The sequence below is a fragment of the Sebastes fasciatus genome, chromosome 17, assembly GCF_043250625.1.
Source record: "Sebastes fasciatus isolate fSebFas1 chromosome 17, fSebFas1.pri, whole genome shotgun sequence".
Lineage (NCBI taxonomy): Eukaryota > Metazoa > Chordata > Actinopteri > Perciformes > Sebastidae > Sebastes > Sebastes fasciatus.
Window position 1 is genome coordinate 4,483,735 of NC_133811.1, and position 250,101 is coordinate 4,733,835.

The following is a 250,101-nucleotide window of genomic DNA, read 5'->3' on the forward strand; positions in this document are numbered from 1 at the left end:
GATTAACGCTATAGGTTAAAACGGTTAAAAGAAATGTTAATAATTAATTTTAAAAGCTGAGAAAAACTCGTCGCTTAAAAAAGAAAAGCCCATCCACCTTAAGAGAGTCTGAGCCAGCGTTACAGATACAGGAAGTTGGTTCCCGTCTATAGCTCACTTGAGCGGAGGAGTTGTAGCCTCGTAGGATTCTATTCACAGACCAATAAACTGTACGCACACTGTCTGCTACACCTACGTTCACAGCTAGAACGCCACGAACAACACACACACGGTCTGTCGGGAACTCGCTGAAGTTACGCTGCGCTGACAGACTGTTTGTGTGTGACTACGGGGAGCACAAAGCTACCAGCAGAGCTACAGACTTTAACCTAGCACAAACACACTCACTGTCGGACAATCGCTATCATTAATCTGGGCAGACAGAGTGTCGTTACTCCGGACAGACACACAGCTGACAACCTGCTGAACTAAACTAAATATGCGGTGGAGACTTTTACTGGGAAAGTGGCTGCATGTCCGCGACACTACACGCAGCATCGTAGCTGCTAAGTTAACGGGTGAACTGGGGACTGTCTGTTGTGCTCATACACTGTAGCTGCATATGAGGCAAAAATCTTGTCGGTTAACGGTTAATAATCGGTTAACAAAGGTCTATTATCAGTTAAGAAATGTTTTCAAAATTAGCATCCCTATTTCGTATGTTACGTAAGTTATACGCAGACTTTGTCCCTTTTTATACTACATCACCTGACTTCCTCCTTTGCTCCCGCCATTATTACTATGAACACTAGAGTTCGGCGCCTAATTTTGTCTTCTTGTATTCATATCAGTGATCAATCATGTGAATAGATGATAAGAGCCTTCTGAACATACTAGTAGGTGTAGCAGGCCTCTTCTAACCCATATCTATGAGGCATTGATAACACTCATTCAATCGGCTGAAAACATTCAAAGCGGGTGTTTGGGAGGGCTGGGCTGAGCAAAAATACATCATGGAATATGACCATAAGCACAAAAATAACAAACGTGTCTCCTGGTGTTTATTTCCTACATTATTTTTTATGATAAAGCCAGTGAAATATTTATCTGTGACATGCTAAAATACAGACACAAAGTCAGCAAACTGTCTCAATAATGTCTGTTGTTACACAGCAACAATAACTATATAAAGTTTGCTAACTAAAACTAGTGAAATGAGTAGGTGTACATCTTATTGGTTATTCATTTTTCATTTGTATGGGGAAGATAGTGTTTTTCTTCTTCATTTAGAAGCTACATAATCTTGCTTTTAGAAGCTATTTTACTCAGAAGGTGACATTGGTTTTGCATGTCCTTTGGCAGAGCTCTTCAAAGCCTCGACAGCCAGATGGCAAAATCCAAATCACCTGGGGAGCCGTGGCCAACGTTGCCAAGAGGGAGGCAGGGTGCTGAAGTTCGGCCTTAGCACGTCATCAGAGGAATTAAGTTGTTTTATTTAATACGGAACAGAGATCAGTGGTTTGCCAAGAGAGCTTATTGTGGTTGCTGCTCTATGCTTGTCCTGAGATAAAGACTCAACAGTGGGTGTGTGGAGGATGTCTGCAGACATGTCATCTTAATCAGGCTGAACGCACACATACTGTATAGTCTGTTGTAGTTGTCATTTCTGTGCTTGGTGCCATTATCTAACAGGAGTTGGTTTCTGAGTTTACACCTCGATCCACAGCAGCCACTCAGAGTTCAGCTGGCGCTTTGCTTCATGCTCGCTCATTGTAGGTAACAATGCTAACATACAAAACATGAAAGTATGCAACAAGCATATTTTACTCAGTAAAAGTAGTAGCACCACAGTATAACAATACCATGTTACAAGCTAAAGTCCTGCATTCAGAATAAAAAGTAAAAATACGCAAGTATTAACATCAAAATGTAAGTATTCCTTATATGGACTTGGACTTGGACTTATACTAAATGATCAACTCAGAGTCTTATATACAGTATGTTCTATATATATATATTTTTGGAATATTATTATTATTGATGTATTTATGTAAGCAGCATTTTAATGTTGTCATGATAGAGCTAATTCACATGTATATCTTCCCTCCAGTCCTTTGCTTTGTGTAAAAATGAACTTAAAAGTTCAGCCGAAGCTAAGAAGAGGCTTCTGCAGTCAGTGTGTGAGTATTAGGGCTGTCAATCGATTAAAAAAAATATGTATATATTTATTATTGGAAATCAATTAACATTGCAAAACAATGACAAATATTGTCCCGAAATCCTCACAGGTACTGCATTTAGTATAAAAATATGCTCGAATCATAACATGGCAAACTGCAGCCCAACAGGCAACAACAGCTGTCAGTGTGTCAGTGTGCTGACTTGACTACACTGTTAAGAATTTCCCAGTAAAATAACAGTAAAGAACTGGCAGCAGGGTTGCCATTATTCTACTGTAAAATTAACATTATTATACTGTCGCTGAAATTTACAGCTTTGTACTGTTAATGAAAAATACAGTATATACAGGTTTTTTGATTAATTTCACAGTATTTTATAGTTAATTTCCTGTTTAAAGATACATTATATAGCTGTTTTTCCCCTTTCTTTTACATTATCTTACTGATTTGTTTTAATGCACTATTTAGGTTGTATTTTTTACATACATTTTAATAAACATTATTTTTTGCCTATATGAATAGACTTAGCAGGTTACAGACAAAGGAATAGTCACACTAAATACAATTAAAGGCACTTGTTAAGAAAAAGGCTATAATTAAGGCTATGATGCCCAAAATGTCTGTCTATATGGCTACAAGCACAGAATGCAAACCATAAAAACATGTGAGTGAAGAACAGAGCTAATTCACTGCTTTTACAATCATGTACAATGTGTGAGAAAAGAACATCTACAGCTTATCTTATTGCACTTTACTTTTTATTTTCATATGAAGTTCAACACAGCGCCAACAAAAACCTGACACAGATAACAAACCAAATTTCAGAAGAAATAGCATTTCTGAAGACATCTGTCAATCTTACTAACCTTACTTTGTGGAACAGCTACAGACAGTTGAGCTATATCATAGAGTTAAAACAAAACTCTCAAATAATATTTTGCCTTATATCATAATGAGCACCAACACCACCAGACATGTGACATCATGTCCAAGTATGAATATTCAGTCTCTAACAAGGCACATGGATAAGTGTGGAAGTCCAAGTATTGGGGGATGGTCGGGGAGTGAGTTAGTGAATGACTTATGGCCCACTCAAAGACACCAGTTCTCTCAATCCAGCCTTGTTAGCCCGCTGACTGTGTGAGAGAGAGATATATGAGTTCCAACACAACTTTCATTGTAACTTCTCACATACAAAATCAGCGTGTGTAGCCCTCATTTCCTCTTATCATGTATGTAATGTAAACTCACCATTTTAAATGAAGTCCCACTCAAGTCCATGAGTCCCATCAGCAGAGTGGATACATGTGGATATATGGTTGTAGTCTTGTCTTGTAGCTCGTGAATTTGCCAGTTTTCTTTGAGAAGACTTTGCCCTGTCCATCCTTGGTGCCTCTCTCAGGGTTTATTCCTACGGTGCACCTGAAAAATGATAGTGTTTCTTCAGGTACTGTGTAAAAATCAAGTTGTGTGAATCACTTAGATTAATGCCACAATAAAAATACAGGTTTTACTGAAAGTATCTAACCTTGAGATTAACTTGAGCGTGCAGGTGTAGAAGGTGGAAAATAATGCAGCAAGCCCCATCAAGAAGGTGGGCTGGATACCCTCACATATGAAGTGGCCCTCAAGGCTGACCATCCAGCGCCAATAGCTTCCTGCTGTTTCACCTGAAACTTAGAAAGAAATTTCCTCAGTCAACTTCATGGATTTTTAGTCAATGTTTTAAATGAATTGTGTTGAGTGGTGTGCATTACTGGTTGAGAAACCGTTTTTTGATCAATTATGAATATTCTGACCATCTGATCTATAGAACATGTGGTTTTCAGATATCATTCAAAAACACTAGTTAGCTAGTAAATAACCTTGCCTTCAATTTTGTATCTGCTCTGCTGAATTACCACCCAATAACCAACATGCACTGAAGTCTTAATGTTACTTTAAATGTTGAAAGGACTTCCATAGACTGTAAAATGTATACACCGTCGTTATGCATGAATTCACTGGCAAAATACATGTGTCAGCACATTAACTTAGATATTAACTTGAATACATAGATATTAAAATGAGCTCCTTGTGTTGTCCGATTAATATGCAATCATCTGTGAAATTCTAGCTAGCTGTTGAATCCCTCTATCATGACATGCACATATTCTGTAATGCAAACTAACTGGAAACATCACTGATAACCTTTGCACAGATTTATTAATTAAATAAAATTACTACTTACCAAATAATCAGTAAGATGGGAATGGATGAAGAAAAGAACGGATCCAGCCTCACATGTGCAGATCAGGTGAAATGCTCTTCCCAGAATTCAAAAAATACTGCATGAAACTGTTATTCATGATACTTTAGACTGTTGATCAGCAGTAAAGTGCTGTTTTTTAAGAATACATTATAGTTCAGTTAAAAAACGGCCTATGAGCATAATTTAACAGATTTTCTTTTGTATTAACAGTAAAGCACTGTTTTTAGCAATAACAGGTTAATACTGTTGAAATTCTGCTGTAAATTAACAGCAATTGTTTACAGTGTATGACTTGCCCCCAAACTGCATGTGATTATCATAAAGTGGGCATGTCTGTAAAGGGGAGACTCGTGGGTACCCATAGAACCCATTTACATTCACATATCTTGAAGTCAGAAGTTAAGGGACCCCTTTGAAAATGGCTATGTCCGTTTTTCCTTGCCAAAATTTAGTGTAAGTTTCGAGCGTTATTTAACCCCCTTCAAGACAAGCGTTATTAATGCGTTAAAAAAATTTGCGTTATTAATGCGTCAACTTTGACAGCCCTAAAAAATACACAAGTATTAGCATGAAAATGTACTTAAGTAAAAGTATTCCTTGTGCAAAATGACCCCACTCAGAGTACAGTACATTACAGTATATTCTATATATATATTATTGGAATATTATTATTGATGCATTTTAATGTTGTCAAGATAGAGCTAATTCACATTTATATCTTAAAATAGTACTGATATGCCCATAAGTATATTAAAAAGGGTTACTGGTCTCCTGTCCATACTGGCTGCAAGGAGATCCCTTCTTAAAGGTCCCATATCGTGCTCATTTTCAGGTTCATATTTGTATTTTATGTTTCTACTAGAACATGTTTACATGCTTTAATGTTAAAAAAAATAACTTTATTTTCCTCATGTTGTCTGCCTGAATATACCTGTGTTCACCCTCTGTCTGAAATGCTCCGTTTTAGTGCATTTCAACAGAATTGCGTTGCTAGGAAACAGCTTGGGTCCATGTTTACTTCCTGTCAGCTGATGTTATTCACATACACTGCAACAGGAAATAAACTGGGACACATTTAGAATGTTTATCTTTAAAACTGTGTAATAGTCTAAATATTGTATATTTGTGACATCACAAATGGACAGAAATCCTAACGGCTTGTTTGAAACGTACAATTTCTGAAAACGGGCTGTGTGTATTTCTCCATCTATTGAGCGTTTTTATAGTTTAACAGTATTTATATAGCACTTAAACCTGCTTTCTAATATAAAAGACATGAAAATCTAATTTTTTACAATATGGGACCTAAAAGTGATTTCAAGTGAACAGTTCTTTGCTTTGTGTAAAAATGCACTCCATGTTCAGGTGAAGCTAATACGAGGTTTCTGTAGTCAGTGCAATATAAAGTTAAATAAAGCGAGTACATTTCAAAGTTACAATGTTTTAGCTTGAAATTCCCTCTGTGCAGTGTTTCCTTGCGTGAGGGATACATGTGAGCATGTGAGTATTGTTTTTGTTTCGTCTGGGTGATGAATTAGCAGTAAGCCCACTTTATGACCATCAGATACATTAACGTGAGCTGGTAAAGAGGTGAGGGAGGGGAGAGGGTAAATTAAATACCCCTCTAGTCATGACCTAGTCTGTGTCCTGAAGAGTTCCGATAATTCCTGCTGCCTCCCTACTGTGCTTCAGTCAGGTAGCACACACCTATCGAGGGACCACCCTATAAAGCAGGTGTGCTGTGGTTGGAAGTAGATGTGTTTTCTGTGTAGACTGACAGATGGTGGATGAGCAGTCAACACTCAGTTAAGCACATTTAAATCGCAGAGCCACTCGCTGGATTTAAACTGTTAAGTCTTGGCCAGTGCGAAGGTCCAAGGTAGTTTGGGGGAAGGACTCACTTTTACTTTGTCACTTCACTTGATCAGGTTTATTTTTCACAGCAGATCAAACCTGCAGGGTGCTCGTAATCAGGCAACATTTCAGTGCCAGGTTCAGTCAGCTGACTTGTTTACAGCGACAGCTCGAGACAGGAGTCAAGCTGCAGGCGATTCTTGTAGTCTGAAGACTTTTGATGCAACTTTTAACCTGTGTCACAAACCTCCATCGTCCCTGTCACTCTCATCATATCTTTTATTTCTGTTCACTGAAGCAATTTACAATACTGGCAATATTGACAATGCAAATATCTTTAACAATAGTGTACTCATGAAAAGGTGTAAAACACTCTAAAACAACTCATGGACCATCATGGGATACTAACAGTCTCCAAAGAAGCTATTATGAACTGGATGAAAGTCAGTCTTTGGTTATTTAATTTGGAAAAAGACATTTACTGATAGCAAGTCGACGTAAACATTTTTTTTAATTTTTTTCTATTTAGTTTATTAAGTCACGGCAAGTTTACCAATGATTCTTTAAAGCTAAAGTGTGATAACTAAACTAAACTAAAATCTCTGGCCTCTACTTAGTCTTAAAGAGAAAATTCACCCTAAAACTAGAGTCCATCTTGCGATGGGATCACACCAGCTGTGATGCCAAATCGGGGCCAGGAACGTAAAGTCGGGGGCCAATGGCCCCTTCACCACTTCCTACACCCCCCACCACACTTCTGCCCCCTCTTGCTTGGACCACAACCATCTTAGAACTCGACCTTCATTTTGATCTCAACTACACACCTGTACAGTTTTGTGACTGCATCTTGCACAGTTGTGATGCTATTGTGGTGACAAAATATGTCCACAGACCAACAGACAGCAATACAGTATAAACACCTGGCAAAGTTCTCAAAACTTCTTCTGTTGTAGTTCCCGCTACAGTAGTTGTCTCCCGGACCATACAAATAATGCCAGGGTCGCTGTCGCGGCTGGTAAAAATGACTGGTGAAGAATGTTAGGAAAATGTATTTCCTTCACAACCTCAAATTTGACATTGCCATCATTTCAAATATGTGCAGAGCAGTTTTCTTTTTGCAAAAAAAAGCTTTTTAATAAAAACTTTTTTTTCAAAAAGTAACAGTATAAAATTGGCCATCTAATTATTTACTTCAAAGACTAAATTTGAGGAGTCACCAAAAAAATCTTGCCCAGAGGTTTTAATGTATGCACAAGAGGTCAGTAACATAAGAGGGAACAAAATAAGTCCAGGATGAAGTACAAATGAATGGTAAAAAGACACTAAATGGGAGAAAAATGAATTGAATTCTGCGTCATTTTAATAATGTAGTTATAAATATATATTTTTTTAAAAAGTAAAGTGCAGTACTCCACTACTGTGTACTTCTTGTTTTTGTCTGTATGTATCTTTTTTTTTTTTGCTGCTACCTGTTTGTGACAAACACCTTCTAGATAGATGAGAGTTGGCCAGTTGACAACAAAAAACAAACAAACAAAAAAAAGAAAAGCTCAGGGGTTCACATGAGTGCTGCTGTGGCTCCGCCTCAGGGTGATCCACTTTAATTGACTTATCTCAACAAGTGGAGGCTGATTTCCTCTGCTGCTCACAGACAGATCATCAGTGTTTGTCCTGGACTCCTCAGCTGCTCACACAGGTAGGAAACAAACAGAGCTGCGCTACACTGGAAACATGAAATATCACCGTCCTTAAGACTCAAGAAACCGAACACGATGAATGATCATTGGATCTTTTGACATTGTATGTGACTACTGGTATTGGTAGTATTTATCTTAAACACATCATGACACATTAGTCATGATATGAAGCTTGTAGAGGCATGACACGGGAGGACTTTTAATGGATGAAAAATAGCAATATTTGCTTCCTTTCTTTTTGTTTTTGGTGTTTTCTGTTGATTGATCTCCTTTAATTACAATGGTTTGTTCTCCATCCACAGCCATGTACCATGAGGAACTTTTTATTACTTATAGATAATGATGCTATGCTGAAGAAAATACTAGAAAGAACTAGAATGCCTTGATAATCTTAATCACCAGCTGCTACCCACAACTTATTAAATGTGTTTTATTTAATTGATGAATTTCATCAACATGTATTTAAGTTAAAGATGTGATCATGATAGGTTGCTTTATAACAATTTGCACTGAAACAGATGAGAAACTGATGAGATTATTTTCCACATTGATAACGAGGAAAAACACATCATAAAATGAAAGCTGAAGTGTGGAAAATCCATATTATTAAGTAGCACCCAAGAATTTTTCTTACCTTCCTGGGTCATATTTCTCAAGTCTTCAGTGCCGGATTGTCAGAGTGCAATGGGAATCAGTTATCACATATTATTTTCTTTACATTTTTGATGTTGTGCATGTTAAAATGTGTCAGGTAAGGTCCTTTAATGGCCTACAGAATTTTACTCAGTGGATTTTACTTGGAATCAGTACCATGCTGCAGTCTGCTAATTTTAAAATAGCAAAGCCGTAGAGAATTGAGAGACTGTCTGAAACATCGCACTTTAAATGTCAATAAACAAGCACTTCACCTGAGTTGAACCTTGTCCGTGACACCTTTTGCTGGTATTACTGATGGTTGATTGGCTTAATGAGCTTAACAAGCGGCTTCTGCTCTTTTTACAGTATATGCTTCTGTGGACTGAACTGTAGGCCGCAGGACCAGGATCAAGAAGGATACTGTCGACATATCTCAGGAATAGTCTTCTGTTTACCACACTGACAAAGTAGAGGAGGCAACTCCCTTGAAGCTGTGCGCTAATTGCCCTAGAAGAGCTCAAGGGGCGACAAATTCACACTTATATATAACTCTAAAACATCATCAACAACATCAACAATGGGTAACAGCAAGAGTGGCGCTGTGTCCAAGGAGATCCTGGAGGACCTGAAACTCAACACCAAGTTCTCAGAGACTGAGATTGTCCAGTGGTATGAAAACTTCAAGAGGCAGTGTCCAACAGGGCGAATTACAAAAGAGGAGTTTCAGAACATCTACAACAAGTTCTTCCCAGAAAGTGACGCCCAAACGTACTCCCAACATGTCTTCCGCTCTTTCGACACAAACGACGATGGCACGCTGGACTTCAAGGAGTACATCATCGCTCTCCACATGACATCAACAGGGAAGACCACCAGGAAACTGGAGTGGGCCTTCTCACTGTTCGACGTGGACAAGAATGGATACATCACCAAGTCAGAAGTCAAGGAGATCTGTACGGTGAGTTTTAGAGAAAGGGAAGTGATGTAGTAGCCTTGCAAACAACCAGTTCTTGTAGTTTGCTAACTGCTTGGCTTCCAGATGTTGAGGAGATTGTCTGAAGGACCAGTTGAGCACTTTGAGTAAAAATGAAGCATGATCAACAGTGTCATTTGCATAGAAGTTGATATTATACCTTCCTGTATCTGTTAGAGGCTTCTAGACAAACATTGGTTTTGCAGACCTCACCAGTGATTAAACTGGTTTTAAGAGGGTGTAGGTTCCCCTGCATACTTTTAGACTGGAACATATTAAAACAAATTGGGGAAATGGACAGTTAAATTGATTGGTAGATGAAAAGTGAGAGAAAAGGATTGGCGGATGATTGAATCAGAGGTTAGATGAGAAATCACAGGAGCATGTTCTCATCAAGCATATGATCATAAGATGTGGCTTTATTTGGATGGGCAACTCTTTTTTATTATAGATTTCCATTTTTGTTGTCATTTCTGATCGCATCTCCATTAGCACCCACTCATTCAATAACTGCATCCCTTTCCTCGTCACCAAATGTACCTGCAGCATTGAAAACTATTCCGCATCTCATAGTATTACCCTTGTTAGGTAACTCAAGATTAGACTTGATTGATTGATTGATGCTGATAAACTGTTTAAGGGCTAAACCTACATAGGGCTTTGGAGTGAGGATAGAAGGATATATGTATAAATATAGAATTAAGAGAATGAGTGGACTGGTTGGATCAAGATAAATGTGACATGGTTAAAACTCAAATTAGAAAATGAAACCAATGTAAGGACTCTAATCTACCTAAACCATTTTGAGTAAACTATGGCAACCACTTGTTTCAAGAATGTGCATTAGCAGAAACAAAATTAAGCATAAACAACAGTATCATCTGCATACGGGATGATTTGTGACTTTTACATAATGCATTTTTGGTGTCTTTTAGACAAAAGTCAGCATTGGCAATTTCGCAGAACTTAACAATGAGTGAATTCTAAAAACTATAACCTCAACATCTGCATTTTTCTTCGTTAAATGTTTTCAATCGTCAGCTATAAAGTTAACAAACCTTTAAATCTAAAATAATACACCACTAATGCCATACTACTTAAACATATCAGACTTACAAGTTGGTTTCTGAGAGAAAAATGGCAGACAATAACATTATTTTTATTAACTCTTGATATGTATTTCTTGTGTAATATAATTCTCTCATGACATGCAAGGAAATAAAATACGTTGGCCATTTTCTCACTGATGATTTGATATTTATCTACAGTGTTGTAAGCTATATCGGCAGGTCAATATGTGTTCTGTCAATGTAAAATGTTCATTATTTAGAGCTTTCTGCACATCTGTGCATAGAGCTCATCTTCGGCGAAGCTACAGGAAAAGTAGTATATGGAGGCTCATAGTGGCTTACAATGATGCAATGACCGAGGTCGGTGGAATTTGCTTTCGGTACAACATGGTCAACCCGTTCTCACTACCAACTTGTCAAATAACGACGCTTGGTCAGTGACCCTCGGCATCTGATACCGATGCACAGAAGCACCCTTTAGCGTCCGTATGAGACGCACTGGGCTCTCAACTAACTCCGATGGAAACCCATCGGTATCATTATTAGTGGGTCGGAGCAAATGACGTAGAATGAAGAGCGAGAAAGTCCGCTTACAGAGGAATGTCGGGTGTATGGTTGTCTCAGACAAACACAGACTTTCACCCACGAGACCACTGTTCATGTTCTGTGTCAAACCAAGTCAACGTTGACCTATTTTACCTTACCTTTGTTACTTAACTTACATACATAACTTACGTCACGTACATAAGTTACATAACAAGTCTACTTATTTTATGTAAAAAGCCTACTTAAGTATATTTTGAAAAGACGCTATGCATGTAACGAATAGTCCCTGACACGCCCAAAACCGAAGCCAGAGGGATACCTATGAGGGTCATAGTTTGAAGCGTAGGGCCACTGACCAAGTGTTTGCATTTGATGAGTTGGGAGTGAGTGAGTGAGTGAGTGAGTGAGTGAGTGAGTGAGTGAGTGAGTGAGTGAGTGAGTGAGTGAGCGAATGAGTGAGTGAGTGAGAGTAGGCAGGGACCGATAGTGTCGCCTAGAGGGCATCAGCTGGAAGATGTGGTGGATAGGGTGAGATTGGTCAGAGATTATTTATTTTGATCTTTTGGTTGTGTGTTTGTGATACAGTGATTCAACTGATGGGAGGGGGGAGCCAATAATCTTCAGGTTCCCAGATAGTGCCAGTCAACTGTTTGTGTTCTTTAGTGTTCCTACATGGGAGGGACATCTGAGACATCTGATGTGCAATTTTATGTGTCACTTGGACGAGTCAGAAAACAGCATCATAGAGGCTCTAACCAGCCCTAAGAGGAGCTGCTCTCGGTACTCATCCAGGCTCAGAAAACACTACGTATCTCTTTTTTTTTTTTTTTTTTTATTGCTATGGACCCTGAGTCTGAAATAAATTGAAACACCTATGTGAGATTAACAATAAAAAAAAGTGAAAAATACGGTTTAAGAAAAAAGCCAAATCCTTCTTCAGTCTGACTGAATAAGACCATTTGTCACTGATTTGACAGCCTAGACATTTTTTTCCCCAGTAATCTTTTCTTTAAGCTCTGCAATTGCAGTGAAATATGAGTTAGCAGTTTCAGTTTTCACAGCGCCGCCAATCTTCTGTATTTTTCCATATGTCTTGAGGTTATTAAATGTCTTTGTTAGAATGTCAAATGTTTCGTATGTTTATCCAATCTGTTCCAGAAAGTAATATTGAAGTCATTGTTAAAAAGGTTAAAAAAAGAGACAAAAAAGTAAATACACCAAGTATAATACTATTTCTCTGAGAGCTCTGAAATCTTTACTTCCCCTGCAGACCTATTCATAGCCACCAAATTTCAATTTAAAGATTAGAGGTCATATAATCACAGAACAAAGCCAGAGAGGCCAAAGAGCTTGTTGGTTAATCTCTGGCACCACATCAGTTTGTTGCTGTTTTTGTCAATAGACACATTATGTGACAAAATGGTTGAGATTAAAGGACGACATTGCTGTGATGGTTCCTCTCTGTTTGCGGTCATGAGAGTGGAATTCAGACTAGTAGATTTTATATTAGCTGCGACTGTGATGAGTGGGAAGAGTGACTAAGTGGTGGGGGAGGTAATCCATCTTGTCTGAACCTCTCACGTCTTGCCCCATATAAAGGTGAAACGTGCAATATTTAAAATTGAATGCTACTCTATCATTGACCAGTCTATGTCTTTTTTTTTTTCCCTAACAGGCGATTTTCAAGCTGATTCCTAAAGATGAGCTGGCTTCTCTGGCTGATGATGAAAACACAGCTGAAAAGAGGGCAGACAAACTCTGGAAGTTCTTTGAAAAGGGCGATAATGGTGAGATACCACAGTGCGAATGGAAACGCAAATTGAGTATCGGACCTTGTGACAGCATTGGTGCTCTTGCTTCTGCTGATTGATTTTGCTCTCTATCCACTGTTTAGTCAGCCATTCTTCCTAACAGCTCTGTCTCTGCTAGATGACTGTACAACTTTAAGTCCAACCACTTGTTTATAGTCCAGTGTAGAGTAATATCGCACAAAATGGGATTATGGCATGCCACTAGAATAATATACTTGTCATATTTTGCCGCTTGGGCAGAAGTCTTTTACATAGTATCTTGACATTGTTGTGAAACGGTGGTGCTTAGGTTTAGGCAATAAAAGCACTTGGTTAGGGTTAGAAAAAACATCCTGGTTTGGCTTAGTATGATTTTTCACGTAAGCTTCGGACATAACATCATGTGACTCAGTGGTGTAGCATCACGTGACATAACGTCATGAGTAAAAAATCAACTTTTGGTCACGGGACACAAACGCCGGTCCCCTGAATCCTGTGTTTTACCCATCCACCATCCCTCCTGCCCACCCTTATCAGACTACCTGCTCTATATACTATACTATATCCGTGTCTAACGCTAAAGGATGCACAAGCACAAGCATCGGTATTTGATGCCCTGGGAGTGAGACCAGGCTGAATAATGACATCTCCATTTTTCAAACACAAGATGTATCAAGACAACACTGTTTCTACTGGCTCCTGACCAGGCCCCTTGCACACCTTCGAGCAGTATTCAGCTGAATCAAATGCTTCTCAGCTTGAGGACAGCAAACAAGAGAAAAACTGGAGCAAACTGATTCCTTTGCAGTCGTGTCGAACCGTTGTTCTGGTTGTTATCAAGGTTGCAAATGAATCAGTGTGCTCCAGTCTTTTTTCCCCCTTGGGACCTTTAAGAAGTTTCTTTAATGTCATTTCCATTTAATTTCAATGACCTGAACTAAACTTTTTCCTTTCTCCAGACCGAGTGGCAGAAGGAGAGTTTATCCAAGGAGTATTGGACAATGAAGACGCTCTTCGTTTGATTCAGTATTCGCCTTCAAAGTAATTCTTCTACAGATTCTTCACTGTACCTGTCGTTTCCACTTTACCTTTTACTCTGCTAATACAGTGACACCTGACAGGACCTTCACAAAATGTGGACACACAGCAGGTGTGACGATAATGCCCCCATAGCTCGAAAATTAAATAATGATGCACAATCTCCTCCAGGGTTTTATAACATGTGTTACCAATATACAGTATGTGTGCTGCCTGAACAGCTTTATTCATCATACAGTACATCAAATAAATGTTAAAAACTCCTATTTGACTTTATCAACTATGAAGTATCCTCATACAACGGTTCGTATGATATCTTACAAAATGTTATTCCTCATTTTTCTTATTCACGAATGTCTGGCAGCACGTGTCAATTTCTGCACGTTACATGCATACAGTCTTTTCAAAATAAACTTCCATCTTCACAGATAACAACTTAGTTAGGTTTGGGCAAAAAAACTACTTGGTTAGGTTTTGGGAAAGATCGTGGTTTGGGTTAAAATAACTACGGAAGTGGTGTAACTTAAGTTCAGAAGTTAGAGACAAATTAATCAACGCTGACTCCTGGTTTCACATGGGACATGAACAGCGGTCTCCTGTTTTTTTTTCACCCACCCTTCCACCCTAGACCGGCGTTTGTCGCTCTTCATACTTGATTACGCATCGATTTTGTAGGATATATACTGTATGAAAATTACAGTGCATTACTTTTCGTAGGTATGAACGATGCATGAGAACAGCCTGATGAAGTAGACGGCAATATTCCCTCATACACGTGTGACCTAATTGGCAATTTCCCAATACTAAATCAAATGTGTGTTAGCCTCTTCATTGAAGTTGCAATAGATGAAGCACATACGTTATTTCTGAAGCTGTCAGTGTTTAGTTTACATTTCTTGAGAAAATGTAATTATGTGTTTTAGCAACTCAAGCACACATTTTAATATGGTAACATGTCATGTGCTTTAGCTAAAGTATCATTACCATGAAATATGTTGTTCTTTTCTTATTCTGGGCAGCCTAGTCTCTCATTTTATTATTTATTCATTTCTGGGATGTTTTTTAAAACCCTGACCAACAAGCAAGTGCAGCAAGGTGTAACTGGACCTGTGGGCCCTTGTTGTTGTCTAATTTATTATCTTTTACAGTGGTCAATTCATCCATATGGCACTATCGTATATATTTGATGTTCTAGTTAAGTGGTGCACGTTGGAGAATAGGTTTGTTCATGTGCAACAACATGTAAAACTAAGTGTCGGTCCTGGATTTCCCTTCACGCTTTATTTATTCAATAAATCAAAACCATGAAATTGTAATAAAACCGGTGTCAGAAGTCCTCTTTTTTAATTCTTCTCTCTTTTTCAGCACTCGAAAAGCCATATGGAAATGGTCAAAGAAAATTTATCAAACTTCCTCGAGTGCGCAAAAAAGATTTTATGCTCGCTTCAGGTGGTTTTTGCCTTTGATGAAAAAAAGTTGATGCGCTAAATTGATAATGGAAATGCCTTTGCCGAATAAGTTTTGTGGTTACCGTCAATGCATAACCTCGGCCATCTTGTGAGAGTTTCACAAATCAAGGGTTACCGTCTAGACACAACCGTAGATCGGCCAAGGCAACTTGGGAACCTCTACTTCTTCTTCTACTCTGTTTATTGGCGGATTACAGCCATGCATACGGCGAAGCCTACACCGCCAACTTCTGATGAAAATACGCAGTCTAGTTCATTCGCTCCAAACCAGTTACCTTGCGCGGCATCTGGATTCTCACAATGTCATGAGATCAAGCGAGAATCGCGGGATCACATATCACATGAAAATCCATCTTGTCAGGCTTCAAGTAAAGCGTTTCTGTCCCACAAGCCAGAGCACGGACCAGCATCCTGTCAGGAGCTACTAGCAATTACGGGCGTGGCTTAGGTGTGTGTGACGACACGGAGAGGGTCTGGGTATCATCGGATAATCCGTTTTTCCTTTGGAATTCAGAAAGGAAAAAACGTTTTTTTATTTTTTCGTTTCTGAATCAAAAAATGAAAAACGAACCCAAACCGGGCTGTTTTTTTGTTTTTGCGAATTCCTTTTCTCATTATTCGTTTTGAATTGAAGAACGGAAGTCACGTGGGTTTTTCGTTTTTTCGTTTTAAACCACAAACGAAAAATGGAATCACGTGGTGCTCTGTTTGTGTTTTGTTTCCAAACGAAAAACGAAAAAAACAAATTAAAAAAACGATCCGATTTAGTTTCTTCAAGTTTCTTTCTGTCATTTTCTCTTTTCAATCGAAGAGCGGAGAACGGCAGTCACGTGACCAGGAAGTGAAGGCAAACATGTCAAAATAAAAGCCAAGAAGATAGTTTGGTCATTCTATAAAAGTGTAACATTATTTAAGCACAGGATCAAAGTAACAGTAGAAGATAAATAGGCTAAATAAATACCCAAATAAATACATACATAGATATTTTTTTTTTTGTTCTTTTCATTAACACACAAATGTCTTTTATCCAAAAAGTGTGTGATAAATTACAGGGAGGGTCTCTACAGATGTTATACAGAACTCTCACATAATTGACAATTTTCTCTCTCACACTCTTACTATGGGCTGTTTCTTTATGTCGGTAGGTGAGAAGCACTATGTGGCTAATCCTTTCAACACACATGACACTTCCACCTGATCCCTTCACTCCGTTAGGAAGGCTGTAGCCGAGTAGTTCTACATCATGATAATGCTGATTTTTCAACCAGCGATTATGAAATTAATGCCAGCTAGACAGAATAAAGCTCTGTCTGTCATGACAATAGTACTGGACTGAAGGCCACTTCATCAAAATCATGGAAATTCACAATAATTAGGCCTGTGCTAAAAAAGCCGACGCAAGTAAGCCAAATGATCTGTGGCCTATCGCAATAACCTCCATATTGTGTAAAACCATGGAACGAGTTCTTGCCAGCCACCTGACCAGCACAGTGCTAGATCTGCTCCAGTTCGCTTAAATAAGAGCAACAGAGGCCCAGACGACGCTGTGCTGACTCTGCTTAACACAGTCACAAAACACCTTATGCATCCTAAAGGTTATGCCAGAGCTTTATACGCGGATTTTAGCTCAGCTTTTAACTCAATGAAGACGCATATTCTCCTGAAAAGGCTCATTGATCTCAACATCAACACAGGGTTAGTTGTGTGGATCAGAGGGTCTGTGTCAGGGAGAACATGTCAGACAGGCTGCCCACAAGGCTGTGTTCTTTCCCCTGTGCTATTCTCTCTTTTTACTAATGAATTTATGATCAATGAGAAACATTTTAGACTGTTTAAGTATGTGGATGACATGGCCTTAGTTGGCCTTTTACAGGAAACAGGCCCACTAGGTGAAGCTGCCTATCTGACCCACGCTACAGCCCTTCAGACATGGTGTCACACTAACCAGCTAGAAATCAATGTGGCTGAAAAGAAAGAATTAATCATGTGCTGCACAAAACAACATTTGATCACAGAGCCAGTTTCACTTGATGGCCAACATGTTGAAACTGTGGAACACTTTAAATACCTCGGTACAGTCCTGGACACCCAGGTGAGCTTCTCTGTAAATACAGAGTATATTTTCAAGAGATACTCACAGCGACTTTATCTTCTAAGGAAACTTAGTGGCCTCGGTGTCAGCCGGCAGATTTTAGAATTAGTGTACAAAACTATTGTTGAGAGTGTTTTAACCTTTAACCTTCCTGCCTGGTACGGTCACCTACACTGTAGATAGAAGAATAAACTGTCTAGGATTGTGTCAATGGCAGGCAAAATAGGTGGTAAACCCCAAAAGCCCTTGACTCAACTTTTTACAGAAAGGACGAGGAAGAAGGCGAGGAGCATCCTGGCAGATAGCTCCCATCCTCTCTGCAGCCAGTCGGGAGGCGCTATAGAGCCCCTCTGGCAACTAAACATGTGTTTAAAAAGTCTTTCATCCCAAATGCCATCAATACTCTTAACTCAACACAGTGACTGTGCAGATCTGAGCCACAGACACTGACATGAACTGTTTTAATGTGTAACATAACCTGTCTCTGTTTTTTACTAACTGCTGTCTGGTTTTTAATGTCTGTTGTTTTCTGTGTTTTGTGAGCTGAAGACAAATTTCCGGCCTGGTGGACAATAAGGTTGTATTGTATTGTATTGATCAGATCATATTGAGGGGCCGTCAGCTTTACAATTTAGTTTGGAGGGAGATTCAGTACCAGTGAAGTCAGTGCATTTTATGAGTAGGCCTTCTGTGACGTTACCCACCACAGGGGTCAGAGGTCACCACTCCTCAATCCCCAAGGATTTTCTTTTCAGTCAAATTTTGAATTTTGACGCATTAATAGATGAAAAGTCAAGTCAATAAACATGATCAATGATAGAGAAGTATGGTTGATCAGCATGTTTGCCAACCTTCAGACATCATAGTCTAATATGAGGATTAATCAGCCTGAGTTCACTAAAAAACTGAAATCACTAACTTTCTGTATTCTGTTTGGTGGTTTATGATGCTTTTCTATCATTTCTAGTCTATTTGGTAGTATATGTAATTTAGTTAATTTGTTCGACATCATGATAAGGCTGATTTTTCAACCAGTGGTTATGACATTAATGCCAGCTAGACAGAATAAAGCTCTGTCTGTCATGACAATAGAACTGTACTGAAAGCCTTTCCTTTACTCGGGTGACTCTTTACAGCCATCTGAAGACAGCAGGTATCTGTTAAATCTACAGTATCTGGAGTGATGAAGTGGCCTTCAGTACAGTACTATTGTCATGACAGACAGAGCTTTATTCTGTCTAGTGAAGGAACTGGCCTTCTACCTCCAAGAGGTCAAGGCCCAGTTACGTGTTGGTTAATCTTGTGTGACAAAGAGAATTTCCAAACAGATGAGTTAAAGCATAATGATTCAATTTATTCCGAACAATCAATGTTGCATAAGTAAAATAAAAGAGTTTACAGATATCTGGATCCAATCAACGTGTCCCTGACAACATACAGTGCATGGGTCAGTTCGCGAAGTCTGAACCCCGAGCTATCCCTGATCCAGCCTATTCATGGTTTACACAATAGTAATATTCATGAGATTATGGCACGTGATGTTTTTGCTGCATATCTTCTTCTTTGTTTCTCCTTCTGACTCCTTTCTCTCTTTGACCTTGCAAAAAGAACAGAACGTGCCTCCTCCCTGTCCTCGCAAACACTTCATGCACAACAAATCCAACAATCAGGTTATTTCAGGTCATTGTAAGCACTTTTGTACATAATAAATCCAACACTAGCTGGCATTAATGTCATAATCGCTTGTTGAAAAATTAGCATTATCATGATGTAGAACTACTCGGCTACAGCCTTCCTAATGGAGTAAAAGGATCAGGTGGAAGTGTCAGGTGTGTTGAAAGGAGTAGCCACATAGTGCTTCTCACCTGCCGACATAAAGAAACAGCCCATAGTAAGAGTGTGAGAGAGAAAAGTGTCAATTATGTGAGAGATCTGAATAACATCTGTAGAGACCCTCCCTGTAATTTATCACACACTTTTTGGATAAAAGACATTCATGTGTTAATGAAAAGAACAAAACAAAAAAATATCTATGTATGTATTTATTTGTGTATTTATTTAGCCTATCTATCTTCTACTGTTACCTAGATTCTGAGCTTAAATAATGTTACACTTTTATAGAATGACCACACTATCTTCTTGGCTTTTATTTTGACATGTTTGCCTTCACTTCCTGGTCACGTGACTGCCGTTCTCAGCTCTTCGATTGAAAAGAGAAAATGACAGAAAGAAACTTGAAGAAACTAAATCGGATTGTTTTTTTAATTTGTTTTTTTCGTTTTTCGTTTGGAAACAAAAAACAAACAGAGCACCACGTGATTCCGTTTTTCAATTCAAAACGAATAATGAGAAAAGGAATTCGCAAAAACAAAAAAACGGCCCGGTTTGGGTTCGTTTTTCATTTTTTGATTCAGAAACGAAAAACGAGAAAACTGCAGTTTTTTCGTTTTTGGTTTAAAACGAAAAAATAAAAAAAAACTTTTTTTCCTTTCTGAATTCCAAAGGAAAAACGGATTATCCAATGATACCCAGACCGGAGAGGCGCCTTGTTTGTTCTAAACGGCGGCTCCTAAAGAGGTTAGCGTAGATGCTGCTACAGCATCAGTTCTATCAGAACTGGAGAGTATTTCTTTGTTGAAAGAAGAGTAAAGAACGGCACTGAAGGCTTTTATCGATGGAAAAGATGTTTTTGCTCTCCTCCCGACTGGCTTCGGTAAGAGTTTGATTGACAGATGGTTCATCTAATCACCTGCCAAGTATGTTTTGAAAGTTTCAAAACAGTTTCCAAAGACGGCTTCTCAGATGGTTCTGTATAACAAACCATCTGGCAGGTCATGATGATGGAAACGCGCCAAATTTGCATTTCTTTATTGCGAAAAGTTAAAAAAAGTTTGCTTAAAATTAATTTGACAATTGAACGGAAACACGACTAATGACAATGCTAACATGCTGATATTTAGCAGATAATGTTTAGCATGTTTAATTTAATAGATAAAATAGTTGTCAAGATATTTGACTCAAAATCACAAATGTGAACCTCATGGTGGCACTAGAGGAAGAATCAGAAGTCACTGAGATTCATCCTCTGGGAACCACCATCAATCTATCCAACAGTTCCATATATATCTCAATCTGGACCAAAGAGGTGAACCAACATAACATTTCTTACTGCAAGCGTGCACTCTAAAAAAGAATACACTGGCTCAACTTAAAGAAATGAAGGTAACAACTTGCATGCATCTTTTTAAGTAGTTCCAACTATGGCATTATTGAGTAAATCCTTAGAGTCTTTTGTAGTCTGACTAACCCAATTAATTAAGTATAACCAACATTATTTGCTTTGACTTCTACAGGCTTAATTAAATTCAACCAACTTAATATTAATCCAAATATTGTGATGATATTAAGTTGTCAAATTACTTTATTTAAGCTACTCTTACTTATTTATTTTAACTCCATCCTACTCATAAATGTCCATGCAAATTGTTACCTTAATTTTTTTGAGTATTAGTAAATCATTTCACCTAAGTCAAAATAAATAACACATTTCATTTCCAGTTTTTATGATGAAACAGTTTATTTTAGACTTTTTAAACACTTTTTGTCCAACTGGTTTCTTTAAACCATGAACATTTTTCATACCATGATGTGTGCACAAAACCATGTCCAATGTCACTCATTCCCAATGAGATCAGCACAGTAACCCAAACTTTCACCAGGAAACAATCGGTTTGCAGCGACATTACCTTCGGGCTGGCTTTCAGTCCATCTCGTTCTAGTTCGAGAAGTATCTTTTGAAATACCTCAAAAGTTTTCATCAGTTGTTTTGGGTAGCTGAGGTTGAGCACGTATATCAGCCCCATCAACAAGGCTCAGGCTCGTGGCACAAAAACAGCGCAAAAGAAGTGTGCTGAGTTTCATAACTGTGATGCATGAACTCTTGCCCTCCTTACAACACCAATCCCCCTTTCCGCAGGCGTGAATGACGTTGGTCTTCATGTGCTCAAGTTAACCCACTTTTTGAACAGTTTATACAGCGTAAGACTACTGTCACAGCTTAATCTCTAACAACAGAGGAATTACACTTAAAAAACTGTTGTCCAAAGGATAATCCACATACCCCATAGCAATTTTCCCCATTTACAGCGGGATCTGTGGATTATCTAAAGTAACCAGGACACTCTTTCCATGTTGCTGCTTTGACTGTGAACATACAGTATATGATAGTTTAGATGGTCAAAGATCTAAAAAAATATCTTGGCAATAATTGTTCTTTTTTTTAATTTCTTTTTATTTTGTGTCTTTAAATATTTTATTGTTGTTGTCTTAAAAATAAGAGCCCAACCCTTCGTTGTGTCCAGATGTTCACAGCTGGCCTGTTTCATTCAAGACAAACACATAATAGTCTCTATATAAAAGATTAATATTGTTTCATAATGAGAAGACCTAGTTTACATTCTTGCTCCACTTTCTGGGAGACATCTGCTGTGTTTTTTTTTAAGTAAACATGCTGCTTATTTCATTATGAAGCCAAATTCATTTCAAAGGATATTTTATTAGTCCACCAAAGAGGAAATCAATTTCCTTCCAAAATAAAACAATCACCTCTTTTCTTTAAAAAAAGAAAGAAAACATTCTCATGGAACTTCTTTGACTTTAAGCAAATAAATCCTCTATACGCTGTGCTTAACAGTATATAAATTAAACTTGTAGTGAGAATCAGAAGCTAATTTAATGGCAAATGGAAGCTGCAACATCATCAGAATTTACAAAGTAAAACGCAAAATTAAAGAATACACGTGTTAACCGCAATTACAAACATGATGGCAGAAACACACTGATTTAAATACATGAATTAACCCCTTTATGTCCCACAGGTTGGGTTGTTTCTTACATAACCTGTTGTATAATTCAACTTCATTTACATTTTCAATCACTTTCCACATACTGCTCAGTGACCTGGCAACCCAGTTTATCTCTGCCTCACTGCCTATATTATGTCAATCGCTCTCTCTCTCTCTCTCTCTCTCTCTCTCTCTCTCTCTCAGTCTTATTCCCCTGACTGGGGAGATTATTGACATAATCTTCTGTCCACATTTGAAAGCATCTGTCTTAATGTCCAAATCTCTCTATTGCTGTAATCTTTTATTCCCTATTCACTTTTCTTCTTTTGTAGTTAAACATAAACACAATGGCAACGCAGAATAACTCGGTATACACATTCATGCAATCCAGTTTAGTTGCAGGTAAAAAAGAGCCTGCTAATGTTTTACTTCTTGTATTTGTCTTGGTTGTAAAGAGAAATGATAGAAGATAAAGCTGTAATACAAATAGATGTAAACTAATTTCTTACCACATTACTCTTTGGGAGTCATTCCTAAAAGTTTGTGTACAAACTAAATATTATTGAAGCATTGCCTTTATGTTCATGCTGATGATATAACTGTTAGTGTCATGGGCATCTGAGTCTAGAAATTGTCTATTAGAGAAATGAAGTGAAGTTTTGCTTATAAAACCCTGGATTCCAAAAATAAGCTAACCCCCTTTTAACATAATGAAAAGGCTAAATGACTTAGGTAACTGTGTTTCATAATTACAGACGTGTCTAGACAACCCTATATATCATGTTCTACTGACAATTTTACACAACTAAATTCATATCGTTATTGCAAAAGTCTCAACATAAATGTGATGATTATATAGAATCCGTGTATCAATAAGATTTCATCAGACAATGAGGTTTGTTTTTATTTATCACCTTAAACTGGAGGGGATTTTCATCCATTCATGCAAACATAGATTAAAAACAAAACAGCAAATGTAAATAACATCATATACCTATGAGAGTGCATTAAAAAAAATACAGAGCTGGGGGGAGGGAGTAATATTCAGAGAAAACACTCAGATTCAGCAAAAAAAACAACACTTTTTTTCATTACCACAGCTTTGCACTTCACTGTTTATTCCTCATAAATTTAAAACTTTATAATCTCGCAAATTTATGATTTCTTTTCTTGTAAATTTGCCAATTCAATCTTAGAAATTCTGAGTTTTTTTTCTCCCCCCCTCCTCCGGCTTCGTCATCTTTTTTTTTTTTTTTTTTACCTGTAATCGCCCTAATATGCCGTTGTATACCACAGTCATGGTCACAGTTGCATCATTACCATTTCTCAAAACCTTTAAAATTTACATCTGAATACAGTCTTACATGCTCTCACACATCTCATAAAATAACATGCAATCCCTGAAGAAGTCTCTGTAAGGCCGTATTTACACGAGCAAAGAAAACTGAAGTTTTATTGATCTGTTTTTAGCAAAATTGTATAATATAAAACAGTCCTGGAAGATGATTGTCATTGCATATTGTCACAAAACCAATTTCTGTTGTTGGACTTGGATGGTAAACGGACTTATATAGCGCTTTTCTAGTCTTCGACCACTCAAAGCGCTTTACACTACATGTCAGCATTCACCCATTCACACACACATTCATACACTGATGGAAGAGGCTGCTAAGGTGCCAACTTTGCCCATCAGGATCTAATCTAAATACTCATTCACACACCGATAGCTATGCCTTCGGGAGCAATTTGGGGTTAAGTGTCTTGCTCAAGGACACATCGACATGTGACCCGGAGCAGTCAAGGATCGAACCACCGACCTTCCAATTGGTGGACAACCAGCTCTACCCTCTGAGCCACAACCACAGCCGCCCATGTTGTTTTATTCTCTGATGTTCTGTGTACATCCAGCCTGTGTTAGCAAATTTCTCATGAGACATATAGAACAGCCAGTCTTCGACATAAAAAAGAATTACCTCAAAATGTACTGATACAAGTATTAACGGGATTTTAACAGGATATAAAATTATAGTAGACACAGCCTTCTATTGACGTGGTCACACATTATTGCCTTTTGGTCCTTTTAACATATTTAAAAAATACAATTAAAACTACATTGTTGTTAAAAAAAGAGATGCCATAGTTTAAACATTTTATACACTTTTTCCAATTTTTTTTGTGTTTTGGTCTTCATGTGATTCCAACTGCTGACAACTTCCTTTAAAAAAAAAGAAAAGAAATGAGCTTCAAAACATCAACAGTTGTTGACTCTATGCAGCTTTTAGCTTCTTTTAGCCAATTGTTTTGGTTCTTCTTCTGCACATAGACTTGACGGTTGAGTCTTACGAGTTTTACCAAACTTCCTCATAACAATAGAAGTTTGTAATGACTGCAACGGGATGATAATGTTGCTCCGTGTCTGCTGGATGTGTAAGTACTGTACGTGATTATCTGCTCACTTGTTAGCCGTAACAACGTGATAAACCAACACTGCATTGGAGCCGTGAGTTTGATTTGGAGTCTTTCTGTCCCCTTAGTGGTCAAGAAATTGAATGACACAGCTTGAAATGATCATTGTGTAACTTGAAAACTGTCTAGAAATGCTACAATTATCATTTGAAAATTGCATATATACAAAAAAAACAAAGGTTTTTGAAGGTATATGTTCAAGTCTTGGAATGTAGTTTTCAAATGCGATATGAAGAGCCAATCCTGACAAGATATTGTCACAGACCTCGGTCCCCCGAAGTCTTAGCAGAGTGAGCCCTCTCTCTCGTCCTGCAGAGCGTAATCTATCTCGTCCATCTCCCGTTCGCAGTCTTCACATCCCTCAGCGCCACATCCCTCCACCACCACCATACCATGAGGGTCCACCAGCTTTCCCCCTCCCATTCCACATCCTCCCATTCCAAATCCTCCCACTCCACCCATTGTTCCCAAACCCATCCCCCCCCCTACTGCTCCCATTCCTTCCATTCCGACGCCATTTCCCCCAAAGCCGACTACTCCTACCCCCATTCCCCCACCTCCTCTTACTGCTCCCATTCCTCCCATTCCAGCTCCATTTCCTCCCATTCCCATTCCCATCCCCATCCCCATCCCAATGCCAACTGCTCCCACCCCTCCAACTCCAATTCCTCCTCCACCAACAAGCAGCGCTCCCCCGGCGCCGCACGTCAGAGGACCGACAGCCGGTCCCACTCCTCTGGGCCACATAGGGTCCATGAGCGCCCCCTGCTGGCCGAGCTGAATCAGCTGACTGACGGAGTAAACGCCTCCGCCGCCGGCTCGTACGACCTCCTCGTAGGAGGGGGCGCAGGCAGCGGCGCGAGCCTCCTCCAGCCTCACCCGAGCCCGGTGCTTCATCTCGATGATGGTCTTGGTGTAGGAGTTGAGCGTGGCCACAGCAGCCGCCATGCAGCAGCTGAAGGACAGCCACGCCATGCTGGTGAGGGAGGAGAGAACATTTGACCCCTTTCATCAGATCACAAGCTAATGCAATTTTTGTCACACTGCAACTGTCACAGCAATGTGCATCCACGATCCACGCAACGTATCCTCATGCAACGGTTGGTATGATATCTTACGAAAAGTTATTCCTCATTTTCTCATGCATTTTCCTACGAACGTCCATCAACACGTGTCAATTTCCGCTCGTCACATGAATAGTCTTTACAAAATAAACTTCCGTCTTCACAGTTAATAACTTGGTTAGGCAACGAAACTACTTGGTTAGATATCGGAAAAGATCGTGGTTTGGGTTAAAATAACTATGCTTGAAATACTTGGTTAGGTTTAGGTAACAAAACTACTTGGCTAGGTTTAAGAAAATATCATGGTTTGGGTTACAATAACTCTGGAAGTGGCGTTACTTAAGTATTGACATTACATGACAAATAAATCAATGTTGACTTCTGGTTTCACAAGGGACATGAACAATGGTCTCCTGAGCGAAAGTCTGGTATTTTTGGACCCATCCGTCCACCCCGACCTCCTCCCTACATGGCGTTTGCTGCTCTTTATACTTCCTGCTTCACGATTAAGTGAATTACATACAAATTGATTTCATGTGATATGCACAAATTACAGTGCATTACTTTTCGTAGGTATAACTACGAACGGTGTATGAGAACAGCCTGATCCACGTGCATTTTGGACTTTCCGGCTCTCTCAAAACGGATCAAATTTGCGTGACAAAATTTCACCCTGAGAGCAAATCTTGCAGCAATACCTATAAAACGATTTGCTTTAGTTGCAAAATTTCACATTTTTAAACGCTGGTTGTGACCAAGCCTTAAGTCAGATTTTAGGGAGAAGGTTAAATTGAAACAAACTTACGCAAAAGACCACCCATAGTCCCAGGTCTGTGGCCTCCAGTCTTTTGGGCCCAATGCAATGGTCATCTGAAACACTGTGGTGTACATCATGTGTGCCATCATCCCCATCATACCTGGTAGAGGAAGAAAAGGCAGAGATAGAGTTAAAAAATGAATCTGATTATTTTGAAGAAAATTATGAGAGATGAAAGACAGAGACAGGAATAAAGAACATTTGAAAGTATTTACATCGGTTGTCATCTGATCAGCAAAACAACCCGTCTAAACTCCTGAAAATCACATTGAATTGAAATCATTGAAAACCTGAGGAGAATGAATAAACTGATATTATCACAAAGTGAGAAAGAGCTCCTATTTTCTTTTGTCTTTAAATTCAGTGATTGTTCCAACCAGAGGAAATTCAAACCTTTTGCATTTATCATCACTTTAATCGGGGCACAAGAATGAATACCTTAGTATACATAATTCAAACAATGGGGCTGTGTGTGGTCAAACAAGTTAAAGAGTTTTGTTTTATAACAACTAAGCAGAGAGTTTCCCCCCTCCTCACCTGAGAGGACAGTACACATGGCGGCGAAGGCGTTGATCTTGAGGGCGTTCATCTCCCTCTTGGCACAGAGGCAAATTGATTCCACCCACATCAGCAGGAAGCCCATGGCCAGAAGACCAATGTACGTGAACTCACTGATGACCGAAAGCCACAGGACACCTGTGGGAAAATAATAAAAAAAATGTTGTCCTTAAAAACTTCGTACAAGCCAATAAGAGTGAGGATTTGTGTGACGCTAAGTAATCTTTTTTTTTTATTTTAAGTTTTCTGTTACCGACCTTGTGTCTCTCCTGGTGTCAGCTCAATGAAGCTGCGACACTTTTCTTCCTGATCTTCACCTGAAAGAACAATCACAACAGAGCTCATGTATCGACATCCTGACGATGATAAACATGAGTCATCGGGTCATCTGAGTTATGAAGTTATTGTAGTAATATCAGACGGCAACCTCCGGGTCTGAAAAGTGAAGGCAATGCTGAAGTGCCTTAATCTTGCATTCTTTTTAATACCCAGCAGGGGGTGACTGCTCTGGTTGTATAGAAGTCTATGAGAAAATGAGCCTGATTTATTACCTCAGTAAACATTGTAAACATGAGTTTATGGTCTCAATCACTATTTTCAAGTCTTCTTCAATACAGCATGATGTTCATTTAGTAAATTATGGTCCCATTTAGAGTCAAATAGACCATAAAGCAGGGGATGCTTTAGGGCGGGGCTACCTTGTGATTGGCAGGTCGCTACCACAGCGTTATTCGGTCTGGGAGTTGTCCGTGTTTTCGTCTTACAACTTTAACCATTTCACAGTGGGTTTTCAGTTCATGAAAGTTAATTGTTTTTGGTTGTGTCCCTTCTGTTTGCAAAAAAAATCAAGATGGCGAAGGCCAAAAACTTTGATGGCAACGGCCTAAAATCAAGATGGCGATGGCCAAAAACCAAGATGGTAATGGCCAAAAATCAAGATGGCGATGGCAAAAATCCAAGATGGCGATGGACAAAATGCCCAACTCGGGGCTTCAAAACTACAGTCCACAAACCGATGGGTGACATAACAATAATATTAGTTATAAACTTTCTAATATGCAGTCTATGAGTAAAATGGCACATTTCATCTTTAAATATTATCATGTTGAATCTTTAAAATTTTAATTGAATGTCAACCATCATTTAGGGGATTAAAGCAAAATGTATGTTTGTCCATACAGCCTCTGCCATAACAAAAGCACAAAGATTAGAGTTATTTTACAACTGTAATATGAAGTTTTTCGGGGGCGAGATGACATAAATAATCTCTTGCAAATGCTATGTCTATTCTCATCCTGAAAACATAATAAAAAGAGTTGTTTTAAGCCCAGTGGTTCACATTCCTATGGGACGAAGAATTAAAGGTCAAACCGCTGAAAATATCCACCAATCACATTGTCTTTTAGTGGAACAATTCATGCCATTGATTACTTTTTGTTTTCAGGATGCTTAAGTTTCCTCTGTGCAAGATTTCTCACACAATGTGTGCTAGTTCTGAGGAGGGTCTGAATCGTATGTACTCCGTTGATCACCTCTCATTTACAGTAATAGGAGGAGATGCTGGTACAGTAACATCAAATTGGTAGAAATGAAAAGGTAGAATAGTAGAAAGAGCATTTTTAATGAGAGGGATAGACAGAAAGCGTGTTTTTCCATAAACAGACGTTCCCTCCAGTACAGACCTGCTGTCAGAACTAGCACCAGACTGTATTTACAGTATTTCTGTAAATTACAATAATCCAGCCTTGTCCAAATTATCCTCCTTAATGAGTACTAAAGAGAGGCTTAACTGTAAATCATCTATGTTGATTAAACACATTCTTATTGGTAGCAACAATATAGTTACACTCTGGGTTGATTTCTGTTCATCATTCAGTTGCTGAAGTGGATGCTTCAATCAATGCGTATAAACAGGTTTTAAAATGTTAAAGTATGACAACATAATAAACTAAAATGGCACTCGGAGAGTGCAGACCTCCGCCCCCCTCTCATTCAGCTTGCACCATCATCCACGTGTATTTTTGTTTATGTTGAGATCAGCTGTACGCAGCGGAGCATCGTAAAACACTTCATTCAAACTGGACAGAAAGAAAATAAAACTCACCTAAACCGTAGTCGTTACTCTTTCCAACAATCACCAAGTGTGCTTTGGTTGAACTCAACTGTAATTTCACAGAGCTTAATGAAAAACCGCCGATTCTACAGTTGTCCCCCCCCCCCACAACCCCTTCTCTCTTTTTGTCTCTCTCTCTGAAGAAAGAAGGCGGGGTCATGCGTCATCAACGCGTCATCAGCTACATTGCGCATCGGATCATGATCCGGATCGCCACCAAAATTCAATGGATTGTTCATTGTGCCACGCCCCACCCCTCCAAAAAATGTCATTCAAATCCATTTCGGACTTTTGAAGTAATCCTACTAACGGACAAACCAGCAAACAAACCAACAAACCAACGCTGGTGAAAACATAACCTCCTTCCTTGGCGGAGGTAATAATACGATGTTAAAATCACACTCAGATACCTGTTGTTTAATCCTATAATCTGTTCTTTTAATTTTGTGCAATGGATAACTGATATTTTGGTGTGAATAAAAACATATTTGGTTATGGTACATGTACATCACAATATTCGGTGACGGAAAGTAACTAAGTACATTATTCAAGAACTTCAATACAGTTTTGAGGTACTTTTACTTTATTTTCATGTTATGTTATAATATATATATGTACTTTATATTTCTACTCCACTATAATTCAGAGGGTTTTTACTCCACTGCATTTATTTGATAAAGTTACTCTTAAATTTTAAATAAAAATACTTGAATTACCGCCTAAAAGTTGTATTCCTCTGCCAACCAGTCAAGTTGCAGTTTACATCAATTTCTGTCCAAATCGGCATCACTTCATAATTTCATCCTATTAGACATTTTTGTGAAACTGTCATAATTACCTCCACCAAGGCCAAAGGCCTAGGAAGGAGGTAATGTTTTCACCGGTGCTGGTTTGTTTGTTGGTTTGTTGGTTTGTCCATTTGGAGGATTACTCCAAAAGTCTGTGATGGATTTGAATGATATTTTTTGGAGAGGTGGAGTGAACTTACTGCTCAATCAAACTGCCCATCAACGTAACTTATTCCTGTAATCACATTACTTTTATTGCTAATGAAGTCTTTCAAATTGCATAAGCATATTTCTTACTGAACTGGTGTACATGCAGGTGCTTCCAACAATGAACCTTTGAGTACAAACTCAGTTGCTTAAAGGGGACATATCATGCTCATTTTCAGGTTCATATTTGTATTTTGGTTTCTACTAGAACAGGTTTACATGATTTAATGTAAAAAAAAAAACTTGACTTTCCTCATACTGTCTGCCTGAATATGCCTGTATTTACAGTCCGTCTTAAACACTCCGTTTTAGCGCATTTCGACGGATTTGCAACGAAATTGCAACAGAATTGCATTGCTAAGCAACAGCTTTGGTCCATGTGTACTTCCTGTCAGCTGATGACATTCACATACACTGCAACCAGGAATAAACTGGGACACATTTAGAATGTTTATGTTTCAATCTGTGTAAAGGGTCTAAATATTGTATATTTGTGACATCACAAATGGACAGAAATCCTAACAGCTTGTTTCAAATGCAGGGTTTCTGAATACGAGCTGTGTGTATTTCCCTGTGGATTGAGTGTTTCAATACTTTCACAGTATTTATATAGAACTTAAGCCTGCTTTATAATAAAAAAAACATGATTATGATATGGGACCTTTAAGAAAAAGCCCAGTCTGCTCTGATTGGCTTGTAAGAAAAATATGGTGCACCTTTGCAAAGTTAGTTCTCAAGCTGTGATGAGGCTACATGTGACATAGGAAGGGGAGCCAGATCTGAATGGCTTATTGAATCACATGTTTTCTGATCTAGACAGCCCACAAAAAACTGCCTGGGTTGTCTTATGTCACAGTTTGTGGGTTGGTAGGAACTCCAGATACCCAGATGTATGAGCACAAGCACTGGAAAAGTGAGTTTTTCATGATACACCCCCTTTAAAACACTGGGCTCTTGTCACGTTGAATGTTTTCTGCTCCCATCACACAAACCTTCGTTATGCTTCTCACAGGAGAGCCAGAAGCCGGTGTGGAAGTAGCGCTGCATGTACTTGTCTTCGCCCGTCTCCCAGATGTAGTGGACGGCGTTGGCCATCTGCTTCTTCTTTATCCTGGCCAGCTCCTCCTTCTGCAGCGGAGACAGCGTCACGTTGGAGGGCGGGTGCCTCGGGTCCGGGGTGGGGGCCTCTGGATGGAGAAAAAGAAATGAAGTTACTCAGGAGTACATGTATCCAAGCCAGCGTGCCAAGAAACTCTGACATAAATCCTCAGAGGGGTCTACGGTGTGTCACGGCGTGGTAACGCAATCCTGCCCTGAAACACTGTTCTTTAGGTAATCTGTCATTTTCCATGGAGAGAAAATTGAATACTACATGGAAACAAATAGGCTTAGTGCCGAGAGATAAGACAGCAGGTCACTGAATCCAGATAACATGCAGTCGCAGATACAAAGTTCTGAGATTAGCAACAAAGCCGGGATTATGTGAATCTCTGCCAGTCAAGTCAAGTGTAAAATACTTGAATATGAGGTGCAAGAAAAATATTGCAGCATGCATGTAGGTGCATTTTTCATTTTAGACTTGACCCTTAAAAAATAAAGTCAAAGATTTACAAATTCAAGCATCAATTTTCGTTTATTCTAAACAGGAACAAAGTGTTTGGATTGTTATTGCTTATTTCCTGGTGAAAATATGATCATACTTATATCATGTGGCTGTTGCAATGTCTGCAATGGCACAAATAAGTTGTTGTGAAAGTGACTGAAATGTAAGATGCATCCCTGATTTGGTAACACTTTAAAATAAGGAACAAAATATGCATTCCTAGTTACACTTCTGTTGAGGGAACACAATCATTCATTTAGTAACATTTAATGAAATCAATAAAGTACTGATTAGTTTATTTGTATGTGCTAATTAAATGCTGATTGATTGCAGTCTTAATTAATTAGCAGTTAGATCTTGATTTATGTGTTTTACTAAAAAAAAATCCATCTGGATAAACTTGTGAAACGACATACACATAGCCTGTATGATACATACTGTATGTCAGACTGTTTCCAGTCAAGTAATAGTTCATAAGAAGGCCTCCTTTTAATAAGTTACTGGATCCACACTGTTCTTACAGTTCAAACTTTCCACCAAATCTAATTGACAGTTGTTGAAATTTCCTGCTAATAATCATAGACTGTATATAAGAAGTGGATGTAGTCACCATGACGTCACCCATCGGTTTGTGGACTGCTGTTTTGATTAGGGATGCACCATTACCACTTTTTTTCAGACCGAGTACAAGTACAAGTACTTACATTTTTTGACTCGCCGATACCAAGTACCGCCGGGGAGGGACGGGGCCCCCTGCTCCCGGTGCGACTGTCGACCGGGGCAGATTGTCCTCAATGCGCCCCAACCGCGTCGTGCCACCAGGGCGGGGCTTGGCCCACGTAAAAGGCGCCAGGGGTCTGCGGCAATGTCTGCAAACCACCAGACCCGTCTTGAAACACGGACCAAGGAGTCTAATGCACCAGCGAGTCAGAGGGTGCAAGCAAAACCCCGTGACGCAATGAAAGTGATGGCCGGCGTGCTCCGGCTGAGGTGGGATCCCGGCCCCGCGGGGTCGGGCGCACCAACGGCCCGTCTCACCCACACCGTCGGGGAGGTGGAGCATGAGCGCGTGCGATAGGACCCGAAACATGGTGAAGAGAGGTTAACGTCACGCTGCCGTAAAGTGGTATCGGTGCCGTTTTGCGAGTACGAGTACGGGTACCCGAGCACAGTATCGGAATATCGGAGTATCAGTGCATCCCTAGTTTTGACAGATAATTAAAAATGAAAATGTAAACAAAAAACAGTAAATCATTTCCACTAATTCTTTTAAAAATCCACAGGGAGCCACCGGAGAGGAGCTAAAGAGCCGCAGGTCGCTGACCCCTGCCATAGACCACCTTTGTAAAAGAGAGAAGAGTCTGTAAAACTGTTGACGGGACACCTCGAACTGCAAACAAAGTCAATTAGGACTCTTTGAATTTTTGATCCATGGAGGTTTTTATATTTGTAAAACTTCCCTTGAGCCGAGAAAAGTGATTTAAAAATATGTGATCACAATGTTAAGTCTATGGGCTGACCGGGAGAAACATACTCAGTGTGCTGCATCCCCCATAAGTAAACCTGGAAAACCTTTTTTGGCACCTGCGCAGAACGAACAATTCTCATTGGACTGAATCGGCGCCATCTTTGGGTCTGGGGATCAGGTTCTCATTATACATTCATGGTTTTATTGACATTATGACGGCCTCACCTGTGGTGTACGGCTGGCTGTTGTTCATCCCGCAGTTCTTCAACTTGACAGGTGACAGGCAGAGAGGCTTCACCACCTTGTGCGTTCCTATACACCAGTAGGAGGTGCAGAACGCCAACACGGACAGGGTGAGGGCCAGTGAGGTGAGGGAGAGTGACAGCAGGGAGCGGTTACGTCTGGACATGTTCTCCAACATTGTTGCTTCTCAACAGGAAGGAGAAACTCAGGTGAGGAATGACCAGAGAGTGTGCTTCGGTTTCACTTTGAGAGTTGATTTTGGTTCAAAAATGGCTGACAGGTTTTGTTGACCAATCAGGATGAGGATGAGAGGAGCGAGGGGTTTCCGTGACACCGCAGTGACAAGTCAAGATGTTCATGGATGGTAGGAAGGAGAGAAGAGACAGGAAGAGAGGGGGGATTAGGGATGCTTGAGAAGTGGAGCAAAGGTTAGAGGTCGGGTGGAGAGATGAAGGGAGGGCGGGGGCTTGAGGAAGGAGAAGAGTCGATATGAGCGGAGGTCAGAGGACAGCGTGGAGGCAGATGAAGTACTGGGATTTAATCACTTCCAGTGAGTAAGACAGAGACAGATGTGCAGGCCAGAGGTTGCAGGAGGAACTCCAGCTCTCCTCCTGCTTCAGCAAAGTAGTTCATCAGATCTTCCTTTTCTTCTCGATGTTACGGCACAAGCCAGGCAACATGTTTGGCTCCACACATTCTCCTCGCCGAGCTGCGACTCTACCCCATCACGTCTCAGATCCTTTTCTGATCTGATGACTTTCGCTTCTATCGGATGAAGATAAACGTCTAAATCTTATCCTGCGGATTTTGCGACTAATCACACGCGCTCTCTGGGCACATCCCGTCCTCCAACAACCTGTTCCCCAGGTTGTCCCCAGGAGGGATTGAGCTTGCGAAGGAGTGATTAGTCTGGTATCTCAGGCCTCTATACCTCTGGGCCTGGTAATCTCTGTTATCTCTGTTAATCTTTGCAGGGTTAGGTGGATCAGATTAATGTCAACTGACTCTCACGCTGTCTTTGTCTGGACGACCACCTGAAAAGTAAAGGGAGACAGAGCCAAACATCTGGATTAAGAGACGAACAGCTGAGTTATGTCTTTGTTCAAGTCATTTATGATTCACTTCACTTGTGTCTGTTGTTACTCCAGAACATGTTTTCATAATGTGGGTTTTGTTTTTGCTGAGGCTCAATACATCGGACGTATTTTAATGCACAGAAAGCACTTTAAGATCCAATAAAACCGGCCATGTCTAGAAGGTAACACGCAATTGGTGAAACTCTGGCGAGATGGTCAAGAATAGGTATCGACCTCAAAAAGGTTAAAGTCAGGATAAGCCGGTGGACAGCACGTCTCGCCGGAAATTTTGAAGGTTTTTGCAATTTGCGGGTTACCTTTTAGACACGACCAATAAAACCAGTATAAAAACAAGACACTCAGAGTCACTCAGAGTCATCTCATCTCTGTCCTTTTTTGTATCCTTTATTCTGCACCAGTGCAAACTCTACAAAGTTTAAAGCTTGTTCCAGCTTGACAACTACCTTTGCAAAGGTGCACCATGTTTTTCTCCCAAGCCAATCAGAGGCGCTAAAACGGAGCGTTTCAGACGGAGGGTGAATACAGGTATATATATTGAGACAGACAGGATGAGAACATTCTAAGTATGTAAACATGTTCTTGTAGAAACCCAAAATACAAATATGAACCTGGAAATAAGCACGATATGTCCCCTTTAAGAACAGTTTGGCTTCCAGTTATCATGTAGTGCACTATGAGCTCCATCTGCAGCACCATTTAAAGGTCCCATATTGTGCTCATTTTCAGTTTCATACTTCATACTTTTCTGGTTTATACACTATTTTGTGTTTCTACAAGAACATGTTTACATGCTGTAATATTCAAAAAATGCTTTATTTTCCTCATACTGTCTGCCTGAATATACCTCCATTTACCCTCTGTCTGAAACACTCAGTTTTAGCCCATTTCAACGGAATTGCAACGGAATGGCGTTGCTAGGCAACAGCTTGGGTCCATGTTTACTTCCTGACGTCATTCATATACACTGCAACTGGAAATAAACTGGGACACATTCAGAATATTACATGTAAAACCGTGAAATGGTCTAAATATTGTATATTTGTGACATCATAAATGTACAGAAATCCTAACGGCTTGTTTCAAACGCACAGCTTCTGAATACGGCTTGTGTGCATTTCATCGTATATTGAGCATTTTGATAGTTTACCAGTATTTATATAGCACTTAAACCTGCTTTATAATATAAAAGACATGAAAATCTCCCTTTTTAAAATATGGGACCTTTAAACTATTTACATACAGATTTCTTCTGTTTCCGCGCTTTAAAGTTGGAAAAATCATCTCGTTCCTGTCTGACAGTAACTTATACACTCTATTCTCCAATGGATGAAGTTTACACGGAGTAAGATATTCAAAATATTCTACATGTCTTGTGCATCGAGTTAAACAAATTGTCCTCGATATTTGTTATCTTTAGAAACTTTAGGATGGCCACTAGAATTTAGAATACAGTTCTGTGGGTTTGAATAATGTTTGGCAGCAACAGCATGAGTCTGTATTGAGCCCTCCCCCTGTTCACATGTCACCATCATTTTAATCAAATCATTCCAATCATAAATGATCAACCAGGCATTGGGCTTTAATTTTTTCCATTAAATCACCTCCTGGTGTGAAACTATAATCCGTACAGTACACTTAGGCAGCCATTGTTCTGATTTTACTTACTTACTGGTGTTTAAATGCTGTTTGACTGGTCTAAATGTCACTACGCAGACATTAAAACCACAAATATATTCTTCAGATTAAAACAGCTGCAGATTCAGAGTTAATAAAAGTAGAATACATACTTAAATGCTTTCCCTTTGTATCATCTCATCATGATAAGCTGAAATCTTTCCCTTCATGTATGTGATTGGAAAAATCCAGCTGCTGCTCACGCTCAACTTGTGATCAGTTTACACTCGTGCAGCGAAATCAAAAAGCTCAAGAAACAACTCACCGTGTTTTGCGTTTCCATCACCTCTCCTCCTCCAACACGGATTCGGTTTCCTTCACCTTTTCCTCTGCGCTCCCTCATTGCTCTCTCCTCTGTCTTGGGTTGAGTTTCCATCAGAAACCCACCCAGATTCCTCTAATCCTCACAAGTCCATCTGTTACTTTCCCTCCCCTTTGCTCCCTATAGTGTTGTCTATTCATCCACAGCTCTCCTGTCTTCTTCATCTCTCCTCCTCTCTCACTCATCACCCTCCTGACCTCCGCTCCTATATAGTGATTAATCTGACAGTATGGTATACAGTAGAACAGCTTGGATTGAGATGAGTGTGACAGTGTGTTGTGGTATCATGGTCTCTCTCTCTAAACTTCAACCCTTCTTAACAGCTGTACAGCATATAGAGCAGCTGGCTTTAGGTCAATCCCGTGACTTGAGTCGTTGGTGTGAATCTCTGATTGGAAAACTAGTGAGCCGCCAGGAACGGCATGTTTGGAACAGTGTGTTCAAACTTTCCAGGTTTTTCTTGCTTCAGCTGACTTTGTTCGAATCGGTGGCAATGACGGTCGCCTGAAACAACTGCATGTACTATAATTCAAGCAATTTAATATCCAGTGGTTGGTTGTGCTTTGCCATCTTGAAGAAAAAGTCAGCACTGATGCTCGTATATTTAGCCAAGATCACCGATAAAGAAGATGACAAGACAAGTCCATTATCTTTAGTTAGTGTGCATGAGCCAACAAGTTGTACAGGAACAAGGCTGACACGTCAGGTTGATTTAAACAAGAGTCTGCAGCCATGCTAGCCAGCCTGGTCTCACTCCCTGGGCGTCAAATACTAACACCCGTAACGACTGTATGAGACACACCAGGCTTTCAACTAAAGCCGGAGTAATACTCGCTGTTGACTACGTGTCTGTTTCAAAATGTACCTTAAAGGGAGATTTGTCAAGTATTTAATACTCTTATCAAAATGGGAGTGGACAAATATGCTGCTCTATGCAAATGTATGTTTCTCTCCAGCAATGACTCGAGTCAATGATGCATTTAAGTCATAATTGGGACAAAACAATGTTTGATATGTCAAGATATCACTATAGTTACAACTGTTATCATTATAAGTATTGTGATCTCAGGATAATGGACTTGAACATTTAAATATGGTCAACATGTGTCATTACTAAATTGTGATCTCTAAACACACCAGCAGCCACTTTGGCCGCTTTAACCTTATGCTTTGTTTAATCGCTTAAACTGTATAGTGTTGAAACAAAGGTGCACCAGGTGAGAAAACAAATATACTATATATTTAGATCATCAGGAAAAAATAATAATATTTACAGCAATTATTTCTCTGTAAATAAGAACCTTTCAGTTTGCATAATCCGACTTGCTTTTGTAAAAAAAAAAAAAAAAGGCAACACAAGGACTCAACTGACCATCGTGTCCTAATGTAACACATGTTCACTAACTATCGAAATCCCAAATCTGCCCCTTCTGTTTTTAGACACTAAGCTCTCTCGGCATCAATGGAGAAGCTCAACGGTCAATCCTCGCATTTCCTCCTCTCAACAAATTCTGTAAAGACCTTAACTGAATCCACTCCCACTACTCTCCTAAATTAATGGGGAGATACAGTGAATAATGAATGAACAAACCGGTCAAATACAGAGTTTAGTTTAAAGTGTTTTAAAGGTCCCATATTGTAAAAAGAAAGATTTCATGTCTTTTATATTATAAAGCAGGTTTAAGTGCTTTATAAATACTGTGAAAGTATCGAAGCGGTCAATATACAGAGAAATACACACAGACCGTATTGAGAAATTGTGAGTTTGAAACAAGCCGTTAGGATTTCTGTCCATTTGTGATGTCACAAATATACAATATTTAGACCATTACACGGTTTTAAACATAAACATTCTAAATGTGTCCCAGTTTATTCCTGGTTGCAGTGTATGTGAATGACATCAGCTGACAGGAAGTGAACATGGACCCAAACTGCCTAGTGATGCATTTCCGTTGAAATGCACTAAAACGGAGCGTTTCAGACAGAGGGTAAATACACGTATATTCAGACAGACAGTATGAGGAAAATAAAGATTTTTTTTTAACATTACAGCATGTAAACATGTTCAAGTAGAAACACAAAATACAAGTATGAACCTGAAAATGAGCACGATATGGGACCTTAAAGACCGAGCAGTAAAATAACCTGTAATTGTGTAATTGGATGAAATGTTTGACAACTGCAATTGTATTTTTGGTGTCTTGTAAACCCATGAGGGTCGGGCACTTTGTGTGCATAACACAAAATAAAGAAAACAATCAGTCAATCATTTAACAATACTCTGCTTTGAATCATATTTCATGTTTTTTCTACCAAAAAGCTCAATAAACTGGTTAAAAATGATCTAGAGCACATTACTCCTCCTCCCTCATTGAAAAATACAGAATCTATTAATATGTAAATATAATTTTTTTTGTTTCAGAAGTTTAACTACATTATATAAGATGTTTCCTACTTCAGTTAAAAGTCCATTCTCAGTGTGTGTGTGCACTGATGGTTAATATGTAGTAAATCAATTACTTTATTTGTTTATTTTTAAAGCACTAAAGCTGATGATGATATGCAAATTGCCGTAGCATCAGCCGGTAATACATTAAAGCGTTTTATACAGAGTGACTGAAATATGTTATGTGTAGATATGTGTGTATTTATGGCCCTCTTGTGGTGACACTAGGCATATTTTTATGGGTTGTAAGAGCTCAAAGAAGTCCCCAATAAACCAGAAGCAATTCAGTTAAAAATTGTAGAACAATGTTGAGAGAAAAAAGATAAACAGAAAGGCCTTCTATAATAAACACAGTGAGAACAGTAAATGTGTCACTTATTGTATAATTTTATTTCTCAAATGTACTGTATACTGTCACAGTTTACGACACAGCTTTAAATTTAAATACACAGCAAAATAAATTCATTTCATACAAAATTAAATTTGAGAACTAATAATTGTATTCTGGACTATAGTTTCTCATCCTCATCTTTCTCTACTACAACTCCTCGGAGCTAAACTGTCTTTCCGTCAACCATCATCATCATCATCATCATCATCATCATCCACCAAAGTTCACATTTAAAGAAATCATCAATACATGAAAGATGCGCGTACAGGCCCGTGAAACACAAAGAACGCTAACAATTCAAAACTAAGTGACCTCGTAGAAGTCGTTGTTCCGATCTGCTTTCAGAGTGGCTTTGATTTGATGTTTTCACATCTCATAAACTACAATTAATCCTGCTACTGTTCATGTTTTCAATGCATCTTCAGCCACAAGGAAGCAGCTGATTGTAGAACAACATAAAGAGATGCAGGTGTGTGCGTTGAAATATTTCATTAACCACTCACACAACACATATATGAGGGGCACATACACACACACACACACACACTTACAGAGGAGGATCCACTCAGACTGCATGCACTAAAGAGGTTGATATGTTCGAATTCTGTGTTTTTGTACAGCGGAGACTTCAATTACACGATGAATCCAGAATGACTACGAACAAAGGGAGGAGAAAGCCACCATTGGTTACTGAGTTGATTGATGATGCAGTGTTTGAACAGCCGTTATCAGATTGAAGCCGATCATGTGATCAATACCATCAGGTCAACCCGTCTGATAATGAAAGAACCTTATTGGAGGCCGCTGCTGCTGCATCAATAAATAATCAAGCAATAAATCAATCAATAAATAGTTACTCATGACTCTAATATACAGAATATTTCAAGGTTTATCTGTGATTACTTCCAGTATTTACATTAGCACAATATATACTGCACACACACACACACACACTGCATGCATGCAGGTTACACATACACACACACGCTCCACCTTGTACAAACACATACACACTCAATGAAAACATACAGTGACGTCCGTCCCACATCAGGTCTGTCAATGTTTTACGGTCAACACTCACATCCACAGTAATTCTTCAGTATTTCCACATCGACACTCACACTTAATGTGCTCTCTCTGCTTCTCACACTTGATTCAAAGTACATTTCACACATATTTTGAGTGTATTTCTGTTATGCTGCATACATTGAAACCATGGCTGTCATATTAGTTGGACATGTGTATAGATCTCAGGGGGAGGGAGGAGAGTGTAAGCTGAGGAGGAGCCGACGGGTTTAATCAAAAGGATCATACATGTGGTTTTGCATGTTTTCACCGGACACGTCGTGTACGTGTAACTACGGCTCATTTTATACCAGAAAAGGTTTATGCTGTTTCCTACCTTCCAGGCCGCCCTGTGATTTCAGTCTACCCATCAAAGTAATGCTATTATTAGCTCAGTTAAGAGCAGGGACTCTCACAAGTGAATTTCCCATTAAGAGTTAGATAATAAGATAGTTAGATTGACTTTATTGCCCACCTCAGTGGAATGTTGTCTTTGGCTTCTCCAAGTTTTTGGAAACTCTTCTTTCTTGGTGCATTCAAGGATATATTCTGACATCTATGGTAAATGGTAAATGGACTTGCATTTATGTAGCGCCTTTCTAGTCTTCCGACCACTCAAAGCGCTTTACACTACATGTCAGCATTCACCCGTTCACACACACGTTCATACACTTATGGCAGAGGCTGCCATGCGAGGAGCCGACCTGCCCATCAGGATCTAATCTAAATAAAAAAACTCACTCACACACCGACGGCTCAGCCTTCAGGAGAAATTTGGGGTTAAGTGTCTTGCTCGAGAACGCTTTGACATGTGACCGAAAATGTAATGAAATGTGACTGAAAAGCAACATTTGAATGCAAGAAAATTCACATAATCTTTTTCATTCATTTTAAGTTTTAAGTCTTGCAATACGAGTTTGAAATACCATTGTATTATATTGTAAGGTTAAATTATGATGGAAAATTCAGTGGCGGCCTGGAAGATACATACTGTAGGAAAGCAATCTAATATCCTCTGGCTATATTTTGGAGAATGGTTGCAACACATATATGTAAAACTACCCAGTGTGGTCATTCAACATAATACATGTGTCTGGCAGGAAAAGATTACATATCAATCATGTCAGAACAGGAATGGATTGTTGTTTTTGTTCGCCGTCTCACCCAGCCCGTTGCTTGAGAGCAACCGTGGCTGGAAGGGGACTCCCCCCTCGGCCTGTGGAGTAGATCCTCCCAAGTGAGCCGCTCCTGCTGGGCAATTCCCTCCAAAGAACCTGGACTGACCCACTCCTGTTCCCAATAGGAGGGGGTTTGCCAAAGGATTCCCCACCAGAGATCCAGACTGCACCGTTCCTCCAAAAGAGGGGTTCATTTGTAGACACCCTCCCACAGAAACGGATTGTACCATTCCGGTTCCTGAACCCAGAGGAGCCACCTGAGCTGCCTGAAGCATATTATTTAAACCGGAATGAGACACCCCCGCGTTATGGGACAGTAGCTGAAATAAGGGAGTTTCACTGGGAGGATGAGCAGCTCCAAAAGCTGAAGGAGATGCACCAAAGGAGGGGGCTAGGGTGGAACCAAAAGGACTGCAATATGGGTTTGATGTTTCAGGAAGGGACACACCAGCAACACCTCCTGATCTGACCACACGGCCAGAGGTCAGGCCCCTGGCTTTGAAAGCGCCTGGGAAAATTAGGAGGAGTGACAGGAGGGATGGAGGGATAAGCGGGGAAGGAGGGAGGGATATACAGTTTGAAGTATTCCAGCAAAGAGAAAACGCACCAGAGCAGAGAAAAGGGATGAGAAGAGTTAAATATCTGCTGGTTAATATACACTAATCTCTATACTAAACTTCAATAGGTCACTAATTCTCACACACACACAACATCTATACAGCGAGACCACGGGGGGAAGGTGGTTAGGCAAAACACATAATCACAATAAGCTGTTCCATACAAGCCTATATTTTTGTCACTCATACTGTCTCCGACCCTCTCCATCTGTCTCAGCTGAAGAGTAGTGGAACACATTTGAATCAACTGTTTTTTTAGTGATTTTCCAGTCTTTGAAGTTGACCAAGCATCCGTTTGAATCAAGCGCACCACAAAATAATTCCACATGAAGCCTTCGTCAAAAATGGTATTTGTCACCCAGAGTGAAGCGTTCTCTCTGTCCTTACCGATGGCTTGTGTCTGGGCGACGAGCGTGTTGACGAGGGGGCGCTGCTTGGGTTTGGGGTTTGAAGAAAATAGATCGTCCAAGTCGACAAGCGACGCCCCCGCAGAGCCCAGAAACGAAGCAGTCTTTCTATTCTCCACCTGCGCTGATGATAGCATTCCTGCAATACAATAAAGGTCCAATTCTATTCTAAAAAGTGTTTTCTTTTGGGGAAAAGGTCAGGAAGGAAGAGAGAGCAAAGCGGAAGAGAAGTTTAGTTGATTAGGATTGTTAGCTAACAGCTGACAGATGGGGAAGATGGAGGTGAAAAGGAGAAAAAAAAGTGTCTATTCATACATAGAAACACAGACAGACGCAGGCACACAAACAGTTAAGTTGTTAAAGTCGCCGCTCTCAGCTGAGCACTAAGCCAGCTGACATAGACTTCTGTTGATTAAAAACAAGCATAAATTTGAGCAGAATGCGCAGAGGGAAAGATTTAGTTGATTTAATCAGATCGGAGCATTTTATTGCTGAGTACAAAGCAGACAATGATGTTTAACTCTCATGAATAAATGGATGGATCGCAGAAATAAGCATTCAGAAAGAGTGTAAGAAGTGCCATTTACCTGTCCCGTTGCTAGAGGCGTTGTTCGGTGCACCCCAAGGATCACCTTTTTTAGACGCTCCGTCTCCAAAGGGGTCACTAGATGGGGAGGAGTCTGAGGGCGGAGCAGGTGAACCCCACGCATCATCTGTGCTGCCTGGAGCTGCAGCTAAACAGGAAAATAGAGCATGTAGACAAATATTTCAGTCTAATGGCTTTCTGTGATAAAATACTCTAAACATGAAGTTCACATGATAGTAGGGCTGTCAATCGAAATATTGCGATTAATCACATGATTGTCCATAGTTAAATGCAATTATCGTTTATTAATCACAGAAGATTCTCTTATCAACATGGGAGTGGGCAAATATGCTGCTTTAAGCAAATATACGTATATATACGTATATATTTATTATTGGAAATCAATTAACAACACTAAACAATGACAGATATTGTCCAGAAACCCTCACAGGTACTACATTTAGCATAAAAAATATGCTCAAATCATAACATGGCAAACTGCAGCCCAACAGGCAACAACAGCTGTCAGTGTGTCAGTGTGCTGACTTGACTATGACTTGCCCCAAACTGCATGTGATTATCATAAAGTGGGCATGTCTGTAAAGGGGAGACTCGTGGGTACCCATAGAACCCATTTTCATTCACATATCTGGAGGTCAGAGGTCAAGGGACCCCTTTTAAAATGGCCATGCCAGTTTTTCCTCACCAAAAGTTTGCGTATGTTTGAAGCGTTATTTAGCCTCCTTCGCGAAAAGCTGACATGGTTGGCACCGATGAATTCCTTGGGTTTTCTAGTTTCATAGGATGCCAGTATCTTCACACGAGCAAGTTGTGTTGATGCAATAATGAAATTATTGGTGTTAAAATTAATTTGCATTAACTTTGCCCTACTTATTAGCTTTTCAAAGAGCTTTCAACCATATCACACAGCCTTCTTCAGCAACTGGAACTTGCCCAGGTGTCATTAAGTGACACAAGTAAGGAACTTCAGTCCTGTAATAACAAGTGGTTGTATACGGGGGGGGGGGGGGGGGGGGGGGGGGATCATAACTCCCGTCTCTGGAAGGTCTCTGGCATTAGATGCAAGAGGCCTCCTTGATCTTTCCCCAACTGTCCACTGACTCCTGGTCAATGATTTGAACCCCTTCCCAGTCGTTATGATTAGTTTTGATTTTGTTTACAGATAGCCGATGTCTGCTTCCAGTTCCCTTTCAATCTCTTACTCAGGGTCCTTTGTCATTTCACCAATAAAGTGTTAACCACAGCCATAGACTCTCGCTAGATATTCCAACAGCCATCATTATCAATCATCTGGGGTGATTCTGGTGGCAAAGGGGTTACGTCCGTCACAATATATGACCACTTGTCATCACATGATCAAAGTTCTGATGACACCTGAGAATGTTCCATTGCTAAAAGAAGGCCATGGGATACGGAGGCAAGCTCTGGAAAAAAAATACTAAGTGAATCTCGAGTTTCGAAGCATCTATTTGTTAGTTTCTTACCTGGGGCTCCCCATGGGTCATTGTCCAGTTTGGATGCATCTCCAAATGCATCAGAATGATCAATGGGTGATGTGGCGCTTGTCCCGTCCCCCCAGGGATCTCCGCCCTTTGTTTCCTTCGGAGTGGATGGCGCCCCCCAAGGATCTGACCCGCTGCCAGGTGGAGAGCTAGCGGGGGCTCCCCACGCATCTGCACTGCCTTCGGGCGAGCTCAGCAGAGGTGCATTGAAGGGATCTGAGGGGTCATCTTTTGGTGGACTGGATGGCACTGTGAATGGGTCTTCTTTAGGGGGTGTTGTTGGTGGTGCAGCGAAAGGGTCGTCTTTTGTAGGTTTGGATGGTGCAGAGAAAGGATCCTCTTTGGGTGGTGTGGTTGGTGCGCCAAAAGGATCGCCTTGGGTAGGTTTAGTTGGTGCAGAGAAAGGATCTTCTTTAGGTGGTGTTGTAGAAGTGAAGGGGTCGTCTTTAGATGATGGTGGTGCTGCAAATGGGTCTTCTTTAGGGGGTGTTGATGCTGGTGCAGTGAAGGGATCATCTTTTGGGGTACTGAATGGGTCATCTTTTGGGGCATTAAAAGGATCATCCTTTGGAGCATTAAATGGATCATCCTTTGGGGTGTTGAATGGATCCTCTTTTGGGGCATTGAATAGATCATCTTTAGGGGAGTTGAATGGATCGTCTTTTAGGGCGTTGAATGGATCATCTATTGGGGAGTTGAATGGATCATCTTTTGGGGCGTTGAATGGATCATTGTTAGATGAACTGAAGGGATCTGGTTTATCTTTTGGAGCAGAAAATGGATCTTTCTTGTCTTTGGGTGCATTGAAGGGGTCTGAACTATCTTTCGGTGCATTGAACGGGTCATCTTTTAATGCACTAAATGGATCAGGATCATCTTTTGGTGCTGCGAAAGGATCTTCTCCATTCTTCGGCGCAGCAAATGAATCTTCATCCGTTTTTGGTGCTGAAAATGGATCTTCAACAGTTTTAGTTGGAGCCCCCCAAGGATCGCTGCTGGCTGTCTTGTCAGTTGTGTCAGGTTTTGCGGGTGTGCCCCATGGATCTGCGGCCTCTTTAGGTTCTTTGGGGGCTCCCCATGGGCCGGGTTTCACCTCCTCCTCCTCCTCCTCAGACTCCACCTCCTCCTCCTCCTTCTCCGCTTTCTTTCCTCCCCAAGCACCTCCTTTAACGTCACCGCCTTTGCCGGCATCCTCCCATTTCAACTCATCTTCACTCAACTTGCCCTATTACAATTGCAAAAAAACAACACAAACATTTACTAATGCAGGGTTCAACGTTAATGTTTTCAATGTTGGTGAAGTGGGTTCGAATTCTACTTGACCAAAGTCAGTTTTTACTTGCCTTAGCGGTTAGGTTATCAAATAACAACAAAGATCAAAGCTAATTGTCATATTTAAACTTTAAGTAAATTAATCCCCCACATCCTCGAACGCCACCCAACTAAACTCCTGTTTCCAGGATAATTGAAATGCTCGCCTACCCTTCAGCTCATAAACTTTGTCTTTACCCTCCACCATTTTCTCGTGAGTGCCCATCTGGTACTGCGCATGTGAAACTCTCAACAGAGATGAGAAGGAAGTGAAATGGCTCACCCGTTAGCTACTTCCATCATCAGCTCCAGAAAAAAAACAATGTGTTTAATTATCTTTTACCACTCACCTGATCGGGCAAGTGAGTTGCTAGACTTACTAGCCCAATGTGGCATTTTACTTGCCCCGGGCAAGCGGGCAATCCTTATTGTTGAGCCCTGTATTGGCTTCATTATTTGGTGTAACTGAACCTTTCCTGTTGATCCACAAGATCAAACTGATTCGTTTAAGCCAAGTAATTGATTGCAATTGGAAACTGAAAAATCATTTCAAATGCTCCATTGTTTGACTGAAACTTTGTTATTGAATGTTGAGTTTGTTGAGATTTTGTGAAAGGGATGTATACAGTATATAACTCTATGGTTATTTTTGAGGCTATGGTTTGTAGTGTTGCTGTACTCGACTGCATTACATTGCACTGGTGTTGTGTTCATGCACTTGCTATATGCCTACCCTCCGAACTGTTTCTTTCTTCTCAAATTCCTGTTTGATACGCTCCTCTTTGCGGGCAGCGAAGCTGGCGGTCAAGTCGGCCACCGAGGGTATGTTGTCCAAGGATGGAAGCCCTGAGCCCCCGGCAACGTAGCATGGCTTGTAATTGGGATCCTTGACGGCGTCCGCGGATGAGGCTGGTTAGAAAGAATGGAAAAGAGATTGAATGTGATTTTGTGTGGGAGAGACACAGACAAATAAAGACAATTACACTAAAACAGTTCAAAGAATGGGTATTGAGCGGTGATACTTTAGGACAGAAGGGCTCACCAGCAGCACTTTTTGATGTCTTCTCTCTGGTCTTGAGGGCAAAGTCTCTCTCCTCCTTTAGTTTATCATCATCCTCCATAAGAACAAGGACAACTTTGGCCTTCTCTCTCACATTTCCACCCTTGGGACAGATATGCTTACATTAGACTTTGATCTGACTCTGACTATTTGAGCAAAATCCTATCTAAGCCAGGAAAACTTCTTGTCTTCAAAGTCTTGTAAGCCTGAAAGTGTCAAGAATTGAAAGCTTTTGAATCAAGGGATTCTTACATTTGCTTGAGACTCCAAACGTAGACTGAATCCATTATCACTCTTTATTTGTAAACTTGGTCGAGAGGTTAAAAGGAGTATGATGATATGCACATTATAGTGTCAGTAATGGATACACTTAATGCATAGCATGCAACCTTTAAATGGATACTAAAAGTATCACCTGATCTTTGCCGTCCTTTTCTATAAAGCGATACTCTGTGAGCGCTTTGACGATGTAGATGCTGTCTTTCATTTTCAGAAGCACGCGATCGTCACCGGTCTTTAACAGGTACTCCAGCAGTGTCAGGGACTGGCATGAAAAAAAAGCATGACAATAAACGAATTTATCTGAAATAAAAATGTATGTGACTGAAACAAAAACAAACTGGCAATCTGTACAGTTTAACAGTTTCTTTGTGTTCCATATAAGTGTGAAATTCATAAAACAAAACAACAAAATCCGTTTAAAATCACAGATTTTGCAGGAAAGGATAAACAATATGCAAAAACTTCAAAAGACACAATGCTTGTAGAGGACACTAGTGTAACTGATGGGCCAATACAAAGTCACATGACTGGCAAAGTCCAAATGGTCTGTCATGTTCCTGAGTTGGTGATACCAGTAACTTAATAGCAGATATGTGGTGCAGTTTACGTCTTTACTGAAGACCAGATAAATAAATCATGTCATAGGATGGAACAGAGAGTTTTTCCTTTCACTAAATGGCAATAAATTTCAGTTGAGCTAGAACAGTTAAAAACTGCTGCGCTGGTTAACAATGCAATGTTAAGATTTTAATCTTTTAAACTTTGGGTATCCTTGTACATGAATAGTCATTCTACTGCAGAATATCCTGGTTTTGATCGCATATTCTAACATTTAATTCTAAATCAAAAGGAGTCTGTGTATGAAATGCTAAGTAATAAGAGAAGATGGACTATGTATTTATTGTCAGAGACGAGAGAAATGTTGATAATATTGGCCACAGCCCTTGTTTCAAAAGGAAAGCTACTGATGAATCTATAAGTGCTCTTATTAGCCTTAATTAATTATTATCTATAACTCATCCATCTTGATACACAACAGGAGTCTGGTGCTACAGGCCCCATCAGCCTTTACAAAATGTCCTGTTTCTATAAATAGACTGAAATCTTAAGTTTTGACATTAACATTCACAATAAAGACTGTTTGAAATGGCATTTTAACCACAGTCCTGTTACATGATACACTTATTGTGCATTGTTTGTTATTGATACCTTGTGGATGTGTCTCCAGTTCTTGTCATCTTTCAGGCGCTTCCAGAGCATCGTCATGATCTCGTTGCAGGCCACCACATTGTAGGTGAGATCGGAGAGGTCAGCCATCTGAGAGCTGGACGGGCCCCATGGGTCATTAGACGTCGCCTCTCTCACCTGCGCAGGAAGCAAAGCAAGAAATGTCAGTGTGTAGGAAATATATGGTGGCGGCAGTCCAAAGGTCAGAGATGCCAGCTTGTGGCAAAAAAAAAGGCTCATAGTTAGAAATCGTTGCACCGATTACAGTGTAGCATCCTCATCTCATTTTATCACGCTAACAAAAAATCATAAATAATCTGTTCTGCCAGGTTATTACCAATCATGTTTCACCAGATCAGCATTTTAGCATTTATCCATATTTCCCCGAACCTAAAAACCTGAAGGTTCGATTTTAGACTCAAGAGAACTGTGTGAGTTTACTGCTGCAGAAACATTAAATCAATGGCTTCTTCTATCGATCTTCCACCTATAACTTTCAACTCAACTGACCCTTTGGTGAGCGCACCCTTTCAAGCAATTGTTGTCTGGAAGATCCAGACAACAATTGCTCCAAACCACAACTGTAATTTAAATGCCATATACTGTATATGTTGACAAATATTAGTGTGTATAAAATGATGCACAATACTTCTAAAATGTTTAATTGGATATTAAAAAATGTCCTCTTAGGGTGTGCTAGTGGCCTACAGGTTTAAGGTGCATGTCATCCCCCAACTCTCTTCCCTCGTTTACTGTCTAATAAAAGTAAAAATGTTCCAAAATCCTTTTGAAAAAAATGCATCTTGAACTAGACTTAAAGGATTTGTGTGTAGGATTTGGCAGTGGTGTGGTTGCAGATTGCAACCAACTGTGTACCCCTCCCGCTCACTTCTCCGTTTCCAAGACTGCCGTAACGTGAGACACTGAGTGCAAAACCGTGGTGACGCCATTCGCCTCGCTCAGAGGCCATCCTTACCGTAATAACACTACTTTAGGAGCAATGGAAGTCAGACGGCAGCTGGCGGTACCACGGCTCTGCACTCCGCGGCTCACGTTATCGCAGTTTCAAACGCGTGTTGGAGAAACTATGTAAAAACGTGAAAGGCTCTCTCTAGATCCAGTGTTTGGTTTGACTGTTCTTTGCTACTATGGAAACATGGCGGAGCAATATGGCGGACTCCGTGAAGAGGACCTGCTCCCTGTGTAGATATGAAGGGCTCATTCTAAGCTACCAAAAACACAAAGATTCTTAGTTTTAGGTCATTATACACTAATGAGAACATAGTTATGAATATTATATTTCCATTTTTTGCTCCCCTGAAATGTTATACACTGGACCTTTAAAGAATACAATGAGAAAGCATTTTATTTCCTGCTAGACGAAAAATGTAGCTGACATAATGGAAATAATGGATTGGTTTCAGTTTGTATTACCTTGACCTCTGCCTCAGAGTAGTTCTGGACCAGGTTCTTCAGCTGTCGGCGGAGCATAGAGGACGTCATGGTGTCTAAGGGGGAGGTGGGGAATCAAACCACCAGCAATCTGATTCAGAGAAAACTTGTAAACAATGCTGCATGCTTACATAGAAGAAGGATCCACACACACATATACACATATGCTTACACACAATCAAACATCATAAACAAACATACAAACCCCCATACCTTTTGTAAAGTGACTGCTGTCAAAGATGTATTCTATGTTGCTTGAGTGCTGGCTCAGTGAGCGAACATCCTGCTGCTCTCTCTTCCTCCTGACTGCACTGATCGTCTCAGGATGACAGAAACCAGATCCTACAGCTGCAGGGAGGAACCAGTCAACATAAAAGAAAAGAGCTGAGGCGTGTGTTGGCACTGGGTGACAATGGCAAGCTTACAAATATGAGCTGCAAAGCTGCACTAAAGGTGTGCCTACACCTGCAGTATGTGTCAGTTTGTCATAATCACTGCGACAAAACACAGATCCTCCTCTGGGTTAGCTTTCTGGCTAAGCTACATGCTAAGTTAGTTAGCTGCCAGCGTCCTGGGGCTGAAAATATGAGCCTTAAACCTCATTTATAGAGCACCTGGATGATCAGTCTGAGTCATATCAACTGTAAGTCGACGTGCTGACAAGTATCATGTATCTGTGTGGATTGACATGTGGTGTGTTCAGGACCTCGGAGAGCGACTAGAGACGAGCAGCAGCCGTCAATATGGCTAACGGTGCGGACGCTGTTGTCGAGCAGCTAAACATCAGCATAAACATCAGACTGCAGCGGTCAGATGAAGGGTTGTATTTAGAGAAACAGCCGCTGCTTTTTAGTTCAAAATAACACGCGCTCGCAGCGCGTTATTTGGAGCATTAAATGTGCGTATTTTGCAGCATAAATATCAGACTAACCCTGAGAGGATCTTCAGGAGTCTTCGAGGAGGAGACGACACGACGACCGTTTCCGCTTCCGCCGTTTTCAGCACCACCTGCAGTCCACGCCCCCTCACCATATATATCGTTTTTTTTCTCATTTAAAAACACATTTCTGTCAACCAGTTCTTCATCTTTTATTATGAAACTGAAAAATAAATTACCTTAAAATGTTTTTTTCCCTACAATATAAAAATGCCCAGCAGTTTGTTGAGAGTGAACCGTTATTAACATTTCTGATGCATTCTGGGTAGTGAATCAGTTTCAAATCAATTCAATTCAATTAGCTTTATTGATCATGACTGTCAGGTGAACAATATTGCCCAAAGCTTTAATTCAATAATAAATAAAAATTAAAAAAATAACAAAATAAAAACAAAAACACACACATATATATATATATATATATACATAGAACATGCATGTAAATGGAAGAAAACAATAAAGAAGTAATTAATGTTTGTTGTGTCAATAAAACAAACAAACAAATAAAAAACAAATTAATAACAATATATTGCAATATCAAAGGATAAATGTAAAAAAACAAAACAAAAAAATCCCACATGATATCTATCTATCTAATAAAACAAACAAAAAAAAAAATAAAAAAACAATTAATAACAATATATTGCAATATCAAAGGATAAACGTAAACAAGCTTCAGCTGACGGTGACGGTGTCTGACCGTTAGCACGCAAACCACACGCACACTCACACGCACACACGCACACACCCCCTCACAGAGCCCTCTCTCTCTCTCTGAACAGAGCAGAGTGACTAAATGAGTCACACGCAGCACATCAACATCAACATCAACTCCCACATCAATAACAGTTGAATCAAGATGGCGGCCGAGGGCGAGTACGAGTCGATCCTGTGCGTGAAGCCCGAAGTCAACGTCTACCGCATCCCGCCGAGAGCCTCAAACCGGGCATACAGGTAACGGAGAACCGCCGGTGGTCGACGGCGAGATGCTGTATACAGTATGTGTTTAACGGTGTTCGGTGTGTGTCTGTGACGGGTTGCGGGCATTTCACTCTCACTGCTCTGTGTGAGCACGCTTTACACATCACGACTCTGTGAGGGGCTTCATGTTGTGTGTTTATGGAGGAGCGGAGATATGAACATCCGTCTCCAGGTGTTAGTATGTTGACGGTTAACGGAGTCGCTTCTCTGCGCCGCTTTGTTGTCCCCAGCAGGCTGAGCTGTCAGAGATGTGACGGGGGGGGGGTTGTCATCGTGCCGGGTCGATGCGGGCGGTCTGCCAGGACAGTCCCACTCGCTGCTGTCACAGCTTGGATGTCCTCTTTTACACAGGGACACTATTGAACTGAGACAAAAAAGCATTTTTCAGGCTTTTCTGCGTGGATAGTTTTGGATTGAGGTTGTCGTTACAGATTGAAACTTTATGATGTACCCTGTGGTAGATATGCAGACAGTCTGTCAACAGTGTCTGGGTGGACATGCAGGGACAGATCACAGCAAACAGTCAGAATAAACAGATCCATATGGACACCAGCACCCTCACAGGAGAGATAGATGTTTGTCCCATTTCAGATTACTTTAGTACAGTACGACTTTAGACATTACAAAGAGAGGTTATAAGTGTGAATGTTTACCTTCCTTTATATTCATGCCTATAAACCCACTATTAATTGATAAATACATATGTACTTTGAAATCAGTTTAAGCTGGTGGTTTCCAAGAAAAACCTGAAGGGACACAAGATGATTAAAGGGATGCGAGAGATTAAAAGATATTTACTTTTTTCAACTTTTCTTGTGTACTGGATAGGCTACTTTCACCTCAATACCTCTAAAGGTCCTTGAAATAATTTAAATACTGGATACTTTCACCTCCTCATATCTCGAAAGATTCTTAAAATAAGTAAAATACTGGATACTTTAACCTCTTTATATCTCTAAAGGTCCTTAAGATAAGTAAAATACTGGATACGTTCACTACTTATATCTAAAGGTCCTTAAAATAAGTAAAATACTGGATACGTTCACCACTTATATATAAAGGTCCTTAAAATAAGCAAAACAACTGAATACTTTCACAACATTATATCTCTAAAGATCCTTGAAACAAGTAAAATACTGGATACTTTCACCACTTTATATCTATACAAATCCTTAAAACAAGTAAAATACTGGATACTTTCACCACTTTATATCTATACAAATCCTTAAAACAAGTAAAATAATGGATACTTTCACCACTTTATATCTATACAAATCCTTAAAACAAGTAAAATAATGGATACTTTCACCTTCATATCTCGAAAGATTCTTAAAATAAGCAACATACTGGATACTTTCACCACTTTATGTCTCTAACGATCCTTAAAATAAGTAAAGTACTGGATACTTTCACCTCCTTATATCTCCTTCAAATGAAACACAAATCTGTCTTTGCTTTTAACTCACATCCAAACCATAACCTGCTGTACATTCCAATATCCATACTACCATACAATTTACTATGCCAGAAAAAGATTTAGTATGTCCCAATACGTACTATGTATGTCAAATGCAGTATGCCAAAAATACCAGGATGTATTTTGGCATACTGCATCTGGTCGCATTTTGCAGTATGCAACCCAACATGCTTTTCTGGCTGTTCTGACCCACAATCCTCTGCACAGCAGATATACGAGCGAGAGGGTCAAAGTTCAAGGCACAAGGTTTTTGACGAAGTAGTATGTCCCAACTGTATGTATACTGCATGCAACGGGCAGCTGCAGTATGAACTAAAAGTAGATAGAAAGTATGTGATTTGGAACGTAGCCTTGTTATGTAGGTTCACAAGTAGACATTACGTCATTTTAGGGTTTCCATTGTAAAATATGCAACATCATTTTTGTGAAACAGGTAGTTGTATAGTAAGAATAAATGGAAATCAATATTCGGTTAATATATCAATTGTTATGAGTAGAATTTTAAGACCTTGTTTTATCTACAGGGCAGCGGACTGGAAGCTGGATACTCCAGACTGGTCTGGTAGAATGAGGGTCACAGCCAAGGGCCAAGTGGCATTCATCAAACTGGAGGACAAGATCTCAGGTATGAGGACTTCATTGTGTATTACAGTATATCTTATAACTCCAGTATGTGATATAATCAATATCTAGGGGCTGTCAATCCATTAAAATATTTAATCCCGATTAATCAAACATTTTTCATCTGTTCAAATGTACCTTAAAGGGAGATTTGTCAAGTATTTAATACTCTTATAAACATGGGAGCAGGCAAATATGCTGCTTTAAGCAAATATATTTATTATTGGAAATCAATTAACGACACAAAACAATGACGAATATTGTCCAGAAACCCTCACAGGTACTGCATTTAGCATCAGAAATATGTTCAAATCATAACATGGCAAACTGCAGCCCAACAGGCAACAACAGCTGTCAGTGTGTCAGTGTGCTGACTTGACTTTGACTTGACCCAGACTGCATGTGATTATCATAAAGTGGGCATGTCTGTAAAGGGGAGACTCGTGGGTACCCATAGAACCCATTTACATTCACATATCTGGAAGTCAGAGGTCAAGGGACCCCTTTGAAAATGGCCATGCCAGTTTTTCCTCAACAAAATTTAGCGTAAGTTTGGAGCGTTATTGAGCCTCCTTCACTCTAGCTTTAAAACTTAGCCCAGTTCAACCTAAACATCGCAAGGTGTGTTAAAGCGTTACAAAAAATAAGCGGCGTTAAAACAAATTTGCGTTAATGCGCTATTATCGCGTTAACTTTGACAGCCCTATCAACTACATTACTAACTGTACATTACTTTCCCAGGACAAATCAGTCAGAAGCCCTGTGATATATTGGTTACCTGTCCTCTAACCAGGACAAACAAACAGTTTAGAAAATCCATTGATAAATGGATGGATGGATGGTTCACTGTCTTTGACACATGGTTCGCTATCTCTTGTCCTTTCCCCTCGTGTCCTGTAGGGGAGCTGTTTGCCCAGGCACCAATCAAGGAGTATCCCGGTGCTGCGATGGAAACGGTCAGCGACTCCAGCCGATACTTTGTTCTGCGGATACAGGATGATAACGGTGAGGATGGTATGAAAATGACGAATGTCAAAGCTTGCCTGTTTCAAGGCCCCTAAATCTTATTCTAAGCACGAAGAACTTAATCTTGGCTGTTGTTGGTGTCAGTCACTGTAACGTCACCACCTGTCGTCCGCAGGTCGCAGTGCTTTCATAGGAGTTGGCTTCGGGGACCGAGGGGACGCTTTTGATTTCAACGTGGCTTTGCAGGACCATTTCAAGTAAGCAGTGACTGGGTGGTTTCAGGGTAAAATGGCGATCAATGTCCTCTCCTCGTAATGAATATAACAGGATTACTTTCACACTTAATGTTAAGAAAACATTGAGTCCAGTTAAAAGCATGTACATTCACAGCAATAAATACAGGACTGAACATCATAGTTTTCCTTCCAAAGTATTGACAGTGTTAGCTTGTCCTATACTCGTCCCTCAACCCTCTGCAGCATAAGCAGTCCATGCCAAAACAAGATGCTGTCTTTGGGATACAGTATGCGGTACTGTACTTGTGGAAAGCTGCGTTGCTTTAGTTTTCCTGGAAACTGCTGAGACGCGTTGTTTTATTTGTGTATCCGTGCTGATGGTTCCTACTGGATATGTGTGTGTCTCTGCCTCCCTGCAGATGGGTGAAACAGGAGAATGAATTCAGTAAAAACGCCCAGCTCGGGGATTCAGGACCAAAACTGGACTTGGGTTTTAAAGAGGGACAGACCATCACACTCAACATAGGGGTAAGAACTCCAACATGTCCAGATTTTACTTCATTTTCAAAGCATTTTTAAATGAATTTAGACTGTTGGCAAGTGGAGAAAGGGATGGTCTTATAGTCTGTGGTTTTATAATTGAATTAGACTGCAAGCAGTCAAAGTAAATCAGAAACGACACATTCATTTATTAGGCTCTTAAGAAATAACTTTATGCTGCCTATAAAACAAAACGGAGTGTAACTGGAGATGTGAAGTGTTGAGGACCATCTGTAATTCACAAATCAAGTCATAATTTCCATCCACTCTTTAAAGGGACTGTTTGTAACTTTTTAAGCGTATAAATGTACCGGGTCGGGACACATGCGCGCTCGCATATGCTCGCTCCACCTCTAGACGTGAACGAGCGCTCACTACACACTGCAGAAGAGTTAGTTTAGCTCTGAGAATATCTAGTGAATATCTAGTGGATGTTTTGGCAGAAATAACTGCTGCAGCTCCTCCAGACCAACACAGGTTTTCCGTGTCTTGTGAAGTGACGGGGCTCTGCAGAGAGAAACCTTAACGTCTCGTTACCGACCGGGTGCCGGTGTCTCCCTGTTCACTCCGGCTGCGGGCGGAGACGACAAGTTACTCGCTGCAGAGCCCCGCTGCCTCAGCCTGTGCTGAGGCAGGAAAAGCCAACACTAGGATGAGATCTAAATCATGTTCATGGAGAGACCTTCGTCTGGTCAGCTAACATTACTGCCAAGCAGCTGAAATATAGAGTGATATTGTGGTTTTAGCTGACGTGTGACGCCTCACTGTTTTTAGCGATGCTCGTTCAGGTATATTTAGAGCGAGCAAGCGCGAGCTCGACGCTGACTTTCATTGATTTCACGGCCACAGGTGTCGCTGTTAACAATCATTTCTGAAAGTTACAAATAGTCCCTTTTAAAAATGAAGTTTATTAAGAGCCTCTTCTTCATTCAACACTCAATCAATCAATTACTTCATTTGTCCTCAAAGGGCATTTGGTTTTGCATCAGAGAAACAAAGACACAGAATACAAGCAAATAAAAAAGTTTTTCAATTGTGTTAGGAGGGATTAAGCTAAATGACAGTCATGTAAAAAAAAACAACTGTTGGTTAAAAACATTCCTAAATTTCGTGAAAGTCTGAGAGACCTCATTTTTCTTTTCTCCGTCTCTAGCAAGGTAAAAAGAGGGATAAACCCCGCCCACAAGGTTCAGGAGGGTTTGGACTCCTCCCACCACCACCTGGAGGCAAGATAGCCCCGCCTCCTTTGTCCGGCTCATCCAATCACAACATAGTCCCCCAGACGGGAGACATGGCAACAGGTAGATGGCACTCTCTGTCGAACTAAAGCTGCACCAGGCTGTTTTAATTTTGGGCAAATAATTTGTGCAGCTTTAACCTCCAGGAGTGACCTATTTCCTTAATCACTGTGTTAATTAGTCGCCTGTTAAATGAGTTGTACGTTTTAGAGCTTCAGGCTGCAGGAAATGGAAGTGAAATGTGTGTCAGTTTTTTAAGCTGCTGTTAATGAGCTCCTCATGTCTCCCTGTGTCTCTGTCAGGCTGCCTGCTGGAGCTGGACAGTAGTAACTCTAACACAGTGCTTCAGTCAAACCCTAGTTCAGATCTTTGGGGAGACTTCTCCGCTCCTGCAAGGTAATTTCTTGTAATATACACGATGTGTGGCCATGTGTAAAGTGGCGCGGCAAGTTTATTTGTATAGCACATTTCAGCAATGGGGCAATTCAAAGTGCTTTACACAAATAATCAACATTGCGACAAAGTGCTAAAGAACATTAAGACATAATTAAAACAAAAATAAAAACAAAAATAAAGAAAAAAAGAAAACTTTACACAATGTCTTGAAACATGGCTGCAGGGATTTGTTCCCATTCAGCCACAATAGCATTAGTGAGGTCTAACACTGATGTTGGGTGATAAGATTTGGATCACAGTCTGCGTTCCAGTTCATCCCAAAGGTTTTGGATGGGGGTTGAGGTCAGCAAAGTTCATCCACACCAAATAAAAGTTCTTTTAAAATACAGTTAAATGATTTAAATGAAGATAAATTGGTAAATAACTGTAACAGACAAAATAAAGCAATCATATAGTCTAGGGGCTGCAACTAACAATTATTTTCATTGTGGATTAATCTGTCGATTATTTAGTGGATTAATCGATGAGTTGTTTGGTCTATAAAATGGTGATCAGTGTTTCCCAAAGCCCAAGATGATGTTTTTTTCGAGAATGACTCAAACCAATTAATCTATTATGAAAAGACTAAAACTCTTCAGTTTTTTCTGCATTAAAAACAGAAAAAGTAAAAAATTGTACAAAGTGGGTCGTCCAATCAGATGAGCCAGCTGCTTGCATGGTGAGCTGTGATTGGTGGATGAAGCTCTACAGCGCGGTGAGGAACTCACCATATGGGATTAATCATATATATGTACAGTATATGTTACATGTTGTGCATATTATACAAATTTTTTTTTTTTTTAAAGTTATTTTTTGGGGTGATTTTTAAGTATTTATTGATAGGACAGTGGATAGAGTGTTGGAAAGGGGGAGAGAGAGAAATGACATGCGGAAAGGGCCACAGGCCGGATTCGAACCCGGGTCCACCGCTGCTAGGACTGAGCCTTGGCGTTACATGGGCGCTCGCTCTACCGACTGAGCTAACCAGCCGCCCCATATTATACAAATTTGAGTTTAAAATGGCATCTTTTTAGTTTATTTAGTTTATAGTTATTTGTACAAAGAAAGATCATAACATGCAAAACACTGGTATTTTCCTTTTATTAAGTCATATAATGGCTGTGTCCAAAATCGCATACTATGCACTACATACTCAATATGTGGACTATCGATCAACATACTTATTTATGGATAAACAGCAGTATGTATCTTTTCGGACGCACTGAACTGTAATTTACGTCATCACTTCCTGAGAGCCTCGTTTCCGGTTGGAGACCCATAACCACGGTAACACGTGCCAACCTCATGTGACCAAAGCAACGTTTGTGAGAATCAAAGTCCGAATTACTTTAAAAACTGTATTAAGCCTACCAAAGTGACCTCTTACTCTACTTATGCTTAAATTGAAGACGTTACAGAGCTGTCCGTCAACACTCTGTTATGAACTTTGTTGTTACTACGCATTGCATTGTGGAATATTTATGCCGCAATAGTGTCCAGCGTTTGCATACTGTAACATTTCACCAGAAATAGTATGCGATTCGAGTACTATTGGTTTCATACTAAGTTGTCAGTAGGGAATTTCTGACGCAGCCGTCGTATTTGTAGAGAGAAAGGTGATAACATGAAAAACACTGCTATTGTCCTTTTAAAGGTCCCATATTGTAAAAAGTGAGATTTTCATGTCTTTTACATTATAAAGCAGATATAAGTGCTATATAAATACTGTTAAAGTATCAAAACGCTCAATATACGGAGAAACACACACAGCCCGTATTCAGAAATTGTGCGTTTGAAACAAGCCGTTTGTGATGTCAGAAATATACAATATATAGATCATTACACGGTTTTAAACATAAACATTCTAAATGTGTCCGAGTTTATTTCCTGTTGCAGTGTATGTGAATGACATCAGCTGACAAGAAGTAAACATGGACCCAAACTGTTGCCTAGCAACGCAATTCCGTTGCAATGCACTAAAACGGAGCGTTTCAGAGACAGGGTAAATACAGGTATATTCAGGCAGACAGTACGAGGAAAATAAAGTTTTTTTTTAACATTACAGCATGTAAACATGTTCTAGTAGGAACACAAAACACAAGTATGAACCTGAAAATGAGCACGATGTGGGACCTTTAATAAGTGATATAATGTTATCTAAATACATAGAAAAAATACTAACCTCAGTTTCTGTGTTTCCAGCTCCGTTCCGCCACCATCACCCCCGCAGAACGCTGGAAACTGGATCCAGTTTTGAGCCGTCGGCCGTCACGTCGGTCGTGATCTCCATCTCACCTGCATCCGTGTCTGTAGCTTCCTGTGCATCACACTGAGAGTAACTCCCACACACACTTGATCCCAAAGCAGAGAACTCCGCAGAGCTGTAGAAAACAACTCATTAAGAAAGAAAGAGTTCTTTCCAATATTCTTAACAGGAAATGAAGCATTAATCCGTTTTAAAGCCATCACATGATATAAGCCATTTCCAAAAAAACAAACAAATATTTAAGGGCTAATGTGTGACGTCCTGAGTAGCAGGTGTTCCTCTTCTATGTGTCTGCATCGCCTCCCCGGTAGATGGCTCTCTGAGCAGAGCTTCAATCTTTTGATCTGGAAGGTTTTATTCTCACTGCGACGGCTCCCCCTGCAGGCGCTGCAGAGTGCTACACCTGGAGAGAAGGCCCCCAGTGCTTTCTGTAACCTGCTGTGAATAATGTGCAAAGAGCTGAAAAAGCTCAGCATTAGCGAAGGCTACTTTAACTGTAAGACAGTTTCTTTATTCGTCTAAAATTGGTGCTTGAATCTTATTTTTGTGCGTCGGCATTATTATTTCTAATGAAATTGAGATTTCATAATTTTCCTGAAATAATTTTGAAATAATAATTTATTTAGATATAAATCCTAAAGAAAGAACAGTTTGAGATGCATTACATTTTTTTTTTTTTTTTACCTCATTCACAAGAGTTTTCACTATGAAAAGAATGATTTTTTAGACTGAACGGGGGATTAAATGACTCGTTCCCATCGCCACACTGTGAATTGCGGAGTACTACGGCCTTGTCATGTCTCAAAAAATCTGTATTTAAAACCACAACAACTACTGTAGGTCTAAAGCGTGGTTTCATTACATGATGATAATGCAAGATGCAACTTCAAAATGTTCAGATTAGCTTTGCTTTATGGGATATGAAAATTGATTTCAAACGAATGCAGATGCAACCTTTCATCATGCCTTCTATCGGGTATTTATCACCACATGAACCAGGAATTATCCGTTGTACAGTATTTTAGTGTGTTCATAAAATCACTGAGCTCACATACAGTAGGTAAGAAAGTTTATAGATATGTTCAGATGGCGTGAATTAACATTTCTCTGCCGTATTAAATCTATAAGTTTATGTTTACAATGTAAAATCATATTTGTGCTCACTGGGTGGCTTATTTTTGTTGTAACACTGAAAGCCAAATCCAGACATGTGTTCATCATTACTGTCAATTATTTACATTTTACTGCATATTTTTTTTAAAGAATGAAATAAGCTAAGAATGAAACATATTTTGCTGAATTTAAACGATGGATTGGCGTCCATCTGCTTGCAGTAAATTAAAACTACTTAAATACTTAAGAGGCCTTCTTCACCCCCAATAAATTTTTTCAATTAAAGTGCCCATTTTCTAATATAATATAATAGAATAAATGAGGTAAAGCAGAGCAGGACGAATCCTATTTAGCCTTGAAGACCATTTCTGAGATCATCAGAGAAAACATGTAATGTGAGGATGGTTGGCAAGTAAATATCTGCTTCACTTTTCCCATTAAATATCTATGAAACTATTAATGTCCACCAGATTTACATTCCCATGCTCTCCTTCTGTAACAATCACTTTTCTGTTAAAGAGAAAACAGACTTGAGGGCAGTTTGGAGAACGTTTCAATAACAGTGGAAGTGCACATGCAATCAGTGTACCTGCTTTTACATGTTTGAAATGACCATGAGGCTTTTTTGATGGGGAAATGTTTAGGGAGCTGTAACCTTCAGTTCTAAATACTGAACTAAATACTGAATGTTTCATGGACGTAAGAATAGATCTTGAAAAAACAGTACAGGAAGTACAAGTTAATACAGTCCCAGATGTAGAAGCTGCTCAACACCAGTCTGAAACGTTGCTTTTTTTTTACAGCAGATTTAGACAATCTGAGGAAAATATTTGGAACTTAAAGGTCCCATATTATAAATAAGTGCGATTTTCATGTTTTTTTTATTATAAAGCAGGCTTAAATCCTATATAAATACTGTGAAAGTATCGAAGCGCTCAATCCCAGGGAAATACACACAGCCCGTATTCAGAAACTCTACATTTGAAACAAGCTGTCGGGATTTCTGTCTATTTGTGATGTCACAAATTTACAATATTTAGACCCTTTACACAGATTTAAACATAAACATTCTAAATGTGTCCCAGTGTATTCCTGGGTGCAGTGTATGTGAATGTCATCAACTGACAGGAAGTACACATGGACCCAAGCTGTTGCCTAGCAACGCAATTCCGTTACAATTCCGTCGAAATGCACTAAAACGGAGCGTTTAAGACAGAGGGTAAATACAGGCATATTCAGGCAGACAGTATGAGGAAAATAAAGTGTTTTTTAACATTACAGCATGTAAACATATTCTAGTAGAAACACAAAATACAAGTATGATCCTGAAAATTAGCACGATATGGGACCTTTAATTTATTTTAATACTGAGTGACGGAATGAAAAGGAATGAAGCTTCCTAATGCAGTTATCCCCTTGTGGCTTATTTCAAAAATTAAAAAAATGCTCTTTTTACTGAACCATGTTAGAGATTTGAACACACCAGTCTCAGGACTGAAGGAGGGAAAAACTAAATGATTGTCTTACTTCATCTGATGAATGTCTTAATGGCAGCAAATGATATGTTAAAAGGCTTCTGGCTGACTGTGAATTTAGACGGCGTTTACAGGACTTTGACTTATGAATTGTCACGAACATGTCTCGACTGTGAATTCATTTTGTTTGCGTATATTTTTTAAAGGTTCGCTGTGATCAAATCACACGAACTGTATGTAATTGGCATTACGATTATAGGGGCTGATTGATATGATATGTTGATATGTGTGTTGTGTTTACATTGCTTGTATTGCTGGCTGAAATATATATAAAAACAAATGTCTCCCATTTCTCACTCATTCCACTCTGGCTGTAAAATCACTGGACTAACACTTTTGATTTATGACCAATTTAATGAGAAAGAGGCAATAAATCCTTTCAAAGGATGTGTGATGTCTTATTCCTATGGTGGAGCGCTCACGCAGTATAACTACAAAGTTGGATCAGTGATAACTTCACATTCAAATTCTTTCAGACTGTTTACGAGAAATTATATAATCTGAATTGTTTCTGCTTCTGCTAGATTTTAATTAGCATCGGTAACAATCCTGATAGTGGTGCCATTTACAAAACCAATTATCCCTTATGTGACCCCACATCTCCTACGGTAAGTTGGAAAAACTGAACATTAGAACGTAAATACTATAAAAAAGGACCAAGGCTATTTACAAGGCACCTGTAGGTCTTTCCAACGCACCACAGCTGTATAGTAACTCCCTGTCATTATCTGAAGGTCAGGAGGGAGATGATAAGTCAAAAGCACCAGTGAGACATTACAGGGATCAGAGAGAAGCACTGGAGGCCACCGGAGACGTGTCATTGATGAGGAAGAGGGTGATGAACTGACCTTTGACACAGCAGGAAGTCAGTCTGACAGAAAGGCAGCAGTGTTATTATTTTCATTATAGGAATGATGCACGAATTCTCCGTTAACTTAACGGCAAGCATTTAAAAGTCACTAAATTTAGTTAAATATTGTAAACAAGTATTTTACGCGAGTGATTAACGGTAGCTGGACAGTGGACCTCAGATCAGCTCTTACTGCTTGTTTTCCTCCGGTCTGGGAAATCTTGCAGATGCTGTTTGGAACACCGGAGGACACCGGATGACAGAGGCACATGATTTTTTTCAGGTTACCTGTTTCATGTACTACTGTCACGATATAGCGACCGTTTTATAAAAATAACTTTTTTTTAATGACATTTGCTCCAATCTCGCCTACTTCAGCTTTAAAGGTCTCATATCGTGCTCATTTTCAGGTTCATACTTGTATTTTGTGTTTCTACTAGAACATGTTTACATGCTGTAATGTTCAAAAAAACCTTTATTTTCCTCATACTGTCAGCCTGAATATACCTGTATTTACCCGCTGTCTGAAACGCTACATTGCCTAGCAACGGAATTGCAACAGAATTGCGTTGCTAAGCAACAGCTTGGGTCCATATTTACTTCCTGTCAGCTGATGACATTCACATACACTGCAACAGGAATAAACTGGGACACATTTAGAATGTTTACGTTTAAAATTGTGTCAAGGGTCTAAATATTTTGTATTTGTGACATCACTAATGGGCAGAAATCCTGATAGATTGTTTCAAATGCAGAGTTTCTGAAAACGGGCTGTGTGTATTTCCCTGTGGATTGAGTGTTTCGATACTTTCACAGTATTTATAAAAAATAGACTAAAGCCTGCTTATAATAAAAAAACATGAAAATCTCACTTTTTTATAATATGGGACCTTTAAGGGCACAGAGATCCCACCATTATTCACTCTGTAAGTAACTGAGACAGTCACAGCAGAAGTGAGAAATATTGCGTCAGGTCAGAACATGACCTCACTGAGCAGTAGCTTTTAGCTCTGCTGACAGACAGAAAAAAGAGAGCGTCTGACAGCTGGACGGATGGACGGACGGACGGACGGACGGACGGACGGACGGACGGACGGAGGGCGACACGAGGAAACCAGGGACCTCCGCTGAGCTTCGTCAGGAACTCCATTTATCTTCCTGTCGCCTCTCTTCAACTCTGAGGCCATTTTAGCCTTTAAACATGTCTGATCACAGGTCTGTAGGCTTGAACTTGAACTACACAGCATGTGTGTGTGTGTGTGTGTGTGTGTGTGTGTGTGTGTGAGTCCCACTCGTCTTTAGATCTGGGTCTCTGTAACTCACACCGAGCAGCACATCTCTCCAAAGCACCATCACGCATGTCATCTTGATGGATCCATTTGGATCCTGGTCACAGCCAAACAGAAATTCAGGACTTTTAAAACACTTGATATCTCCGCATGCTCGCTGCAGATTTTGTTTCCCTTTCCAGAGAACTTTCCAATCTATCAGCATCATAGATGTGATGGGGGATCAGATTTAAAGGTTCAACCTAAAAACTGTTCAATACTCAAATATAACATGTGGTCAGTCAGTCAGTCTAGTCTGGTAGGGGTCAGTCAGACAGACAGACAGACAGACAGGAAGATGGCCAACACGCTCCTGCAGAACTGAGGTCACTCTGTCTAATCTTAGCTTAGCATCACTTTCAAAGCTACGGACATCAGCACTTCATAAAGTAAATAGACAAGTACCGGTCTGCATCGTTCACATCCTGCTCTGAAGCTACGATGCCAGCAGTTCCTTTCAAGACAGGTGCTAAACGACACTGAAGTGTGATAGGTGTAATGATGCGCTGATTTGCAGACATCTCTTTCCCAATGTGAGTCTATGGGAAAAAGTATTTTTGGGCGTGAGGAACACAGAAGTTTTAATTCCATGGTTTGGCCATTACGTCAAATTGGCTTCAAAGCCTAGCGCTCTACCTTGGGGACTTGGGATGAATCCCCAAAATGAACTGTAAGACACTGGATACCGGTCTCCTTCTCTACCACCCTTTCAGCTTTCAAAGTCTCATTAAAATTTAAATATACCTGAAAAAAAATAAACAATTATTAATAATAATAATACTGAACTCTTGGGATTTGCCCTATGGGTCCAATAAAACTAGAGTTTGCCACACTCATCATCTTGACCTCTTTATAAAATCTTCTGCCAGGACAAGAAACAAACCTGAACTTTCATAATAATTGAAACCTTTTATAGTATGTGCATTTAAAGCAGCAGTAGGCAGTATATTTTTGGCATCATTGGGCAAAAATCCCATAATAACCTTTCAGCATATTGTAATTCAAGTGTTCTGAGAGAAAACTAGACTCCTGCACCTCCTCATGGCTCTGTTTTCAGGCTTTAGAAAATCTAGCCTGTGACGGGAGACTTTGACCAATCACAGGTCATTTCATTGAGAGAGAGCGTTCCTATTGGCTGTGCTCCGGTCATGTGACGGAACTTGTCGTTCCTTCACCGGATTCCACGATGGCTGCCGCGTCACAAACTTTCTCATTTTACAGCTAAACCGTGCACTACAAGATGATTCTGAAAACATCTGAGGAGAGAAATAGACATTAACGTAACATAATATTGATTCATATTTGATCAGCGCTGCCTAGTTTGACCGTTTGGTCGGAGCTTGCGTTTGATTGACAGCCGGCTCTCATAGACAGCAGCTGGACAGCAGACCTCAGATCAGCTCTTACTGCTTGTTTTCCTCCAGTCTGTGAAATCTTGCAGATGCCGTTAGGAGCACCGGAGGACACAGAGGCACATGATTTTTTCAGGTTACCTGTTTCATGTTCTACTGTCACGATATAATGACCGTTTAATATAAAAATAACTTTTAAAAATCATATTTGCTCCAATCTCTCCTACTTCAGCTTTAACTTGTAGTTCTCATCTTCCCAGCAGCACCTGAAGGCACTATTTAGAATAACAGTCACTTTACAGGTATGTGATAACATTATGCACTTTTATTAGAAGACACTTGTCAATTCCACTGTGGACAAATAATATCACTCTATTCTATGGCATTTTGTGATGTCTGCATTTATTAAGGTGTTAAAATTATATATTTATGATCTGCAGCTTCTAGCCTGTATTTTCTCACTTTCTCATTGACACTTTGGCAAGACAAACACACACACAGTCCAAGACACATAGCGTCAATGCAACATATCAGGTGAAATGTCAGGAGTGGAATAGTTCCCAGGCCATCGGCCAGCGTCCCCCCCCTTCCCTCCTTTGGCCCCTCGGACCTGCTGCCCAAGTGTGAGACCCTAATAAAACTGTCTCCCTTTAACAAGCTCGCTAATTCATGAGTTTGGGCTCAGGATGAGATAACTTGGAGTTATTCCTTTCTCACAGGACAGGTGATCTCTTTATCTCAACATCCACAATTTATTGTTGGCTCAAATCAGCAGTGACATATTTATTTGGCACCGGATGCTGGAGTGATTTCGGTGGAGGTGTGTGTGAATATTTCTGTACTAAACCAAGCTATAAAACCATATTTGAAAGCGTCTTTAAACTGGTTTTATATATGCATGTGTTCATAGATATATATTCTTTTATTGCTTGTGGGTGAAAAAAGTCAGCTTTCCAGGAACCAAATAAAACCAGCTTTGTTTTTAGCTTTACGGCCGTGTATGTTTGAGTTAATCCAGCCGATGTGGAAAGGGTTCCACAAGCAAACTTTTATTGGAATTTAAGATATGACGGTGACTAAAAATGGATTTACGAGGTTGCATTTATTAAAACATGATATGCGGATGATATATGTAGAGCTGTCAGTGAGGCGGATCAGGTAAACTGCCCTCAGATTTTCTGTATTTCAAATCACTGTAATGCCTCAGATCACAGCTCTCTTTTTTTTTAGTACATTTTTATCGCTGCCAAGATAATTAAAGCTTAAGTAGGCGAGATTGGAGCAAATATGATTAAAAAAAAGTTATTTTTATAAAACAGTCGCTATATATCAGTAGACAGTAGTACATGAAACAGGTAACCTGAAAAAAATCATGTGCCTCTGTGTCCTCCGGTGCTCCTAACGGCATCTGCAAGATTTCACAGACCGGAGGAAAACAAGCAGTAAGAACTGATCTGAGATCTGCTGTCCATCTGCTGTTTATGACAGCCGGCTGTCAATCACTTGCGAACTCCGACCAAACGGTCAAACTAGGCAGCGCTGATCAAATATGAATCAATATTCTGTTACGTTAATGCCTATTTCTCTCCTCAAATGTTTCAGAATCATCTTGTAGTGCACGGTTTAGCTGTAAAATGAGAACGTTTGTGACGCCGCTGCCATTGTGAAATCTGGTGAAGGAACGCCAAGTACCGGTCACATGACCGGAGTACAGCCAATAGGAACGCTCTCTCTCTCTTAAATGACCTGTGATTGGTCAAAGTCTCCCGTCACAGGCTAGATTATCTAAAGTCTGAAAACAGAGCCATGAGGAGGTGCAGAAGTCTAGTTTTCTCTCAGAACACTTGAATTACAATATGCTGAAAGGTTATTATGGAATTTTTGCCCAATGATGCCAAAAATATACTGCCTACTGCAACTTTAAACAATACAATTTTATATTTTTCAGCTTAAAAATTAACTGGAAATAAAAACCTAATGGGTTCTTCTTCCATTATTCTGTGTTTTATTTTGAAAGTGATCTGGGGTGAAGGTAGTATTTACATCCGTATAGGACCGTATACATTGATCCTGCAGCAGTTTTTTTGTTGTTGTTTTGTTTTCACCTCGGCTTGTTATTTACGACTCTTCGGTTTTTATTAGACCTGGCAGCAGTTCAGCATTCTGCGGTCTGGCGCTGCTCTCCGTCTGACCTCACCGTCCAAATGCTGCCGACTCTCCTTTTTCCACAGATCAAATGTTTTTTTGGCAAACAAATCATACAGTAGCCTGCCCCTAGCTGCCTTCGTAGCAGACCAGGAGTCTATCATCTTGTCCTCTTGTACCTTGAGCAGCACTCCCCACATTGCAGCCCCCAAATTGCATTTAAATGCAGCACAACGTTTGGTCTGAACGCCTGTTTATGTGTTAATGTTTCTAGATCTGTGTCAGAGGTCACTGTGCTTCACTGTGTGCTGCAGCAGGCGTCCAGAGGATTGCATCTGCAGGAGAAACAGTGTGTGACTTGGCTACACTGTGAGGCTGAGGGGGTCAGGGCCGTGAGCCGCGGCACATACATGGTGCTGAAAGGTTGTAGTGTCAAATTTACGACAGTGGATCTATTTTTGAAAACATCTGGGGAAGCTCTGCAGATGATCCTCACTGTGTGTGTGTGTGTGCCTCTATGTATGTGTGTGTGTGTGTGCATGTGATCTATTTGCATTGGTGTATAATCTTACGAGGACATTATTGAGATATGAGCTCGCCAGGTCGAGATTTTTAAGGTCAACATACTTAAATAATAAATATAATAAACTTTATTTATATAGCACCCATCAAAACACAGTCACAAAGTGCTTTACAATGAAAACAGAACGCATTTTAAACACAAAGAGGATGAAATTAACTAAAAGCCGATTCTTAAACACATAAAAACACAGAGAGTAAAACAAACTAAAATTTCATATAACATAAATAAAAATGACAGAAAAGCAATTGTAACAAAGTGAGGGTTTTAAAAGTGATTTAAGGAGAGGAGGGAAAGGCAGTACGGGAACACCGATACACCTATACACAACATACACCGATCAGCTGTAACATTAGGACAGCACCCTGACCGGTCTGAGGCTACGCAGCCCCATACCCAACAAACTGCTCCTCACTGTGTGTTCTGACTCCTTTCTATCGGAACCAGCATTAACTTTTTCAGCAGTTTTGAGCTAGAGTAGCTCTTCTATCGGATCGGACAACACGGGCCAGCCTTCGCTCCCCACGTGCATCGATGTTGTGCCTTGTCACCGATCCTGTTTGTGAATTTCATGGACAGGATCTCAAAGCGCAGCCGTGGGGAGGGAGTGTCCGCTTCGGGGACCTCAGAATTGTGTCTCTGCTCTTTGCAGATGATGTGGTTCTGTTGGCTTCATCGAACCGTGACCTGCAGCACGCACTGGGGCGGTTGCAGCCGAGTGTGAAGCGGTCGGGATGAGAGTCAGTATCTCCAAGTCTGAGGCCATGGTCCTCTGCCGGAAACCGTTGGATTGCACCCTCCGGGTGAGGAGTGAGTCTCTGCCCCAAGCGAAGGAGTTTAATTATCTCTGGGTCTTGTTCACGAATGAGGGAAAAATGGAGCGGAAGATGGACAGGCGGTTTGGTGCGGCGTCTGCAGTTATGCGGGCGCTGTACCGGAATGTTGTGGTGAAAAGAGAGCTGAGCCAAAAGGCAAAGCTCTTGAGTTACCAGTCCATCTAAGTTCCAACCCTCACCTATGGTCATGAGCTTTGGGTAGTGACCGAAAGAATGAGATCGCAGATACATGCTGCCAAAATGAGCTTCCGCCGTAGGGTGGCTGGGCTCAGCCTTAGAGATAGGGTGAGGAGTTCAGACATCCGGAGGGAGCTCGGAGTAGAGCCGCTGCTCCTTCACGTCGAAAGGGGCCAGCTGAGGTGGTTCGGAAGACCCAGAACACGCTGGAGGGATTATATATCTCGTCTGGCCTGGGAACGCCTCGGGAACGCCCCAGGAAGAGCTGGAAAACGTTGCTGGGGAGAAGGATGTCTGGAATTCCCTGTTTAGCCTGCTGCCCCCGCAACCCGGCCCCGGGTAATAGGAAGAAAATGGATGGATGGAGTAATATCAACTGATACAATTATTTTTTAGTCCGCCATATTTCACTCTTTTATTCTCATTAAAGTAGATCACTTTTTACAGAAACCCCTCTACCCCCACAAATCTGGCAAATTTGTACAGATGATGATGAGGAGTTAAAATGACAAGATCGCTGTATAACGTTAAAATACTGTTAGCGACAGTTCAGCAGCACCCTGACCCTGATTACCCAAATCTACGCCTGATGCTATCAACTGTATGACTATAACACAAAAGTCTTTTAAATTGGAAGAAAAGAATCCTGTGGTGGATTGCAGATGCAGTGAAATTAATTTACATTACAGAGTATTCACAATACACTTGTGAAACTGACCAATCGATGACAGGTTTGTTCATGTTTGTATAGAGCCGTTGTTCTACAGAACTATTATACTATTCATAACTGGATATCATTGTAGGTGTGAGAAAGGTTTAAGGCGTGCCACGTCTCAGCCGTCACAACAGGGTAAATGTGTGCTCTTCCGAAGCCATTGAAGTCGCTGGCTAAACAAACAGAATAAGCACCCATGTTGTCGACGAGAAGCCAGTCCCCCACATGCAACTCAGGAATCCAGTTCGGTATCGGCGAGTACCCAAATGTAATTATAGTTGCCTATTATATGACTAACCCTAAACATACCTCAACCATAGCTTATTTATATAACCACAATCTTAGACGTTTACCTATCAGTAGTTGCCATGCTTAGGTACTGTGGAAAGTGTGAATGTTAAATTGTTGGCATTGGACATAAAAAAAACCTTTATCTGGTGTTTTGCTGAATCATTCATTATTGACGTTCTTATGTGGTGATAGGTGTGATATTTACCCTGTAAAGGTATGGCTCAACCTTGCTGTTGGCATAATTCATAAGGCAATTCAGGGAGCCATACACTCCATCATTAATGTAGTACATCATCGTTGTGTCAGGGTGGTTTTCTTCATCGTCTGGAAAAAAAATTATAAAAATAATGAAAGTTACTAAAATGTCTAATCTATGCATTGTTTTTGCAAAAATACACACATTGTATAGTTACGTGTTAATACTGGATACTCAACATCAATGTGGCTTCAAAAGACATCTATACATTACCGCTATGTTCATCCATATCATCTAAGATTACTCTTTTGGCAAAGACATTCGCTGCCAGTGTGAAGGCTGATTCAACGAAAAATCGGCCTGGTTCTGCAATAATCTGAACCCCACTGTCAGACGGGAAGCAGTCATCCAGTGCTTCATTAATGACTTCTGAAAACTTGGAGGGAAAAACACAATGGGTTAATAGCATATTTTCACAGGTATTACACATCTATTAATATTCAGGACATTTCGCTGACACTTTAATACAAAGTGACCTTCAGTAACCAGGATCGCTGACGTTTCAGGCAATTATGGTAAGGTTTCTACATGTGTTTCTATGAAATACGAGCCATGTAATTCGAGAGTCTGGTTGAAAACCAAATGCCAAAGTTTGATGAAATGTCTCCAACATTGCATTAAATGTTGTCATGCTTGCTTGGGATAGAGAGACCTTGATAATAGAGATATCACACAACCACTAAAGAGTAAAAGGACATAGGTGTCCTTGAGTTGTGCTTAAGGGAAAACAGGACACTTAATAAGAAAATAGTTGACGTATTCATTTCTGTCATTAGAATGCAGAGGTTGTAGCTGCTGTAGCTCACCTGTTAGAGTAGTCCTTACCGCAGCGGCCCAGGGTTCGAATCAGACCTGTGGCCCTTTGCTGCATGTCATCCCCTCTCTCTCTTTCCCCCTTTCAGTACTACTCTCTCACTATCATTAAAGGCATAAAAGCTAAAAAAAAAAGAAGAATAACAAATAAAAAAGAATGCAGAGGTGCTACAAAACCATGAACAAGCACTATCTATTACTGTATATTTTCTTTTTTTTTACCTCTTCAAATGTCACATGAAAGCCCGGAGAACCCTCCACCAATATCCAAGAGACTCATCTGCAGGCCCAACAAATTCTGAAAAACACATCAGTACCACTGTCTAATAAGGCACCATTTATAAAGGGTCTATACATTTGGACTCACCGTCTGGGGGACTGCTAATTGTTCCAACGGCCCATTATTTCGAACCCTCAATAGTTTGAAAAATGTCTCCCATTGGACTGAAAGACCATTAGTCTGATAGCCCATTGTCCCGAAAACAAACACTCACTGTTCAGAAGGCCTATTGCTCTGAAAATACACACTATCTGTGCAACGAGAGTTAGCAGCCACAATGTTGCGTGCATTGTTGTGGACACATGCAGCCACTTTAGTCTCCACATCCATATTGCTATGATGATGACTTACCGCTATGTCAAAGACACGTCGGGCATCTTCAATGGCCTGCTTGTATGCCGAACTTCTAGTGCACCCGCTGCCTACATGAAAGCTGACCCCAATGACCTCTAAGCCCAGCTCTCCGGCACGTTCCAGTAATTTACCGACTGACACCAGTCTGGCTCCAAACTTTGAACTGAGTCTCAAAACCGATTTGGAGTCGTCCACTGCGATGCAGAGTACCAGTCTGGAAAGTGATTCAAAAGTATTAATCAATTCATTAAGAAAATAATCTACTCTAGAAACAAACATATTATTAGTTGTTGACTTACTTGGCTTTGGCATGACAAAGAGAATTTTTTTGGAGTTCATCCTCACTATCAAAAGTCATCATATGTACTCCGTGAGCACAGGCATATTTGATGTGCGACAGTGGTTCGTTATGTGTGCGTAGATGATTCTGTCAGGTGTTACTCCGAGGGACAGGACCTGCTAGATCTCATTCTGTGTTAGACCAAAACATGTTTCAAATGAGCAAACTGAGGAGGAAACAACCTTTCACCATAACAAAGAAAACAGAGAGCTATAGATTATCTTTGAAATACTTCATCAGTACCTTGGTAGCACAGTCGAAACCTGTGTCCAGAGCACTCATCATCCTCAAAACTGCTGCTGAGTTGTTGCACTTCACTGCATAGAAAAGGCTTGACAGAACAAGTACAAGACAGAATGCCAGGTGCCATTGTAACGAGATAATCCCCTGCCAGTGGTCATAATGTTATGGCTGATCGGTGTAGAAAACAACTCAGTCTGGTCCACAAAAAGTCAGAGGGCATCTGGACATGGAGCTAGACTGTAACACTGAGATGATGAGAGCAGGTCTGAACCAGTGATTTAACGGGTTTGTCACTGAGGTTTTCTTTTTTATCAAAAATGACACCAAGATTTCTGCAATGAATAGCTCATATTCATGAATTATTGAATTGGACAGAGAACCAAGACTGTTTGACATTTGAGTGATTGCATTATCTTGAGTGATTGCATTATCTTGACCTCATCATCATCTTTTAAAATCAACGTGATTGCACAACACTGGCAGATGTGAGTCTTTATGATGGAGAGTGAAATCATGGGATGATTTGTTGTGTTATCAAACTGTTCACACAAAAAAGACTTTTACAAAAACAAACATTTTTATTGGATTCAAATGATATTTTATAGACTGCAATGTCTGTAGTATAGTACACTTACATAAATAAACATACATTGTGTCAATAACACTTGGTATTGTAATATTATTATTGTTATATTCAGTAGGCAATTTGATCCCCTTTAGTAGCAGAGAGAGTGCAGGGGCAGAGGGGTTGTCTAGTTGAATATGTTAGTCTAGTACAGTGGTTCTCAACCTGAGGGTCGCCAGACGGATGTGGAGAAAAAACAAACAAACTAATAACGCCTGTACCAGTGATATCATTTGCCTTAGAATAGGTTTTATTGAGTGAGTTTGTCAGAATCAAAACGTGCATGCACCTGAATTTCTGACGGGGGATTTGCGGCGGGTCAGGGAGAGAGAAAACGTCACTGAACGTATTACAAATCGAAGCTTGATTGGAAAACTGGATGATTGGAAAACGCCTGGGTACTAGCTGTTCAAAGTAAACAAAACGAAATGTGTCGCGTCTTGAAAAGGTTGAAAACTACTGGTCTAGTAGGGATGCTCATTTCGAAAAATGTTCTTAACCGATAACCGACCCTCGTTAACCGATTATTAACCGTTAACCGACAAGATTTGTGCCTCGTACCAGCTGCAGGAGCACGACAGATATTGGTTGACGGGAGTCCCCAGTTCACCGTCCGGGTGCGTTAACTTAGCAGCTACGATGCTGCGTGTAGTGTCGCGGACATGCAGCCACTTTCCCAGTAAAAGTCTCCACCGCACATTTAGTATTGTTTAGCAGGTTGTCAGTTGTGTGTCTGCCCGGCGTATCCTTAGTGAGTGTCCAACAGTGTGTGTATTTGTGCTACGTTAGCAGCTCTAGCATTGCCGGAGGCTTCATGCTCGCTGCCGCACACGTAGTCTGGGTAACTTTAGCGAGTTTCCAACAGACCGTGTGTGTGTGTTGGCGGTGAGTGTGAGGTTGTTGGTGGCGTTCTAGTTGTGAACGTAGGTGTAGCAGTGTGTGTACAGTTTATTTGTCAGTTAATTAAATGCTACGAAACTACAACTCCTCCGCTCAAGCGAGCCAGAGACCGGAGACAACCTCCTGTATCCTGCAGCTCCGGCTCTGCCTCTTAAGGTGGGCTGTTAAGGTGGACCAGCTTTTCTCCTTAAAGTGACGAGCCGCTCCTCTGAGCCGCTCAGCTTTTGAGTTAATTATTAACATTTCTTTTAACCGTTTCAACCGACAGCCTTAATCGGTTAAAATGCTTAAAGTCGGTTAACGGTTAAACGGTTAATTATGGACATCCCTATGCCTGACTCATTGATCCTTTATCTGACTGAGGTTTGTGCAAGTTAAACTCTATGGCCTCAACCATGGCTCTGAAATACAGTATCTGTAGTAGCTGCACTGTGTTCCGGCTGCGATGCGGATGATTGCGGGTCACATGCCGCTGTATGTCCCAGAATCATCCCAGAAGCGTCTCTCGCTGGGCTGTGTAGCGATAAAACCATGGCGCTGTCCGTGGCGCTGAAGTAGCAGACAGATTTATAATTCAGACTTTTTCTCTAAAATCGCCTGCTGGTTATATTGAATTTAATACATGAAATCCTAATTTAATACATTAACTGCAATAAATGTATCATACAAAGTGAAAGAATACATGTTTTCAGTTACGTTTAAAGTGCTAACAAGCTAAAATACAAAACTAAATAAAATTAAATATTTACTTCCAGAAAGTGCATTTAAATCGGCTGATATTCACTATTTCTGCCCTTTGAAAAAAAAATGTTATTCTTTGAATCTGGGTCAAAGTGTTGTGGTTCACGCGCTGCACCTCTCAGTCTGCTGGCAGACGTGTTCATGGCTATAAAAGCTGGGCACTACTGCAGTCTATATATACAGTTCATAGCCTACTATGATGAATACGCACAAAAGTCTAAACCCAAATATAGATGCAGTGCACTAAAGATGGTGTCTTTTACAAGGACATGATAGCATTACAGCACCACTAAACACTGATAATCCCCACAACTGCAGCTGTTACGCTAGTTTCTTCAAGTCAATGTCAATTTCAATCTCATATTTCAGATAGTTAGTTATAGTAAATATCTTTAAAATGTATCGTTAAATGAATTGATTGATTGCAAAAACAAATGCCATCATCATGTAGCTGTAGGTATTTTTTCCACATCTTTGTCTTTTCAGCTGGGCTGCAACAATAATTTTACTGTTGATTATTATTATTTTTTTTTGATGAACCACTTCAAAATGTAACAAACCAGTGAAATCATGCCTGAAAAGGCCCAAACACACCATATCGTCATCAAAGAACTATTGGCAATGAAAGTTGACTGTTGTGTCGCCTCCCGTCGGCTTTGTCTCGGCCAAAAAGTTTCACCCGAACACACCACAAAGACTACAGCTGACGGCCAGTTAGGAGAGGAAATAACTCTCCACACCAACAGTAGCGGTAGTCAACATGCTGAATCAGCCGAAAAGCCTCCGAGATGGACAGACTAGAGCCGACGGTGCGGGACACACCGCAAAAACTAGGCCGACAGCCGTCTTGGTGTGTCAGGGCCTTTACAGATTCTGAGAGCTTAAAATGACTTGTGTTAACAAAGATATTCAATTTACGGTCACAAAAAAACAAAGGAAAGCTGCAAATTCTCAAATTTGAGAAACTTGAACCAGAGGATGTTTGTCTACTGTAGGCTCTACAGTATTCATAGCTTATTACTTATTAGGGACAATAAAATATGTTTGCTAAACAACAGTAGTCAGATTTAATGAATTAAACCTAAATATCAAATATCCTTGTTGTCATGAAAAAGGTGAGGAGTTGCTTCATTCAGTGTTCTCATTATTTGGACTCCTCATCTCTCTCCTCTCCCCTCCATCTCTTTCATGTTCCTGATGGCTCCTTTTCCTCGGCTCTTCTTCCTCTCATCCTCCAGCCTCACCCTCTCCTTCTCCATCACCCAGTCCTCTCCGAGGTAATTCAGCGCCACCTCGGGTCGTCCGCGAAGCTGGGGCCTCGGGTCGAGCAGCGACTGGAAGAAGCAGCAGGCCAGCGGGGTGAAACACGCAAACTGGGGCGCTACGGGAGGGCGGCATTTCTTTCCAAGTTCTGCCCCGATCAAATCGATGACATCCCGCGTGCTCTCGCTCTGCGGCTCGACCCACACGTCCAGTTCATCATCGGGACCTTCCGCTCGGTCAAACCACTCCAGATACTTCAGGTATGAGTGGCAGTCGCTGGCTGTTTCAGCCCAGGGATGACTGCCGGTGAGCATGGCGTAGGTCAGGATCCCCAGCGCCCAGCTGTCCGTGCTGGGCTCCACAGACACCCAAACTCTCGCCTTCTTTTTCTTCTCTTCATCCTCCTTAACGCCGTCCTTCCCGTCACTCACGCTGTTCCAGCTGTCCTCGTTGCCGCGAGCGATCTCGGACTCAGGGGTACAGTAAGGGGAGCTGTACCAGACCTCCGGGACCCTGGCGCCCCTGGCCTTCACCTGGTGGAGAATATTCATTCATTTGTCACGCCATCATTTGACAGCTAAGTGTATGAGTACTATATATACATAGAAACATAGGTGTAGAACAGACAAACTGTTTTCCCAACCTGGTCCCAATTCATCAAGTACCTCGGCATCGGATACCGACTCATGGAGGCACCCTTTAGCGACTATGTGACGGACCGGGCTTTCAACCCCGACGCAAACCCGCCCGTAGCGTTATTCGGTGTTTGTGGCCCGTGTGAAACTAAAAGTAACGTTGACTTGTTTTGTCACGTCGGTTGTTAGTCACATGACTCGTTAATATCGCCAGTCCTGTGAGTCATTAGTCAAATAAGTTGACTAAGTGGTTGTGTTGCCAACACATAACTACCTGTGAAATGGAAGTTTATTTTGAAAAGACACTATGCATGTAATGAGCGTATATTGACATGCCGTCCCTGACATGTCCAAAAGTGACGTAAGAGGGCGCCTCCATGCGTCAGTCTCCGTTGTTGAGGGGCACTGACCAAGCAGCAGTGATTGACGAGTTGGGTGTGAGAATGTGTTGGTTTTCTGTGGTCATTTGACTAGTACAAAAGAAAATGGCGATTGTTGTTAGTTGTTATGGTGACAACACACGTCAGTGGGGAAGTACAGTGTTGTTGCAGCGGAAGCAGCTTCAGAGACGCTGGCTGGTTAGCTAGGTAGCTTGTCCTTCTCCGGAGTGGTCGGGAGTGAGGAGGAGGGACCGTCCGCTCATTTTCTGTAACCAGTGTAGCAGCAAAGCATGGCAGAATTAGCAAACTAGCCACCATGCTTTAATACTGCACTGGCTACAAAAAATTAGCCGAACAAGGTTGTGTGTGGATGAAGCATTAAGTTGTTAAATTTGACTAATTTACTCTGGCTCTCTATGCTTTGTAATGTTACTACTCCACAGCTCATTTTAGTCGTTCCTGCAAAACCTCTCCTCGGTGAGTTCACGATTTGCTGTAAGTTGGTTTAGTTTATACGGAAGTTAGCCATGGATGTATAAAGAGAACTGAAGACAACGTTGGAGGCGAGCTCCCGTTCATTCCTATGAGAGTTGCTCAGCGGTGCATGAAGCCAAAATGGCTCGACTGCCGAGTGATAAGTATATGGATTATCCGGCGATCTTCCGCATCCATTTGGCCCGTAGAGCAGGAACTGTAGCGTTTCCTTTAACTTCGCCTCGCAGCACTCGCTCCAGCCTCGGCCTGGCTCTCATTCACATGAACGGAGGAAGGGAAATAACTCTAGATTCAGCTACAAGTGCATTTTACAACTTTTAGGACCTAATGGTTTAAATAAGGGCTGTTAAAGTGTTCCTACTGGGAAGTTGATTTACCTAAAAAAAATGATCCGCTGAGTTACAGACGTCTCTTTCTCAGTGTAAGTCTATGGTAAAAAGTATTTTTGGGCCCAATGGCATCACGTGACGGACATGGAAGTTGTAGTACCGCCATTTGGCCACTACAAAAATTAGCATCAAAGCCTGGCGCTCTTCCTTGGGGGTTTGAAGTTAGCTCACTACAATGGTCGCAGTAGCAACTGTACACATAAAAACGGCCGCCATTCTGATCATCCTGTTACGTTGAATGGGAATGTCCGTTCTACTCCTATTCTATTTCTATGTTTTATACTGACCATGCCAAAGTCTCCTAGTTTGACCCAGCGACATGCGGAGTCGCACAGGAAGACGTTCTCCGGTTTGAGGTCTCTGTGGACAAAACCAAGAGAGTGCAGGTGGGACAGAGCGCCACACAGCTGGGACACCACCCGCTGACAACAGTCCTCCTCCATACCGACCTGGGGAGGAAGAGGGGTGGGGGGGATGATTGGTAGGAGATGGATGTGTGAGCTATACTGAAATCAAAACATAATCATGGTAAATCCAAAACACGAAATAGCTCTGTTGAAATAACCACGTACCTCGGGTAAGATGACATCGTAGAGATCGCCGAAGAGGCTTGCTTGCTGAGCGAAGACGTAGTGCGATGGCGTGGAGTAGGCGATTCCCAGCGCTCTGGTCAGGGACGGGTGGGTGCAGAACGACAGGGAGAGGTTGTACTCCCTCAGGAAAGAGAAGAGAGACGTTGACTCACGAGGGAAGAACTTCAGAGCCATTGGAGTACCTGGAGGATACACGGGGAAGATATTGATGTAGGTCTTCTTTTGGTGTGTCGAGTCTATAACGTTTCCATTAGTTCCCCCCCCTCACCTCTCTTCCTGTGAACAGCCAGCATGACTTTGCCATACGAGCCTTCACCCAGGATCTTCAGGATCTTGAAGTGCTCCGATGTGTCCATTGCTGTCAGAGACTGAGCCGTCAGATGGCACATCTCATCCAGGAGCTTCGTGGCAGCCTGGTCACAAGACAAGATTATTCTGGTTGGAGAGATCTGTGGCTGGTGTAAATGAGCAAGATATTCAACAAATACAAATACACATAAACTGCCAACGGTTTTACACTGAAAAATGCTCACCTCCTGTCTCAGATCTAACTCCAAGGTGCTCTAACTACAAGTAGATCTTGTTTGGGCTCCAACAAAAACTTAGATGACAAGTTCATGATGCATCTTGGAACCGCTCCAACTATACAATAATTTACAACTTTACAGGCTGCTGCTGGTAACTTGTCTGTCCTGTCACCTGATGCTTTTGGCTACACTACTTAAGTAAATTTTGCTAGGTGGATTTTGATCCGACTGCACCATAAGGCACATTATGGAGCCAGCATACATATAACCAGAACACCAGCGCTATATCCAATGTGGTCTCTTGGGGAGGCGTATAAATAGCACGCCACTTTTAAGGACATTTCCTATGTCATACCTGTGCAGTTTAAGCTTTTCGCTTGTCATTTAACGCCATTGCCAACTCGACGCATAACTACTTAGTTAGGTTTAGGAAACCATCATGGTTTGGGTTAAAATAAGGACTTTGTACTTAAGTTACGTATGTAACTCAGTCAGTGTAAATCATCACATGCAGACGCACAGGCACAGTTTTCAACACTCGCGATAACGTGAATTCAAACACTACTTGGTTATGTTTAGGAAAAGATCATGATTTGGGTTAAAGTAAGTATGTTTGTTACGTAAATTAAGATAAGTGCGTAAGTTGAGTAGTCAACGTAAGTAAGTCGGTTGCAAATAACGGTTGACTTTTGGTTTCACAACGCACAGGAACAGTGGTCTCCTGGGTGAAAGTAATGTGTTGGTTGGACCCATTCATCCACCCTAACCTGCTAAATGGGAGGCAGCTATCATTAGTGTTATTTTTCACACCTGTGCGTTTCCTGGTATGACATGACAAAATCCTACCATGACAAAAAGCCTTCTGACTGCTCTCTGACACTTGTCATAACATCATAACGTGCATAAATCAGTAAAAAGCTATATTAAAGAGAATACTGAACCAATGTTTAAGATGAATAAACAACATTTTAGAGGATGAAATGCTTCTTTTCAGAGTGGAGTCCTTTGCAGCTCGTTTGGAATGTAACACAACCGTCGCCGTGTTGATTGTCGTCATGGCGATGCTGGCAACACTGATCTGCGGTTATAAACATGTCTGTTAATAGCTTCATGAAATCCTTTCACACACAGACACACTGATCTTTGTTTTGTCTGCTGGGACGTCCATGTTTCCACCACAGCTGGCACCCTTGGGCCCAGGGCTGGGATTTGGTGTCACCGTACATGATCCACACACGGGACAGCTCATTACAGCTCATTAGAGAGCAAGTCAGAGCCGTGAATGTGCCGAACACAGATACTGTGAATCCCACGCTGGGACTCCATTCACACTTAACAAACACAAGCACAAGGACTCGCAACATTTTGGACACGTTTTTATGATCAAATGTGACGATTATTCTGGCTAGAAATGTAAAATTTGAACATACAAGTAGGGGTGTTTGAGATGAAAGGTATGATTGATACGTCAATTTTAAATTGAATCAGCAAGGATTTCTAAAATAAGCATCCGTGACTATGATGCAGCAGAAGTTTGACTTCACTTGTACATTCAGATTCCTGCCTCAGATAAGTGGACAAATTCAGATTTTGCTGATGTTGTGAATATACACAGCGCGGAGGATCAGGAGTTTGGAGGGCGTCCAGCGAGCAGCATAGCTGACGCGAGTGTCAGAGGAGGTGATGCCGGTCTGATCCAGCAAAGAACAACTATGACAGATTCCCTGTGGGACGCCATGTTACATAAGACACACATGTAATGACTGTGTGTGTGTGTGTGTGTGTGTGTGTGTGTGTGTGTGTGTGTGTGCGTGCGTTCATGTGTGTGTGTGTGTGTGTGATGGAAATGGATCTCTGTGGACCACAAACACCAGTGATAAATGACAAGATCATCAGCATATACAGTGAGAGCTATGGCATGTAAAATGACACGAGCATACAAATGTTAAACAAATATTTGAGCTTCACAGGAACCTGGCTGCTTTTCATTCCATTCCTTGTGCATTTAAAAATCTATATTTAACAATCAATTCTCAACAGTTTCAGGATTATTAAACACCATATATGTAAATGTTATAATTATAATCAAATATTTAAGCTAATATTTATGCACAAGAATTATTTTATGTAGATTATTATATGTAAAACCTCCAGTTTATATCTGTCCATAGTGGGTTAAATGAGCCATCAAAGCCTCAACAGGTCACCGATTTAGCATCTTACTGCAAAACATCTTCAGATTTTTTTGTTTTTGAGGAATTACTCTGTTCCCGTTTATTTTGAATCATTCAACTTACACCGAGTTACAGCAGCTTGCAATAAGTGCAGTAATTTTCCAGTTTCTAGATGAATGACTTTACAAGCTGTTAGTTTAAAAATGTTCTTTAAAAGTGTTATAAATATACATTTTGACAACATTTAACTTTTCTTAGATTGTGACATTATAAGGCAGAAAAAGCCCATCATGGATTGTAATGATGATAATCATGATAGAGATAATTATTGTGATAAAATAAACAAAAAAAATAGGCAATGTTCACAATGCACTTTAAGTCAATGTACCGCATCAGACATTAATTATGATTCCTCTCAAATTTGCAAATTAATAATATATAAATATGTATACATATTTTGCATTATACTCTCATGAAATCAAATTATTCTCCGTGCATATGACAATCTACATCTGATAATTAATTGTAATTTAAAGAGTCAGTTCAGCCAAATTACATTCTTTTATTATTTTATTTTATTCTATTATTCTCGTGTACCCATAGTGGTGTGCATGCGAGTCGTTTGGTTATTATTTGTCCAGGTTATAACATATTTGTCTCTGAGATTTCTGCTTTGCCAACATTTATTATAGGAAATATTATTTTATTATAAAGTAGTTCCCATTAAATTCCATTCACCTCCAGTGTATTCGGGTGACAGGAGAAGGTGGATATCTCAGAATCTAAATCACCAAAACCATCAGCATGGTTATACAAGAGGTAAATGATGAAATGTATATTTTTTCCTACAAATTGAGTGAGCTGACCCTTTGAACTATGAAAACTTTCCTCATGTAGGTTTCGGAGCAGTGAGTGAATCCCTGCACCGGCTTTGACTTACTGTCATTTTGCAGCTGTGGTGGTTCAGTTCAGCGCCGTTGATCTTCGGTAAAAAAAATCTGTCCAACATAAATTATCTTCATTTAGCAAGTGCACCTGTCAGGAAATCCTCCACAGATCCTCATCTGCTGCACTTCTGCCCACCTTCAGTATTTCAGTAGAAGTTCAGTGGGAGTCTCAGTCTGTTTGCAGTCAGTGGAGAAACTATCCAAACTGCTCGTGACGAGCCCGTTGGAGGGTTTCATGTCTGCTGCCGCTGCAACTTTTATCCCACAGTGATCTGTCCTCACCTCCACTCCTCCCCACCCCACCCCCTGTCCTCCCTCTGGATCCTGGAGAGTGTCCGAGGTGTGTATGTGTGTGTGTGTGTGTCCACGTTCTTGTACTTCTATCTTTGTGAAGAGCGGTTTGAGTTTTAGACCATGAGTGCGAGGGCATTTTTAGGTTAAGGTTTAAGAGTTGGGAGTGTTTGTGTGTGTGTTTCCATGTATATATGGGACTGATGTGTGCTGATGATAACAGTTGCATCATGCAGTATGCAGGCCAGGCTTGTGCTGATGTTAAAATGTCACGGTGTGATTATATTCACCAGAGCTATGCAACATAATCTTGGTAAATACCCGAGTGTGATAAAAATCCTGAAATCTTATTTTAACTCTTGCCACCAAAGACCCAAATTTAGTTAAACAACAACAACAGATCACAATAGTACCAGTCTCAAGACAAAATAATGATCATTTTAAGAGGCCTTGTTGAGAAATCCAAGGAAGTCAAAATACTTCATTAGTCCATGCCCTCAGATATGCCTGCTTTTTAACTCCGCACTGGCGTCGCGTTCATTTCTGACTCCGTTCACATCCAACGATCCAAGTGGACGCAGGATAAGTGAGGTCCTGCGTCATGTGCATGCGAACGCATATTTATCAGCAAGTATATCTCCGGCTTAAGAGTGATTTCTGATCTGAGGCCCCCTATCGGCGGGATGACATCATTTTATCCGTGCTTAACCAATCACCACTGAAAAATTAGGTTTATTGTAAGGATCATGTTTTGGGTTAAATCTAAGTACTTTGTTAAAGTTACGGAAACATTGTGGCTTAGGTTGAAATGGCTATAAGGTCAGGAAAGCTTGTCATTGTCGCAATCATTAGAACTTGGTTAAAAGAAACCAGTCGGTCGTAAACAGGTAACAAACAGCATTTCTCTCGTGTTAAAGTCGGACTCAGACCTCCTCCCAACACGGACTTGGTTGCCTGACTTCCTTCTTTCCTCCCGTCATAATTACTCACTTGAAAGAAGTGAAAGATGGTTCATGAGATTAATGAGTAAAAGTGGTTTCATTGCATATAACAGACATGGATTTACTCAACCTATCCTTAGTTCGTTTTTTCGTGCGTTTTCCTACGAATGTCCTGCAACAGGAGCGATCAGTGTGCCTGCGCAAGCCCCCTGCAATGTCTATATGCAACAAAACTACTTAGTTAAGTTCAAGAAAAGATCGTGGTTTGCTTAAAATAACTACAAAAGTGGCGTTACTTAAGTACGGATGTTACATAACAAACGAGTCAACGTGGACTTCTGGTTTCAAACAAACAGCGGTCTGCTGGGTGAAAGTCTGTTGTTTTCAGACCCGTCTATTCACCCCGACCTCCTCTGGATGTGGATTTTATATATGCATCTACTGCGCTGCCTTTTGACTGTAAACTGCAGTGAACAGTGTCCTCTGGCAGCGGGAGGAAGAACAACATACCTTTATTTAAAGCATGGGGGAAATATTTGTGTGTCGTTCCCTCCATCCTGTTGCGACATCCACGTGACAATATAACCTGCTGATTTGTCAGTCAACAAATTATCACCTGTCACTCTCTCTTTCTCTCTGCATTACAGACATGTCTTTCTTCCTCCCTCTCTCTCTCTATTTCCAGTCAAAGAATGTCCCTCTAACACCCAGAGCGCCTGCTGGTTGTAGATCAAGCTCTCAGCTGCTACCCGTGACCGCAGTCCGTACAACTGCCGGATCACTCCGACTCTCCCTGGAGGGAGGCCGGCGTTGGTTACAGCGAAAGTCTGTCTGTGTGTGTGAGATCATCTGTCTGTGTCCACATGTCAACACGCTGACATTATGCAAGTCACTGTGTGTTACTTCAGGCCACTCACTCACACAGCTCGCAGCTGAACAGCAGCAGCGGTCTGTGCATTCCCCGTGTGTGTCACTCGGCCTTGTGTGGATGCTTTTAACCTCGGGTGCTTTACCGGTGTTTGCGCTGCAGCAGCTGCAGATGTGTAATGTTTGTTAGGAGGCAGAGCTGCTGTGTAGGCAGAAAGTGTCAGTAACACTTTATTTAACGGGTGTGTTATTTCCTAATTATCTCCTGAATGCACCGTGTAATTTGGTACTAAAAGTTAACTGGGTGTGCTGATTTCTGGATGGTTTTCCTTTAAAGAACTGCTCTATTTAAAGGTCCCATATCGTACTCATTTTCAGGTTCATACTTGTATTTTGTGTTTCTACTAGAACATGTTTACATGCTGTAATGTTAAAAAAAACTTTATTTTCCTCATACTGTCTGCTTGAATATACCTGTATTTACACTCTGTCTGAAACGCTCCGTTTTAGTGCATTTCAACGGAATTGCAACAGAATTGCGTTGCCTGGCAACAGTTTAGGTCCATGTTTACTTCCTGTCAGCTGATGTCATTCACATCAACAGGAAATAAACTGGGACACATTTAGAATGTTTACGTTTAAAACCGTGTAAGGGTCTAAATATTGTATATTTTTGACATCACAAATGGACAGAAATAAATATAATATAAAAGACATGAAAATCTTACTTTTTACAATATGGTACCTTTAAACCCAAATACAAATTATTTCATCATTTATTTATTATTTATATGTTGAAAGCTCATTGAGTGGATCAATACTTAGCAGGCACTGTGAATGTAAACAGCCTCAAAGGGAGCAAAGGTCACAGGTGGGAGTGCCTCTGCACAGTGCATTAGTACAGCACATTTGGATAAGATCATTGATGCAGTGCAGTGTAAAGTGTGATTATGTTAAGCAGTACAGTACAGGACCACGGAGCAGTCAGATTTCAAGTGTAGCATTTTATTAATGACTTCATGTACAACGTACAAAAACAAAACATACAAAATATATAAATAATACTGTAAAAGGCACTACAGTATGACAATACCTTATTATTAATATTATTAAATATTACATAACCCATAGAAAAAAAGTGAGATGCCTGCATCTCACACTATAATATATAAAAAGCTCATAAATAGCATCCTAAATAGGTTAAAAAAAACAAACAGTACAAAAATATTAATTGTTCCACAACATTTTCTTGGCTGCTCACTGAGTAGATCGACACTTATAGCAGGCACTGTGAATGTAAACAGTCTCAAAGGGAGTAAAGGTCACAGGTCGGAGTGCCTCTGCACAGTGCATTAGTACAGCACATTTTAAAAAGGCTACATGTAAAATGAGACAAATACATATATTCCTAAGAACATTCGATAAACTTACATTCTGTTTTACTGCTGAATTGACGCATCTAGAACTCTCGCTAATATTGCGTCGAAACCGTTTCAATTCTGCGATTATATGATACTAACAGCAGATCGCTTGCAATGACAATGCTAACGTACTGATGAGTATGATATATGATGTTCACCCTGTTAGTTTAGCATGTTAGCATGCTAACATTTGCTAAGTAGCACTAAACACAAATCTAAAACTGGTGGGAATGTCCTTAGCTTAGCAGGAATAAGTATTAGACTAAGTGACATTTTGACCTGGTGGTGTCGCTAGATGTAAAGTCAGGGGATCACCAAAGTGGTTTCAAATCATCCTGAGGGGAACATGAATGTCTGCACCAAATGTTGTGCCGATCCCTCCAGTAGACATTGAGATATTTTACTGGATAAGTGAATGTCATGGCAATCCATTCAACAGTTGCTTCACTCCACACGTCAACCTCAAGGTGGCACTACAAGAAAAGTCAAGGGATCACCACTCAGTACGATTCATCATCTGGGGACCTTGAATGTCTGTACCAAATTTTGTGCCAATCCATTCAATAGACATTGAAATATTTTCCTATATTAACATTTTGACCTGTGGGTGGCGTTACAAGAAAAGTCAGGGGGGTCACCAAAGTCATAAAAATGCATCCAATGGTCACCATGAAAATTTGTACCAAACTTTATGGCAATACATCCAATAATTGTCGAGATATTTCAGTCTGGACTAAAGTGGTGGACCGACCAACCGACATTGCCATGTCTACAATTCTTCACTGGATAAAAATGCGTATACATATATAAGTTAACAGTGGTTTCATGGGAAGACTTTACCAGTTGCTTATGTGCTGAAGGCGGAGGCTTAACCTTTACGGCAGTGGGATCTCTGGAGATGCCCCAACACTCTTTTTGACCAGTTACAAAAGACTTGTAGCTGTTGAGAGATCTCAACTGAGAACTTGAGCACATCGAAGGCTGTGGAGACGACGGGGAGGGAGAGCGACGACGACGTAGGAACCTCTTCACTGATCTAAAGACAGAAACAATGATTAATGTTTAGAGGTATAACAACAATCACACAAACTCACATTTTCCCCATTATTGAAGGGTGATGTCGTCATAAAATATGACGACAGATTTCAAAACTTCAAAAAGCTCAATCAATGGACACTATCTCGCAAAATCAATATCTATATTGTTGTGTGGTGGTATAAACAGAATTATGACATTTGCATCCAGAAATCAAAACAGCTGCGGAAAAAAAATACTGTGTTGCGAAAAACAAAAATTTGGGATTCGGGTTGGATAGGCTCATAGAGATGGATGGTTCAAATTTTAAATTGACATGTGATTTATTCAAATTAAGTATTCATGTTTGGTCTGAAAAGACCTTTAGGCAGCAGCTTGGAAGTCAAAGCAAATCTGATTAATTTCCTTTTAGCGCCACAAGAGTTTAATGGGAAATCCTCCGCTGGACAACAGGAATTAGTACTCCAGAATTCAGTTAAAGGTCCAATATCCTGCTCATTTTCAGGTTCATACTTGTATTTTGTGTTCCTACTAGAACATGTTTACATGCTGTAATGTAAAAAAAAAACTTTATTTTCCTCATACTGTCTGCCTAAATATGCCTGTATTTACCCTCTGTCTGAAACACTCCGTTTTAGTGCATTTCAACGGAATTGCAACGGAATTGCAACGGGATTGTGTTGCTAGGCAACAGCTTGGGTCCATGTTTACTTCCTGTCAGCTGATGTTATTTACATCCACTGCAACAGGAAATAAACTGGGACACATTTAGAATGTTTATGCTTAAAACCGTGTAAATATTGTATATTTGTGACATCACAAATGGACAGAAATCCAAACGGCTTGTTTCAAATGCACAATTTCTGAATTCGGGCTGTGTGTATTTCTCCGTATATTGAGCGTGTTGATAGTTTAACAGTATTTATAAAGCACTTAAACCTGCTTTATAATACAAAAGACATGAAAATCTCACTTTTTACAATATGGGACCTTTAATATTCTTTTATTTGTCTCACCGTTGTTCTTGTTTATTCTCTTGTATGTCTTTCTTTATATTCTCATTACTCTCCTATTTAATTCTTTATATTTAACTGAACCAAATGATGCTGAGCCAAACTAGATGTGAAACTTATAAATGTGATCATTTTTAATGAAGACATTAATATGATGGTGCTTTATGAATTTTAAAGTTCTGGTCTTATTTGGAAGAGTCTACATTTATAGTTCAGCTTTTTCCCAATTGAGTAATGTTCTCTAAGAGTAATGATTTTTCCTTTTTCATTAAATTTTCATCCCTTTAATGTTCTGCTTGACCGTTTGGTAGAGCACATTTTGAGTCATATCTTAACTCAACCTGATTGAGCCGTCTCTACCACTTGGTTTAGGTATGTTATGCTAAAAAAAAACTCCACTAGATGTCGCTGTGTCTTTAAATAGCATGCCTTTCCAGTCCGCCTTCTAACAGGAAGTCAGCAACAAAAAAGTCACTCCAGACATGAGGACTCTGTTTTGGTCTAATTTTCAAAGGTAGGCATATTCTTTTGACATATCATAGTGTCAGAGGCCGTACTGAACAGAATTATGTAACTTGATACTAAAATAAAAGTCTACTAAGGGGCAAATCATTTTCTAAAAACTTTAGCTACCACAATTCAGTTGTCCTTTTATGGTAAAGGTAGTAGAGCTAATGATTTTTTCTTAAGGGGGACATTAACGGGTTAAGCTTTGCTTTTGAGCATTTGTGTTTAAGTTATTCCACGTGTCATTTTCCGTGTTTTTCTTTTCTGTTTGATGAAGCAATTTTCTTGTTTAACTTTCTATTTATAAATTACTGTAATTTTAATATCAAATTGTATAATCTGCTTTTTTTTAATCACTGATAACTTGAACTTGAGTAAAAAGTCATTTATTTACCATTTCTCTTTTCATTTTAAAATATAACAATATAATAATATAATATAATTATCGTCCAAATAATCCAGGTAGATGTATCAAACCGTGCCGGTCTTCTCACCTGGTGAAGAGACGTATTAACGAGGTTGGACAGCTTCAGGAGGTGGGAGCTGGCGCCCTCCGCTGATTGGGAGGACAAACTGACGTTTAATTTGGCTGTTTTCAACCAGTCAACGTGCAGCCTGAAGGACTGAGTGTACACGAACAGCTGGGAGAGGGACTCGTTCATCTGTGGAGACATTAAATAGACAGAGAGAGGAAATATAAATGTAAGTTCTCCCCTGACGTAAACAGCCTTTCTACAGTAAAGTGTTGTAGAAAAATGAAGAAACTTTACCTTCAATGAGCTGATATGGGCTGCAGTGTGTTTAATATGAGGAAGACCGTCCAGTCTATTTTCCACATCCTCAAAGTTTATGAGTTGATCGTCTGTCTGTTGGGAACATGAAGAGAAGAGAAAGTTGCTTTAAAAAGAAGAAAAATCTGTAATTCAGATGAATAAAAACACTGGATAACTTTTTTTCCTCTATTTATGTGTCAGTCTAAACTATGACCTTTTTACGGGGACCTTTTTCGCAGCTTTGAGGAATATTCACGTCAAATGAAATTGGCATACAGTCAATTACATATTTAAATGTTCATATATTATTAAACATTTATTCATCACAACAATTCATGATTTTTGTATGTTAATTTGTATTTTCTACCAACCAACTGATCTGTTTGTTAGTTAGTTTGTTGTTTCTTTGTTTTATTGTCAAAGTTTTTTAAGCGTAAACTTCAAGTTACTATATTTTTTTTATGCTACATCCTGATATATCTACTGTTAAAAGGTTCAATTTATTCTGACATAATGACGGTTAAAGTTAAAACAAATGATGATTCTTTTTAACCCTGATTGGAAACTTTAAAAGTGCAAAATACGAGATAAGGAGCATATCTACAGTATTGCCTCCGCACGGCTCTCAACATGGTGACTGCTGAGTCGGCGGCTTGTAGCTAAGCAACAGCAACCGATCTAACAGTGTTACTGGGGGGTAACCGCAGGGTGGGAGCTATGCTTCCCCAAGAGCGCCGTTAGTCGGGACGACGTTATTAGCTGTAACCGCCATATGAGAGCAGTGCAGAGCGGCAGCCGTAAGCAAGCCAGTGAGGCATGGTCACATGCACTAACATGCACTAATATGCACTAAAAGCACGTGCGGCCGGCCCAGCGATGTCAACAAAGTGAGGAGAAGTTCAGATTACAACACATACAGAGGGAGAGTGACTTCATTCTCTGCTCAGGTAGACAATAGTTGTAGAAGTCGTATAGAGAACCTTTAAGACATCTATAAACGGCAGAGATTAAAGATAAGAATAGATTCAAATATTAATCATACAGATCGTCTAAGCAGTACAGTGAAATCTTACCAAGTCATGGAGTTTTGTGGATAAGTTCTTCAAGCTCTCCACCTGAAGGAGCATTGATTTGAACATGCCACAGGGTGGAGGACTGTGTGCGGGACGAGACGACGAACGGACAAACAGCTCAGCCAATAGCAGCAGGTGGAGGAGACAAGGGATGGAGTCATGAATCACTGTAAAAAAGACAAGAAAAGATTAAAGTTAGTGACATGTTTCTGCATTTGCTTGTGTTTTCTGTAACTGTAGTGTTTCTTGCAGCTGCAGTGTGTTGACATCTTTTGGCCTCCTTAGTTCTGAGTTTTTTTTTGCATAATTCATAAACAGTCTGCAATCTGTCACATTAAAAAAAAGTAAAGTTTTCCAGCCCTTCAACTTGTAGCACCACAAAGAGGCTGACACAGCAAAATAACATCCAGCAGTAGTTGCTCACTGTGTTTACAGCTGCACTCGGTAACAACAGGTGGCTACTGGGCTGCAGCGGAGAGTGTAGCAACTCACAACCACAAAGCTGAACGGAAACACATTTTTATTTCCAACCTAAATCTAGAAAACATGCATACGGGATTAATCCGGGAAGCGGCATGTGTTCTGCTTTTGTGAATGATTCAGTAGGGAAATCTTTAACTTTTGTTTTTTATAATTTTATGCACCTGCCTGAGCAGTGATTAAGCAAAACATTAAGTTCAAACCAAAACAACAAACTTGATTTGAATAGAGGTAAAGGCTGATCCAAAATTCAAAGGTTCATGAACACTAAATGAAATGTGTTTTATTTCAGCATCAGATATAAATTGCATCCTGTTTTACAGTCATTTAAAAAAAAAAACTGACGAGAGCAGCAGTTCAGATTTAAAGGTCTGCGGTGTGAATAAAGTTTCTGAGACAACAATAGGAAATAGGTCAGACGGTGATTTACTGTTAATGCATATTCAGTGGCTGAATGAGTGTGAGAGGAGGAAACAGACAGATTTCTGCAGACTGATAATTTGTATTTCTGGGAAATGACGTCTTGCGGAGCTGCGAATAATCGTCTCAGCCAAAAAACATCAGCATTAGTCGCTTGTTTAAACAGCTCAAAATGATCTATGGAGTAATATTCTTATATCAACTCTACTGAGGAGGTCAAGGGTGGATGGATGGCTATATGGTCATGTTTCTTACCACCTGATAAATCTAAGTCCTATATTCATTCTGTTTTAGCTCCGTCTTTGGTCTCCACCACCTTCTGATAAAATATCCGGTTGTTTAGCTGCTAAATTTAGATGCTAAACAGCTACATGCTGACTGTGTCTGTCTGCTGTTTGTTTGGTTTTTAAGTATGGTGACCAGATGACCCTGGTTTTACCCAGTTTCGTGCTGGGTGTCTGGGTGGAGACAACAGAGATGAACTGACAAAAGACAAAGGGACAGCACAGAAACTAAATACATGAGGAAAGGAGGGAGATAGCGAGGGACAGGTGACAGCAGGGCTGACGAAGAACAGGTGAAACTAATAAGGGCGGGGCGGATAATCACACAGACGGGAAACAAAGAAAGGCAGGAAATTAAACAAGACAAGACACAACAGGAGAGGTCTTTCAAACTAAAACAGGAAACAAACTATATCAAAAACCTCTAGGACCATGACAATAGAGTGCTGCAGGGATGACGTATTTTTGTAGGCCAACCAGGAAGTTAGCATTGGCCTGAGGCCTGTACTACGAAGCCAGTTCAACATACCCAGGGTATCTTCTCAATGTCTGGTTTAACTAACGGTAACAAACGAGATCACGCTTAGTGGTCCTACGATGCTGGTTATCAACTCGGTAACTCAACCCAGGATTTCTCAATCTGGCTGTGAGCGCGTTCACATGAACGGGGCGGTGTTGACCGCATATGACCAATCACTAACATGGACAAGTTTACTGACTTGCAGACTGACAGGCAGAGCGACACATTTTACAAAGGGAGAGCAAACTATATTTGACAGAAATTAAACACTTAATCCAGGCTAAAATTAACACATGTGAATCTACCAACTGCAGGAAGGACAGCTGGCAAAAGAAAAAAATGCTGATGTGTGAATGCGTAAATTAACAGACTTATTAATTACTCAAAAGTCAGATATTATCACCTAAATATATATATAGTTTTTGGAAGTGTGATGGATGAAAGGATTACATTTATTTATACCCTATCACTTATTTGGCATGTATGACTATTTCAACCTTTTTTCAGCTGCGTCCCCCCTCTCGTGCGGGTTGAAATGAACAAGTAAAAAAAATAAATATATAAAAACATAATTCAAAGCGGTAAACACCCAGAGCATAAATCCAGCTGTCCTTCCTGCATTTGTCAGTTTAAACTGTGTTGTTTATAGCCTGGATTATGACTTAAACTTCTTCATTTGTGTGTAATATTGTCATACAATCACAGCACAGAGCTCTGATTGGTCAGTAGGTGGTGCTTTAATACTAGTTGATCTCTTATCTGGAACATAACCTGCTCCGGAGCAGGTTAGCTGTTCAGCATCAGTTACCATGGTAATCTACACGGTAAGAAGTGATCCACCTCCGTAGGACTGAAGGGTTAACCCTGATGTTACTTCTCTAACGCCAAATCCTGCTTCGTAGTACAGGCCTCTGGTTCCCTCAACAAAAAGCCAACGAGATTTTCCCATTGGGTTTTGGATTATTGCAGAAAATAAGCTCTGTGGCAAACACAGGTTTTTGTTCAGCAAGACAATCTTCACAAATGAACTCCACATTTATGATTTGATATTAGATATGATTGAATGCAATCCCCAGAAGTAAAAAGCTAACGTTAGGCTGTAAACGAATACACAACGAGGCTGTGAAGGCGGACGAGTCGGCGTGATGATGTTTTGTCTTCTCATTCAGCTACTTGTTAGCAACCGCCTTTTTTAAGATGCATAAAGGTTGCAAAATTCACGAGTGGGGAATTTATTGATGTATTTTATGTCGTAGAACAAAACGTTAAAATCTCTTCAGCTTGTGTTAACCACAGACCTGATTTCAGACATCTAACCAAAAACCCATTGACTTCCAGACAAGGGAACCAGAAGTGCTAAAATGCTAACTCATTTCCAGGTTTTAGGACTCATTCCTGCAGCTCTCTATGAGGACTGCATTTTGGTTTCAATCAGAAACCACAAACTAAAATGATTTATATGCATGAACGTGGGTAGCAGCAATGTTTTCTGTCTAAGCTCTCAGGAATGAATGGGCCTCCAACTTTTTAATACCTCACCCTGTGTTGAATAAATGCACGGAAACAAATCACGAAGCTGTCATCTCTTTCAATCAATCTGAGAATGAATAATCCCTTTGTGGTTTGTTGTGTCTTTGTCTGTTAAGCTGTCTTGATCGGTGATGATCTCAAGGAAATAACACTTTAATCAAGATAGCTCATGTCTGTAAATCTATCCGCTGGTTGATGCAACTTCAGAAATCCCATAACTCAGGGCAACAAAGAAGTGAACTGTCCGTTAGCGTTAGATCAGGGTGAAGGAATGAGAGGTATGCAGCCTGCTCTGGGCCTCCTGGTGGAAAAGGAGAGGGGGAGGTGGCTGGGAGGTGGCGGAGCGGCGTGACTCACGTTAATCTATGTGGTGACGTCACCAGGCAGACGCTTCAGGCTGCACTCTTTAGAGGGAAAACATCCACTCTGTCATTGGTGTTTGACACGGTGCACTTTAAACACTTTTACTACCATTCAAACACTAACTGCAGTTACTTTAAGGTCAAAGGTCACTGGGGGGAAGATCCAGTCTACATTTGTACTAAAGACACTAGTGTCTGGTGCAAAAGATAAAGTCAGCTTTGGATGTTTTCATGCAGTTTTATCTGTTTAGTAAAATAATCAAGTATTCAGATTTATTTATGTTTTGGTGTCACAGTCATGCAGGTTTGTCTTTCACAAGCAACAGTTCGTTTTAGAGTGAAATTGATTCTTTTGGTTCGTTTTCTATTTAGTCTGGTTCGGTTTCACACTGCATAAATTAAAGCGGACAAAATAAAATAAAAAAAATAAGTTGCTAAGGGGCGTTTACAAAGGAGCAAATTTATGTTTTCGTCCAGTGAGCTGCCACTTGCTGTGGTTTTTTTTTCCACTTTGACTCGGCACTGATCTACTGTGCACACAAATCCCTTCTCCTCCAGTTTATCTTGAATGACTTTATAAACGTCACTAGTTTTGTGGACTTTATTCTGTGTGCTGTCTTCAGCCCAGATGTCAAGCAAACATCAGACTTCTGCAGAAGTCCAGGTCAGTCCTCTCCCACTCATGTTAGCCTTGTCGTTTACCCATGTCCATCTGAACAAATACCCGCACAGGCAGCCTGTGTTTTGGTTCACTTCCTGCAACATTGGTCAGATTATCGTCTCACTGCAATCAAAATACACTAGGGTTTGTTTGGTTGTATTGGTACCACACCAGTATTTGATTTAAACAGACTAAATGTTGGCTTGTGAAAAGCGCCCTTAAAAACAATCAAGATAGAGGACACTAATTCATTACATGCTTTAATGATTAAATATTGTCAGTAAGGCCCTCTTCAGCTGTAGAATTGTGGCCAATCTGCCAAACTGAGCTCAGATTTTATGCCTGCGCTTAGCAGCAGCTCTAACACAGTTTAATGGAGCGTGAACAGTAAACTGTGAAGCTGTTATCATTCAGATACAATTACAAACAGTAACGCTAGATTACCTACACGCATCGTTTCCATGCTCTTGTAAAAGTAATGAAATTGAATCCAGTATGGGATTGGCAGACTCCGCCACTAACAATGAAAACTAATATATAGAGAGTATGTAGATACATTGATACATTTTGCTTAAAGGTCCCATATTGTTAAAAGTGAAATGTTCATGTCTTTTATATTATAAAGCAGGTTTAAGTGCTATATAAATACTGTTAAACTATCAAAACGCTCAATTTACGGAGAGATTCACGCAGCCCGTATTCAGAAATTGTGCGTTTGAAACAAGCCGTCAGGACTTCTGTCCATTTGTGATGTCACAAATATACGATATTCAGACCATTACACGGTTTTAAACATAAACATTCTCAATGTGTCCCAGTTTATTTCCTGTTGCAGTGTATGTAAACAACATCAGCTAACAGGAAGTAAACATGGACCCAAACTGTTGCCTAGCAATGCAATTCCGTTGAAATTAGCTAAAACGGAGCATTTCAAATGGAGGGTAAATACAGGTATATTCAGGTAGACAGAATGAGGAGATGTGTGTTTTTTAAACATTAAAGCATGTAAACATGTTCTAGTAGAAACACAAAATACAAGTATGAAAATGAGCACGATATGGGACCTTTAAAAAAAGTATAGTAAATAGTATTAAAAATGGTGCAATTTTATGAAAACTTTAAGGATTAGTGACTTTAACATGTGTACACAACCTGTATACTGAAGAAGAGTCATCACACTCTTTCATCAAACTTGCTGCTTTTTAAAAAAATATGTCACTGTGAAGTTTTTTCTGTCTCAAATCATGTTTTTTTCCCCCTTGTTTATTCCTCAAATGGCAGCTGCAGCCTCTCCCGGCATTAACTGGGCAGAGAAACAGGAAACACGAACAGCTGCAAAATAATCTTTCATGAATTAAAAATCACGTGTGGATCTTATTCCAAGACCTGGAATGTGGCACTATCTGTCTGGCCTCCTAAACAGAGACTTCCAGCTAAAAATGACACAATCTCTTCTGTTTGACAGGATTTCCACGGCACTCGGTGGTGTTGATCTCAAGTGAAGTGACTGGATCAAAGATCTGGAAGTGAGATGTTTCACTTCTCCTGAATTGTGCCTAATGACATAAACAACAGCACCAATAGGAAGATTTACGCCTTCAAAGTGAAGCAATGTTTAAACACATACAGTGTAATCCCATTACAGCCCCCTAAATGACAGCAAACAGATGTTCAGCTTCAATGAATAAGAGCGCATACAGCCTTCTGCCAAATTACCCCATTAAATATCTGTTATTGCACAATTCCTCTACTTCCAATTACAGGTCACGGCAGGTCATTGTCAGCATAAACAAGAAATTTGGAATAGCTTCATAAGGCTATTGGAAAATTACTGAAGAAGACCTCAGCAAAAAACCCTCTGTCACACTAGGAAAACATCCCCCGGCAGCGTAGCGTACAGTCATGCATCTGGCAGAGCAAACAGCTGTGACAGCATTACAGCTCACAGCAGAAGTGCTTGAGAAGCAGAGTGAATCGGCCGTCTTTTGAGGTTTGCAGGTCATTTCGTCAGCGCACGAAACATCAACACACGCGTCGTGCAGCGTCTCACACACACGCACGCACACAGTTCCACAGTTTCCGTTCTACTTCGTGTCAGTCATGTGTCTGACACAGTGAACGCCTCATTTCCTCGGCCGGACCTCAAGAACTTCCAATGAACTTCTGAACGGATGTGAGCGGCGTCTGGCAGGAAGTGCCACACACATGCCCCAAAACCAGTAAACAAACCAACTGTTCACTTTCAAGGAACAGGATGTAATATTTGACTTCTTAACAGGTGGTGAGAACACATATTTTGAATGTGTTTTTAGATGTTAATAAAAATTGTACCTCTTATTTATTTATTTATATAACCTATGGGCTGAGAAACCTCTACAAACCTTGAAATATGGGAATCATTACAAGATAGTTGAGCAGAACTAAAGCTGAACTAAATATTAACAACGGATCAAGTAATTATGTGTAATGTGAAAGGTGTCGAACGCACTACAATTTGTCACTTAATTCTGCAGTTCCCCTCAGCTCTACGAAGCTTTTTAGTGGCTTTTAGCTTTTGGTTTAACGGATTGCAACTTTAAAGGGACAGTGTGTAGGATTTGGTGGCATCTAGTGGTGTGGTTGCAGATTGCTACCAACTGAGTAGCCCTCCGCTAACTCCTCCCTTTCCAAGACTGTGGTAACGTGACCCACCGGGTGTAAAACTGTGGTAACGCCGTTCGCCTCGCTCAGAGGCCATCCATACCATAATAACAGTACTTTAGGAGAAAAGGAAGTCAGGCGGCGGCTGGTGGTGCCATGGTTTTTCACTCTGCGCGGCTCACGTTACTGTAGAAACATGGCGGTGCAACATGGCGGACGTGAAGAAGTACCCGCTCCCTATGTAGATATGAAGGGCTCATTCTAAGATAATGGAAACACAACGATTCTTAGTTTCAGGTGATTATACACTAATGAAAGTTATGAATATTATATTTAATTTCTGCTAATAGATCCCCCGAAATGCGACACACTGGCCCTTTAATGTTTTGTTTCACTCTCACTGCTCTCAACAAAAACACTACCCAGCAACAGCAGCAAGTTAGCACCTAGCTAGTGATCACAGTGGAGCATTTAGCAGCTAAAGAACCAGATATTTACTTCAAGAGTTGGTGGAGACCAAAAACAGAGCTAAAAGAAGAGTGGGTATTGGACTCAAACACAACTCCCAAGTCTAACATGTTTACCACAGCAACATTATGAGGTGATAATCATTTACAGCTTGTTTCTGCTGCACCCAAGTAGCCAAAGTTGGCTCCTGAAATGTTATTTTGGGAGCTGTTTTTTTTTTCAGCTGGCAACAGCAAGAGAGAAGACAACTGTGGAGCCTCGTATTAGATGATCATGTTTTGGCATGTTGGCATTAAGTACAGTGATTATATATAATTTGATATAACTCCAGTTTTTAAATGAGATTAAATCCAGTAGGCTTTCATAGAAACTCCCTGTTGATGTGTTCAATGAAGCTTTAAATCCAAGTGTTGAGAGAGAGAACTGAAACCTGTATAATGACTTGATGGACAATTGTCATTTTACAACATCTATCACAGCTAATTGTTTAGTTTCTGAATGTTATTTTCTGACAACAGAATGTGTTAATACTGGGCTTTATGGCAGCTAAACATAGCAAAAAAATAAAGCCCCAAAACTGTTCGCTCTTATGAAAGAAAAGTGACTTTCAAGTTCCAAGTATCTGCAATTTCAGTTTCATCCTTTAGAAAAATTAACTGAAACCAACAGGAAATTAACCTAAAAACAAATCTGTCCTGTTTAAATATTAATATCAGAAATGCAACGACTTGCAACAATGACTTTCCAAACTGTGCGTCTGTAAACTGCTGTGTGCACTTTAACACGTTGCAGTGTTCTCTTTCCTCATACATCATCTACCCTGACGCAATCTGTTTGACATCAACCCGGAAGTGGGGGATTATTTTTCCAGCTGCAGTACCACAGTCGGCCACTAAAACTTTCATCACCACTGACTCCAACATCTCCTGATGCATCCGTGATCCATCCTCATACAGTGAGTGTGCAAATTACATTACAGTTAGTGATGAGCATGATGACATCACCGTCTGCTGACTCATGTATTTCACCTCCCTCAGACAAACACACACACCCCTTAGTGTTTAATGTTTTTACGAGTCAGCAGGTTTAACTAATTAGTTAGTAATCGACTAGTTGACCTGACCTGACCTGTTATGTAACGTCAAAGTCAGACCCATAAAAACAGAAGAAAATGACCACAACTTTCATTCATAAAACTGTGTTTACACATCCATTCCTCACTGGTGCTGTCAGGTGGAGGAAGGAAGTTGCTCCCTGATTAGCTCCGACCAATCACCATGAATCGTTAAAGCTCTGATTGGTCAGCGTCTCTAAGAACTTCTAATCTGACACAATGACAATCACAAATATTGTGTAGTCTGATCCCGGCTCGTGATATGCAGATAGAATCGGGTCTTTCGAATTCATCGAGTTTTGATACTTTTTGCAAGATACATCGTCAGTTTCTCCGTTACACTCTGCTCGAGTCCGATTCAGCCGGTCCTCGCTTGTTGATTCAGTGCCGTCGGTTCCGTGTTTACGCCACGTTTTGAGCGAATGCACCACCGTAGCAAACAGCTATACCTGTACATTATCCCGCTTATTACACGGCTACTTACTGAAGAAATCAATAATTTGACACAAAAAACAGATCAGAATCAGAACTGCGCCCATAGCAGAAATAACAGACCGTAGAACGCCGTGATTGACCAATCAGAATCGAGCACTCACCAAAAGCCGTGTAATAAACATGTTTTAATATGAGAATTTTGCATCAATAAAGCTGAAATAATATACCTTTAAATCTTCAAGCAAAGATCTTTTTTACTGTCTGATGCTGCTGGACACAAGCATGTTGTTCAAGTTCAAACTACTCAGGGGAAACCCCCATCACACACACACACACACACACACACACACACACACACACACACACACACACACACACACACATGACCAGCCAATCACAGCCCAACCTGACACCAAACAGTGTGTGAAATGAAAAGAAACTCAATCACATTTGAAACCCCTTAAATTGCAGGTAACATTGTGTTTCAGCCACAAATGTCACACATTCATTCATTCATTCATTCACTCATTCATTCACTCATTCACTCTCTCTTAAACTAACTCAGGCTCAAAATTAGAGTAAAGACCACGTGGAGTAAAGCCCCCCTCCTCCACACAAACACACTTCCATACACACACATCTTCTGTCACACTCTCTTAAAGTACCATAAACAAACTTACATTTCATCTTTTCTGCTGCCGCTGTAGTAAACAAACCTCCTTTCTCCAGTCCAGTGTGTGTATACTGTACGCGTGTGTTTGTGTGTGTGGACAAAATGTAAAAGTTCCCTTTTATAGCATAGCAGCATGACACATCACCTGAGTCATCAGGCATCTCTTCGCCATTGAAACTATGACGCCCACGCTGGCCAGCCAGCCCCCCCCCCTCCTCTAACCCCTCTCATCTGAAAAAAAAAAAAAGCTTCAAATTTCTTTGTTTGTTGCGGTGACTCTGAATTAAATTAGTCAGCAATACAATTAAATAGAAAATTCAGAAAATACCAAATTGAGCAATTCTCTCTCTCTTCATCGGCCTTTCCCTCCTGTGGCCTGAGGTCATCACCTCACTTTCTGCTTTTGTCTCTTGTTCACACATCAAACTGAGGTATAGATGCCAGAAAGTGAATAAAATGAAATATTCCCTTAAAAAAAGTATTGTAATCTCAAGTATACTTTATGTAATAAGTATACTAATATCAATGTACTAGTAGCAGAAGTGTACTACTTGAATACTTCTTGGGACTAAATTGGCCCACATTTTAGTTTATAAAAGTATATTTTCAAGTATTATTAAACTACTATTACTACTTAATACTATTTATTCATTCAATACAACTATTCATTCATTCCTAGGTATACTGTTAGTTTACTAGTTATATACTTGTAGCCCACTTTTTAGTTTATGAAAGTAAAGTATACTCTCCGTAAACTACTAGTTTAATAGTTTTTACTGCAAGTATACTTGTACGTTTTCTGAAAGTGAACTTATAATACTTAGCCAAATATACTTTTTTCTGTAACCGTTTCAGTATCAGCCAAAGTATACTTTATGTAATAAATATACTAATATCAATGTATTAGTAGTATACTTGAATACTTCTTCGGACTAAATTGGCCCACTTTTGAGTTTATATATAAGTATACTTTTAAGTATACTTTAAATGTAAGAGCAGTAAACTTTGAGTACACAACTAGTTTACATCCAAGTTGTATTTTGTAATGCAACTAGGATATGAACTGAACTACAAGTGGACTTATACTGTCAGTTTACTAGTTATATACTTGTAGTCCACTTTTTAGTTTATTTAGTTAAGTATACTCTCAGTAAACTACTACAGTAGTTTAATAGTTTATACTGAGAGTATACTTGCAAGTTTTCTTAAAGTAAACTTATAGTACTTATAATACTATAGCAAGATATACTTATACTTTTCCTAAAATTTTCAGTATAAGTCAAGTACACTTTGACTTTTCTGTTTACTAGTCGGTATAAGCCAAGTATAATTCTTTTAAGTGTATCTCTGATAAGTACATAAAAAGTAAACTGAAAGCATACACTCTTATTTTAGGTTTAAAGAAGTATACTACTGTATTAGCACACTTGAATAAACTTCTTTTTTTGTAAGGGTTAACAAGGCAGAACGCAACAAGAAGAAGAAAAGATAATTTATTTATATGATATATAGACTTTTGGACACTGACACCTCTCTTATCTCATTTCCATATCGTCTTCTCATGTATTTTTCTGCTAATTTAAAGAAGAGAAAACAGGAAATTATGAAACTGAAAGGGAAAAAGGGAAAAGGTGATGAGTGTAGATGAAGTGACGACATCCCAGCAGCACAGTCCATTAATAATAAATGCAGGGAAGATGATAAACTCAAGTAAACAAAGACCCTTTTCCCTCCTGGCACAGTCAGGAGAAATATACTCTCAACCACAATGAATGTGCTCTTGAACCCCAGCTGCTCCACCAGTTACAAGTCTGTGGTCATACTGGGCAGCTCCCAGTGTGGCTACCTAAAGGAACTAAAACTCAACCAGAATAACACCACATCCTTCCCTTTTTGACACCTTTACTACGTATTTTACTCTTGTGGAATTTCTAGAGTTTCGAAGAGCGGAGATTTCTTCTGCTTTTACATTTCATGACTTCCTGGCTTGACAATACATCTTGAAAATCAAGAAGCATCATGAATTATTAATCCTTGTTTTCTGGAAATTGAGGTTTGTGAAATTCTGCAGAGTTGAGAGTTCCATCGTCAGAGGGTTTTTTGTGTGATCACGTCAGTTCCCCTCAGTGAAGTCATTTCTGTGTCAGTTACTTTCTGTTTCAATCACATACAGTATCTGTTTGAGTTGGATTTGTGGTTGAAGCCAGATTGAAGCGGCTATAATCAATATTTTTATACTAATAATGTATCAAATGACAATGTGACAATATAAAAGACACTGCTCAGCTGAATCTTCAGCTCCTCTCAGCTTTACGGAGCTTTATAGAGAGTTTCCTCTCATTGTTCAGCAGTCCGGCTCACAACTTTACTGTCTTGGTTCACTCTCACTGCTCTCAGAGAGTCTTTTTCAGCAGCAACATGCAGCTGTTTTTAAAGAAACAGCTGTAAAAAGCCACTGTATATACTACCTGTTCAGCACCAAATAGCAGACATACACAGTTATAGACAGCCCATTTTCATCCAAGGGCGTTAAATACTGATGCTTTGTCAAGGCCGTCGCATACGGCACCCTTTAGCACCAGTATGAAACGCACAACTACAATGTAAACCCATCTGTGGCAACAGTATACACTCTGAGAAAGTGTGCCGGGAGTGTGGTGACGTATAGTTTAAAAAGCGAAAAGACACACTCCGGGTGGGCCCGAGGGAAAGTGGGCTGGAGGGGAAGTGGATGGATCCAACAGACACAAGGCTTTGATCCAGGAGACCGCTGTTCATGTCCTGTGCGTCACGTTACAATCAGCTGTTTGTTCAGTTCCCGTATCCACAACGCATAGTGTCATTTTCACTGTAAAAACGTAGTAGTTTTAAGCCCAATCATGTATTTTTTTCCTAAACCTAACAATAGTGTTTTTTTTGCCTAAACCTAAAGTGACGGCAAGGGGCGTGACAAAGCGACGGTATGTAACGAGTTGAGATGAGAACGTGTTTTTAGAGACTAGTTGGTGATCATGGTGGAGCATTAAACATCTAAAGGGACAATTATTTCCCTCAAGTCTCAAGTTGGTGGAGACCAAAAACAGAACTAAAAGAAGAGTGAATTTTGGCCGCAAACACAACTCCAAATGAATGATAGTGTTGATCCGTAACTGCTGGATGCGTTTGTTATGTAAGGGATAATGTACAGCATTCATTGTTTTGCTAGCTGTACATTATCCCGCTTATTACACGGCTACTTACTTAAGAAATCGATAATTTGACACAAAAACGGTCATCCAGAGTCCGACATCAGAGCTGCATGCGCCCATAGCAATGGTCTGTTATACATAACAACGGTCTGCTATAAAGAAACAACAGACTGTAGAACGCCGTGATTGACCAATCAGAATCGAGTATTCAACAAAGCCGTGTAGTAAATTAATCAATGTTGTGTTCACGACTTGTTTCAAGGTCAGCAAAGTCCTCTGACACTCAGGTCATCAGTCTTAATGTTTGAAGCATTTCAAAAGTGATCTTAAAGATGGAACGTTGCAATGTTGTTCTCAGGGTTTCTGTGGCTGGACCCACAGATGCTGGACAAACAGGTAGGTGCAAAGGTAAGTATGTTATTGCAGGAGTTTTTGATTATGCTGGCTGGCGTTGGCAGTGGTGAGGGGAGAGGAGGGGTTCCGGGGATGTGAGCTGGCTGGATGAGCTGAAGTGGCTGGCAGGTTTTTCTTGGAGAGTGGAGGGTAGCAGTTAGTCGAGACGAGCAGGCAGGCCAATAGATAAACAGGAAACAAACTAGCAAGATCAATGGAAGCGTGGCACGTTGACAGATCGTGAATGGCAACGATCCGGTGGAGACTGGCCATCGGAGCAGGGTTTAAGAAGTGAAGGGGAGGTGTGATAATTGTAGGAGACTGACAAGAGTGTGGATTGCAGATTATGATGAGTTGTGAGAAAGAGAAAGAGGACAAGAGGGGGGGAAACAAGCACACAGACAGAAAAGAAAACCAAACCAAGCACACGTTACTCATACTAAAAGGCAGAAAAATAAAAAACACACTCACACCTGGCAGGCAGGTGTTTCGGAGGAGGGACCGCGACAATTTACCAGCAAATTTCCTTGTCTGCTTTTACTTCCCTATGTTTCCTGGAATGCAACTATCCCACAAGGAACAAGTGAAACTGAGCATAGTTTAAACTCAACATCTGCATTAAGATTGTATGAAATGTATGTAAAGAATGAGCTGAATACTATATACAGTTCAGAACAACTACAATACAATGATACTATGAAGAATATTCAAATGTAAGCAGTAGTGACTCCTCAGTTAGACCTGACCTGACCTACATTTGAAGCTTACACGTCTCTCTGCTTCTCACAGCTTTCTTTTTTTTTTTTGATTTTCTGTTCATCATGTAGTTTCGCAAGGTGGTTCAGAAAAGTTTGTCATTATAATCAACTTCTGACTGCTGATCAACTGTTGACCAACCTGTTACTATCTCCACACTATCACTATATTCCATTGCTCAGAAGCTTCACAAGAAGTCACACATTTAGTCATTTTCCAATGAAGTAGTGATCATTTGCCAAGAGACCTGCAGGTGACCCCGGCTGACTTGACTGTCTTCCAGAGGCTCTAGCAGGTTCAGTTGTATGGCTAGAGTGAAGCTACAGATATAACATAAAACTAGAAAGCCTAAATGAATCCACTGGTACCAACCATGTCATGGTCATACCATGTCGGGAAGGAGGCTAAATAACGCTCCAAAGTTGGGCTAAAATTTGAACAAGGAAAAACTGTCATGGCCATTTTCAAAGGGGTCCCTTGACCTCTGACCTCAAGATATGTGGATACAAATGTCTAATCTATGGGTACTCCCCTTTATAGACATGCCCACTTTATGATAATCACATGCAGTTTTTTTCATGCAGTATAAATGTTATTTTCTGCCTATTCTAAAATGGTGTATCTGAATATTTCTGCATACTGGGGTCCTGAAACAGTCTTGGAATGACATAAATTAGGTATCACTGTAAAGCTGAGACTCTTGTGGATCCAATGAGCCCGGCTGTATTCATGTGTGATGATGTTAGTCCCCATAGGAGACATTTCAGTGTAGTGAGACCATTTTTTTTAAACTTGACCTCCCTGTATAAAATGACCTGTGGTGACCTCTAGGATAATCACAGCCTCATTAAACTTTCAGTCACAAACTATGGATGGCTTTCCTAGCTTGATTGACAATAATGGGGTTTCTGAGCAGTTTCTAGGGAACAGAAGTGCTCGCCATCCAATTGCCGAAAAATGCAATTACTGCAGAAATCTCCAAATGTCAAAAGTGTTTGGTACCAAATCAGAGCATGGCTTCTTCTATGGTGTTCCTCAAGGTCTTGGTGTCTTAATGTGGTATTTTGAAGGGTTTATTGATCTTTTTTTTTATCAATACTCCAGTGGTAAAAAATGGTTCAATTTAGCACCAAATCTGTGTAACAAATGGTATCAACCCGAAAATTGCTGCAACAACTTATGAGACATAACAGAGCATGGGGATGGCCATCATATACTTCTATCATAATGTTCTAAGCCCTTATACACTTTTACCATTCATTTAAATAATGAATGAATGAATGAATTCATGTTTATGTCTGATTTATGACTCGAACAACTTGACACACAGTGCTGAACTGCATCTCCCTGTAGCCCCCTAAAAAAGACAAAAAGGGGTCTACTGTGGGTCTCAGAGGGTTAAGCCAACATTTGGGGAATATCAATTCTCAAAAGGCAAAATTGACTTGCTTTTACACACATGCTTTGCAGACTCAGACAGATACAACTGTTGAGATGATGTGGCCCATTTTTGTGGATACCTGGATAAACGATGGTTGTCTGATCTGTTTCCTTTAAAAGGTGTTACAGGATGGATATCCCTTTATATGTCTGTCTTAAAAGCTATAAAAGTTAGTTCCAGAGGTGGAAGAGTAACTTTGTTTTTTGTCCCAACTGCAGTTCAGCAGAGAGTAACGCTTTCTCCTACACTCAGTAGCCATTTTATACACCTGGTGTTGAGTTGCATTATGTTACACTGACACAAGTTTGTCCATCCCATTTATATCAATGAGGGTAGACTAAATACTACAAACTACATCCTCCAAAATGATGCTACAGTTGAATCAAGTACAACAGTTTGTATGATATGTTACGAAAATGTATTTAGTTATTTTTTGCGCGTTTTTTTTATGACTGTCCAGCAATACGAGTGATCAGTGCGCCTGCATGAGCCCCTGCAGTGTTTAGGCAACAAAACTACTTGGTTAGGTTTAGGAAAATATTGTGGTTTGGGTTAAAATAACTACAGAAGTGGCGTAACAAATAAGTCAATGTTGACTTCTAGTTTCACGCGGGACACAAACAGCGGTCTCCTGCTGAAAGTTTGTTTGACTCATCCATCCACCCCGACCTCCTCCCTACGCGGACTTTGTCACTCTATAGGCCTACTACTGCAACGTGATGCAAATATGACGTTTCTATTTGATCATGTAATAATGCAACATATCCTCATTCGTATGATTCGTATGATATCTTACGAAAAGTTATTCCTCATTTTTCATGCATTCCTCCTACGAATGTCCAGCAACACGTCTCATGCATACAGTCTTTTCAAAATGAACTTCTGTCTTCACAGGAAACAACTTAGTTAGGTTTAGGAAAAGGTTGTGGTTTGGCTTCAAATAACTACGGAAGTGGCGGAATTTAAATCTGGAAGTTACGTGACAAATAAATCAATGTTGACTTCTGGACTACCGGTCTCTTAAAGTCTGGTGTTTCTTTCACCATTCCATCCATTCAACCTCCTTCCTACGCAGCGTTTGTCACTCTTTATACTTCCTGGTTCACAATTATATGGATTAAATACGCATTGAGTTTGTGGTATATACATGAATTATAGTTCATTGTTTTTTGTAGGTATAGCTACAAACGGTGTGTGAGACCAGCCTGAATCATCTGAGGAAGTCTCCTTATTGCTCCACACAGATCTGATGTCTTCATCTTCTTTTGGAAGCTTGAGGAATGTTTCAGTCACACGCTTCATGTACGTTGAGATTTATTCTCTAAGTCTGTTGCCATTGCACTTTGTAGCATTTTGCTTTTATCAATACACCTATTTTTCCACCTCAGCATTTCCACTTTATGAGAAAATAAAAAACAACAACAAGGTTGTAGTGGATGGTACAATGTTGTTTTAAAGTTTTAGGCCACTAAAACAAAGACAGATCGTGGTTTTGGTTAAATATTGAAAAGTCTCATCCTTCAAGTCATTGTCGACTTTTTCAATAATTAACCAAGACAACTATTTTTCCCTAACTGTAACCACATGGTTTGAATTCCTTAATCATAACCATGAATGTTTAACATGGTTAAGTTACCAGGAGTAGATATAGGGCAAAACTACAAACAAGACTCGGTCCAAACCGAGTATATGTCTGGACCGTGTACGGTCAGTCTGTGGATTTGTGGCTAAATTGTTACAGAAATAGTCAGTGGTCATGTCTATAATGTTAAATCCAGCAGTACATGTCCACCAGGTCTTGTGAGGACGTTAGAGGACGCACTGCTCCACTCAACTGGCCGTTCAAGCGGTGACGTACCCTCTCGTGGAATGCACCTGATTGGTTCCTGTTAGGGATGCACCGATACCGTTACCAGTATCGGGTATCGGGTCCGATACTGTGCTCATGTACTCGTACTCGCAAAACGGCTCTGATACAACGGCACCGATACCACTTTACAGCAGAGTGACGTTAACCTCTTGTCACCATCTTTCGGATCCTCACGCTCCACCTCCCAAAACAATCCACCAAAATCTACTTCTGAAAACAGATTAAGTGAGAAATAGGCGGTGCCACTGCTGAGTCTTGTTTCATTTTAGAACTGTTGGTCGCCTAGTTTCACAGCTTGGTCCAAGTTTCATGAGCCGGACGCGTTGCACTGGACGGGCTCATTTGCATAAAGGACTATTCCCGCCTTTTTATTTTGAAAGAGCAACGGCCAATGAGGGAACACAACACTCAACTAACTTCATCACTCAGTCCATCAGTACATTTTGCAGTGGCAGTCAATGATATGTTGATAAAAACCCATAATCCACTTGGTACTTTTCCTACTATTACTTCCAAATTAGTTGTATGAATGGAAATTTTTTTGGAGACAAAAGCATGAGCAGGTTCAATATCTGTTTAATAAGTCACGACTTACTCACTCAGTTTAAGTGACTCTGGATGAAAGTGTCTGCTAAAAAGATAAAATTGCAGCATCATTATGTTACTCACGTAATTCATTAATCGGTGGTTCTGTGTCAAAGCTGCGTTGTCAGTGGGCTCAAATTGCATCTGAGGGATGACGTTGCAGAGTTTCCAAGAAGCTACTAAGCTTCCTGCTTCTTATGAAATGTTTGTGATAGTTAAAATCTCCACCCATACAAAATACTTGAAACATGAGATCCTGAAATCCTCACCAAACCCAGCCTACTTTACTCTAAATGTTAGTGTCATCAGATCACAGATGGTGCAAATGCTGAACTGCTGAACTTTGTGCCAGTGAAAGTGATGCACGGAAACATACGTCATAACGGTTGCAGGGCTGACTCGTTCGCCCTCCTTTTGTCATCAAAGATAAAGCCATATGGGGTAATGGAGAGGCCGTGTGTTTCGATGTGTGTGTAAGGAGGGGTTAAGGGGGGGCTTGTCCTCAATAGTGGTTTTCACAGGCCCTCTAATCATTTCCCCAGCCACCCACGCTCCGGATATCTTCTACTTTTCTATCTTTTTTCTCTCTCTCTCTCTCTGTTTCCTGACCTCTGTTGAAGGAAGGAATGTGAGGAATGCATCAGTGAATGGGCGAGTGGGGGAGGCAGCATGTAAATGACTGACGGATGCAGGTTTTTTTTGCTCGGTGAATCTGACGTGTGCTTGCAGAAAGTTTGAAAAAAAATTTGCCGAAGGTGTTTATTATTACATTAATTACTGGCAACAGCAGAGCACACTCAGAAAAAAGAGTCCAAACATGAAATGATGCAAGCCAGCACCTGTGTTAAAACTTTCAGTAAAAGGCATGAAAAGACACAGTTTGGCATTTGGCCCATGGACGCTTTTGTCTAATTTTTAGGGATCAAACACTGACACAGACTAAACTGCCACCAATTTAATCACATTAGGCAGGAATTCAGCGTGGCAGCCAGACAACAGCACCATAGACAATAACCCAAGCGTAAAATCAAAGCATAGATTGAAGTAACCGGCGTGCCGGTGTTTCCTGTGGAATTTCTGGAGGATGTGGGAGCTTGGCGTTCTGTCTGAAAAACCTCGCCATGACTCTGAGCTCATTCTGTTCCAGGGAGTTTAGATCATCATATAGAAGGACAGTTATGTTATGCAGCTGTTACTTTTTCCAACCAAGACAGAAGTTCATGTTTTCAGCCCCGTCTGTGTTTGCTTGTTACCACGTTAGCTAAAAAAAGTTTCAGATTTGGCTCATCTGTCGTCTCTTTCCCCTGTTGTTGGAGGGTTTTTATGGTCTTGGACACACACATCTGGTGATGGATGTCAGAAATAGCCAAAAACGTTCTGTCCAGGACGCCAGGAGCAACATGTGGCAGGAGATGGCTGCTGCTACAAAGCACATCAGGTGTTTTTATCACAACTGACAGTCACCTGTTGCCACGGATACAAACAAATTTTGGCTTAAAGGTGCAGTGTGTAGGATTTGGCGACATCTAGCGGTGAAGTTGCAGATTGCAACCAATTGAAACTTCTCCCGTGTGCCAAGCGTGCAGGAGAACTACGGTGACCATCGCGAAAATGTGAATGTCCCCTATCATTTTGGTCGCCTAAAAAGTGTCTTATTTATAGCATTCGGTGGTACTTAGCTTCACCCTCTCGTGTCCCTTCTGGTTGCAAAAAAAACCAAGATGGCGACGGCCGAAATGTCAAACTCGAAGCTTCAAAACGACAGTCCACAAACCAATGGGTGACATCACAAAAATAAATAAATAAATAAATAAATAAATAAATAAATAAATATAAACTGGTCAAAAAACTGAAAGCTTGAAAATAAACTTCAAGCAATATATATTGAAATACATAATTAAATATAGAAAATTATATTACAAATAATTTTTGCAATACACAACATCAAAATCACAACTGAGTAAAAATTCACTATGTTAGTGTCCACGTTTTGTTTGGATAAAAATGTCTGTTAATAGTATTTAAGTGGGGGAAAAGTAAATATTAAGTTAACACCCGTGCATCTGGCAAGCATCTCAGTGAACCATCAACACATTGTCTGCTGATTAGTTGACAATTCTATTTCACAACATAAGCTGTTTTCATGTGCACCAGTAAATTACCAAAGATTATGTGTCACTTCGCAGATCAAAGAGCTCAAAGTGGAAATTAATGAGGCAGAAGTGACATCACCATTTTAGTGTGTCGTACAGAAGACCCTTTGAAGCAGTCTGACTGAAGTTGTGTGTGGAAAATGACGCTGCGTATTAACGTCAGCATAACCTCTTAACCCAAAAGTCTGAAAATGTCCTAAAACTTTAAGCTTCAGATCATCACAAATGAGCCGAAAGGATATTTTGTTAAGAGTAGAGAAGGAATTATAAAAAATAAAGGAGTCTTAACCTCTTAAAAGTATTTATTTTCCCCTTAGAGGTCCATCTTAATCTCACTGGCCTAACAGGGACCCCTTATTCACATGTAAATTCCAGTTTCCAGATAAAATATTTTCCAAAGATATAATGATGAATAACAGGACATGTGATGAAGTATGTGTGAGACATCTACAGTAGAAGTTTACCAAAAACTAGATATAAGCATGACAAGGCTTCAAAGAATGCTTGAAACAAGTGGATAAAGAATATGGAGAAGACATTTCCGGACACAAAATCTATATAATATTTAAATTTGAAGCTTTAACATGCATATTTGAATGAGAACTTTAACCCATTCCTTCAGGTCCTCTTTGGCGACGGTTGATTTTTGAATGTGGCTTGCAGGGCGATGGGGTTCTCATAGTCAGGAGAGGGCATCGGTTTACGCTGTCGAGGCTTGTTGGGATAAAAAAAACCAAAAAAAAACCCACACACATTAGAAGACAGGAACACACAGATAGTTATATAAAACTTCATACTGTTGCATGATTTAAATGTATTTATATTGACCAAAAAACCCTCCAAAACAATACAAGAAATTAAAAAAAAAATCAGTTTTAGATATTTGTTGACACTCAATGGGATTTATTTTTAGATCTTTATGTCATGTTAATAAAACATGTTAAAGGTCCCATATTATAAAAAAGTGAGATTTTCATGTTGTTTTTATTATAAAGCAGGCCTAAGTCCTATATAAATACTGTGAAAGTATCGAAGCGCTCAATCCACAGGGAAATACACACAGCCCGTATTCAGAAACTCTGCATTTGAAACAAGCTGTCAGGATTTCTGTCCATTTGTGATGTCACAAATATACAATATTTAGACCCTTGACACAGATTTAAACGTAAACATTCTAAATGTGTCCCAGTTTTTTCCTTATATGTGTATGTTGCAATTTCGTCGCAATTCTGTCGAAATGCACTAAAACAGAGCGTTTAAGACAGAGGGTAAATACAGGTTTATTCAGGCAGACAGTATGAGGAAAATAAAGTTTTTTTTTAACATTATAGCATGTAAACATGTTCTTGTAGAAACACAAAATACAAGTATGATCCTGAAAATGAGCATAATATGGGACCTTTAAGGCAATTCAGCACTGGCTTCACTTTTCAGATATGGATCTATCATTTTATTAAATATGTATACGGTATAAGGTTTGTAGATACCTGGAGTCGGTCATAGTCAGAGGCTGCACTGCAGGTCATCAGATCTGCATAGGTGTGTTGCCCCTTCAACTCAATCTGCTGCAAAAAATAAAAAAGAAAGAAATCGTATTAATCCAGTTGACGACATTATCATTATCGACAACCCAGCTACAGACGTAAATTAACCGTATTCAAAGTTATACTTGTAGACTATAACTTTGGGAAAGTTGAGGTTAAAGGAGCTATAAACAACTCTAACTGCGGTATTGGATGTGTATATTGAGCATGAATTCAGTATTTCCGGATGTGAGAGCAATATTAGACACCACGACTGAATTTCACTACTCTATCTAATGTCGAAAGAGTTGCTTACTGTTAGAAAAAAAGAGGAAGTAAAAGGAAAGTAAACTGTGTTTATGTTGTACCATATGATTGATTTACAGTTGTTGTGATGAAATGAGTAAATCTTGATGGGTATTGCAAATTTCCCCACTGCTGGACTAATAAAGGAATATCTGATTTTATCTTATCTTACCTTAAATCTGACCTTGAGGTTAGATAAACCGTTTCCAGAGGTAACGAATGAACGTCTGTGCTCAAAATAGCATTTCTTTTTGCACATATGTTGAGAAAAGATCAGGCATCTAAAACATCTTCAGTAATTGTTGAAGACAGTTATGTGAAGAAGAAGCAGAAGAAGAAGCAGAACAAGAAGAAGAAGAAGAAGAAGAAGAAGAAGAAGAAGAAGAAGAAAGGCACTTTTCATTTTTTTCACTATGTTATATTTTACATATTACATAGTACACACAGGCCCGAAATACACACACATGCACAAACAGGACCTACATGCATTAATGGAGAGATGTCAGAGTCCCTGACAGGCGCCCCGAGCAGTTGGGGGGTTTGGTGCCTTGCTCAAGGCACCAAGAGGCAAACTGGCATCTCTCCAGCGACAAGTTCACAATCAGAACTTGGTCCATGCGGGGATTTGAACCGGCGACCCTCTGGTTTCCAAGTCCCTATAGACTGAGCTATTGCTGCCCCCAGAATACTTTGACAGAAAATATAAGCATTGTGTCTTTTCTTAATCATGTCTCCTGCACGTGGTCCTTTCTTATTAGGAAAACTGTTTATCTCACTTATCATGCACAAAACACATGTTGTGTATTTATATTTGCCTGTGCTTGTGTATTTTCAAAACCAATTAGACCAGGATTGTTTATTTAGTGAGCACTGCAGGGAAGAGACTCACTTTTTAAAAGGAAAAACGACGTATCGCATGTTTCACTGTTAGTCACCGTGACTTCCTTTTTCAGTCAAACAGAAAGGATGAAGGATGTCAGCGAGACGAGACAGTGACTAGACCGTGACATGCAGAGGATGTCAAAACTCCTTATCAGATCTATTAGCGCTGTGCGGGGGTTCTTTTATCTTTCTGTCTGGCAGCCTGTCACTTTCTCTGTTTGAGGTGAAAAATTTCCGCTTACCTTCAGACGTCTGGAAATACTTGGGATGAGGAGAAACACAAACAGAGAAGGAATGTTAGCCAAAATTACAAGGAAAGATTTGTGTTGGCAGAGCACCGAGATGCAGATCAAGTTCTGTTCAACACCAACCAAAGTTGTTTTCAACAACTGGGAGTGTCTAATAATTACAGTAAACTACAATATCTTGATGGAATATCACATTAAAGGAAACTTTGGTTTCCCAGGAACAGAAAGTGATACAGCCAAAACAATCCTTTAGGCATGTAAGGGGAGATGTGGAGGAGGGAAACGAGAAGGTCAAAATGGCAAAAACTACATTCTTACCTTTGAAACTTGTACACATCCACAGCAACGGTCATGACGTAGAGGGCCATCACCAGTCCACATATAATGTAGGGAATCACCACAACACACTCGCTGCTGCCTGACAAACAGGATTAAAACACAACAGAACAACAGACAACAAACTAAGAGTCAGAAAATTAATAAGAAAACTCTTATCAGTAGGGCTGTCCTTTTTTTGGGCCCGTTTCTGAGTGGCTCGCTAAAGGTTCAAAGAATTTGTACATAAACTTGATAACACAAATTCATTCTGTAATGTTTCTTATTCTTATTCTTATTCTTATTCTTATTCTTATTCTTATTATTCAGGCGAATTAATTGCTGTTTTTAGAGGCTTTAGGTGCTCGAAAACTGAATGAATGTGTGAAGTTGTCGAATGTGACAAAATGGCTTGAAAGCGTCCCCTACAAAATTTCTAAAATTGAGCCCCTCATTGTGGTTTCACCAGAGGCCTGTTCTATGAAGCAAGGTTTTGGGGTTATCGGGGTAACTTCAGGGTTAACCCTTCAGGGATTTCCGTCCTACGAAGGTGGATCACTTCTTACCGGGGTAGATCGCCATGGTAACTGATGCTGAACAGCTGACCTGCTCCGGAGCAGGTTATGTTCCAGATAAGAGATCAACTGGTATAAAAGCACCACTTACTGACCAATCAGAGCTCAATGCAGTGATCGTATGGTAATATTACACAAATACGAAGAAGTTTAAGTCATAATCCAGGCTATAAACAACACAGTTTAAACTGACAAATGCAGGAAGGACCGATGGATTTATGTTGTGGGTGTTTACCGCTTTGAATTATATTTTTATACTTATTTTTTTTACTTGGTCTTTAGTCCGTTTCGCATCACTAGACACGCGGACGCACCTGAAAGAAGGTTCAAATGGTCATACACGCCCCACATATGTTATTGTTCATCATGAGGTATAACCCATTCATATATAACATTTCTTATAGCTATTTAAATCTAGACGACTATGTCCGACTTTTGAGTGTTTCATTAAATTAATAAGTCTGTTAAGTTTTTTCTTTCACCAGCTGTCCTTCCTGCATTTGGCAGCTTCAACTGTGTTACTTTTAGTCTGGATTAAGAGTTTAACTTCTTCGTATTTGTCTAATATAGTTTACTCTTCCTTTGTAAAATGTGTCTCTCTGCCTGTCTGTCTGCAAGTCAGTAGACTTGTCCATGTCTGTGATTGGTCAGATGCTGAAAACAACACCCCGTTCATGTGAACGCGCTCATAACCAAACTGAGAAACTCTGGGTTGATTTACCGAGTTGATAACCAGCGTCGTAGGACCGTTTAGCGAGACTGCGGTTGTTAGGGCTAGTTAAGCCAGATAACGAGAAGATACCCTGGGTATGTTGAACTGGCTTCGTAGAACAGGCCTCAGGTGTATGTAGGTGTATTTAACATGCTGAGAAGTACAAAAAAGCCTCTTGGGGGTATGCCGTAAACCCAACAGGAAGTCAGACATTTTGACTTAACTGTGTAATTTTATGAGGATTTTGGCCATTTCCAGGCTCTGTACTTTAACAAACTCTTCCTAGCCATACTAGATACATATTTGCGCAAGAAAATACAATAATAATAATAATAATAACAATAATAATAATCATTAGAAGATTAAATGGTCCTCGGATCGACGTTGACTAATCAAAGCTGCAAGCAGTGATGAACGAGCCTTCGCGAATGTTGTGTGGTCTGCACATGATATACAGGAATTTAATGCATATTTAGTGTGTTCTCTAGCACCGCATGGTGGACACAGGAAGTGGTTACACAATTTGCAATAGGTCAGTTCCTGCGGCATGCATTACACGCAGGAAATAATGTGTAACTCATGCGTGCAGTGTCTGATGCTCATAGAAATGTACGGCTGCGTCGACCGGCGCCTCGTGTCCGGCACCGACGTGCAGGAAGGTGCGAGGGCCCGTTGATCGCTGCTTGCAGCTTTAATATTGGTTTACGTTACTCTAAGTTTACCTGTAGCGTTGTTGACCTCCAGAGACACAGGCCTGGATGTCTGGGTGCCCATCTGGGCTTCAGCTTCACACAGATACACCCCGCTGTCATTGTGACTGACCTGCAGGACCAGCACTTCTCCTTCACCCTTCTTAGTCCACTGTTATGAAGAGAGAGGTGATAAATGTTCCAGTTAAAAGCTAAAATGAGACCAATTTTTAGGGTAAAAAAACACAAAAAGTCTCTGTGATGGTTTGATACATACTGTACATGAGTTTGCCCAACAGGAGAAGAAGTGTGATGTTTACCAATGACATGATTGATGGGAATTAAAGTGTCGTTTTCACATTTTTGTGAGAATCTGGTTTACTGCACACTGAATAGGATGTGCTTAAATTTGATCAGAGTATAAGACTACTCTTATAGTATGTTTAGCCAGTTTCCAATAAGAAATCTAACTTGGGGTCCTAACAAAACACCGTATGGCCAAATGCATGTGAACACTTCAACATTACACTAATGTGTGATTGTTGAACATGTAATTCCAAAGACATTAACATTAATCAGCTGCTAATGCTGATTTTTGAACATTGCTGAATATTTGGCAATAAGGTCTGGCTAGAAGTTTGCGTTCCAGTTCTTCTCCAAGATATCGGATGGGTTTGAGGTCAGGGCACTGTGCAGACCAGTAAAGTTCTTCAACACCAAACTGGGAGAATGGTTTATCTATGGCCCTGGCCTCATGTACGGGGTACTATTGTCTAAAATATCATTTTTATTTATCATTGAATGCTGCAGCATTAAGACCCCCCTTTGACAAACAGCTACGCTAAAAATACACAAAAGTATCTGAAGAGCATTGTCCACATACTTTTGGCTACATACAGTAGGTGAGATAAATATGTTCCTGAAAGATCATACACATAATAAAAAATGAATAGATTATCTGTTACCGTTCCACTGTCAGCTCTGTACCAGGTGTAGCGGCTCACAGGGGGGTTAGCATCACTCCGACACGTAAACATCACAGAGCGGCCCTCAGAAACAGGAGCAGAAGTGCTGAGCGTTGCCACGGTGGCTCTGGGAGCATCTGTTGGGAAACACACAGTGATATCTGGTGTTAAAATGATAGGCAAGCTTTTGCTGCTAAATCCAGTCGTGGAAAGTACATTTACTCAAGTACTCTACTTTGAGGTAAACTGTATTTTACTTGAGTATTTTACATTTTCTGTTACTTTATTACTACGCCACTACATTTGAGAGGGAAATATTGTACTTTTTACTGCACTACATTTATTTGATAATGTGCAGATTCAGATCAACAATAAAAAAATGCAAGCAACAAATACATTATGAATTATCAACCTGATCTCATGGGAAGGCATATAAATAGCACAACATTTTAAAGGTCCCATATCATTCTTATTTTCAGGTTCATACTTGTATTTTGTGTTTCTACTAGAAGATGTTCAAAAAACACATTAATTTCTCATATTGTCTGCCTGAATATACCTGTATTTACACACCTGTAACAAAACCACTCACATACGGAGTGATTTTGTTCTGACCATCACAAAAAAAATGTCTATGTGCACGAATCAACACATTCAATTTTGTGACTATTTCACGAACTGCTGTGCGACTGGGCTGACCCGTCCACCTCCCCTCCCCCCCTCCCACCATAAGCAGTCTTTCTCACTTTTTATTCTACGTCACTAGCACTACCATGTTCACGTGGATGCATTTACATTGCAGTCAGTACGGACTGCTTGCCATGAAATTACATGCCACAAGCAAGAATGGCGTTGTGATTACATGCAAAATGACTTACAAAACATGTCAATCATACAGCATTTGGTGAGACTGGGATGTATAAAGTAATTAAAATTAGCTCCTCTTTTAACAGCTGCAGCATTAAAGTGATGAACAAATTAATACATCAATAATTATGATCCAATTATCCCACTGAGCAAAGACACATCCAAAAGGCATCAATTTAACGTCTCTGTGGACATCCGAAGACGTCCACTGAGGAGCCAGAATGAAAGTTTTTGCGACGTCTTTTTTAAACGTCTTTTTAAAGTTCAACTATTGATGTCAACCTGAGTTGCACGTCCACAGATGTCCAAAAGGGGTCCTAGTCAGACGTCTAGATATTGAACCCATTTTGCACTCCACAGACGTCCAAAAAGGCCCGTAACCAGACGTTCAAATATTGAACCCAACTTGCACGTCCACCAGACGTACAAAAGCGGGTCTGGACTGACGGACGTTATACAGACATGATCTAAACGTCTTCCTGACGTCACATGTTTGCTGGGATATAATATACATTGTTCTCAAATGGATCATTCTGCATAATGAGTACTTTTACTTTATGTATATTTTGATGGTAATACTTTAGTACTGAAATGAATGCATGACTTTTACTTGTAACAGAGTATTTCTATGAGTAAAAGATCTGAGTACCTCTTCTTGCACTATCACAAACACAGTCCTACTGTCTGCAGTACAGTAACAAAGGCACCTTGTGTCGTGCTTGCAGCCATACATTGGACTTCAGCGGTTGGTTACATCCGTCAACGCCAAGTTAAGACAAGTTCAGCTCTTCAAACACTGACTGGTTAGAGGAAAACTTCCGTCTGTGCCAAAAAAAATCCCCTTCAGGTCACAAGAGACAAGAAGTCATGTCTAAACAAGTCGACCGTATTCCCAAACAACATTGTATACTGTCTAACACATTCATCAACTTAATGGGCAATAAGTGTCAGTGCCTTCTTCATAATGAAGGAGGCAGGGAGGAAGGAAGGGAAGACGGACTTGTCAAATGTGTCTGTGAAGGAAGCAATCAATCATCAATATCTGGGTATTAGTATAGAAAACAACCAAATTCTCAGGAAATGCTTCCAAAACCTTTTGGAGTTGTGTGTTAAATCAAAGCAACGTCTATTTTTGCCCCCTTGTCATATTTATACTTATACATCACTACAATTCAGAGGGAAATATTGTACTTTTTAGTCCACTACATTTATTTGATAACTTCCGAATATTTAACACAAAATATGATATATTGTTATTGATTAAGCTACACAGCAGTATATAAAGTAGTTGAGATTAGCCCCACCTATATCAGCTGTAACATTAAAGTGATAATAATGATCCATTAATATAATTATTCTTGGAATTTTACTTGTAATGGGGTATTTCTACACATTGGAATTGCTATTTAAACTTAAAGGTCCCATATCGTGCTCATTTTCAGGTTCATACTTGTATTTTGTGTTTCTACTAGAACATGTTTAGATGCTTTAATGTTAAAAAAAACTTTATTTTCCTCATACTGTCAGCCTGAATATGCCTCTATTTACCCTCTGTCTGAAACACAGGAAATGAACTGGGACACATTTAGAATGTTTACGTTTAAAACCATGTAATGGTCTAAATATTGTATATTTGTGACATCACAAATGGACAGAAATGCTAACGGCTTGTTTCAAACGCACAATTTCTGAATACGGGCTATGTGTATTTCTCCGTATATTGAGCGTTTTGATAGTTTAATAGTATTTATAAAGCACTTAAAACTGCTTTATAATATAAAAGACATGAAAATCTCACTTTTTACGATACGGGACCTTTAAATACAGTACTTGAGTAAATTAGTTGCTTTCCACCAGAGATTTCTCTTGCGACCACTTTGGTTCCTCTGCTCTGGGTTAGAAATCACTAGCATCATAATGTACACAGCTTCTGAATTTTAACTTCTTTGATTTTCATTTACTTTGTCTTTCTTTTATCTTTTTTCTACCTCTTCAGTCCGTCTGTTCTGCTGCTGTAACAGTTGTATTTCCTCCGATGGATCATTAAAATCAGTTCTTGTGTTGTTACTGTTTATCACCTACATGCAGATATCGTTAGCTCATATTATAAAATAAATTGTCAGTGATGGAGAGAAACTTTTCAGAAATTTTTGAACTCTCCTCTTTTTTACATTCACGCTTAAAAACATTTTCAATAAGCTATTGCAGTCGATTTAACAGATTTAGATATCAGGGCTTTTATTTCCACTAGAGTAAAATATCATGTACTTCTACTTCACTGTGGTACTCTGTCCACCTCTACATGGTTTCCTATAAATAAAGACAAACACTGAGTGTCTCACAGAGGATGTTGAGTCTCTGAGTCGTAGCAGATGGCCGGCTGCTGCCACCTTTAGTCAGCGGGTAGGAGACAGAGCAGGAGACGCTCTGATTGTGATGGTCGGCTGAAGCGATGAAGGTCAGTGTGGAGGTCATGATTGTCTGTCGATTCTCACTCTGCTTTTGCAAAAAAGAGAGGAAAACACCTACATTACTGAAGTGTTGATGAAATAAAACACGGTGTATAGACTTTTTGACTGAATCTACTGCATAGTCATTTTTCTGGGAATGAATGCCGATTGTAATCTTTCCCACTGAGGACAAACGTTAATGGGTGTTAGTGTTTTTTTTTGTCCAGTGGGAAAAGGACATTAGTGCTCCATCACCTGCTGCATTTGCGTCTGCTCCTGCCAGGCGTTGTTTTGGGGGAGCCAGGTGATGGAGGGGGGCAGGATGGAGCAGGGCACCGGGACTGAACACTGCAGATTCACCTGGGTTCCCTCTGACACCGGACTCTCAGAGGTCAGCTGGGGAGGAGGCATCTCTGTCGAGAAGTTAGAGCAGTTACAGTTAGAGAAAAATACAATTTGGATTCATGTTTTTCTGTTCCACCTGATGGATGGAAGTCCAAAATTCACTCTTCTTTTAGCTCTGTTTTTGGTCTCCACCAACTCCTGAGGGAAATATCTGTCTCTTTAGCTGCTAAATGCTCCACTATGTTCACCAGGTGAGGCTGAGGGTAGTGTGCAGATTGTTTTTTTAGAGCTTTTTCACTGAAAAGTGAAGCAGAACAGTAAAGTTGCGGGCCAGAAAACCAAAACAACGAGCTGAAAGAAGCCTTGTGAAGCTGAGAGGAGCTGCGGAGTCTAACTCTTTTTGTGTTTGTCACTATGACCGTCTGCTTTCACATTACACATTGTCATGAAAATATTGATTATAACCGCTTTATAGTTTAACACAGGGCAGAAAAATAACTCGGACATCTAGTTGTGCTTTTGCGAGCTGCGAGTAGCGAACTTGGTTTCAATCATCATCATAATAAAACATTATCACTCTACAATATCTACACTATTTTAAACTCCGTTCTGACTTTTTAAAGTTTGCCTCATTTTGTCACTTTGTCAGAGCAGATGATTCAAACATGATTCATTTAGATTTTTTTTTTTCCCCTCCAGTCTCATCTTTTTTCTCTTCATCAATTTTCGTTTTCAACAGACCTTCCTGTCACCACACAGTAAGTCCAAGATTTAGTGATTCATAACTTATGGTCAAATATTTGTACACTTGAATTTGAGACAGAAGGACCACAAGTCACCATTTCCAACCGCCTCGGATGACTTCCTCGGTTCATACCTGGTCGGATGTCAATGTCGACTCCTTCAGGGAAAGTGAACTTGACGTGGTTTGAACATTCGAGCCTGAAGAAGTACACGTCGCTGTAGTTCTTTGGGAAGCTGGTGAACATTGTAGTGCAGTTTTTCTTTGTTAGGTCGCCGACTATTTTCCCCTAAAAGTACAAATCAGAAGTTTAGTTACCAAATATGTCAGGCTCAATTGTAAAGTTGACGTGGTTGATCAGGATGCTCGTTTCCTGTTTTTTAAACAGTTAACAGTTTGCAGACAATTACACTAAATTGTCAAAATGTGAGTGTAACTGCTTGTCAAACTCACCGTTATCTTACAAAATGTATATGTGGTTATTCTATACACATAGCTATACTTTAAAGGAATAGGTGAGCATTTTTTCTTACCCAGAGTTAGATGAGAAGATTGATACCATTCATGTGAAGTACGGAGTCAGGACGTGGTTAGCCTAGCTTAGCATAAAGACTGGGAGCAGGGGGAAACAGCTAGCCTGGCTAAAATACACCGAACAACACCTCTAAAGCTCACTAATTAACCGACCTGATCTCAAGGGTTAAGTGTATAAATAGCAAGACATTTTAAGGACATTCCGTTTGTCATGATAACGCATTCTAGGCTTTCCACGTGCTGTTACCATGAAACAGTCGCAGTTATTCCGAGGCAATAAAACCACTTAGTTAGGATTGGGAAAAACATCATGGTCCGGCTTAAAATAAGTATGTAAATTAAATTAAATACTTACATAAGCAACGTAAAAGAAGTACGGAAAACACATCACAAACATCACTAAAGTAACTTTAAAATAACTCAACAACACTTTAGTCCACGAACTCCGAAAGTCCTGTATTTGTTGGACCCGTCCACCTCGCCTCCCGCACACCAAGCAGTCTTTCACACTTTTTATTCTACATCACTAGCACTGAGCGTAGCGTATTCACGCTGATGCGTTTACATTGCAGTCCGTACAGACTACATGGCGTGAAATGACACGCCAAAAGCAAGAACGGCTTTAACGTATACGATCAAGTAGCTCGAGTGTTGCTTCAGAGGGGAGAGACCTACTTGTACGGTGTTAGAGTTAGGACTCTGTGCAGTGAAGACGACAGGACCGGACATTTTTCCTTTCCTCCAGACACCACCATCTGAGCAGTTGACGATGTTTGCTTCCTCATTGTCGGGGAGCTCAAAACGACATGGGACTGTGACACAGGAGTCACTCATGCCCATGATGCTTTGGGGCTGCGTCACACCCCAGGTTTTACAAAAGACACCTGGAGAGGCAAAATGCAAGTCTTTAAAATGCAGAGGTGACGAAGCAACGGCACATACTCAATCTCTGTGCTTCCATTCAACTTCATTAATAATTCACTCTCCCAGACTAAAAAATAAATTTTGATTTGACTGAAAAAAACCCCAAAACAAATAAAATCTAAACTTCCACCTTTTGAAATATCCTTTACGTGTGCAATCAGGGAAATACTGACCTTGCATCAGAGCGATGAGCAAAGTGACAACCGCTAGACCAACACCCATCTCAGCTGGATGAGAAGAAGAGTTTAAATCCAAGATGAACTACTGATCATTAAACAAAACCAAAGAAAAGGGAGAAAAAAAGGAACAAATTGCATCATTATGTACTGAAAGAAAACGATTTCTGCAATGATGCAAAAAAAGAAATCACAATTAATTTAGTCCGAAAATGGTTGAAAGAGAAATAAATTCTGAGATGAACATCGAATTGAACATATTACATTTTGTGGATGCTGTTATTTAATGTAACTTCTTAAAAGAACACTTAAAATAAATAATTGAACCTTTAACTCTGCCTTATACATTCAGTCAATGCAAACTTCAAGATGTTAAAAATAAAACTTATACAGAGATAAATTGCCACTAATTTCCCCCCAGAAATGTCCTTTTGCTGTTGTTTTCAATGCACAATATTTGAGTTAATCAACAGACATTAAAGTTTAGTAGTAAGGAATTATTAAAGCTAAACAACAAGTAATTTAGGAAAAGCATAACTTTCCCACATATTCATATCCTTCATGTTTACCTGTCAAAAGATGATGAGCAGTTCATCCAGAGCAGAGTTGAGTGTGTTTGTCTTTGTGAAGTGAAAGAGGAATGAGCTTTTAAAAAAAGGAAGTTAGGAACTTTACTGAGGATGTTTCAAAACACGCTTTGAAATCAAGACTAAGAGTCGACTTTACCAAAGCAGTGCTTTGAGCTGCATGCTAACACCACAATGACAATGCTGGCATGTTTAATGTTTACCATGCTCACCACCGTGTGTTCATTTAGCAGGTTAGCTTCCTAATATTTGCCAACTAAACACATAGTATAACGGAGGATAATGTGAATGTCAGATCATTTTGGTGGGCAAAATTGACCAAAAGCTGAATCTCATTTACCTCCATTGTTTTGGGCTGGATGCTGAAATCTTGGAGACAGAATCAAATCTCTCTACAAGACTAGATACCACTTAAAGTGAGTATCTTAACAATTAGGTTTTTAATAGATTGGGGCATCTGATCCCTTACATTTAATCAAACCTGATCAGGGCCGGCTCTAGCCCTTCTGGTGCCATGGACGAAAATTTAGATTTGGAGCCCCCATCCCCCGCTCTAGCTATAGCGTTCTAGGGTTCAACCCCCCAGAACCCTAAACCGTACCACACATCAGAAATCACAATGGTTTTAAGACAAAAATTAAGATTTTTATTTTCATAAATAAAATAACTGTATTTATTACAATACAAATGAACAATTGGTCACTGATATTGTGATTTAAAAGTTTTTATTCAGTTTTTACTACAATTTACACTTTTATTAACAAATAAACAAAAGTGTGAGACAGACAGGTACAGGGGTGACAAGTGTATGTCTTTATTTATTTATTTGTTCATTTGTTACCTCAATTCAGAAAATGAGGAGGGGCGCCCAACGCAAGGTGCAGCCCTATAGGAAACCGCCTATATGACCCATGCCAAGGGTCAGCAACCTGTGGCTCCGGAGTCACATGTGGCTCTTTAGCTCCTCTCCAGTGGCTCCCCGCGAATTTTTTAAAATGGAAATGAATAACTGTTTTGTGTTTACATATTAATTTTTTTTTTATCATTGTTGTAGGTCTACGGTACGACGGAGTATTAGTGCCACATTGAAGAAAAATAAATAAATCTGAGATTTCGAGAATAAAGTCGTAATATTACGAGAAAAAACAATTGTAATATTACGAGAATAAAAAGTCGTAGTATTACGAAAATAAAGTCATTATATTATAAAGTAGTAAGTTATGACTTTATTCTCGTAATTTTACGACTTTTTTTCTCGTAAAGTTATGACTTTATTCTCGTAATATTATGACTTTATTCTGGAAATCTCAGATGTTTTTTCCCTCAATGTGGCCCTAATACTCCGTGGTACATTTGCACTTTGGCCCTCACTGCATTAGACTTATATACTATATACTTAGACTATAAACTGTGTTACCTTCATCACAATGCTCATATGTTTTGCAGCTCCAGACAGATTTTTATTCTTTTTTTTTTGCCTAAAATGGCTCTTTTGATAGTAAAGGTTGCTGACCCCTGAGCTAATGCCTTAGGTCGGCCCTGAACCTGATGTAGAGAAGCACACTGTTTTTTTGCACACTAGGAAATATTCAGCAAGGCTTCAAAATCTGCATGTGAATCACAATAAAAACAACTTCCCTTTCTGACACCAGAGGGCAGCACGAGCAGGAAAATCAGATGTTTGCACACTAGTGTTTGAGCCGCCAGGGTGCAGCATTAGGAGACATATTATTGACTGCAGTTGGAAATCTATAGTTTTTGTGTGCACATATCCAACAATAACCAAATGTCTGCATTTAAATACTTGTGAGGGCTATCAATGACATAATGCATTCCTTTGTCCCAAACACTAAACCTCACACCAACCTTTACTATAATCTTAATCTAAACTGTAATCTAACCTTAATCCTAAAAAACAACCAACAGCCTACTGAAGAAATGACAAAATGTCCTAACTCTAACTCTAATTGGTCCTTACAAAGATAGTAAGAGCACACATAGGCAAAAATAACATGTTTAATGCATGCAAGAAACTGCATGTGATTATCATAAAGTGTCCGTAAAGGGGAAACTCGTGGGTACCCATAGAACCCATTTTAATTCACATATCTGGAGGTCAGAGGCCAAGGGACCCATTTGAAAATGGCCATGACAGTTTTTCCTCGCCAAAATTTAGCCTAACTTTGGAACGTTATGTAGCCTCCTTCCCCATCTCTACCTTCACTCCAACTCTAACACTGAACCCGCCTCTAAAAGACAGTAAAGTCAGTCAGGATCACCCGCGGGCGGGTTAATGACCTACTTAAAGATGCAGTAACTTTTGTTTTTGTTTCCTGGAGCTAAATATAGAAACTGGCTGCACTTCACCATTGTACAGTGCAGGCTTATTTATTTAATGATTTTGTTATTCATCAAAAGGAAAATCCTTGAATTTATCTGCATTTATGTAGAATAATACAAAAATCCAGTTTGAAAATACTATTTAGAGCTCTATACACTTTCACTTTTAGCATTTATTTGTATAGTTTTATTATTGTCATTATTAGTTCAGCGTTGCATCGGCAGCTCAGACCCTCTTTTGCGGTTTCTTTCTTCTTTTTTCTTCTTCTTTAACTTTCTATTACTGGAAACCACCTGTGACCTTGTTTACCGTCAACAGCAATGAGCAGTTTATGATGTTTGGGAACCTAAATTGAGGTTACAATCACTTCTACTTTTTGGAAGGGGTTTCTTTGTTTGTGGAAATCGTAAAAAAAACCTAAAACAGTGAGAATGAATCTTGTAAAAAAAAGACCAACATGCACCACGATGGATTGTTTTGTTTTCCTCGTGGAATAGTGAAGATTATCTAAAGTTATCTGTTGTAATAACACAAGGGTCATCGGCCCGGTTTAGATGATTCTGATTGGCCGAGGAGACTCGAGGGGAATTTAATGACTATCAGATTAACACAAGACGGTCATCTACTCTGTCCGTTTATGCATGTGTGTGTGTGTGTGTGTGTGTGTGTGTGTGTGTTAAATACAAGGACAGGGAGGCAAAGTATGTGAGAAAAAGAGAAGCTTTCAGACAGGAAGACGCAACCAGACACACATGACATAAAACTAGACAGAGAGAGAATGAGGAAGGGTATATACGTGAGTGTGTGTTAGAGAGAGAGAGAGAGAGAGAGAGAGAGAGGACACCCACACAAACATGTCCAGCTTTGGGCAATAAAACCACTTGAAGTAACAGTGATACAGGGGAACTTCACTCACAAACACAGCTGACCACTGAGACTGAAGCAGCTGACCTCATCGCTGCGATATCAGTTAACCATCTGCAGGTAAGAAATCAGGTTACAGATGAGCTTCATATTCATCTCACGACAACATTTCCTTCTTATGCTGATAAAAAATTGATAGTAAACACAATCTGAGGGAGACAGGGTTCATGTTTTTGCCCTGTACGAATCCGGCAAGTCATGCTTGACTCCTCAGCTGGGAACATTGTTGACTTTCCATCCTGTTAATGATGATGATGCATCCCGGAAACAATAAGTAAGTTATACAATATCGTGTGGCAGAGGATTGGTTCAATTACAGCGACGCTGGCATTGTTTTCACCTTGTGAGTCTTTATGTCTGAGTCATCTCGGTATAATGTGGTCCTGCAGACACCCACGCCAGCAGGAACTACCACAGAAGAGGTTTGGAAGACTTTGCCAGGTGTTTTCTATTTCTGTATGTCACAGTCATAAGTCACATAACTTTACAGGTGTGTAGTTGAGATCAAAATGAAGGTCGAGTTCGAAAGATGGGTATGGTCCAAGAAAGACTGGAAGTAGGGGGGGTAGGCCCTGTGTAGTGTACAACCCTGGCCCATTTTGGTGTTGCGGCTGGTGTGATCAAGCCCCCAGGAAGTGCGCCGGTCGACGATCCCGACTTTCGTAGTGGCCAAACGGCGTTACCGTAACTTCCGTGTCAGTCACGTGATGCCATTGGGCCCTAAAAGACTTTTCCCCATAGACTTACATTGGGAAAGAGACGTCTCTAACTCAGCGGATACATTTTTTTGATGTGAATCAACTCCCCAGTACGAACACTCTAATAGTTCTTATTTGAAAAAATATTTTTTTTCAGTTGTAAAACGCACTAATAGCCGAATCCAGAGTTATTTCCCAGAGTTAAGACCCAGACCGAGGCTGGAGCGCAAGCCTTGACGACAGCGTGACGTTAGGACCCCATGACCGAGTCATGTGACCGAGCGGATGCTACTTCGCCAAGATCCGGGTACTTTTCCAGACTGAAGTCGAGCCATTTAGGCTTCATGCGCCAATGAGCAACTCTTATAGGAATGAACGGGGCCCCGCCGCCAACGCTATATCCAGTTCTTTTAATACATCCATGGGTGTGATCCCATCGCAAGATGGTCTCTAGTTTTGACTAGTATGTGCAGCTAAAGCTGGGCATACATTGTATGATTTTAGCCAGTTTCTTGCCCGTATTTTTAGCCTCATTTTCGAGTGGGACCGAATTTCAGCTTCGTCGGGCGTCGTTTGGCGTGCAGTGTACGGGGAGGACCGAGGACCGATTAACTCCTCCCAACTGGCCGTCGGACAGTTGAATGAATTTCTGACATGTCATTCACACAACGTCAGTGCTTGTTTTCTGCTTTTTTTTATTTACAGTAATGAGAGCGTAGCCATCCAGAAAACAATATACAATAGATATAGTAAAATGTAGCTAGCTTACCTCTAATTCTCTCTGCAAAATGGACGAGCCATACTGTCCACGTCTTCCTCGTTACCTACGAGTCCATATACGCCGGCGCCTCTTCTTTTTTTTTAAGTTTCATCAGACATGATTGCGCAGATGATCAAGGTAGCACGTTTCTGCCTTCTACCCATACAGACCTTTGCTAGCAAACAAACTTTACCAGCCTTGGAGCTTTCAAACAAATCTTTATTGACAACCGTCAACAGCCAGAACGGCCTGCAGCGGCCGACGGCCGTGTGTTTTTTTTTGTTCTATTTCACACATACAGTGTGAGCACTCAGGTCCTGGCTGACGATCGGACCGTACAGTGTGAGCACATAAATCGTGAACTTTGGCTTTACATTGCAAACGATCTACTTGTACAGGAGAAAGAATTACACAACAACATTTTGAAAATTGTACAGTGTATGCCCAGCTTAGCGTGTATTCAGACTGAGCCTGTTTGTGTATTTGTGATGACAGTATCCACCACTTTTTACGCCGAGTTCACACCAGGCAGCGGAGGAAGTGCGGCTCACCACCATAATTACATTTTTCCGCAGCCGGCTGGCGTGTTCATGTGTTTCAGATGGGAAGAAATTCTTTGTAACATAGATCAACATGTCACAGGAGTCACAGGATCTGTTTACTGATTGGTTGTGGGTACTCTCTGGCCAACCCAATCGGCAGAAATTTTTTTGTGATTGGGGCGTTTCTGCAAACCGCGTATATGTTGAATGGCAACTTATCCCGAACCAAAATTACGTTTCATAAATACGCTTCATATCAGCCTCTTATCATTCTTGCAGAAACGCAATGCCAAGTGGTTAACATTGTGAAAAGATCGGTTAGGTTTAGGCAACAAAACTACTTGGTTATGGTTAGAAAAAAGATCAAGGTTTGTGTTCAAATAATAATATAACAACATACCAACATAATGTCGTAATAACGCAACAAAACCACTATAGTTAGGTTTAGGAAAGAACAACATGGTTGGGCTTAAAACTACTGCGTTTGTACAGTGAAAATGACACTGAACATTGTGAACACGGGACACAAACAAACAGCTGATTGTAACGTGATGCACGGGACATATGAACGGTGGTCTCATGAAAGCCTCAAGTAGATGCTGGAGAAAATACTTAGTGAATGTCAAAGTATTTGTGATATACACGCTTAATGTGTTTTTCTTTATTAGAACATGGCTGAGAAAATAGAAAGTTGTTCCCTTCTCAGATTATTCGATTTTAGTCGTTTTCAGTGGCCTGAAACGGTCAAACTCTTTCTGCCTTTCAGAAAAGAAAAAAAAAAATCAAAGAAAAAAGTCGGACAAAATAAACCTAACTTTGTGTTTTTGCTCTTCTTTTTTCCGTTATTATCTATCTCTGATTTATCTTGTGAGCCCTTTGGGGGGTCCTGACCCTCAGGTTGGGAACCAGATTATGGGAAACAGAAAGCATCAGTTAGATTTTGAGTTTATGGGTTGAGTCGGCATCACTTCATGACCCAATAAGCACTAATCTAGTGAATTGGATGTCAAAAGTCATAGTTGTTGGTTACATGTAACTGTTTCAAAAGTGTTTAGATGACTATATTTTTGACATGTCAGGAGCTGCTTTATAATAAGTTATGTAACCTAGACCTCTAAAAAAACGTTCACTTTTCAACCAAATCTCGCCCAGTTTTAACTTATAAGACACCTTACTGTTTTCTTTCCTGCAAATCACGATCATTTGGTGCTTACTATGACAGTTAAAGTCACTAATTAAAAGAAACAGCTGGTTTCCGTGTTCAAACATCGGAAGAGAGGGACTTTTTCTTTTGCCCAAGCTGTGAGCAATCTGTGGCTTTTTTGGCTGTGAAAAAAAAGTTTAAATGGGTCAGAACAGGAAGTCTGTTTTGGGGTCAGGTCATTTCTTGTTTTTTTTCTTTACCACAAAAGAGACTGGAGCTGCTGTCTGCTGTGTTGTGTTGGACTGTTTGGGAGAGTGTGTCTGGAAATAATGACATTTCTTTTTTGTTATTCGATAATTGTTTGACACGAATATTTTTTTTTTCACTTGTGGTACATTTTACTCTTAATTTGTTTACATAATAGCCTTGCAGACTAACAGCATGATAGTTATTGTTACGTTTAATCAGATTAGTTCTCACCACAGTGCAGTTAGATATGAAGGGGTTGTACTGATGTAGCTCACACAGCGGTTGGAGGTTGGTGGTTGTTGGAGAAGCAGCAGGACTCAGAATTGAAACGGTGTTTGTGGTGAACTGCTGTTTAATGGTGAGCAGCAGGCTCATAAATGTTTTTGTTCTATGGTATTTTGTTGCACTTCCTCTGAATGTGCCTTGAGCTTCACATTTTTTTGTTTTCTGATTCGTGTCATTTTCAAACATCTGCTTTGTATTAACTAACGTCCACTTTGTCACACTCTAATGCCAACAACAACAACAACAACAGTGACTCTAATTCTTCTATCCAGTTCATAGAAACGTTTACATTTGCTGGGATAAAATCTCTGTGGTGTGGTTCTTCCTGCGAATCCACTGGTTAACAGGAAGTGAACACTGATTTAACCAATCTGATCTCATGGAAAGGCGTATGAATTGCACAACAACAACAAAGACATCCTGCGTGTCTTGAGAACACATTTTAGCCTTTTCGCATGTCGGACGCAGTTAGATTTAGACAACAAAACCACGCGGTTAGGTTTAGGAAACGCATCATGGTTGGGCTTGAAATAAAGGCCTTTGCACACCAAGGGGGTGTGACCTACACTAATACCTGTCCTTATAGTGCATAGGGGGCGTTACCTATGGTAATACCTGTCCTTATAGTGCATAGGGGGCGTTACCTATGCTAAGACCTAATCTTATAGTGTTAAGGGGGTGTTACCTGCTCTAATACTTTCCCTTATAGTGTTTAGGGGGCGTTACTTACGCTAATACCTGTCCTTATTGTGTTTAGTGGGCGTTACTTATGCTAATGCTAAGGCCCTGTGTAGTGTACGCCCCTGGCCCATTTTAGTGTTGCGGCTGGTGTGATCAACCCCCCAGGAAGTGCGCCGGTCGACAATCCCGACTTTCGTAGTGGCCAAACGGCGGTACCGTAACTTGATGTCATTATAGTATTTAGGAGGCGTTACTTATGCTAATCCCTGTCCTTATAGTGCTTAGGGGGTATTACCTTTGCTAATACCTGCCCTTATATTGTGTTTAGGGGACATCACCTACGCTAATACCGGCCCTTACAGTGTTTTAGGGGCCTTGCCTATGCTAATACCAGCCCTTAGTGTTTAGGGGATGTCACCAATAATAATACCTGCTCTTATAGTATTTAGGGGCCGTTACCTATGCTAATACCGGCCCTTAGTGTTTAGGGGGTGTTAACAACAATAATACTACCTGCTCTTATAGTGTTTAGGGGGCAACGCTAATAATAAACAATCGGCCACACATCTCCAATTTTCGATCAAGTGGGATTCATCATTCTGCACACTTGGGTAAGAGCAGATTTATTCTCTGTGGGTTCACATTATACGTAATCATACCATCCATTGTTGTGAACATTTTTTAAATAAATACTTGCGTTATGTGCATTTGTGCTGTTTTCACAGCAAACTTCTTGAGTTGTCATTGTAGTGAAAGCACAGGTTTTACTGATAACATTAACGAAAAAAAGGTCTGTTGTCAGATAAATGTTAAGACCACAGTAGCACAAAGGAAAACATGCAGAGAGAGAAATGCGCATCTTGTTTTGCTCTCTAAGATCACTCAGTCCTCACCTCTGCTTACAAATATATTAAAATACATTTAATAAACCATGGAACACTGTGAAAGAGCCAACAGTTGTTTCAAGTTCTATATCAGATCATATCATATTAAATCAGTATATAAAAATGATGGTGTGACCACAAAAGAGCTTATGAATAATCTGAGGATGGATAAATGGATGGAGTAAGATTGTGTTGGGCAGTTGGGGTGGGTGAAAAAACACCGGACTTTTGCCGAGGAGATTAGTGGTCATATCTTGTGTGAAACCAGAGGTCAACATTGATAAATATGTCACATAACTTCTGTACTTAAATAACGCCACTTCTGCAGTTATATTAACTCAAAACACAATCTTTTCCTAAACCTGACCAAGCAGTTTTGTTGGTTGCCTAAACCTATAACCAAGTTGATAGAAGTTTATTTTGAAAAGACTTTATGCATGTAATGAGTGGAAATTTCCACGCGTTACTCCACATTCGTAGGGAAACGCAAATGATACGAACCATTGTATGAGGTTACGCAATTGTGCATGTGAAAAATAAAGACTTGGCACTTGAACAAAAAAGCCTTCTTCCTTATTATCATAACATTTCTAACTTATCACAGTCGCAAATATTGTGCTAGCATAATGATTTTTTCTGTAAATTTCCTGTTATGTCTGAATCAAAATGTGTAGGATTATAATAAAACAAAATCCTCTTTGTCTGAATGACAAACAGTCATCATTTTAACAAATAGATGACGACAGCAATGTTACAAATTCCATGTCTGAGCTGCAGCTGCTGATTCAGAGTGCTGGCACCTTCTTTGTTCCCATTCAAGCACCGAGTCAGAGATGACCTTCTTTTAAAGGGCAAACAAAGACACTTTTATTATGCAATCTTTCTGTAAGTGCTCATTAGATTTTATAGACCTGCTTTATTTTTACGCAGTGGATTATTATAATTAACATCTTGTTTCCTTGTTTCATTGACAGTACGATGTATGTCTCATCATACAGGTTGTTTTGTTTACAACCTGTCTCAGGAAGAATATGGGTGGGGATGGCCAAAACTATGAAAAGATGCTTGTGTGGAAACACCTGCTGCTGTGACTAATCTAATCAAAGGTGGAGGAGAGGTCACAGAGTTTATTTTCATCTCATTGTCTTGAGAAGTCGAGCTTGTGGTTGAGTGTTTACTTTCCCATCACATATACATGATGTGTTAAAGGAAAGGGTTTGATTAAAATAAATTAAACTTTTATTTTTAGTGTCTGCATGTGTCACGTATTTTTTTTTTCAAACTCAGACGATGCTAAATTCCCACAAATGTATTACATTAAAATTATCAATGTGAAGTCCCGCTTCCATGCTCCACAGTCAGAAATATAGATTTAAAAAAAGCAAGGTTCTTAAATGTTGGATCTGCATTGGGAACTCGGCACCATGTTTGCAGTTTTATCAGATTAGCATGAGAAATAATTTTTCATGAACATTACACACTCAAAGATGGTTCCTTGAAGAAAGATACGTGAAGAAAAATGCACCCGCAAATAATAAACAGAAGACGTGTGTCATATCATAGTTAACACTGTTATCTTGAATTCTATGAATTATATTCTTTTCACATAAACCACAATGTGTCGTATATTTTACGTTTTATCTTACTTTATTTTGCATCAGAACTATTTTGTCTAATACGGTTAAGTCATAATTCAATTCAGTTTTTTTCTTTACCTCCCCTTTTTCCCCTCTTAAGTAGCTTCAAAGTTTTGGAATTTCTGGAAACCAGTGGAAGTGAAGTACATGTGCTTAAGGACAATTCTGAAGTACTTGTACCTGTTCCAGTATTTCCATTTTATGCTACTTTGCATTTGTACTACACTATTTCAGTGATACTCATTTATTGAACTCTATATAGTTGCTGGCTACTTTTCAGATTAGGTTTTACATAAATGATCAGTTTATAAAATATCAACCCGGTCTCACAGAAGGGCGTATAAATACCACGATATTTCGCATTTTAATGTTTTCGCGTATCATTTGTATGTCACGCAAACATCCGCAGGTTTAGGCAAGAAAACCACTTAGTTAGGGTAAGGGAAAACATCACGGTTGGGCTTTAAAATAAGTACGTAAACTAAGTAAAACATATATGGAAACAACTACAGAAAAACAAAAAAAAACACCGGTCAACATCCGTCTCGAACACCAGTCTCCTGGTTAAAAGTTCTGTGTTTGTTGGACCCATCCACCTCCCCACCTTCCCACCATAAGCAATCTTTCCTGCTTTTTATATTACGTCACTGACTCTTACCGTAGCATTTACATGCGGATGCGTTTACATTGCAGTCAGTCAAGAAAGGCGTACTTATTGCACGCAAAAACGCTTTACGCATTATCGTGGAATTTGTACGCCTTGTCGAGCGAACGCGCTTAAAATATGATGCATTATAATAGATTAAACAACCTGACAAACTACAACATTAAAGCACAGCGTACGTATTAATGCATCAATAATAATGATTAAATTATATAATATAACACAGACAGCCAATCGGGATAAAAGAGCACTTTAACTTTTTATACTTTCAGTACATTGTGATGCTAATTCTTCTTTACTTTTACTTAAGTAAAATGTTGAACTCGTGAATTTTACTTGTAATGGAATAATTATATAGCATGTCATTGCTAAAGGTAGCCTAGGGAGTTTTCTTGTGCAGCAAACAAACAACTTTCTCTTTAACATTCAGTGTTTTCTCACCAAAAGACCAGATATTTTAGGTCTCTCAAATTTGTTTCCTTTTTAAAGCATTTCAAAAGCCACTGTTTTGTTGACTTTTCAAAGCTGCTGGTGGCCTTCTAACGCTCTGCCATCGAGAGCATACTGGCGTATGGCATCACAGTGTGGTACGCTGGTTGCTCAGCTGCGGACAAGAGAGCTCTTCAGAGGGTCATAAACTCAGCTCAAAAGATCGCTGGCTGCCCTCTGCCCTCCCTGGAGGACATTTCCAGTTCCCGCTGCCTCAACAGAGCCAAAAACATAATCAAGGACTCCTCCCATCCAGCACATCACCTATTTGACCTGTTGCCCTCCGGCAGACGCTACAGGTCCATCAGAGCTCACACCACCAGACTCACAAACAGTTTCTTTCCCTGGGCCATAAGAACTCTAAACTCTGTCAAACAGTTAACACCTCATACTTGTGCAATCATTTTTTTTTTTTTGTGAAATAGCTACACTATTTATACACAGTTTTTTAATTGCACTGACCTGGAGAAGCACTCAGAATATATGTGTATCATGTGGGGAACGAATGGGTACTGTGAATGTTGTGAGTGTTATGTGTGAAATGGAGGAATGAATGCGTATTGTAGCTGTCTGTTTGTTTTTATTTATTCTTTAACTGCACTGATCAGGAGAAGCCCTCCAAATACCGTTGTACCATGTACAATGAAAATAAAGCTTTCTATTCTATTCTATACCTTTTTACTTTGAACATTGCTCAAATGTGGTGTTATGCTTTCTTTCTTTCTTTCTTTCTTTCTTTCTTTCTTTCTTTCTTTCTTTTTTTGATTCTTATCTGTTTCACCAAGAAGTTCATGTCCTACTGTCGTTTTTTGTGAGTCAAGCGATTTCTTGGCTTCATCAGATTAGGCGACAGGTGGTGACATCGATGCCCTAAAATACGTGCAGAGGATGCTTCTCCGTTATTTTTTGTCCTTTTCTGAGGTTCAAGGAAGCTGTACAGTTGTTGCATTTTCTTTTTCGTTTCCTCTTTGAGGTCAACAGCTTCCTTCTGTAAACTGCAGAAACACCCTCTGTGCTGGTCAGCTGGATTGTTTTCTTTTACTTTGAAGCTCAACTGCTTTTGCTCCCACTGAGGTCACGTTTAATTCATGAAATATCGCCTGCCAAAAATAAGTGTATCCAAGCGAGATACTGCATTAGTATACTTCTTTTAAACTTAAAATAAGAGAGTACTTTCAGTTTACTTTTTATGTACTTAGCAGAGATATACTTAACAACAGTATACTTAAGTATACTTGCCTTATACTTAATACTACGTTCTTAATCTTTTGATAGAGACATACAATTAAGTATTCTTGCCTTATAGGCCAACAGAAAGGTGTACTTGGCTTGTAGTTTGTACTTTTTGATAGAGAAGCCTATTGTGAGAGTTTGAAAACAGGTGTTTCGATATGAATTTACTTCAATTCATCAAGAATTTTCTATGTTTTGGGATTTTCCCCTTCACTGGGGAAGCATATGAGAAATTGTATTATTATTATTATTATTATTATTATTATTTTTATCATCACAAATCATCAAGTCAAATATCTAAAGGAGCAAGTCTATTTATGTAATAATTAAATTATTGACTAAGTACTATAAGTTAAAGTATATAAAGTATACTTTCATTAACTAAAAAGTGGGCTATAAGTATATACAAGTATACTTGCAGTATAAAACCTATTAAACTATTAAAGTACAAGTTTACTGAGAGTATACTTTAAAGTGTACTTTAATGAACTAAATAGTGAGCAACAAGTATTAAACTAATAAACTATCAGTATACCTATAGTATAATTGCAGAACAAAATAAAACTTAGTCGTAAACTAGTTGTGTACTCAAAGTATACTATACTTATACTAAAAGTAAACCTAAAAGTATACTTTTATAAACTAAAAAGTATTGAAGTAGTACCCTTACAAGTATATTACTAGTACATTGATATTAGTATACTTACTACATAAAGTATACTTGGGGAAAATATACTCCAATTGAGGTATACTTCACAAAGAATCTCCTTGAACAGAAAATCTCACTTGTCTTTTTCTGCCATCTTTCTTCTCTGCACCACCTCTCTGTGGGATCTTTCTGGTTTTGGCCACAACAGTTTGAGGTCTTTGGAAACTTGTGACACATCTGACACAATCTGTGGCCACGTGGATGTTTGTAGGTCACACATTTTTTTATTCACCTTTTTAAAAGAAGGAAAATGAGAGGATCCTCTTATCTCAGTAAATATAAGATCTCAGTGGCGGCCGGCCAATAGAGGGCGCTAGGGAGCTGCTGGGTAGTTTAATCTATAATAATACATCATTTATTCGTTGATTATATTTTGAATTAATAATCTGAATCTGTAAAGTAACTAAAGTTATCAAATCAATGTAGTGGAGTAGAAGTAGAAAGTATCAGAACATGGAAATACTCAAGTAAAGTACAAGTACCTCAAAATTGTACTTAAGTAAATGTACTTAGTTACTTTCCACCACTGAGTACATGTTATACTGTTGTGTTTTTCTAAGCATTCTTTACTGCTCCTGTTGGAATAAAATAATTGTCCATTATTTAACTGCAAAGTAGTAATGTGTTTTTGATGCCTTCACTTTTTTGCATTAAATCATACCGGGATGTTTGCTGATATTGATTGGATGTGGCACAGCCCGACCTAGAAAAATTTCCACCAGCTGCCACTGTAAGATCCTCTGTTTCATCTCTGAACCTTCAGACCAGGGGTCAGCAACCTGCGGCTTAAATACATGCTTTCATAATGAAGACAGCTTTGAGTTGTTAGAATGCACCTTCATTTCTGGCTTTCCAGGGTTTGTGCTTGGGCCCATCCACCATCAGTCCCACCTGCACCTTAGTGTGTCTTTTCGCTCTTTAAACTACGTCAGCTCACTCCCGTAGCACTTTTTTGGATTGTAGTTAATGGAAAGCCCAGTGCATCTTATACCAACGCTAAAGGGGTGCCTTGTGCGGCGGTATCGAACGCCGACGGCCGTGACAAAGCCTCGGTATTTCACACCCTGGTTAATGAGAACGGGCTGCCTTGCTCGGATCACAACCATCGTCACACTCAGCATACATTTTGATCTCAACTACACACCTGTAAAATTTCGTGACAGCATCTTACACGGTTATGATGCTATCGCGGTGACAAAATCTGTCCACAGACAGAAATGTAAACACCAAAAACCTCCTCTGTGGTAGTTCCTGCTACAGCAGGTGTCTCCAGGACCACATTTTGCCATGATGGCACACACACAGACTCTGAAGGTGAAAACAATACCTGTGTTGCTGTCGCTGCTGGTAAATTAAAGTAGTGTCTATTAGACACAAAGACAAAACTGATATTTATCTTTTTAGTAAGACAGCTAATTAGCTAATTAAATGCCTGTGATGTTACATAGATGCGTTATATAAGCTGTTGTGGAGGTTATTTTGATTGCCAACCTTGTTTAGCTGCTAGTCAACAATTAAGGATTCCTCAGTTGCCGTAAAAGGGAACAATAAATTATACAAGATGACAAGACAGATCTCTCTCACACACCACTATTGTATTTTAAGCCCACACGCATACTGACACATGCAATACATATACAGACAGCTTGGCACATACTCAGACACTGAAGCACAATGACTCAGCTGGTATCTCTGACTCGTCACGCACAAACACAGTTTATTCACAAACCCATGTTCATTCATACCGCCTAACAATAATGTTTGTTTTCATAGCAAGCAGAATAAGGTTTATGAAAAATTTCTTTTAGCATGACAGTAAAAGAGGAAGTAACCCGAACCCATGCTGTTGTCAAGAACTTTTAAAGTCATCTTTGGTTGACCATGAGCATTTAGTGTCCTCACTCGGCTGCACGATTAGAGAAAACAGGAAGGAAACACGGAGAGTTTTCTTTGTAATGAAGAAGTTGAATATTTTACCACACAAATATATTCTGTATATGGACAAGCTGACCAGCTTTCTCCTGCTAGCTGGCGTTAAAATAACTTCACCTGAGATGAAATAAGACTGCGTAGATTATAACAAATGTAACTCAGGGACAAACTTGGACAAACAAGTTTTGCGGGTTTGAGATGTGAAGTTGTAAAAACGTCCTGCTCAGTTGTTGATTTATCTGAACACCAAACAATAATTACCGCGTTCTGAGTGAACTGCAAAGAGCCACGACTGGCTCACAGGTTGGGCCGTCACGGCTTTGCATTTTGAAGGTAACACTGTAATTAACTTGTTCCAACTCTAATCTTCAAATCTCTCCTCCCACAACACATACAGAAAACAAGATGGTGTCAAGCAAATTAATAACTTGTGTGCACAAATTAGTAGCTTCTCCACTCAAAAATAACATCGGAAAAAAACAATGAATACAAGGTGACTTTGCTTGTAATATGTAAAAAAGAAACTGTCAATAGAACAAGAGAAAAATTATCTTGGTAAAATGTTTTGAAATAAGATGTAATATTTAGGCCTTTCAAGATAAAAAGGGAACTAAACTCATATTGAGCTATATTTCACTAGTATTAGGAAGCGTTGTGTGTCAAGTGTGTATTAAGCCTGTAATGCTCAGAAGTGTAAAACAAGTCCCTACATCTCACTGACATGCTACTAGTTTGGTGATTGTGTCTTATATTAAGTGTTAAAGGTCCCATATTTAAAAAATTTTGATTTCCATGTCTTTTATATTATAAAGCAGGTTTAAGTGCTATATAAATACTGTTAAACTATCAAAACGCTCAAAAATTGTGTGTTTGAAACAAGCCGTTAGGATTTCTGTCCATTTGTGATGTCACAAATATACAATATTTAGACCATTACACGGTTTTAAACGTAAACATTCTAAATGTGTCCCTGTTTATTTCCTGTTGCAGTGTATGTTAATGACATCAGCTGACAGGAAGTAAACATGGACCCAAGCAATTCTGTTGAAATGCAATAAAACGGGGCGTTTCAGACAGAGGGTGAATACAGGTATATTCAGGCAGACAGTACGAGGAAAATGAAGTTTTTTTTTAACATTGCAGCATGTAAACATGTTCCAGTCGAAACACAAAATACAAGTATGAACCTGAAAATGAGCACGATGTGGGACCTTTAATGACATATTTTGACTAATAATTAGACAAATATACTTGGAAAGTTTTTGTAATGAACCACTTAATTTGTTGCTTCAAATTAGTAGCGTTAGCTTACATATTTTAACAAAATGAAATTTGTCTGACATGGAAAATCTAAATGTGCTGCTTGGGTTTGAAACAGGTTTATTTGGCCTTTGGACGGAGATAGAGTCTGTTGATATACTTTGGTTTATTGGCTGTTAAACACAATGCTATCTTTACCTTTAGCATCTTTGGAAAAATAAGGTTATTCAAGGGTAAAAATGACTAAACTGTGCACACAATTAATCAAAAGTTTTACCCCTTTTCAGGTTCTTCATAAATAAATAAAACTGTTTACAAATTGTATATTGTTATAGCCTTTAACCCCCATATCTCAGGTCATCTTGTTGCGTTTTCTTCCTCGTTGTCCGTTAGAAACAGGAGTTATATTATGGGTAACATTTTGATTTCCTTGTATTTTCTGTTTTCCAGCCACCACAATGTCTCTCAATGCCTCCCTACCCATCCTCAAGTCTTCCAAGAACGACCAGGCGACAACTGTGGACGTCGATGCCATCATGGACAACTTCGCCATCATCCTCTACAGTCTGACCGTCGTGCTAGGCATCACTGGGAACTCTGTGGTGATCTGGGTGGCCGGATTCAAGCTCAAGGTGGATTTACCTTGCGTGTATAATGAGTTACAAAATAGTAAAAAATAAATGTTTTCCTGAAGTTGATTGTGTTGTTAATCTCCATAAACAGATATTAACAACATTTAGAAAAGACCACTGAAGCCTATTTGTTTATTCTGCTCCACAATTCTCTCTCTGGTTAGCCAAGTCATGTCTGATACAAGAAGAAGGAAGTTTGCTGCTTTTAAAATAGCTCAGTTTCAAAGAAAAGAAGAACAAAAAAACAGATTTTTAAAATTAGGAGTGTAAAACATCCTGAGCTCATTTCTGCATTCTGAACACCAGCTCAATACTTAGTGTACGTCATTACTAAATACTAGTACTACTATTTTAATCACTGTTATGGTATGTCTGTCAAACTCTGTATATTTTAGCTAATGGTCAATTCATGATATAAAAGATAAAATATAGCAGCACACCTGTTTTTGCAGCCTGTAGCCCAATTATGTTGCCATAAAATGAAACGTTGTGAATTATGTTTCAAGGGAAACGTATTTTGTCCCGGATTACCCGGTTTTTGACGTATCGCACATGCGTTGATATTCCCTGGAAGTCCATGAATGTAGGCGGTCGGGGTGGATGGATGAGTCAAACAAACACAGGACTTTCACCCAGGAGACGGCTGTTCATGTCCCATATGAGACCAAAGTCTATAGCTTAATAACATTACATATCATTTTAAGCCAAACCATTATATTTTATTACTAAACCTAGTTTTATGGGAATGTAATTTTGTAGGAGACAGGGTTGGTTTTTTGACTGGCAGTGCTGTGGCTGCACATTGAGGACTTTTTTGGGCTAGCTTTTATTATTTCTATCTTCATGTATGAATGAAAATAAGATACTAAACTTTCCCTCTTTATTCCCTTTCCTTTGTTCTTTTATTTTCTTCTGTTCTTCCTTCTCAGCCAAAGGTCACCAACGTGTGGCTGGTGAATCTGGCGATAGCGGACCTGATCTTCTGCTTCACGCGAGTCCTCTCCCTCGTTAAGAAACTCTTCTACGACTACTGGCCCTTCGGCGTCTTCCTCTGCAAGTTCAACGGCTTCTTCAAATACGCCAACATGTTCTGCTCCGTCTTCCTGCTGGCTGTGATCAGTATGGACCGAGCGCTCTGCGTCTGGCAGCCCATCTTCGCCAAGCGACGGCGCACCCTGTGGGTCGCGAGGGTGGTGGCCGTCTGCGTCTGGGGCGCTGCGATTATCTTCAGCACGCCGTACTTCGTCTACCGCCAAGTCTACCAAAAGAACAACCTGAGCAAGTGCTCTCTGGAGGTGAAGGAGACCGACAATAACACCAAACTGGCCCTCTACTCCATCCGCTTCCTGTGTGGCTTCATGTTGCCTTTCATGGTCATCCTCATCTGTTACATCCTGGCTGCAATTGGCATCCGACGCACCCGCCTGTCAGGGAAGTCCCGCCCCTTGCGCATATTAGCGTCATTAGTCGTCGCCTTCTTCCTGTGCTGGGCGCCGTACCACTGCCTCCAGCTGGTGAAGATGGTGGACAGTAAGAACTCCGTGGTGAAGATCTGGCACACTGTGGCGAAGTGCGTCGCCTACTTTAACAGCTGTGTGAACCCGCTGTTGTACTTCTGCATGGGGCTGGAGGTGAGGGGGCGGTTCAGGCAGAGTCTGGCGGGTGTGTACAGGAGAGTTCTGGCAGACGCGGACGGACAGACATCCCAGTCCAACGATCGCTCTCTGGATGACAGCAGCGGCTCCAAACACAGTACTGTTGTGGTGGCAGGAAGGAGTCAGACAACAGTGGATGTAGCCAAAGTTTGAGTCTCATTCCCAACACATCACATACGGACGCTCAGTAAGGGCTCTTTGGCATCACTTTTTAACGCACTTGGCGTCACTTATGTTTAGGCAACAAAACTACTTGGATAGGTTTAGTAAAAGATCAAGGTTTGGGTTAATATAAGGAGTCAGCATGCTGGGTAGTTGCATATGTTACGTAACCTGGCGTGACGTGAGTTAAATACTTTACGTGACATACTTACACTACGTAACTTAAAACAAGTCAACATTGACGTCTCCTGGGAGAAAGTTGTGTTTATCTGACCCATCTATCCGCCCCAACCTCGTCCCTACGCTGACCTTGACAAACACAGGACCTTAAACCAGGAGACCACTGTTTTGTTTTGTAAGTTACGTCTTTTCCGTACTTCTGTTACGTTGTTTCCGTATGTATTTTAGTTAGCTTACATAGTTATTTTATACCCAACCATGATGTTTTTCCTAAACCTAACTAAGTAGTTTTATTGATGTACAGATGACACACAAAAAGCGGCGTAAAAATGACACGCAAAAAGGCTAAAACGCATCCTCATGACATGTGGAATGTTCTTGTAATGCCGTGCTATTTATAAGCCTTCCCAGGTTGAAATAATAGTAAAAGGTTAAACTGAACCTTCCCTTCAGGCATTCATTGATTTCAGTTTATTTCAGTAAGGTATGAAAGTTGTAGAGATTGAAACTTGCTTTAATTGCATAATCCATCACAAATATCAATATGCAGTCTTTATTTTTGTTATCAGTTGAGTTTTGATCACATGGTAATGGAGTCGCGAGCTGGGACTGTTTAAAACGTCTTGTTGGTTCGCTCAAAAGCGATCCTTTTCATGGTGCCAGTGTCTTCTGGATTTTTCTCCATATAATTTAGCTCATCAAATTAATAGTTTTCTGCAGGTAACTTTGAAGGGTTTGAGAGAAGAAGCTTCTGCTCACTGCTGGATTGCTGCAAGTAAAAATTCGCCTTTCTATCTCAGACATTTGTACATATTGGGTAAAGACACGAAAACAACCACTGCAGCTATCCTTCTTCCTGTTGTAGTTTAGACCACTATAAGTATTATTTCCTTCTCAAACTGCATTAAATTCTTGTGTGTGCATTTGAAAAAATTGCACCTGTCCAAAAGTGCTAAGAGGCTTTTGGAAATAAACTCGGAAAACAAAGTTTGGAAACTTGTGTTTGGTGGATTATTTCTCTGTTGTTACAATGCTAATGGTCATTGTATTTTACATCGTTGGAAAGCCTGTTTATTTACCTTCACAATGATGTCCAACTTGTAAGGATCATGCATTTGTGGGATGAGCAGCACAGCTAATTATGTGGGTAGCGCCCAAGTGAAATTTGCCAAAGTTCTCTGTGCATTCTCCTGCTGGTATTGACTCTTGTTTTGAGCTCCAGGTGCTGCCAATCAGATGCCTGATGTGCATGGGGCCTCCTGGGTGCTGCGCCCTACTAAAGTGATCATATGGCGCCTGCTCCAAGTATCGGCATGCCACGTTTGTCTAATCTGAATAAGGCCCGCACGGTAGGGCAAGTTTAAGCTGGTGTTCCGCAAAACCAAGTTGAATCCTGGTTGAGGAATGGAACGCCATCCCACAGCAACGTGTGACCAGGTTGGTGACCAGCATGAGGAGGAGGTGCCAGGCTGTTGTGGCTGCATATGGATCTTCCACTCGCTACTGAGGCTCCTGACGGTGTATTAAATGAATAAAGTGTAAAATAGCCAATATGTCTTTTTGTTCCTTGTTACTGATAGAGAGTTCGATCATCCAATCCACCAAACAACTCAAAACAAGAGTCAATACCAACAGGAGAATACACTGTTTACCATTGGCAGAGCATTTTGGCAAATTTTTCTTGGGCGCTACCCACATAATCAGCTGTGCTGCTCATCCCACAAATGCATGATCCTTACAAGTTGAACATCATTGTGAAGGTAAATAAACGGGCTTTCCAACGATGTAAAATACAATGACCATTAGCATTGTAACAACAGAGAAATAATCGATCAATTTCTGAATTTATGTCCAAACTGCTGATCTTATGGTGAAGAGACTGATTGGATAGACGTTGATATACTGAGGTCGGATTCACATTTTCCTGTAACGTTGTGTTTTGATGCATGTGATTAAAGTCACAGATGGAAAGTGGAACTGTGGTGAGTCTGGAGGAAAGACGGCGGGAGGGAAGTGAGACTATTAAAAGGAAAGCCAGTAATAACTTGACGCTGTCTTGTGTTCAGGGGTCACACTGAAGATTAGGTGAACTGAAACTGTCCTGTAAATCCATTTCAAATAATCTGTCACTTGGTTTCTATGCATATTTTCATTTTCTACCATCAGAGATGCTCAAAATGGTTTCACGAGTGTAAATGTTAGCTCAGTACAGAAGTGGAAAGAGCATCTGTGGCTTTTATGGGACACTTATCAAGACTAGAAGCTGGTCCATCAGCACAATGAACGTCAGTCCTTAGCAACCGGTTCATAAAACGCAGCTGTATTTGCTCTGTAGATTACTTACACATCCCTAAGATACACGTCTGTGCAATCAGACTGTTAGAGAGGCAATGTCCCTCCTCTTCGGTTGTCCCCCCCATGGGACCTTAATTTGGAAGAAAAAAAACGTACGGAGAGAGATTTTTTGATCACGTTGGAATTGTGGTATGAATCACACATATGTTAGTCAATTTAAAACTGAATTTTGAAAGTGAAGGTCTCTCATTTAGTTTTGTGTGAAACCACTCAGTGAACTACATCTCTTGTCTCGCACAATATACGCCACCAACACTAGCTAGCTAGCTAACTTAGCTATGTTCCACGCACAGATGTAACGTTATCTTACCTGATGTGATTTATCCAGCGTCTCCTGGTCTGTGTCCGAAATCACTCACTCACTATATAGTGGACTATAGTGAGTTCCCCATTTTGTAGTGCTGTCTGAGCTACAGTGACCAGACGTCCCGGTTTGTCCGGGACTGTCCCGGTTTCTAGCTGATGTGTCCCTAGTTCCGACACATACCTGTAAAACACTCAAATGTCCCGGCTTTCAACCATCACTAACAAATTGTCCCGGTTTTCACCACAATTAAAATAATAATATTATACTTATATAGACGTTTATCATGTTCCACTCAATAATTAATTTGTGCGCATGAGAGAGTCAGCACAGCGCACCGTTGCAGTCTCTATAGAGAGTGATGTTGCGTGCGCGTACGGACACAACAGATATCCGCTGGTTACATTTAGTGTAGTTTTGATCCACAGAACCCTCCGTGCTTATGTGCACATGAAACGTGTTATTTTGATTAATTATTCTACACAGTTCCTTCTGCGCATCAACAGGCATTTCGCTCCGCTTATAACTCCCTCCTGACCGTCTGTTCCCTTCATTCTATCACCCGGACGGTGTCTCCATCCTGGACAAGATGTCGTCTGAGCTCCACAATTTTAATTATAATAGCCTAAGACAAAACAAGTTGAAAAATAATGTACATAGGCCCAGACAACAATAAGTTTCCTCTGAGGGAAACTCTCTACAGGACTCCCAAACTGTCAGTGCATCATGACGGGGATGGCTCTGTGATTAAAGGGGGAGAAAGTAGTGAATGTGTTAAGTCATGATGTCATAGCCTCTTGTGCACCGCCCTATAATAAAACCTTCTTTTTGATCCCACTCCGTGCTCGAATGTGCCACAGGTGTGCCAAGTTAGCCATCCTGATGAAAACGCCTATGGTGCGTGCATATTGCCGCGGGCCCATGCGCGCATGAACGTGTGGTACACTTAAGTGTCCCGGTTTGGGGGTTTGAAAATATGGTCCCCCTAGTCTGAGCACTATACTGTATATCATAATGCATTGTGCTGAAAGAAAAAGTGGCAGATGGACAAGAGGAAAGAGAGCAGCACGATTGAGACAAATCCATACAAATAATGTATTTAATGTGAGCAGAGCAGCATCACAACACAAACAGCCAAAAAGTACAAGAAAATATGCTTATTGCCCCCACATTAACAACGGCAGCTCATCACCGCTTTACTCCTTCCGTTCTTACCTTTCACAATAAAAGCTATAGTGATATACGCTGCATCAATGCTTGCCAGGGGGAACTTAAATTCACTCAGAGCATTTTGTTAAGAGGCAACTCAACAAAAAAAGCCTACAATTACATGTCGTTATTTAGTAAGGATGGTCTACCAGCCGACATTGATTTGGCACATTTTAATTATGCGACCGCAATGGCGTAATTAACGGCGCAGATAAAATGACTTTGAGTAGTGTCCAAAAGTGTTTTTTTTTAATTAATTTTGCTGTTGAGCTCATTATACAGTTCTTTTTAGTCCACTACATAGAACTCCCTGGATAGTGAGTAGGGAGTAGTGAATGAGTGAATGATTTCGGACACAGCCTGGGTCTGCCGGGAAGAGAAAGAACTATCAGACCCGTTGCTGGTGTGAATAAATCCCAGTACGAAACACACAATAATAGGTCCAGAGTGAAGGACGTCACTTCGCCGCTTTTAGGTGTGTACTCTTTCTAATTTAGTATTTTCACAGTCTGATACTTCAACAGTTTTACAACAAACTGTGACCTTCTTGACTTGCAAAATTGTGTTTTAAATCGACAATCATGTGTGCAATTCAAACGGGATCAAAAAATGATTTGACTTCCGTTCATATTTTTTCTAAATAAGGTCCCGTGGTAGTCCACCAGAAGGGGCGGGACTTCGTCTCTCTATGCTCTTCACGTTTTATGGTATTTCTGTTCTGCTGTGCACTGTAGCAGCAGTTTAATGTTGAATGTTATGAAGTTAAACTTTGATTTAAATTCCACTGCAATGAGGAATAATAAGCTCAGTCCTACTTTATTGTTGTAAATTTCTTGACTTTGTAAATAAGATTATAGAGAAACTGTAATATGAAAATAAAAGCTTTTCATGTCGTTGTAGGAAATGTGTTTTAATTGTGCAAAGGTGTCAAACACACAACAAAACCCAAAACCTGCAAAGTTACCAGACAGGGCTGGTGCTTATTTTTCTAATATTTACAGTAGCACCAGACTACATTGATATTTGTAGAAATGTATTTATTTATTTTTTGGGCAAATGGAAACACACATTAAATATAAAAAAATATATATTATTTATTTTGTCTCCATTGTTGAACATTAACTATTAGGTTTTTTTATTTAGATTATATATTATATTTAATTTTTAGAGTAATGCAATTACAACTTAATGTTCATGTCAAAATTTAAAATACACCACTAAAGGGATTTTCTAAATATTAAAGACAAAATTAGACCAGAGATGTTCATCATGAAGTGCTTTAATGAGAAACAGGGACAGTCCTGTAAATAACACTTAATTGAAGCAGAGTTAAAACATTTGTCTGCTGTTCATCTCACTGACCAGCACAATTTTAATATAAGAGCACTTTGTGTCACTAAAATGGTTTTATGAATATCATAAACTTCACTAAAAGGAGGTCAATAAGATACATACATTACACACATTACATACCATACATACAGTTCATACCGTACATACAGATCATACCGTACATACAGTTCATACAGTAAGGGGTCGTTTCAAAGTGCTAAAAAACAGGTTTCGGCTGGGTCGCCGTTCATCATTGTTTACACCATAGTTCCGTCGTCGAAGCTTCTGTTGAGAGAACTTGGATACATAAAGTCATCGCTGTAATCGTCTTCATCGCTGTCCTCTTCTTCCTCCATGTCGTCGCCTTTGTCATATTTGATCTGCAGGGAATTCAGATAATGAGTTTACACCAACGCTACCACACCTACTACCAACTGACCTTGCCTAGAATTTTTCCAGTGTGAGTGTGGTATCGGCTTTCAGAAGGGTGGGGAACAACGCTGTTACCTTGAATTTAGTGTTTGGTACTTTTCTGGTTGATCTGGTTCTTTTTCTGTGACACTAATTGGCCCAACAAAAGCTTGACAAAAATCTGCAAACGATAACTTGACGTGATAAGTGTGTCACTGTGGAAAATAGAGGGGGAGGTTGTACAGCGTGTTCAGAACATTGAAACCTGAGAGCTTGTATGTATAATTTGAATCATAGATATATAATAAGCAGTAGTGAGGCGTGTAAATGAACTTCAAGTACCCTCGTTGCTGCTGTTTCATCTACTGTTGAGAATGTTGTCAAATATGTGTAAAATCTTTTGGTCATTACTTTATATGTTTAAATAACAGAAGGCTGCTGGGTGTTGAGCAGCCCGGTCTCACCAAGTGGCGTATGAATGACACGATAATTGGAAGTTATTTAGCGCACAATAACAAAGCCTTTGTTGCTTTTGGCATGTCATGAGTACACCATATAGTCTGTACAGATTACAATGGAAGCACATCACGCTCAGAGCTAGTGATGTAGAGTAAAAAAGGCAGAAAGACTGCTTACGGTGGGTGGGTCCAACAAACACAGGACTGTCAACCATGAGATCGGTGTTTGTGTCCGAAAGTGTTAATGTTAGTTACGTTAGTGGCGTTTGTGACGTGTTTTCCGTACTTATGTTACGTTGTTTATCTATGTATATTACTCAGTTATTTTAAGCCCAACCGAAACCTAACTAAGTGGTTTTGTTCTCTAAACAGAACCGCATGAAAAAAACGTTTCACAACTTTAAGCCTGTGGCGTATAAGGCAGTGTTTCCCCTGCGTGGTACGGGTCTGCTCGACTCGACTCCCATTTGGTACGGTCCTTTTCACCATGCCGTGTTTTCCACTGCAGATAGTGCCCCCTCAGGGTATAGGCGTGATTCTTAGCAGATCGCCGTGGCGACAATGCGTGAAACTGCTGTGTCACCATCTTCAATGGAACACTTGGCAACCAAACAGAGGATCTGCACCTTGTATATTGTAAGGCGTAGTGTACATAATGTGTCGGTGTAGCAGTGTAGCTTTGCAAGCTTCAATTGGTACCATCACTAACTTTTGCAAATGGAGACACGAAATAACAGTTCCAATGTGTAACGAACTGAACTGAACTGGACTGCTTGGTGGAAACGTGTCATAAAATAAGTTATCGTGACACGCGGAAATGTCGTGCTATTTATTCACCTTCCCATTATATCGGGTTGATCTTGAGTGGGATGCTGTCGTTGACGTCCACCCTTCATAGAATAAGTAGTAGTACCAGCACTAGTAATGATAGCAGTAGAAGCGCTAGTAACTGTGGTAGTAGTAGAAATAATAGTAGTAACAATATAGCAGTTGTATGTACCTCTTTGAGTGTCTGTTGTTGTTGTTGTTGTTGTTGTTGTTGTTTTTCAGACACGCGCTCCGTATCCAGGTAGGCCACATAATGGATCAGAGTGTATATTCTGAAAAGAAAACAACAGAACAAGAAAGTTAGAAAAGGAATAACTGATTCGTCCACATCATGAACATCAAACACCAAAGTTCCTCCTTTGGTGTGAGCTGACAGCAGGTGATTGGTTACCTGTGGTACAGCATGGCGATGAACTGGATTATAACCAGGAAAGCGAAGGACAGGATGAACATGAATCCCACAGGATCGATGAAGATGTAGTCTCCGGTGAACTCCAGGTTGAGGTCAACTTTTGGCACCTGGATGAAGATGGTCGACTGGACAAGCTGGAGAGTGAAGGTTGCCAAGAGCCAGAAGGCGTTGAGAATGAAGAAGATGAAGGTAATCTGTAAAAAAAAAAAAAAAAAAAATAGGATTAATTTGATTATTATTTTAAATTGTAACATGAAAATGCATCATGCACAAACAGTGTGATCGTAGCGTTTCACCAACATGTCACACTCAAGTTACCTTGTTTCTCAACTCCTTGAGTTTATCAGCCATTTTTTCCTGTTTCTTTTTGTTCTCGGGAAGAGGCTCCAGGTATTTGGCCATCAGCTCTCTGAAGAACTGCTCCTCCTCCTGCAGAGACATTTCAATAAAATGTTATACTTCACGTGTTTATAATGCTGCTTAAAAGTCTGAGTAGGGTTGGAAAAAAATTATTGTATTGTATACCCATTTTACGGCAGCCCTAAATGGACACGATTCAAACATTATTTTTGATGCCATTATCTTGAGATCACAAATGAATTATGTCGAGATTACAAAGCTTGTTTTCTCAAGATAACATTAAAAAATATTTGAATCGTGTCCATTTAGGGCTTCCATAATATTTAAAGGTGTAAGCCAAAAAATCACCAATTATGAGGCAGTTTGATTGATTATCATTGCATATTAAAACACATAAAATAAGGACAATAACTGCACAAATGTTAACAAAACTTTACACTTTGGGGGAAAGAAATATACCTAATTATATTATATTTTCATTTGACATAATCATTATATAAGATTATGCAGCATTTGGCCTGTTCCCAGCACTGGATTAAACATCACTATATTAAATACATTAAATTTGGCCTGAAATTTAAAGGTGTCTTACTTTTGCACGAGTGCAATATGGCTGAAGTCTATGACAAATTTCCATCACACTCAAAGGGACAGATATACGTGATCACGCATGACGTTTAGCAGTGGTAATAAAGAGACACAGGACAAGTAGAGAATTACGTCCAGTGATGAAAAAAGAAATTCACACCTCGTCAAGCGTATCCTCCTCCAGACACATGTCGTCAGACAAATTCTGCAGTTGTGAGACCCAACCTGCAGAAAAGAGCAAGACAGGAAAATATTACACAACATGAACTCATGTGAGTCATCAATTTTGCAACTGATGTTGAGCTTATTTTTGGCTAAATTTCCTCATATAAGGACTTACTCTGGTTAGGGCAGGTGAAAGCGGGCTCCTCTGGCCTGAAACAAAATAAGAAATAACAGTTGGAAACAAACTAGTACAAATAACTGATAATATATTAGCCAACATTATATTTGATGTTAATGTTAATTCTCAAATAAATATTTTGCACTGCAAATGATCTAATTAAGTAATTCATTTAATTCAATTATTGATCATTTCTTCTTTTTTTATCATTTTCTTTTCTTTTTTATTTAAAGTTCCCTCTTTTACGTTGCTTTTGGCATTTTTGTTTGCTTGATTGATATTCTTTGATGCTCTATTAGAGTATGTCTTTTACCATACAATATGTTTTAATTTTGCAAACAAATAACCATCCATTCAACCCTCAAATCAATGTTCCACCATCAGATCTTACCTCTGCTCCTCAGGAATCCTCACATCCTCCACAATAGTGTTTTGGGGTTGAGGTTCAGACTCTGAGTCCTCCTCAATCTGGCTGTCCTGTCTGGGTATGAGCTCTTCTGCACCGCCTCTCCGACAGAGTTTTCTACAGCATTTGGCCCGCGAGGAGAACCATGCGTAGGGGCTTTTGGCTGCAAGAGTAATAAACAGTTTCAGCTCAACTCAAACATACAATGGAGCAGCATTGTGTAACTGATTAATAGTATGAGTACTAGTTTAAATAAGGAAATAAGAAGGGGTCCAATGTTTTCATCAAATGGCCTTAGTGAAGACCTTTAGGATTGACACTGCAACTGCGTGGTCATTTTTTGGCATTTTGGAACTCTCTCCGTAGACTCTATTTTTATGTTATTGCTAAAATCGGGGTGAATAAATTTGATGACATGATTCATTGTATTGGATGTATGGAAGTTCACGTAAAAATGAAAAAAGTTGCCGGATCCTCAATAATCGGTCCAGTATGGCTCAACCAACCCGATCTCATGGGAAGGCGTATAAATAGCACAACATTACAAAGATGCAAGAATGCATTTTAGCCTTTTTTCCATGACATTTTTACACCAGCAGCAAAACTACTGTAACAGCTGCAGTTAGGTTTAGGCAACAAAACCACTTTGTTAGGTTTATACAACCAGTCTCCTGGTTAAAAATCCTGTGTTTGTTAGACCCATCCACCTCCCCTACCACCCACCATAAGCAGTGTCTCTCACTTTTTATTCTACATCACTAGCTCTGAGTGTAGCATATTTACGTGGACGTGTTTAAATTGCAGTCAATACAGACTACATGGCATACAAATGACACACCAAAAGCAAGAACAGTGTTCTTGTGGTGCCATGCCATTGTTCTGATGGCCCACTATTACAAAATAATAGTCCAATAGTCTTTCTTCCTACCATGGCGAAGGCATGACCCACTCTACTCTGCCTCTGGTCGGCTTACCCTGATATTCTTACCCTAAAACTAATCTTGCTGCTCATGCCTAAACCTAACCAACCAATCCAATCAACGAAGGCTTTCAAGGCAACGAGACGGGTTGTTCTGCATAAAAATTAGCCATGTGCTTCTGTTGTTGCAAGGACAGTTTGTATTTTCGGAGCAATGGTCTTTCGGAACAATGGGTAGTCCCCGTTGTTATTTCATCAGAAATGACTTGCGAATTACTGTGTCAATAATGTGCTGTTTAGTGCGACCGGGCTTTGAGTTTATGGTCTCAATCACTAGTTTCAAGTCTTCTTCAATACAGCATAATGTTCATTTAGTAAATTATGGTCCCAACTAGAATCAAATAGACCATAAAGCAGGGAATGCTTTAGGACGTGGCTACGTTGTGATTACGTCCGTGTTTAAGTCTTACAACTTTAACTCTTTCACTCTTTCTATGGTTTCAACTACTATCTACCTTTCTGGGCTTTGGATTGTGGATCGGCGGCCCCGGCAGCAGGCGCCGTCTCCCTAGTGCCCCAGGACACGTTGTTCATGTTGACCATGGAGTAAATAGTGAGCAGCAAATAGGCGCTGGGGATGGAGACGATGTAAATAAAGCCAAAGCCCACCAGGCCCATCTCTTGAGGATGCATAATTGCAGTAATGATGTAAAAGACGGCAAGGAAAATGAGGAAGATGCTGCTGGGAGTCAGGATGGTTTGGTCCTTCACCATGTTGCCTGATGGAGGAGAAACAGATGGAAGATGAGAAGCCAGAAAACCTTTTTAATATTGAACAGGCTTAGTTGATTGTCATGTTTATGTACCTATTATGACAATCGCTGTAATCATCATGTGGAAGCCGTACATGACGCTCATGATTGATGCAATGTAAATCTGAGTGTCTGCCTTGAGCTTAAAGCTGACGCCGAGGAAGACAGCAGGAGGTATCATAGCCAGGAACAGAGCAGCGCTCGGGTGTATTTCAAGCAGCACAGTCAAACTACCTGAATCATTGACAGGAAGAAAACAAAAGAACTGGTTTCACAACTATGTAGTAAGTAAGAAACCAATGACTTAATTACTAAACCACATGCTCATTCATTAGCCTTTAATCAGCAATGAAAGTGACAGCGTGGTCCTGCTAAGCTTTTTTTATTTTGCAGAAATATAACAAACTTATCCCAAAAGCAAGCCTGACCTGTAATCATAAGGATGACGGTGGAAGGTGCCAGGATGGCCGCGGACAAGTTCAAGAGCTGGTAGAGCATGTAGGCTTTGGACATGGACGGATTCCTCTTGGAAATTAGGGTGGCAGAGCCCAGCAAGTCCACAATGTTGGCCATGGTGGACGGTCCCCATCGTCGACGCTGAAAATGTCAAGTTAGCATGAATTATACTGTAAAACGATAGACATCATGGCCACATTGTCAGATTATTTATTGAGTTTTTGCAGCTTGCTGTAGATTCAGTTGAAGATCCAGCATGTTTATGGTTGAGCAAATTAAGTTTCTGATCTAACCTTGCTCTTTCTCTTCTACAAAATGTATCTAAGTTGGCTATATATCTCCATATTACTGCCATTTTCACATGAACTGACAGCAAACACATGACACTTAATGCCATGTGAAATGGACGCACATTTAAAAAGCAGTGTTTTGTTGGAGGAGACAAAGAAGAACATATTTTCAAAGTAATGACTTGTAATTAATTTCAGATTGACCTACATCTTATTTCACAAATGCTTAATTATCAAGACTATATTAAAAATTTCTTGCTAAGATAATTAACCTCTTTCATAGTACCTGGTAGTTATTTCCTTAGTGATTATGACTGTATACAATAGAGCTAAGTTATTCTCAGGAACCAGAACTCGTTAGGCAATGGATCTGGTCCAAAGGGTATTGCACGAGATGATTGCATAAGACTTTCACATGTCTGCAACATGTGCAGATCAGAGCTTCTGGTCCAAAGCAGCCCTTATGCTCCCATACAACGAAACTGCATTGTGAATTGTGTTTCAAGGGAAACGTATTTCGTCATGGTTTGTTTCTGACGTATCACAAATACGTTCGTAATGATAGTCTTTGATGGACTGTATATAACAAGTAGACATAGTCACCATGGCGTCACTCATTGGTTTGTGGACTGCCATTTGAGTTCGGCATTTTGGCCATCGCCATCTTGGCTTTTGGCCTTCGCCATCTTGGGGTTTTTTGCAACCAGAATTGACACGAAAGGGTGGAGCTAAGTACAACCGAACGCTGAATAAGACATTTTTAAGCAACCAAAAAGGTTAAAATTAACTTTCATGAACTGAAAACACACTGTGAAAGGGTTAAAGTTCTACCACGAAAACAAGGACAACTCCCAGACCGGATAACGCCGTGGTAGCAACCTGTCAATCACAAGGGAGCCACGCCCTAAATCCTATCCTGCTTTATAGTCTATCTGACTCTAAATCGGACCATAATTTACTAAATGAACATCATGCTGTATTGAAGAAGACTTGAAACTAGTGATTGAGTCCATAAACTCATGTTTACAATGTTTACTGAGCCTGCTGGCTATTAGAAAGAATGCAAGTTTTTTAAGGCACTTCCACATTGGCTTCACTTTTCAGACCTGGAGGTTGCCCACTGGATGGTCCGAGAAAGTCTGCATAGGGAGGAGGTTGGGATGGAGGTCAACAAACACCGGACTTTCACTAAAGAAACCGCTCTTCTTGTTACGCGTTAAACTAAAAGTCAACGTTCACTTATTTTAATTTACGTCCATACCTTTATAACGCCATATATATAGTCATTTTAAGCCAAACCCTGATGTTTTTTTACTAAACCTAACCAGGTAGTTTTGTTGCATTTGTTTTTGTTTTGTTTTGTTTCAATTTACAACGTTAACCACGTGTTTAAAACTGTGACCGTAATCCTGGAGAAAATACATTTCCCTTGAAAAGTAATTGCAGTTTAGTTGTATGGGAATATAATTTGGTAGTAGACAGGTTTATCCAAAGAGTGTTGCATGAATGAACGATGACATCTTTCACGTGTAGGCAACATGTCCTGAACAGTCAGTTCTCCTGAGGAGCTATACATTTACAGTAGCACGCCCTCACCTAATTGAGAATGCAGTTTAGTTGTATGGGAATGTATTTTGGTAGTAGACAGGTTTATCCAAAGAGTGTTGCATGAATGAACGATGACATCTTTCACGTGTAGGCAACATGTCCTGAACAGTCAGTTCTCCTGAGGAGCTATACATTTACAGTAACACGCCCTGACCTAATTGAGAATGCAGTTTAGTTGTATGGGAATGTAATTTGGTAGTGGACAGGTTTATCCAAAGAGTGTTGCATGAATGAACGATGACATCTTTCACGTGTAGGCAACATGTCCTGAACAGTCAGTTCTCCTGAGGAGCTATACATTTACAGTAGCACGCCCTAAGCTAATTGAGAATGCAGTTTAGTTGTATGGGAATGTAATTTGGTAGTGGACAGGTTTATCCAAAGAGTGTTGCATGAATGAACGATGACATCTTTCACGTGTAGGCAACATGTCCTGAACAGTCAGTTCTCCTGAGGAGCTATACATTTACAGTAGCACGCCCTAAGCTAATTGAGAATGCAGTTTAGTTGTATGGGAATGTAATTTGGTAGTGGACAGGTTTATCCAAAGAGTGTTGCATGAATGAACGATGACATCTTTCACGTGTAGGCAACATGTCCTGAACAGTCAGTTCTCCTGAGGAGCTATACATTTACAGTAGCACGCCCTAAGCTAATTGAGAATGCAGTTTAGTTGTATGGGAATGTAATTTGGTAGTGGACAGGTTTATCCAAAGAGTGTTGCATGAATGAACGATGACATCTTTCACGTGTAGGCAACATGTCCTGAACAGTCAGTTCTCCTGAGGAGCTATACATTTACAGTAGCACGCGCTGAGTTAGCACAGCATGGGGTCAACAAATCTCAATTATAGGCTACACATGGTTTTGAGTAGCTCCTGTAATCACCTGGTTGTAAAACTCTTTAAACTCCTCCGGGGCATTGGTGTAGGCGTCAGAGGCCGCGTTGTACTCCACTCTCCATCCCTGCTTCAACAGCAGAGTACACAACCAGCGGTCCTCACCTGCAGGGAACATTACAGATTGTCAGCATCAAATCTTCCTTAACTTTTATTTATGGTTTGCCTTGTAAATCGATATTACTGCAGTTTTTATCAGGTAAACTCTGGTTTTGGTCAGTTCTATGATGAGCTACCTTGGTCGTACTGGATGTAGTGTTGAGCCTTTGAGCTCTTGATGGTGTATCTTTTCATCACGTTGTCGTCCATCAGCGCCGACGCTCTGAACAGGCTGAAGCAGCCCGGGCTGCAAAGCACGCAGCCGAACACGTGCTCTGCCGTCTTGTGAAGCCAGTGGCCCACCGCGTATTCAAACTTCTGGTACCACACTATGGGACCTGCCAGGAAATACACAACTGTTACTACATCAATCTGCAACAATCTGAAACTGTCATAAACCAAAACAAACTGTTGATTGTCTCGAGGCAACTTTCTACACAATGTGTTTAATAATGGGTATAACAAGCGAGAAAGTTCACTACTGTTGGGTGAGAAGGGTGGTGGATGGGTGCAACAAACCCAGGACTTTCCCCCAGGAGACCGGTGTTTTTTTTACAAAACCTAACCCATAAGTTTTGATGCATTTTTGTTGTGTTTTGTTTAAATTTACATTAACCACATGTTTAAAACTGTTTTAAACTATTTAAAACTGCGACCGTAATCCGGGAGAAAATACTTTTCCCCTCAAAATGCATTTTGGTTATGCAGTTTAGTTGTATGGGAAGGCCATTTTGTGGGAGACAGGGTTGCCATAGTTGCTCCTTCTGACTTTCAATCTGGAAACAGAATGCATGACAGCTTTCCTGAAATACACTTTTGAATATATTTTTGGTCCTCTGTTGCCAATTTCGCTAAATGTTTGCTGATTGGTCTGGTACTGGTCTTGGCTTTATTGATAATCATCAATCAGTCTCATTTTGTCCAGTTGTCCTCCTGTCCCTGTCCATTTCTTGTATTTGACCAACCTGATCCAGTGGGGTGAACCCTGCCGCACGCTGCCCCGACGAGCGGATACAATTTCAGACGATCGATGAGCAGCATCACAGCAGCCGGCTGGAAGTCTGTGTCTCCATCTAAAGCCAGGATGTAGGTGTTGTGCTTCTCTTTCTGGAGGAACAGACACAATTTTGCTCTGTGTTACATTTAGCTACAAATATTGGAATATGCGCTGCTTAATGTGTCACATATGTGTGCGCATGCATGCGTTTTCTCTCATCTCACCTCAAACTGTTTTTTCAGCTCAAATTCGTCATCTCCTTTCCCCCACCTTTTGAAATACTTGGTCGCGACTTTCCATCCCAGGAGATAGTACAAGTACATGACCTGTAAAATATCAAATTCTATTCAGCAAACACACTCTGACAGAGACACATCTTTTAGCAACCCTATCTGCTAAAACATTACATTACTACTAAATCTGACTGGCAGTAATGGAAACGCGAACTTGTTTCAAACTCTTCTGCATAATTTTTTCTCACCTGAGACCATCTCTTCTTGTGGCGGATGAGTGTCTTGTCCTTGAAGTGAACCACCATACTGTTTCCACAAGGCATGATGACTACCAGACGCCCTCCGTACGGCGTCGTTACGATCTTCTGATCAGGGACCTGCTGCCGCTTCGTGAAGATGCCTTCTTTGTAGTTCACGAAGATACTGATGACAGAGCATGAAAAGATACTTAAGCTCAACTTGGCAATCAAACTATGACGTCTCGTTCCTTTATTTTTCTATAAATCAAGTTTGAGTTTCACAGTTTTTTACCTGTAAACTTCTTTGACAATTTCCACAAGCATCTCTGCGTATTCGTTGACGTGGCGCCCCCGACTACCGGGAACATCTCTGAAGGCGTCGTCGAAGTAGATATGGGCTTCCATGTTCACATCACTTGTTTCCTTCTGTGGCCTGTACTTGTCCAGTCTGGGGAGTTGAAAGAATCACATAAAGTTACTGTGATGATGTTAAATTGAGATTGAAAAAAATCAAAAGGGAATTCTACCACGATAAAATTGGTGGTTGTTCCAGCTGCATCAGAAACATTTTTGCTAAAATTCCTCAAGGTGTTTGCCATGAATTTTCAGGATTTTGAATCTAACAAACATAGGACTTTCAACCAGGAGACTGGTGTTTGAGTCCCAAACATGGATATGAAGAGAACTGGATGCAGTGTTGGAGGCGGGCTCCCGTTCATTCCTATGAAAGTTGCTCAGTGGCGCATGAAGCCAAAATGGCTCGACTGCCGAGTACCCGGATCTTCTGGCAATCTTCTGGCGATCTTGCGCATCCATGGGGCCCATAGAGTAGTGTGTCCTTTAACCCCGCCTCCCAACTGCTCGGCCACTGGTCTCATTCACATGAACAGAGGGAGGGAAATAACTCTGGATTTGGCTTTCACTACATTTTTAGGACCTAACGATTTAAGTTGATCTGCTGATTTACAGATGTCTCTTTCCCAATGTAAGTCTATGGGATAAAGTCTTTTTGGATCCAATGGCATCACATCACGGACATGGAAGTTGTAGTACCACCGTTTGGCCACTATATGTAAATTTTGATTCAAAGCTCGGCGCACTTCTTGGGAGCTTAGTCCAAAAGTGTTGTTGAGTAATTTTTAAGTTACATTAGTGGCGTATGTGACTTGTTTTCTGAACTTATGTTACATTGTTTACATACGTATTTTACTTAGTTTACTTACTTATTTTAAGCCCGACCATGATGTTTTTCTCAAACCGTTTTATGGCATTAAATTATACGCGGAAAGCCGCTTTACAACATTAACCCTATGGCGTATAAATGACATTGTGAAAGCCTTAAATCATGACACTCGGAAATGTCATGCTATTTATACATTTTCCCATGAGATTGATTTCTCATAAACTTACCGGAATATTGAAATAATTGTCTTCATCATCTCGTCGTAGGTTTCATGCCACATGGTCGCACAGAGGAACATTTTCACCGGTTCTAGTGGACTGAATCTGGAAAAGATGAGATTTGCAATTTTGAGAAATGGGTTTTTACATTGAAAAACTGACAATAATCCCAAACCTCTACACTACACATAGCACATAGCTGATCCTAAGCCTTACACTTATATTATAATGAAGGGAATCAAATATATTTTGAGGGATTGTTTTGGACACAATGTCTGTGAACCTGTTTCTGTGTTTTGCACAACCATTGAATTTCTGCTGACTCATTCCATTTGTAGATATTGTTGTTGTTGATGCCGAGCAGGTTTTAATAACCACCGCCACTGTCTTGTTTTGTTGGCAGGAGGCCTTGAAATCTCTGGTAATTATGGAGCGTCTTTCATTTTGAAGCCTTTGTCTAAAGGCAAAGGCTATATTTATATGAAATTAGTGGTTGCCAATGATTGGTATGCAACGTGTCAGGGTGACCACAGAGCTACCCATGAGTGCAATTAATTTAATTAAAAATGTCACTCACCTATAAAGTGAACGTGACTGTATTTGTAAGCTTGGGATTGTTTTAATTTATGATTATTTTCATTAACCCTTTTAAATGACATCCCCGGTCATATTGTGCACCTATTTAACAATATATGCAAAAAAAACTAAAAACTATTTGTTCGTAATTTTATGTCAAAATTTAAATACGTCACAATACATAAGCTAAAGACGCTCTAACTTGTGTTTCACTGGTAATTTAATGGTATCTTTCCACATATTTGTCATCTTACCCAAATTTTAATCCTAGTTTTAAACTAGTCAGAACCAGAAACCTATATCAATCGTACCTTAACTATTTCCAAACTCAAAACTAGCACCCACGAACCTCACTTTGTAGGGTATTCCTGATCCTCCCAACACACACAAACACACAAACACAGCATCCACACTTACTGCGTCCTCTTTTTAGTCGTCTGGATGTCAAATCGAGTGTTTAGAAGCAGTGACTGCTCTAAAAATCCTCCCTCGTACAGCCTCCTGACGAACAGGTCCTGAGTCCTCTGGATGCGATACAGACTGAGGAACCAGAGGTGGAGAGTGGCCAACAGAAAACCGAGCCACCAGGACACTGCTGAGCCTGAGGAGAGATGAATGAAAGGATTTAAGGAAAAAAAACACCCTTAAATCCTCCTTAACCGTATACTGCAATCACTAATCTGAATAAGTGCTGACATTTTTCATCTCCCCTTGAACTAACTACACCAGCTTCTGTTTCTCATTCCATGCATTCCCTATAATGCCACAAAAGAATAGGTGCACCAAAAAAGAGGTTCATGTTTAAGGTCGGCATTGTTTCTTTAAAAAGTAGGACTTCCAATTGTCTTAACATTTTTTATGCCAAAAAAGGTCCTTAAATAACTTGCATCAGAACCCCACAAAATGTACCATACTGAATTTAAAGGTTTATTGATAACATTTTTACGTAGACGAATCATTTAAAATATATATATATGTATATATATATATATCCACAGAGCTTTTAGAAGGTTGCCGAATGTTTTTTCCTCAAAAAAATTATGATTGTGAATGAATCATTTTAATAATTTTGACGAGTCCAAAATGAATGTTTTGTTTATCTCTGTGGAAGATATCTGACATTTGGTTCCCACTTCTAACAAGGCTTGTGAGACAATAGTATAAGCACGTTGATATCACATAGTATCTCTGTGTCGTCAGCGATCAAGTTTGCAAGTTAGTGTGGAAAAAACTATAGCTGATGTTGCAATTCATCACTTTACATGACTGTCTGTCTGAGTCTCACTCCACTCAACCATAAAATATGATGGTTGTGCAACGAACTGGCAACCTCTTGTTGTGAAGTGAATGCAATGGAATGAGGGAAGGCTGAATGTTATCAATAGCACCTTTAAGTGAATGAATTGTACAACTTTTACACTTGATAAAAATGTTCCTGAGTTGTCTCTTAATGTTTGGTAACACACTGTAGCTCCGGTTTTCTTACCTGTCAACATGCCGATGTCAAATATACTGGACATGTCCAGGAAGCACAGGGTGTGCGTAACATCATAAACCAGGTCTGGGAACACACTGCCGTTTACGCTTGTTATGTTTCTTGTATCTACAACGTCATAGCAGTAGCTTGTGAAGTTGACTGCAGTCCCGTTCAGACTTATTCTGTAGTCTTGGTAGTAAACAATAACGGGGACGATGAACAGAACCATGACGGCCAGTGAGGCCAGGTACAGAGGCAGCATGAAACAGCGTCGCAGGGCGTGCATCTTGCAGGCTGCCAATGACAACCAGTGGCAGAGTGCAGAGGAGATCAGCTGGACCCCGATGATGATGGCTATAATTTTTGTCTCACGCCTTGGGATGGAGGTCACGGCGGCCCAGTCCATTTTGGCCAGAGGGACGTAGATTCCGAGCACACCGGCTGTCACCACGATCCTTAGCAGGCTGGAGAGGATGTTAAGCATGTTCTGGCACCTTCTCGTGTCTTTTAACAGTTCTCTGAGGGAGACTGAGGTGCTGTTCTCGCTGATCAGCCTCAAGTAGCCCTCCCACCAGTTGAAAGACACCAAGAAGCACCCGCCGACAGCCAGACCAACCCAAACGATCATCTTGATATCAGTAAGATCCTTCATGATGTACAAGTAGAGGAACAGGCCGAAACCGAGCAAAACGAGGAAGAAGGCGGTGATGGACGGCAGCAGGAAGCGGTTCCTCTCCTTGGCGGTGCACTGAGTGATCACCTGGAGGAGCGTAGAGATGACGGCTACACCGTTCAGTATCGTCACGTTGGTCACAATGTCCAAGTGCGGCATCGCCACAATGGTGAGAATTGCTGCACCCAGAGCCACTATGAACTCAAAGAACAGAACCTGAAGAAGAAGAGGAAGAAGCAGAAGCATGCTCGATTATGGCAAAAATCATAATCACGATTATTTTGGTCAATATTGAGATCACGATTATTTAACAACACGATTACTCATTGACTTTGTAAACATCACGCATTTAGAGAGAAAAATTTGTAGTCTACATTTTAAAGTTCAATGCATCAATCTGGTGCACTTTGAGAGCAAAATTAAGAGGCTAGATCTATGAAGAACGTTGTATAACTTTGTATAACTTTTATATATATATATATATAAATATATATTTACATCTTGTCAGAGATTTTCTCGGTGCACATTTTCTATTTAATCATCAGTTTAGCTTCACGGTCAAAGGGTTAAAAGGGATTCTCCCAGTAACTCAGTCAAAGTCCATAACAAGATCTTATTAAAGGTCCCATATCGTGCTCACTGTGCAGTAGAGGAAACAATGAGGATGAAGACATTTAAACTATGTAGTATGTTAGGTTGGAAGTTTGGCCAAAGAAGAAGGAAAAGTTGAGACATCTTTCTCACCAAAGCTACAGTTCTTTTGGCCGGCGTCTTTGAGGATTTGTGACACGCCTTCCAGAGGCTCTTTTGTAAGAGAAGCAAACTGGAGGCGATGAGAGCGCAGCCGATGCACAGCAGAGCGACGGGTTTCTGCTTGGCTGGGAGGGTCTTGGTGTCTTCGTTGGACAAGATGATGAGGAGGAGGAAAGACACCTGGAGCAGAGAAGAAAGTGGAGGCAAGACCGAAAGATATATCATCGAATGATAAAGGAAGTCAAAACAGATGAACTTTTTTCCCAAATATTCCTAAAGTTAAATAACTTGGGCTGTCCTCGAGCAAATAAATTCTTAGTCGACTAATCCATTAGTTGATTTAATCGACAGATCTGTAAAGTTTCTCCACAAAGAAACACACAAGAGCACCACTTTAAATCTTTTAAATCTTGTACCAGATATGTGCTCATGAGTTTGTTAGAAATAAGGCATGAAAAAAGCATAAAAAAAATTACTAATGTACTAAAGAAATCTTTGTCAACTAAGACCAAAATGACCGATTAGTCGACTATTAGACTAAGAGGGGGGCAGCCTTAGAAATAACTTACATTTATTTAGAATAATCGGTTCACTTTTACCACTACTTTCAACCTGAGAATTCATGAAATTAGCAGGTTAATAGTTTTGGGAATCATGAAATGTCATTTGAATTTACACAAATATTGAATTCCATCAAAATAACTGTTTATATGTGTAAAAAAAAAGAAAAAAAAAGGCTGATTTGTAAGTGAAGTACAGATAACAACTGCCCCTGTAAAGGCTTCTGGACGAAGTTGTCTAATATGAATGTGCACACCATAATCCCACTAAAAACCTATAGATTAAATTCTGATCATAATCCCCCATGCAAATTCATAATTTGTAAGTGAAAATGTTTTTATGCACACTGCACAGTAGGTAAATAAATGATATAGAACAAACCTTGCTAGACAGAGCCAACCCAAACACGCTCACACCGACCACCAAGAGAGAAATGGCCTTAAGCAGTTTGAGCATCTTCCACGGGGTCTGTTCATCTTCAATGGTGGGAACCTCTCGGCAGGCATCCCAAGGCCTCCTAGAAAAAGACAACAAAATGTCAAAGTCTGCAGGTGACTGGAGAATAGAAAGTTAGTCTACTCAGAAGTTATGTTCTGCATGTTTGTGGGAAGATAACTTGTTTGGTAAGTGCAGTAAGTAGCACGGTAGGAAGCAGGTTTGGTAATACAATATGCTGGTGTGGAAGAAAGTTACAAAGACAGAAATCTCCACAGGTAGGTGTAGAGATAATAACAAGCTACATTAATGAGGTCATTATTACAGAAGAGGTAGACAATGAACAAAGAAGTGCATACATAAATCTATAAAATGTACAAAATGTAGTGGGTAAATAGATTCGGCTTAGTCTGCACATTTATTTCTTTACCTATCACTTTGCAAGTTGCAAGTTTTTAAAATAGGTTTGGTACAATTAGTTTTTTGTAGGTTTCTGGTTCGGGCTAGTTGGGATTAAATTGGAGTAAAGATGACTGTAATGAAAAAAATCCTCTGTTGTGATGCACTATATCTCTCTGCTTTGCACGCAAACTTTCAGCACATACTTCCTCAGCGAAGCCAAGAAAAAACAAAACCACAAGTAAAAAATTACCTTAACATTGAATCACAATCGGTCTTGAAAAGGACAACTATAACTGCAACTGCTCAATGTACATGCCAATATATACATATATCTTAACTTTCAACAAATACAGTCCAATACAAACACAACCAAACTAAAGCGTCAAAAATTACTGGTTGAATCAACATCTCTCAACCGACATCTTGCGTCAACAAAAACTGAACATTATGAGCATCACAACGGTAAAACTCGCTGGATTCAAATATGTTTAAAAGACAGAAATTCTTCAGCTAAAATCTACTTATTCTTAACATTTATTTCTTTATCCACCCCTCTTGCAAGTTGCATGTTTTGACTGTGGACTTATGGGCAAGGTACGATTAGTTGATGTAGGTTTCTGGTTCCGTTTAGTTTAAAACTAGGATTAAAACTGGGTATACTGGAATAAAAAAATCTTCCAAATTTATAGAAAAATACCATTTAACACAAGTTATGATGCACTCTCCCTCTGCTTGGTACGCAGGTTGAGTTTTCATCGTAACCTTTCTTTCTGTCATGACTCATGTACATTTTAAAAAAATCGTGATGATAATCATGTGTTAAAAATGTAACCTTTATTCGTCACATACATGAAATTTGACCTCTGCATTTAACCCATCCTAAGGAGCTGCTGTAAAGCACCCGGGGGAGCAACTTGGGGTTAAGTGTCTCGCTTAAGGACACTTCGACATGTAGATGGTAGGAGCCGGGGATCAAACCACCGACATAGTGGTTAAAGGATGACCCGCTCTACCCACTGAGCTACAGCCACCCCGACAATCAATCCCAAGCTGACAAATACACTGAAAAAAATTGTACTTTGGATCAACTTAAAAAAAAAATTACACTAATTTGTTACAGCTAAATGTATTAGTTTTTCTCAAGTTGTAATTATGATTTGGTTGAAACTGTAAATTGTGATTTAATATCAATCAAAATATTTGTTTGGCCAAAGTCAAAAATTTACATTGACACAAAGTAAAAAGATTATTTATTATGAAGACCATACACTATTTTTTTTACTTTGTTAAACCTTACTTTTTCATTTTGGAAAAAAATAATATTTACTATTACATCCAAGTAGAGTTTTTACTTTGGAATAAACTAATTAAAACACTCTAATTTTGTTACAGGCAATTTTATTAACTTACTCTCAAGTAAAATTTCTGATTCAGTACAAACTATAATTTGTAATTATACCTTAATCAATATATTTACTTATGTTACAAACCAAAACGATACTATTAAAAACGTTCACTCGTGAGTGAACACTGTTTCTCAGCTTTAAAAAGCTAAAATTACATCTATAATCTCTCGTTTTAATTTAAAGAAGTGTATGCACAAATCTATAAAATTTACAAAATGTAAATATGGTACATACATGTATAATTTGGCTGTCAATCGATTAAAATATATAAACATATATAAATATTTAATCGCAAAATAATAATCGCAAATTATTTATCTAGTCAAAATGTACCTCAAAGGGAGATTTTTCAAGTATTTAATACTCTTATCAACATGGGAATGGGCAAATATTATTTTTGAAAATCAATTACCAACCCTCAAAGGTATACTGCATTTAGCATAACAAATATGCTCAAATCATAACATGGCAAACTGCAGCCCAACAGGCAGTGTGCTGACTTGACTATGACTTGCCCCAAGTATAAAGTTTAAACATTAACATCTCAGTCAAAAAACATTGAAAATAAATGTGAGTATGAATAAATCAGTCTGAAAACTTTCAGCAAATAGTTCCTCAGCGAAGAAGAGAACAAACAAAACCACAAACCGAAGCTTGAAAAATGACCTCAACATTGAATCACAATCGGTCTTGAAAAGGATACCTATAACTGCAACTGTTTCTATAATGTACATATCAATATCTACATATAAACTTTTAGCAAATACGTTCCAATGCAACAAAACCAAACTAAAGCCTCAAAAATGACTGGTTGAATCAACATAAACAACTTGAATCAACAGCTCTCAATCAACATCTAGCGTCAACAAAAGCAGAACATTATGAGCATCACAACGGTAAGACTCGCTGGATTCAAATATGTTTAAAAGACAGAAATTCTTCAGGTAAAATGTACTTATTCTATTCATTTATTTCGTTATCCACCCCCTTTGCAAGTTGCAAGTTTTGAGTTTGGAATTTTTAAAATAGCTAAGGTATGATTAGTCATTTCACAATCTCATTTAATTGATTAGCGCACTTTAAAAGATAAATACAAACAACTGAATAAAAAATTAAAAATATAAATAATATATTATTTCAAGAAAGCTTTTCTTCCATAACCAGTTCGAAGCAATCAGTTTATAAAAATAAGCTCTTTTTTGCAGATGCATTCACCCATTTTTTAAAAATAATGTCTTAAAAATATTTTCAACTTGAAGTAAAATGTTATTAATTAAGGAGATTCAAATATTCACTAATATGTCAATAAATAGTTGATTTATCTTTGAGTATTAACTGATAAGTCATTTATATTAGTAATAACAGCTATATAAAATAATAGAGATGTATCGTCTCTACTCACTTGGGTAAGTTCTTTCCTTCTTCGTCCATGCTTCTGAGTAATGTGAACACTTCGCTTGACAGTTCCTATCTAGGTAACAATCTACTGAACCTGATGTTTTATAATCCCAATCCAGATGCCATCAACATGACAGCGGCATGTAGCTCAATCATGTTTAGTATATCATTAAGTGGCAACACCCAAAATATGTGTGTTGCTGAAGTTGAAAAGCCAAATAGGGTAGAAGGAAATCAGCCTTGACTTGACACCTGAGGGCTGTTATGCGGTTTAACCTGAAAGACTGACTCTCATTGTTTTCATGGGAAACAAACAAAATTACATGTTAATTAAAATGCAAATAACAAGTGTTTCTTTTACTAACAGCAACCTTTCATCTTTTTGTACTATAAAACTGATTATACAATACCCTGGCCTCAAAGGGTTAAAGGTCCAATGTGTAAGATCTGGCCAGAAGTTTGGTTTAAAATGTTTAAAAAAATGAACTAAAATGATCAACAGAACGTGAAGAGGTTTCAGTGTTGACGTTATGTATTGCGTTGCAGAGATATCTACTGAAAAGAGCATGCTAACCAGCTAGCTCAAGAGGCGATAGTGAGTCACTGTAGCGTCCACTCAGTCCAACATGAGAGGACGAAGAAGTAGAGTCTGGTTAGTGGCAACAGTAAACACAAAGATGGCTGAAGCTCTTGACAAGTGACCTTATATCACGAGCCCAACCTACCTGCTCCTGGCAAGAAACCACATTCTGCGGCAAAGAACAAAAGATGAAATATTGGCGTGGCTTTCCACTGCTGGAGACAGCTCTTGATAAGTAAAGAGACGAGGTCACAAAGCAGCCACATTATTCACCACATGTTGAACATCGTATTTAATGTGATAAATGCAGGAGGGTACATGTGGTTTTCAAGTATTATACATGTACAAGACTTAAAAAAAAATGTGCTCTTTGTAAGCGACAAATAAAATGCTTGAAGGTTCATTATTGACCCTGGAATTTGCCAACCCGTATGAATGCCACGATAATGCGCAAGGCATTTAGCGTGCAAAAAGAACATCTTTTTTGATTTTGGTGTGTCTTTGTGTACATTCACACATCAAATCCGTCACAAAATGCGGCTGAGAACATTTGGCGACATAGCCTTCGGCGACATAGCCTTCAGCGTCGCGTCTCCCGCCCTCTGGAACTCTCTCCCTCCTGAGATCAGAAATGCTTCATCCCTGGACACTTTCAAAAAACACCTCAAGCACCACCTGTTCATCAAGGCGTCTGACCTCTAACTCTTCCTACACATCACTCTTTTAATTACCTCTGTTTTATTTATCAGTATGATTTTGTGTGCCCTCTTTGTAAAGCATCCTTGGGTTTCTTGAAAGGCGCTATATAAGTCCAATTTATTATTATTATTATTATTATTATTGTGTATGCCATGTAGTCTGTACTGACTGCAATGTAAACGCTCTACATAAATATACTTTGCTCAGAGCGACGTAAAAAATAAAACGTGAGAGACTGCTTAAGTCGGGCGGGTGAGGAGGTGGTTGGGTCGAACAAACACCAGACTTTCATCCAGGAGACCGGTGTTTTGTTTTTTTTACGTTCGTGACGTTTGTGGTGAGTTTTCCTTCCTTTGCTATAGTTTTGTTGCATGGCGTACAAATGACACACCTAAAATGCGCCCTCATTACATACAGAATGTCCGTGTAATGTCGTGCTATTTATACACCTTACCGTGAGACAGGATTGAATTAGCAGTTAGACAAAAAGTGAACACAACCTGGGACCTTAATTTCTTTGCCAGTTAGTTTTTGGTGATGTGATTAAAGGCAAACAATATTTATTTAAACATATGCATCATATGAACACAGACTAAACTCAAATAATAATACTCTTAAAACTAGATTTTGACACAAGGCCCCTTCAACATTATCTTATAATGTAAGAATTATGCAAATTCCCTTATAAATTTGAAGGGCTATCAATGTTAACGTTCTTTCAGAGATTGTAGCGGGTCAGTTTTAAGAGTGAACATACTGGTATCATATGAAACTACAAAAACCCAAAGAATCCATCGGTACCAACCATGTCATACTAGTTTGCTGTGAAGGAGGCTAAATAACGCTCCAAACTTGCGCTAAATTTCAGCGAGGAAAAATTGTCATGGCCATTTTCAAAGGGGTCCCTTGACCTCTGACCTCCAGATATGTGAATGTAAATGGGTTCTATGGGTACCCACGAGTCTCCCCTTTACAGACATGCCCACTTTATGATAATCACATGCAGTTTGGGGCAAGTCATAGTCAAGTCAGCACACTGACACACTGACAGCTGTTGTTGCCTGTTGGACTGCAGTTTTCAAATTCATTTAATAATTACGATTAATCATGGACAACTATGCACTTAATCGCAATTAAATATTTAAATCAATTGACAGCCCTAAGTAAATCAAATTAATATGCAGTTAATGTGGTTGTTGGAAGAAAAGACTTTCCAAAGAAATACAATTTGCAATTGGCATTCAATTGGCATTCAGCACGTGGCCAAAGCATTTTGTAACCAAACTGGTTTTGTAGCATTTTGCACGCTAAGAGGGAGGAACTACGCCCATTAAACAAAATTCATGCATGTTATTCCTGTTGTGGTCGAAGACAAAAATATTAGTAAACATGAACAACTCTCTTCCAAATCAAAAAAACGAGAGTGCTAAAACTCAAACTTGTGATGTCATAGGGTATAAAATGTGGAGCTGCTCCATAGACAATGACTGGGGAAACATGTTCTAGATGACACTGAGAGCACCCACGGGAATGTTCTGAGTATATGGGAACATTTTCTGTTTCACAACTACATGTCTGACATCACAAGTTTGAGACTTACTTCTCTGGTTCATGGCTTTGAGGGAGAGTATAGCTCATGCTCACATATACTGAACATTCCTAGGTCATGGAAAAAACATGATGGAATTCTTAATTTATTTGGTGTTCCCATTTAAGGAGGAAATATTTCATACTTTTCTTAAAGGGGACATATCATGTTCATTTTCAGGTTCATACTTGTATTTTCTGTTTCTACTAGAACGTGTTTACATGCTGTAATGTTCAAAAAACACATTATTCTTCTCATACTGTCTGTCTGAATATACCTGTATTCACGCTCTGTCTGAAACGCTCCGTTTTAGCGTATTTCAACGGAATGGCAACGGAATTGCGTTGCTAGGAAACAGCTTGGGTCCATGTTTACATCCTGTCAGTTGGTGTCATTCACATACACTGCAACAGGAAATAAACTGGGACACATTTAGAATGTTTACGTTTAAAACCGTGTAAATATTGTACATTTGTGACATCACAAATGGACAGAAATCCTGACGGCTTGTTTCAAACGCACATTTTCTGAATACGGGCTGTGTGTATTTCTCCATGGATTGAGTGTTTTGATACTTTCACAGTATTTATATAGAACTTAAACCTGCTTTATAATCTAAAAGACATGAAAATCTCACTTTTTACAATATGGGACCTTTAAGAAAGTCTGTAGCGATTACTAAGTAAGCTCTTCTTTACTGTTACTCGTTCCAAGAGATCCATAAGTCCAGATGCGTTCATGTTGTTTATTTAAATGAAAAGAATGACAAGCAATAACTTAGGCTAACTGGAATAACTAAAGTAAGATGATGTGACGTGATGTGACCAAGCGTAAAGGTATGTAAAGTGAAAACCACAACCCAGTGCCCATAACAAACAATACAGGCTAAATGCACATTTTGGCTCCTACAAAGTCCGTCTTGGATCCTTCGAACACATGCATGGCACACATAGTGCCACAGGAATGAGTCCTAAAACCTGGAAACTCGTGAATTTGGAAGCCTTTACTGTATGTGTCTTTAAAAGGCGGTTGCTAACAAGTGGCTAAATGAGACTACTAAATGTCATCACGCCGACTCGTCCGCCTTCACAGCCTCGTTGTGTATACTCGCACTCATGCGACCGTGGTGTAGTTCGTTTATAGCCTCACGTTAGCTTTTACTTCTTGCGATTGCATTCGTGAAGATTATCTTGCTGAACAAAACGTAAAGTATCATAAACGTTTGTTTGCTACAGAGCTTATTTTCTGCAATAATCCAAAACCCAATAAAAAATCCCATTATCTTTTTAATGAGGGGGAATCAGGGCGATGCTAACTTCCTGGTTCCCTGGAGCACTCTATAAAGGTGTGGCTTTTTCGGCTCAACGAGTGAGTGAAGCGAGGGAGCAACGTTAGTGAGAACAAAGCCGTGAATCTTAAAAAATAAAACGTTATTTTCTGAATGTTTCACAGCGGTTACGTTCTGAAGCATAAAACAAACACACAGCTAACTCTGCACAACCCTGCGGGAAAGTGCCATGTTGATGGACAGGCTTCATCTTGTTCTCTCTGCTCGGTGTGTGTGCTCCGGAAATTGACATTATTCATATGACAGATTTAATTTAAGCAATTGCAGCTATTCCGCAAAGCAACCGTGTTTCCTAGAATTTGTATGTAAATTCATATGTTATTAATTTGCAACAGCAAATTTGTTTTGGAGGAAATGTTATACCGCCTGGATTACATTTCTTATTAATATAATGAGGGAACATTTATTAACTTGTGTACAAAATGATAATGTGCTTCATTTGTTTTCCCACTATCTCCGGTCTTGCAATACAATATTCGTTGCTCATAGCAACTAACACATGGTTACATTTTGTTATGGTTGTGTTTAGGCACTCTTAAGTTTAGTTAAAGATCACCAGCCAACCCGACCACCATGCAAGTTGTGTGTGGTATATAAATGTTGGCAGTGAACATAATCCAGGCAGCATATTAGTACTAAATAGTAGGCCTATAAATGTAATTTCTAGGAAAAAGGGTTGTACTTTTGGGATATCTCCCGGCTGAAAGCTCTTTGTTTGTTGGGCCCATCCATGGCTGTATAAAGAGAACTGGATACAGCGTTGGTGGCAGGGCTCCCGTTCATTCCTATGAGAGTTGCTGTTAGAATGCTCGAGCGGTCCGAGAGGCAAATGAGGTGAAGTCCACGACAGGATGGCGTTTCAGCATGAACATTTTTTATTTTTCCTTTCCTTTTCCTCGCACCAGCCTCGGTCTGGGTCTCATTCACATGACCGGAGGAAGGGAAATAACTCTGGATTCAACCATTAGTGCAATTTACAACTTTTAGGACTTAATGAGTTAAATAAGAGTTATTTAAGTGTTTGTACTGGGAAGTTGATTCACCTAGAAAAAAAAATTAACTGCTGAGCTACAGACGTTTCATTCCCAATGTAAGTCTATGGGGAAAAGTCTTTTTGGGCCCAACAGCATCACGTGACGACATGGAAGTTGTAATTCCATCGTTTGGCCACTATGAAAATTGGCATCAATGACCAGCGCTCTTCCTGGGGGGCTTGGGCTTAGCCACGCTTAAGGCACCCTTTAACGTCGATCTAACTTCGACAGCTGTAACAAAGCGTCGGTATTTAACGCCCTGGGAATGAGAACAGGCTGGGAAAGGAGATTTGTTTCGACTTTTTCTTTTTTTCATTTTATGTGTTAAACACACTTATTGTAACCCAAACCAATGATCTTTCCCTCAACCTAACAAAGTAGTTTTGTTTCAAAACACAACGTTAACCACATGTTTAAAACTACGACCGTCGTTGGTATACCCAGCTGTTCTTTTGGGAGTCATTGACAGGTGACCTTTTTCTGTCATTTAAGTATGATGACATGTTCGTAAACTGATTTAACATGTTGTTTGGTAAGCGGAAATGAAACTGAGTGTTCTTTATGTTGACTTGTTTATGAGTCACCTCAACATACCTCAGTGTAGTTCAAAATGTCAGATACTAAACCCTCTGACGTGCAGCTGTTGGCGAACGTTCAGAACATTCCATATCATTGTATGTATTGTATTGATCTATCATTAGTAACAACATGAATGTTCCCATGGCAAAGACATTTGCGTGATTTGGGGCGTCACTTGATGGCATCAGTAATCTTGTTGACACAACTAATGGTTAGGAGATTCCTCAACGAAAAGCTATTCAAAATCACAAAGGATTCTAGATACAAGATGTTCTGAAATGAACCGAGTAATCACGCAAAGGAAACAAGTATTGAATTATTTTTGTCTTGCGAAGTCCTTTTCTTCCAGATCAATGCATGACTTGATGGCTGATGGCTTGATTAAGGTGCGTACATGACATTTAAATGTTAAATTATTTCTATTGTCAGGCTGCTGCCTGCAAGTGAGGCTTCTAGTTTACTAATGCAAAACGACATATTATTACATGATGTCCTAACAGAAAAGGTTTTCACATACAAAGAATTTGCTTTGATGCATTACAAAAAACACGGTACCTTAAAGCTGCAGTGGTTAGAAATGGAGCAAATATGATTAAAAAAACGGTCACTAAATCCTGTTCCTCTGTGTCCTCCGGAGTCCTCTGATGTTCCTAACAGCATCTGCAAGATTTCTCAGACCGGAGGAAAAAAAGCAATCAGAGCTGATCTGGAGTCTGCCGTCTCTGACCAGCTGTCAATCCCAAACTCTGATCAAACGGTCAAATGATCAAATATGAATCAATATTCTGTTACTGTAATGTCTATTTCTCTCCTCAAATGTTTTCAGAAACATCTTGTAGTGCACGGTTTAGCTGTAAAATGAGAGAGTTTGTGACCCGGCAGCCACGTTGAGATCTGTTGAGGAAATACCAAGCACCGCCCATCAGCCGGAGCACAGCCAATAGGAACGCTCTGTCTCTGAAATGACCTGTGATTGGCCAAAGACTCCCGTCACGGGATGGATTTTTTCTAAAGCCTGAAAACAGAGCCATGAGGAGGTGCAGAAGTCTACTTAAATTACAATATGTTGATAGGTTATTATGGAATTTTTGCCCAATGATGCCAAAAAATGTCTGCCTACTGAAGCTTTAAGAAGAAACATAAATATAGAATAGAAAAAAATTACAATAAAAATACTTAAAAAATGTACAATATATGTTTTCAAATGAAAGAGCTGCTGTACAGTTTTGATGGTAGTTTGGAAAGGGACTGTTGCCTGCCCGCCTTCACTCACACACCGCGCTCGTTCTCGCTCTTTCGCTCCACTCTCACGTGTATGCGCGCACACTACACACTGCAGAAGAGTTAGTTTAGCTCTGAGAATATCTAGTGAATGTACAGTGGACGTTTGCGCGAAAATAACTGCTGCAGCTCCTCCAGACCAACAGAGGTTTCCCGTGTCTTGTGAAGTGACGGGGCTCTGCAGAGAGAAACGTTATCGTCTCCGACCAAAACTCCGATGTCTCCCCTGTTCCTTCTGACCGCGGTCGGGAGGCTGAGGCAGGAAAAGCCAACACTAGGATCAGCATTGATTCATGGAGAGACCTTCGTCTGGTCAGCTAACATTACTGCCAAGCAGCTGAATATAGAGTGATATTGTGCTTTTAGCTGACGTGTGTCGCCTCACTGTGCTAGTTTATGTCTATGTAGAGCGAGCACAAGCGCGAGCAACAGGACGCTGACTTTAGTTGACTTAACGGCCACAGGTGTCGCTGTTAACAAGCAATTTCTGATTCTTACATAGAGTCCCTTTAAGTCCTGCAACATATTCTCATATAACGGTTCGTATGATATCTTACGAAAACTTTTTCCTCATTTTTCATGCCTACGAATGTCCAGCGTCAATTTCCGCTGCAGTCTTTTCAAAATAAACTTCCGTCTTCACAGGAAACAACTTGGTTAGGTTTAGGCAGCAAAACAACTTTAGGTAGGGGTTAGGAAAAGATTGTGGTTTGGATTAAAACAACACCAAAAGTGGCATAACATAAGACTCGTTGGAAATGAACTGCGCCTCGCCTGGAAAGTAGACGAGATCAGGCAGCAGCAGGACGCAGTGACAAAAAGCTGCAGTCCAGTCGGACAGTTTCCAGCAGCCTTAAAGAATTTACAGGAAGTCACAGATGTCATCCTCTTAGATCTGTAGGTTACTTGTAGTTTTCAGACCACGTTGGGATTTATTTATATTTGTTTGTAAATATATGTGGAAATGTGCGTGTGTCTGGCACTAGATTCTATCCTTTATTCTTTATATATCCGCCTTGAAAAGCACTTTGTATTGAGCACTCGTTTTGATAAGTGCTTATAAATAACCCTCATTGTTATAATAATTATTATCATTATCATAATTATCATAATTAACCACACAAGATGTGTTTGTTAACAGATGAAACCTTCATTGCATAACATGAGACTATAGCCTACAATCTAGTGTTAAATATTACAATTACACAGAAAGAGCCAATCAGCTCTTGATCAGGCGACAACCAGCCATTTCCCATAATCGCCGCTCTTTATACTTCCTTGTTCACAATTATGTGTATTACATATGAATTGATTTCGTGGGATCTATATGAATTACAGTGCCTTTACTACGAACGGTGTATGAGACCAGCCTGTGGTCCTTGTTTTTATGGGGACGGGAATGATAGAGGAGGTTTTGAAGCAGGATGGAAAGGTCAATACTGCGGTATCGATACTTTGATACTCACAAGCTACTCATTCTGTATCAATTCCTTTAAAAAAAAAAATATATATATATATGGATAGCAAAATTATATAAATACAAACATGGGTGGCTGCATCACTTCCAAATGTTTTCCCTACTTTATATAATGTTTGTGCCAAAACAGCCCTGACATAGTAGCGCACAGTCACACACTTCCACTTCCACCGTGTGAGAGGACGGCAGAAAGGAAACAACGTGATGCGGTGCTACTTTTCACCTGTAGATAGAAATACAGTAAGATGCAGTATTTGTGAAAATAAAGTGTGACAGACAGCAACACAAGCAACCTCTTCAAACATTTAAAAAACAACAAATTTAAGTCACTTGTAAACTGCCTACATGAAATAAAAATCTGGATGTCATTTAACCTCCTAAAACTCAACAGCAACAAAACAGAGCTCAAGGTTGTGGCTCCCAAGGCCGTGCTCCGGAACGTTGGAGATCTACATCTGGACGTCGACGGCTACTCTTTCTCCCCATCCTCGGAAGTCTGCAACCTCGGTGTCATCCTGGACCCGACTCTCTCATTCCAGTCGCATATCAAGTTCATCACCAAATCCGCTTTCTTCCACCTAAGAAACATCTCTTGACTCCGGCAATCACTCTGACTCCGTGGCAGAAACCCTCATCCATGGCCTCTAGCTACTGTTATGTTCCATTTGTTGTGTCTATTTATGTCTATGTTAAGCGTCCTTGGTTTTTTTGAAAGGCGCTATATAAATCCAAGTTATTATTATTATTATTATTATTATTATTATTATTATTATTATTATTATTATTATTATTATTATAAGGAGCCTTATATTTCTGTTAAAAAAAAATATTTTGTACACTTAGTGTAACCAACATTTTTATTAAATTGTATTCATATTTACTTTCGTAATAAATCATTAATGGCCGGTTTATGTCATGTGATTTTTGCTCTTTGGATGTTTTTACATGGAAGCAGATCAGCTTCAAAACTTTGAATCCTTTGAGGTTAATTGCCGTGAACTGGATTTGATTCAGTTGATAGCAGCTAAACCAGCTCTGCAAAGTTGAAACTGATGTCCCAGTGTTTATAATATGGCGCACAGTGTATATAAGACAACATCATTTTTGATCTGTTGTGACAGGGTAAAATCTGAAACCTCTTTTGGCTTCCACTCACAACCCCGAGGGCCCTTCACTTTGTTTGTATAGATTGTGTGTTGAGCAGAAACGTCTTGTGCATGTGGCCGTAACAAAAGTGTTTCTGAAAATGTGACACACATCATTTTATCTGATGTGCTGCTGCTCTCTGGTGGCATGCAGACGTGTGAGCTTGTATGCAAACATTTGTCCATATGTGTCTTTGCAAGTTCAATTATTCAACATATCTTCAATATACATACAGCTTAAAGTGTACATGCATTTGTGTGTTTACAGACTTTCACATATATTGTTATATGTACAGTATATTTTATTTCAAAAACCTTTGTTTCTATTGTCAAAATGTCTTCCCAGAAGAATAAATGATTTAAAGACATGAATTGAAATTGTCTTTCCTATTTTGTAAACCTGAATAACACTGTGTGTGAAGGATGTTGCTCTTTAAGAGTTTTTGCCAAGAAATCTGCCCAACAGATCCCAGTAGAAAATATAGTAATCAACTGTCATTAAAAATAAAGGTTATCAATTCAATTCAATTCATCTTTATTGACAGACTCGAAGTCCATTAAAAAACATACAACACAAACAACAATACATACATTAAAATAGAAACTGCCACTTTTTATGAAAGACAGTTATACCAATGTTTCCACAGGGATGACTGGTATCGTATAACACTAAAACTAGGATTTGACAGTAGCATGATGATGGCGTTCTGAGAATCATTTAGCCGACATATAAATTTATACATCAGGTTTCTCAACAGAGCCTGGAAAGTCTTGACACCTGCATTACAGAACAGCTTGCTTGCACTACACCACCTGGGTTTCTTAAGTAATATCCGCATGCAGTCATCGTAGGCAACCTGAAGCTGATGCATACTGACTTTTTTAAACTTGGCCCACAGGGGGGCAGTATAGAGGAGAGTGCAATAGGCTCCAAAGAGACCTGTCTTGACATGGTCTGAAAACATGTAGAATTTTCTTGCCAACGTGTTAGCTTGAGCATATAATATACGGCGCTGCCTGTACATGTTGTCATCATCAGACATCTGTAATAAAGTGCCCCAGATATTTTGTTTTATTACAAACACATAGCGGTTGTCCTGATAGATAAAATGCCGGAAAGTTGAGGTCCCTATCTTCTTTTGTTCTACAGATCACGACAACACTCGTTTTTGCATTGTATTGCACATCATATTTGACCCCATACTCGGAGCATATACTCAGCAGCTGTTGAAACCCAGCACTGCTAGGAGAGAGAGACAATAGCCAAATCGTCAGCATACATAAAATGGTTTACCAGGGTGTTACCAATCATACAGCAGGTTTTACAGCCTCTTAGGTGGTCAGATAAATCATTCATGTACACATTAAAGAGGGCTGGTGAAAGTAACCCCCCTTGTCTAACTCCATTACCAACACCAAAGGGATCGGAGACTCGATTGCCCCATTTGACCTCCATATTCTGGTTGGCATACCAATATGCTTAGATTCTTATGATGCTGTCAGGCACTCCCCTTCGATTCAATTTCAGAAAAAACTTTTGGTGATTTACTCGGTCAAAAGCCTTAGATGCATCAAAAAAACGATTACAACAGAGGAGTTTTGCCTTCTATAGCTTTCGGCTACTTCTTTCAAGGCATATATACACAAATCAGTGCCATGCTTAGCCTTGAAGCCAAACTGGTTGTCTGTGGTACCAAGATATTTACATAAACACTCTAATAAAATCCTCTCGAGGACTTTAGATACCACACTGGCTAGAGCAATTGGCCTGTAATTATCCAGGCTCCCAACCTTGCCAGCTTTGTCCTTGATGACAGGCACAAGAGTTATAATCTACAACACTTTTAAACAAAGAATAGCGTGGTTTAAACTGATGGCTATAGGTCTTTGTGCTATTATCAGCACGAGTGGTAAGTCTCTGCTTCAAAAAATCAATTTGTTTGACGTTGCAAACACAACATCCCTCTTTCATTCCTTCAGCCATCTTCTTGAAAAGGTCGGCGTTGTGATATTTGCACATCTCCAAAAACCTGTTGATATTCAAGTCTTTCATAATGTTTAAAAGTAGGTTAGTTTTCTTTTGGGCATCCATCTCTGCAAACTGTTGGCTAGTTGGTTTGTGTGCAACGCACGGAGAGCTGGCTGTAAACAGGCAAGAGGTTGTGCGTCACAAACTGACGTAAAAACCCCAATATAGACTGATATTCTGAATATGCTGTATTTTAGGAGCATTCTTTGGACATGTGTCCAAAGAATGCTCCTAAAACCTGAATAATATCGGCATATCACACATGTCTTAAAGGTCCCATATTGTAAAAAGTGAGATTTTCATGTCTTTTATATTATAAAGCAGGTTTAAGTGCTTTATAAATACTGTTAAACTATCAAAATACTCAATATACGGAGAAATACACACAGCCCGTATTCAGAAATTTTGCGTTTCAAACAAGCCGTTAGGATTTCTGTCCATTTGTGATGTCACAAATATACAATATATAGACAATTACACGGTTTTAAACGTAAACATTCTAAATGTGTCCCAGTTTATTTCCTGTTGCAGTGTATGTAAATAACATCAGCTGACAGGAAGTAAACATGGACCCAAACTGTTGCCTAGCAACGCAATTCTGTTGCAATGCACTAAAACGGAGCGTTTCAGGCAGAGGGTAAACACAGGTATATTCAGGCAGACAGTACGAGGAAAATAAAGTTGTTTTTTTAACACTAAAGCATGTAAACATGTTCTAGTAGAAGCACAAAATACAAGTATGAACCTGAAAATGAGCACGATATGGGACCTTTAATAGGAAAATGGTCCATTCAGAATAATACAGAATATCTAAACGGAATATGCTGTTTACATAACCCGTATCAAATTCACAATATTGTTGTGCATGTAAACAAAGTAAATTTTTCATCGCCAAACGACAACCTCGTCAAGAGGAACCACAAACTAATTCAAGTTTCAGTGGAGGCAGGCATGCAGAGAGAGGGGAGACCACAGTAACTCCTCCGTTTTTTTTACTTTCTAAAAATATGTGATTGTTATTGTTAGTGTGTATTACTGGTTAGCAGTTACATTTAGAATTGAGTTTCAGATTTTATCGATCACATTTCAAGCTTCTTTACTGAGATTTCCACTTTCTATATATAGCAGTGTCACAGTCTGTCTCGTTGTCCCTCCTCCTCTCCAGACACATTTCTAACTCCTCTTCATTGCCATTTTCCATCCATCCATCAGATGTCCTCCTTCCCCCGTCTCCTGACTGCTGCCCCACCCACCTACAAGCCTGCTCTCACTTTCCTCATCAGCCCTGCAGTCACCTGACCTTCCCCCGCCTACCTACCTGCTCACCTGCACCTCATTCCCTCGTCAGCCTCTCAGTTCATATACCCGCCCATTTCCGTTCATTCTCTGACAGTTTGTCAAAGTTCGAGCCACTAGAACATAAACCTGCTTGCCTATATGTAAATATATATAGTATATATACCTTCAATTAATCACTAAACTGATCCTGTCTGCCTGCGGTCCAATCCCTGTTCCCTGTATTCACTGCATTGTGACAAGCAGTGCAGTGTCTGGACCAAGGAGTTGGTTCTTTAATGTCTAGACTCAAGAATAGATGTGATTATATGACAGCATGAGTATAAAAACATCAAGCTGTCAGGAGGGAATGTTTCTCTCCCCTCACACACATGCTTTTACACATACATGCATACAACACAACACCTCACAAACACCACACTTCAGTCAGGACCACTTTAGTCAAAGACACTATTACATTGCAGTAATATATACATTATATTTGGCGGTATGGCTCTGCTCTGGGACCTCCCTGCCCATCCACGCGCATACGTGGATCCACGAGCCTACGTGGTAGCATGAGGCAAGGAGAGCACTCCTCCTTGCCCTTCCATGTGCACACATGGAAAGCCAAAGGCAGGGAGAGCAGCAGCAAAGACCCCCCTGGGTGCAGAACAGAGCCGGAATCAATGACAACAGAATTTACATTGATTAAGTCATAAACAGTTAGGGGTGGGCGACACATGGAATATAGTCGATGTATCGCGGCTTGTCCCCCTGCGGTACAGAAAACGACTACATCGCGAACATCGAACACAAATTGTCATGTAATGTTTCCAAGCCAACCCTTTTTGTATGAAAGATTAAAATTGTTCCAAAGAACCACTAATGAATATCAACAGAGATTTTAATGCAGACATATACTGCAGGGACTACAAGATCATAATATTGGTGTGATTGTATGCATCAAAGGGTTAAATTGAGCATTTATGAAGTGCTTAGAGGATATTTGAAAATATTGCGATATAGCCTAAAATATCGCGATATTATCCTAGGCCATACCGCCCAGCCCTAGAAACAGTATTAAAAGGAGGTGGTGGGGTGGAGGTGGGTTGCGAGCGGCTTGTAGAGGAAGCAGCAACGGTAGGCCGGCTGAAGCAGCTTAAATAAGGTGCCCTGTATGAAATTGACCAATGAATGCATAGAGAGGAATCAGCTGATCTGTCAGCTGATGCATCAGCTGATTGGGCTGGCTTAAGATCAGCTGTTATCAGCTGATCGCCATCGTATGAGCAGAGCTTGACATCATGGCCTGCATGAACTAACGCTACGCTCGATTACAATTTATCTTGCATGTGATGAACTCGATAAACGTGTAGCCCTCCACACTTTTACTTTTTAATGTCATGAACTGTTTTGCTGTTTTGTCTTCATGTCTGTACGGTCTGGCACGTCCATCCAGCCTGTTCTCATTCTCAGGGCGTCCAAGGTTGATGCTTTTTCACGACGGTCGGCATTCGATACCGCCGGTGGTATAAGAGCCGCACTGTGTTTTCCATATTAACTACAATGTAAATCCATCCGCGGCAACACTAAACGCTCAGGGAAAGTGCTGTGGTGACGTAGTTTAAAGAGTGGAAGACATACGAGCGTGCATGGGTCCAACAAACACAAGGCTTTCATCCAGGAGACCGCTGTTTGTGTCCCGTGTGTTACGTTTTACTTTCACTTTACAATCGGCTGTTCGTTCGTGTCCTGTGTTCACAACGTCATGTCATATTTGCACTGTAAAAACTAATTTTTAAGCCCAACCATGTTTTTTTTTTCCTAAACCTAAGTATAGTGGTTTTGTTTTCTAAACCTAAACAAGTGTTTTTGGTTAATTCACAACATTAGGCATGTGTTTACTGCGACGGAAAAAGTGACGCAGAGGGGTCTGACGTATGTGACGAGTTGGGATGAGAACGTGTTGGTCCATTCGTTGTTTAAGTCTATTTTATGTCTTTTGTTTTGTCATATTGCACCAATACACCGAAAGAAAGATGGGAATTCCCTGCAGCCACGCGTGCACTTAAGGTTAATGCTCAAATATAATCATTTTACATTCACTTGCTATAAACTGTCAGATAAGATAACACAGAATAATTTTGGTTTACGTCTTTGCAAACCACAACAAGCTGGCAAACCACATGTAAGTTAAGGACAACCTGAGGCCTTTTAATTTATACTTAATTAAAAAAAAGATCTGAAGTCCTTTTATGTGAGCGGCATTCTTATAATGAAATAAACGGCCTATGAACTGGAAGGTGTTGTCGTGTGTACGCCAATGGAGCCTTTCCAAAGAGTAGGCTCAGCAGCTAATCCCTTGATTAAAGGTTTCACTGTCATGTCAGCGTGTGCCTCATCCAGCAGCATCCCACACCCTCAGAAAACAGGTCTCCTGATCTTCTTCTTTACATTCCTACATGTAGAGGGTGCTGTCAGCTAATCTGTTTTTACAGGGTTTTAAATTGCTAACACACTAAAATGACGCATTAAAACACAATTATTGACACTCAGAGAGAGCAAAACCTCAGCTCAAGTCAACACATTTTCTGCTTTGAAACCCAATTTTTAATTTTTTGCAACACATTTCTCGACATAAGACACAGGAATCTGACATAAAATCACTTTGTCATTTCAAAACACTGACATTTAAAAAATGACACACCCATAGACCGATAGGTTAAGACATGTGCCACCTGTCCAAATACGCAATTGCTTGATTGTTGGCTCATCAATCAGGATTTAAGCAAGATTAAAAAGACGACAGGTTATAAATGTTTTTGATCTTTCTTACTTAATGATATACAGTGGGAGAAAGCGTTAGAAATTTGTGATAAATACTGTATCAATAACAAACTTAAGAAAGTGTCTTTCAAGATATTACATAAAACTTGTGTTAGAGAGATTCAATCTGAATATTGATTATAAGTGGGATTTCTGTGGAAGAGAATATTTCCCATCAACTTTTTCACTATATACAAGATTATTTATTTACTTTCTACAAAAGAAACTTAAGATAAATGTTGAAATAAATATGTCTGATGTAATGCCATATTGTAGTCAAGATAAGATTGAAAATAACATGCTGTATATCATACAACTATTTATTATTTTTGGAAAAATCCATAATTAATGCCAACTTTCCGGCACTTTATTAATGAATTCAAACAATATAGCACCATCTTACCCAATGTGAAAAACAAAAAGACCTTTAAAGGTCCCATATCGTGCTCATTTTCAGCTTCATGCTTGTATTTTGGGTTTCTCCTAGAACATGTTTACATGCTTTAAAGTTCAAAAAACATAAATTTTCTCGTACTGTCTGCCTGAATATACCTGTATTCACCCTCTGTCTGAAACGCTCCGTTTTAGCGCATTTCAACGGAATGGCAACATAATTGCTTTGCTAGGAAACAGCTTGGGTCCATGTTTACATCCTGTCAGTTGTCCTGTCATTCACATACACTGCAATAAGGAAATAAACTGGGACACATTTAGTATGTTTACATTTAAAACTGTGAAATGCTCTAAATATTGTATATTTGTGACATCACAAATGGACAGAAATCCTAACGGCTTGTTTCAAACGCACAGTTTCTGAATATGGGATGCGTGTATTTCTCCATGGATTAAGTGTTTTGATACTTTCACAGTATTTATATAGCACTTTAACCTGCTTTATAATATAAAAGACATGATAATCTCACTTTTTACAATATGGGACCTTTAACTTATTAAATGAATACACTATGGTGCATATAATACAAACCCTGGCAATTATGAAATATATAAGTAATTATTCTTGTTTTGTCTTTTTTTTTCATTTGTCTATGTATCTGTTTGTACCTCTGTAAACGAGCATGTGTTCAGTACAATTTTTTTTTTAGAGTCAACTGATTTATAATCTAATTAAATATAATTATAAGCGGCTCAACTTCCCCCAGGCCTGTTGGCTCAACTTCCCCCACCCACGCCATTTTGACAAACTCATATCATCCAGCAGTTTAGAGCTAACGTCATGCTGACAAGGAACAAGGACTTCTTATATAATCTTTCAACTGTTACTTGAGTGTCGAATCGGTGACACACCACAAGATGGCGATGATGAACATAAAGGTGTTGCACTCTGCTCTCCACTACCTTCAGAGCGCCCTGGTAGTATGTATACGCCTTTATAGGAGGAACACGTTTGCAATTATTACAGTACGTAATGTAGCCAGGTAATTTGTGATGTGTGTTTGTTTTAGATACACTAATTATCCATTGCTGACGTTCAACTGGACTGAATTATTTAAGTGTCTCTTTATCCGGATGTGCCTCATGTTGTTCTGCCTGTTGACATTCGTACTGTATGTGCCAACTTGCACATCTGGTAGAACATCCCAAAAATTTGGGTATGGCACTCCGAGACTCCTGTGATTTGTCTTAATTTCAATAATAATATATTAATTATTCAATAAGCTTTTAAAACTAAAGGTTAAGCAAGGTTAGTTCATTTGTAAAGCAGCGTTCAGACACAGATGGTTTAAAAAAAATCTGCTATAACACTGAGAAGTCATGAAAGTGGTTACTACCTAGTCTGCCTTAAATATAAATGACAATTGAGCACTTTAAATTGCTCAATTGCTTGTTTAGTGAGAAAATGCTGATTAAATTGAAGCAGTTTTCTGTTGTTAGAACTACAGGCAGGGCTGCATGGCAAACACCTTTCTTTAGGTCGTACTTCACTTCACATTATGATATGCAAAACCTCACCTACAGTGCATACCGTATGTCTCACCTGCCCGAACAGAGTGTGCTCATTGTTCACTGTCATTACCTTCATAAACGCTGCTTGTTTCAAACCATGTAATCATTCAGCAATAAACTGTAATTTACTGTCCTTTGGCAATGCAGCAGTAAAAGTCATTCTGGTTGAGCAGCGTTGTTGTGGGAATATCAGTAGAGCTCGAGTGCTGCACCGTGATCTACTTTTCAGACCGTAAACCTATAAGCTATAACCTGCCAGATGGTTTGTTTACACAGAACCATCTGGAAGTCGACGTTGGAAACTGTTTGGGAAATATTTGGCAGGTGATTGGATGAACCATCTGTCAATGAAATGCTTGCCAAAGCCTTCAGTAAAAGCCTTCAGTGCCATTCTTTTCAATAAAGAAATACTCTCCAGTTCTGATAAACCGGGGGTCTCCAACCAGTCGCTGCTCGCTCGCGACCCGTTTCTGAGTTACTCACTCAGAGAACGTTTAAACAAACTTGATAAGACAAAGTCACTTGGTAAACCTAAATTCCTATCCAATCCAATTCATAGACATCCCACACCCTTCTGACACAAACTGATTATTTGCCAATCAGCAGTCAATTAAACGAGTTACGCTGCTGCCAAGTTTGGTTACGTCAGTGACGCCGTAACATTAGGCGATGTTAGCAGGCTAGCAACCACACCCCAGATTTGACAATGACCACGAAAAATAGCCAGGCCAAGAAAAGGCAAAAAACATTTTCATGAGGTATGGGAAACAGAGTTTTTTTTTCACGAATGTGAATGACAAGTGTGTGTGTGATTCATCTGCAGTGTGAGCGTGTCAGTCGGTAGAAGATGTAACGTCAAGCGCCAGTTCACCAAAGTCCAAGGCAACTTTTCACTTGACTTTCCGGCCGGTAGCGGTCTATACGAACAGAGAAGATAAAGGAGCTGAAAACAATGCTTAAAAGAAGACAGTCTTTGTTTACCAAACTGACGAAGAAGAAGGCCAACGCTGCAGCAAAGGCTTCAATTAAAGTGGCGCAAATCCTAACGAAGCACAAAAAGCCCTTCACCCTTATCGGCGGCATTGTAAAAGAGGCGATGACTGCGGTGGCTGAAACGTTATTCAAGGACCATAAAAGTAAGACAGAAATGATGTCTGCTATCGCCGATGTACAACTTGGTGCTAATACTGTGGCAAGGAGAGTGTCTGTGGATGCTGTGGAGCAGATAAAGAAGATGTTAATTAAGATGTTTTGATAAAAAATGTGAGTGTTGGATATCAACATTTTCTAAATGTTCACACAAAAGAAGCTTATTCAGCTGGTTTTGGTGGAGCTGAGCGATGTGAATAAATGTTAATAATGATATAAAGTATGAGTAGCTCTCGGCCACTTTCATTTTGTCAAAGTAGCTCTCAGAGGAAAAAAGGTTGGAGACCCCTGTGATAAACTGATGCTGTTGCAGCATCAACGCTGCATCAACCTCTTCAGGAGTTGTTCATTGTTGTTCAGAGCACACAGTCCCCTCTCCGTGTCGTCACACACACACCTAGCCACGTAGCTGCCAGTAGCTCCTCACGGGACACCGATTGGTTCTTCCAACCAGAAATGTGAGCTTTTCTTTTGGGGCATGCATCTCTGCAAACTGTTGGCTATAGTTTGTTTGTGTACAACGCACAGAGCTGGACATCAACAGGCAAGAAGCAGTGCGTCACAAACTGCTGCAAAAAACCTCAATTGTGACGTATGTTCTGAATGTGCTGTATACATGTCCAAAGAATGCCCCTTAAAACTGAATAATATGAGGCCTAATTCAGAATATCCAAACAGAATATGCTGTTTACATGACCCGCATTGTCATATAGTGTAATATTAGTGTGCATGTAAACGCAGTCACTGTTATTTGAGACATTATTATTAAAAATATTTGAAGTCAAATAATTTGTTCAGCTTGGTGAGTGACTGTAGAATAGGCCTTCCTAATGGTGGACTTGTTGACTTCCATGGCTCTGTTATTGTGCATGCTTAATTAACTGGCACACCTAATTGGGCCATCACCACTTTTATTAATTACTCCACCCTCATGGAGCTCCCATGCTCCACTTTGGTGTGTCTGTGGTATCAGATACAGGATTAACTCTGCTGCCAGCACCATAACTTCCTCTAGTTGGTACTCGGCCCGATCCAATGAATAACTGTTTTTTGTTTACATTTTCATTTTTATTAATTAAATCTCAGATTTCAAGAATAAAGTCATAATATTCCGAGAAAAAAATCGTAGGTTTACGAGAAAAAAAGTTGTAATATTATGAGAATAAAGTAATAATATTCTAAAGTAGTAATGTTACATGTTATTTTCTTTTCTACTCATAAGGTTATGACTTTATTCTCGTAATATTACAACTTTTTTTCTTGTAAAGTTATGACTTTATTCTCGTAATATTACGAATTTGGTCTCGTAATATTACGACTTTATTCTGGAAATCTCTGATTTTTTCCCCCTCAATGTATCCCTAATACTCCGTAGTGCATTTGCACTTTGGCCCTCACTGCATTAGACTTATATACTATAAACTTAGACTATAAACTGTGTTACATTCATCACAATGCTCAAATGTTTTGCGGCTCCAGACAGATTTTTTTTCTTCTTTTTTGCCTAAAATGCCTCTTTGATAGTGAAGGTTGCCGACCCCTGGGATAGGTGGTTGCAGACCAGCCGCTCAAACACCTTCATGACAATAGAAGTCAGAGCGACCGGCCTGTAATCATTCAAACAGCCAACATTAGACTTCTTGGGGACAGAGATGACCACAGCAGATTTAAAACAGGCAGGGACCTTGCATATACGAATAGACCAGTTCAAAAATATCTGTGAAAACAGAGGCAAGTTGGTGAGCAGAGCTCTTAAGAGTGAAAGCAGACACACGGGTCTGGACCTGCTGCCTTCCTAACATTTTGTTTTGCGCAGCAGACAATGACTGAGAGACAGAGGAGAGGCAGAAGAAGTGAAGATAATGTTGTTTAAACCAGTTACAAACAGGCTAATTAGTGAAAAAGATTAAACTAATTATAGAGTTAGATTCCAGTGGTGGCTGCATAGGATTGTTTCTGAACTCGTATGTTCCAAACATTTCCAATAACTCCAGAGCGTTAAAATTTAAATATTCAGATTCAATCCGTATTTGTTGGAGTTTAGCATTTCAAAAACAACATTTTCACTGAGGTCCAAAAAACAGTTTGCTCTCCCGCTTGCCTTATAAAAGGAGGCACACACTATAATGAGTTATATTCGTTCAAGAAAGTTGATTAAATTAACTCAGACTAACTCTATTATTCTGACTTTATTCAAATTAGGGATTTTGTTTGAGGGCGTCAACCTCTATAAAACCGTAGTGACCAGGTACAAAAAAATTAAAAAGGTATACAAAGTGCTAAAGACAGCAGAGTGTTGTATAAAGTGCATCAGTGTGTTGTTGCTGCTTTGAAAGAGTAGTTCAAGAGCATGTGTGTATCATTTTGTTGCAAAAATGCCATTTTGAAAAAGGATTGTGAGGTTTTGATTGCAGAGTTTTGACACAATGAGCCAAATTCTGCAACAAGCGTGTAAGCAGTCCCCCCAAAAAACAAAACAGAGGTAAGATGTTTCGATCTCTAGCTTGTTTACTATGACTGTATTCTTGATAAATCTGCTTAGCATGAGCTGAAAGGTTGTAAATCATCACACAAGTGAGGACTTAATGTAAATAGTATGTGAGCAAAGCATGAGGAGTATGTATTGTATGTAAACATTAATTTGCCTTGGCTTGCATCCATGAAATGTCATATTTTGCGTAGTGAGTCTGTAAGACGTCAGCATATACAGCCCGTTCTCATTCCCAGGGCATCAAATACCGAGGCTTCGTCACAGCCGGTCGGCGTGTGATACTGCTGTACAACGCACCCCCTTGGCAGCTTTCCATTAACTCAACATATTCTCAAACGGTTCGTATAATATCTTAATAATAATACGAAAATGTATTCCCCATTTTTCATGTGTTTTCCTGCGTAATGTCCAGAAACACGTGTCGATTTCCACTCATTACATGCATACAGTCTTTTCAAAATAAAATTCCGTCTTCAAAGTAAACAACTTCCTTAGGTTTAGGCAACAAAAGTACTAGTTTGGCTTAAAATAACGAAGTGGCGTTACTTAAAGGGACTGTTTGTAAGAATCGGGAAATTGCTTGTTAACAGCGACACCTGTGGCCGTTAAGTCAACGAAAGTCAGCGTCCTGTTGCGCGTGCAAAAAGCTACGGTCTCCCCCGCATCCTCCGATCGCGGCAAACACTGTTTAACAGACGGGCTTCATTTGAAAGAACTTTGCGGTTTTGGTGCTTTGTTTGTGTTGGAGTCTGAGTCTGAACAGCGTAGCCACACGCGAGCGTGCATGGGACACCGACCCGCAATGATTTCTACGTGTAAGAAGTTACAAACAGTCCCTTTAAGTACGTCAGTTATGTGACAAATAAATCAACGTTGACTTCTGGTTTCACACGGGACACAAACAACGGTCTGCTGGGCGAAAGTCCGGTGTTTTCTGACCCACCCATCAACCCTCACCTCCTCCCTATTTCAGAGAGAGTGTTTCTATCGAGCGTTCCTATTGGCTATGCTCCGGCTGGTGGGCGGTACTTGGTATGCGGAGAGAAATAGTCATTACAGTAACAGAATATCGATTCATATCTGATCAGCGCTGCATACTTTGACCGTTCGATCGGAGTTGGCGAGTGATTGCAGCTGCCCGGAGACGGCAAGGCTCCATCTCGGCTCTGATTGGTTGTTTTCCTCCGCTCTGTGAAATCCTGCAGATGCCGTTTGGAGCACCGGAGGACACAGAGGCACATCATTTTCTTTTACCTGTCTCGACTACTGTCAGGATATAGTGACCGATTTATAAAAATATCTTTTTTTAATCATATTTGCTCCATTTCTACCCACTGCAGCTTTAATGAAACTATTTCTGAATTCACTTTAGGGCCAAACATGCCGATTCAAGTAAAGATAGATGTGTGTGTGAAACAAAACTAAACATATCATACATTTTAATTACATGTGTCGTGTGTTGTATTTCTAGGTGTAGTCATGTACAGTCACGCAGTTCAGGAGCTCCACCTGTACTCACAGGGGTTTGACCTTTTGCCGTTTGTTTTTTTTGTTGAGAATGATTAAAGATAATTTTTACCCTGAGGAGGCTGGATTCGAGGAAGCGGGAAGTAACAGAAGACATTTTTCTATAATCGACCACAGTTATTCCAGTCTTACAAGTTAGACAGCCAGATGAATTCACATAATGTTAGAACGAGAGGGTGTCACCTAGAAGATGATGTTATGAAACAAAGCAACGTCTCTGACAGAACCCCTGAGGGCTGAAACCGTACAGGAAATAGACTTATTGGAAACAGTCTTATAGTCTTGGTGGGAAACCACCTAAATGAAGAATTCCAGTGTATTATCTTTTCCGTGGACATCTCTCTCAAAGCCAGAAACCAGATTAAGTCTCCGACTGGTGATAAAGTCTGGAGCTGTTCTATAGACAATGAATGGGAGACTAATTTTGTGGACGCACAGATTGTTTGTTTTCTTTTTTTCACACCCAAATGAGCTTTATTCTATAATAATGTTGTACATGAATACTTAGAACATTCCCATCTATAGAACATCTTTTCCACACAGCATTTCCACACTTTATACTCGATGTTTACATCGAGTATAAATTAAAGTGTCTACAACTTGTCAAATCTCTTTCATGTGTTAAACATGAAATTGCTATACACAATAACTGTTGCACAAACAGTATTTCATTTGAATAATAAGTGCTTTATTGAGAAACAAAAACATGACACAACTTCAAAACAGACAACTCTCATCATTGCATTAAAAAGGTGACATTACACAGCATAAACAATCCTTTTTCCTTCATTCAACAATACACATAAACAAAGATCATAATTTGGCATTTGGTGCAGTTTCTCGTTACAGTTTTGGCGGCCAATGTGCCTCCTCTGATAGACACAACGTCACCACCAGCAGCTTCTTTTTTTACCCATCAGAAAACAACTTTTAAGAGGAGTTTTATTACATCTAGTGCAAGGAAGGTGAAATTCCTGAAAAAAATATAATGTAGCTGGGTTTCTACATTTTGTAAGATTTGGGATGTTTTAAACATAGTGTAAAACATACAGTCAGCATGTAAATAAACTTTTCAAACAGTTTATCAGTTAATCTCTTTGACATTTCTTTAAAGATTCCCTGATTCAGGACTTTCCTGATTTTTCAGGATTCACGTAACGATTTGCCCAACTTCTGACTAGATTCCTCTGACCTTTTTTTCACTGTTAAAAGAACTGTCATTCCTCTTCACATCTGTCACCTCATGTATCTGAACTTCATTCACTCCTCTTTCACAGTACAATGTATTAAATGCCTTAAACACAGAGGCAGTAAACTCAAAGAAGATTTACAGTGGAACATAACTTCAGATCCTTCATAAAATAACATTGATAATGTTGCATTTACTGACCTGATTGTTGTCTGGTGCTTTTTATTTGCACACAACACTCACACACACATGTTTTATACTATTTCATCTAGAATATAGATTATTTGTTTTCTGCAAAAACAGTTTGTGACAAACTGGTTCAATGAAACATCATTTTATAAATAAATTGCACTTGACTAGATGTAAACATAAATTATTTTATACAAAATAAAGACATTTTTGGGTGAAATCCCACATACAGTGTACATTTTAAAGTGCTAAAAAGTGTTGTACACAGGATTTGTGTTTACACCATAGTCCCTCCTCCGTCAGTACTTCTCGAGTAGTACTCTTCGTCGTCGCTGTCTTCAAATTCAGAGTCGCTTGACTCCTCGGTGATGGTTTCGATGTTGGACTCGGAGACAGATTTAAGCTGGGAGGAGAAAAAACAGGAACGTCAGCTCACTTAAATGGTACCACACCTGAAACACTTCTGTCAGGTGGCAAAACTATTTGTTCTAGTTTAGAACTATAGGGGATGGGTGTGGTACAGTCAGTACATTCAGTCTCGACTGGTATCATTAATTAACGAAAAGTATTTGTAGGGCAATTAAGTGTTATTAGCAGCCTACGTAGTGAATCCTGCTCATGTTTCCTTTGTGGAGATAAGTATCTATTCTAAGAATAACAATGGAAGCTGTTTGGACACCTCATGATGGTGAAATGTTGGAGAACAAAGAATTAAGAATTATTGTTAGTTCTAGTATCAAGTCATAAAGATAGTAATTGTAGAGTAGCAGCAGCAGTAGAGTAGCTGCTGCAGTATTACTAGTTACAGTCAAATGACATTCCCCTTGTTAGAAATTAAATGACCCTAGCACAAGATCCCCCAGGATCCCCAGAAACAAATTGTGATAACTAAAAGGAAAAAAACACAAAAAAAACAATCACATGCTGGTTACAGTAGTAGATGTAACAACAGTAACATTTATTAATACCTTTTCGCCTTTCATGTAAATGGGTTCGATTGGTTCAGGTTTTGGTTCTCTGGGCTCTGTGTCCAGAAAGGCCACATAATGGATCAGAGTGTAGATTCTGGATGAAGACAGAACAGGAAAGTTAAATATCATAAAAAAAAAAGATTAACGTACATATGAATATCAGTAAAAATCCAGCTATTTGATGCAAGCGGTCACCTGTGGTAGAACATGGCAAGGAACTGGATCACAACCGATGTCGCGAATCCCAGAATGAACATGAAGGCGATGGGATCGATTTGTACATTTTCTCCGGTGAACTCGAGGTTGAGGTCGACCTTGGGGAGCTGGATGGAGAAGGAAGCCTCGAAGAGCTGGAGGGTAAATGTTGCCACCAGCCACAGGGCGTTCAAAATGAAGAAGGCGAAGTTTATCTGTACATAATGAGAAAGATGAGATTGGTTTAAAATGAATTGCACAGTGGTTTTTCGGTAGATATGTAGCGTAGTTCAGCTCCCCCACCTTGTTCCTCAGCGCTTTCAGGTCACTGGCGATCTTTTTCTGTCTCTCTTTGTCGTCCACCAGAGGTGCCAGGTACTTCCTCTGAAGCTCTATAAAGAACTCCTCCTCCTCCTGCAGAGTAAAACCTTTCAGTTAATTATTCTGTTATTTGTGCATGTTCTGTTTGTGCATCACTAATGACCTCCTCATGGCAGCTGACTCCAGACTGTTAACTATACTCATCCTCTTTGAATGAGTATAGTTAACTCCCTCCCACCACCAGACATCTGTAACATTGACTCACTCTCCACTTTTAAATCTCATCTCAAAACACATCTCTTTAAACTGGCATATTCACTTTAATCATTATCCATCTGGTCCCACGGATCCTCTGTACATAATGATTTTATAATGATTTTATACACTGTAAATTTGTTTTTGTTAATTTTATTATTTATTGTTACATTGTTAACCATTTTTTGCTCTGCCTTGTAGGGTGACCTTGAATGTTTTGAAAGGCGCTCATCAACAAAATGTATTATTATTATTATGTTTGGACATAACTAAAAAACTATCTGAAGTGTCAGATTTCACCTGAATATGGTGAGCATTATTTTGACAATGGCAGTTGATCGCGCTAACCTGATAAAACGAGACATACACACCTTGTCGAGTGATTCCTCCTCCAGCTGCATTTCATTGGATAAACTCTGTAGTTGTGTGACAAAACCTGGAGAGAAGAGCAAGACACAACGGTATTAGATAACATTTGATATGAAGTGAGCTGGAATTTTTTTTGCCAAAAACAATCACGCAGATTTTTGCAAAATTGTTTGAACTTACATTGGTTAGGAGAGTCGAAAACAGGCTCTGCTTGCCTGAAACACAATCAGAAAAAGGATTAGTGTAATCTCACACTTTGTAATGCTGGCACATTGCATTTCAATCGATGTTCCACCTTTAGGACTTACCTCCGTTCCTCTAGGATCCCTTCGTCCCCCACAAAAGTGTTTTGAGGCTGGATTTCAGGCTGTTCGGCCTCTACGATCAGGTTCTCCTGGTTGACAGGGATCGGCACGGCTACAGATGTCTGATTGTTTTTTTTACAACATTTGCACCACGATGAGAACCGTTGGAAGGCGTTTTTGGCTGCAAGAGTGAAAATCAGCTTAAGTTCAGTCAGCACGAACAATAATACTGGTCTAGTGTTGCACTGTTTCAACCCGGTATCTACCTTTCTGGGTTTTCGTTTCCTTGGCGACGGGTTCTGCTGTGACAGCACCACCGGCAGGTTTTGACTCTCGGGTGCCCCAGGACACGTTGTTCATGTTGACCATGGAGTAGATGGTGAGCAGCAGGTAGGCGCTGGGTATGCAGATGATGTAGAGAAAGCCGTGGAACACCAGCTGTATTTCCTGAGGATGCATTATCGCAGTGATGACGTAAATCGTGGCCATGCCGATGACGAAAATGCTGCTGGGTGTCAGGATGGTTTGGTCCTTCACCATCGAGCCTGGAGAAAAATAAAAAGGGTGTTACGATTAAAGCAGCTTCAAGCGGTTCTTCTAAAGAAGGTTTTATCAAATAAAGTCGCTAAATATATGAATATGCTGAATGTAACTTACCGATAATGGACATCGTCACCACCAACATGAGGAATGCGTATATAATACTCATGAATGCTGCGACAGTGATCTGAGTGTCCGATTTGAGTTTGAAGCAAAGAGCCAGGTAGATGACCGGAGGTATCACAGCCAGGACCAGGGCACCACTGGCATGTATTTCAAAGATGAAGGTCAAACTACCTGTAGACCACAATAAGAGGCACATACACATTTTATTTTTCCCATTTATTTCAATAAACATTCTTAAGATAATCACATGAAATCCAGTTGATGTCAGAAAAAAATTACGTCCATAAACACAAAACACGAACCTGCGATCAAAAGGCAGATGGTGGCAGGGGCCAGGATGGCTGAGGTGATGGCAAAGAGCTGGTAGAACATGAAGGGTTTGGACATCGACCGGTTTCTCTTGGAAATTACGCTGGTGTTGCCCAGCAGATCCACGACGTTGGCCAATGTGGACGGTCCCCATCGCCGACGCTGAAGGTGACAAATCATCATTAGCACGGCTGATTATTTTGTTTGATGACAAATGAGGTTCAGAGATATGCAGTTTTTGAGTATCGGAAGCAAATATATTAAATGTTGGAAGATGTTTCATTGCCATCATAATATTAGTGGAAAGGTTCTGCAGCACTCACCTGGTTGTAGAGTTCTTTGAAGTCCTCAGGTGCATTGGTGTAAGCATCTGATGCTGCGTTGTACTCCACCCTCCATCCCTGCTTCAGTAGCAGAGTACACAGCCAGCGGTCCTCACCTGAGGGGAACAGAAAATGTTATTACATGTGAGCGGAGGAGGGGGGAGACCCAAGTCCCATCAAACAACATCCTTACCTTGATCGTATTGGATGTAGTGGCTCGCCTCCGTGGACTTGGTAGAGTATCTCTTCATCACGTTGTCGTCCATCAGCGCCTCGGCTCGGAACAGACTGAAGCAGCCGGGGCTGCACAGCACGCATCCAATCACGTGCTCCGCTGTCTTCTGCAGCCAATGACTGACCGCGTACTCAAACTTCTGGAACCAAACCACGGGACCTGATCCGGTGGGGTGAATCCTGCCGCACGCTGCCCCGACAGCTGGGTACATTTTCAGACGATCAATGAGCAGCATCACAGCAGCCGGCTGGAAGTCTGTGTCCCCATCTAAAGCCAGGATGTAGGTGTTGTGCTTCTCTTTCTGGAGGAACAAACACAGATTTACATTTAAGGTTTGTTTAGAAATACTGTTACAAGCGGCCGAAATGGGTTTTACTCAGGAGGGCGTCTCCTTTAGAGATAGGGTGAGTGCTCAGTCATCCGTGAGGGACTCGAAGTACAGCCGCTACTCCTTTGCGTTGAAAGGAGCCAGCGGAGGAGGCCACGGGGAAGACCCAGGACTAGGTGGAGAGATTATATCTCCACACTGGCCTGGGAACGCCTTGGTTTCCATTAACACAGTCAGAGCTGGTTAATGTGCCCCGGGAAAGGGAAGTTTGGGGTCCCTTGCTGGAGCATACAAAAAAGTATGTCCACAGTAGTGTAGCAAGTCCCCAGTAGTGTAGTTGTCTTACCTGTACCGCTGCTTTCAGCTCAGCCTTGTCCTCTCCCTTCTGCCAGCGTGCGTAGTATTTGGTCATGAGTTTCCAGCCCAGAAGATAGTAAAGGTACATGACCTGGAAAATAAGAAATAAGAATTAACAAAACTAATGTGACCCAATATGAACTGTAATGGTACGTGTAAATGTACCTTCTGGTATCTGCAAGTGGTTATTTTCCTACCTGAGACCATCTCTTCTTGTGGCGGATGAGTTCTTTGTCCTTGAAGTGAGCTATGATAACATTCCCATGAGGCATGGTGACCACCAGCCGACCGCCGTACGGCGTCCTTATGATCCTCTGATCAGGGACATGCTTCTTCTTTTTGAAGACGCTTTCATCAATGTTTGTGAAGATGCTGATGACAGAGAATGAGAGAACTTTGATAGTAACTTTCAACGGACAAATTGTTAAACGTAACAGTAAAATTATACAGAAACTACAGAGCATATTCTGAATATGGTTCTTACCCGTAAACTTCTGTGATGATTTGCACAAGGGTCTCTGCATATTTGTTGAGGTGACGCCCCCGACTCCCATCGACCTCTTCAAACGCGTCATCAAAGTAGATATGGGTTTCAAAGGTGAAATCACTGTGCTTTGCGTCTATCTTTGGTCTGTACTTGTCCAGTCTGCAGTGTACAGAGAAAAATAAAGAAGAACTGTTAGTGAAATCTACCATGATAGTAAGTAAATGTTGTGGTTGCTAAGAGTACAGTGCTAAAACTGTCAAGGACACAAACTCTTGGGAAATACAATTGATCCAAAAAGAAAAGTATTTGCCTCAAGGAGTCAACAGAGACATAGTTAGATGAATGGAAAGAAAAGCTCACCTGAATATTGAGATAATGATGTTTATCATCTCATCGTAGGTTTCGTGCCACATGGTCGCGCACAGATACACCATCGCTGTATCAAATGCCCTGAAACTGGACAAGATTTGCAAATGTGAGGATTTTTTTTTTTTTGGAGAAGCGACAATGTAACTCTAAAACCAACCAGTCCAAACACACCTCAAAGAATCAGAAACTTTGCTTTAGATGATTCTCGTGAGGACCTAAATGGAGGACTACTCCTACACACACTTACGTCTTTGACCTGGATTTGGTCTGGATGTCGAATCGGGTGTTGAGGAGCAGGGACTGCTCGATAAAGGGTCCCTCATACAGCCTCCTGATGAACAGGTCTTGGGTCCTCTGGATACGATACACATTGAGGTACCACAGATGGAGGGTTGCCAGCATAAGACCGAGCCACCAAGACACGGCTGAACCTGAAGGAAGATTAATAAAACACATTAGACGCAAATTCCAACTTTGGATACTGCAAAGTATTTTGATCTCTCTATTAGTGTATCCAGAAAAAATGCAGCACTAAATAATAAAATAACCATGCAAGGTTAACTGGTAATACTTCATGACAAATGGCCCAAGGACATACAGTAACCTTATTTTTGAGTATGATATGTGCCAAAATGGATTGTAACTTATATCGGGCTCTACTGTCTTACCTGTCAACATGCCGATGTCAAATATACTGGACATGTCCAGGAAGCACAGGGTGTGTGTAACATCATAAACCAGGTCTGGGAACACACTGGCATTCGCGGGGTTCAAGCTTATGTTTCGTGTATCTACGAAGTCATAGCAGTAGCTTGTGAAGTTGACTGCAGTCCCGTTCAGACTTATTCTGTAGTCTTGGTAGTAAACGATAACGGGGACGATGAACAGAACCATGATGGCCAGAGAGGCCAGGTACAGAGGCAGCATGAAGCAGCGTCTCAGGGCGTGCATCTTGCAGGCCGCCAATGAAAACCAGTGGCAGAGTGCAGAGGAGATCAGCTGGACCCCGATGATGATGGCTATAATTCTTGTCTCACGCCCCGGGATGGAGGTCACGGTGGCCCAGTCCATTTTGTCCAGAGGGACGTAGGCTCCGACCACACAGATGGTCACCACGATCCTGAGCATGCTGGAGAGGATGTTGAGCATGTTCTGGGACTTGGTCATGTCTTTACAGAGGCCCCTGAGGAAGACGGAGGTGCTGTTCTCGCTGATCAGTCTGAAGTAGGTCTCCCACCAGTTGAAAGACACCAAGAAGGTCCCGCCGACAGCCAGACCCACGTAAATGATCATCTTGGTATCAGTAAGATCCTTCGTGATGTACAAGTAGAGGAACAGGCCATGACCGAGCAAAATGAGGAAGAAGGCGGTGATGGACGGCAGCAGGAAGCGGTTTCTCTCCTTGGCGGTGCACTGAGTGATCACCTGTAGCAGCGAGGAGATGACGGCTACACCGTTCAGTATCGTCACGTTGGTCACGATGTCCAAGTGCGGCATTGCAACGAGGGTGAGAATCGCCGCACCCATAGCCACTATGAACTCAAAGAACAGAACCTGAAGAAGAAGAAGAAGAAGAAAATGATGAAATTCAACAACAGGTTCTGTTTTTGGCAGTCAACAAAAAATTAAATGAAGTTTGGAAATGTTGAGTCTTACCAGGGCAATAGTTGATTTTCTTGGCAGCTTTGATGTTTTGAGGCACGCCTTCCAAAGGCTTTTGAGAAATAGCGAGACGCTGGAAATGATGAGGACGCAGGCGATGCAAAGCAGAGCGACGGGTCTCATGTCATCTGGGAGGGTTTTTGTGCCTTCGTTGGCCAAGGTGATGAGAAGGAGGAACGTAGCCTGGAACGGAGTTATTAACATAGTCAATACCGTGATATATGAGGGCAGCTTCTCCATAGACAATGCATGGGTGTCTAACTTAATGTAATCCTGAAAATTAAATCTATATTCTCACAGTTCTGGTATGAACCAAAATGTGTTTTGGGTGCCAGAATAAGTTTTTTCTGGCTACTTGCCAATAAATATACATAATAAAAAAAAGTATAGCAAACCTTGCTGCACAGCGCCAATCCAAACACAGTCACAGCGACGAAACACAGAGAGATGATCTTTAGTAATTTGATCATCTTCCATGGCGTCTGTTCATCTTCAATTACGGGAACCTCTCGGCAGGTATCCCATGGCTTCCTATACAGTAGATAAAGTCACCAAAATGTCAAGATAATAAAATGCACGGTAAAAAATTGCAAATGTAAAAGTATTCATGATGTAATATATTTATGCCGTCAATAAATTAAAATATATAATCACGATTAAAGGCATGATTGTCCATAGTTTATCGAGATTATTCGCAAATTAATACACTTTTTTTTTTTAGGAAGATTTGACAGGTATTTAATACTCTTATCAACATGGGAGTGGGAAAATATACTTGCTTTATGCAAATGTATGTATATTTATTATCAAAAATCAATTAACAACACAAAATATTGTCCAGAAACCCTCACAAGTACTGCATTTAGCATTACAAATATATTGAAATCATAACATGGCAAACTGCAGCCCAACAGGCAACAACAGCTGTCAGTGTGTCAGTGTGCTGACTTGACTATGACTTGCCCCAAACTGCATGTGATTATCATAAAGTGGGCATATCTGTAAAGTGTGTAATGGAAATTCAATTAATATTCCGAGATGAGTCCTAATGAACGTTGAAATAAAGATTCTCGAAGATATGAAATGTCTTTGTTGTATTTTATTCTTGCAAGAAGAGGCACTGGTTATACAGAGTCACACAAAGTCTGCAGAAGAGTGCCCTGCAGGAGATTATTACAATGTGACTATATAGAAATATACAACAGGGACTTTGAGATAAGGAGTTGTTTTACTCAGACAGTGTCCCAGTAAAAGTCAACACTTTCCCACTACATGAGACGAAGAGCCCTCAGACAGTAACTACCCACTGTTGTTTCCATGACAGGGGTGACTGGCAAGTGCCCAGTCCCCATATTATCGCGTTAACTTTGACAGCCCTAAATATAATATAGATATATAGATTATAGATAGATAGATAGATAGATAGATAGATAGATAGATACAACATAGCGGTAATTATATAAAATTTGTCTTCATGGAAGAAGTTGAAATAATAATTGATAATTGTCATTACATCTGCTTATGACTACATTATAATGTGGTATAAATCATTTATTATAGGTGTATATACGGCTTGATGAAAAGGAAAAACTGATGACCTACATAACTAATTGACCGGGTTTACTTAACATTAAAATATAAATAACTGTACCTACAGAAAAATATGAACCTACAAAATAAATAAACAAATAAATAAATAAATAAAAGTGAATAGCTTACTGAGTTTTCATTAATTAAATAAACATTGTCGGTAATAACTGGAAAATGTATTTACATTACAGAAATATCACTAAAAAAGATAATAATACATATAAATAAAATATAAATGAATAATGTAGACAAGACTTACGTGGTTAAATCTCTGTCGTCGTCCATTTTCGTTCCTGACTGTTATTGCAAATAGATGCTGACAGGTTCATGTCAGTATTTAAGCACAGCACTCCTGGCATTGCTACTCTTTGGCCCATCCCACATTGACAGGCCACACCCAGCTCTCTGCAGGTGAGCACAGCAGAGCACTTTGCCAGGTAGTTACAGTGAGCAGTAATTAATTCAATAATGGCAAAGGAAATTGGTTGACCTCCTTACAGCGGTCACATAATCATGTATTGTATGTTTCTGTTGTACTCAGATCTTGTACTTAAATAAAAGTAGCAATACCACAGTGCAGGAATACTCTGTTACAAGTAAAAGTTATTTTTGTATTATTTGAAAGTATTAGCGTCAACATTTACTTAAAGTTCCAAAACTTTTATATTGAATTATTGATGTATTAATGCGTACATCACAGGCTGATAAAAGTGGAGCTAATTGTTTATATACACTGGTATTATGAGTCGAGCTTAGGAATCTAGGAATAGGAATCTGCAGTCTTTACGCAGCGCCATTAGCGGTACATTCATCATTAGTCACGGAATGTACAGGGTTGGGAACATCAATTGAAAAATCTTTTGTTCATTTTGCCTTGTGTGATTAAAGTCCAACCTGTCCTTAAAGGCTACAGTTTTTTCATTACTCCCCACAACGTCAAAGTCACGTGTGGAAAATGTCGTGCTGTTGTGGGACTGAAAATAGAAACTAAACTTTGGTTCAAAGCTCGTGGGGTTTCCAAAGAAAGAGCATGACTTTACACATTCAACTGTAATATTTCTTGTCTACGTGTGGAAACTCAGCTTGAGAGTGTCACTAGATAAAAACAGCTCCACCAAACTTATAGATATCTTGCCATAAGTGTTGGGCAAGAGGGCATTTTGACCTTTCAGTGGGAGTATGAATATCAATTTCATAAAAAGAAATCTGGTCTGTTGTCGTCTATATCAGAATGATCTTTATTGTCATTATACTCAGGTACAATGAAATTTCGCAGGCTTCTCTCGTTGTGAAGAATAAAAACAAATAAATAAAAAGCAGTGATAAAAACGGTAATAGCAGTGCATAAATTTGAATTTACACATTTACAAATTTACAGAGGTGGAAGTTAATAGATAGATGTTTGAAAAAAAATCTTTTTTTATAATAATTTGTAATAATTTGTTGTCTTTGGTTGCAGTCTTTGAGGCTGTGTGTGTGTGCGTGTGTGTTCCTGTAATCAGTGGTGGATTAAGGCGGTCAGGGGCCCCTAGGCTACTGTGTTTGGGACCCCCACCCTTACTCAACATGCTTTAACGTTACCGGAAAAAAAGTTAGAGCCATGTGTAAAATCGTGCTAGGAATATATCATGGCCAGCACGTACACACTCGGGGAACACTGGCATATACACACACACACACACACTGACACAGCCTTTAAAGGTCCCATATTGTAAAAAGTGAGATTTTCTTGTCTTTTATATTATAAAGCAGGTTTAGGTGCCTTATAACTACTGTGAAAAACAAAACAGAACACCCAATCCATGAAGAAATACACTAAGCCTGTATTCTGAAACTGTGCGTTGTGATGTCACAAATCTACAATATAAAGACCATTTCACGGTTTTAAACGTAAACATTCTAAATGTGTCCCAGTTTATTTCCTGTTGCAGTGTATGTGAATGACATCAGCTGACAGGAAGTAAACATGGACCCAAACTGTTTCCTAGCAATGCAATTCCATTGCCATTCCATTGAAACGCGCTAAAACGGAGCGTTTCAGACAGAGCGTGAATACAGGTGTATTCAGACAGATAGTGCGAGAAAAATAATTAGTTTTTTTAACATTAAAGTATGTAAACATGTTCTAGTAGAAACCCAAAATACAAATATGAACCTGAAAATGAGCATGATATGGAACCTTTAAACTTCCACTTCTGGTCGGATCGCCCAAGATGCAAGTTAATGTAATGCCAGGTCTGAACAGGGCCTCTGCTGGCGAACTGTTGGGGGTCTAGGAGTGGGTCAGTGATGGTTTTGTGTTTGACAAGGCACTCAAATGACTTAACCACAGAGGTCAGGGTGACGGGTCTGTGGTATAAAAGGTCTGTAGAATAAAGACTTGGTCCATAGAATAAACCTTTTAAAACAGAAAAATGTTTAGTTTAGACTAAATTACATCAACATATAAATGTTTATAAAAATCTCTCTTGCTGGTTGTCAAAGACAAAACAAGGTCACCAGCTCTAATTCAATGTGATCAAAGGTTGTATCAGGGTGTAACAGAGTCTGATACGATCCAACTCTTATGTAACTTCTATAAATGGGACTTTTTTTCCTTGTGCAGGTGAGCAACATGAAAACAAACATAAAACATGATGCCGCACAAGACAAGCCGGCAAACCGGTGTACTTGTGTTTAATTTCCGTCTTAAAAAAAACAAGTCTTAACCAGGTATTTGTCGACAGATTTGTTCAAGAGGGAGGTTTGAATGATCATGACAGATTTGATTTTGATTTTATTTTATTTAGGATCCTCATTAGTTGGTGCTATAGCAACCAGCTAATCTTCCTGGGGTCCACATTAAGTGCATACAAACACATTAAAATACCATACAAAATACAAATACAAGAATAAAAACCCTTAGAAATAACAAGTTACAGATAAAACTGTAGATAGCACACCAAACAAAACAAACAGCAAACAAATTATAGTCTTCGACAACATTTGAGTTACTTTTTGAACGCCGATTTATGAATAAAAGATCATAGGACGATCTTTACTATGATCTGACATAGAAAGGGGGACAACCAACATAAGAAGCACATTTCCTGGCAATACCGACTGCTCTTCCCATGTTTGAAACAATGTAAGTACAGTTTTTCTCATTCGCTAAACAAATACTTAACAAAAATACTTAAGTATACTTGGGTCATACTGACAAGTATACAGAAAAGTCTAAGTATACTTGTACATAATCTTTAGATCAAAATATACTAAGAAAAGTATAAGTTTGTATACTTCTAGTATAAAAACTATTTAACTTGTAGTTTACTGAGAGTATACTTTAAAGTGCACTTAAACTAAAACATGGGCTATAAGTATAAAACAAGTGAACTATCAGTGCAATACTTACACTTAAAGTATACTTTTACAAACAAAAAAGTGGGCCTATTTAGTCCTGAAAAGGATTGAAGTAAAAGTATAAAATTATTAAACTATCTCTATACTATATAGTATACTTAGAACTGTATAGTTGCAGCATAAAATAAGACTTAGATGTAAATTAGTTGTGTACTCAAAGTTTACTATTCTTACACTTAAAGTATACTTAAAAGTATTTTTGTATAAACTAAAAAGTGGGCCAATTTAGTCCGAAGAAGTATTAAAGCAGTACACTTACAAGTATACTACTATTACACTGATATTAGTATACTTGGTACATTAAATATACTTGGGAAATAAATACATGAACTTTACTTAAGTATACATAAATAAACTTTAATTTTTTTCGTAAGAGCACTCAAACTGAAACGAATGTTTTCACTTTGCTTTGTTGGTCGAGTGTCAGCACTTTGTCAGCCTTTTATTTTCCTTCACGCTCTGCTTCTTTTATGACATAAACAACTGAAGTGGCGTGTCGGCATGTCAGCTTGATTTATGTACGTGTGCCGTCTCGAAAATAAGAATAACGGGATACATTTTGTGTCGACGTGATTGTTGGGGTTTTGACTGTTAGTTGGTGATAATGACCGGTCAATGGAGTAATGAATAAGTTGTGACTAACCGGCGTTGATGCCAAAGCTTTGCACGCATTGTTTTTCTTGTGTCAGCCTGCTTTCATTTGTTGTGTTTTTATGTAACAAAAGGATTTTATTTCCTTGTATGCTTCGGTTCAGCAAAATATGACACATGCTTCAATAACTCTATCCAACATCAACAAGGGCACAAGAATGGGTCGTATCAAATGTCCTTTAATTACAAATTCCTGTTTGTCAGATACCGACTGCTCTTCCCATCTTTGAAACAATGTAATTACAGTTTTTTCTCATTCGCTTTGGCTCAATTCTTGAATGACAATTGTTTCTTTTCAATACGATAAGTTCAAATCTCTGAACAATTAGTCACACATGTGTGCAAAAGAGTGAGTACAATAACCACTTGCACGTCTTTCTGATCAAAACTGATGAGTTGATTCTCTGTCGTCCTCTTCACGACTTCTAAACATCCCTTTGTCGTTTGAGCCGTCACGTGCAAAAATGATCCATTCATTTATCAAAATCTGTCAGACCTGCATGTGTATTCCATAAATATCTATGACGAGGAGGTACAATTTGTTGGTTTTGAACTGCAGTTTTTTTCTTTTGTTTTATTTAGTTTTCTAGGCATGGACGTCATTTTGTGGCAAAACTGACAGTCTCGTATTGTACCAGTCGGTGTCAACAAAAAGTAGAACAAAACAGAAATTTGTATATAAGAAACACTTCCAGAGGCCTGTACTACGAAGCGAGTTCAACATACCCAGGGTATCTTCTCGTTATCTGGCTTAACTAGCCCTAACAACCGAGATCTCGCTAAGCGGTCCTACGACGCTGGTTATTAACTCGGTAAATCAACCCAGGTTTTCCTAATCTCGTTATGAGCGCGTTCACATTAATGGGGCAGTGTTTGCAGTATCTGACCAATCGCAAAGATGGACAAGTCTACTTGCAGCAGAGCGGCATATTTTACAAACGAAGAGCAAACTATAAGATAAATACGAAGAAGTTAAACACATAATCCAGGCTAAAAGTAACACAGTTGCAGCTGCCAAATGCAGGAAGGAGAGCTGGCAAAAAATTAGTTAACAGACTATAATATCACTGTACTGTATAATGTAAAGCATCAGCAGCACGCTCTCCACCGGTGTGTCGGGTGCACGGCAGTTATATTATAAGACAAACAGTGTTTGTCTTATAATATAACTGTCCATTTAGGACACAAGTAGATCCGACTGTAATTACATTAGTGTATTCCATTAAATTAATGTGATGCTTAGATGTCTTATGAGGGCGTTTTATACATGGCGTGTATGACAATTTAAGTGTGATTTTTTTAGCTGTCCAGCATAAGTTACCATGGCGATCTACCCCGGTAAGAAGTGATCCACCTTCATAGGACGGAAAACCCTGAAGGGTTAACCCTGAAGTTACCTCGATAACCGCAAATCCTGCTTCAAAGTACAGGCCTCTGGTTGACTGCCGTGGTGAAAAAACGTCTAAACATTTCGACGGCTCGCACGATGGCAAAACAACTTTTCATTTTGGCGCCGTTGGCCAGTTTACTGACAAAATAACTATAGCTTCTGAAGCATGAATGAAGTGTTTTTGGGAGAGTTACTACCTTTTTTAAACATGCAATAGATCTGTGACGTCCCATCAAACAGTTGTGGCATCTACACTTGTTTAGAGAAAGTTAAAGGTCCCACATTGTAAAAAGTGAGATTTTCATGTCTTTTGTATTATAAAGAAGGTTTAAGTTCTATATAAATACTGTGAAAGTATCAAACGCTCAATCCACACATAAATACACACAGCCCGTATTCAGCAACCAGCCGTCAGGATTTCTGTCCATTTGTGATGTCACAAATCTATAATATTTAGACAATTTCACAGTTTTAAACGTAAACATTCTAAATGTGTCCCAGTTTATTTCCTGTTGCAGTGGATGTGAATGACATCAGCTTTCAGGAAGTAAACATGGACCCAAGCTGTTTCCTAGAAACGCAATTCTGTTGCCATTCTAATGAAATGTGCTAAGATGGATTGTTTCTGATAGAGGATGAATACAGGTATATTCAGACAGACAGAATGAGAAAAATAATATGTTGTTTGAACATTAAGGCATGTAAACATGTTCTAGTAGAAACCCAAAATACAAGTATGAACCTGAAGATGAGCACGATATGGGACCTTTAAGACTGTCTCGAAAAATGAGCCAAAGCGATCAAGAAAAGCTGTAATGTGATGAGACCGAGATAGAGTGAAATCAAGCACTCCAAAGAGTTTTGCACTCTCAACTTATTGAATTAAAGAATGGCATATATGTGAAAGCAAGTTGAGGGCTACTAGATAATCTCTGCCTTGTTCCCAGCGCCAGCAGTTACCAGACGGAAGGATGAGAGAATGTGAAGCTTGTGAAGCATCAGGTGTTTTTTTATCCTGATCAGATAAACTGTCTTACAGGAAGATTATGTAACAAAATTGTTTCTTTCCTTTAGCTAGTTTCCCTTAGCTAGTTTACTTTAGCGATAAAAGATTAACAATTCCATCTAAAAAGTAAAATAAATTCCAACAGGAGCTCAAAAATGGGTCAAATACAAAACTCTGTGGTACTCTGCTACTACTGCTGCCTGTCCTTATCAGATTTACAATGGCTCAAATGCCTCAGTCTGTTATTAGTATACATGATAATAAGAGCATTCTCTAGAATTACAACAAAAATTATATTATACTATAAAAAAAACTGCAACTCTTTTTGCAAAAGTGCAAATGGTCTTAAATCATTCAAAGTGTCCCTGCATTATGATTTGTCAGAATCTGGACGTAAATATTCATAATGAACATAATATAGATTTCTATAACGTGACGTTGATGACATCGAAACTTCTAGTAAAAATTATTTGATTATGTTTGTCTACATAATACGTAGAAGTGATCTACTAGTGTATACTTTAGGGCTGTCAAAGTTAACGCGAAAATAACGCATACTACTAAATGCAGTACCTGTGAGGGTTTCTGGACAGTATTTGTCATTGTTTTGTGTTGTTAATTGATTTCCAGTAACAATTATATACATACATTTGCATAAAGCAAGCATATTTGTCCACTCCATATTTTGAATAGATACAAAATGTGTGATTCATTTTCAAGTAATCGTGAATAACTATGGACAATCAGGCGATTAATCGCGGTTAAATATTTTTAATCGATTGACAGTCCTAGCATGTTTTACTCAGGTACATGCAGTAAGTCTTCCAACAAGAGCCACTGTCATTCAGGAGGATATTGTTGGCTGAAACTTGGAATTAAATAGAGATGGCTTTACAACTGACAGTTTTACGCCAAAACTATTATCATTTCAGATTTTTAGAGTAAAGACTCATTTTTAAACTGAGGTAAAAAAAATATTGCGCTCAACCAAAGACAAAAATTAGGATGTAAAACACACTGTCACAGACTAAATAATAATATTATTGTTTCTGAAGAATATGACATAAAATAGAAATAATTTTATTTTCCTTTTGTACGGCACTTTTTAGGTGGACATTTTTGCTGGCGTCCGGTAGACGCTTTCAGTCCAAAATGGCCGAAGCGTAGCTCTGCTGCACCGACGTTGCAATGAGACGAACAATTGACTTTCACTTCTTATCAATATACGTTCTTTGGTTGCACCATCATTTTCTCTCAAGCCAGTCAGAGCAGGCTGGGCTTCTTAAATGGACAGGCGCTAAAACGGAGGGTGAATATAGGTATGCCAAGCCCCCGGGAAGTGCGCCGGTCATCCATCCCGACTTTCGTGGTGGCCAAACGGCGGTACTGCAACTTCCCTGTCTGTCACGTGACGCCACTGGGCCCAAAAAGACTTCTGTAGACTCAGAAAGAGAAAAGAGACGTCTGTAACTCAGCGGATAATTTTTTTTGAGGTGAATCAACTTCCCAGTACGAACATCTAAATAGCCCTTATTTAAAAAAATAAGTTTTTAAAGTTGTAATATTATCTAATAGCCGAATTTAGAGTTATTTCCTTACATCCTCCGTTCATGTAAATGAGACCCAGACCGAGGCTGGAGCGTCAAGCCGTGACGACGGCGTGACGTTCGGACCCCGTGTCCGAGTCATGTGACCGAGGGGACGCTACTGCGATGGATGCATGTAGCCCAAGATCCGGGTACTTTTCCAGGTGGAAGTCGAGTCATTTTGGCTTCATGCGCCACTGAGCAACAAATCATTCTGTTTGTGTGGGATCTTGTTGTCCTGAACAGTTTGCCAGACAGCAGCGGTTCAAACAGGGAGGGAACGGGGTGCGTTTAAAAAAAAAAGAAAAGATTTTGCACTTGGCTAAGGCGGAAAAGTTGACCAAGTGCAGCGGAAATAGACTTGGTGAATAAATCGTGATGTACATGAAGCCTGTGACTTAAACTTCCACTTCATAACCACAGAGGTCAGGGTGACGGGTCTATGGTATAAAAGGTCTGTAGAATAAAGACTTGGTCCATAGAATAAACCTTTCAAAACAGAAAAATGTAGTTTAGACTAAACCACATCAACATATAGAGATTTATAAAAATCTCTCTTGCTGGTTAGTTTTTGTCAAAGACAAAACGAGGTCACCAGCTCTAATTCAGTGTGATCAAAGGTTGTATCAGGGTGTAACAGGGTCTGATACGATCCAACTCTTATGTAACTTTTAGAAATGGGACTTTTTTTCCTTGTACAGGTGAGCAACATGAAAACAAACATAAAACATGATGCAGCACAAGAAAAGCCGGCAAACCGGTGTACTTGTGTTTAATTTCCGTCTTAAAAAAAAAATAAAAAAATAACAAAGTCTTAACGAGGTATTTGTCGACAGATTTGTTCAAGAAGCAGGTTTGAATGATCATGACAGATTTGATTTTGATTTTGATTTTATTAAGGATCCCCATTAGTGGGTGCCATAGCAACCAGCTAATCTTCCTGGGGTCCACATTAAGTGCATACAAACACATTAAAATACCATACAAAATACAAAAACAAGAATAAAAACCCTTAGAAATAACAAGTTACAGATAAAACTTAGAGATATGACACCTGAGATAGCACACCAAACAAAACAAAACCATTTTGGCTTCATGCGCCACTGAGCAACTTTCATAGGAATGAACGGGGCCCCGCCTCCAACGCTGTATCCAGTTCTCTTAATACATCCATGAGGTACATTCAGACAGAGTAATTGAAGTTTAACTATGCCTTACACATCATAGTCCTTATATAAAAAAAAAAGAGAAAGAAATCAATAACAATTAAAGCTGCGAGCAGCGATGAACGGGCCCTCGCACCTTCCCACGCGTCTGGGGTACTGGCGGGACACCGACCAGGCACAATAAACCCGGAACTCTGCCGAAAGCAATGACACCTTCCACAAGACTCTACGACAAACGGTTCATGAGTTATGAAAGGGGGCGGGGCTATGAGTCTATATGGACATGTAAATTTCTTCAGGCCCTCCATCATGGATGACATATTTGGAGCAGATTTGACAAAGTATGCTGAGGTTACAACAACTTCCTGTTTCATGGCGAGTCACGCCAAATGGCCAGGTCAGGTCGTTCAGTGAAAACTCACCATTTTAATAACTTTTCATCCTTAAGGTCTTAAATTTCAAGTCGATCTGATTAAATCTGTAGGAGGAGTTCGTTAAAGTACATGGCCTATAAATAAAATGCTAAAAATGGGTGAAAATTGCACATTATATTCAAAATGGCTGACTTCCTGTTGAGTGTTGGGCATACCTCCAAGAGGCGTTTTTGTGCGTCTCCAAGTGTTACATCTGTCTGCCAAATTTCATACATGTAGGTGAAACCAGAGCGAGGGGCTCAATTTTTCAAACTTTCTAGGGGGCGCTAGCGAGTCATTTTGCAACATCCAACACCCGAGCCCGAGACCCTTAAAATATCAAATTTTTCACCGCGTCTGATTTGTAGTTTGCCAAGTTTAACAACTTTTTGAGCATGTTAAGGCCGTCAAAAAGGCGATTCATTTGCATGAAAAAGAAAAAGAAGAATTCCTACAGTTTCAATAGGGCCTTTGCTGGCCTGACGTTGTCGGTGCTCGGGCCCTAATTAAGATTTATTGAGAGAGGAATCACAGAAGTAAATTTCTTACAAATAACTTTAAAATGTAACCTGGACTTAGATACTTGTAAACAATCTACACATGGATATAAATGTATACTGTTACATCTCCACAAAGTACTTTAAACAACATTTGTATATCTTTGAAAAGGCCATTTCAACGTTTGTCGGCTTCATATATTTCACTGTTTTGGCATCTGTTCTGTTTGTTTCCACCTCACTAAGCTCTTGCTCTGTCAGCACTTCAAGGTCGGACTGACGTGGTTATACCCTTACCAAAAAGAAGTTTATGAGAGAGTATGCTTTCAGTTTACTTTTTAGGTACTTATCAGAGATATACTTAAAGGGACTGTTTGTAACTTCTTACACGTATAAATCACCCGGGTCGGTGTCCCATGCGCGCTCGCATGTGGCTACGCTGTTCAGACTCAGACTCCAATACAAACTACACGGAAGCACCAAAACCGCAAAGTTCTATCTTGTGAAGCCCATCTTGCAAAACAGTGTTGGCCGCGGTCGTAGTACGCGGTGGAGACCGTAGCTTTGGTCTCCAGGGCCAGAGTCTCTGCTGTACTCTGCTCCTCTGCTCCTCTGCCTGCCGGCTTGCCTTCACTCAGCTCGCTCCAACTCACGTGCATGTGCGCATACTACACACTGCAGAAGACTTCGTAGCTCTGAGAATATCTAAAATATGTACAGTTGATGTTTGTGCAGAAATAACTGCTGCAGCTCCTCCAGACCAACAGAGGTTTCCCGTGTCTTGTGAAGTGACGGGGCTCCGCAGAGAGAAACGTTATCGTCTCCGACCCTGTTCCCTCCGACCGTGGTCGGGAGGCTGAAGCAGGAAAAGCCAACACTATCAGGATCAGCAGTGATTCATGGAGAGACCTTCGTCTGGTCAGCTAACATTACTGCCAAGCAGCTGAAATATAGAGTGATATTGTGGTTTTAGCTGACGTGTGTCGCCTCACTGTTTTGAGCGATGCAACAGGACGCTGACTTTCGTTGACTTAACGTTCACAGGTGTCGCAGTTAACAAGCATTTCTGATTCTTACAAACAGTCCCTTTAAAAAAAAAAATACTGAAGTATACTTGGCTCATACTGACAAGTATACAGAAAAGTCTAAGTATACTTGTACATAGTCTTTTGATCAAAATATACTAAGAAAAGTATAAGTTAGTATACTTCTAGTATAAAAACTATTTAACTTGTAGTTTACTGAGAGTATACTTTAAAGTGCATTTCAACTAAAACATGGGCTATAAGTATAAAACTAGTAAACTAGCAGTGCAATACTTACACTTAAAGTATACTTTTACAAACAAAAAAGTGGGCCTATTTAGTCCTGAAAAGGTTTGAAGTAGTACACTTAAAAGTATAAAACTATCTCTATACTTATATTATACTATATAGCATACATATATTATACTATATATGATACTTATAACTGTATAGCTGCAGTATAAACTAAAACTTAGATGTAAACTAGTTGTGTACTCAAAGTTTACTATTCTTACACTTAAAGTATACTTAAAAGTATACTTGCATAAACTAAAAAGTGGGCCAATTTAGTCCCAAGAAGTATTAAATCAGTACACTTACAAGTATACTACTATTACACTGATATTAGTATACCTGCTACATTAAATATACTTGGGAAATAAATACATGAACTTTACTTAAGTATACATAAATAAACTTTAGTTTTTTTCGTAAGAGCATTCAAGTTGAAACGAATGTTTTCACTTCGCTTTGTTGGTCGAGTGTCAGCACTTTGTCAGCCTTTTATTTTCCTTCACACTCTGCTTCTTTTATCACATAAACAACTGAAGTTGCGTGTCGGCATGTCAGCTTGATTTATGTACGTGTGCCGTCTCAAAAATAAGAATAAAAGGATACATTTAGTGTCGACGTGATTGTTGGGGCTTTGACTGTTAGTTGGTGCTATAATGACCGGTCGATGGAGTAATGAAGAAGTTGTGACTAACCGCCGTTGATGCCAAACGTTTTGCGTGCAGTTTTTCTTGCAGCAGCCTGCTTTCATTTTTGTGCTTTTATGTAACAAAAGGATTTTATTTCCTTGTATGCTTTGTATGCTACTTTATCCAGCATCAACAAGGGCACAAGAACGGGACGTATCAGATGTCATTCCGTGTACAACAACAAATTCCTGCTCGTCACTGATATAATCCAAAAATGCATGAAGCAGTGATTAATGTTACCGTGCAGACTTCCTCTTCGTCTGCAAGACTTCACTAACAAACTTCAGATCTAGTTTATCAGTTACACAAAGCTCTCTCGTACCTGACTGTCTTAAATGGAAATACATTTATATGGACTTTGTGTACATTCACTACCATTTCCACCACTTCAAGCCACTCAGCGCCATTACTTCCAACAACAACAAAAAAAGGGGGGAATTCCAGCAACGGATGTAACCATAGAAAAATAAAATAGCAACAAGTAAATGAGGAAGTTTATTATTATCATACGTTTCTCAAAACACACGTCAGTTTTAAAAGATGACATAACGTGAAGGTGAAAGAGGGGACGGGGCTTTACTCAGGTATGCCAGTTTCAAGTTCAGGTGACATAACCACAAAGACAAAGTCTTCCGTTTTAAGCATGGAGCCTGGGGTGGATTAATACATCTGCAGGCTGGCCTATACTGCAGCATAGGTGCCCATGTTTGCATGGGGCCCCAGATTGGCCCGATTATCTTTAATCGTCCAGGTGTTCCGGTTCAACCCTAAAGGTGTGGGTGACGTCGGGGGCTCTCTGCAGGCCAATCAACTTCTTCAACCCCAAACTGGGAAAAAAAACATTTATTTATGGAGCTGGCTTTGTGCACAGGGACGTTAACCAAACTGTTGGCAAGAAGTTGGAAGCACACTGATGTCTCAAATAATCATTGTATGCTGTAGCAATAAGATTTCCCTTAACTGGAACAAGGCCCAAACTATGAAAAACAGCCCCACACCAAAAATTATGTGGGCGGGGCTGTTCTGGGCTATTTGGAGTCGTAGTAAAACTAACTTGCTCGTAAATTAGACCCTTTTTACAAGAAGGCGGTTTTACTTGAAGTGTCAACCCACCAGTTTTACACATCAGGATCACTTTACTCAGAAAAGGACTTCTTGTGAAAACACCTGTCCCTTGTGGCTGTGGAGGAGCTTTAGAAAGGTCTAAAAAAATAACTTCTATTAGATCATAGTGTTATCATAAGGGACTTATCTATAGCAACACATCAGCGTGACTGCCTTGCTGAAGGGATTTTTTTAAACGTGCTGCACAAGGAAATAAATATGAATTTGCAGGAGGGAAAAAGTATATCTGATCTGAAGGAACTCCAGTTACTTTCGTTTCCTTATATTTTAAATGTGACATCATACAAGAATTCGCTGCCTTCTTTGCCTTTTTTCCTTAGAGTTCTCCCTCCCTATGACTCTGAAGCTAAACATTCACCTGTCTGTCAATCATTCTTTCTTTTTTCTTCCTCTCGAGGTGGGACTGCTATGAGCCACATTCCTGATGTCTTCGTGGGTGTATGAAATACTCTGTAAATGACTGTGCTTGTATGGTGCCAACTTAGTAACAGAAGATTACAATAATGGCATCACTGAAATGAAATAGGAGAGAGCGGGTTCGGTGAGAAACCTTTGTATCTACACCAAATATCCTTCCATTATTCACAGACTGCTTGAACAGTAATGAAAATAATTTGATCTCGGAACCAGTGGTGCACTCAGGGGGGGCACCAATGGAGGGGCGACCGCTGTTCGAACAAACCGCGACAAAAGTGTATGATAAAGTGTCCTCTAGGGTGCCCTTCCAGTTGAGAAAACATGAAGAAAACATGATGAAGTGCTCTCTAGGGTGCCCTTCCAGTGGAGAAAACATGTTTAAATGCCCCCTGGAGTACCCATCCAGTGGAGAAACATGAAGAAAACATGATGAAGTGCCCTATAGGGTGCCCTTCGAGTGGTGAAAATATGAAGAAAACATGATGAAGTGCCCTATAGGGTGCCCTTCCAGTGGAGAAAATGTGATAAGTTGCCCTCTAGGTTGCCCTTAAATGAAGAAAACATGATAAAATGCCCTCTAGGGTGCCCTTTTATTGAAGAAAACATGAAGAAAACATGATCAAATTCCCTCTAGGGTGCCCCTTCCAAGAGAAAAGGTGTTGCTGTGCCCCACACGGTGGCCTTAAAATGGTGAAAACATGATTCAGTGCCATATACAGTACAGTAGTACTACCTGCTAGAAAACATTCTGCACACTGTTTCCCCACCGCATGCAGCTGGTGCCCTTTTATCTTTTTCGCCCCTGCCCCTCAGACAGCCTGAGTCCGCCACTGCTCTGAACAGATACAGATACAGGTGTCTGCTAACGATTTGTCAAGTCTTTTACAGCCCGACCCAAACGTGAAAGGCAAAGTTTTGTTAAATGTACAAGGAGTTTATTTCCCCAAAATTCTGCCTCCCCAGGATGGTTGGGACACCTTGTTCTGAGCCAGCAAAAAAATTACATTGAAACTGAAAAAATGGCAGTGTAATTTTGAACACTTTATATTTCCAATGTCACTTGCTTGCACATTTCTTTGAGGAAAAGGAAAACATTTGTAAAAAATATTTCATAAATGTAATAACAAGGTAGGAACTATAAACAATACTGTCCCAACCGTCCCAGGGAGAGCAGACACACTTTAGACTTGTGTGCTAGCTACCAACAAAACATCTGACAGCGAACACTAACATCACCGGATAGGCCCGAAAATAAACTTTTAAACAATATGTTTTTTTTGTATGTGGCTTAATTAAAAACAGTATGGTATAGAAGAAAATGTGAGGTATAGTCAGAAGGTCTCTACTTTAAGGTTGAAAGTGAAGAGGGTGTGGCTGAGTATGAGCATGGTGAAAGGCAGAGTTGATTTCTAACTTGCGAAAATGGCTCCGACCCAACTGACCCCGCTCTCCCCTACTTATGAGAAGACGCCGACATCTCAGCTGTACCTGTGCCCGTTTGGTCTGAACATCATGTAGCTCACAAGCTCAGCATGCACACACCCAAATATGTTCTGAAGACATAATTGACTTGATGATGTGATTCATCTCCCTTTGACACTCTCCTCTTCTGACACATGTCTTCCTCTGTTTTGAAGGGAGTTTAGACATCTGACAAAAAGAAAAAAAAACATATACAGTTGATTAAAGAAAACTGCTTGATTTCTAAAAAAGAAAAAAAGTTCCTGTCTTTTTATGTATTGTTTTTATCTATACATATAAATATATAAAGATATAGTTCCAAAAACAATTAAACTTAAATTGATTCATGGTATATTGTGCACGTACATAACAATACCTAGCAAATAATGATAACACACACATGCACATCGATATACCTTAACATAAATTGGTATGTCTACACAGACAGATACAGGCACACCTTACACCTACTTTAACATGACCTAAATCCATGTACTTATATGCATGTATGCACACACACTTACACATGTACATACGCACCCATGCACACACACAGACACACACATACACGTGTCTAAATGGTTAACCTGCCCTTCTTCTGGGAAGAGATTCAACAGCTAGAAGACATAATGGTCTTTCCTTTAGCACAATGTGATCATGCAACAGAGAGCTCTAGAGTCAAAATATGTACCACCAATGGTTTAATGACAGTGTGTGTGGCGGTTTCCCCCGTACCAGTAGGATACAGATTATTCTTATGGTGAATATTTAAGAGTCTTTAATTCCATCCTTTTAACATTTTTTATATTTTGGACTGCATGGGATATCAATATGTTTTTTTTATATAAGAGGATGCATGGGCACCTGTAAAATATATTTAATAAAACAGCTTACATACTGTGTAAGCAACAACGTTCCCTCCCTTAAGATACCGAGATGCCTTTGAGCAAGGCTCGTAATTCAAACAGGTGTCTTACATCCACATGTGTCGGCTATGACGAAAAACAGGTGGAGCCACGGGCGCTTAGATGAAAGGCTTTTCTGCAAGAACAGACATCATGATCTTAAATCACTGCACATACAGTACGTTACACAAACTCAGATGACATTCTGCCCTCTTTTTTTTAGAGGGGTTGGAATCTGAACCTGAAGATTAATTAATTAAATAACTAATTGAAATATATTGTGAAAGTGTATCAGGGCTAAGCATATGATGATATGAGTATATGATGGTCATCCCCATGCTCTATTATTGATTCATAAAATGTGGCAGCAATTTTTGGGTTGATACCATTTGTTGCACAGATTTGGTGTTAAATTGAACCACTTTTTACCACTCGAGAATTGATAAAAAATGATCAGTAATCTCTCCAAAATGCCACGTTAAGACACCAAGACCTTGAGGAACACCATAGAAAAAGCCATGATGTGATTTGGTATCAAACACTTTTGACATTTGGAGATTTCTGCAAGATTTTCATTTTTCGGCGATTGGATGGCGAGCACTTCTGTTGTGTAAACTGCTCAGAAACCTCCTTATTGTCAATCTAGCTTGGAAAGCCATCCATCCTCTGAATGCTCTAGGTCTCTGGTTGGTGGCTGTAAAGTTTCATGAGGCTGTGATTATCCTAGAGGTCACTTTATACAGTGAGGTCAAGTTTAAAAAAAATGGTCTCAATACGTACAATGAAATGTCTCCTATGGGGACTCACATCATCACACATGAATAGAGTTGGGCTCATTGGATCCACAAGAGTCTCAGCTTTACAGTGATCCAATTTATGTAATTCCAAGACTGTTTAGGGACCCCAGTATGCAGAAATATTCAAATACACCGTTTTAGAATAGGCAAAAATAACACATTATACTGCATGAAAAAACCCATAGAACCCATTTTCATTCACATATCTTGAGGTCAGAGGTCAAGGGACCCCTTTGAAAATAGGGGACAGTTTTTCCTCGCCAAATTTTAGCTCAAGTTTTAGAGAGTTATTTAGCCTCCTTCCCGACGCTCTAGTATGACATGGTTACCAATGAATTCATTAGGTTTTCTAGTTTCATATGATGCCAGTATCTTCACTCTAGCTTTAAAACTGAGCCCGGTACAATCTAAAAATTACTAGTTGCGTTAATGCGTTAAAGAAATTAGTGGTGTTGAATCAAATTTGCATTAATGCGTTATTATCACGTTAACTTTGACAGCTCTAGTAATTACGATTGTTGGTTACGATTAATTGTTACGATTAAGACAGGGTCCTTGGAAAATTTCCTCCCCTGTAAGGGGTCCCCAAAAACTTTGAGAACCCCTGCTTTAAACCATGCAAAATCGTCTTGGGTAGCACTAAGCACAGGATGCAGCAAAATAGATAGCTCAGATAGCGGAGAGGGAGGAGAAAACGTTGTGAAATATGCGGCCGGTGGCAGGGTTATACCAACATTCTACATTCCATGAGTCACACTAATGAAATGCGGATTCAATTTAAAGAATTTGGTTTCGTGACTAGTGAAACATTTCTTAAGAGGGCGGTGTTACGCTGGTGTAATTTGGACTCATCGGTATTTCTTATATTCTGACTACCTCCCTCTGATCTTTACCTTTGAAGCTTTCACTCATGAATGTGTGCAGGAAGAAAGCATCATTCAGGGGATGACATGTACTTTACACAATGGAAACCAGGTTTAAAAGAAGCCTAAAACCAGCCTTATAAAAATAAATAACAAGTAAAATAGAGATGCTTACATTCACAATAAATAAAATTAATATGACCCTGTCCCACACATCCATACAACGCCCAAAACTATTTCATCCACATCACATATCATTACAAATCACATGGCTATTTCGAGGTACTTTGAGGTACTATACTTTTTACTACACTATATTTATCTTAAAGTTTTAGTAACTATTCAGATTATTAATACAAAATATGATCAACAAATACATTATGTTGTATTAATGTTAAAGATAACACAGTATACAGTATAAAGGACAATAGCATCCTCTTGAATGTCACAAAAACCAAGGAGCTGATTGTGGACTTTAGGAGAGCACAACAACCGACGTACACACCACTGAGGATTAGTGGGACTACTGTGGAGAGGGTTACAGCTATAAATACCTGGGAGTCCACATCACAGAGGACCTGACATGGTCTTCACACACAGACACTCTGGTAAGAAAGGCAAGGCAGCGCCTTTACCACCTCCGACAGCTGAAGACATTCAGAGTCTCCCTGAGGATCCTTCAGTCTTTCTACTCTGGAGCTGAAGAGAGCATCCTGATAGGAAGGATCACTGCCTGGTTTGGCAACTGCTCTGCACAGGATAGGAGGGCTCTGCAGAGGGTAGTGCGTTCGGCCGAACTCACTACTGGAACCACACTCCCCTCCCTGCAGGACTACAGGATTATGAAGGATCCTCACCACCCAAACATCGGACTGTTCCAGCTGCTGCGGTCAAGCAAGCGCCTCCGCAGCCACGCAGCCACGCAGCCACGCAGCCAAAACAGAGAGACTGAGGCGTCATTTCTTTCCCCAGGCCATCAGGACTGTGAACTCTGACCTCTCCAGGGTGTCCACCAAGCGCCACATGCTGCCCCCCTTATCCACACACATAGGGCTACATACAGAGAATACACACACACTCATTACTATTCTATTCACACACTTATATTTATATTCCATATTGTATACAGACCAAATATTTGTATAATTATTGTTATTTTGCACAATCTCGTGAGCACTGCCACTTTACATTTCGCTCTACATCCTGTATGAGTATGTGAAAAAATAAAACTCTTGAATCTTGAAAAAGTAGTTAAAATTTGTCCCACCTGCAAATTTAAAGTTAACATACATTAATGCATTAAGAATTATAATCCGTTAATATAACATACATTATTCTGAAATTAGACATTCTACATAATAAGCACTTCTAATTTTGGTTCTTTAAGTATATTGATGCTAGTACTTTTGTGCTTTCACTCAAGTAAAATATTGAATGCACACTATTCCCACCAAAATGTGCTCATAGGGAAAACCCACTAAAAAGAGGCCATAGATGATAGGCTATAGACTCGAGTCTGCAGTAAACAGTGAAAATGTTACAGTGGTTGCTTATTATTTTTTTATATCTGTTACTTATTCAGTCTCTCTGTCAAACTCTCAAACCAGAGTTGGTGATTGTTGGAACAGTGGAAGGACAAACAAAGACGGCTTTCATGAGTTTTCTTTTGTTTTCTGTCGAGTTTGAATGAAGTGTGTTTTGACGTTCAGCGAGGTAAAATTACTGTTTCTGTCAATGGAGTCTGGTGGCTGAGGAGGGCATATTATTTGTATGTTTTTTACGTTAATAAATTATAATATTTGTCCAAATCCCTGTTGATTTTATTTATTATATATTCACTTCAGCACGCGTCACGTAGCATCGCACCAGAAAAGGGGCGAAAATCAGCGTGTCCACCCGGGTGTCATGTTTCCATCTGTGGCGACCGGAGCTGGAGCTGATAAATCCCTGTGACTACAACCCCCCCCCAAAAAACAAAACAAGTTAAAGCAACTCTACTGCAGCAGATATTGGGATTACACGCCTTGCTCGAACGCACCTTGACAAAATGTTGTTACATGTTTACACATCAAGTTGCAGATACAAGGTGAAGGTTTTTCACCTGAAAGTGCAAATTATTATTATTATTACATTATTGTTTTGCAGACACATTGCAAGATGTTGCAAGTGACTTAATCAAGTGACCTTAATAGTATTTTTACGTCAGACTCGAAAGTTTCAGCGAGTATCACCTTGACATTTCATTCTCACCCTGTTATTACTTTTCAATGAATATATGCCAACTAAATTCTTCCAGGATGGTGTAAAAGGTGGGTGTACCAATTACTCAATAGCCAACACAATGCAGTCCTCTCTACAATCATCCAAACTGTTTTTTGCTGCTTTGGCAACGGCTAATTGAGCCCAAACGACCAAATGACCATATGACCTAAAAGGAATTACTGCCATTATGATTCTCCAGCCCAGTTTCACCAAATGGCATATAAATGGCTATTATGTATAGTCATTATTATTTAACCGTTGTAGTTCTCCATTGTTAAAGCTTGTGTGAGGGGGAGCTAATTCATGACTAGCACGACAATTAATGACGATACATATTTCAAGTCGTGCCTCATACTTGAGTGCTTTGTTGTTTTTCCAAATAACTTGAAGGCTTAACCACACCTCAGAGATATAAGGAAGGAAAACCAAACCAAATGGCTTACCAAGTAATCATTAAGGTAAACTGCAGTTTCCATGCGTGGTTTGCTTTTGTTATTTAAAATAAGACCACACACGTTTCAGGTTGTCTTACAAGACAGCTTAATGTATTTTTCCTCATTTATTAAAGCAGGCTGTTCTCATTCACTGTTCGTACTTATACCTACGAAAAGTAATGCACTGTCATTCGGGTGTTTCTGCAACTACGGACACTTTTCATTTTTTTACGGTTTTCCTCACTTGTTCTTACTAAACGCACTTCCGCAACAATGATAGTTAAGGTTAGGCATTGACCTCCAATGGTTAAGGTTAGGCATTGACTTTAATAGTTAAGGTTAGGCATTAACCTAGAATAACTAAGGTTAAGAATTGACCTTGAATAGTTAAGGTTAAGAATTGACCTTGAATAGTTAAGGTTAGGAATTTACCTTGAATAGTTAAAGCTGAAGTAGGCGAGATTGGAGCAAATATGATTAAAAAAAGTTATTTTTATAAAACGGTCGCTCTATCGTGACAGTAGTTCATGAAACAGGTAACCTGAAAAAAAACATGTTCCTCTGTGTCCTCCGTTGCTCCTAACGGCATCTGCAAGATTTCACAGACCGGAGGAAAACAAGCAGTAAGAGCTGATCTGAGGTCTGCTGTCCATCTGCTGTCTATGAGAGCTAGCTGTCAATCACTCACAAACTCCGACCAAACAGTCAAACTAGGCAGCGTTGATCAAATATGAATCAATATTCTGTTACTGTAATGCCTATTTCTCTCCTCAGATGATTTCAGAATCATCTTGTAGTGCACGGTTTAGCTGTAAAATTAGAACGTTTGTGACGCGGCCGCCAATAGTTAAGGTTTGGCATTGACCTCTAATAGTTAAGATTAGGCATTGACCTATAATAGTTAAGGTTAGGAATTGACCTTGAATAGCTAAGGTTAGGCATGACCTCCAATAGTTAAGGTTAACAACAAACAAACATAGGAGCAGTTTCTTTCCACACGCCATCACTCTGATGAACAGTTATTATGAGTAATAGCATCAGAACCAATCCCTGTGCAATTACCCAGTAACACTAAACATCCACTATACCTACAAACCAGCCATGACAGCGACGCAGGTATTGTGCGTCATTACATGTAGATGTGGTCCTGGAGACACCTACTGTAGTTGGAACTACCACAGAAGTTGTTTTGAGTGCTTTGCCAGGTGTTTATATTTCTGTCTGTGGACAGATGTTGTCAATGCGATAAGAGTAACAACTGTGCAAGAAGCAGTAACGAAATCTTACAGGTGTGTAGTTGAGATCGCGGCTGGTGTGATCCCATCGCGAGATGGTCTCTAGTAAATTATATTTGTTATAGTTTCAATACACACTGCTTTTAACATATAAACATCATCATTACTGTCAAATATAAATCAAAGTACACTGTATAAAAACTGTAGCAAACACCGCGTATAGGGAGGAGGTCGGGGTGAATGGGTGGGTCAAAAAATACCGGACTTTCACCCAGAACACCAGCGTTTGTGTCCCGTGTGAAACCAGAAGTCAACATTGATTTATTTGTCACGTAACTCACGTAACTGACGTACTTAAGTAACGTCACTTAAACCTAAGGAAGTTCATTCCTGTGAAGACGGAGGTTTATTTTGAAAAGACTGTATGCATGTAAATAAGTGCAGCCGGGCCACATAAAAAAAGTGTGACAAGAGTTACAGAGGTAAAAAGTATATTTCTTTCTTTCTTTCTTTCTTTGTTCATTTTTTACCTCAATGCAGAAAATGAGGAAGGAGGATTTTTTTATTTTTTTATTTATTCATTTATTCATTTATTCATTTATTTATTTATTTATTTATTAGAGGGCGACCAGCACCCCCAGAAGGTGGCACCTTAGGCAACCACCTAAATGGCCTATGCCTTAAAGTGGCAGTAGTCAGTATATTTTTGGCATCATTGGGCAAAAATTCCATAATAACCTTTCAGCATATTGTAATTCAAGTGTTCTGAGAGAAAACTAGACTTCTGCTCCTCCTCATGGCTCTGTTTTCAAGCTTTAGAAAATCTAGCCTGTAACGGGAGACTTTGACCAATCGTAGGTCATTTCATTGAGAGAGTGTTCCTATTGGCTGTTCTCCGGAACTTGGCGTTCCTTCAACAGATTTCACAATGGCGGCAATATCACAAACTTTCTCATTTTACAGCTAAACCGTGCAGTACAAGATGATTCTGAAAACATTTGAGGAGAGAAATAGACATTAACGTAACAGAATATTGATTCATATTTGATCAGCGCTGCCTAGTTTGACCGCTTGGTCGGAGTTCGCGAGTGATTGACAGCCGGCTCTCATAGACGGCAGATGGACAGCAGACCTCAGATCAGCTCTTACTGCTTGTTTTCCTCCGGTCTGTGAAATCTTGCAGATGCCATTAGGAGCACCAGAGGACACAGAGGCACATGATCTTTTTCAGGTTACCTGTTTCATGTACTACTGTCACGATATAGCGTTTTATTAAAATATTGTTTTTAATCATATTTGCTCCAATCTCGCCTACGTCAGCTTTAAGCCGGCCCTGAATACACATTTGATTTATTATAGTGCATAAAAGCGCTCTCAAATTACACAATTGACATGTGTGTACAAGTACAGTCACGCCTATGATATCAGTTCAGCCGTGAAGACTCGGACCCATTACGTCTTAAATAAATGACTCATGATGTACTATTGGTTTGAGATCCCTAATTATAGTTCTGAAGGGGTGAAACCAGGACACAAACATCGATAGACCTTTTCAAACATGACATCATAAACATTATTAATAGGCACCTTTGTATTTCCTGTTGCACTGTTTGTTAACACAGTATCTGACAGAAGTCAACTCGGACCAAAGCTGTTACCTAGCAACAGAATGACAATGAAAAGGTCCATAGCGGATATATATAGGTGCTCCACTTTGTTTACTACATCTCAACTTTATAAAAGTAGCAAAAATAACATTTTAAAAGCCTGCTACTGATTCCATTTTTGATTACAATTTGACGTTTCTAAGATAATCTCAACCATCTTTGCACAGACTACGACTTCTTAGGTTCAAACTATTACCCAGTATGTTAACAAGAGTCTACAGCAATGTCATTGGTGCTTTGAGCTCAATTATAATACAATAATTAACTTTATTTATATAGCACTTTTCTGTACAAGGTTACAAAGTGCTTTACGGGAAAAAAAACGGCAGATAAAAAACAAAAATAACAAGAAAAACATCAGAGGGATCTTAAAAACATCGGGGTTACTTTATTTAAGAATTGTAAGAAGGTATTTAAAAGACGCTATTGATGTCTGATTGCTCTTTTTCACAGCAGCCGTTTTGACGTCATAGCAGGGTAAACACAGCTGTAATTGATCAAATCAATTATCCTCCCATTCTAGCATGCACAATACAGACTGTTCTGTCACCATTAGTAGTAACACTTTAGCTAAACGTCACATAGGGAGGACGTCGGGGTGGATGGGTGGGTCTAAAAATATCAAACTTTCGACCAGCGTTTGTGTCCCGTGTGAAACCAGAAGTCAGCATTGATTTATTTGTCACGTAACTTCCGTATTAAGTAACGCCACTTCCGTAGTTATTTTAACCCAAACGTTGACTTATTTTTCACAAGTAACACTAACACTACTTCCTTAGTTGTTTAAGCCCAAACCACGATCTTTTCCTAAACCTAACTAAGTTGTTTTGTTGCATAAACCTAACCAGGTTGTTTCCTGTAAAGACGGAAGTTTATTTTGAACAAGACTCGGTCAAAACCGAGTATATGGCTGGACCGTATTATGGTCAGTATGTGAATTTGTGGCTAAAATTGTTACACAAATAGTCAGTGGTCATGTCTATAATGTTTTGTGAACAGTTTTTTTCCACTTATATCTTAATGTTTGATTGAAAGACAACTTATAATTACTTATAATATATAAGTATTTAATTATTTTACTAAAGCATGTGTATCAAAAGCATTCATCATATAAGTGGTGTGTAACAATATATACATACTTCGCGAAAGTTTATGCCATCACTGACGTTGTTGCTGCCGTATTTATTCCTAGATGGAGTGTTAATGGAGCAGCTACAATGTTAGCATAGCCTGGCAGAGATCGATCCGAACTCCATTCATAAAACAAGCATTTTAAAAGTTGTTTGCTTGTCATCTTGCGGACAGACCCGACAAAGCATGAATTCAGACTTTTTACTAATCAGTATTATTATGTTGTTATTTCGGCATCATTTTGATCCGTTTATTGCAATTAAATCACAGCACAGTCTGTTTATTTTGGGTTCATACCGCCGTAGCGACGTGTGGCTTGCTAGATACAGATACAGTATGTGGATACAGCTCGCCGCCGGGTGACGTTATGAACCCAGACACAACGTTGTTTGGTTTTCTGACATATCTGTGACTTCCACAACATGTACAAACAACAGCACCATGTAATGATACATTGAACCGCTGACGTGCTCCCCCGAAAACGTAAACACAGAACTGTTCTCCGCCTTTTCATTTTGAAAGAGCAACGACCAATGAGGAAACTCCAACAGTAGGCGAACCAATCATGTAACTTCATTACTCAGCCATTCAGTCACTCACTCAATGACAGACTTTAGGGTTTGTAGGGCTGGCCCTCTGCGGTCCAGCTAAAAAACTATATGCATGTAACGAGCGGAAATTGACACGTGTTGCTGGACATTCAAAGCAAAACGCACAAAAATTGAGGAATGACTTTTCGTAACATCTCATACGAACCGTTGTATGAGGATATGTTGCACAATACCAAGGACCTGGCTCACCTAAATGGAACAAGGCAATAATAAATGTTATGTGTTTACCCTGAAATGACATGTCAAAATGGCTGCTGTGAAAAGGACCAAACATTATACGTAAACACTCCAAATGGGTCCCAGTTTATTTCCTGTTGCAGTGTAACGTGAATGACACAAGCTGTTGCCTAGCAACGCAGTTCTGTCGAAACGGTCTATAAAGATAATTTGACGGATCACATTTCAACGTGGTTATAGTTTACGCAATCAGATTTGCTGATCTGCAGTGACTCAGCTCGATCTGCAGGGTGGTTACCTGCATTCCTGTCGTCTCTCCAATTACATGTTGGCATTGTTTTTAATTTTTTTGTTGTTATGAAACAACAAAGGAATAAAACTCACTGTCACTCGGGTTGATTGTTGCGTGACTCGGCCAGAATTTATAACCATTGTTCTGCCTCTCGTGGAAACTCTTTGAGATCCTTAATAACTATGAAGAATGTCCTAATTTCAGCCTAAAGGCATCTTCAGTTACGTTGTTTAGTTTAGGGTTTGAATAAATGTTATCAAGCATCTGTGCTTTGAAACAATACAAAATGATTTACTCTTCTTCTATACTGTTTGCATTTGTCTTATACTACGCTGACTACGTTTACATGCACAAAATATTCCAGTTGTGCCCTTATTCTGCAAAAGACAATATTCCTACTAAGTTGTTTGCATGGCTAATGAAAATGAATATTCCACTCTTATTCACGTTCATATGCAGCCGTGCACACTCGGATTAATGTAACCTGCAGCAGATTTCATTTCTTCAACCATCTTCTTATAAAAGTCGTCATTGCAATATTTGCACATATCCAAAAAAAACTGTTGATATCCACGACTTTCTTTAAAAGTAGGTGTGTTTCTCCTTCCAACTGGAAATGTGAGCTTTTCTTTTGGACATGCATCTCTGCAATCATTCATTGTAGTGTACTAAGGAGTTACTTCTGCATCTTTATTATGCAAGCAAACAGAATAGACTTTTGAGCAAAACTTATCGACACGCAATCTAAAAATGTTTTATTGCAAGTAAAATAAATTTGTGATTAAAAATGCATTAATGCAAATCCAAAAAGTTTTGCTTGTGAATCCAAAAGGTTTTGCTTGCTGTTGAGCTGAATCTCGTGGGCGGGAACTACTCTGGAAGACGTAAGACAGCTTGGCAACGTCCGCTGTAAACAAGAGAGGGAGTTTTGGAAGTGCATGGAAAAGACATAAAATGAAAGCACCTAATTACTTAATTGCACATAACTTCCGTCTACGTAATGGCAAGAATGTCATGCTTGAAATGGTGCACGTGGGTTGCTTTTGTTTAACGATCTGTGATATTGTAATGGGTTAAAAAACACATTTGTTTTTGTCAGCCTGTAGCTGCTGTAGCTTAGCTCAATCAGCTATAGTCACTCGCTCATCGTAGGTATATGTTACGTGTCTATGGAGCTACTTTTTTGTCTTTATTATCCAATCAAACAGAATAGGTTTCTCTAGATTGGAGTGACACCATGGCAACATCCATTATTAAACGCGCAGCACATCACAAATATAACATAAACCAACATTAGGTTGTTGAACTCAAATAGTCCCGTTAATAGTAGCTACATACACAACGTCATGCAGGCTAATAGGCAGCCTGTACGTAACAGACCTACGACAAACGAGTGACTAACTAATTGTGCTGAGCTAGCAGCTACAAGCTGATAAACATATGCTTTTTTGAACCCATTACAATATCACAGATCGTTAAACAAAAGCAATCTGCATGCACCAGTTCAAACGCCATTACTAAGATGGAAGTTATGTGCAATTGATTGATTAAAGTGGCATTAGGCAGTATATTGTTGGCAATGGAGGTCAATGCCCAACCTTAACTATTGGAGGTCAATGCCTAACCTTAAAGTGGCAGTAGGCAGTATATTTTTGGCATCATTGGGCGATAATTCCATAATAACCTTTCAGCATATTGTAATTCAAGTGTTCTGAGAGAAACTAGACTTCTGCACCTCCTCATGGCTCTGTTTTCAGGCTTTAGAAAAATCTAGCCTGTGACGGGAGACTTTGACCAATCACAGGTCATTTCAGAGAGAGAGAGAGCGTTCCTATTGGCTGTGCTCTGGTCATGTGACCAGTAGTTTGGCATTCCTTCAAGAGATTTCACAATAGCTACTGCGACACAAATTTTCTCATTGAACAGCTAAACCGTGCGTTACAAGATGTTTCTGAAAACATTTGAGTAGAGAAAAGGGCATTAACGTAACAGAATATTGATACATATTTGATCAGCGCTGGCTAGTTTGACTGTTTGGTCGGAGTTCGCGAGTGATTGACAGCCGGCTCTCATAAACAGCAGATGGACAGCAGATCAGCTCTTACTGCTTGTTGTTGGACACAGAGGTATATGATTTTTTTCAGGTTACCTGTTTCATGTACTACTGTCAAGCTATAGTGACCGTTTTATTAAAATAACTTTTTTTAATCATATTTGCTCCAATCTCGCCTACTTCAGCTTTAAGCGCACACATTTTCCGTCTTCTCCGTGAACTTCAAATCTCCCTCTTTACTAACAGCGGATGTTGCCAAGCTGTCATTCCAATAGAGACGTGTCTTACACATTTCAGTGTAGGTCCCGCCCACGAGATTCAGCTCAACACCAAACAAAACTTTTAGATTTGCATAAATTAATTTTTCATCCCAAATTTATTTTACTTGCAATAAAACATTTTTTGATTGCAGTGTCGTTAGTTTTGCTCTCAAACCTATATTCTGTTTGCTTGCATAATACAGACACAAAATTAACTCTATACGCGCCCAGGCTGCCTATTAGCCTGCGTGACGTATCTACTATTAACAGGACTATTTGTGTTCAACAATCTATTGTTAGTTTGTTATATTTGTGATGTGCTGTGTGTTTACTAACAGATGATGTTGCTAAGGTGACGCTCTAATCGAGACTGGCCAATAATAGATGTGTCATACATCTTTTAGCGTTAGTCACCCACAAGATTCAGCTCAAAGACAAACAAAACTTTTAGATTTGCATTAATACATTTTTAATCTAAATTTTATTTTACTTGCAACAAAATATTTTTTTTCATTGCGGTGCCGTTAGTTTTGCTCTTTAATTTTTTTTTTTAATTATAGTGTAGAACGTTTTGCTCTCAAACCTGTTTGATTGGATAATAAAGACACACAAGTATAGCTCCATAGAGTACCACAGACATGTCTTGTTTGACACGTTTTGTTGTTCATAATAGTTTTTTAAAAAATAGTTGTTTTACAATTGTCCATATGGCTCACATTAACAATAATCAATTAATATCTTATTGTTTGTGTAATCCGGATATAGTTTTGTGAATGTCATGTTTTTGTTTTGGTTGGTAGGCCTTTTTTTTTTTGTACAGAAGACATTGTGATTTCAGCTCAGTGCAGGTGTCGTGCATGCTGGCTCATTGGTGTTACCTGTGCTAGGTTAACACACGCAACCCCATAGGCCACTTTCACATCAGCCATTTTCAAATGTCAATGCAAATTGGGTAACCACAGGTGTAATTAATCACGCCAATTATGGTCCTGTTCTATTTAGATGGGTCAGGGTGCTGGTATTGCGCATCACTGGAATGGCTGTGACCCACTAAACAGAACAGGATCATAATTAATTTGACCAATTACACCTGTGTTTAACCTACTGCGGCTGCTGGGAAAAAGGGCCTATTACTGTTGCACGCTGAGGAAGGCATGACGATAAAATGTTTGGCCAACTGAAGAGGACTGACAAGTTGAAGGAGCAATCTAACAGAGCTGCTCTCTTTGAAGCTTAACATGGCAAAAGTGACATTATTTATACGTTGCAACAGCAAATAATATCAAGGCTGCTGCAACACATGAATTCACAGTGGTTAGTTAGTAAATGCCCCCCAGCACTGAGCAACGTCTGCTCTTATTAATGTTCATTTTCATTGTTAGACTTGTCAGATCTGCACAGAAATATAAGACTGCACATGTGACTGCTTTTATTGTGTGTGTATATTTATGTAGCCTGCAGTAGATCAGACAGGCAGAGAGGTCAGTTTATAGTCACATGTTCAATAGAGGGGTCCATATAGACGGGTTTAATGTCATCACAAAGAGATTTTATTTCATTTTATTTCATTTTTGTATTTAACCTTTATTTAAACAGGTTAGTCCCATTGAGATTAAGAACCTCTTTTCCAAGGGAGACCTGGCCAAGACGATCAGCAGCAAGAACACAATGGTGCAGACACAAATAGAGATAAAATATGGTTCACAAACACTAAAAGCACTACAATTTGCATTAAAAGAGAACTATCTAAAGACAAATGGGTGGACAAAAAGGAACTTTTCTGGGAATCAGCTATACAACAAGGGGGGTAAAAACATTGGTATGCCATAGAGTCTGCTTCTAAAGCCTTCATTTTAGATTTAAAAATGTTTATTAATGATACAAACTCCTTAAATTTCAGGACATCTTGGAGCAAATTCCAGGCTGAGGGTGCAGAATATGCAAAAGCCCTTTCCCAAATTTTTGTCCAAGCTTTTGGGACAGCGATCACAGTCCTGTGAATGCAGTGAATACTGTCCACACTTTGTTTGCGTAATAAAAACACTTAAGTATTAAGGGAGCATACCCAGAATCACCTTATAAATGATATAAGGATGTACCAAAGGGAGAGCCTACGGGTTGCCAGTGCAGGCTATCCCACCCGAGAGTACAACTCACAGTGGTGAGTCAGAGCTTTACAATTTGTAATGAACCTTAAGTATACATGGTAAGCTACATCAAGCATATGAAGGAAGTTGAGCAGAGGCATGCATGTACAAAACATCTCCATGATCTAAAACCGGTAAAAAATGTTGTAGAAACAAGACGCTTTTTTAACATTAAAAGAAAACACAACTTGTTTCGAAAATAAAAACCCAGTTTTAGCCTCAGTTTTTTTACAAGGTGCAGCACATGTGGTTTAAAAGCAAGGGAGTCATCAATCAAGATGCCAAGGTGTTTGTAGGCCTTGACAGCCTCAATGTCCTTTCCATCCACAGTAAACACAGGAACATTTTGTGACCTACACTTTGCGTTGGAAAACAACATAAGTTAGGTCTTATCTGCATTTAAAACGAGTTGAGATGCGCGTGCAGCTAGGGTGCAGAAAGCACGGCGTGTCCAGCAGAGCCAAGCTCCAAAGCAGAGATGACAAGGAGTTATTGTGCAGTAAACGGTATAGTGAAGGCGAGATGAAGCTTCATGGAGCGCTGAAGCTCTCCAGCACATTGCTTCCCAAACGGGTTCATTTGACGAGGCTTCATCTGGGCTTCATGTGCACACCTGTCGGTCAAAGAGTTTAAAACAGGCAGATATATTCCAGATATGTGGCAGCGGTTTAACCGGGGAGAGGACAGTGCTTGTGTAACTAGACGAAAACGATAGATGGGAGACATTTCTCGTTTTTTTATTCAGGAATAATAAGTTCTCAACTGTATTCGGCTTCAGGTGTCTTCAATGACGCCATTGGCGATACAAGCCTCGATACGTGCTCCGAAGCCTCGGCACAGCATGTAACGCCACTAGTAAACGACACAAAACGCACAAAAGATGGATTGAAGATGTTTAATATTCTGAGGGGATCATATGTCTTTGCTAAAAACAGAAGGTGATTATGGATCCAGGCCTAGTCGGCAAAAGCATTCTAGTCACACAGCTCTAGCAAAGCAGCGGGTGGTCAAGGTGAGCTGTCATACTCCACAGATCGATAAAAATGAACTGATCAACAACAGCGTGATCAACCCACACTCTAAGAAAATATTATATATATTTAGCGACTATGCCATAAAACTTAAAAGTGATGCAGGACCTCAATACGACTCTACATTGCCGTAACTTTTCTGGTAGTCTACCGGGACAGCCGCTCGTCCTCCCCCGCGGTCACAACAACAAGCAACCATGGAAGCTAATGTTCAAGACACTACCACAGAGCCTTGAAGCCCCGCCCCTGCTGCTGCACAGAGCGCAGTTTGCTGGTTCATTCAAAGTTTATTGATATTGAACGGGTCACATGTCCGAATTACACCAAATTTGACACAACACTTTTTTGGGTTCCCAGCAAGACACCTGCCAAGTGTGAAGTCGATCGGACGGACGGTTCTTGAGATGTGTGAAGGACACACACACACACACACACACAGACAGAGATTCCTCACTTTATATTTAGATGTTTGCTTTTGATTTATTTGTTAGTTCAAAGGTGTATGAAGTATTGTGTGATCACATCTTTTTATGTTGTCGGTTGAACCATAAAAAAAATATAGCTGAATGAAATATTGTTTCTCACAGGACCAAGGCTTAAAAACCAACAAAACATTCAAACTAAAGCCGTCAATCAATTAAAATATGTAATCGCCATTAATCATAAATTTTTTATCTGTTCAAAATGTATTTAGCATACAGTATACAGTATTTAATACTCTTATTAACATGGGAGTGGGAAAATAGGCGGCTTTATGCAAATATATGTATATATTTATTATTGGAAATCAATTAACAACACAAAACAATGACAACTATTGTCCAGAAACCCTCACAGGTACTTCATTTAGCATAAGAAATATGCTCAAATCATAACATGGCAAACTGCAGCCCAACAGGCAACAACAGCTGTCAGTGTGTCAGTGTGCTGACTTGACTATGACTTGCCCCCAAACTGCATGTGATTATCATAAAGTGGGCATGTCTGTAAAGGGGAGACTCGTGGGTACCCGTAGAACCCAATTTCATCTGCATATCTTGAGGTCAGCGGTCAAGGGAAACCCTTTGAATATGGACATGACAATTTTTTCTCGCCAAAATGTAGCCAATTTCGCTAAAGTTTGGAGCGTTATTTAGCCTCCTTATCGACACACTGGTGTGACATATCTTCACTCTAGCTTTGAAACTGAGCCTGCTAACCTAAAAAATCACAAGTTGCGTTAATAAGTTAAATAAATTAGTGGCCCAAATTAAAACAAAAGTGTACGGTGCATCGTGCATTGGGTTAGAGTAACACCGGAAGTCTCATAACTTAATTACAGAAGTTACGTGACAAATAAATCAACTTTGACACAGAACAAAACGCAATCACAGTTGTGAGTCACTGTACGTGTTGTTTTTCCATAAGTCATTAGAATCATACCCACCTAATTTTGTTTTAAGAACAAAGGAGTGCCAGAGGAGTGTCACATGCTTTCATTTATTAGTGAACCGCCCTGCACACCCATATGACATATCTGGTTCTGCCAGCTTCCTGCTAGCTGTATGTGGCTGTAATAATGGATATATTGGCTGTAATTCATCACTTTTATGATCTTATAATACATCCATGGGCTGTATGCTGTAAGCCTGTGCCGTGGTGGATGTATTAACGTCCCTGTTCCCAACAACCGGCTATCGGCCAGTAGCTAGTAGTGCTAGTAGCACGACATAAACAGAATTTAATGGAGTTGTAGGTTATTTACTAACATGACGCAGGGCAAAAGCACAGGACACAACCTCTTATACACCCATGGTCTGTGGTCTGTTGGATATCATTTTTTGGATCCTTGACATGAAAAAGTTTGCGATTGCTCTCAAAATATGTGTGCTGGATTTATTTATTTGTGTATTTATTTTAATAATATATATTATTTATATATATATTATTTATTGCAAAAATAAATAAATATAGTATCTATATATATATATATATAGATACTATATTTATTTATTTTTGCATTTATTTAGTTTTGCATTTATTTTTAAATGTATGTATTTATTTATATATTTATACATTTATTTAATATTTATTTATGCACGATTTTCCCTTTGCATTTCATCCCTTATTTATTTATCCCAAACGTATTTATTTTTTATTCTTTTCTTTATACATTTCATTACACATTTCTCTCATTTGTGCTGCATTTAATGACATATTAATTTATTTATTTATCGAGTCATTTATTTATTCATTCATTTATTGATTTTGGCAAGTTCTATCCTCCATATAATTGACCACCTGAATGCACAAACCTTTTTTTTTCATTATTTTTTTAACTACAGCACTTAAGCCAAATGATGCCTCTGAAAATCTTCTTTTTTTTTTTATCATTTTAAATACATTTTCAAGGTTGGGCAATTTTTTATATCTAACCCCAAATCACAAATGTATCTCAAAAGACTTTACAAGCTGTGCTGCATAAGGCACAGTCCAGTGATTCAAGTGTGCTTCATATTCTCTCATTTTTAAAATGCAACCCTTGTGTTAAAACTAACTAGAAAGTTGCAGAAGATGCCGTTGAAATCTGGCAGTAGCAGAGCAGCAGGACTCATTCCTACATCAGCAGGAAGTGATACTTGATCTGCATGACGTGTCAGAATCACTGTTTTCACACTGCTGTACTGTGGGTTTAATCCATGTGTAATACATCTTTCTCAGGAACCCTTCAAGGTAATCTGACCCGCCAGAGGGTTTATTACAGAGAACCATCTGAAAGGGCGTCATTGACACTTTCAAAAAATACTTGGCAGGTGATGGGGGAAAAAAACCATCTGTCAATCAAACTAGCGGAAGTGAAACTAACAGGGGAGAAAACCTCTCCTTTCTACACCCTCCCACTCCATGGCTGAGTGAACTCTGTTTGTCACACTCACGGCTCATTGAAGCACCCTTCTTTAAGGTGGAGGGTAGAAATCCAGCGGCAAGCTTCAGGATGACGGAAACTATAAATAAATATCACAATCAGGGGTTACGTTACAGTTGCTCCCGTTCTAGAAGAGAAATATATAACATAGAGAATTTATAAGAAAAATATAAATAAGAAATACATTTTGTAAACTACATATAGGCCTACTAAAATATATAACAACAGTGCAAATAGAAATGCTGAAAAACGGGATCTATGATTACGTGTGCAAGACTGGTATAAATAGATATTATCTTAAATGTATAGTATAAAAAATGCAGTATTAATGCCAGAATAAACAAGACTATTGCACGGTTGAAGATTATTATGGGGTTATAGCTGCTGATATAGGTAAAATAAATATCTAAATGCGATTAATTGCGTGATTGTCTATAGTTAATTGTGATTAATCACAAACTAGATTAGATTTGTCAAATATTTAATACTCTTATCAACATGGGAGTGGACAAATATGCTGCTTTATGCAAATGTATGTATATATGTATTATTGGAAATCAATTAACAACACAAAACAATGACAAATATTGTCCAGAAACCCTCACAGGTACTGCATTTAGCATAAAGAATATGCTCAAATCATAACATGGCAAACTGCAGCCCAACAGGCATCAACAGCTGCAGGAACCCCTTTTGAAAATGGCCAGTTTTTCCTCGCCGAAATTTAGCGTAAGTTTAGAGCGTTCTCAACAAGCTAGTATGACATGGTTTGTAACAATGGTTTCATATAATACCGGTATCTGCGTTAAAGAAATTAGTGGTGTTAAAACGAATTTGCGTTACCGCGTTATTATCGTGTTAACTTTGACAGCCCTAATATATATACAGTATATATAAGAACGCATCAAGAACATGAAAGAAAATGTGTTTGTATCTTTCAGGGCCTTCGCTTTGCTCAGTTTTTTTCTTATAAATTTACGATTTCATAATCTCGCAAATTTGTGAGTTTTTTCTTGTAAATTTTGCCACTTTAATCTTCTTTTCTCGGAATATTACCCCCCTTTACCTTCAATGACTCTAATATGCCATCGTACCTAAATGTTACACACTGTTCCTTTAAAAAAAAAAAAAGTCACACACTGATTGAGGGATCCCCCCCAACAACAAAACACCTGTAACAGTCACTCATTGAATAAATGGAAATCGAGATCCAGATTCAAGTGTGCTTCACGTTCTCCATTTCAAAATACAACACTTGTGTTAAAGGTCCCATATCGTGCTCATTTTCAGGTTCATACTTGTATTTTGTGTTTCTACTAGAACATGTTTACATGCTGTAATGTTCAAAAAATCCTTTATTTTCCTCATACTGTCGGCCTCAATATGCCTGTATTTACCCTCTGTCTTAAACGCTCCGTTTTTAGCGCATTTCGACGGAATTGCAACAGGATTGCGTTGCTAGGCAACAGCTTGGGTCCATGTGTACTTCCTGTCAGTTGATCACATTCACATACACTGCAACAGTAATAAACTGGGACACATTTAGAATGTTTACGTTTAAAACTGCGTAAAGGGTCTAAATATTGTATATGTGTGACATCACAAATGGACAGAAATCCTGACAGTTTGTTTCAAATGCAGAGTTTCTGAATACGGGCTGTGTGTATTTCCCTGGGATTGAGCGTTTCGATACTTTCACAGTATTAATATAGGACTTAAGCCTGCTTTACAATAAAAAAAACATGAAGATCTCACTTTTTTATAATATTTCCCCTTTAAAACTAACTAGAAAGTTGCAGAAGGTGTGTCGGCAGTAGCAGAGCGGCAGGACTCATTGCTACATCAGCATGGGCGTGATGCATACTTGATCTGCATGACAGGATTGTTTTCATACTGCTGACCTGTTTGTGTAATCCATTAGTCATACATCTGGGAGACACCGTGCTCAAGTATGCAAATGAGGCATTATCTTATTAAATATGTGCTAATTTGCATACATTTCCAGAGCAGAAATCTGAACACTGGATAAAGCCAGATTAAAAAATTCTTGTTTCATTTTGTTGACATATTAGAGTCAAAGGTTTTAAGAAATAAAATGTTGTATAATATATATGTTTTTATCACTGCATAAATCAGAAAATCTCTGTGAAAATCTTAAGAATATAGAAAGTTTGGTGGCTGTAAGAGCTGCTGACATGTAGATTTATGGTTGCGAGAAAACACTAATTTAGCAAAAAATGGCTTTTTAAAGATATGGATTGTAAAATTTCATACATTTTACAATACACTACAGGTGAATAGGTAAAAAGAAAATTCTCTTTTTTATATTACAGCTTTTCTGAAATTGTATGTTTAAATGTGCAAATGAGGCACTATCTAATGCTAACTTTGGGTGAATTTAGGAGAAATCTACAAAGGCAAACAGACAAAGTAGTAAAATAAACACCTAAATGTGTGTTTTGGATGTTTTCTTTCCACTAGTCTGAAAGACTCTTCTTTTTGTCTGTAGTATCTCCCCTTAAAATAGTGAAACAGCAATTGAAGAACCTCTTGCTCCCTCTTGTGGTCAGGTCTGATAATAGCAGATCAAATCAACTTGTATATCATCCATGTTAATTTAAAAAAAGGACAATCATTAATTTACATGATTACTATCACAGTACATTATAAGTATGTGTCTTAATTAGAGAATATGCTGAAAAGTAATGATGAAAATGATGAACCCTTATAGGGCATGTTCATCACAGCTGTCAGTATTTCATCCCACTCTTTATCATCGCTGTCAGACAACTATATAATTCTGTTATGTAATGTTAAAGGTCCCATATCATGCTCATTTTCAGGTTCATACTTGTATTTTGGGGTTCTACTAGTCTGAAACGCTCCGTTTTAGTACATTTCAATGGAATTGCGTTGCTAGGCAACAGTTTGAGTCCATGTTTACTTCCTGTCAGCTGACGTCATTCACATACACCACAACATAATAAATAAACTGGGACCCATTTAGAATGTTCACGTTTAAAACTGTGAAATGGTCTACATATTGTAGATTTGTGACATCACAAATGGACAGAAATCCTGACGGCTTGTTTCAAAAGCATAGTTTCTGAATACGGGCTATACGTATTTCTCTGTGGATTAAGCGTTTCGATACTTTCACAGTATTTATATAGAACTTAACTCTAATTTATAATATAAAAGCCATGAAAATCTCACTTTTTACGATATGGGACCTTTAAAGGTTGAAACAACTTTTCCTTTCATAAAGATTTTAATGATTTGAGAGAACATCTGTAGAAGCCACAATATTTACCTTTATTGTGTGGAATGTAAAAAATATCAACATTCAATTATCTCCAAATGAAACAGACATTAAACGTAGTGAGAACAGCTGAGTCAGAACCGTCATTTCTCTGCTCTTTCACCGACCAACCACCTGCAAAATGATTTGGCGTCATGATTTGGCGTTATGGTCCGGAAGATTGCCGTCAGTTTACGTCGCAGTAAAAGTGTAGCTGATTGATCCGTGTAGTGAAAAGTGGCGAGAGAATTGTGGGGACCGGCGGACAGAAAGATGTCACTTCCTGTCCTGATGAACAACACAGCAGTCTTCAAAAACTTTTTCCCTCAGGTTTCTCTCCAGCTCTCAGTCTCTCCCGCCCAACAGTTTTTAAGAAGCCGAAAAAAGAAACATTAACACAAATCTAAAAAAAACACAGGACAACCAAAATCATCCATTCGCCATCAGCAGGTGGTGTTTTTCCCAAAACAGAATTAATAAAAAAAAAAAAAACCTTCGACAAATAATAATCCACTTAAAACCAGCATTATTTTTTTCAACCGCTTTTTGACCTTTTCCCCCCCTCTGTCTCTCCGCTGCGTCTCACTCGTACTCGGCGATCAGCACCATCATGCCGACTCCGAACAGCAGGGCCAGGATCTCCATGACGGACTGGCCGAAACTGGTGCGGCCCGCCAGCAGCTCTGGGAGCACGGTGACGGTGGCGATGTAAACGAACCCGCCGGCGGTGAACGGCAGGATCCAGGCGGTCGCCGCGGCGCCCACGCCCTCGGCCAACAGGGAGCAAGCTGTGCCGGCCAGAGCTCCCAGGGCTGTCAGCAGCTGTAGACACATGGCCTGATGGGGAAACGGGAAGACGATTACTACAGTGTTAATGTCAATACCAGAACCATTTTTTTTACTAATCAAGAATTGATAAAAAATTATCAATAATCCCTCCAAAATACCACATTAAGACACCAAGACCTTGAGGAACACCATAGAAAAAGCCATGCTGTGATTTGGTATGGAGATTTGGAGATTCTGCAGGAATTGCAGACTCGTGGGTACCCATAGAACCCATTTTCATTCACATATCTTGAGGTCAGGAGGTCAAGGGAGCCCTTTGAAAATGTCCGTGTCAGTTTTTCCTCGCCAAAATTGGAGCATTATTTAGCCTCCTTCCGGCTAACATGACATGGTACCAATGGATTCCTTAGGTTTTCTACTTTCATATGATAACAGTACCTTCACTCTAGCTCTAAAACTAAGGCCCCCAAAATCTTACAATTGTGCTCCCAGCTCATTCTTGATGTTTTGACACCCGATTGTGAACGGTGTTGAGTTTTCCAACACCGTTATCAACGGTGAAATTCAAGGATTTTTGGGCTCTATAACAAAAACCTGCTGGATGGTTGTACACCAGCGTGCATCCTGCCGATTAGTCTGCGATGGAGGATTCTTTATTCTTGAGTCTCGACTAGTTTGGCTACCTTTCTTTTGGTGCAGCCGGACTGGACAAGGATGGCAAAGTCCCCGATCTCATGCGGGACCTCGTGCAGCAGGATGGTGAGGGTGGTGACGGCTCCGACCGCCGGGCCGACCAGGAACGACGCTCCGATCGCCAGGCCGTCGGTGAAATTATGAGTGAAGTCGGCCGCCAGGTTGAGGTAACCTGACACCTTGATATCTGCGTTGGTGGAGTGAATGGAGAATAAATTAGGTTATTTATAGAGTGCATATTAAAACACACGGTTTTCAGCCGGCCTCTATCTAGGACACTGGGTCACTGTAGCTGTTCCTGTTGGTCATAATGTTATGTGTGTCTTACAAAAACAAAAAGCATTGATATAATTAATTATAATCCTAATTATTAGTATTATAATGATTGTAATTTTAAAAAGTAAAAGCCAAGAGGGTTGGGCTGAGCGGAAAACACTTCCTCATTAACGTAACTAAAACTGGTTACATAATAATCATTCCATGTTTTATCCCTTAGTGAGTTTAAATTTAGATTTCAGGTACTAGAAAAAAAGTTGTGTCTTTATGTTGGATACTTCTTTTTCTATAAAATTGTAGGAATGTTTGAAGGCAGTAGTGTTTACATTTTAAACATAGAATTCAAACCGACAAATGAAATGGTGAAAAGTGAATACAATGCACTACAATCACTTCCCTATTTGAGTGATTTCAGACACAACAGTTCATGAATTGATTTGTTCTTAAAATGATAAACATTTTGAGTTGTGTCCGTCATGTCTACAACACTTACTCTATACATTTACAAAAAAACATTACTGATCAGTGGAGGAACATGAAAAGATATAATAAGTACTTCTGGTGCATCCAGCTTCTGATAGGAAGTTTTTACCAGCCGCGACAGCAACGCTGGTATTGTTTTCACCTTGTGAGTCTGTGTGTGTGTGTGTGTGTGTGTGTGTGTGTGTGTGTGTGTGTGTGTGTGTGTGTGTGTGTGTGTGTGTGTGTGTGTGTGTGTGTGCGCGCGCGTGCGTGCGTGTGTGTCATCATGGCAAAATATAGCATCTACTGTGGCGGGAACTACCACAAAGGAGGGTTACAAGCATGCAAGATGCAGTCATGACACTCTACAGGTGTGTAGTTGAGATCAAAATGAAGGCTGAGTTTGAAAGTGGGTGTGGTCCGAGCAAGGGCGCCGGAAGTAGGGGGTAGGAAGTAGGGGGCAGGAAGTAGGGGGTAGGAAGTAGGGAAGGGGCCAGTTTAATATCAGCAACAATATCTGAGTTTTAATACTGATTTTAAAACAAATTTTGATGCCTTACTTAAGAAGTAAGCACTGATTTGATGATTTGCGACAGACTGTATAGGTACCTAGGTTAAAATGTTGTTTAAAAGCAGCCGTTTCAACACATCGTCAATATAATAAATAACAAATTAAATTAATAACCATATTTCCACACTGTCATTGAAATGCTGGTGAAACTTAATATAAACCTCTAGATGTATTTTAATCTGTTTAAGATCTTAACACAAGCATCTGTAGAAGAACTTCGACTTAATAAAATACACAACAAAACGATAACGCACTTAGTGAGCATGTACCTAAATTTGTTGTTTTAAAGCGGCAGTGTACGCAGTATATTTTTGGCATCATTGGGCAAAAATTCCATAATAATCTTTCAGCATATTGTAATTCAAGTGTTCTGAGAGATAACTAGACTTCTGCTCCTCCTCATGGCTCTGTTTTCAGGCTTTAGATAATCTAGCCCGTGACGGGAGACTTTGACCAATCAAAGGTCATTTCAGAGAGAGAGCGTTCCTATTGGCTGCGCTCCGGGTCATGTGATCGGAACTTGGCGTTCCTTCACCAGATTTCACGATGACGGCAGCGTCACAAACTTTCTCTTTTTTTTTTTACAGCTAAACCGTGCACTACAAGATGATTCTGAGAACATCTGAGGAGAGAAATAGGCATTAACGTAACGTAATATTGATTCATATTTGATCAGCGCTGCCTAGTTTGACCGTTTGGTCAGAGTTCGCGAATGATTGACAGCCGGCTCTCATAGACAGCAGTCTTCATATCAGCTCTTACTGCTTGTTTTCCTCCGGTCTGTGAAATCTTGCAGATGCTCCAATCTCGCCTACTTCAGCTCAGATAACTAAAAATGTAAACGTCCAATGTCAAATATCATTGTGTTTTTAAGTTGTCAATATCTAACATGACATGTCACTACACTGCAGTGTGAGTAACTGACCAGCAGAGGGAGCTGCTGGCTTTGTTTTCACTCAAAGTTATGTCTTTAAAAATCAATGCATTGTTCACCTGTGCTCTTCGTCTCCTCTTTCTTTGGCACCGCCTCGTCTTTCTCCCCTTTCTTCTTCTTCTTTTCCTTCTCTTCTTCTCCATCACTGTCCTTTTCCTTGGGAGCAGCTGTAGATGTTACAAAAAGTTCAAATTAGCCGATCAACTGTTGAGCTTTACGAGCAGTGGCTACAGAAATTGTAAGTTCATTAGCCCCTTTGGCTAATACACTGGACATACCGAACAAAATAACATACAAATGAACAAACTAACACGTGCTGAAATATTTCATCAAATTAAGAATGAGAATACTTTTGTTCTGCAGATGAATATTTTACGTATAACAACGGAAATCTTTCTGTTAGGAAGAATTTCCACCGGCGTACCGTGTGAGTGGCTGTGGGAATGGCCATGGCCGTGCCCTCCCTTCAGCGCCCGCACAAACTTCTCTACGACCAGGAAGGCGATGATCCCACCGAGAACCCAGAGGCCCACCGACATCGTGTGATCGTGGGCGGCGCCTGTACAGGTAGAGGATGGGGAGCACAGGTTAAATCTGCTGATGTCACATCAGTCACTTCTGCTCATTACAGTACACAGCTGTATACAGTATGTCACATATGGAAAGAAAAGGATATTACTGCGTACCGTGGGAGTGACCGTGGTCATGTGACTCTTCACTTGCGTGCGAGTGTCCATGATCTTCTTCTCCGTGATGAGAGTGGGGCTCTGTGCACAACAAATACGACAAACAGACTTATTGAAGATCCTGCAACCGTGTCTGATGAGCATTTGGTTCATCACTGTCAGTAGCTGGAGCTGAAAATATTGTTTGTTTGCATCCGTATAGTCCCGAGGATATTCATGTCAAAGTAAAAGTGAGGTAGGTTTGGAGCGTTATTTAGCGTGACATGGATTGACCACCTACCCAAAGCGTGTGGTATGAGGTGGAGGAATGCGTCGCCCAGCAGTCCGCCTGAGGCGAAGCTGAGCAGCACCTTGAGCAGGTTCTGGTGCTGGTCGCTGTTGGACTGAACTGGGATCAGGAACAGGATGAGGAAAGGAGCAGCGCTGATCAGCAGGGTCGCTCCGATAGCCTGCGGACAGCGAAATGGAGGGGGGTTTACTTTTCATTAGTGTCATCAAGCTGCGAGATCATCAGCAATGCAAAAAGAAGGTAAAACAGGAATTATAGGGGGCTTTAGATTTGTAAACACAAATCTGTTTGGATTATGATATTGTTTAGGGCTGCCCCCTTCTAGTCGATTAGTGGTTTAATAATTGGTCGTGGGTCTTGGTTAGGTACTTCCTTAGTCGATTAGTCGTTTTTAATGTTTTTTTAATGCTGAATGACTTATTTCTAAGAAGCTTATGAGCACGAAAGTGGTGCTTTTGTGTGATCTTTGTGGAGAAACTCTTCAGATTTCACAGTCATTCAATCAACTAATCGATTAGTCGACAAAATCGTATGAGTGGTAGTCGACTAAGAATTTCTTTGGTCGAGGACGGCCTTGATAATGTTATTGATCAGTACCAATGACTCAATAAAAGATTACATGGAGAGCGGACATGGAAAGTCTGATTCACCTCCTGGTAATAGAGTTCAATCAGCAATCGAGTTGAGCAGAATTAAGCCAAATTCACACCAGAGTAGCGGCGAAGTGCGGGGTGCGGCGAGCTGTCATGCAATGTCTATGAAAAGCTGCGGCGGCCGCTCCCGAGCTCAAGGATCTCTGGCAGTGTGATTCTGCAGCAAAATGCAGCCAAACTAAAAGTTTGGAAAAGTTGAACTTTTAGCGGAGAAATGCTTAGTTCAGCATACATAGTTATAGAAATAGTTAGCCTGGGTTGTGTGCCAGACTGTTTCTTGGCCAGACGCAGCGACTTCCTGGAGTCTTAACGGTCAGATATGAGTGTTATCAATCGTCTCATCACACTCTTAGCAAGAAGACAAATGAGCATGAGAAAATTTCCCAAAATGTCAAACAATTCCTTTAAAATGTTTGTTCAAAAAAGAGTTAAAACAGGCAACCCATTGTTCCCAGTGTAACCCATGACCTCACCTGTGTCCAGAGCTCCACCATGTCCCTCTTCTCTCCTTCTGCCTCCCTCTTCACCCTCTCCCCTCCGTGGGTGTGTCCGTGTCCACTCTCCTCCTTGTGCACCCGAACCACATCCTCCTCATGCTCGTGCCCGTGATCATGAGCGTGCCCGTGATCATGAGCATGCCCGTGATCATGAGCGTGCCCGTGATCATGAGCGTGTGCGTGCCCGTGATCATGAGCGTGTCCGTGGTGCTCCTCTTCGAGTGGAGGGAGGTTGGCCTCGGCGCTCCACTTGCTCGCTCCGTGGAACATCCTCACTTCTTCCTGGTGCTCGTCTTCTCCGTGGGAGTGTCCATGATGATGGTGGCCGTGGGCGTGGCCATGGTCATGGTCGCCATGGGAATGGCTATGGGCAGTTGTGGAATGAGAGGCTAACAGGAGTACTGCAGATGTGGCCAGCGTCAGTGCCAGCAGACGTACACAGCCCATATTATCCCCTTCGATGAAGAGAAAAGTAAAGAAGACATTGAATAAATAAAAACTCACAGGCTGTGTGATGATTGTTTACACCTATTAGTATACTCTAATATACTACGCCAGATAATCAAGGGAAAATGCATGTTATGTCTTATTGTAAACATTTTTTTTGTCATGCAAATAAACCAATAGCTTCACTTTCCTATCACTGTCTATTCATGGTGGATTTAAAAAATACAGAATTTAATGAAGTTAAATAAAAAAGGAACCATCACTTTGTCCCTAGCTATTTTATATGTTTGTCTCATACCCATATATGCACTCATCAGTCAACTGAAGAGGAATACACCACCTATTTTATAGCATATGTTACTTGTTTTTAGGGATGCACCAATTTATTGGCCGATGGCAGTGGCCGATGTTTATCTGTTGTGTTGCATCAATTTTGCGCCGGCTAAATGTTGTGCTGGTTATTTGCGGTCGGTCTCGGACACCAGTAACCGGCTGCTGATTCAGAGAAGAAGCCACTGGCATGGACACGACTCTGGCATGACAGTGGGTGCCACTAGTTTTATCAATCGCAGATGGCGTCAATCTCTAGGACGGATACAAAAAATAAAAATGGAAAATGCTAAAATTAAAAAATGTGTTTCTGATTCTGATACTCACTATTTAGTTCTTATTTATACCATTCTTGCATTTATATTTAACACACTTAATAGATGCCAATTCTCAGCTTTTTGTATTTACTTATTTGCACTGTGGTTATACAGTATGTTATATATTGTATGTATGTCTTGATGCAAATATGTGTACATATTTTTTATATTCTCATTTCTTATTTGTATTATCTACTAATATTTCTCTAAATATAATGTGTTATATATTGTATGTTGTATATACTGATGTAACACTGTTGTAAAACTGTTGTAATACTGCTGTTATACTGTTGTAACACTGTTGTCATACTGTTGTCATACTGTTGTAATACTGATGTCATACTGTTGTCATACTGTTGTAATACTGATGTCATACTGTTGTAATATTGTTGTAACACTGATGTCATACTGTTGTAATACTGATGTCATACTGTTGTCATACTGATGTCATACTGTTGTCATACTGTTGTCATACTGTTGTCATACTGATGTCATACTGATGTCATACTGTTGTCATACTGTTGTAATGTTGTTGTCATGTCACAGTACCTACAACAGTAATCCTTCAACCTGTTACCTGCTGATGTGAGCAGACTGAGTGAATTATAACGACACAATCCCTGTCAGCTATGTAACAGTGATTCAGAGCTAGCTTTGTTTTGACATGGTGATTATTTACTGGTGGCTTCACACTTCGGACGTGGACGTAAACGGATAATCTGTTGATCTTTGTAAAGTGTTAACTTTAATCTCACAGTAAACAGTGAACCCCGGTCATCAAACACTGACCCCGGATCACACAAGTTGTACAGAAAGCCTGCTAGCTTTACTGGCTAGCTGGCTAGCTAACAACTAGCTTGCTAACGTGTTGCTGCAGCAGCACTAACTGCGACATACAATGTACAAACAAACTATTACTTCTTACCGGATTGTGTGAGATAGCAGTGTCTGCTGGGCCGCTGGAGAACTCTCTGTCCTCCTGGGTGCAATATGTTTGATAAAGCTTCTGTCTACGTTGATGCTACTGGGAAGACGTGGCATTTACTCAAGTAAACTCATCAAAATCTCGCGAGAGCGCGACGAGTGCGCCTCCTTCTGCGCTCCCTCTTCGTCTCTACTTAGATGAAAGTATGTTTTATTTTTCATGAGGGGATTATAATATGATTTGAACGTATTTTAGAATACTTCTAAAAACTTTTCCACTCTGAAATAGTGGCGGAAATGGATTTGTGAAGACACAAGAGGTCTCAATAGAAATATCGCGAGATTAATGTAGTATTTTGCCTCATCACTTTAGGCTGCTGGAGATAGCAGCAGCATCCTAGAGGAGAACAGGATGTAGGCTTGTCTGGGACTGACACTGCAAAAAAAAGACATGTGTGTGTAGCCTGGTTCGAAATGTCTGAAGGGAAAAGAGTCTATCAGCTTTCACAACAGCTTTAGAATAAATTGTATTTTATATAGATATATTTGCAGAGGTGGAATGTAACTAAGTCCATTTACTCAAGTAGTGCCTTCTTAAGTACCATTTTGAGGTACTCGTAGGCTACTTTACTTGAGTATTTCCATTTTATGCTACTATACACTTCTACTCCATTACATTTCAGGGGGAAATATTGTAGGCCTACTTTTTACCTCACTATTTTTGACAGCTGTAGTTACTTTGCATATTCAGATTATTAATACAATATAAATCAACTAATAAATTATGATGTATTATTGCAGGATATTAAGATGAAATGAGCTCCACCTGTACCAGCTGCAACATTAAAGTGATACGCACATTAATGCATCAATATTTATACTCATATACAGTATATATATATATATTTACATATACTGTATATATAGCTGCATCAGGAATGGGAAGTTATTTTTATTTAGCCTTTGAGATATAGCCAATACTTTAATGCAACTTTATGGCCTACTTCTACTCAAATACATTTCAGAGAGAATTATTGTACATTTTACTCCACTACATTTGACTGATAGCTTTTCTTTTCAGATTAGTCTTTCATCCCCTTCCTGTCCAGTGGAAGCAACGTATCTCCAAATGTGTTGATTTTGAACGTTTGTGATAAACTGAAGTTCTTTTAAGGGTTGGGAAATTCCTCGCCACAAAGCTGGAAGTAGTAGCCTAGTAGTAGAATATTTCCACTTCCAAGAGGTCATTACATTGGTCATATAGGCTACTCTTCCTTATACTCTCTTCCTCACCCAGCGAACATTTCCTCAACATGTAAACATAATCTTAGAGGAATGGTGATTTTGAGGAAAACTTGTTTGACAATGGTGTAACTGAACAAAGACTGTTTAAAATAATAATATGACTGTGTGGATATGTAAGTGGAGACACTTTATATACTTTACATACTGTTTTAAGACTATTACACCTCTGTGTGTGTGTGTGTGTGTGTGTGTGTGTGTGTGTGTGTGTGGTATATACAGTATATCTATATATATATATATAGATATACTGTATATATAACTGTACAACACCTCTCTGGGGAGGCGGGGGACAAAGGAGGACGGTCTGCAAGACAGATAATAATGCACACAGTGCACTTTAATAGACTTTTTAATTCTGCACACCACCAACAGCTCTACTCTGTACCTTTATAGACGGGTTTTACTGTATTCTACCAATAATGTACAGCTTATTCTGCACTTAAGTCTATTTAAAAAAAAATCATCCCGAATTATATTATATTATATTTTATATTTCTTAATCCCCTGGTCTCTACTGTATATATCCTATATTTTATTTTCCTGCACTATTTCACTTTTTGCACTATATTCACATTTTTAATAGTCCTGTATCACAGCTGTTACCCTGCACTATATTCAGTTTTAACAGTTCTCTTCATCTCCTGGTATTTTTATATCTGGTATATTTTTTGTACTTTGTATTTTGTACTAATAACTTTTTTACTGCCTTTTTATTAACATGTTTTGCACTATGGAACTGTGATGCTGGAAACTTGAATTTCCCTCGGTATCAATAAAGTTGCTATCTATCTATCTATCTATCTATCTATTTATCTATCTCTGTATATATATTTTTAGTATCTCTCATTATTACACGACATTCCTGTTTAGACCTCTGTGTGTATATTACTTCTCATCGTGCATATACATACTACATATTGTTTACATCCAGTTTTCCCATCTGAAATACTGTCAATAGCTAAATTACAAATTGACATGACTGTTTTATATTTACTTATGTTTATATTTATTTTAACTGCACTATTTAATGCCTCAGATTATCATTTGGCTTTTATTTTTACTTCAGTGATTTCCCCTTCATCGACCGTTCAATGTTATTTTTTCTGTTGTTTTGTGAGTTTTACTTCTCATTTATTTTCTTGTATTTTTATAAAACGAAACAGGAGATATATTTCGTACAGTCCCCAGCAGAGACAGATGCTCCAGGTTCAGGACCAAGGTCACGTCTGACCACGTCGAAATATTTGCTAGTCAGCTGACTGTAGCTCTCACTCTCTCTCTCTCTGTCTCTCTCTTACTAATCAAATCAAGATGAAGTTAATTGTGTTACTCAACTTGCTCCTCTTCTGTCACGTTGCATCTACAGGTAAGATCATATTGTGACTCTCACCGTTATTTTTTGTTATTCTTGTTGCTGCAAAACTTGTTTGTTTTAGTCACTTTGTAGTGCGACATTAAGGAACCACTTTCACTTTGTCACACTGAATTTACAATAATGTCACAATAAAATGGGCAAGGCGACCTGCTCTTGACTACTACTTTGCTGGTAGGATAGGGGAATAACCGTGGGACATCAGTAAAAATGCTCTTGAGATAGATTTGTCTCCAGTGAACTTTATTGTAAACTTCACGCACTATGCATCATTTACACTTCAGACAGTAAGTATAGTTTCCGTTAGTGTGTGGTTCTGTAACCGCAGAAATAAAGGCCTTTAATGAATATTGATTGTATGGGAATCATTACATACAACGCTCTACAGAATACAGCATTATGTACATAATTTCACCATATAACTAACATTACTACCATATACAGGATATACTGTGATCCTTAATACTCTTACACAGTGCTGTCAAATAACAGGACAAACAACATTATAGCTAATAAATTAAAATAACATTCAATATCTCTTATGCACTATCTCTTATAGATTATATTCTCTTATATATTATTATATTATATTATTATATATTATTATATTATATACTCTTATATGAACACATGGTTCTACTGGACAGCGCCCCTCTTATCTCGTACTACACTTGCTGCTTGTCTGTGTGCAATGAACGGCACACGAGAGCAGTGCGTCGTTACGAACGACCTCTAGACATGTAAATGTAACCCACGTGCTGGAGCCTCTGCACACCCTGGGACTCTGCGTTGTGTTTATAGTTGTGTTATAGGGTGTGGTACAGATTAAGGGAAACACCGGCACAGTCTTTTTGATTGTGGTTGAGACCGGGAAGACTTTATTTGTCCACAACATCTGCTTTCATCTCACTTGTTCGTCCACAACCTTACGAAGCAATAAAGAAAAGTATAAACTCCATGAAAACATATATTCTAGTACAAAAATAAACACTAAACACTAACACTGAAAGTAAATTACAACACATAAAATGATATAAGGCACTCTTAACGTAAAATCTAACATGAAAATAATTTAAATGAAACAACAACAAGACAGCTAGCAAACAATAAGTCAACAGGCTAATTCTCCCGCCTGCATTAGAGCGGCTGCTCTGCTCTGCACGGTAACAAGCCAACATTACGGCCACTATATACATATAAAACATATCTATAATACTAATAAGTGAAAGGCAACACCTTAATTATAAATTTAGTAGAAAAAGATGAACAGGAAGGGTGTTTTTAATTAATATATTGTACTACGATGCGGGCCGCCACGCTCACCTTACGAAGCAATAAGGAAAAGTAAACAGGAAAAAGATGGCGTCCCCACATAACTTTGAACTACGGTGTCCTGTAAGGGACAACCATGTCTATTGCGCAATTCTGGATGGGAATTACAGCGCACCAGCGACACCTGGTGGCTGATTTAGGCTACTGCCTTACATAAACATCACCATTTCACTCCGTAACACTACGTACAGCATTGCTACGCATGGCATAACATAAAACACAGTAAATACAGAGCTAACTCTGTAACGAGCACGGCTAACAATTATGCATCCCTCATGTAACAACTTAAAGGTCCCACATTGTAAAAAGTAAGATTTTCATGTCTTTTATATTATAAAGCAGGTTTAAGTGCCTTATAAATACTGTGAAAGTATCGAAGCGCTCTATATACAGAGAAATACACACACAGCCCGTATTCAGAAATTGTGAGTTTGAAACAAGCCGTTAGGATTTCTGTCCATTTGTGATGTCACAAATATACAATATTTTGACCATTACACGGTTTTAAACGTAAACATTCTAAAT

The 250,101-nt window shown here is 39.7% G+C and overlaps 12 protein-coding genes, 1 long non-coding RNA gene and 1 pseudogene across 22 annotated transcripts in view; 4 read left to right on the plus strand and 10 right to left on the minus strand.

Moving 5' to 3' along the window:
* The first annotated feature begins 7,890 nt into the window (after nucleotides 1-7,890).
* Nucleotides 7,891-15,329, plus strand: LOC141754856 (recoverin-like). The gene is made up of 4 exons (XM_074614239.1): nucleotides 7,891-7,960; nucleotides 8,964-9,555; nucleotides 12,862-12,973; nucleotides 13,936-15,329. The coding sequence occupies exons 2-4, from the start codon at nucleotides 9,175-9,177 to the stop codon at nucleotides 14,019-14,021; spliced, it is 579 nt and encodes a 192-aa protein (XP_074470340.1). The 5' UTR covers nucleotides 7,891-7,960; nucleotides 8,964-9,174; the 3' UTR covers nucleotides 14,022-15,329.
* An 8,991-nt stretch (nucleotides 15,330-24,320) lies between these two features.
* On the minus strand, nucleotides 24,321-36,993 carry LOC141754355 (germ cell-specific gene 1-like protein). Its single transcript, XM_074613355.1, has 8 exons — nucleotides 36,783-36,993; nucleotides 33,729-34,780; nucleotides 31,425-31,619; nucleotides 27,582-27,641; nucleotides 27,304-27,462; nucleotides 26,755-26,866; nucleotides 25,602-25,861; nucleotides 24,321-25,316 (listed from the first exon to the last, which is right to left on the minus strand). Exons 2-8 carry the CDS (start codon nucleotides 33,922-33,924, stop codon nucleotides 25,168-25,170), a joined length of 1,131 nt encoding a protein of 376 aa, XP_074469456.1. The 5' UTR covers nucleotides 33,925-34,780; nucleotides 36,783-36,993; the 3' UTR covers nucleotides 24,321-25,167.
* A 2,659-nt stretch (nucleotides 36,994-39,652) lies between these two features.
* Nucleotides 39,653-51,475, minus strand: epn1b (epsin 1b). 3 transcript variants are annotated; one of them, XM_074613130.1, is made up of 11 exons: nucleotides 51,316-51,475; nucleotides 50,598-50,732; nucleotides 50,367-50,440; nucleotides 48,915-49,070; nucleotides 47,839-47,967; nucleotides 47,406-47,526; nucleotides 47,097-47,272; nucleotides 45,035-46,277; nucleotides 43,531-43,677; nucleotides 42,924-43,082; nucleotides 39,653-42,427 (listed from the first exon to the last, which is right to left on the minus strand). In XM_074613130.1, exons 3-11 carry the CDS (start codon nucleotides 50,433-50,435, stop codon nucleotides 41,865-41,867), a joined length of 2,763 nt encoding a protein of 920 aa, XP_074469231.1. In that variant the 5' UTR covers nucleotides 50,436-50,440; nucleotides 50,598-50,732; nucleotides 51,316-51,475; the 3' UTR covers nucleotides 39,653-41,864. The 3 variants fall into 3 exon arrangements, with proteins under 3 accessions (XP_074469231.1, XP_074469230.1, XP_074469232.1); XM_074613129.1 differs by having other exon boundaries at nucleotides 50,367-50,475; XM_074613131.1 differs by lacking the exon at nucleotides 39,653-42,427 and having other exon boundaries at nucleotides 42,939-43,125; nucleotides 50,367-50,475; nucleotides 51,316-51,474.
* A 598-nt stretch (nucleotides 51,476-52,073) lies between these two features.
* necap1 (NECAP endocytosis associated 1) lies at nucleotides 52,074-63,116 on the plus strand. The gene is made up of 8 exons (XM_074613261.1): nucleotides 52,074-52,275; nucleotides 54,304-54,404; nucleotides 55,301-55,405; nucleotides 55,542-55,623; nucleotides 56,022-56,130; nucleotides 57,296-57,443; nucleotides 57,683-57,776; nucleotides 60,018-63,116. The coding sequence occupies exons 1-8, from the start codon at nucleotides 52,181-52,183 to the stop codon at nucleotides 60,070-60,072; spliced, it is 789 nt and encodes a 262-aa protein (XP_074469362.1). The 5' UTR covers nucleotides 52,074-52,180; the 3' UTR covers nucleotides 60,073-63,116.
* Nucleotides 63,117-70,778: 7,662 nt separating this feature from the next.
* Nucleotides 70,779-75,211, minus strand: LOC141754908 (ornithine decarboxylase-like; annotated as a pseudogene).
* Nucleotides 75,212-75,624: 413 nt separating this feature from the next.
* On the minus strand, nucleotides 75,625-83,239 carry LOC141754642 (serine/threonine-protein kinase SBK2). The gene is made up of 5 exons (XM_074613868.1): nucleotides 82,952-83,239; nucleotides 79,579-79,723; nucleotides 79,290-79,492; nucleotides 79,005-79,166; nucleotides 75,625-77,351 (listed from the first exon to the last, which is right to left on the minus strand). Exons 1-5 carry the CDS (start codon nucleotides 83,018-83,020, stop codon nucleotides 76,713-76,715), a joined length of 1,218 nt encoding a protein of 405 aa, XP_074469969.1. The 5' UTR covers nucleotides 83,021-83,239; the 3' UTR covers nucleotides 75,625-76,712.
* A 2,802-nt stretch (nucleotides 83,240-86,041) lies between these two features.
* LOC141754629 (uncharacterized) lies at nucleotides 86,042-108,894 on the minus strand. Of its 2 annotated transcripts, none has more exons than XM_074613852.1 (5): nucleotides 108,784-108,894; nucleotides 90,880-91,046; nucleotides 89,804-89,899; nucleotides 89,528-89,695; nucleotides 86,042-87,514 (listed from the first exon to the last, which is right to left on the minus strand). In XM_074613852.1, exons 2-5 carry the CDS (start codon nucleotides 90,943-90,945, stop codon nucleotides 87,347-87,349), a joined length of 498 nt encoding a protein of 165 aa, XP_074469953.1. In that variant the 5' UTR covers nucleotides 90,946-91,046; nucleotides 108,784-108,894; the 3' UTR covers nucleotides 86,042-87,346. The 2 variants fall into 2 exon arrangements, with proteins under 2 accessions (XP_074469953.1, XP_074469952.1); XM_074613851.1 differs by lacking the exon at nucleotides 108,784-108,894 and adding an exon at nucleotides 100,474-100,600.
* Nucleotides 108,895-111,136: 2,242 nt separating this feature from the next.
* Nucleotides 111,137-123,747, minus strand: LOC141754584 (myelin-associated glycoprotein). 6 transcript variants are annotated; one of them, XM_074613734.1, is made up of 12 exons: nucleotides 123,675-123,747; nucleotides 123,103-123,190; nucleotides 122,681-122,889; nucleotides 121,607-121,760; nucleotides 120,640-120,797; nucleotides 120,277-120,430; nucleotides 117,068-117,204; nucleotides 116,136-116,274; nucleotides 114,130-114,229; nucleotides 113,806-113,824; nucleotides 112,340-112,417; nucleotides 111,137-111,566 (listed from the first exon to the last, which is right to left on the minus strand). In XM_074613734.1, the coding sequence occupies exons 2-12, from the start codon at nucleotides 123,149-123,151 to the stop codon at nucleotides 111,471-111,473; spliced, it is 1,293 nt and encodes a 430-aa protein (XP_074469835.1). In that variant the 5' UTR covers nucleotides 123,152-123,190; nucleotides 123,675-123,747; the 3' UTR covers nucleotides 111,137-111,470. The 6 variants fall into 6 exon arrangements, 4 of the variants coding, with proteins under 4 accessions (XP_074469835.1, XP_074469833.1, XP_074469834.1 ...); XM_074613732.1 differs by having other exon boundaries at nucleotides 120,277-120,433; XM_074613733.1 differs by having other exon boundaries at nucleotides 123,103-123,193; nucleotides 123,675-123,741.
* A 3,131-nt stretch (nucleotides 123,748-126,878) lies between these two features.
* On the plus strand, nucleotides 126,879-143,749 carry LOC141754513 (formyl peptide receptor 2-like). The gene is made up of 3 exons (XM_074613616.1): nucleotides 126,879-127,017; nucleotides 140,575-140,756; nucleotides 141,686-143,749. The coding sequence occupies exons 2-3, from the start codon at nucleotides 140,583-140,585 to the stop codon at nucleotides 142,562-142,564; spliced, it is 1,053 nt and encodes a 350-aa protein (XP_074469717.1). The 5' UTR covers nucleotides 126,879-127,017; nucleotides 140,575-140,582; the 3' UTR covers nucleotides 142,565-143,749.
* Nucleotides 143,750-147,991: 4,242 nt separating this feature from the next.
* On the minus strand, nucleotides 147,992-167,426 carry LOC141754909 (chitin synthase-like). Its single transcript, XM_074614341.1, has 19 exons — nucleotides 167,398-167,426; nucleotides 164,134-164,269; nucleotides 163,183-163,371; nucleotides 161,775-162,654; nucleotides 160,706-160,889; nucleotides 159,722-159,817; nucleotides 158,604-158,759; nucleotides 158,321-158,495; nucleotides 157,808-157,949; nucleotides 156,980-157,180; nucleotides 156,733-156,848; nucleotides 153,919-154,087; nucleotides 153,545-153,724; nucleotides 153,194-153,457; nucleotides 152,266-152,270; nucleotides 150,381-150,491; nucleotides 150,042-150,256; nucleotides 149,823-149,922; nucleotides 147,992-148,333 (listed from the first exon to the last, which is right to left on the minus strand). The coding sequence occupies exons 1-19, from the start codon at nucleotides 167,424-167,426 to the stop codon at nucleotides 148,211-148,213; spliced, it is 3,471 nt and encodes a 1,156-aa protein (XP_074470442.1). The 3' UTR covers nucleotides 147,992-148,210.
* On the minus strand, nucleotides 151,170-151,917 carry LOC141754656 (uncharacterized). The gene is made up of 3 exons (XR_012590691.1): nucleotides 151,745-151,917; nucleotides 151,351-151,385; nucleotides 151,170-151,235 (listed from the first exon to the last, which is right to left on the minus strand). It is a non-coding gene; the product is annotated as an uncharacterized LOC141754656 (long non-coding RNA).
* A 23,644-nt stretch (nucleotides 167,427-191,070) lies between the features above and the next one.
* Nucleotides 191,071-201,385, minus strand: LOC141753934 (chitin synthase chs-2-like). The gene is made up of 22 exons (XM_074612620.1): nucleotides 201,212-201,385; nucleotides 200,769-200,806; nucleotides 199,315-199,450; nucleotides 198,914-199,102; nucleotides 197,926-198,811; nucleotides 197,505-197,688; nucleotides 197,249-197,344; nucleotides 196,886-197,047; nucleotides 196,599-196,773; nucleotides 196,391-196,492; nucleotides 195,675-196,017; nucleotides 195,482-195,597; nucleotides 195,152-195,320; nucleotides 194,841-195,020; nucleotides 194,450-194,728; nucleotides 194,187-194,364; nucleotides 194,059-194,093; nucleotides 193,881-193,945; nucleotides 193,237-193,347; nucleotides 192,934-193,148; nucleotides 192,736-192,832; nucleotides 191,071-192,170 (listed from the first exon to the last, which is right to left on the minus strand). The coding sequence occupies exons 2-22, from the start codon at nucleotides 200,792-200,794 to the stop codon at nucleotides 192,045-192,047; spliced, it is 3,870 nt and encodes a 1,289-aa protein (XP_074468721.1). The 5' UTR covers nucleotides 200,795-200,806; nucleotides 201,212-201,385; the 3' UTR covers nucleotides 191,071-192,044.
* A 36,307-nt stretch (nucleotides 201,386-237,692) lies between these two features.
* On the minus strand, nucleotides 237,693-245,713 carry slc39a7 (solute carrier family 39 member 7). Its single transcript, XM_074614138.1, has 8 exons — nucleotides 245,569-245,713; nucleotides 243,526-244,004; nucleotides 242,391-242,559; nucleotides 242,111-242,191; nucleotides 241,849-241,983; nucleotides 241,484-241,591; nucleotides 239,172-239,368; nucleotides 237,693-238,536 (listed from the first exon to the last, which is right to left on the minus strand). The coding sequence occupies exons 2-8, from the start codon at nucleotides 243,994-243,996 to the stop codon at nucleotides 238,282-238,284; spliced, it is 1,416 nt and encodes a 471-aa protein (XP_074470239.1). The 5' UTR covers nucleotides 243,997-244,004; nucleotides 245,569-245,713; the 3' UTR covers nucleotides 237,693-238,281.
* A 2,394-nt stretch (nucleotides 245,714-248,107) lies between these two features.
* LOC141754818 (major histocompatibility complex class I-related gene protein-like) overlaps nucleotides 248,108-250,101 on the plus strand; it is an 11,960-nt gene continuing 9,966 nt past the window's right edge. The window contains exon 1 of one of the 2 annotated variants that reach the window (XM_074614175.1): nucleotides 248,108-248,238. In XM_074614175.1, the coding sequence (XP_074470276.1) occupies nucleotides 248,184-248,238 (55 nt within the window). In that variant the 5' untranslated portion in view covers nucleotides 248,108-248,183. The remainder of the gene's footprint in view (nucleotides 248,239-250,101) is intronic. The other variant, XM_074614172.1, reaches the window with a different exon arrangement.

Coding starts and splice junctions, on each gene's coding strand:
- LOC141753934 (XM_074612620.1), bottom strand. CDS start 200,794: ATGGACGACGACAGAGATTTAACCAC. Junction 199,451..200,768: donor GACGACAGAGATTTAACCAC/GTAAGTCTTGTC, acceptor TCTACTGTATAG/GAAGCCATGGGATACCTGCC. Junction 193,149..193,236: donor TGAAAGCGCTGAGGAACAAG/GTGGGGGAGCTG, acceptor CATTATGTACAG/ATAAACTTCGCCTTCTTCAT.
- epn1b (XM_074613130.1), bottom strand. CDS start 50,435: ATGACGTCCTCTATGCTCCGCCGACAGCTGAAGAACCTGGTCCAGAAC. Junction 47,968..48,914: donor ACTGGAGACACATCCACAAG/GTATCAATAACA, acceptor TTTTCATGCCAG/TCCCTGACACTGCTGGAGTA. Junction 47,273..47,405: donor GACATCAAAAAGTGCTGCTG/GTGAGCCCTTCT, acceptor CTTTCTAACCAG/CCTCATCCGCGGACGCCGTC.
- LOC141754355 (XM_074613355.1), bottom strand. CDS start 33,924: ATGTTGGAGAACATGTCCAGACGTAACCGCTCCCTGCTGTCACTCTCC. Junction 27,642..31,424: donor CTGTGAGAAGCATAACGAAG/GTTTGTGTGATG, acceptor TTGTTCTTTCAG/GTGAAGATCAGGAAGAAAAG. Junction 25,862..26,754: donor GACTATGGGTGGTCTTTTGC/GTAAGTTTGTTT, acceptor CTCCCTCACCAG/CATGGCGTGGCTGTCCTTCA.
- LOC141754642 (XM_074613868.1), bottom strand. CDS start 83,020: ATGTTGGACAGATTTTTTTTACCGAAGATCAACGGCGCTGAACTGAAC. Junction 79,724..82,951: donor ACCACAGCTGCAAAATGACA/GTAAGTCAAAGC, acceptor TCTTGTGACCAG/GCTGCCACGAAGCTCCTGGA. Junction 77,352..79,004: donor AACTAGGAGACTTTGGCATG/GTCAGTATAAAA, acceptor ATTCTCCACCAG/GTGAAGGCCAGGGGCGCCAG.
- necap1 (XM_074613261.1), top strand. CDS start 52,181: ATGGCGGCCGAGGGCGAGTACGAGTCGATCCTGTGCGTGAAGCCCGAA. Junction 52,276..54,303: donor GCCTCAAACCGGGCATACAG/GTAACGGAGAAC, acceptor TTTTATCTACAG/GGCAGCGGACTGGAAGCTGG. Junction 57,444..57,682: donor GACGGGAGACATGGCAACAG/GTAGATGGCACT, acceptor TGTCTCTGTCAG/GCTGCCTGCTGGAGCTGGAC.
- LOC141754856 (XM_074614239.1), top strand. CDS start 9,175: ATGGGTAACAGCAAGAGTGGCGCTGTGTCCAAGGAGATCCTGGAGGAC. Junction 9,556..12,861: donor AAGTCAAGGAGATCTGTACG/GTGAGTTTTAGA, acceptor TTTCCCTAACAG/GCGATTTTCAAGCTGATTCC. Junction 12,974..13,935: donor CTTTGAAAAGGGCGATAATG/GTGAGATACCAC, acceptor TCCTTTCTCCAG/ACCGAGTGGCAGAAGGAGAG.
- LOC141754909 (XM_074614341.1), bottom strand. CDS start 167,426: ATGGACGAAGAAGGAAAGAACTTACCCAA. Junction 162,655..163,182: donor CCAAAAGAACTGTAGCTTTG/GTGAGAAAGATG, acceptor CTTCTTCTTCAG/GTTCTGTTCTTTGAGTTCAT. Junction 153,725..153,918: donor CGTCATCCTTATGATTACAG/GTCAGGCTTGCT, acceptor TCAATGATTCAG/GTAGTTTGACTGTGCTGCTT.
- LOC141754629 (XM_074613851.1), bottom strand. Junction 89,900..90,879: donor CCACAAAACTCCATGACTTG/GTAAGATTTCAC, acceptor TGTTCCCAACAG/ACAGACGATCAACTCATAAA. Junction 87,515..89,527: donor TTAATACGTCTCTTCACCAG/GTGAGAAGACCG, acceptor TTCTGTCTTTAG/ATCAGTGAAGAGGTTCCTAC.
- LOC141754513 (XM_074613616.1), top strand. CDS start 140,583: ATGTCTCTCAATGCCTCCCTACCCATCCTCAAGTCTTCCAAGAACGAC. Junction 140,757..141,685: donor TGGCCGGATTCAAGCTCAAG/GTGGATTTACCT, acceptor CTTCCTTCTCAG/CCAAAGGTCACCAACGTGTG.
- slc39a7 (XM_074614138.1), bottom strand. CDS start 243,996: ATGGGCTGTGTACGTCTGCTGGCACTGACGCTGGCCACATCTGCAGTA. Junction 242,192..242,390: donor CCTCATACCACACGCTTTGG/GTAGGTGGTCAA, acceptor TGTTGTGCACAG/AGCCCCACTCTCATCACGGA. Junction 238,537..239,171: donor CCGGCTGCACCAAAAGAAAG/GTAGCCAAACTA, acceptor TTTCCCCATCAG/GCCATGTGTCTACAGCTGCT.
- LOC141754584 (XM_074613732.1), bottom strand. CDS start 123,151: ATGGGTGTTGGTCTAGCGGTTGTCACTTTGCTCATCGCTCTGATGCAA. Junction 122,890..123,102: donor GCTCATCGCTCTGATGCAAG/GTCAGTATTTCC, acceptor TTGCCTCTCCAG/GTGTCTTTTGTAAAACCTGG. Junction 120,798..121,606: donor CGACATTGACATCCGACCAG/GTATGAACCGAG, acceptor ACTTCTCGACAG/AGATGCCTCCTCCCCAGCTG.